Source organism: Bos indicus x Bos taurus, chromosome 18 (genome assembly GCF_003369695.1).
Source record: "Bos indicus x Bos taurus breed Angus x Brahman F1 hybrid chromosome 18, Bos_hybrid_MaternalHap_v2.0, whole genome shotgun sequence".
NCBI lineage: Eukaryota > Metazoa > Chordata > Mammalia > Artiodactyla > Bovidae > Bos > Bos indicus x Bos taurus.
In genome coordinates, this window is record NC_040093.1 from 7239989 (window position 1) to 7483781 (window position 243793).

General features: G+C 42.2%; 3 protein-coding genes, 1 long non-coding RNA gene and 4 pseudogenes across 19 annotated transcripts; 4 read left to right on the plus strand and 4 right to left on the minus strand.

The window, feature by feature from the left end:
* Positions 1-31299: 31299 nt before the first annotated feature.
* LOC113875582 lies at positions 31300-64298 on the minus strand (annotated as a pseudogene).
* Positions 41849-42856, plus strand: LOC113875611 (annotated as a pseudogene).
* A 32711-nt stretch (positions 64299-97009) lies between the features above and the next one.
* On the plus strand, positions 97010-98930 carry LOC113875609 (annotated as a pseudogene).
* Positions 98931-107169: 8239 nt separating this feature from the next.
* LOC113875618 lies at positions 107170-111321 on the minus strand. 2 transcript variants are annotated; one of them, XR_003506310.1, is made up of 3 exons: positions 110853-111321; positions 109544-110428; positions 107170-108732 (listed from the first exon to the last, which is right to left on the minus strand). It is a non-coding gene; the product is annotated as an uncharacterized LOC113875618 (long non-coding RNA). The 2 variants fall into 2 exon arrangements; XR_003506311.1 differs by having other exon boundaries at positions 109544-109976; positions 110326-111321.
* A 17686-nt stretch (positions 111322-129007) lies between these two features.
* LOC113875584 (zinc finger protein 347-like) lies at positions 129008-176154 on the minus strand. 8 transcript variants are annotated; one of them, XR_003506295.1, is made up of 7 exons: positions 169466-169571; positions 166953-167011; positions 153216-153305; positions 151852-151934; positions 146492-146618; positions 135690-139197; positions 129008-129222 (listed from the first exon to the last, which is right to left on the minus strand). XR_003506295.1 is itself a non-coding variant. In XM_027514109.1 (7 exons), the coding sequence occupies exons 5-7, from the start codon at positions 151864-151866 to the stop codon at positions 137537-137539; spliced, it is 1803 nt and encodes a 600-aa protein (XP_027369910.1). In that variant the 5' UTR covers positions 151867-151934; positions 153216-153305; positions 166953-167011; positions 175362-175448; positions 175967-176154; the 3' UTR covers positions 136911-137536. The 8 variants fall into 8 exon arrangements, 7 of the variants coding, with proteins under 7 accessions (XP_027369910.1, XP_027369912.1, XP_027369911.1 ...); XM_027514109.1 differs by lacking the exons at positions 129008-129222; positions 169466-169571 and adding exons at positions 175362-175448; positions 175967-176154 and having other exon boundaries at positions 136911-139197; XM_027514111.1 differs by lacking the exons at positions 129008-129222; positions 169466-169571 and adding an exon at positions 175362-175513 and having other exon boundaries at positions 136911-139197; positions 153216-153287.
* Positions 146628-148181, plus strand: LOC113875610 (annotated as a pseudogene).
* Positions 176155-176246: 92 nt separating the features above from the next.
* Positions 176247-181794, plus strand: LOC113875841. The gene is made up of 5 exons (XM_027514507.1): positions 176247-176463; positions 176526-176905; positions 177592-177762; positions 178610-178686; positions 181359-181794. The coding sequence occupies exons 1-5, from the start codon at positions 176247-176249 to the stop codon at positions 181399-181401; spliced, it is 888 nt and encodes a 295-aa protein (XP_027370308.1). The 3' UTR covers positions 181402-181794.
* A 6474-nt stretch (positions 181795-188268) lies between these two features.
* On the minus strand, positions 188269-243390 carry LOC113875583 (zinc finger protein 160-like). 8 transcript variants are annotated; one of them, XR_003506290.1, is made up of 7 exons: positions 243277-243390; positions 236001-236066; positions 233925-234051; positions 229824-231259; positions 227864-227946; positions 221780-221877; positions 218059-218131 (listed from the first exon to the last, which is right to left on the minus strand). XR_003506290.1 is itself a non-coding variant. In XM_027514106.1 (5 exons), the coding sequence occupies exons 3-5, from the start codon at positions 200775-200777 to the stop codon at positions 192043-192045; spliced, it is 1818 nt and encodes a 605-aa protein (XP_027369907.1). In that variant the 5' UTR covers positions 200778-200851; positions 214219-214358; positions 215828-215926; the 3' UTR covers positions 190041-192042. The 8 variants fall into 8 exon arrangements, 3 of the variants coding, with proteins under 3 accessions (XP_027369907.1, XP_027369909.1, XP_027369908.1); XR_003506291.1 differs by lacking the exon at positions 218059-218131 and adding an exon at positions 218663-219058; XR_003506292.1 differs by lacking the exons at positions 218059-218131; positions 221780-221877 and adding an exon at positions 227516-227534.
* Between the last annotated feature and the right edge of the window lie 403 nt (positions 243391-243793).

The following is a 243793-nucleotide window of genomic DNA, read 5'->3' on the forward strand; positions in this document are numbered from 1 at the left end:
ATGTATTTTGTGGTGTTGATTGTAATTTCTTTTTCATTTTATTGATTTTGGCCCTCTTTTTTCTGGACTTCATCGATCTTTTTATTATCTTTTAAAATTTCATTTAGGTCTGTTCTGCTCTCTTTGGGTTTTCTTCTTTTTCTAGGTACAAAAATTCTTTGAGATTTTCCTTATTTCTTGAGGTAGGTGGTAGGTATCAGTTTCCCACATGTGAATTGTGTTTTCCTTTCATTTTTGTCTAGGTAGCTTTAAAAATTTATATATCTTGTCTTTGCACTTTTCCCCCTTGTAGTTTGATTCTCCCTTTCATAGCAGTCAGAGAAGATTCTTGATATGGTTTCACTTCAATTTACCGAGACTATAATGTTCTACGTGCAGTAATGTGTAATGAGCATTTTTAAGAATACCATGTGATGACAGAAATTCTTCCCTGTTACTGACAAATCACAAAAGCCATGTATTGTTTGGCTTTTGAGAAATCGCCTTATGGCTGGTCAGCTGCCAGGATGGCATGACTCTTAGATTGGAGGGCCATGGGTTAAAGGATACCAGACACAGAACACGTACAGAGTTTGATAAGGACTACAAACCTCATACTGAGCATCTCAAATATAAACCTTATTCCTTGACAAATCAGATCATGTACTTATGGAAGCTAATTTACTTGTTGTGTAATTTTATCTAGGTGGGGTATGGTGTATAAATTATATATTTCACATTGGGGGTAAGAGAAAGATTTCTTACAGGTGCTCCCCTACCAGGAGTCTGTAATGACTTTCATTATACTAGTAGTTAAACTTTGCAGGGAAAGCAATGCCTGGAGAAAGATTAAAAGGTAATATGTCAAAGCCAGGCATTCATGTTTAGCAAACAGGTCACACATCCCTGAGGAATTCCAGCCATGGGAGGAGCCAGATGTCTTGAGTATTCCTCTTTCGGGATTAAATGAAGGACATAGAAAATGTGGAATGAGAATATGGTAGATAGATTATGTTACATATCAATTAGGTGTTCAGTTCAGTTCAGTCGCTCAGTCATGTCTGACTCTGTGCAACCCCATGAACCACCTCCCTGTCCATCACCAACTGCCAGAGTCCACCAAAATCCATGTCCGTTGAGTCAGTGATTCCATCCAACCATCTCATCCTCTGTCGTCCCCTTCTCCCCCTGCCCTCAATTTTTCCCAGCATCAGGGTCTTTTCCAAAGAGTCAGCTCTTTGCATCAGGTGGCCAAAGTATTAGACTTTCAGCTTCAACATCAGTCCTTCAAATGAACACTCAGGACTGATCTCCGTTAGGATGGACTGGTTGGACCTCCTTGCAGTCCAAGGGACTCTCAAGAGTCTTCTCCAACACCACAGTTCAAAAGCATCAATTCTTCAGGGTTTAGTTTTCTTCACAGACCAACTCTCACATCCATACATGACCACTGGAAAAACCATAGCCTTGACTAGATGGACCTTTGTTGACAAAGTAATGTCTCGGCTTCTTAATATTCTGTCCAGGTTGGTCATGACTTTCCTTTCAAGGAGTAAGCGTTTTTTAATTTCATGGCTTCAATCACTGTCTGCAGTGATTTGGAGCCCAGAAAAATAAAGTCAGCCACTGTTTCCACTGTTTCCCCATATCTTTGCCATGAAGTGATGGGACCGGATGCCATGATCTTCGTTTTCTGAATGTTGAGCTTTAAGCCAACTTTTTCACTCTTCTCTTTCACTTTCATCAAGAGGCTCTTTAGTTCCTCTTCACTTTCTGCCATAAGGGTGGTGTCATCTGCATATCTGAGGTTATTGATACTTCTCCCAGCAATCTTGAGTCCAGCTTGTGCTTCTTCCAACCCAGAGTTTCTCATGATGTACTCTGCATATAAGTTAAATAAGCAAGGTGACAATATACAGCCTTGAAATACTCCTTGTCCTATTTGGAACCAGTCTGTTGTTCCATGTCCAGTTCTAAGTGTTGCTTCCTGACCTGCATACAGTTTTCTCAGGAGACAGGTCAGGTGGTCTGGTATTCCCATTTCTTTCAGAATTTTCCAGTTTATTGTGATCCACACAGTCATAGGCTTTGGCATAGTCAATAAAGTAGAAATAGATGTGTTTCTGGAACTCTCTGGTTGACTTCACAAGCTAAACAGTTTTATCACTTACTGGATCTGAAAATGCACCACACCAGTGTACCACTAACTCAGAATGCAGCTTGTTTTTTGTGGCCTTTAACAAGGATGACCAAGAGGAGTTGCCCCTCGTCCAAGGTCAGGGGCAGTGGCGGAGAGGAGCTACCCCACGTCCAAGGTCAGGGGTGGTGGCCGAGAGGAGCTATCCCATGTCCAAGGTAAGGAGCAGTGGTTGCGCTTTGCTGGAGCAGCCATGAAGAGATACCCCATGTCTAAGGTAGAAGAAACCCAAATAAGACGGTAGACACTGAGAGAGGGTATCAGAGGGCAGACAGACTGAAACCACAATCACAGACAGCTAACGAGTCTGATCACACGGACACAGCCTTGTCTAACTCAGTGAAACTAAGCCATGCTGTGTGGGGCCACCCAAGACGGATGGGTCATGGTGGAGAGGTCAGACAGAATGTGGTCCACTGGAGAAGGGAATGGCAAACCACTTCAGTATTCTTGTCTTGAGAACCCCATGAACAGTGTGAAAAGGCTAAAAGATAGGACACTGAAAGATGAACTCCCCAGGTCGGTAGGTGCCCAATATGCTACTGGAGATCAGTGGAGAAATAACTCCAGAAAGAATGAAAGGATGGAGCCAAAGTGAAAACAACACCCAGTTGTGGATGGGACTGGTGATAGAAGCAAGGTTCAATGCTGTAAAGAGCAATATTGCTAAGGAACCTGGAATGTCAGGTCTATGAATCAAGGCAAATTGAATGTGGTCAAACAGGAGATGGCAAAAGTGAACATTGACATTTTATGAATCAGCGAACTAAGATGGACTGGAATGGGTGAATTTAACTTTGACCATTATATCTACTACTGTGGGCAGGAATCCCTTAGAAGAAATGGAGTAGCCGTTATAGTCAACAAGAGTCCAAAATGCAGTACTTGGATGCAATCTCAAAACGACAGAATGACCTCTGTTCATTTCCAAGGCAAACCATTGAATATCACGGTAATCCAACCAGGAACACTGAAGAAGCTGAAGTCGAACAGTTCTATGAAGACCTACAAGACCTTCTAGAAGTAACACCCCAAAAAAGATGTCCTTTTCATTATAGGGAACTGGAATGCAAAAGTAGGAAGTCAAGAAACACCTGGAGTAACAGGCAAATTTGGCCTTGGAGTACAGAATGAAGCAGGGCAAAGGCTAATAGAGCTCTGCCAAGAGTTTCTCTTTTAGTCCTCCATTAATTATGATATGATTTCTAACAGATAATAAATTATTGTTACTCTAAAGGGTTTTATCTCTTCCTCATGATTCTCTTCTAAACCTCAGCAACCACAATCTTGTTCAATTACTTCAGTAGTTGGCACCAATTTAGACTTGTTCTTGGCTAAAAGGAAATGTGTCTTCTCTATCAGAATGAACCTCTCTTGCCTAAACAAATACAACTTCACCTTGGATAATCTCTCCTCTAGGATTATACGGTAATCAGTGTACCTACATCTTATTTAAACATTCATTGGCAACACTGACTGATGAAACGTAACTAAAGACATGGTCTGGAGATATTGTGGGTTCGTTTCCGGACTACCACAACAAGGCACTTATCACTGGGTCATGGTGGCGTAGTGGTAAAGAAGAGTTTGATCCCTAGGTCAGCAACATACCCTGGAGGAGAGCATGGCAATCCACTCCAGTATTTTTACCTGGAGAATCCCATGGACAGAGGAGCCTGGGGGGCTACAGTCCATAGGGTCACAAAGAGTCAGGCATGACTAAAGCGCCTTAGCACACACACATGGTGCATATAAAAGTTACATTTTCACTATTCTACAGACTATACTATGCAACATAATTAGGTCTTAAAAAAACAGTCTAAATACGTTAATGAAATGTTTATGCCTTGTCTTTTTCTCATGGGAGGTGGCCCACTGGACACAGATATTTATTGGATTGGCCAAACAGTTTTGTTCAGGTTTTTCTGTTAAGTTCTTCCAACAGATCTTTGTAAATACACTGAGATCATCCTAACTGACCAGCAGCATTTGATTTTTGTGGGCACAGAGCTGCTGGATGGCCCTACTCTCTCAGAATTCCTATATGCAGAGCACACCTGCACTTGGTCTGCTGCCTGAGGTGCCACCTCAGGGAGCCTCCCCTTAGCAGTTTCCCCAGAAATACAACTGGGACAAGGTGACTTGTCCCACGCTTTGTGCCTGCCTGCACCTCAGCCCTGTCAACTGCAACAAGAATTACTGTAGCCATGCCAACAAACTAGGCCTCAGTGTAGCAACATGGTGAAGAGATCTGAGGTGAGATAACGTGGATTCAAGGTCCGATTTAGTCACTTCCTGGGATGGGGTGCTTTTGTTCCATTCAAGTTGCTTCATATAGGAAACGAGAAACAACATCAGTACTTATTTTGGAGTTCAAATTCAAAAAGATAGCATGCATAAAGCATTAAGAAAGGGATTCTCAAACTATGATATAAAAGTGAATTTGAGTCCAATTTAACATCAGTTATCAAGGAAAGTATTTTCGGTTGGGAACAAAGAACACATCTCACTTTCTCTGCAAGATCTTCGGGCTCTAAATATGAACACAACACTGAGAAACGGCAGGATGGTTTGCAGGCATTTGGCCCTGGAGACTAGTTTCCTGTCACAAAATACAGTTGGAATCCATAGTCATTCCCTTCATTGTGTGCTTGTGCATCTCTACTCATTTGACTTTCAAGCACCTGATCAAAGCCAACTCCCAAATTAAACATTTCATTTCACCATTTTGCCATTTCAGTTTTTTCATGGAAGTAAACCCACCCCTGAAGAACCTCACCTTCTTCGCTGCATCTACTTTGTTCATGTCATGGCAGTTATGAGCATATTCAGGTTACAAAAGCTTGAAAACAACCCACTGGTTCATATATACCTTGGTGTAAAGAGGACAAACAACTTCTGGGAGCACCTGTTATTTACCAGGTGGGATGCTGACCAACCCATGAATCAATGAATAAGGCCATAGAAATCTTTATTTACTTTTGAAGACCAGTGGGCCCTGACTACAGGGGACCCACAGAAATGGGGAAAACAGAGACTTAACTCTTAACAGGTGCAGACGAAGCCTCGTGCACACTGAGACGAAGCTGAGATAAAGGGCAAAACACAATCGTTTTCTAGGATCCTGGATGGTGGGACCTGCCTGCTGGCCTTGAAGGATCTCCGGGGGGTAGTGGGTGGGCTGTGGCTCTCTGTGGGGACACAGATCCTGAGGGCAGAACTATGAGAGAGCACTCCTCTGTGTGAGGTCTCCATCTTGGCCTGACACTGGCTCCACTCAGAACGTTAGGCTACAGCAATGGGGCCCCTAAGGCCAAAGGATGAAAGGCCCAGGATGCAGCCATAACCATCAGCAGACAGGCTGTCCAAAGGCTTCCTGTACACATGCCTTTTGATGTAACTCTACCCACAAAAGGGTCAAGACCCAGTTCTAACCACCACTGTGCAGGCACAAGCCTCCAGACCAGCCTCACACAGCAGGGCTGTTGGTCAGCCAGTTAGTCGTGTCCGACTCTTTGCAACCCCATGGCCTGCAGCATGCCAGGCTTCCCTGTCCTTCACCATCTCCCAGAGTTTGCTCAAACTCATATCCATTGAATCGGTGATGTCATTCAACCCTCTAGTCATCTGTCGCCCCTTTCTTCTCCTGTTTCAATCTTTCCCAGCATCAGGGTCTTTTCCAATGAGTTGGCTCTTCACATCAGGGGGCAGACACCAAAAGCAAGAAAAGTCGAGCCCCACAGCTTGCAAACCAAGTCCACAAATACACGTGGGACACCACCCTGGGATCAGATGTCCTCTGGCTCTTGGATTAGGAGAAGGATGCCTGGGATATCTTCTGTAGAGGGCCACTTCCCCAAGGTCAAGAAACGTAACTACGCTACCAGATAGATTAAAATACAAAGAGAAACTTACACAAAATGAGGTGACAGAGGAATGTGTTTCAGAGGGAGGAACAAGACAAAACCCTAGAAGAACTAAGTAACATGGAGATAGACAATCTACCTGAAGAGTTCAAAGTAATGATAATAAATATGATCAAAGAACTTGGGAGAAGAATGCATGACCTGAGAAATGAGAAGGATTTAATGAAGACTTAGAAAATATAACAACCAACCAAACAGAACTGAAGAATATAGTAAATGAAAAAGAAAAAAAAAAAAAAAAACAGAAAGTAAAATGAATCAGAACAGGCTAAATGAGGCAGAAAACACATCAGTGAGCAGAAGAAAGAGCACTGAAAATCACCACTACTGAACAGAAGAAAAAAGAATAAAAGGAGGACATTTTAAGAGACCTCTGGGACAACAAGCCACTAATATTTGCCCTGTAGGGTCCCAGAAGAAGACAGGAAAGATCTTAGGAGGAGAAAACAGCTGAAACCACTCTAATCTTCGAAAGGAAACAGTCACCCAAGTCTAAGAAACACCAAGAGCCCATATCTAAATAAAAACTTCATAGTAAGGACAAGCCAAAAATCTGTAAAGATACGCAATCAAAATGCACATGAAAGTACCCTCAACATCCTGATTCTGTCCACTGTGTCAGGCTCCTTGGTGCACCCATTTACCAGGTTGAATTCTGCCCAATGCATCAATCATTGAATAAAGCTAATCAGGGACTTTCCCAATGTTTTCCAGAAACTGATAAGGAACAGAGAGTCTTGAGAAATGGCACACAAAGGAAGAAAATGCAACATATTGGATCCCTTAAAGTTGAATGTCCCCTGACAATTCCCCCTTTTTTATTTTTTCATAATTGGGGGTGACTGTAGATACTTTTTGTGAAAAAGGCCCTGACCAATTGAGTTTGTTTAGTTCGAACAATTTTAGTTGAAAAGCATCAGTATACAACAAATATAATCACCAGGATAATTATCAGCATTATAGCTCCAGATCCACTAGTACGTGTAATTCTTTGAAACCATCCTTGAGGGTCTAGTCCACATAACTGATCAGCTAGCTGTTTGCTAAGGTTTCCAAATTGTTGGAAGAGGGTAGACTCTTAGAGAAGGTTTCAAAGATTTCCTTTTGTAATAATTGTACATTAAGGAAGCATTATCATGTATGTCTTGCAATGAAATTTGATTTGTTCCCAATAGTAGGCACTACAGTTGAACCAAACAGGGGTAATACAAAATTGAGTAGAATTCCAGTCACATTTTACTATCACTTGTTTTTGTAAATCTATTAATTGATCGCCGACTCATTGGATGGCTGTTTTTATTTCCTGTATTTCATCTTAAACTTCCTCGTTTATCTGAGCCTGAGTTCTGGAGTCCAGCCCCAGTTGGATCCAGGGATTCCCTCAGCGATTAAGGGATAGCAAAGGCTGAGAGATTTGTTAGATGCTCAATAATAACTGGTTTACACAGGAAATCAATAAAGTTCATGACACTAAACTTGCTCTGACCACGGAGGCCGCAGGCGCCCTCTTAAATAGCGGAAGATGCCCCACCTTAGGCACTTTTTCGATTGGGTCTTAGAAGCCCAGGCAAATAAGTGGTCGCAGAGGACCCCCGCACTCTAAATTATTTTGGCATGAAGGAAGAACAGAAGAGAAAAAGAGGAAAAGGAAACAAGAAAGAATGACAAGGGGAAAACAAGCTTCAGTGAGCAAGGCCTGTAGCTTTATATTCAACAGAGGCTTTTATACCGTAAGTTGTACATAGAGGATAACAGGGGGCGTGAAATCATGCAAAGTCAGCAGTCTTTGATCCTTATCAAAACCAGGGTTTCTTTCCTGCAAATTTATCTTATACAAATGGTTTAGGTGATTTACATCATCTTCTGGCCAGAAGGCCTATTAACATTTTATGACTCTTGACAAAGGTTTGTCAGCAGTAAGACTTATTTTCTCTAAGAGTAATTATTTTAAGGTTTGGCACCATCCTCCGAAGGTGTTAGATAAAGTTGCATTCCTATAGGGCAGAGGTGCAGTGGGTTTACAACAAAGGAAAGAATTTATTACCTTAAGGGTCTAAAGTTGCTAACACCAAGGCCACTACTTATTTTTCCTACCTACCAACTATATTAATTAATACACATTCAAGGATACAATACAGGGGATGTGGAAACTTGGCAGCAAGCATTGGCTCATCAATGAAATCTTTTACTAGTTTTATTCTGACAGTTTCTAACTCTCTGAGAGGCTCTAAGCTATTTGAGTATCTTCAGCTTCCTGTGCCTCTCAAGGCTGGGAGACTGTAAACAATCCTATGCAGAGCTGTAGGAGTCCCAGTAAACTTGTCAGGTGAGTTAAAGAGCTATCTAAGGGGTTTGGATTTAAACACTCCTAATGCCCAGGAACTTAACTGGAGCTGTATGTTAACTCTTTATCAGAGACAGCGAGATGGTGGTGGGGGACAGCCCCCGTAAAGTCAGAGGTGAGAGCACAAAGCAATAAAGTAGGCAGGCTCTGGTTTTTGGGGGTAGATGCTGGAGAATATCCAGGGGGACTCATGAGGCTCGATCCCACCTTTGCGTATGCCAAGCCTCCTTCCTCATGACCTTTGCCATGGGTGGAGCTTCTCATGCTGGCTGCTGGCACCTGAGTGGTCCACATAGTGTGAGCATCTTTGGTCCCATTTTGAATAAAGTTGTGTGTTTGAATTGAGGTTTGTAAAGCAATGCCTCCGACAGTGGCAGTAGTGCAAATGGCTATTAATCCCCAAATTCCAAGAATTAACCATCCAGTGAATCGTTTAGATCATCAAAGTAATTTAGTAAGTAACCAGGAGGCAAGTCCTGCCATGGGACCCTCTTCCCAGGGTCATTGGAGATCTACTGGCAACCATAGATTACGTCGAGATTGAAGAATCAAAAGGGATTCATTTTTCAAAGAAACATAGGAATTAAGACAAGTATACAATTTGCAATCTATACAAGTCACAGAACATAAAGTCTTATTAAACTGCAAGTTCCCTATAGCTATAACAAAAGGAAGGAGAACAGAAGTTTGTATGAAATATGAATGATTATAACGAAAGGAATAGTTACTATGACTACAGCTGGTTCCTATGAAATATCCAGTCCAAGTTCCAAGTTCTTCGGTACTTGTGGCAACTTTCCAGATGTCCCATTGTTCAGGCCTAATCCGTTTATTGAGCACGATTCGAGGTGAAGGGGTGCCATTTCACCATCAAGTCAGCCAAGAAGTCCTTTGTCATGGTTATGTTCCATCATAGTATTAGTAACCTTCTATGCTACTTAAATGGAGAGGGAAATGGCAACCCACTCCAGTGTTCTTGCCTGGAGAATCCCAGGGACAGCGGAGCCTGGTGGGCTGCCGTCTATGGGGTCGCACAGAGTCGGACACGACTGAAGCGACTTAGCAGCAGCAGCAGCAGCAGCATGCTACTTGAGTAGCATAGTCACATACAGTGCTAACATCTGAACAGTTAGACAACCACATACCATGGGTTCCCCAATCAACAATGGTGTAATTGGCCACAAACATTAATTTCCCTGATTTAGCTTGACATCTGTATATTCATATATATGAACAGGAGTATATTTAAAGTTCTTTTATGTAAACGCTTTGCATAATGATTTTTGACCTTTGCTTAGAGTTTCAGTAGTGTTGATATGGTTCTCATAGAAAGAAAGGGCAATAAACAGTCCAAGCAATGTCCAAAGTTCTTCTTTGGAGGCAGAACAAAAGCCCATGTTTGTCGGCTAATGTTAATGCATAATTCTGCTGGACCCATGCAGACACAAAGGACTTCATACGCTAGAAAAATATTAATTATTCTCCCTTCTTCCTCAGGATGAAAGGGCCCCTCCAAGCTCCAACGAGGAGGCATGTGTACTGAGTCATTGGTGGATATGATTGGTCCTTTATCTGTCAATTCTACAACCTGCAGTAAAGGGGGGTTGGGTATATAGGCCCAGTTGCTGCTGCTGCTGCTGCTACTAAGTCAGGTCAGTCGTGTCCGACTCTGTGTGACCCCATGGACTGCAGCCTACCAGGCTCCTCCATCCATGGGATTTTCCAGGCAAAAGTACTGGAGTGGGTCGCCAGTGCCTTCTCCAATAGGCCCAGTAGGTATGATTAATTAATTCAGCTTGAGCAGAGGAAGCAAAAGCAAGCAAAGCAACAAAAATATTTTCTGGATTCCAAGACATTCCCTATTGAGAAACCAGATTCTCAGCTTGATTAGTAAGGGTTTTTATTTGTCCACAAGTAGGGAGATCATGAGGTCGATGACATCGAGGGCAGTGCTTCTTGAAGATTTTTAGAGCCGCCATGACCTGTACTGGAATATTTTCCTCCCGCGGTTTTCTTTTTTGGTCTTTATTTTGAACACTGGACACTCCCCTGGGGCGGATCTTCCAAAGAGGAAGCCAACTGAGTTCGTTGGATACATCTGGAGAAATACAAGCATACTCCTTTACGTGTAAGATTAATTACCCAGATTTCCATTGCTTAGTTAGCCCGTCTTGATACCAAATGGGCAAAGGAAGAGAGGTATCCTTTAATTCCTTGAAATGTTTTTCTGCTCGTGTCAAGATAGCTCCTTGTGGTAAGTTTAAAAAATTTAAAACAAATAAAGCTGTATTAACAATAGTTATAGGATTAGAGAGTATATAGTGTTGAGATCTAGTAAAATCTGTTCTGGATAAGGAAGATAGAAATGTTCCTGTGTATTCCCCCCCTTTTTAATTTGCAGTTTCAGTGTTTGATGTGCTCGTTCAACTATGCCCTGTGCTTGTGGATTGTAAGGAATGCCTGTAATATGTTTAATAGAAAAAGGTTGTAAAAATTGTTCGAATTGCCTAGAAGTATAGGCAGGGCCATTGTCTGTCTGTTTTTATAGAGTTGGAAGTTCCCATTATTGCAAAACAATCTAATGGGTGGGTTATAACGTGCCACGTAGCCTCACCTCGAAGAGTGGTGGCCCGTATAAAAGAATTTGTGTCGATACAGACATGTAGGAAAGAAGATCGAGAAAGTTCAGGACAATGAGTGCATCCACTTGCCATAATTCATTGGGTTGTAATCCTCGAGGATTAACATCCTGTGCAATGGGTCGAAGATGTAGGGGTCTACAAGTAGAGCAATTATTAATGATTTCTTTAGCGTGGCAGTACGGAAGTTTCTAAATTTGGTTTAAGGAGCCAGCATTATTGTACAATAGAGAATGTTGCTCCTCGGGAGTAGCAAAAGAAACAAGTTTATCGGCTTGTTCATTACCATGAGTCATAGGGCCGGGAAGGCAGGAATGTGTTCGAATATGGGTAATATAAATGCGGGAAGTTCAGTCCCTAATAAGAGACTGTAGTTCGAGAAAAAGTTGTTGAATAATAGGTGGATTGGAATTTATAATAGAGGTTATCCTAATATAAAAACTGAATATAAGGAGTCAGAGACTATATTAATAGGGTAAGGATGTAGGTGAATAACTTAAATAAGAGTATATAATTCGTTTTGTTGAGCAGAATGAAATTTAGTATAAAAGACTTTATATTCTTTGACAGACCAGAATGAGGCTTTGGTGTTTTTAGTCCCATCTATATAGAAAACATCAGCTTGAGGTATAGGTTGTAATGTGACAATGCAAGAGATAATAAATTCAGTATTTTCGAAGAAATTCCAGAGTTTGTTAGAAGGATAATGAAATGAAATATCTTTAAAATATTCCAGAAAGGCTATTTGGAAATTGGTAGACATTTGTAGTGCATTCTCCAATTGAGATTTATTAATTACAATTTTATGAGGATCGGAGCCAACTAGAGTCTTAGTTCTATTTCTCCCATTGATAATTATTAGAGTGATCAAATCAAGATAGCCCGTAAGTGACCTTGTCCCTCTAAAATGGGTATAGATCCATTCTATCGGGTGTTCTTGTTGGGCAAGAAGTCCCGTGGGGGAATGGAGAGAAGGGAGTATAAACAACTCGAGAGGTAATTCAAGTCTAATGAGTCAGGAACTGTTTCTGCAATTTATTTTGTATTAAACGAGGGCTATTTAAATAGGGATCTCCTTTCAAAGTATTCAATACATTTGTCAGTTGATCATTTGCAATGCCTAAAGTGGGTCTAATCCAGTTTATATCGCCTAAAAGTTTTTGAAAATCATTCAAGGTTGATAATTTGTCAACATGAATCTGTGTTAGTTGGGGAGTAATATTTTGTCTATTAACAACAGATCCTAAGTAATGGTAAGGAGTAGAGGTTTGAATGTTTTCAGGAGCAATGATTAATCCAGTGTCTTTCAAGCATTGTTGAGCTATGCCAAACATTTGTTGAGTTTCTAATACAGATGGAGCTGAAAACAATATATCATCCATATAATGAATAACAAGAAAGTTAGGAAATTGTTTTCTCACAGGTTCAAGGGCTTTGGCTACAAATGACACGTGGTGGGAGAATTCATCATTCCTTGAGGCAATACAGTCCACTGATGTTGTTTATTAGGCCCGATATGATTAGGATAAGGAAGAGAGAAAGCAAATCTCTCTGGGTCTAGAGGGTGTAAAGGTATAGTAAAAAAGCAATCTTGTAAATCTGTAATAATAATATGCCAGTTTTGAGGGATAGTGGCAGATGATGGAATTCCTGGTTGCAATGCACCCATGTTTCATAGGTGTATTAATTTTTCTAAGGTCTGTTTAGAGATGCCATTTGCCAGATTTCTTTATTACAAAAATGAGAGAATGCCAAGGGGAATAAGATTCCTCAATGTGCTTTGATAACAATTGTGTATTGATAAGTTCTTTAGTAGCCTCCAATTTCTCTTTTGTGAGGGGCCATTGCTCTGTCCAGATAGACTCATCATTCTTCCAAGTAATTTTAATAATTGCATTGATTGTTAAGTGAGCAGTAGCCCCTAAGAAAAATGTGGAATATATATTTGAGTTTGCCATTGCAGAAGTAAATCTCTTCATATTAAATTGAGGAGTGTATCTATCACATAAGGTCATAATGTTGCAGGCTGGCCTTTTGGTCCCTCATATGGATATATTTGGACACTTTAATAAACCTCCTGTACTTTGGTTTGAGAAACTCCTACAATTGGGCAAGAAATTCTCCGTATAGGCCAAGATTTGGGCCATAAATGTTTAGAAATAATAGTAAAGTCGGATCCAGTATCAAGAAGACCAGAAAATCTTTTGCCATTAATTTTGATATTTATATTTGGTCGTGCATATTCAGATACTATTGACGTCCATAAGGATTGTTTTTGATCTGTACTGCCAAATCCACCTGTCCAGATGCCAATAGAGGAGTTAATAGACATGTAAGGTACAAGAAGTAGTTGGGCAACTTTGTCCCCCTTTTTGAACTGCCATAGTATCGGGGATGACATCATAATTTGAATTTCTCCCTTATCATCTGAATCAATTATACCAGTTCAGTACAGTTCAGTCGCTCAGTCATGTCCGACTCTTTGCAACCCCATGAATCGCAGCGCACCAGGCCTCCCTGTCCATCACCAACTCCCGCAGTTCACTCAGACTCAGGTCCATCGAGTCAGTGATGCCATCCAGCCATCTCATCCTCTGTCCTCCCCTTCTCCTCCTGCCCCCACTCCCTCCCAGCATCAGAGTCTTTTGCAATGAGTCAGCTCTTCGCATGAGGTGGCCAAAGTACTGGAGTTTCTGCTTCAGCATCGTTCCCTCCAAACAACTCCCAGGGCTGATCTCCTTCAGAATGGACTGGTTGGATCTCCTTGCAGTCCAAGGGACTCTCAAGAGTCTTCTCCAACACCACAGTTCAAAAGTATCAATTCTTCAGCACTCAGCTTTCTTCACAGGGTGAACAGTAATTCCTTTAGAAGTCAAACTAGATAGGTTAAGTAAAAGGCAGACGGTTTGTGGGGGTAGAAAGAGTATCCACCTCATTAGTTTAAGTGGGACCTTATATACTTCTCAACTAGTTGCTGAGAACAGATAAAAATAATACCTCAACGTTGTAAGAAGTCTATTAGGCCCTTTCTCAAGACATACATGCTGAGATAACTTTGGTACAAGATTAGCCAGGGAGAACAGGTTCCAGACAATGTCTCTATGCAAGATATACTGTTGCTGTGTAAGCAGGGGTACAAGTCTTGAGATATAGCTTCCCAGGCAGGATTTGTTGCAATTATAATCATTAAGATAGAGCCTAAGAAAAGCATTTCCATGACTAAGACATTCTGTTGTGTAATCATTAGTTCTGGACCTAAAGAAAGGTCAGTTCTCTGGCAAGATACATTGTTGCACAAGGTTTAAGGAAAGCATGAATGAGAATGTTTGTCTCCTCCTTACAGGGCCTTGGACTGCCTGCCTAAGCTTTAACTCTTTCATTTCCTCCTGCTTTTAGGAGATTATTGTTGCCAGGGAAAAGGGTGGAGATATCGTTCTGTAACTTCTTCCTGATGGAAAGGAGCATAGACCCTAAATTGTTGAGGCAACATATTCTCCTTATCCTCATATTGAGGATCTCTGATCCAGGGGCCCTGAGTAATAGCTAGAGAAGGCAGTGGAAACTGCAGGAGCATGAACAATCACTTGTAATTTAAATGCCTAAGCCACTTAGATACAAAGTTCATTATATAGTTACAGATATAAAAGCAAACAGCAAGAACCAGATGACTACAGTTATTACAGTCAAGATAGTTTTCCACCAAAATGAAGTGAAGTCGCTCAGTTGTGTCCAACTCTTTGCGACCCCATGGACTGTAGCCTACCAGGCTCCTCTGTCCATAGGATTTTCCAGGCAAGAGTACTGGAGTGGGTTTCCATTCCCTTCTCCAGCAAGGAGGGCTTTGTATTTGAGCTTCTATAGCATCACATTGCCCTATACTGGTTAACATTTCAAAAGTAATTTGGTTTTAGGGAGTACCTGCTTGAGCATTAGAATTGGCATGATATTGGGCCACACTCTGAAGCCCCATTGTCAACTGAAGATATTCTCCTGGTTTAGGAGGAGCCCTTATCAAAAGTCGCCAATCATAAGTTTAAAATTTTCCAATAGAAGATGCCATAGCATTTAAAAGTTCCTTAGTAAAAGGCGAATGAGGGCCATCATAATTACAGACTTTTTCATTTGTTGCATGTGAGAAAAATCAATGCCTTCCTATTGAGGTATTATTTGCCCTTGGGTGTTCAGTTCAGTTAAGTCGCTCAGTCGTGTCTGACTCTTTGCGACCCCATGAATTGCAGCACGCCAGGCTCCTTGTCCATCACCAACTCCTGGAGTTCACCCAGACTCACATCCATCGAGTCAGTGATGCCATCCAGCCATCTCATCCTCTGTCGTCCCCTTTTACTCCTGCCCCCAATCCCTCCCAGCATCAGACTCTTTTGCAATGAGTCAACTCTTCGCATGAGGTGGCCAAAGTACTGGAGTTTCAGCTTCAGCATCATTCCTTCCAAAGAAATCCCAGGGCTGATCTTCAGAATGGATGGGTTGGATCTCCTTGCAGTCCAAGGGACTCTCAAAAGTCTTCTCCAACACAGTTCAAAAGCATCAATTCTTCGGCGCTCAGCTTCTCAAAAACAGGAAAAGCAGAGAATCCATCAGCCTCAGAGATTCGAGACTGCAAAGCCAGTAACTCAGAAAGCCTTTGTCGTGAAGGAGAATGAGTGGACAGTATTTTTTCATAAATACCAGTGGGTGCCAAAGGCTTATCATTGTCATCAAGAAAAGTATTGTCAGCCTTAGTGTCAAAAAGAGTCTCAGAGAACTATTGTCAGGGTCATCTTGTTCTTGAATTGAGGGGACTTTTGGTTTTGCGCCCGTTGCAAGAGGAGGAAGAGGAGCACTTGGGGGCAGGGCTGGTGGGAAAATTTTGAAGTATTTTATGTTGTTCTAATTGAGCCTTTTGTAAAGTGTCATCATCTAATTGATATTCATGTAAGAAGTGTTCCACCTGTTGTCAAATATTGGGGAGGGGAGGGGCTAGAATTACCTTGAAATGGCAGAATCACAGCTTTAATAAGAGCCCATAAGGGCCAGAAATGTATTGGAATAGTTTTTCCCCATCTTGAGGCTCGTTTAAGATTCTCTTTAATTTGGTTCCAAATTGCTAAATTGAAACTGCCTTCATCGGCGAACCAGGGATTATGTTCAACCACTGTTTGGAGATAAGCCTCTATTCACTGACATGAAACTGAAAGTCCTTGAACTTACACAAAGGAAGAAAATGCAACGTATTGGATCCCTTAAAGTTGAACGTCCCCTGACACTTATCCAGAGCAGAGTTTACTAGATTCCTGTCAGGGAATGTTTAACAGGAGGATTCCTATGTGCTGTTTCTCATAAATCCTCTGTTCCTTATCAGTTTCTGTTGTCAGAAACCAGTGGAACAGCACGCTGCTCCCAGGACTGAGGTCATAGGATGAGACAGGCTTGAATCTCCTTCAGTAAACATGCTCCTTACAACAAAACTGCTTAGTCTCGATCCTCTTTCTTAAGATATGGATTGTCTCCTGACCTTGTGACCATTATTAATCCCTTGTTCCCTTGGCAACGGTTGCTGTACGTTTGGTATTCTGATCTTTATCATTATCGAAAGAAATTTCTTGCACAACAGCCTATATATACTCACAGAAATATTAAAGCACTTTTGCTCCATCAAAGCTTGGGTCCCCGTGTCTTTCTTTCTTTCTCTCTCTCTCTTTTTCTCTCTTTCACTTTCTTATCATCGACTCCAGACCGCCAGGTTCCAGGGCCATTAAAGGACTGCAACAAGTGGCGCCTGAACAGGGACTCTGGTATATGTGGCATTTCGGATGGAGGGACTCAGGGCCTATTGAGGTCGGGACCTATTGAGGACGGTAAGTACTAAGACATGGGTCAAACGGCTGGAAAGCCCTATCAGTTCTCTACTTTACTTTACCATTTGTTTAAAGCTCAGGGACTTTTGGTTTCATGCCAATGAATAGAGGCTTGCTTTCGAACAGTGGTTAAATGAAATCCTTGGTTCCCTGATAAAGGTAGTTTTGGTTTAGAAATTTGGCACCAGGTCAAAGAAAATGTTGAACGAGTCACCAGGCAGAGAAAAAACATTCCAGTTGATTTCTGACCCCTATGGGCTCTCATTAAAGCTGTAATTCTGCCATTTCAAGGTAAATTCTAGCCCTCCCAATACTCGACAACAGATAGAACATTTATTGCATGAATATCAAGTAGATGATAAAACTTTACAAAAGGCCCAATTAGAACAACATAAAATATTTCAAAATTTTCCTACTCGCCCTGCCCAGTGCTTCAAATGCTCCTCCTCTGCCAACAGGCACAAATCCAGAAGTCTCTCCTTTGTTAGAACCTAATGATTCTGATGATGACTCTCCTAAGACATTTTTAAAAGGTTCTTTAGACTGCCCTCCTGCAAGCTCCTGCTTTGAGCTTGCCCACAGGGTCAGAATTTAATTTGTTTGTCACTGAAAGAAAAGGTGTGGCCTTGGGAGTTTTGACACAACCCCAAGGGCCTCACCAGCAACCTATTGCTTATCTAAGTAGAGAATTGGATGTAAGTTCACATGGGTGGCCCCACTGCCTAAGAGTAATTGGGGCAGCAGCTTTATTAGCACCTGAAGCTTTGAAAATAATTAATTGCTGAAATCTTACTGTACTGACTTCTCATGATGTGAGTGGAATCTTAAATTCTAAGGTTAATATTTGGATGACAGACAATAGGCTTCTTAAATATCAGTCATTGTTGTTGGAAGGACCAGTAACTAAGCTTAAAGGCTGTGGAAATTTAAATCCTGCCACTTGCCTTCCTGAGAAGGAAAATGAAACACCTGATAACGATTGTTCCCAGTTTCTAACTTTAAACTATGCAGCTTGGGAGGATTTAATGGATACCCCATTAGACAATCCTGACATGGCAATATTTACAGATTGCAGCTCTTTTGTTTGGGATGGAAAGCATAAAGCAGGTTACACTGTGGTGGCTGCTGAACAGGTTTTAGAAGCAAAATCTCTCCCCCAGGGAACCAGTGCTCAGTTAGCGGAGCTTGTGGCTTTGACCCGAGTTGTACAGTTAAGCAAAGGGCAGCAAGTAAATATCTACATGGATTCTAAGTATACTTATTTGACTTTATATGCTCATGCTGCAACAAACAGCTAGAGAAATTACTTGCTTATCAGAATGCAAATCAGGAATGTCAAAGAGCTATCGTTCCAATTCGTGAGACTGGGACTATTATTATTTGAAGGCTTGTTGCATCTAGAATCAGAAACTTAAAAGATGCAAATACTAGCTAAGGCAATGGCTACTGCCTTCTAGAAAGGGGAATGAAGGATACTTTACATGTGGAGATGAATACCATTTAGAAAGGGACTGTCCCAAGAAGGCTAATAAAAAACCGCTGCCATAGAGGAATGCATTGGGCCAAAGACTGTAAATCTAAATTTGATATTGAAGGAAAACCTATTCTGGGAAACTCCAAACAGGCGACCCCCAGGTCCCCTACAACAAAAACCAGGGGCAAATTCTATCTTTTACCTCAAACCCTCAACATCTGGCAGTTTTGCCATCAATATACCAGCCCTAAATGATTTTTTCCTTTACCCTCAAGCAGTCCCTTCTAGAGTACCTACCGGACTTTTTGGACCCCTGCCCCCACAAACCTTTGGTCTTTTACTTGGCCAATCTAGTTTGACTTCTAAAGGAATTACTGTTCACCCTGCAGTAACTGATTCAGATTATAAAGGACAGATTCAAATTATGATGTCATCTCAGATTCTATGGCAACTCAAAAAGGGGGACAAAATTGCTCAATTACTTCTTTTGCCTTACATTTGTATTAACTCCTCTAATAATGTATGGACAAGCAGATTCGGCAGATCAAAAACAATCCTTATGGACATCAGTGGTATCCTAATATGCCCCCACCAAATGTAAATATCAAAATTAATGGTAAAGATTTTCTGGTCTCCTCAATACTGGATCTGATATTACTATTATTTCCAAAGACTTATGGCCCAAATTCTGGCCTATACAAAAAATCTCTTGCCAAATTGCAGGCATTTCTCAAACCAAAGTACAAGAAATTTATCAAAATATTCAAATCTACCCATATGAAGGACCAAAAGGCCAGCCTGCAACATTAAGACCTTATGTGATAGATGCATCCCTTAATCTAATAGAAGGGACAAACCTATGCAATGGCAAACTCAGATATACATTCCACATTTTTCCTAGGGGTAACTGCTCATTTAACAAACAAAGCAATTATTAAAATAACTTGGAAGAATGACGAGCCTATTTCCACAGAACAATGGCCCCTTACGAAAGAAAAATTACAGGCTACTAAAGAACTTATAGACACACAATTAGAATTAAAACATATTGAGGAATCTTACTCTCCTTGGAACTATCCTATTTTTGTTATAAAAAAGAAATCTAACAAATGACATCTCTTAACAGACTTTAGAAAAGTTAATGCATCTATGAAACCCATGGGTGCACTACAACCAGGGATCCCATCACCTACTACTATTCCTCAAAACTGGCACATTATTATTACTGATTTACAAGATTGCTTTTTAAATATACCTTTACACCCTTTAAACCGAGAGAGATTCACTTTCTCTCTCCCTTTTCCTAATCACATTGGGCCTCATAAAAGATTTCAATAGACTGTGTTACCTCAAGGTATACTTAACAGTCCTACTATTTGTCAAAATTTTGTAGCCAAGGCTTTATATCCAATGTGACAGCAATTCCCTCATGCATATATCATTAATAATATACTGTAACTACAAAAAGGAGAAGTGATATTTTTCACACTGAATGGCCATGGTATTCTTTAGACTCCAGAAAAAACTGATTAAAATAAAATCTTTTTTGAAATTGCAGAACCGGTTCTTCTTACACGTGCAGTTAGGAAAAGGTTAACTTGTTAAAATACTTTTTTGGAGCTCCAATTCTGCCTGGGAAACAAAAACAGGCCTAAGAAAAAACCTAAAGTTAACTCTTAGCATGTCCTTGGAATACACAGCCCACTCTATCTGGAACTCCAGCCATAATCAAATTGCTGGAACTCAGGAAAAAAAAAAAAAAAAAAAATGTATATATATATATATATATATCAAAAAGATATTTTAAATGTCAAGTGGAAAACTGTGTCTGTCTATCTAAAATTATCTATGTCTCAATGTATGTCTTTGTTTTTGGATAATATGAAATTAATGAGCTCTGTTTAAATTCAAGTTCATGTGAACTGAAAAATATTCAATATTAAATATAATGTTTACTTAAATATAAATATAATTTAATTGTTTGCAAATCTAATTAAGACATGTCTTAAATCATCATTATATAATACTTTTATTGTGCCTAGATTTAAGGTAAATTAAGTTTGTCAACAAAAAAGTAACTCTCTCTCTCTATATATATATAAATAGGTAAATGAGATGAAAACTTTTAGATAAACTCTAATAAAAATAATTATATTTTTTAAAATGTCTGTCTAAAATAATCTCTTAGGATTGGGGTAACTTAAATTCATAAAATTGTACTAAACAAAATAATAAAATTTTATTAAATAGCTAGGTCATTTCCAAATAAAGTAAGATTTTAAAACATTAACTACTGAACACTAACTTCCTCTTACAAAAAGTTTTTCTTACAGAAAAACTAAAGAGATTTTAGGCTATTAATAAATACATAGAAAAATATATATTTAATAAAAAATATATATTATACTATAAAATATATTCACCAATCTATAAAATGCTAATATACAAGACACTTCATAGTTGCTAAAGAAAAGTAAGATGTATGCTTTCAATAAAAAGATATAAGAAATGGCAAATTAAATGATGAATAAGTAAGCGAAGTCATTCAGTCGTGTCTGACTCTTTTCGACCCCATGGACTGTAGCCTACTAGGCTCCTCTGCCCATGGGATTTTTCAGGCAATAGTACTGGAATGGATTGCCATTTCCTTCTCCAGAGGATCTTCCCGAGCCAGGGATCGAATCCGGGTCTCCGGCATTGTAGACAGACGATTTACCACCTGAGCCACCAGGGAACTCCAAAATGATGAACACAAACATATAAAAAAGGTTTCTGACAAATGAAAGAGAATTTTATGGCAAATGGATGTAACTCATTGCTCTGAACTTTCTTCCTCTTTCTTCTTACATGTCTTGATCGATACAAATTCTTCCTTTATATGGGCCATACCTCTCCGAGATGAAACTACACGTTATAACTCACTTGTTAGCTTACTTTGCAATAATGAGAACACCTAATTCTATAAAAACAGACAATGGCCCTGCCTATATTTCAAAGCAGTTCAAACAATTCTTACATTCATTCTCTATTAAACAGATTACAGGCATTTCTTATAATCCACAAGCACAAGACATAGTTAACCAAACACATTACACACTGGAACTACAAATAAAAATTAAATAAGGGGGAATACACAGAAACACTTTTATCTTCCTCATCCAGAGCAGACTTTACTAGATTCCAATGCAATACATTCTTTAAGCCTATAACTATCGTTAATATAGCTTTATTTGTTTTAAAATTTTTTAACTTACTGCAAGGATATCTTGACACAAGCAGAGAAACATTTCGAGGAATTGAAGGACTCTTCTCTTTCTCTGTCCATTTGGTACCAAGACAGGTTGAATAAACAATGGAAATCTGGGAAATTAATCTTATAGGGAAAGGGGTAGGCCTGTATTTCCCCAGATGGATCCAACGAACTCACATGGCTTCCTCTCTGGAAGATCCGACCCAAGGGGGCCCCCCCGGCTTCAATATAGAGGTGAGACAACAAAAACCCCAGGAGGAAGAAATTCCAATACAGGCCATGGCGGCTCTAAAGATCTCCAGAAAGCACCACCCTCGGCGGCATCAACCTTATGATCTCCCCTCTTGGGGACAAATAAAAACCCTTACTAATCAAGCTGAAAACCAGGTTTCTCAATAGAGAATGCCTCGGAGTCCTAAAAATATTTTTCTTGCCCTGCTTGCTTTGCTTGCTTGCGCCTCTCCCCGACCCCTCCCCGCTCAAGCTGAACTAATAAATCACACTTACTGGGCTTACATTCCCAACCCCCCTTTACTTCAGGTTGTAGAATGGACGGAGAAAGGACCAATCGTATTAACCAATGATTCCATACATATGCCTTCTCCCTGGAGCCTTAAAGGGCCCTCACACCCTGAAGAAAGGAAAGTAATTAATATCTCTTTAGGTTATGAAGTCCTTCCTTTGTGTATGGGCCCAGCAAAATTATGCATAAACATTAGCAGACAAACTTGGGCTTTTGCCCTGCCTCCAAAAGAGGACTTTCGGACATTCCTTAGATTATTTACTGCCCTTTCTTTGTCCGTGAACCATGTTTTATACTACTGAAACGTTAGGGAAAGAACAAAGAACACTATGCAAAGGGTTTACTAATAAGAACTTTAAATATACTCTGGTTCGTTGGGACAAATGTCAGGCCAAATCAGGAAAATTAATGTTTGTGGCTAATCATACAATTGCCAATTGGGGACCCCATGGTATGTGGTTATCTAACTGCTCAGATGATATTAACAGCACTATGTGTGATTATGCTACTCAAGTACCATAGAAGGTTAGTAACACTACAATAGAACATTACCATGACAAAGGACTTCTAGGGTGGCTTGACAGTGGAATGGCACCCCGCTCATCCTCGAATTTCCTTGATAAACAGATTGGGCCTGAACAATGGGACACCTGGAAACTTGCTGCGAGCACCGAAGAACTTGAGACTTGGACTGGACATTTCACAGGGACCAATCGTAGTCATAGAAACTATTTCTTTCATGATAATCAATCATATTTCATACAAGCTTGTGTTCCCCTTCCTTTTGTTCTAGCTATAGGAAGTTTACAATTCAATAAGACTTTATGTTCTGTAACTTGTATAAACTGCAAATTATATACTTGTCTTAACTCTTCTGTTTCCTTAAGAAATGAATCCCTTTTGATTCTTCAATCTCGATGTAGTCTGTGGTTACCAATAAATCTCCAGCAGCCCTGGGAAGAAGGCCCCATGGCTGGACTTGCTTCCCGGTTACTTGCTAAAGTGCTCCAGTGATCTAAATGATTCATTGGATGGCTGGTTCTTGGCATTTTGGGATTAATAGCTATTTGCACCACTGCTGCCATCACTGGCATTGCTTTACAAACCTCAATTCAAACACATAATTTTATCCAAAATTGGACTAAAGATACTCATACTATGTGGGCCACTCAGGCTCAGATAGATGAGGATATTCAAGATGAAATACAGGAACTAAAAACAGTCATCAAATGGGTTGGAGATCAATTAATAGATGTACAAAAACAGGTGATGCTAAAATGGGATTGGAATTCTACTCAATTTTGTGTTACACCTGTTCCATTCAATAATAGTACCTACAACTGGGAACAAATCAAATTTCATTTACAAAACACACAATAATGCCTCTCTGAATGTACAATTATTACAAAAAGAAATCTTTGAAACCTTTTCTAAAAATCTGCCCTCTTCCACGAATTTGGAAACTTCAGCTGAACAAACTAGCTGATCAATTATCTGGGTTAGACCCATGCTGATGGTTTCAAAGCATTACTCAAAGCCCTGGGTCTGGAACTGTAATTTTGGTGATTGTCTTGACAATTATATTTGTCGTTCACCATTGCCTTCATGCAAAAAATTTTTAAAACTAAACAAACTCAAATGGTCAGAACCCTTTTTACAAATATAAATAAGGGGGAATTGTCAGGGAATGCTTAACAGGAGGATTCCAATGTGTTGTTCCTCATAAATCCTCTGTTCTTTACCAGTTTCTGTTGTCAGAAACCAATGGAATGGCACACCACTCCCAGGACTGAGGTCATAGGATGAGACAGGCTTGAAACGCCTTCAGTAAACATTCTCCTTACGACAAAACTGCTTAGTCTCGATCCTCTTTCTTGAGATACGGATTGTCTCCTGACCTTGTGACCATTATTAATCCTTTGTTCCCTTGGTAACAGTTGCTATACGTTTGGTTTTCTGATCTTTATCATTATCTAAAGAAATTTCTTGTACAACAGCCTATATATACTCACAGAAAGATCATTAAAGCACCTTTGCTCCATCAGAGCTTGGGTCCCCGTGTCTTTCTTTCTCTCTCTTTCACTTTCTTATCATCGACTCCGGACTGCCAGGTTCTGGTCCATTAAAGGACCCCAACAGATTCCAACGCAATATATTCTTTAATCCTATAACTATTGTTAATACAGCTTTATTTGTTTAAAAATTTTAAACAAATTGCTGCAAGGGGATATTTTGACAAAGCAGAAAAACATTTTGAGGCATTGAAGGATATCTCCCTTCCTCTGCCCATTTGGTATCAAGACGGGTTGACTGAACAATGGAAATCTGGAAAATTAATATTACAGGGAAAGGGATATGCTTATATTTCTCCAGATGGACCCAACGAAATCAGGTGGCTCCCTCTTCAGAAGATCCGGCCCAGGGGAGCCACCGGCATTCAGGATAGAGAAGAAATGGCAAAATCCCCAGGAGGAGGAGTTTCCAGTACAAGCCATGGCGACTTTAAAATTTTCCAAGAAACGCCGCACTTGAGGTCATCGACCTTATGACCTCCCCACTTGGGGACAGAAAAACACCCTTACTAATCAAGCTGAAAATCTGGTTTCTCAACAGAGAATGCTTTGGAATCCTGAAAATATTTTTGTTGCTATGCTTGCTTTTGCTTCCCCCGCTCAGGCTGACTTGATTAATCACACTTATTGGGCTTATATACCTAACCCCCCTTTATTGCAGGGTGTAGAATGGACAGATATAGGACCAGTTGTATCCACTAATGACTCAGTACATATGCCTCCTCCTTGGAGCTTGGAGGGGACTTCTCATCCTGAGGAAGAAGGAAGATTGATTAACATTCCTCTAGGCTATGAAATCCTTCCTTTATGCATAGGCCCAGCAGAATTATGTATAAATGTTAGTCGACAAACATGGGCTTTCATCCTGCCTCCAAGAAAGAACTTCCACACATTGTTTAGACTGTTTACTGCCCTGTCCTTTCATGAGAACCATGTCAATACTACCAAAACTCTAGGAAAAGGACAAAAATTGGAATGTAAGGGGTTTACTTATAAGGGTTTTAAATATACTCCTATTTATTGAGATAGATGTCCAGCTAGATCATGGAAATTAATGTTTGTGAACAATTACACCATTGTTGATTGGGGACCCTATGGCATGTGGTTATCTAACTACTCAGATGATATTAACAGTACTATGTGGGATTATGTTACTCAAGTAACATGGAAGATTACCAAGAGTTCAATGGAACACTTCCATGACAAAGGACTCCTTGGCTGGCTTGATGGTTGAATGGCACCTCCTTGCCCTCAAATTGTCCTCAATAAACAAATTGGGCCTGAACAGTAATACATCTGGAAACTTGCTCCAAATACTGAAAAACTTGGAACTTGGACTGGATATTTCACAGGGACCAGTCATAGTCATAGTAACTATTCCTTCCATTACACTCATTCATATTTTATACAAGCTTGCATTCCCCTTCCTTTGGTTATCACCATAGGAAACTTACAATTTAATAAGACTTTACGTTCTGTGACTTGTATAGATTGCAAATTGTATACTTGTCTTATTTCCTCTATTTCTCTAAAAAACGAATCCCTTTTGATTCTTCGATCTCGACGTAATCTGTGGTTGCCAGTAGATCTCCAATGACCCTGGAAAGAGGGTCCCATGGCAGGACTGACCTCCCAGTTACTCACTAAATTACTCTGACGATCTAAGTGATTAATTAGATGGTTCATTCTTGGCATTTTGGGGTTATTAGCCATTTGCACCACTGCTGCTGTCGCATATACTGCTTTACAAACTTCAATTCAAACACAAAACTATTCAAAATTGGACTGAAGATGCTCATACTCTATGGGTCACTCAGGTTCAGAAAGATGAAAAAGTTCAAGATAAAATTCAGGAATTAAAAACAGCCATCCAATGGGTTGGAGATCAATTAATAGATTTACAAAAACAAGTATTACTAAATTGTGATTGGAATTCTACTCAATTTTGTATCACTCCTCTTCGGTTCAACCATAGTGCTTACAATTGGGAAAAAAAAAATTCATTTGCAAGATATGCATAATAATGCTTCCTGAAATGTACAATTGTTGCAAAAGGAAACCCTTGAAATCTTTTAGAAGAGTCTACCCTCTTCCAACAATTTGGAAACCTTAGCTGAACAGCTAGCTGATCATTTATCTGGGCTAGACCCTCGAAGATGGTTTCAAGGCATTATACATAGTATTGGATCTGAAACTATAATGCTGATAATAATCTTGGTGATTATACTTGTAACATACCAATGCCTTTCAAGTAACATTGTTCAAACTAAACAAACTCACTTGTTCAGGGCCTTGTTCACAAAAGTATCTACAGTTCAGTTCAGTTCAGTTCAGCTCAGTTGTGTCCGACTCTTTGCGACCCCATGAATCCCATCATGCCAGGCCTCCCTGTCCATCACCAACTCCCAGAGTTCACTCAGACTGACGTCCATCGAGTCAGTGATGCCATCCAGCCATCTTATCCTCTGTCGTCCCCTTCTCCTCCTGCCCCCAATCCCTCCCAGCATCAGAGTCTTTTCCAATGAGTCAACTCTTCGCATGAGGTGGCCAAAGTACTGGCGTTTCAGCTTTCGCATCAGTCCTTCCAGAGAACACCCATGGCTGATCTCCTTCAGAATGTACTGGCTGGATCTCCTTGCAGTCCAAGGGACTCTCAAGAGTCTTCTCCAACACCATAGTTCAAAAGCATCAATTCTTCGGCGCTCAGCTTTCTTCATACTCCAACTTTCACATCCATCCATGACCACTGGAAAAACCATAGCCTTGACTAGACGGACCTTAGTTGGCAAAGTAATGTCTCTGCTTTTCAACATGCTATCTAGGTTGGTCATAACTTTTCATCAAAGGAGTAAGCGTCTTTTAATTTCATGGCTGCAGTCACGATCTGCAGTGGTTTTGGAGCCCAGAAAAATAAAGTCAGCCACTCTTACACTGTTTCCCCATCTCTTTGCCATGAAGTGATGGGACCACATGCCATGATCTTTGTTTTCTCAATGTTGAGCTTTAAGCCAACTTTTTCACTCTCCACTTTCACTTTCATCAAGAGGCTCTTTAGTTCCTCTTCACTTTCTGCCATAAGGGTGGTGTCTTCTGCATATCTGACGTTATTGATACTTCTCCTAGCAATCTTGATTCCAGCTTCTGCTTCTTCCAGCCCAGCATTTCTCATGATGTACTCTGCATAGAAGCTAAATAAGCAGGGTGACGATATACAGCTTTGACGTACTCCTTTTCCTATTTGGAACCAGTCTGTTGTTCCATGTCCAGTTCTCACTGCTGCTTCCTGATCTGCATACAGGTTTCTCAAGAGGCAGGTCAGGTGGTCTGGTATTCCCATTTCTTTTAGAATTTTCCACAGTTTATTGTGATCCACACAGCCAAAGGCTTTGGCATAGTCAATAAAGCAGAAATAGATGTTTTTCTGGAACTCTTGCTTTTTCCATGATCCAGCAGATGTTGGCAATATCATCTCTGGTTCCTCTGTGTTTTCTAAAACCAGCTTAAACACCTGGAAGTTCATGGTTCATGCATTGCTGAAGCCTGGCTTGGAGAATTTTGAGCATTACTTTACTAGCGTGTGAAATGAGTGCAATTGTGCAGTAGTTTGAACATTCTTTGGCATTGCCTTTCTTTGGGATTGGAATGAAAACTGACCTTTTCCAATCTTGTGGCCACTGCTGAGTTTTCCAAATTTGCTGGCACATTGAGTGCAGCACTTTCACAGCATAATCTTTCAGGATTGAAATAGCTCAACTGGAATTCCATCACTTCCACTAGCTTTGTTCATAGTATTGCTTTCTAAGGCCCACTTGACTTCACATTCCAGGATGTCTGGCTGTAGGTTAGTGATCACACCATTGTGATTATCTGGGCTGTGTAGATCGTTTTTGTACAGTTCTTCTGTGTATTCTTGCCACCTCTTCTTAATATCTTCTGCTTCTGTTAGGTCCATACCATTTCTGTCCTTTATCGAGCCCATCGTTGCATTAAATGTTCCCTTGGTATCTCTAATTTTCTTGAAGAGATCTCTAGTCTTTCCCATTCTGTTGTTTGCCTCTATTTCTTTGCATTGATCCCTGAGGAAGGCTTTCTTATTTCTTCTTGCTATTCTTTGGAACTCTGCATTCAGATGCTTGTATCTTTCCTTTTCTCCTCTGCTTTTCACTTCTATTTTCACAGCTATTTGTAAGGCCTCCCCATACAGCCATTTTGCTTTTTTGCTTTTCTTTTCTATAGGGATGGTCTTGATCCCTGTCTCCTGCACAATGTCACGAACCTCCATCCATAATTCATCAGGCACTCTATCTATCAGATCTACTCCCTTAAATCTATTTCCCACTTCCACTATATAATCAATCATAAGGGATTTGATTTAGGTCATAGCTGAATGGTCTAGTGGTTTTCCCTACTTTCTTCAATTTAAGTCTGAATTTGTCAATAAGGAGTTCATGATCTGGGCCACAGTCAGCTCCTGGTCTTGTTTTTGTTGACTGTAAAGAGCTTGTCCATCTTTGGCTGCAAAGAATATAATCAATCTGATTTCTGTGTTGACCATCTGGTGATGTCCATCTGTAGAGTCTTCTCTTGTGTTGTTGGACGAGGGTGCTTGCTATGACCAGTGCATTGTCTTGGTAAAACTCTATTAGTCTTTTCCCTACTTCATTCCGTATTCGAAGGCCAAATTTGCCTGTTTCCCCAGGTGTTTCTTGACTTCCTACTTTTGCATTCCAGTCCCCTATAATGAAAAGGATATCTTTTTCGGGTGTTAGTTCTAAAAGGCCTTGTAGGTCTTCATAGAAACATTCAACTTCAGCTTCTTCAGCATTACTGGTTTGGGCATAGACTTGGATTACTGTGATATTGAATGGTTTGCCTTGGAAACGAAGAGATCACTCTGTCGTTTTTGAGACTGCATCCAACTATTGCAGTTCGAACTCTTGTTGACCATGATGGCTACTCCATTTCTTCTAAGGGATTCCTGCCCGCAGTAGTAGATATAATGATCATCTGAGTCAAATCACCCATTCCAATCCATTTTAGTTTGCTGATTCCTAGAATGTCGACGTTCTCTCTTGCCATCTCCTGTTTGACCACTTCCAATTTGCCTTGATTCATGGACCTGACATTCCAGGTTCCTATGCTCTTTACAGCATCGGACCTTGCTTCTATCACCAGTCACATCCACAGCTGGGTAGTGTTTTTGCTTTGGCTCCATCCTTCATTCTTTCTGGAGTTATTTCTCCACTGATCTCCAGTAGCATATTGGCCACCTACTGACCTGTGGAGTTCCTTTTTCAGTATCCTATCATTTTGCCTTTTCATACTGTTCATGGGGTTCTCTAGGGAAGAATACTGAAGTGGTTTGCTATTCCCTTGTCCAGTAGACCACATTCTGTCAGACCTCTCCACCTGACCCGCCCGTCTTGGGTGGCCCCACATGGCATGGCTTAGTTTCACTGAGTTAGACAAGGCCGTGGTCCTAGCGTGATTAGATTGACTAGTTTTCTGTGATTATGATTTCAGTGTGTCTGCCCTCTGATGCCCTCTTGCAACAAGCACCATCTTACTTGGGTTTCTCTTACCTTGGGCGTAGGTTATCTCTTCACGGCTGCTCCAGCAAAGCACAGCCGCTGCTCCTTACCTTGGACGAGGGGTATCTCTTCACCGCCGCCCCTCCTGACCTCGAACGTGGAAAAGCTCCTTAGGCCCTCCAGCACCCGCGCACCCACCACTCCTTGGACGTGGGGTTGGTCCTCCGGGCAGCCACCCCTGACCTCGGATGCAGGGTAGCTCCTCTCGGCTTCCTACCCTGACCTTGAACGTGGGGTAGCTCCTTCCAGCCATTCCTGCGCCATCGCAGCCTGGCATTCTCAGACGCTGCCCCTGACCTCGGACGTGGGGTAAATCCTTTTGGCTGCTGCCCCTTGGGCATGGGGTCCTCCTGGCCTCTGCCCCTGACCTCAGGACTTGGGGTAGCTCCTCTTGGCCGCACTCTGTGTGCCGTCGCAGCCACTGGTGCTTTGTGCGCCGTCATACAGTAATCCTCAATTATGAAAAAATAAAAAGGGGGGAACTATCAGGGGACATTCAACTTTAAACGATCCAACATGATATTTTCTTCTTTTGTGAGCCATTTCTCAAGGACTCTATTCCTTATCAGTTCCTGGAAAACAGGAATGAGCAAAGCTGCACGCAGTTCTCAGGACTGAAGTCATGAGAAAGAGCATCTGCTTGGATTCCCTTCAGTGACCTTTTACTTAAAGGTAATCTATTCAGTTATGCCTCTCTTACTCAAGATATGGAATGCTTTCTGGCCCTTTCAAGATTATTAATTGCTTGGCTTTGTTTTCGCTCAATTTTTTACTGCCTAAAGCTGCCTTGTATAAAGATACATAAACATGCATTTCTGCAAATAAAGCATCCTTGTTTCACTCGAGACTTGGGTCCCCTGCTTCCTTCTTCTCATCAACTCCAGTCCCCAGGTCCCGGTCGGTCTACAAAGATCGTGACAGTTCTGTCTTCAAATTCCACAAATAAGAGTAACTCTTCTTTAATCATATATACAACAGTTATTTCTATCCAATGGAGAACATGACCCTTTTCCTATGCATTGTTCCTAGCACACCATCAGTCCCTGGTAACTGTCCCTCTCCTACAAAAAGCCCAGTCCTTTTAACATCTTGCCTAATCTGTTCAAGGTCAGTTGGTAGAACATTATGTTTTATAATAGGCTGGACTATGTACGGAAGGGCTTCCTGATCCTACTGACCATGAGGAGTCATGTCCTAGTTTTACATTATTTTCTGCTCTCCCTGTTGCTAATTCACACACACTATTGAATTTTGTAATTCAGGCTGTGTGTTTTTCCAGGAAACGTGGATGTGAATGAATTGTATCTAATGAAGTCAGCCCCTTCATCTCATTGATTCCTTCCCAGAGACCATCATGAAACGCATATGGCAAATGCATTTGATCAATGTATTACCAAAGCCAAGCTCATAGAGCTCAGCACACAACAGGCCAATAAACTGAGAGACTACTTGTTGGGCAAGGAATAGTGACTTTATTCAGAAAGCCAGGAGACCAAAAAATGGTGGACTACTGTCCCAAAGAATCATCTTTGCTGAGTTAGAATTCGGGTTTCTTTTACACAAAAAGATCTCTGTAGCTTCTCTTCAAATCTGGACTTACTGCAGTTGCTGAGTACCTGAACTAAAGTCATCAGAGAATACATAGAGTGAAAAAGGTAAAGGATTTGCCACAACCACTGAGTCTGGGAAGTATGGCTCCATTGCTGTGTGTTTTCTCCAGGATACATACTCTGATACTACTGGTGAGATGTGAGATGGGAGGATAGGGTTTTCTTTCTTTTTTTAACATTTATGAAATCAGTGAGTAATCTTTCTAGAATGAATTCATGTTCTAAAGACCTGACTAATCAATACATATATATCTGGCTTCTAAGCAGTATGAATTTTCTCATGAAGCCTAAGATGTCGTCACACTCACGATATTTGTATGGTTTCTCAGTAGTATGAATTCTCTGACCAACAGTAGGGTGTGCATTTTCAACTTTGAAGTTTGAAGACTTCTACTATATACCACATTCACATAAGTTTCTCTTATGTATGGATTTTCTGATGTTTAGTGAGTGCTGTGACCTGAGTAAAGGATTTTCCACACTCAAAACATTTGAAAGGTTTCTCTATATGTATTCTCCGATGTCTTTTAAGGTGTGAATTTTGACTGAAGAACTTGCCACATTCATTACATCTAAAAGGTCTCTCTCCAGTATGAATTCTGCAGTGACGTTGAAGCTGTGGTTTTTTACGGAAGACTCTTCCACACTCATCACATTTGTAAGGTTTCTCACCAGTATGAACTGCCTGATGACTTAAAACGGTTGACTTTACACGAAAGGCCTTGCCACACTCGTCACATTTGTAAGGTTTCTGTCCAGTATGAATTGTCTGATGCTTTAAAAGGACTGACTTTAAACGAAAGGCCTTGCCACACTCATCACATTTGTAAGGTTTCTCACCAGTATGAATTGTCTGATGCTGTGAAAGGGTTGACTTTATAGGAAAGGCCTTGCCGCATTCATCACATTTGTAAGGTTTCTCACCACTATGAACTGTCTGATGCCTTAAAAGGGTTGACTTTACAGGAAAGGCCTTGCCACACTCATCACATTTGTAAGGTTTCTCACCAGTATGAATTGCCTGATGCTTTGAAAGGGTTGACTTTACAGGAAAGGCCTTGCCACACTCATCACATTTGTAAGGTTTCTGACCAGTATGGAGTGTCTGATGACTTAAAAGTGATAACTTTACACGAAAGGCCTTGCCACACTCATCACATTTGTAAAGTTTCTCTCCAGTATGAACTGTCTGATGACTTAAAAGGATTGACTTTACATGAAAGGCCTTGCCACACTCATCACATTTGTAAGGTTTCTCGCCAGTATGAATTGTCTGATGACTTAAAAGTGATGACTTTACACGAAAGGCCTTGCCACAGTCATTACATTTGTAAGGTTTCTCACCAGTATGGACTGTCTGATGACTTAGAAGTGATGACTTTACACGAAAGGCCTTGCCACACTCATCACATTTGTAAAGTTTCTCTCCAGTATGGACTGTCTGATGACTTAAAAGGATTGACTTTACATGAAAGGCCTTGCCACACTCATCACATTTGTAAGGTTTCTCGCCAGTATGAATTGTCTTATGACTTAAAAGTGATGACTTTACACGAAAGGCCTTGCCACACTCATCACATTTGTAAGGTTTCTCGCCAGTATGAATTGTCTGATGACTTAAAAGTGATGACTTTATACGAAAGGCCTTGCCACAGTCATTACATTTGTAAGGTTTCTCACCAGTATGGACTGTCTGATGACTTAGAAGTGATGACTTTACACGAAAGGCCTTGCCACACTCATCACATTTGTAAGGTTTCTCGTCAGTATGAACTGTCTGATGAACAGCAAGGTTTGAATTTCTGCTGAAGACTTTGCCACATATATCACATTTAAATAATTTATTTCCTGTATGAATTTTCTTATGTCTCCTGAGGTGTGAGCTGTGACTAAAAGCCTTGCCACACTCATCACATTTGTAAGGATTTTCCTTGTGTGCTTTGAGTTCTTGTGTTATTACTGAAGGATTCATAAAATCATTCCCATATATATTAGAAACACTGGTTTGGACACAAGGAGGAATTCTTTGAAGTGGTTTAAATAAGAAACTGTTGTTGACAGACCTCTCAACTTCATTATATTCAGAAATTATCCTGCCAGTTTGAAATATCTGCAGTTTATCTTGAAAGTTAAATCCAAACCTGTTTCCAAAGGGCTTGATTCCTGCATCCTTTCTATCATGCAAATCTCTTCCATCAGGCACATTTCCATTAAGGCTTACAGATGTCCCTTTGTAATTGCTTCTGTCATCTCTCCCCTGACACTCAAAGTCACACATATTTTCCTCACTTTGCCAAAGATGAAAATGTTTGATTTCACAGCTTTCAGGTCTTCCCAGCATCAATGTTTGGAATGTTTCTACTTTATCACTGTTCGCTTCCAGTTGTAAATGCTTAATCACATGTGTAGGAGAGATATCTACAAGATAAAAAGAATCATAGGTATCCTGCTCACAATAATTCAAAAATAAATGTTTCATGTTGAATATATATTATACCAAAAGTAATACTTGTGCCAAGTTATGAAACACCACAATGATGACCTTAAGTTTTAGAAACACTAAAGGAATAGAATTCTTAACTTAAGAAAGCATAGTATAAATTCACCGTTAAGGTAGCCTAGTTTTAAAAACCATATGCCAAACACACTCACATTGGACAATCTTACGCCAACTCTCAAAAACAGAGTATTTTTCTACCAGGACCCTTAGGAAGGTATCAATCAATAGTTGTCTCAAATTGAAAAGAAAAATATTACACTATCACTGTATTCTCCATACTTACTATACATAAATAAATTCTAAACACAATATTATATATTATAACAGTAAATAATTCTAATTGAAGCTTACCCAATTAATAACTATTCATAATTGGTTGTTTACAATTAAAAACAAATGAGAAAATGAAGAATATGACTAAAACCATTTTTTGGAAACAACGTAGTTTTCTAAATCTGCTCTAGAACTACATACCCAAAAAGAAAAGGCATTTTACAATGTTAACAAGTAGTTATGTGTCAGCTGTATTGCAGAATACACGCTAAAAGACCATCATCTGTAAATGATACATAAATTAAGACGTAAAATATTCACCAGTTTTCTCACAGCCAATAAACAAAGCAATCCCTACCTATGTTGTTGTTGTTCAGTCGCTCAGTCGTGTTTGACTCTTTGCGACCCATGGACTATAGCTCACTGGACTCCTCTGTCCATGGGATTTCCCAGGCAAGAATAGTGGAGTGGGTTGCCATTTCCTTCTCCACGGGATCTTCCTGACTCAGGGATCAAACCTGCATCTTCTGCATTAGCAGGTGAATTCTTTACCACTGAGCCATCAAGGAAGACTGATGTCTAGCCATGCACTATTCTTAATTACCTAGTTTAATGGCACCAAAATATAATAAAGAGTGCTTTGTGTATTTATTGACTAGGATTAGACACAATATTGCTGAAAAATGTTGCAAGTGAAAAGCATACAAGATATAATGTAGTTGAGGTTTGACAGAAAACAAAATTCTGTAAAGCCATTATCCTTCGATTAAAAAATAAATAAAAATTTAAAAAGATAAAATATAGATAAAGTCGTATCATAAAGAACATGACAGAATATAGATATTACCGTTTTTAAACAAAAATACATTTTGAGTATTTACTATAAAACATGTACTACTGACAGCACTAATTTGCTTTAAAAGGCTTGAGGTAAAATAACATGTTTTTCTCTAATCAGAGCAGGAAACACACCCAATTGGCGCACTAAGTGGTAAGAGAACCAGGATATGAATCTGAACCTACAGACTGAGAAAACTTATTTGTAAACATGACGACCCACAAAATGAATAGACTAGAAAATATTTTAAAAAAGAAAGAAAAAAAAAAAAAACATACAAAGAACTAAGAAAGAAAATGTCAAGGAACATACAAGTCAGAAGTAGTCTGTTTAACTATTATTCAACCATCCCATCTCAAAATGGGTTGTGAGTTATCATGGATGCACAGAGTGATTTAGGTCATGTCCTGAGAAACTTGTTCAATAAATGACCAGATATTATCTTTACAGTGAGAGTATGTAGAACATAGAGGGATGTGATAGGTAAGAACAATGTTTCCATCCATATCAAGGTACTCTGTGACAAATGGTCAGGACAAAGAAAGGGCCTGCGTGGAGCATAGGGTACACAGGTTTATGTCAGATATCAGCTTGTGACTGCATGTCTTTGGGAAAATAACTGAGAGCACAAACTAATATACTGACCTTAAAAGAAAAGAACTGGTTCAGCAAGTTTATGGGCATTATACTATGGGTATGGGACAGAAACAGAGAAATTTTTAAAAATGACTGTGATATATGGAGAAAGCAGGATAATACCTGTTATACTATTTACAATGGAATGTATCCAACTGTGAATTTTGTAAGTTACAATGGAATGCTTATATTCAAGAAAAACATACACAATATTCCAGGATATTGTGTAAGAATCTTATCAGCAGAAATTAGAAGGAAAATCCAGGAAAAGGCTATCTAAATCTGGGTTCCTCTGTCAAGTATGATTAACCTCTCTATTGGACATTTATTTCATTTCTTCTTCCACACATGTTCATCTCAAGATTGAGGAGTATCAAAGAAAAGGAGGGACTGAAACTGACTCTGGAAGACCTTCCCAGTTACAAAAGCCTTTCTGAGGCACCCAACTCTTTTTCGTAGAAAAAGGCTTTATTCTCCTAGACCTTCCCTGAGTTCAAAAGAGCAGATTCAAACAGTTACTAATACACAAAAGGATCATACCATGATCAAGTGGGATTTATTGCAGGGATGCAAGATTTCTCAGTATCCACAAGTTAATCACTATGATACACCACATTAACAGTTGAAGACTAAAAACCATATGATCATCAATAGATGCAGAAAAGGTTCTGACAAAATTCAAGTGCCATTTATGATAAAAACCCTTCAGAAAGTCAGCACAGATGGACCCCACCTCAACATAATTAAGACTGTATATGTCAAACACACAGCTAACATCATACTCAACAGGGAAACACTGAAAGTATTCCCCTTAACAACATGAATAAGACAAGAATGTTCACTATTGCCACTTTTATTGAACATATTTTTGGAAGTCCTAGCCACAACAATCAGAAAAGAAAAAGAAACAAAAGGAATTCAAGTTAAAAAAATTTAAAAAGAAGTAAAACTGTCACTATGATGCCACCGACAGAAAATCCCGAAGATGCCACCGGATGACTACTAGACCTCATCAATGAGTCAACTTGCTGGATACAAAATATATAGAAAACTGCTGCATTTCTATACACTAATAATGATATATCAGAAAGTGAAATTAATCAAACAATCCCATTCACCATTTCATAGAAAAGAATAAAATTCTAAGGAATAAACCTACCTAAGAAGTCAAAAGAACTGTACTCATAAAACTATAAGATGCTGATGACTGATACCAAAGATGACACAAACAGATGGCACAAACATATACATAAGAAGTAGCACTGTCAAAATGACCATACTATCCAAGGCAATCAACATTTTCAGTGCAACCCTTATCAAATTAACAATGACATATTTCATAAAACAAAGAAAAACTTAATTTGTACCAAAATACAAAAGACTTTGATATCTAAAATGATCTTGACAAAGAACAGAGCTGGAGGAATCATGTTCCCTGAGTTCAGACTATGCTACAAACCGACAGTCAACAAAGTGAAAGTGAAGTCACTCAGTCGTGTCCAACTCTTTGTGATCCCATCGACTGTAGCCTACCAGGTTCCTCTGTCCATGGGGTTCTCCAGGTAAGAATACTGAAGTGGGTTGCCATCTCCTTCTCCAGCAGATCTTCCTGACCCAGGGACTGAACCTGGACCTGGGTCTCCTGCATTGTAGACAGATGGCTTTACCGTCTGAGCCACTAGGAAAGTGGTATGATGATGGCACAAAACAGAAACACAGATCGGTAGAACAGGATAGAAAACCCAGAAATAAACTAATTTACTTAGTGTCAATTATTCTGTAACAAAGGAGGAAAGAATATAGAATGAAGAAGTCTCTTCAATAAGTGATGCTGGCATAAATGGATAGTTACATGAAAAAGAATGAGATTACAACATTCTCTAACACCACATACAAAAATAAACTCAAAATGTGTTAAACATCTAAATGCAAGGCCGGATACTATAAAATTCATAGTGGAAAACAAATGCAAAACACTGACATAAATGTCAGCAAATTTTTTTGGATCTATCTCTTAGAGTCATGGTAATAAAAGCAAAATCAAACAAATGAGACCTAATTAAATTTAAAACCTTTTTGCAAAGCAAAGGAAACCAAAAAAAGAACAAAAATTCAACTTTTGGACTAGCAGACTATATATGCAAATAATGATACCTATAAGGGATTTATTTCCAAAATATACAAACAGTTCATACAGCTTGATATCAAAACAAACAAATAACCCAATCAAAAACTGGGCAGAAGATCAAAACAGATACTTCTCCAAAGGAGAGAAACAGATGGCCAACAGTCACCTGAAAAGATGTTTGACGTCTCTACTTATGAGAAAAATGCAAATCAAAACTACAAAAATGTATCACCTCACGCTGGTCAGAATGACCACCATCAAAAAGTCTACAAACAATAAATGCTTGAGAGGGTGTGGAGAAAAGAGAACCCTCCTACACTGTTGGAAGGAACATAAATTGGTACTGCCATTTTGGAGAATAGCATGGAGGTTCCATAAAGAACTAAAAATAGAGCTATCACATGAACCAGCAATTCCAATCCTGGGCATGTATCCAGAAAGGATGAAAACTAATTCAAAATGATACATGCACCCCAATGTTGTTAGCAGCACTATTTATACCAGCCAAAACATGGCGGCAACCTAAATGTTCACTGACAGACAAAGGGATAAAGAATATGTGGTACATATATACAAGGGAATATTGTGAAGTGAAAGTAGCTCAGCCGTGTCCAACTCTTTAAGACCCCATGGCCTGCAGCCTGCCAGACTCCCCTGTCCATGAAATTCTCCAGGCAAGAACACTGGAGTGGGTTGCCACCTCCACCGCATAAAACACAATGAAGTAATGCCTTTTGCAGCAATATAGACAGACTTAGAGATTATTCTAATGGATATCAGACAGAGAAAGACAAATATCATGGGATATTATATGTTGAACTGAAATAAATGATACAAATGAACTTATTCACAAAATAAACTCACCAGCATAAAAAACAAAGTTATGGTTACCAAAGGGGATAGTACAGGATGGTGATGGGGGCAGGAAAGGGAGAGATAAATTAGGAGTCTAAATATATACAAACTAATATATATACAAAACAGATAAACAACAAGAACCTACGATATAATGGCTCAGGGAAATATATTGAGTATCTTGTAAACTGCTGTATACCTGAAACACAACATTGTAAATTAACTATACTTAAAAACTGGAGAAGGAAATGGCAACCCACTCCAGTACGCTTGCCTGGAGAATCCCAGGGACAGAGGAGCCTGGTGGGCTGCCATCTATGGGGTCGCACAGAGTCGGACATGGCTGAAGTGACTTGGTGTACATGCATGCATGCATTGGAGAAGGAAATGGCAACCCATGCCAGTGTTTTTGCCTGGAGAATCCCAGGGACAGAGGAGCCTGGTGGGCTGCCGTCTGTGGGGTTGCACAGAGGCACCCATGACTGAAGCGACTTAGCAGCAGCAGCAGCATCATACCTAAAAAGAATGGTTAAAACAAAAACAAAAACACCTCTTGTGCAAATGTTCAAAAGATGTTTCGCAAGGGTGTAAAAACTACTAAATGGGGGAAGCAGTCTATGAAACAAGACATGTTGACAAACTGAATACCCACCAGCAAAAGAATTTACTTGGAACATTATCTTACACTATAGACAAAAATGAACTCAAAATGGTTCAAAGACCTAAACCTAAGTCCCAAATGTATAAAACTCCTGGAAGTAAACATACAGGAAATGTTTCTGGAAACTGGACCCACAAATGATTTACCAGATATAACACCAAAAGCACAGGCCACAAAATAAAACCAGATATCAATAAATTGAACTATATCAAAATTATAAACTACTGTGCATTAAAGTGCAGTGAGTTTGAAAAGACAATCAACAGTAAAAGAGAAAATATGTGGAAGTCATACATCTGATAGTAAATGAGTACAAAGAATATATAAAGAATTTTAAGAGGGACTGATCACCAGTTCCACCATAGGGACCATTTCCCAATCAACCATCCAACGCATTGCAAATACAAAACAGAAACATTAAGAGTAATACAGAAATTTGAACTTAATGATAAAATAAAAAATACCTACAATGCCCAGAACAACAGTGCAGCCAATAGCCTCATAGATATGAGAATGTGAACTTGGACAAAGCTGTCCTGAGATAAATTCCCATACCATTTACAGAGGCTAAAATATATGGTCCTTGATACACATGAACAACACTGTCACGGTGACCTTGACAGAGTCTCCAAAGCCATAAAATAACCTGGAAAGATGTATCGGGCTCTCGTGATACTTTCTCTCTCATAATCCTAGAACATACTGACCACTCTACTGGATAGCTTCAAGTGGTGACTTTGTACAGAGCAAGAAAATAACATTAGGGATAGTGTCTCCATCACAGTTTTCTGTTACCTAGTAAATCCACTCCACAGAGACTCACCAGAGGTTGCCAATTAAACATAGGTGGATTATCACAGCAAGGAAACTAGATAAAATTTCAGACCCTCAGGAATATATTTCAAAGAAATTTAAGAGGAAAAAGGATACAAAGTAAGGAGAATGTAACATCAGGAACAGTTCACATTCCTAGACTGGGTAGGGCAGTACAAGAGTAAAAATAATACAACATGAACGTCAGACATCACAGCATCTTGAGATGTGACCATGCTCTCAACCTACAGATGGCAAGCTAAGAGCCTGCGAGATTCACATATGCTCCCCTCGTAGGATCTAGGATCAAAAAGACGATCTCTCTATCCACTCTCCTTACATTTTCCTAAGTAACAACCACAGAGGATCCAATCACCAACTTGTCCCACTCCTAAACAGAAAAAAACAGCCCTTTTGAAATACTTGTTTTTCTTTATACATTGTATTTTTGGCTACTTTTACATCACTCCCCACTGTCCAGAGCTTTTTCTCCTGCTCCAATGTTGAAATACTATTCAGATCAGAAACAGAAATTCTGGGACTCCCCTGGTGATCCAGTGGTTTAGACTCTGCATTTCCAATGCAGGGGGTGCAGGTTTCATCCTTCGTCAGGGAACTAAGATCCCACATGCAGAATGGCACAGCAAAAAAAAAAAAGTAAACAAGCAAGCAAAAACAAACAAATAGATATTCAGCGTTATCAGAAGAGAGAAATCTAAAGTGCTGTGGATTTTTTAAAACACTGAGCCAAAAGTCAAAAGGTACAAAATAGGAAATCGGGTTTTTTGGTATTTAACACTTGCCAGTGAGCTTTGTACATGATTAAGCTCTGGGACAACCTCAGATATGACATGAAACAGACACAGCATCTGAAGAGGGTCAGTTTAACCTTGTGAAGCTGTGTCATGCCCCAGTCACCAGAACTCTCAGATGAAAGACATCAGGGCCTCCCAAGGGGGCACACAGGGAAAATGCAGATACCCAAGGGCAGCTCGGGAAGGAAGTCATCCTCACCCACAGATAGCAGGTTCCTATAGGTCTCCAGCATCACGTCCCTGTATAAGGCCCTCTGAGCAGGATCCAGAAATACCCACTCCTCGTGAGTGAATTCGATGGCCACATCCTCACAGGTCAGTCGTTCCTGAAATGAAACCACACGTCACCAAAAGGGCCATGAAAAGTTCTCATTTTCATGCAAAAGAGAAAGGGTAGTAAGGGCTAAGGATTGACTTCGTTCAAGTATGTGTTCTAACAGATCCATGCAGGGGTATCTGGAGAAATTATGGATCTCTAATTTTAATTTCTTATGCTTTGCCCTAAGACCTTATGAGATCCTCCAATTAATATGGATTTCTCATCATTGTTCAAAATCCATGAAATAAATAAAGCTCAAAACTGTTGTGGCTATACAGAAGTGTCAGATATTATGTTCTACCCAGTGAGTGCAATTCATTATCTAGATGAGGTACAACATGAGTGGCATCTTCAGAGATGATGAAATCCACGGCCCTTTCAATGGAAAGGTCAAAACTTTCAGTTATGATGTTGATAACAGCAGCAAGGACCAAAAGCGTCTGAAGGCTTCCTGTTGCTCTAAATTACTATAGTATTACTCTAAACATTAAATAAGTACTTTACAGGCAAGAATCTGTCATCAATGTAATAGCTCATTAAACAATGATCTGTTCCCACCTTACAGAAGAAAACCTGTGTCACAGACACTCTGAGAAACTCGACTCAGGTCAAGAAGGTAAGAAATGTTACATGAAGCACCTGAACTCAAAAGCTTGGGCTCAGCAACTGAAGCTTAAACATCTAACAGTTAAGTAATACAGAGAACATTAAAAGTCCTTTGACAGAGGGCTTCTAAAGAAAACTTGAAAGAAGTCCAAGGTGAGCCTCCTCCCTGCCCCTCTGTCTTCTCTGCAAGGGGAGCAGCTCTCGGGCCTTGGGCCTTCATCCCTTGAAAATGGACACCTGCGCCAAATTAGTCTCTACCCCCTCCCTGATCAGGAGAACCTCCTCCCTGTTGAGTGATCACTGTCCACAGTGGTGGTGAAGGACTGGAGATACTGACCGATGAGAGCCACAGCAGCTTGGCAGCCCCAGGTCCCCCGACCATCTCACTTATTCCTAGCCTCAGCTTCCTAACCAGTGCCATTTCAAAGGACTTTGACACAGCAGCCAAGTTCCCTGAAGCTGGAGCTGCCACAGCAAGGGTGGCTGGCTCCAGGCCTGGAAGTGGGACTGTGTTCGGGAGCTTCATCACTGTTATGCCAGGAACCCTTCTCTCAAACAATAGCTCTTCTATGCCATGGGCTTGGCCCTCAAAGGCCATGGGGCTCTTTTGCCTGATGGTGGTCTAGCTCATCTTCTTCACGATATGAAGGAGCTGTTTCCACCTCCCATAGTTCTTTCTCCTTTGTCTGCCCTGTATGTTCCCTTTCCTGTAACTCCTCAGGCAGCCTGGGGAAAGTGGTGGGCTCAGGGTTTGACAGAAGGAAAACAAATAAATATTGTATTAATATGAAAAAAAAAAAAAGTCCACGGTGAACAATTTGGACTGGCATGAAAGGTCATTATAGACGTGGATACAGAAACACAACTGTTAGTAATTTACTACTTAAAACACTAACAGGATTGTTTAGAAAATTCCAAGGCCACAGATTATACTGATAACATAATTTCAACTTAAAAAAAAAAGGTGATATGTAGTTTTTAAATCATGATGTCTTCTATCTAAACCACAGACTTGCACATGTATGCATGCTTATCTATAAAAAATTAACTGACACGAGAGGATTTGTCTTTTGACAGATTTTTTTGGACAATTTTATATCATCCTTTTATTTACATGTATTTCAACACCTTTGAGATGATAAAAATGTATCCTTTGTACTCAGTTGAGTTTGTCAACAGGATTCTATACTAGGCTACCAAGAGAAAACAGGTAAAAACAGTAAAAAAAAAAAAAGAATACTTGAACTCAATTCATAATAAAATTACCATATACAAAGATACAAATAAAATTTTACCCATTTAAATTTACATAGCAAGGCATTAACAGAAGCCAAAGACTTTCTTTACTTTTTTTTTCCATTAATAAAACAGTGATTTGAAATTAGAAGAGTCATTAGATTATGACAAAAAAAAGTATCACAATAGCAAAGTAAAAAAACTTCTTGGAGAATTAAAAATCATGGCAAAAAAGAATATGGAAAAAAATATAGTTATTAAGCAAGACTATCTCAAGAAACATCATGATAGGAAGGAAACATTCAATACATTCTTTCTGAAATTACAGTGGCATGAAAGGAGCAGTCCAGGGGGCCTGTCTTTCACCACCATACGATGCGCATGGGCAGGGGCCACCGGAAGTAACAGGAGGAAAATCCCAGGGCAAGAGACACAGAGTTTGTCAGAGAGGTGAAACAGGTAGTACTCATGTTTGTGAGGACATGGAAAGGTGAAAAGTGAAAGGATGGAAAAAGACAGTCCATCCTACAGAGAGCAGGGGAGACTGTTATATCAGACAAAATAAACTGGAAAAAAAAAAAAAACTGCAACGAGATAAATATTGTATAATGATAAAATGGTCAATTTACCAAAAAGCTGTAACAAGTAAAATATACATATACATCTAACATTAAATATCTCAGAAAAATGAAGCAAACATTGAACAGGCATGTACAGACCACATGGCCCAACAAAAGCATAAAACACATGTATCTCAAGGACACATAAAGCATTCTCTATCAGAGACCACATGTTAGGCCAAAATTAACCATCTTAAGAGACTGATAGCAGGAAAGTATCTTCCCTGACAACAATGAAATAAACACAAGAAAAAAAGAAAATTCCTCAAATGTGGACATTAAACAGCTCACTCTTACACCACAAATGGGTCTAAGAAAAAATCACATGGAAATTTTTAAATACATGGATGAAAATGAAAAGAAAACATTACAAAATTTATAACACACAGAGAGCACTGTACTAAAAGGAAAGTCTGAACTGTTAAATGCTTACAGTAAAAAACAGAAAAGATCTGATATCTGAAATCTATTTTTAGACCTTTAGGAAGCAAAAAACGGAAAACAAACTAAACTCGTTTAGCAGAAGGAAACATGTAAATAAGAAAGATTAAACCAGAGATACAACAGAAAGTAGAAAAATACAAAAATCAACAAACCAAGAGTTGATGTTTTGAAAAAACTATGTAGGAAAATCCCCACCTAGACTAAGGAAAAGAGAAAAAAAGATTCAAGTAACTAAAAACAGATATGAAACAGAAGTGAATACAACTGAGGTCAAAGAAAGTTTCTAAAGATAAGGAAGTACTATGACCAATAATGCCAATAAATGACAGAATATAGGAGATACTGGCAAATTCTCAGAAACATACAAACTATTTTACTTATTAAGAAATAAAAAAATTGATAAGTGTTGAAAGTGAAAGTGTTAGTCACTCAGTCATGTCTGACTCTTTGTGACCTCATGGATTGTAGCCCACAAGGCTCCTCTGTCCATGGAATTTCTCCAGATAAGAATACTGGACTAGACAGCCATTCCTTTCTCCAGGGAATCTTCCAACCCAGGGATGGAACCTGGGTCTCCCACACTGCAGGCAGTTTCTTTATGATTTGAGTCACTAAGGAAGCCCATTATAACTAGAGAGATTTAAAAAGTAGTCAGAAACCTCTAAGAAAAATACAGGACCAAATTCTACCAAACATTTACAAAAGAATTACCACTAATCCTGTAATTCTATGGAGCAAGCATGATTCTAATAGTTTGCTGATTTCCCAAAGACACAAGAAAGGAAAACTAGAAACCAATACCCCTGACAAATACTGATGCAAAATTAAAATACTTACAAACCAACTTCAACACATATTTAAAAGATCTGGAGAAATGGAAACAGAACAGATGGGGGGGGGGGGGGGGAGGAAGGAGAGGGTGAGTGAGATGTATGCAGAGAGTAACATGGAAACTTACATTACCATATATAAAAGTAGAGAGCCAATGCGAATTTGCTGACTGACTCAAGGAACTCAAACAGGGGCTCTTTAACAACCTACAAGGGTGGGATCGGGAGGAAGATGGGAGGGAGGGCACATATGTATACCTATGGCTGATTCATGTTGGTATTTGGCAGAAAACAACAACTTCTGTAAAGCAATTATCTTTCAATTAAAATAATTTAAATAAATAAATAAAAAGATCTGACACCATAACCAAACGGATTTTATTCATATAAGGCAAGGAGAAGTCAACATACAAAAATCAATTAATATGACACACTACATTAACAGATTAAAGGGGAAAAAAAAAACCAGGATCATCTCGATGAAGGAAAAAACCATTCGACAAAACTTTGACAACCTTTCAAGATGGAACACTCAATAAACTACAAACAATACATTATACCAACATCAACATAATAAATGCCATTATGAAAACAGCACAACAATGGGGAAAGAATGAAAGCTTTTCCTCTGAGGTCAAGAAGAAGGCAAGGATGCACACTCTGCACTACAGTTCAACAAAGCACTGAAACCCTTAGAGCAATTAGATGAGAAAAAGAAATCAAAGGTCCCCAAATTGAAAAAGAAGTAAATTTATCTTCTTTCCCACAAGACAAAGTTTCATCAGTAAAAATCATAAAGATTACAAAAGAAACATACTATATGAAAAAAGATTCTTTAATAACCAAAGGATCAATAAACCAATTAATTCATTATCAAAACTGCCAAGACAATCTTTATAGAAGCAGAATAAACCATGGTGAAATTCATAGAACTATTCAAAGAGCAAACAGCAAAACTCTTGAAGAAGGAAGATGGAGGTCTTTCTATTTCAACAACTATTACAAGGTAATCAAGGTGAGGTGGTACTGGTATAAAAACAGACAAATAAACCAACTGAACAGAACACAGTACTCAGACATAATTCTTTGTGGATATGTAAAGTATATTCACAAGGATGTCAAGATACACAAAAGGGAAAGGACAGGCTCAATTGATCTGATTCCCAGATTTGACCAGCTACTGTGCACACACCTGACTTCCACATGCAGTTTCCTTACCCTGGTTGACAGCAGACAGCGCATCCAGATAGGCCCTAAGCAATCCCTGCTGCCCAACAGCACTGAGACCCTGTCTCCAACCCATGGGTGAGAAGTTCGGCCCAGGATGGTGCCCAGGGGAGCCTCCTCACAAGGGCCAGGTCACCGGGTCATGGGGAGATGGGATCTAAGTGGAGACGACAGGGCCTGAGGGAAGGCCCCAGGTGAGTGTGCGTGTACAGGAGTCACACAGGACACTCCAGAGTCAGACATGATTAGCGAGTCCAGAGAAGGGCATTTCAGGAAGGACAGACTAAATATGACCTTACCTGAGAAAGAGCCATGCCTCACTCCTTTTCTTTCCTCTTCCTTAACTTCAGGGCTTCCTAGGCAACACGAGTCTTCAGAGGTCTATTATCAAAGTTGAAAACATGCTGTTTAATGCTTAGAGTCAACACATCCTCTTCCTGAGCCCCAGCCACACACACAGCGAAGCCCTCACCATGAGGAACAGACAGTCCCCTGTGGCCACTGTCTCAGGAGGGACTCAGGACAGTCAAAACCTGCAGAGAGACCACCATGGGACATTCCCACACTTTCCCTCAGATCACACTCCCCTCCTGGTGAGGCCTCATGTACACAGCAGCAGGAGGCACCTCTGCTGACCAGGCAATCTCCTTCAGGTCACACAGCAGGCCCTGATCCATCCCCACTCAGAACAGAGCATCCCCTCCTCAGCCCAGATCTGAGCCCTCAGGACTGGGAGGACTCAGAGTCCTGATGCTCAGTGAGGGATCCAGACTGGAATCAACTGGGGCATCTTAAACACTCTCGAGCTGTGGACCAACACAAACTACCTGAAGGGGAATCTCTGGTCAGAGGGTACAAAACGTGTGTCGGGAGCCGCGTTAGGCATTACTGACAAAATGGAGGCACGGCCCCAAACCCCTCTATTTGTCCCACAGGCATGGACCCGGGATGAAGGAGTTAGGTCTTGTGATTCTGACCTGTTTTTTCATTTCCTCGGTTGAGTTGACTGAAAAGAATGTTAAGGTGCTTATTGTCCTTGAGAGGAGGATGAGAAGGCACAAAGCCTTGTGCAGTTGTGCCCAGAGAAGAATCCATAAAGTTAACCATTGACATTTGTTCAAGGATCTTTACAAAGAGTGTTCCAGGATGAGCACGTAGGCCACAGCTTGAGGCCATGGGAAGGATTGTCATCTGAGATCTATTTGTGAGGGAAATGTTTATGGCAAAGGAAGTTTGCTGAATTTAGGGTTTAGGAATAATTAAGAATAGTTAGAAGCTAAAAATTTAAGGAATGTTGTAGTGCTAGCATATTTTACTATAGCTTATAGAGATTAAGAATTTCAGAGATATTAACAGCTAGAAGCCATTTCAGGAGATAGTGAGCTTAGAATGCTAGGGGCAAACAGGATTTAGAAAGATAAGAAATAAACTGAGGAATGTGGTATGCAGCCCAGACATAAGCATGAGTTACAATGTAATCACAAGTTAAACAGGATTCTGAGAGAATTGCTGAAGCAGAAACTCTGTTTGAAGGGCAACAATGTTTTATGGAGACAATAAATCTGGGTGAGGGGAACTGAAAATGCCAAACTTCTGACTTAATGCTTTTGTCAAAGTATAAAAGAGAACCTGAAGCTTGAAATAAACATGCAGTCCCGTACCTTGAGTCAGAGGCTGCATCATCCTCCGCCGACACTGCTCATCTCTTCAGGCTGATTCCCTGGCTGCTAGAGCTGGACTCCGGCACATGTGTATGCAAAATGTGTCATCAATGAAACGTGAAGCCCGGACTGAGCACCATTCAGAGGAGAAAAGCACCCCCCAACTCTCTTTTTCTTTCCCAGCCTTACTAAGGTGTAACTAACAAAAATGGTATAAATGTACTGTGTACAAAGTGATCATGTCATAGACTCGTACACTGAATAATTATTATACTCGAGTAAGTTACACATCCACCTATGAGTACACTGTATTATTTCTCTCTGGGCGAATTTCAAGGATATAGAAACACTACAGGCAGCATGCAGTACCTCAGATCCCCAGACCTTACTTATTTTACAATTGAAAATCTCTACTCTTTGACTACCAGTGCCCCATTTCCCCTTCCACCCGGCTCCTGGTAACAGCCTTATTACTCGATGGCTCTATGAGTTTGACAATTCTAGTATCCACATAGTGTCTGTCCTCCTTTGTGAGGCTTATTTAACTTGGCATAATGTTCTCTAGGTTCATTCATTCTGGCATAAATGCAGGATCCTTGATTTTTATATTTATATACAGAGAAAAAATAGTTCATGAATATACAGTATATAATAAATATTTCTATACCACACTTTTGTAACCTATTCTTTCGTCAAGAGACATCTGGGCTATGTCTATGCCTTGGCTACTGTAAATCCAGTCACACTCATGGGACTGGACATATCCCTGAAAAACTGATTGCTTTTCCTTTGGATATCTGTCAGAAATGGGTTTGATTGACTGTAGGCCTGTAGGCCTGTTCTAATGGAGAAGGCAGTGGCACCCCACTCCAGTACTCTTGCCTGGAAAATCCCATGAATGGAGGAGCCTGGTAGGCTGCAGTCCATGGGGTTGCTAAGAGTCGGGCAGGACTGAGCGACTTCACTTTCGCTCTTCACTTTCATGCATTGGAGAAGGAAATGGCAACCCACTCCAGTGTTCTTGCCTGGAGAATCCCAGGGTCGGGGGAGCCTAGTGGGTTTCTGCCTATGGGGTCGGACAGAGTCGGACACGACTGAAGCCACTTAGCAGCAGCAGCAGGCCTGTTCTATATTAATTTGTTAAGGAACTTCCATTTTATTTTCCCACATAGCAGTACCATTTACATTACCACCAACAGTGCAGTTAAGATTCCGTGTTTTCTGTACTGTGCCTGTATGTGTGCTTACTAGGGGAGGGACAGTAGTGGATAACAGAGAACACAGCCTGGCAGCAAGACAGTTGCAGCTGCATCTTCTAGAGGACAAGCCTCCAGGCTGCAGATCACTGTGGCATCGCTGCCCTCTGATTTTTTGGAGCCATCCTCCCCTACATCACAGGAGTTTATGACTCTTCTCAGGTTGGGCCCAGAGATCGCTATCGAGCAGGACCACCTTATAACAAGCATTCTGTGATCTTAACCTTAGTACTCCTATTTTCCCGGCGGGACTCAAACAAACTTACAAACTTTCATGGTGTCCAACAGAGTGTCCACAGAGCCCACAATGAGCCTCTGACCCTCTTGTACAAACACAAAGCATTCCAAGCCCTGATAACTCATGCATGAGGCAAAATACAAAGAGGACACCCAAGGATCCACAGACACAAGACACCATATTTTCATTTACAGTGAGTGATCCAGGTCAAACATCAAAATCTCCAAAGACTATGAAAACGACGGATCATTCCAATGATGCACATGGCCCACTGAGACCTCAGCATCTTCCAAGGAAACACTCCAGATTCTCTTGGCATCTTCCCAAATGCACATGAAGCTTTCTTCACCGGCAACCCCAAGTACACAATGATACCAAAGTTGATGCAAAAAATGACCTGAGATGTTCCCTGTTACTCTATGGTGCCTGCCTGCTAAAAGAGCCAACAAAAGCCAGGGAGTGAGTGGATGCTGGGGGCACCTGCTAGAACCAGCCCCTCAAGCCCAAGGCTCCCATCCTCCTGCACACACAGGTATCTGCGGGCTCAGCCCAGGCCACAGTTCTAACAGTGGAAAAGACTTCTCTTGGCTGAATTCCACGTCCTTCGTTGCTGCTCACGTGTGGTCACAAGTTGTCAAATCAAACCTGCGCAGGCAAGTGTCAGCCTCAGCACTGCTGTCCCAGGAACACGAGCTAAGGCATTGGAACCTCAAACCATTCCATGCGGGCTTTCCAACAAACCCACTTCCAGGTTCTGCAACCTGAACTGAGACACTATTTTCCAACAGATCCACACCTGCCTTGTCCCTGCAACTACACTTGGGATGGGCGCATGCTCCATTCACTGGGCTCACCTTGATGCCCCCAAATACTGCTCCAAGCCTCCTGCAGACCCCACCAGGCTCCCTCCACTTTCCCCATTTGTCTACCTCTCCTCCCTGCATGACTGAACTAAGCAAGACTAAAGCACACAGGGATTTCTTGGCAAAGGGGATCACAAGACATGTGCACACGAACTACCACCCAAAGGACACTGCACATTTAGTATGAAAATCAAGAAACTGGCCCTCCTGGGAAAGTCTGCCACCACCTGGGGACATTATGGAGTCCACGTACAAAGGCATTTGTGATGAGGAAGTCTCAAAGCAAGGGTGTCCAGGTCTCACTATCTCCTGTTTTCTCCATCCACACCTATTTGGAAAATATTCTGCCTCTTGGGGGGAGCGGGGGGCAGCGTCCCCTTCCTGCCCCATTAGGTTTTGGATTTCTGCTCATCCTCAGTGCACTGAAATCACAATCACTGACAAGAGCACATGAACTCCTAGATGGCAAAGCTGCTGTCCACGATGGTGACTGGTCCTGGATGGACAGAGCTTAGATCTGGGGGCTGCAGAGGACGAAACCCAGCAGACTAAACATGGGGACATCTTAGCACACTGCTTGAGGACACCAGCTCTGTAGGGCTTTTCAGGACTTCCTATATTTCTTGGCTCATCTTTTGAGTAATTAAGTAGTCACATGGGGTAAAGATCAATTATAGCTGAAATGTCCAGAACATGGGAAACATCTTCATCACCTGCCCTGTTCTCTTGGTCTTCCCTGAGGATTATTCAGCTCAACCCATAGTCCAGTCATCTAAAGACATTTCCAGTATCAGGTACTGCAGCCACACTGGGAAGAAGAAGAACACTATCAGCCCTAAAAAGAGGGGAACCAGGAAGGACTCAAAATAACCCATGAAGAAGGGCCTTAATTTCTGCTGATGGCAACTGATACAGAGGCAATAAACCTGGGTAACATGAGAGAGACTGTTAGGAGGGGATGGGGAGACCTCTCTGAGCCTAAACTTGAAGGGTGACAAAGGGCCTGAGCCAGGGTGACCTGAAGGTGAGAAAAGGAACTATGATGCCAGACAGAAATGGTTTTGGTATTTAGAAACAGAGAAAAGGTAAATGAGACCAGGACAGGCTAAACCATGAGCAAAGAAAGGGTCAGCTCCCGGGATGAGGCTGGAGACACTGACAGGGCCCTGAGCTTGACAGAGAGTTGTGGAGCCACAGCAAGGAGTAAGCTTTTGTCCCAAGAACAGATGAAAGCCAGTGGAGGTCTGAATGTCAGGACATAAAAAAAAAAAAAAAAAACTCCCTTCAGATTTAGCCTTATTCATAGAAGTCATCTAATTCTGAGCCTGTGATCCTGCCTCCATCCTACAGTTTTCCTTTTCGTTTTTCATTGAGGGAGGATTGGGATCTATTTAAAATTCGAATTACCACCAGAAACTCCCTCCAAACCAGAACTGCCACACACAGACACACAGCCAATTTGGCTAATCATTTCAGGGGTCAGTGTTGCTCACGCTCAGAGTTTCCGGTCTAGTTGCTCATCTCCATGTTACAAGTGGGCTCCCTCAGGCCCAGAGAGAAGCCGTTTATGAGAAGGTCTGAGCTGAGTGAAGACAACTGGGTATAACTGAATAGTGAAATGGGAGGCTGAAGGGCAAGGGGGCCAAGTTTGTCCTTATTGCCCGTCCCATTTAAGACCATGAACATCTGTCATGTATCTGAGCAAAAGAAACTTTTCTTTCAAGATTGGGTCAAAGTGATACCAAGCAGGTAATTCTTTATTATAAGACTGCAGTAAAATATTTTAAAAATACAGAATTGCAAATATATATCCACTGGTACAAAAAACAGTGTAACGGGTCAGCTTAGAAATAGGATCTGAGCAATCTTTTTCATTATGAATAGAGAGGCTCTGTTGGAAGGTCCCAAGTCAATCCAGTCCATCCTTCCTCATTTGCACAGAAAAGTCAAAAAGGGACCTGAGGGAAACATCTTCATATCACCACACAGCTCACTTTTTTTTTTTCACTGATCATAGAAAATGGAGAAAACAGACCACTAAACTAACCAGTTAAACTAGGTGTTTTGTTTTGTTTTTCTTTTTTTGAAAGGAAAGAATGAAGCATGTTGGGAGCCGCGTTAGGCATTACTGACAAAACGGAGGCACGGCCACAACCCCTTCTCTTTGTCCCGCAGGCACAGAACCGAGATGAAGAGGTTAGGCTTTGTGATTCTGACTTGCTTTTTCCTTTCCTTGGCTGAGTTGACTGAAAAGAATATTAAGGTGCTTACTGTTCTTGAGAGGAGCATTCTAATGCTAAGTCGCTTCAGTTGTGTCCGACTCTGTGTCACCCCATAGATGGCAGCCCACCAGGCTCTGCAGTCCCTGGGATTCTAGAGGCAAGAATACTGGAGTGGGTTGCCATTTCCTTCTCTAATGCATGAAAGAGAAAAGTGAAAGTGAAGTCGCTCAGTCGTGTCCGACTCTTAGCGACCCCATGGACTGCAACCTACCAGGCTCCTCTGTCCATGGATTTTCCAGGCAAGAGTACTGCATGAGAAGGCACAAAGCCTTCTGCAGCTGTGCTCAGCGAATAATTCATAAAGTTAATCACTGACATTTGTTCAAGGAGTTTTACAAAAGAGTGATTGCTATCTGAAGCCTATTTGTAAGGAAAGTGTTTTTGGCAAAGGAGTTTGCTGAATTTAGCGCTTAGGAATATTTAAAATAGTTAGAAGCTAAAGACTTAAGGCATGTTGTAATCTTAGCATATTCTATTATAGCTTATAGAGTTTAGGGACTTTAGAGATATTAACAGCTAGAAGCCCTTTCTAAGAAATAGTGAGCCAGGATACTAGGGGCAAACAGGACTTAGAAAGATAAGAAATAAACTGAGGGATGTGGTATGCAGCCCAGACATTAGCATGAGTTACAACGTATTCACAAGGACACAAGAGAAGAAGTAAATAAGAGAATCTCTGAGGCAAGAACTCCTTTTGAGGGGCAACAATGATTCATGGAGACAACAAATCTGGGTCAGGGGGAACTGAAAATGTCAAACCCCTGACCTAATGTTTTTGTAAAAGTATAAAAAAGAATCATAAGCTTGAAATAAATAGGCAGTCCAAGAAAACTGAGAGGCTGTCTCGTTTCGTGCTGACACCGCTCACCCCTTCAGGTTGAATCCCTGGCTGCTGAAGCTGGATGCCGGTAGAAGCATTTTATTTTGTTGGTTTTATCATGTTAAATGTTCTTTTTTCCCCCCATTTCTCAAAGAAATGCCTTTAATTTCACAAGATCTAATGTCATACCTCCGTTATTCTCTGGTAAAGAGCTAAGACCAGAAATATCCATTTGTGTGTGCACACATAACAACATACACACAATTCATGTCTTTGGTAAAACCACAGTTGAAAATATGTCTGTTTTATTACACGATGTTGAGAGGGTAACAGGCAGGAAGGCCAGGGGGTCTCCAAATGGAGGAAATAGGCTGCAAGTGTCAGACATTTTTATCTCTCTTAAGCGGCAGGAGGAAACAAACTAGCGATATTTTTTTCCTTCTCTATACAAACTTAAAAGGAGGTTTCTCTTAAAATACTGTGTTGTCATAATGATACCTGGGGTCACACTCTCAAGACAACCAGGACTGAAGGTGCCCAGGGGTCCCCACACAAGCTCCCATCCTAATTACACCTGAGGAACCCCAAGTATTAATAACTGTGGGGGGCCAATCTGTCGATTTTCTTTTAGATACTGGGACAACTTACCCCGTGCTTACTGAATCCCCTGGCCCACTTCCTTCCCAATCCACTTCCGTAATGGGACTGTCTGGACGAGCCAAAGGGTATTATTTCAGTTATTCTTTATGCTGTAACTGAGATTCTGTGCTATTTTCATTCGAGTTTCTGATTGTGCCAGAGTCTCCATCACCCCTTTGGGGAGGAATATACTGATCAGTTTGCATTCCGATCTCAAAGAAAGGCAATGCCAAAGAACGCTCAAACTACCACACAATTTCACTCATCTCACACGCTAGTAAAGTAATGCTCAAAATTCTCCAAGCCAGGGTTCAGCAATATGTGAACTGTGAACTTTTTGATGTTCAAGCTGGTTTTAGAAAAGGCAGAGGAACAGAGATCAAATTGCCAACATCCGCTGGATCATCAAAAAAGCAAGAGAGTTCCAGAAAACCATCTATTTCTGCTTAACTGACTATGCGAAAGCCTTTGACTGTGTGGGTCACAATCAACTGTGGAAAATTCTGAAAGAGATGGGCATACCAGATCACCTGACCTGACTCTTAAGAAATCTATATGCAGGTCAGGAAGCAACAGTTAGAACTGGACATGGAACAACAGACTGTTTCCAAATAGGAAAAGGAGTATGTCATGCAGAGTACATCATGAGAAATGCTGGGCTGGAAGAAGCAAAAGCTGGAATCAAGATTGCTGGGAGAAGTATCAATAACTTCAGATATGCAGATAACATCACCCTTATGGCAGAAAGTGAAGAAGAACTAAAAAGCCTCTTGATGAAAGTGTAAGTGGAGAGTGAAAAAGTTGGCTTAAAGCTCAACATTCAGAAAATGAAAATCATGGCATCCGATTCCATCACTTCATGGGAAATAGATGGGGAAACAGTGGAAACAGTGTCGGACTTTATTTTTTGGGCTCCAAAATCACTGCAGATGGTGACTGCAGCCATGAAATTAAAAGACGCTTACTCCTTGGAAGGAAAGTTATGACCAACCTAGACAGCATATTCAAAAGCAGAGATATTACTTTGCCAACAAAGGTCCATCTAGTCAAGGCTATGGTTTTTCCTGTGGTCATGTATGGGTGTGAGAGTTGGACTATGAAGAAGGGTGAGTGCCGAAGAATTGATGCTTTTGAACTGTGGTGTTAGAGAAGACTCTTGAGAGTCCCTTGGATTGCAAGGAGATCCAACCAGTCCATTCTGAAGGAGATCAGCCCCGGGATTTCTTTGGAAGGAATGATGCTAAAGCTGAAACTCCAGTACTTTGGCCACCTGATGCGAAGAGTTGACTCATCGGAAAAGACTCTGATGCTGGGAGGGATTGGGGGCAGAAGGAGAAGGGGACAACAGGATGAGATGACTGGATGTCATCACTGACTCGATGGACATGAGTCTGAGTGAACTCTGGGAGTTGGTGATGGACAGGGAGGCCTGGCGTACTGCGATTCATGGGGTCTCAAAGAGTAAGACACGACTGAGCAGCTGAACTGAACTGACACAGAACAAGGTCCATGCCTCTGTTTTCCTGATTATGGAGCCCTCCCTTTCTCTCCCTTTAGTTGAACAAAATATAAATCCTAGAGTATGGGCTGATGGAAAATCTGTGGGTCGAGCACAAAATGCTATTCCTGTAGTTGTCAAGCTCAAAGACCCACACTTACTTCCACATAAGAAGCAGTATCCACTGAAACCTGAGGTTAAGGAAGGGTTAAAACCCATCATCGAAAATTTAAAGGTGCGGGGACTATTAGTTCCCTGTAACACTCCATGCAACACTCCTATTTTGGGTATAAAGAAATCAAATGGAAAATGGAGACTAGTTTAAGATTTACGAATAATAAATGAGGCTGTAATTCCTTTACACCCCGTGGTGCCTGATCCTTATACTCTATTGTCTGAAATTCCTGAGTGAGCCAAATATTTCTCAGTACTTGATTTAAAAGATGCTTTCTATGCTGTGCCTTTGGCGGAAGAAAGTCAATTTCTATTTGCCTTTGAAGACCCTACACAGCCAGCTTCTCAGTTAACCTGGAGAGTTTTGCCCCAGGGATTTCATGACAGTCCTCACTTATTTGGACAAAGTTTGTCACGGGATCTACAAAACTTTAATAGCTCTGAAGTGGTGGTGTTACAATATGTAGATGATATTTTGCTCTGTGCTGAGACAGAATAAGCTTGTTCAAGAGCCTCAGAAGATTTCTTAAACTTTCTGGCAGGCTGCAGTTATAAGGCATCAAGAGAAAAGGCTCAGCTTTGTCAACCATCGGTTAGATATCTGGGCCTAATCATATCAGAAGGGATTAGGGCCATAGGCCCTGAAAATTAAACCCGTACTAAATCATCCCCTACCTATGACTTTAAGACAATTGCGAAGATTTCTGGGAATCACAGACTACTGTCGTATTTGGATTCCGGGTTATGGGGAACTTGCCTGACCTTTATATAAACTTAGAGCTGAAACTCAGCAGGCCCCAACAGACAAACTGGTTTGGTCTCCAGATACTCAAAAGGCTTTTAAGGTTCTTCAGACTGCCCTCCTGCAAGCTCCCACTTTGAGCTTGCCCACAGGGTCAGGATTTAATTTCTCACTGAAAGAAAAGGTATGGCCTTGGGAATTTTGACACAAGCCCGAGGCCCACACCAGCAACCTATTGCTTATCTACGCAGAAAATCAGATGTAATTTCATTTGGGTCGCCCCACTGCCTAAGAGTAATTGGGGCAGCGGCTTTATTAGCACCTGAAGCTTTAAAAATAATTAATGGACAAAATCTTACTGTACTGACTTCTCATGATGTGAATGGAATCTTAAATTCTAAGGTTAATATTTGGATGGCAGACAGTAGACTTTTAAATATCAGTCATTGTTGTTAGAAGGACCAGTAACTAAGCTGAAAGTTTGTGGAAATTTAAATCCTGCCACGTTCCTTCCTGAGAAGGAAAATGAAACACCTGATCACGACTGTTCCCAATTTCTAACTTTAAACTATGCAGCTTGGGAGGATCTAATGGATACCCCATTAGACAATCCTGACATGGAAATATTTACAGATGGCAGCTCTTTTGTTTGGGATGGAAAGCATAAAGCAGGTTACACCTTGGTGACTGCTGAATAGGTTTCAGAAACAAAATCTCTCCCCCAGGGAACCAGTGCTCAGTTAGCAGAGCTTGTGGCTCTGACCCGAGCTGTAGAGTTAAGCAAAGGGCAGCTAGTAAATATCTACATGGATTTTAAGTATGCTTATTTGACTTTATATGCTCATGCTGCAATATGGAACGAAAGTTTAAAACAGCAAGAGGAGAACCTATTAACTGCTATATATTGTCCTAAAGAAGAAGCTGTTATGCATTGCAAAGGGCACAGCAGGGATGGGAGTAAAGCAGCTGAAGGTAATCAGCAGGCTGACTGCCAAGCCAGAAAAGCAGCACTTTAGGAAACCCCTTCACTGCAGAGGCCTTTGATCTGGACAGGTCCTGTGGAACAGGAAAAACCACAATATACTGAGGAAGAATTAGAAAGATATGAGAAAAGAGGAAGTAAGATTACAGATAACGGATGGTTACAGTCTGAGGATGGACGATTAATAATTCCTGAAAATGCTCAATGGAAAATTCTTAAAGGGTTTACACCAGAGTTTTCATTTGGGTGCACAGAGTACTTACCAAATGGCTTCGCGTTTGTTTGAAAGTAAAAACGTAATGAAAACTTTAAAGAACGTATCAAAATGTGTGAGGTTTGTCAGAAAAATAACCCGAAGACTGAGAACCTAGCAATATCTGGATTACAACGAAGTGGAAAGTATCCTGGAGAGGCCTGGGAAATTGATTTTACTCATATGCCAAAAGCTATTTGATATTCTTGCTTACAAGTTTGGGTAGATACTTTTACTGGATGGACTGAGGCTTTTCCCTGTCGTAGTAAGCAGGCTAAGGAAGTTCTAAAGATTTTAATCCATGAAATTATCCCCAGGTTTGGGCTGCCAAGGAGCCTTCAGAGTGACAATGGCTCCGCATTTAAAGCTGCTGTAACTCAGGGGGTATCTAAAGCTCTAGGAATAAAATATCACTTACAGTGATAAATGAAGATTGGGAAACCCCAATCTTCAGGAAAGTTTGAAAAAGCTAATGACATTATCAAAAGACATCTCTGCAAATTAACTCAAGAGATGGAGGACAATTGGATTAAAGTCCTACCCATAGCTTTAGTGAGGGCTCGAACTGCCGCCAAAAAGGAGGGACTGTCCCCCTTTGAATCTATTTATGGAAGGCTTTTCTTGTGCACAGACATCGTTATAGACCCTGAAGCCTTGGAATTAACTAGTTATGTAACTCAGCTCTCAGCTTTTCAACAGGCATTAACAGAACTCTGGGAGACAACTCCTGACCCAGGCTCTGAGTCAAGCAAGCCTCTATTTGAGCCAGGAACCAAGGTCCTCATAAAAACATTGGGATCTGGGGTCCCATTCCTCGAGCCCCTCTGGGAAGGCCCTTAACAGGTTATTCTTTCTTCTCCCACAGCTGTCAAAGTGCCAGGAATTGATTCGTGGTTACATCACACTTGAGTTAAGAGATGGCACCCTGACCAGAACTAAGTGACTTCATTTTATGTCTTTACTTTCTATGCTCTGACTTTGTACTTTTCAGATAGGCCTGTAATCTATGTAAGCCTACTTCTGCTGACTCCAAAAATCCTGAGTGTGCCGTTTGATCCTCAAGACAATGCCTACCTGTCCTGGGCTCACCCCTAGGCTGCATTGCACATTGGTCTAACTGCTGGGTCTGCGGAGCGCTCCCCTCTTCATCAGTGAAAGGCTTCCTGTGGTGGACATCTCACTTCAAGAAAAAGACTTTCTCCAAGTCTGTGAATACTTTTGACAACAATCATATGTCATGCCTCGTCTTCATCTGATGACATCTACCAGCCCTAAAATGGACTGGTGCAACACTTTGTACTTTAACTATGGACATAACATGACGTTTAATTTTGATTATACATTGTCTCGGTTTAATGACTATTGTGCTACACATAACACAAATGGGTCTGGATCTAATGGTTTTTTACCTGATGTTTATCAAATATGGGATGAGGTTATATGGCTAACTCCTGAAAAAGGACGTCAAGTATCTACTGCCCCTATATGCTGGGAACAAACAGAGCCATCCCCAAAAGTTAGCCAACAACTTAATTACAATGATTGGAAACAATTGGGATTTTTGCCTCAGGGAATATGCACCATAATCATTCCCCTGTTTTCCAACCCCAATTCAGGTCCTCCCTTTGTCTGGCCAGGCACTAACTGGGACTGGATATCTCAGTCAGGTGGCTTGATCCAAAAGGGACCTATTGGATATGTGGCTCTTACCTATGGGCATGGCTTCCCCCTGGTTGGATAGGGAGATGCACCCTGGGTCTAGCCTTTACTCACAGCTTTATATTTTCAGAGCTTCCAGAAAAGCCTGCTAATTTACACCACCTTAAAACTCGGTGGGCAAGGTCTGTATTTCACTGGTATGATTATTTGGCTGAAGTCTTTGTTCCCTCTTTGGGAACTACAGATGTTATGCTACGAGTGGATGCTTTGACTAACTTTATTCAACAGGCATTACAAGATTCTCAAAAAGCTATTTCAGCTCTTAATGCTGAATAAGCACTAATTAGAAAGGTGGTTTTACAAAACAGATTGGCTTTAGATATTCTGACAGCTGCACAAGGAGGAACTTGTGCCATTATTCATACCCAATGCTGTACATATATACCTGATAGGAGCACTAATGTTACTCATTTTACTGAACACATGAACAAGATGACTGGGGCTATGGATATTCCTGAAGCCTCAATTGCCTCATTTTGGGAGATGGTAACTAGTGCCCCATGGTGGAAAACTATCTGACTTACAATAATTCTGATTGTTTTGTTTTTGCTGTTTGCTCCCTGCATCTGTAACTGTGTAACTGGATTTGTTTCTAGTTGCATGAAAGCTTTTAAGTGACAAATGGTTGTGTTAGGGGAAGCACACTGATTGAAACCGCCCACCCTGGCCAGGCACCATAGTAACCATTTGCATGAGTTGTTTTATGACAGGAGATCCTGATAAGGAATATGGAACTAATGAGCCACCACCAACCTGAAGAGTTCGGGAAAGGATGAAAGGAGACACGGAGTGTCTGTCCACTTCCCAGAATCCCTCTTGCTAGCATCCATCTTGGCTGAGCGATGCATGTGCCACCAGGAAAGACTCTGAATTAGAATGATTGGCTAAAGAGCACCCGGAAACTAATCTCATCACCATAAAACCCGAGACTTGGAGCCACGTGGCAGAGCAGTTCTCCTGGGTTCCGTTTCCCTACTGCTCTACACGCGGGTGCCCTCTCCCAATAAAATCTCTTGCTTTGTCAGCACACGTGTCTCCTCGGACAATTCATTTCCGAGTGTTAGACAAGAGCCCAGTTTCAGGCCCTGGCAGGGGTCCCCCTTCCTGCAATAGTTGCTCAAACTCCTGCTACTGCTGCAGCTTCTTCCAACTATTATTTGGGGCCCCTGGATCAGACATCTTCAGTACGAGGGTTAGGAGAATATGTTGCCCCACCAATTTAGGGACAATGCCCCTTGTCAGCTCGAAAGCAGTTATGGAACGAGAACGATGCCCCTTTCCCCTAGGCAACATAATTCTTCTAAAAGAAAAGGGGGCAATGAGACGGTAACAGGCAGGAAGGCCAGGGGTCTCCAAATGCAGGAAATAGGCTGCAAGTGTCAGACATTTTTATCTCTCTTAAGTGGCAGGAGGAAACAAACTAGCGGTATTTTTTCCTTCTCTATACAAATTTAAAAGGAGGTTTCTCTTAAAATACTGTGTTGCCATAATGACACCTGGTTTCACCTGAAGTTAACTATTCTCAAACCTTGAGTAAACCAATGCATGTTTTTTATGGAAATGTTTGTCTTAAGCTATGTTAATAGACTATGCATTTACCCCAGACTCTGTCTTCAAGTTGGTTCTGCCTAATGGCTCAGAACCTACTTCACAAACCAGTATGTTGTACTCAGATACTGTTCCCCTAATCTATGTAAACAAAACTATTTGTATGGTAATCTGCTCTTCTACAAGATTCAAGTTAATCATTTTATGGCCTGGGATGAATCATCTGGTGCCAAGATTATCCCAAAATGCATCTTATGGACCAGGGGCCTGGTGCCATTCTGAGTTTTAAAACATTCCTTTCCTTCATTTACAGACTGCTACTGACTATAATGGCACCCACTCCAGTACTCTTGCCTGGAAAATCCCATGGATGGTGGAGCCTGGTAGGCTGCTGTCCATGGGGTCGCTAAGAATCTAAGAGTCGGACACGACTGAGCGACTTCACTTTCCCTTTTCACGTTCATGCATTGGAAAACGAAATGGCAACGCACTCCAGTGTTCTTGCCTGGAGAATCCCAGGGTCAGAGGAGCCTGTTGGGCTGCCGTCTATGGGGTCCCACAGAGTTGGACACGACTGACACGACACAGCAGCAGCAGCAGCCCCCCCATTCTGAACCCTCTCCCACCTCTCTCCTTACCAGATCTCTCTGGGTTGTTCCAGAGCACTGGCTTTGGGTGCCCTGCTTCGTGCATTGAACTTGCACTGATCATTCTATCTTACATATGGTAATTTACATGTTTCAATGCTATTCTCTCAAATCATCCCACCCTCACCTTCTCCCACTGAGTCCAAAAGTCTGTTCTTTACATCTGTGTCTCCCTTTGTTGCCCTGCATGTAGGGTCACTGGTACCATCTTTCTAAATTCCATATATATGCATTAATATACAGTATTTCTCTTTCTCTTTCTGACTTATTTCACTCTGTATAATAGGCTCTAGGTTCATCTACCTCATTAGAACTGATAAACGAGGTGACATTTTTGCTAAGTATGCCACAAAATAGTCTAAGATGATTTACTACTTACCAAAGAAAATTTCAAATTTATGAGATGAAGGGAAGAAAGCACTCAGGCAAGGAATGAATCTGAAAAAAAGTTGAAAAAAAAAAAACTGTGAAATATTTTTAATCTAAAATTCTGGTGTCAAAGTTTTAAAAAATGTGGAGAATAATCATATTTAGAAAAGGATGATACAAGTCGAATACTGGAAACTAACAAAGGTTATTTCTAAAGCTAAAAATGATTACAGAAACTGAATGAATTAAGACCTATTCCAAGCTACAAAAAGCACCATACATAAAGAAAGGAGAAAATGTGAATCCGTTTAAAAAAAAAAGTGTCCCCTTAAAAACGCTACCCAATAATGATACAGTGAATAAGAATCTGCCTGACATTGCAGGGGACATGGGTTCTATCCCTGGTTCAGGAAGATCCCACAAGTACAAGCAACTAAGCCTGTGCACAACTACTGAGCCTGTGCTTTAGAACCTGGGAGCCTCAACTCCTGAGCCCAGGGCACAGAACCGAAGACACACAGCCAAGAAATTAATTTAAAAAAAAAAAAAAAAAAAAAGCTACCACAGGGTGACACTCTAGAGTCAGTCATTTCTTGCCCCAGGTCTCTTCTTCCCTGACCTCTATCTTATGATAGGACAAGGGAAGGGGGTCACTCACAACTCAGTGAATCAAGCCACTGCCCCAGGCTCAACAGGGTTTGCAAATGAAAGTTATCTTCTGCCACAAGTAATAAAAAAAAAAAAAGACACAAGCCTTATAGACAGGAGTTTTGAAATTCTCAGCCTCCTCTGTATAACTAAAAAAATCATCTGTATCCAAACAACTGGCCACACCTGGATCGAGCTTACCCCTCTGTTCACCTATCTACCTGTTTCATCTAGGTTTCTTTTTCTCCCCCTCTGCTCTCCTGCTGTTCCTGTCCTATTTCCTCCCTCACACGTGTCCTGTCCCAGGCTGCTGCAATTCGTTCCCCCTCGAAATGCTCTCTCTCTCCAACCTTCCTGAGTCTTTCAAAAATCCATACCTATGTCTGCCTCTTTCTTCTCCCATTTCGGCTCCCTCTCTGCGCTCCAGATTACTCCCCTTCTCTCGCTGTGACTCTCCCTTCCTCCCCACTCTCTGGCAGGCCATGTGGCTATGCTTCCTTCCAGCCCCTTTCTTCCTCTGCTTCTTACCTCTTTCTCTGCCAGCACCATAAAACCGGCCACCTCGGATTGAGACGTGAACCCTTGTGGCGGGACTCCATCCGGGTGAAAACACAACCCCGGACTGTAACCCAAGAGGCCTGGACTCAAACCCGGCCAAAACCCAGTTAGGGACTCTCCACCTCTGATGTCCTCATCGCCCTTCGCCTCCCCGCTCTCATCACTGATACAGGGCAGTTCTCCCTACGCTGTTTTCCAATCCCTGGAGATCTGGCTTTCTAATTTATTAATACTTCTCTATTTTACTCACTTGGCTATTTTCAAGGCTTAACCTCTTTGACTTGCCTATCCCTTTGCAAATCCCTCAGCCATTCTCAGTTTTCTTATTGGTTCTCCCTGATGCTTTTCTCCTCAGTTGCAGTTATTTCTCTCAGTCCTTCTGACTCTGCTTCTCCTGATCCTCCTGCCTCCTGAATTTACTGAGTGGGCCACAGAACGAGACGCCCCCGGACCGGAAGATCACCTTTTCCGACCGAGATGAATTGGGCATGGAACAGCACTGGCGGTCACAAGGCTGGACCAGGTCACCTACCCTACGCGGGGTGAGGGGACGGGCTGACAGGAAAGGGGGCTGCTGCGGGGCAGAAGGACCGGCCTCAGGAGACGCGAGGACAGACGGGCTGGGAGGGACGGGGCTCAGGAGCGAGACGGACTCTCCGGAATCCCGGGACCGGGGAGACGGCGCGGCCTCTCTGGGCTCTGCCTCTAGCGGTCGAGAAGACGACGCGGCGGGCGCGACTCCAACTCGCGAGAGAGGGCTTTACTTGGCGAGGCCAGAGGTAAAAAGGGGTTTTAAGCCGGAAAATGTCGCCAGAGGCGGTGCCTACGCGGACCGAGAGCCGAAACCGCCTCAGCAACACTTAAAAACCAAACGAAAAGATAACTGGGCCGCCAACGGCAGCGGCAGCGTTTTTTCGGTGCTGAGCACCGGGTGCCACGGTTTTCAGGTCGCTGGCAATTCCCACACCATGAGGACGAGTGAGCGGGGTCGGAGGTGTGGATTTGAGGGGTGGCGTGCTCTTCAAACTTACTCTAGAAGGAAGCTTAGGCGCAGCTCGGGGACCTCGGGTCCGCGCTCTCCAACTTCCGGCTCTGTGTGAAAGGGGTTTTGGTATTAGAGCTGAGCTGAGGCTTCCGATCGGGGGCGGGGACGAGCACCGGCTGCGCGCAGAGTTCGTGGGAGGAGCGGGCCGCGAAGGGGGCGGGGCCTGTTACCTTGACAGCACTAAGTTACCTTCTGTAACACAGCTCAAGTAAAACTTCAAGCTTCAGCTGAGGCTGAAACTCCAATACTTTGGCCACCACGTGCAAAGAGTTTGAGAGGGTAACAGGCAGGAAGGCCAGGGGTCTCCAAAGGGAGGAAATAGCCTGCAAGTGTCAGACATTTTTCTCTCTCTTAAGCAGCAGGAGGAAACAAACTAGTGATATTTTTTCCTTCTCTATACAAATTTAAAAGGAGGTTTCTCTTAAAATACTGTGTGGCCATAATGACACCTGGTTTCACCTGAAGTGAACTATTCTCAAACCTAGTGATAACCAATGCCTTTTTCTTATGGAAATGTTTGTCTTAAGCTATGCTAATGTGCTATGCATTTACCCCCAAACTCTGTCTTCTAGTCGGTTCTGCCTCTTGGCTCAGAACCTACTTGACAAACCAGTATGTTTTACTCAGGTATTGTTCCCCTAATCTATGTAAATAAAACTATTTGTATGGTGGTCTGCCCTTCTTCAAGATTCAAGTTAATTATTTTATGGCCCAGGATAAACCATTTGCTGCCAAGATTATCCCAAAATACATCTTACGTGGGAGGGGCCTGGTGCCATTCTGAATTTTAAGACATTCCTTTCTTTCATTAACAGACTGCTAGTGATATATAACATCCAGCTGAAGACTAGCAGGGGGTTACTCTTTCTGCCCACTTCTGATGCCTATATCAGAAGCTTTCTCTATCTCCTTTATACTTTAATAAAACTTTATTACACAAAAGCTCTGAGCGATCAAGCCTCATCTCTGGCCCCGGATTGAATTCTTCTCCTCTGGGGGCCAAGAATCTCGGTGTCTTTGCGTGATTCAACAATAACCTTTCATCTTGGGGGCTCGTCCGGGATCCTTCAGGACAAGGTAAGGACGCTTGGAGCTCTAGTTCTTTGTTCTCTTAGCGAACACGTTTTCTGGTGTGCTTTACTAACGCTATGGTGTGCTTGTGTGAATGAATGACATGCCCTGCGCGAAGCAAGTGAGGAGCCCTACTCTGCGGTTCCACGGTGATCTCATACGGCTTATGGCAGAAACCTGTCGGGGGTTTATACCGACCTGCCAATGCCAAGAGGCACCCAATGTTCAGAAACTGACCAGAAATGGACAACGCGTGTGGACCGAACTCTCCCTTCTCGGTCAAACTTTTCCGTCTCTTTGACCGTTTCATAACTCCTTGGGAATTAGAAGTACTAACCTAATCTATCAGATCATAGACTTTCAAGGGACTGGTGATCTATACTGTTACTGTGTACTGTGGCTTAGGTCCCAAACTTAGATTGGTAGTCAAGAAAGCGCCTAGCCTCGCTAGGAATCAAAAGTTCGGAAGCTAGATGGAGCTCTAGCTCCAAGAACATCTCTAAGGTTAAAGGTTACTCAGATTGGGACTGCAATGGTTTTTTTTCCCTTTGGTAACGCTGGCTCTTAGTGGACCAGATGGAGGCTCTTATATTGGTGTGGTGATGCTTGGTAAGAACATCTCAACTTCATGTTCGTATCAGTCTTATTGTGGTCAGGAATATGCTCAAGGTCGTGCACAGGCACTCAGGTCTTAGCTTGGGAGACATTCCGGAAGGTTACTCTGATTCACCCCTGGTGACATCAGAGGCAAGCAAGGTTAAAGGTGAAGAGCTGGACGTCAAGTAGGGATGCTATCAGGTCTACCCCTGGTACATCCCCACCCCATCTCGGTTGTAGAACCGGGAGGGACGCGGACAGCGCCTACGTCGGTAAGGGACAGACTAAATCCGACCAGGAAGGAAAAGCTTTTGGTGTAAAGTCTGTCTACACCCCCATCTAGCGCACGGAGGGACGCCTCCAGTAGAAAAAATGGCGCTGGTTGCTTTTTTTCTCTCTTACAGACGGGAGCTAACAATTCCAGCCTCACTCCTTTGAACTGTATCCTGAAAAACTGGGATAGATTTGATCCCCAGGGCTTAAAGAAGACACACCTGGTCTTCCTATGTGATACTGCATGGCCACGGTATCCATTGGAGGATGGCGAACGGTGGCCAGTTGGAAGGTCTCTTAAGTATAATACTGTTTTACAATTAGACTGGTTCTGTAAGGAACTAGGAAAAAGTGATCTTAAAAGATAGCTTTCTCACTCAGTTGGCTCCAGATATCCGCCGTAAGCTATTAAAATGGGCGTATAGACCAAATCAGTCTTTAGATACTCTGTTACAACTGGCTCAGACAGTCTATTATGGTAGGGAATATCAGGGAAAGAAAGAAAGGCAAAAAAAGACAAAGGAAAAGGCGGAAGCCTTCACCATGGCTATGAAAATCGTTCTTAAACAGCCTGAAAAAAATGCCCAGGTAAAAAGGGATGGGCTTGCTATTACTGTGGAAAGGAGGGGCACCTCAAGCGGGATTGCCCTCAGGCATGTAAGCCGCCTCAGGCATCTAAGCCACCCCGGCTCCATGTCCGGTCTACAAAGGACCACACTGGAAGAGAGACTGCCCTCAGAAGCCTAGGTCTCCGGGGCCGGACTCTCAAGACAATCCAGACTGAAGGTGCCTGGGGGTCCCCACACAAGCTCCCGTCCTAATTACACCTGAGGAACTCCGGGTATTAATAATTGTGGGGGGCCGATCCGTCGATTTCCTTTTAGATACTGCGGCAACTTACTCTGTGCTTACTGAAGCCCCTGGCCCACTTTTTTCCCTATCTGCTTACAAAATGGGACTGTCTGGACGAGCCAAAAGGTGTTATTTCAGTTATTCTTTATTTTGCAACTGGGATTCTATTTTCACACGAGTTTCTGATCGTGCCAGAATCTCCCTCACCCCTTTTGGGGAGGGATATACTAAACAAGGTCCATGCCTCTGTTTTCCTGATTATGGAGCCCTCCCTTTCTCTCCCTTTAGTTGAACAAAATATAAATCCTAGAGTATGGGCTGATGGAAAATCTGTGGGTCGAGCACAAAATGCTATTCCTGTAGTTGTCAAGCTCAAAGAACCGCACTTATTTCCACATAAGAAGCAGTATCCACTGAAAAACCTGAGGTTAAGGAAGGGTTAAAACCCATCATCAAAAATTTAAAGGAGCACGGACTATTAGTTCTCTGTAACAGTCCTTACAACACTCCTATTTTGGGTATAAAGAAATCAAATGGTAAATGGAGACTAGTTCAAGATTTACGAATAATAAATGAGGTTGTAGTTCCTTTACACCCCTTGGTGCCTAATCCTTATACTCTATTGTCTGAAATTCCTGAATGAGCCAAATATTTCTCAGTAGTTGATTTAAAAGATGCCTTCTATTCAGTGCCTTTGGCAGAAGAAAGTCAATTTCTATTTGCTTTTGAAGACCCTACACAGCCAGCTTCTCAGTTAACCTGGACAGTTTTGCCCCAGGGATTTCGTGACAGTCCCCACTTATTTGGACAAAGTTTGTCACGGGATCTACAAAACTTCAATAGCTCTGAAGCGGTGGTGTTACAATATGTAGATTATATTTCCCTCTGTGCTGAGACAGAGGAAGCTTGTTCGCGAGCCTCAGAAGATTTCTTAAACTTTCTGGCAGGCTGCGGTTACAAGGCATCAAGAGAAAAGGCTCAGCTTTGTCAACTATCTGTTAGATATCTGGGCCTAATCATATCAGAAGGGACTAGGGCCATAGGCCCTGAGAGAATTAAACCTATACTAAATCATCCCCTACCCATGACTTTAAGACAATTGAGAGGATTTTGGGGAATCACAGGTTACTGTCATATTTGGATTCTGGGTTATGGAGAACTTGCCCAGCCTTTACATAAACTTATAGCTAAAACTCAGCAGGCCCAAACTGACAAACTGGTTTGGTCTCCAGAAACTCAAAAGGCTTTTAAGGTTCTTCAGACTGCTCTCTTGCAAGCTCCAGCTCTGAGCTTGCCCACAGGGTCACAATTTAATTTGTTTGTCACTGAAAGAAAAAGTATGGCCTTGGGAGTTTTGACACAACCCTGAGGGCCTCACCAGCAACCTATTGCTTATCTAAGCAGAAAATTAGATGTAAGTTCACGTGGGTGGCCCCACTGCCTAAGAGTAATTGGGGCAGCGGCTTTATTAACACCTGAAGCTTTAAAAATAATTAATGGACAAAACCTTATTGTACTGACTTCCCATGATGTGAGTGGAATCTTAAATACTAAGGTTAATATTTGGATGACAGACAGTAGGCTTCTTAAATATCAGTCACTCTTGTTAGAAGGACCCATAACTAAGCTTAAAGTTTGTGATCCTGCCACTTTCCTTCCTGAGAAGGAAAATGCAACACCTGATCACGATTGTTTCCAATTCCCAACTTTAAACTATGCAGCTCGGGAAGATCTAATGGATGCCCCATTAGACAATCCTGACATGGAAATATTTACAGATGGCAGTTCTTTTGTCCGGGATGGAAAGCGTAAAGCAGGTTACGCCTTGGTGACTGCTGAATAGGTTTCAGAAACAAAATCTCTCCCCCAGGAAACCAGTGCTCAGTTAGTGGAGCTTGTGGCTCTGACCAGAGCTCTAGAGTTAAGCAAAGGGCAGTGGGTAAATATCTACACTGATTCTAAGTATGCTTATTTGACTTTACATGCTCATGCTGCAATATGGAAAGAAAGACAGTTTAAAACAGCAACAGGAGAACCTATTAAACATTTCAGAGAGGTCGAAAGACTTTTAACTGCTATATATTGTCCTAAAGAAGTAGCTGTTAAACATTGCAAAGGGGACAGCAGGGATGGAAGTAGCCGAAGGTAATCAGCTGACTGACTGCCAAGCCAGAAGAGCGACACTTTATGAAACCCCTTCACTGCAGACGCCTTTGATTTGGACAGGTCCTGTGGAACAGGAAAAACCACAATATACTGAGGAAAAATTAGTAAGATATGAGAAACGAGGAACAAAGATTACTGATAAAGGATGGTTACAGTCCGAAGATGGACAATTAATAATTCCTGAAAACGCTCAGTGGAAAAATTCTTAAGGGCTTACATCAGAGCTTTCATTTGGGTGCAGAGAGTACTTACCAAATGGCTTCTCGTTTGTGTGAAGGTTAAAATGTAATGAAAACTTTAAAAAATATTATCAAAAGGTGTGAGGTTTGTCAGAAAAATAACCCAAAGACTAAAAAGCTAGCAAAATCTGGATTACAACGAAGTGGAGAGGACCGCGAAATTGATTTTACTCATATGCCAAAAGCTAATAGATATTCTTGCTTACAAGTTTGGGTAGATACTTTTACTGGATGGATTGAGGCTTTTCCCTGTCGTAGTGAACAGGCTAAGGAGGTTATAAAGATTTTAATCCATAAAATTATCCCCAGGTCTGGGCTGCCACGGAGCCTTCAGAGTGACAATGGCTCTGCCTTTAAAGCTGCTGTAACTCAGGGGGTATCTAAAGCCCTAGGAATAAAATATCACTTACACTGTTCCTGGAGACCCCAATCCTCAGGAAAGGTTGAAAAAGCTAATGACATTATCAAAAGACATCTGCGCAAATTAACCCAAGAGACGCAGGACAATTGGATTAAAGTCCTACCCATAGCTTTAATGAGGGCTCGAACTGTCCCTAAAAAAGAGGGACTGTCCCCCTTTAAATATATTTATGAAAGGCCTTTCTTACGCACAGACATTGTTATAGACCCTAAAGCCTTGGAATTAACTAGTTATGTAATTCAGCTCTCAGCTTTTCAACAGGCATTAACAGAACTCTGGGAGACAACTCCTGACCCCACCTCTAAGTCAAACAAGCCTCTATTTGAGCCAAAAACTGAGGTCCTCATAAAAACATTGGGATCTGGAGGCCCATCCCTCGAGCCCCTCTGGGAAGGCCCTTACCAGGTTATTCTTTCTTCTCCCACATCTGTCAAAGTGCCAGAAATTGATTCGTGGGTACATCACACTCAAGTTAAGAGGTGATACCATGACCAAAACTAAGTGACATCTGTTTATATCTTTACTTTCTGTACTCTGACTTTGTACTTTTCAGATGGGCCTGATAACCTAGGTGAGCCTACTTCTGCTGACTCCAGAAATCTTGAGTGTACGGTTTGATCCTCAAGACAATGCCTTCTTCTGGGCTCACTCCTACCCTGCATTCCACAATCGGTCTAACTGCTGGGTCTGTAGAACACTCCCCTCTTCATCAGTGGGAGGTTTCCCATGGTGGACATCTCCACTTAAAAGAAAAGACTTTCTCCAAGTCTCTAAATACCTTCAACAATAATCACATGCGATACCTCTTCTTCATCTGATGACATCTACCAACCCTAAAATGAACTAGTGCAACACATTTCACTTTAACTATATACATAATGTGAATTTAAATTTTGGTTTTAACTTGTTTTAATGACTATGTTGCCTTACATCTGTAACTGTGTAACTAGATTTGTTTCTAGCCACATAAAAGCTTTTAAGTTACAAATGGTTGCTCAAACTCCTGCTACTGCTACAGCTTCCTCCAACTACTACTTGGGGCCCCTGGATCAGATATCCTCAATATGAGGATTAGGAGAATATGTTGCCTCACCAGTTTAGGGACAATGCCCCTTGTCAGCTCCGAAGCAGTTATGGAACAAAAAAGATGCCCCTTTTCCCTAGGCAACATAATTCTCCTAAAAGAAAAGGGGGGAATAAGAGGGTAACAGGCAGGAAGGCCAGGGGTCTCCAAATGGAGGAAATAGCCTGCAAGTGTCAGACATTTTTCTCTCTCTTAAGCGGCAGGAGGAAACAAACTGGTGATATTTTTTCCTTCTCTAAACAAATTTAAAAGGAGGTTTCTCTTAAAATACTGTGTTGCCATAATGACACCTGGTTTCACCTGAAGTTAACTATTCTCAAACCTAGAGATAACCAATGCCTTTTTCTTATGGAAATGTTTGTCTTAAGTTATGTTAATGGACTATGCTTTTACCCCAAACTCTGTCTTCAAGTCCCTTCAGCCTCTTGGCTCAGAACCTACTTGACATACCAATATGTTATACTCAGATATTGTTCCCCTAATCTATGTAAATAAAATTATTTGTATGGTGGTCTGCCCTTCTTCAAGATTCAAGTTAATCATTTGATGGCCCAGGATAAACCATTTGCTGCCAAGATTATCCCGAAATACATCTTATGAGTGAGGGGCCTGGTGCCATTCTGAATTTTAAGACATTCCTTTCTTTCATTAACAGACTGCTAGTGATATATAACATCCAGCTGAAGACTAAGAGGGGGGTACTCTTTCTGCCCCCTTCTGATGCCTATGTCAGAAGCTTTCTCTATCTCCTTTATACTTTAATAAAACTTTATTACACAAAAGCTCTGAGCGATCAAGCCTCATCTCTGGCCCTGGATTGAATTCTCCTCTGGGGGCTAAGAATCCCAGTGTCTTTGCCTGATTCAACAACAACCTTTCAAGTTGACTCACTGTAAAAGACTCTGATGATGGGAGGGATTGGGGGCAGGAGGAGAAGGGGACGACAGAGGATGAGATGGCTGGATGGCATCACCAACTCGATGGACATGAGTTTGAGTGAACTCCAGGAGTTGGTGATGGACAGGGAGGCCTGGTGTGCTGCAATTCATGGGGTCGCAAAGAGTCGGACTCGACTGAGCGACTGAACTGAACTGAAGATAATATAACAACAATGAATCCTGCTTGAGGACATGTTTCTCCTTCTTGAGAACCTTCTGATTAATCCTGTCATCTTGAAATGTAAATTCTGGGCATGGGTCTCTTAAGACCTTTACAACCTTGAGACATTCTTTTGACTTACTGTAATAACTAATTGAGAAAGTATATAGCTCCCTTGCTAAGACTAGCGAGGGGGGTGGGGGGCATTCTCCATCCCCCTTCTGATGTTTATATCAGAAGCTTTCTCTGTCCCATTTCATACTTTAATAAAACTCTGCTACACCAAAGCTCTTGAGTGATCAAGCCTGGTCTGTGGTCCCAAAGCTATATCTACTTCTTCGGAGATCATGAATCTGACATTGTTCACTGTAAGCTATCATCTCTATGTACATTACAAGAGGTTTCCAACCACTATTAATGTTGTGCTTTCCTCTCTGCCCTGAGATCTCATCTCTGTTTACACTTTTGATACATTCCCGTCCATTTGGGGGATATGTTTTGTTTCCAAAACAAGTATCTCAAACTAAAATATATGATGTATGAAAAGAGCACACCTAACATTGTTTTCAATGGTGAAAGACTGAAAACTTTCCCTCTGAGATCAGGAAGAAGGCAAGGACGCGCACTCTGCATCACTGTTCAACAAAGGACTAAAAACCCCTAACCAGAGCAATTAGACAAGAAAAAGAAATCAAAGCTTCCCAAAGTGAAAAATTAGAAAGTTATCTTCTTCCCTAGAGGACAAGGTCTTTTATGTATAAACTGTAGATCCCACACAGACACAAAAAACCCCTGCCACATCAAATAGCAGCTTTAGCAAACTTGCAGGATACAAAAGTCAACGTGCAAATCAGCTGCATTTCTATACACAATGAACAATGTTAAAAGAAAATCACATAACAATTTTATTTACTACTGTATTAAAAATGGATGAAATATTTAGGAATAATTCACCAAGGAGGTGAAACATATACACTGAAAACTACTTAACCATTTCTAAAAGAAACCCAAAATAAACAAATAAATCTAGTAGTCATGGGCTGGAAATCTCAGTACTCTATATTTCCAAGTTACTCAAAGTGCTCCACAGATTTAATGAATTCATTATGAAACTTACAATAGAAGTGTTTGCAGAAATAGAAAAAACTTGCCAGAAGTCATAAAGATTCTCAATGGGACCACAAACTGCAAAAATACTCTTCAATAAGTACAAAGATGCAAGATGAAGGCCACCCTTTTTAAAATTTCAAGCCATATCACAATATAATCCAGATGGTGTAGTATTGGCATAAACACAGATTTATACACCAAGGGAACAGAAGAGAATGCTCAGAAACAACCATTTGCATATATTTAAAATCTAATGACAAGGATGCTAAGAAAACCCAGTGGAAAAAAGACAGTTGCCATAATAAATGGTGAATCTATGAGTTAAACAATGAAGAGGAAACCTCACCTGCATCAAAAGTAAAAGCATCTCTGTGCCAAACCACAAAATGAACACCGTGAAAAGACAAAATCTGAAGAATGAAGGCAATGAAAGTGAATTTCCAGCTTTCAGAGATTTAGATTCATGTCACAGTTTCAAACAGATGATGGAATAGCACATCCTCTATCACTGATACCTGATTCTGAACTTTCCATCCCATTTCCAATCAAGATTTTGAAGTCAGTGACTCACTCACTTAGCTTCAATTACGTTAGAACAAATTTCTCTTTTTAGGTCTTCTTCCAGATTTTACCAGGTACTCTGCATGTTAGTACCTGACTTCCACCCACAGCTTCTTAATCCTGACTGACAGAGAGCAGACTGCACATCCAGAAGGACCCGAGGCAATCCCTGCTCCCCAACAGCACTGAGACCCCTTCTCAAGCCTGTAGGTGAGAAGCCCTGCCCAGGATGGTGCCCTCCACACAAGGTCCAGGCCACTGGGTCATGGGGAGATGGGATCCAAGTGGAGACGACAGGCCCTGAGGGAAGTTTCCTGGTGAGTGTGCATGTACAGGTGTCAGGAAGGATACTTCAGAGTCAGAGATGATTAGTAAGTCCAAAGAAGGGATTTCAGGAAGGACAGACTGAGAATCAACTGAGAATATGATTTTACCTGAGAAAGAGCCATTCCTGTTTTCTTTCCTTTTTTCCTCCTCTTCCCAGCTTCTTCCTCAGACAATGTAAGTTTTTAGAAGTTGATCTTGCAAGTGGAAAACAGGCTGCTTAAGGCTTAGAATCAACATCCCCCCTTCGTTTGCCACAACCACAAAAACAGGAAGACCTCACTATGTGGAACAGTCCTTTGGTGTTCACTGCCTTGGGTGGGATGCTGTTTCTGCCCTCCTATTTCTTCCCTCACACCTGTCCTGCTCCCCTCTGCAACTTGTTCTCCTCTTGCTGCTCTTCTCCCTACCCCCACCCTTCTAATTGTCCTAAATATCTACACATCTGTCTCTTTCTCCAACTCTGCTCCCTCTCTGCCTTCTTGTCACACCCCTTCTCTCCCTGTTACACTCCCACTCTGGGGCACTCCAGGTGTCTAGGCTTACTTCCTTCTCTTCTCTTCTAGTCAACACCTATCCCTGTTTCTCTCCTAGGATCACCCCTGTCAGCCCTCCTACCGCAGACGCAGGGCCCCTGTCTCCTTGTCTCCAACTCCTGGAGATCCCATGCCTTTGTCCGTTATTCTTTCACCCACCCGCTACTTTAAGGGCTAACTCTATTTCATTTTACCATCCCTTTGCAACTGCCTCAGCCACCCTGGGCGACCCCGTCGCTTCTCATTGTTTTCCACTTCTGACTTTGCCTTTCACTCTCAGTCACTGCTTCTTCAGATCCCCCTCGCCCACGTATCTACAGAAATGTTGAGTAAACGAAATGCCCACCTATCAAAGAGCACATTTTCCAACCAGATGGACTAGTGACGGAAAAACGCTGGGTGTCACACGTCCAGCCCAGGGGTGAGGAAAAGGGACTGACCAGGAAGGGAGGCCTGCGGGGCAGAACGATCGGCCTCAGGAGACGCGAGGGCAGAGAGGCTGGGAGCGAGGGGAGGTCTCGGGCAGGGCGGGCTCTCCAGAATCGCAGGACCGGGGAGAGGACGCGGCTTCTCCGGGAGCGGGGCTGTAGACGCGGCCTCCAGGGGCCGAAAGGGTGAGGCGGTGGAGGTGGGCGTGCCACGGGCATAGGTACTAACGGTTAAGTTTTAAGCAGGAAAATATCCCGAAAGGCGGTGTCTCTGGGGCCGAAAGCCGAAAAGCAAACGGCAAGGACAAGCCTCAGAGCAATTTCTAATACTCGATCTGCAACCGCGGCCTCTGGGTTTATTTGGGGCGGAGGAAGGGTATTGGGATATTACTTTCGCAGAACCAGCGGGACCCTGAAGATGGGCGTGGCGAGGGCTGGCTGGACGGCTAAGCGCGCAGCACACGTTTACACTCAGTTCAGTTCAGTTCAGTCGCTCAGTCGTGTCCGACTCTTTGCGACCCCATGAATCGCAGCACGCCAGGCCTCCCTGTCCATCACCAACTCCCAGAGTTCACTCAGACTCACATCCATCGGGTCAGTGATGCCATCCAGCCATCTCATCCTCTGTCTTCCCCTTCTCCTCCTGCCCCCAATCCCTCCCAGCATCAGAGTCTTTTCCAATGAGTCAACTCTTCGCACGAGGTGGCCAAAGTACTGGAGTTTCAGCTTTAGCATCATTCCTTCCAAAGAAATCCCAGGGCTGATCTCCTTCAGAATGGACTGGATGGATCTCCTTGCACTCCAAGGGAGTCTCAAGAGTCTTCTCCAACACCACTCTGCAAAAGCATCAATTCTTCCGCCCTCAGCTTTCTTCACAGTCCAACTCTCACATCCATACATGACTACTGGAAAAACCATAGCCTTGACTAGACGGACCTTAGTTGGCAAAGTAATGTCTCGGCTTTTCAATACGCTATCTAGGTTGGTCATAACTTTTCTTCCAAGGAGTAAGCGTCTTTTAATTTCATGGCTGCAGTCACCATCTGCAGTGATTTTGGAGCCCCAAAAAATAAAGTCTGACACTGGTTCCACCGGTTCCCCATCTACTTCCAATGAAGTGATGGGACCATGTGCCATGATCTTCGTTTTCTGAATGTTGAGTTTTAAGCCAACTTTTTCACTCTCCACCTTCACCAAGAGACTTTTTAGTTCCTCTTCACTTTCTGCCATAAGGGTGGTGTCATCTGCATATCTGAGGTTCTTGACACTTCTCCCAGCAATCTTGAGTCCAGCTTGTGATTCCTCCAGCCCAGAGTTTCTCATGATGTACTCTGCGTATAAGTTAAATACACAGGGTGACAATATACAGTCTTGACGTACTCCTTTTTCTATTTGGAACCAGTCTGTTGTTCCATGTCCAGATCTAACTGTTACTTCCTGACCTGCATACAAATTTCTCAAGAGGCAGGTCAGGTGGTCTGGTATTCCCATCTCTTTCAGAATTTTCCACAGTTTATTGTGATCCACACAGTCAAAGGCTTTGGCATGGTCAATAAAGCAGAAATAGATGTTTTTCTGGAACTCTTGCTTCTTCCATGATCCAGCAGATGTTGGCAATTTGATCTCTGGTTCCTCTGCCTTTTCTAAAACCAGCTTGAACATCTGGAAGTTCCCAGTTCACGTATTGCTGAAGCCTGGCTTGGAGAATTTTGAGCATTACTTTTACTAGCATGTGAGATGAGTGCAATTCTGCAGTAGTTTGAGCATTCTTTGGCATTGCCTTTCTTTGGGATTGGAATGAAAACTGACCTTTTCGAGTCCTGTGGCCACTGCTGAGTTTTCCGAATTTGCTGGCACATTGAGTGCAGCACTTTCACAGCATCATCTCTCAGGATTTGGAATAGCTCAACTGGAATTCCATCACCTCCACCAGCTTTGTTCATAGTTATGCTTTCTAAGGCCCACTTGACTTCACATTCCAGGATGTCTGGCTCTAAGTGAGTGATCACACCATCATGATTATCTGGGTCGTGTAGATCTTTTTTGTACAGTTCTTCTATGTATTCTTGCCACCTCTTCTTAATATCTTCTGCTTCTGTAAGGCCCATGCCATTTCTGTCCTTTATCGAGCCCATCTTTGCATGAAATGTTCCCTTGGTATCTCTAATTTTCTTGACGAGATCTCTAGTCTTTCCCATTCTGTTGTTTGCCTCTATTTCTTTGCATTGATCCCTGAGGAAGGCTTTCTTATCTCTTCTTGCTATTCTTTGGAACTCTGCATTCAGATGCTTATATCTTTCCTTTTCTCCTTTGCTTTTCGCTTCTCTTCTTTTCACAGCTATTTGTAAGACCTCCCCAGACAGCCATTTTGCTTTTTTGCATTTCTTTTCCATGGGGATGGTCTTGATCCCTGTGTCCTGTACAATATCACGAATCTCAGTCCATAGTTCATCAGGCACTCTATCAGATCTAGTCCCTTAAATCTATTTCTCACTTCCACTGTATCATCATAAGGGATTTGATTTAGGTCATACCTGAATGGTCTAGTGGTTTTCCCTACTTTCTTCAATTTAAGTCTGAATTTGGTAATAAGGAGTTCATGATCTGAGCCACAGTCAGCTCCCAGTCTTGTTTTTGTTGACGTTTACACTAGAAGTAAAAACTCAATGGGTGCCCGGTGACCTTCCCTTGTGGCCTTCCGCTTCCTCAGGAAACTGCACAGGTGCAGATTCCGAGGCGGAGCTTAGAGGTAGCCACGCAGGTCTGATCCCTGCAGGCGAGGGGAGGGGCGACGAGCATCCAGGTCTGCAGAGCGAGAGCAAGGCGGGGCAAGGGGCAGGGAGGTGTTTAACAGTCCTGTGATTCCCCGTAAATTACATCCTGTTTTTTTTTAAATGTGTTGCTTTAACATCTAAATACATAGCATATTCTTCTATAATTACAGTATGGAAATGTCTCTGAACAAAATAAACTTTTTGTCATATGTTCAGGAAAGAACGGTGGTAGTAGTGAAAGTCGCTCAGTCATGTCAGACTCTGCGACCCCATGGTCTATACAGTCCATGGAGTTCTCCAGGCCAGAATACTGGAGTGGGTAGTCTTTCCCTTCTGCGTGGGATCTTCTCAAGCCAGGGATCTAACCCAGGTCTCCCGCATTGCAGGCAGATCCTTTACCAGCTGAGCCACAAGGGAAGCCCCTCTTAGTAAGATTCATCCAGTGTTTTAGCAACAACATCTAAGCAGCCACGATATGGTCAGTGTTTGGGGACAGACTTAAAAATCTGCAATCCGTGCCTACCTTTGATTTCTTCTTTGAGTGCCTATTGGCTGCTAGGCAGTACTCTCCTCCTTAAATTCTTCCGATTTAATTTGAATTTTATACATTCCCCCACAGCCTCCTGGAAATTGTGAGGATTTGGGCCGCTTTGAGCTCCCCCTCGGGATGAGAGGAAAACATGCACTGGGCACAGTGGAGAGGAGGAAGCTGGTGGGTTCCGCGGACCAGAGGCGCTGCTGCGGTGGGGCTTTCCGCCACCATTCCGGCAGAGGCGGCCGGCCTTCCCAGGTCGCTGTGTCACCCCGTTACACTTTTAAGACAAAAGCTATAACTTTGTAGACCAGTATGTTGGAAACTAGGATATGTCCTCCTAACAAGTAAAAAAGTTTCAATAAAGATTTTATTTTCCTTTTTAAAATTGTTTGAAATTACAAAAGTATGACAACACATTTACATGAGGCTTTGAAAATAGGTACAGACAGTTCCACTATATATTACAATTTTTTTAAGAGTAGACAAATTAAGATTTTTAGTTGGAATTTCAATATTAAACTCTCAAAAATTAATAGAATGGACAGGAAAGTAGGATATACTAGACCTGAAAAGAATTGTGAACCAATTCAACATAATTAAGACTTATACAATTTTCACACAAGAGCAGGATACAAATTTTATTCAAGTTCCCATAGACTATTAACCAGGAGACACTGGCACATGACGTAAAACAAGGTGCAAAAGTTTCATGGCCTAAATAAAGAGTATTGAAATCATTCAGAGCCTATTCTCTTATTACTGTGAAACTATGTGAGAAATCAATACCAAAAGGTATTTGAAAATAACCCACATATTTTCAAGTGCAATAAATAATAAATAAATGTTTTTGTGAGCAGGTTCTTGCCTCTCCTGCTCCTGGCAATTCAGGGGTTGGGAACCTGGGTCTCCAAAGAGTTCCTGTAGGGCAATACTTGGATACAGAACATTTCCTGCCATTAGAATACTTGAACCATCTTAAGAAAACAAGAAATTTTTTTCTGGATATCTCTCTGTACTGCAAACTAAAATAAGAAATATAAAACTATCCCTGGGGAAAACGTGCCATTTTACAGTGACATCCCGTATAACAACTTTTCCTCTTTGTTCTTCATTCAGCTGGAAGGCCAAACTCCACATGGCTCAGTTCCAGAGACACAAGGTCAAAACCTACAGTCTGAGACTGGAGGACTAAGGTATGTGATGGGAACTTCCATCAGTACCTTTTTTTTTTTTTTTTTAAATTTTGAAATTGACAAAGTTTACCAACCATTACTTTAAAAAGAGCAGTTTTGTTTGATGCACGATACTGGATGCTTGGGGCTAGTGCACTGGGACGACCCAGAGGGATTGTATGGGGAGGGAGGAGGGAGGAGGGTTCAGGATGGGGAACACATGTATACCTGTGGCGGATTCATCTTGATATTTGGCAAAACTAATACAATTATGTAAAGTTTAAAAATAAAATTAAATTAAAAAAAATAAAAAGAGCAGTTTTCATTGATCAGTTGCTAAGTCGAATCTGACTCTGCAACTCCATGAACTGCAGCACACCCGGCTTCCCTGTCCTTCACTATCTCCCAGGGTTTTCTCAAACTTGTATTCATTGAGTGGGTAATGCCATCCAACCATCTCATCCTCTGTCACCCTCTTCTCCTGCCCACAATCTTCCCCAGCATCAAGGTCTTGTCCATTGAGTCTGCTCTTTGCATCATGTGGCCAAAAAGAGCAATACATCTTTAAAAATTGATGAAAGCCACATTGTTCCTTTAGTTCACATTCTAAGCTTCTACTGCTCTCCACACAACAGGCCAATAATTGAGAGACAAGTTGCTGGGGCAGGAATAACGACTTTATTCAGAAAGTCAGCAAACCGAAAATATGGTGGACTGTACCCCCAAAACCATCTTATCCGAGTTAGAACTCAGTCCCCTTTTATACTAAAAGAGAAGGGAGTAAAGTCAAGTCAAATTCCTTTGAACCTAAGGAATCAAACAGTTAAGTAACAGAGCATAAAAGTCCATCAATAAGAGTTCCCTGAGAAACCTCAAATAACATCAAGGAATTTGAAGAGCAATGGAAGGCCATAAAAGATCATTGTATAGGGTCACTCCTCAACCCCTCCCTCCACACAATATCAGTAATCTTATTACTATTTAAATCATTCCTGTGCTGGGGTAGAAAAAATTTAAGGCTACATAATATATTTAAGATATAATTTCAACTGTTAAAAAGTACAAAGCTTATTTATGAGATGATGTTTTGTAATAAAACCATGGAGTTGCATATCCATGCACACATGCATGCACATGTAAATACACAATTGACTGAAATGAAGAGTTGCCTCTTGACAGATTTTTAAATCATTTTCTCATTATCACTTTTAGTCATATGTATTTCAGCATCTCTGGGGCCATGAAAATGAGTCAACTGTACTTAAGTTTGTCAATATTACATTTTTTTTAAAGCTTGTTTATTTATTTAGGTTGTGCTGGTCTTTGTTACTTTGTGTGGCTTTTTCTAGTTGCACTGAGCAGGAGATACTCTGTAGTTGTGGTGAGTGGGCTTCTCACTGCAATGGCATCTTTTGTTACAGAGAACAGGTAGGTGAACTGCAGGCACAAGGCTTCTGTAGTTGCAACACATGGGGTCTGCAGTTTTGGCTCACAGCCTCTCGAGCATGAGCTCAGTAGCTGTGGTGGATGGGCTTAGTTCCTCCCAGGCATGCGGAATCTTCTCAGACCAGGGAGATTAAACCCATATCCCCTGCATTCGCAGACACATTCTTATCCACTGTACCAATAGGGACATCTCAACTCTAATACTATATTAGTTTAAAAAAAAAAAAGAAAAAGTAGTAGACATATAAAAAACATATATAAAATACTTTGAGTCCTATCTCTATAAAATACCTATATTCAAAAATAATATGAGGGCATGTCTCCTGGTGCAATGCTAAAGAATCCACCCGCAAATGCAGAAGACATGAGTTCTGCTCCAGGATAACGCCACATGCCTCGGGGCAACTAAGACCAAGTGACACAACTACTGAGCCTGTGCTGTAACGCCCAAGAGCCCAAACTACTAGGCCCACGTGCTGAAACTACTGAAGCCCAAGCATCATACAGCCCATGCTCTGCACCAAGACACAAGAATCCCATGCACCACGACTAGACAACAGCCCCCACTGCTGGCAACTAGAGAAAAGACCAAGCAGCAACAAAGACCCAGAACACCCAAATAAATATTTTTTCTTAAAAAAAAAAGATTTTATCTGCAGTTAACTTTAGTTCTGTAGTTATTAACAAAAACCAAAGTCTATTTGTTAATTCCATAATAAAACAATGAACCAAGGTTAGTAAAGTTGGGCACTTCCCTGGCAGTCCCATGATTAAGACCTCGCACTTCCATTTCAGGAGTTTCCGGTTCAATCCATACTCAGGGAACTAAGATTCTGCAAGCTGCACCATGTGACAAAGAAGACAAAAAATATCAGTAAACTTGGATTTCATACTGAAAAATAGATGATGGAATGAAAAGCCCCCTAGCCCTGAGGTCTCTTTCTGAACTTTCCATTCCATTCTCAAACACCAAGATTTTCAAGGAGGTCCTTAAATGTACTATAAATAGTCAGGGCTGATTTCCCCTTATTGGCCCTTTTCCAGATTTTGCCACGTACTGTGAGTGTTAATACCTGATGTCCACATGCAGCTTCTTTATTCTGGTTGACAGAGAGCAGACAGCACATCCAGATGGGCCCTAAGCAAACTTGCTGCCCAACAGCACTGAGACCACGTCTCCAACCCATGGGTGAGAAGCCCTGCCCAGGACGGTGCCCACGGGAGCCTCCTCACAAGGTCCAGGTCACTAGGTCATGGGGAGACGGGATCTAAGTGGAGATGACAGGCCCTCAGAGAGGGCCCCTGGTGAATATGCATGTACAGGAGACAGACAGGGTACTCCAGAGTCAGACACGATTAGTGAGTCCAGAGATGGGCATTTCAGGAAGGACAGACTGAGAATCAACTCAGAATATGACATCTGAGAAAGAGCCATTCCTGACACTTTTTCTCCCCTCTTCCATATTTTTTCTCAGGCATCCTGCAGAGATGGATACTGAAAGTTGAAAACATGCTGTTTAATACCTACAATCAACATTCCCCCTTCCTGAGCCCCAACTACTCACGAAGGGAAGCCCTCCATGGGGAACAGACAGTCCTCTGTGCCCACTATCTCAGGAGGGACTCAGGACAGTCAGTTCCAGCACAGAGACCAACAGAGGAGCTTTCCCACACTTTCCCTCGGATCACACTCCCCTCCTGGTGAGGCCTCACGTACCCAGCAGCAGGGGGCACCTCCGCTGACCCCACGATCCCCTTCAGGTCACACAGCAGGCCCTGGTCCATCCCCACTCAGAGCAGAGTGGCCTCCTCATCCCTGGGGCTGTTCTCAGTCTCAGAAGTGGAGCCTAAGAGCCTTGGTTCTCAATGTAGGATCCAGATCAGATTTGCTGCACTGTGAACATACCTGGGACTAGGACCCACACAGGTATCTGAGGACGTCTGATAGGGCAGGGGGCACCATACATGGTTTTGCAAAATGCTTCATGGATCTCATGGGAAACATGGGTTGAACACCATTAAAGGTGGCAAACCCAGCCCACCTCCTACTTTCTTCTTTTCCAGCCTTACTGAGATAGAACTAATGAAATGGATATGTGTATACTTATCAGGCATGATGTGCCATTTGTCAGATGTATACACTGTGAAATATTATCACAATTCAGTCATCAACACATCCATGAACTCCCAGTTTCCATGTTTGTATGGTGAGAACACTTCAGATTTACTCTGCTGGCAAATTTAAAGTATGTAGTAACACAGAAGAATTTACTGCAGTTAGAATGCTGCACATAGCTCCCCAGAACTTACTCATTTTACAACTCAAAGTTCATACATGAGCACCTCCCCATCTATAGAATGCTTTGGGTAGAATACTCATTTTCACTCTATTGATTCTTCCAATCCATGAACATGGTATATTGCTCCATCTATTTGTGTCACCTTTCTTTCACTAGTGTTTTATAGTTTTGTACACGTAAGTCTTTTTGTTTCTTTAGGTGAATTTATTCATAAGTACTTTATTCTTTTCATTGCAATGGTGAATGGGATTGTTGCCTTAGTTTCTCTTTTTTTCATTGTTAGCATATAGGAATGCAAGAGATTTCTGAGTATTAATTTTATATCCTGCAACTTTACTATATTCATTGATTAGCTCTAGTAATTTTCTGGTGGTATCTTTAGAGTTTTCTATGTAGAGGATCGTGTCATCTGCAAACAGTAAGAATTTTACTTCTTTTCCAATCTGGACTCCTTTTATTTCTTTTTCTTCTCTGACTGCTAGGACTTCCAAAACTGTGTTGAATAGTGGTGGTGAGAGTGGGCACCCTTGTCTTCTTCCTGAAGAAGTTAGATAGAGGAAATAGCATGCACAACTTTTGTGTGGTTTCTTTGAAAGACATATATTTTTAAGTCTAATACACTCTGATGTCTTGAGAAAGCCCTTGCCTACACAGTTCATAACTTCTATTCAATATGGACTCTTATGGCATAATACTTCAACTCAAGGTAGAACTTATTTCACTCCGATCGCATCTGTAAAGCATTGCTGTAGTATCATCCCCAAACTTTGCTCTTTCAGAAAATTCCTTCCTACAAACACATTTGTGTGGCTTGTCTCCAGAATATATATTCCTACATACCTAAAGAGTGAGTAGTAATTGTAAAAGCTGCCATAGTCATTGCATTTTTAAGTATAAGCATTTGATAAATCCTGAGTTTAAGGCAGCACCTAAAAGCCTTGACACATTACATACACTTATAAGGATTTCCCTAGTATGGATCATCTGATGATTGGTGAAATATGAGCCCCCAGTGAAGGTTTTACACATTCATTATCACTTGTAAGCTTGTCCTTCAGAATGACTTCTTTGGCTAAGTGGCTAAGTCACATCAGTCGTGTCCAACTCTGTGTGACCCCATAGACGGCAGCCCACTAGGATTCCCCCATCCTTGGATTCTCCAGGCAAGAACACTGGAGTGGGTTGCCATTTCCTTCTCCAATGCATAAAATTGAAAAGTGAAAGGGAAGTCGCTCAGTCGTGTCCGAATCATCGCAATCCCATAGACTGCAGCCTACCAGGCTCTTCCGTCCATGGGATTTGCCAGGCAAGAGTACTGGAGTGGGGTGCCATAGCCTTCTCGAATGACTACTTTCAGTTCAGTTCAGTCACTCAGTTGTGTCCGACTGTTTGCCACCCCATGAATCGCAGCACACCAGGCCTCCCTGTCCATCACCAACTCCCGGAGTTCACCCAGACTCACGTCCATCAAGTTGGTGATGCCATCCAGCCATCTCATCCTCTGTCATCCCCTTCCCCTCCTGCCCCCAATCCCTCCCAGCATCAGAGTCTTTTCCAGTGAGTCAACTCTTCGCATGAGGTGGCCAAAGTACTGGAGTTTCAGCTTTAGCATCATTCCTTCCAAAGAAATCCCAGGGCTGATCTCCATCAGAATGGACTGGTTGGCTCTCCTTGCAGTCCAAGGGACTCTCAAGAGTCTTCTCCAACACCACAGTTCAATTGAGACTGTCGTCTATAAGCTCTCTATAAGACTGTTGTCAAGACACACTCATTACATCAACATAGCTTCTAGTATCAGGGTATGAGTTTTCTCATGAAGGCTAAATGGAAACACCTGACAAAAGCCTCACCACAATGAGTACATTTGTAGGGTCTCTTGCGTATGGATCACCTGATGTCTTTTTAGGCCTGAATGCTACCTGATGCATTTGCCCCACTTATTACATTTCCTTTCTCTGGATTATGAATTCCCTGATGATGTGACTAATGAGACTTGTATTGAAGCACTGGTCACATATATTACATTTACATCCTTTCTCTCATGTACATTTGAATGCCTTCTAAAACATTTGCCACAATCACTACATGGGTAAGATCTCAGAATTCATTACATGACGGTTAGTTAGTTCTGAACTCAGAATCCAAAGCTTTGCCACACCCACTGTATTTGTGCAGTTTTCCTACAGTTTGACTTTCCTGAAGGTCAAAAGGATGATATACTTTACTGCATTTATTACATCTGTAAGGTTTCACTCCAGTATGGGTTCACTGATTATCTGCAAAACGATTCCTGTGACTGAAGGCTTTGACATATAAATTACATTTATATCATTTTCCCTAATGGTCAGTTACAGATGAATGTGCAATGAAAGCTCTGCCACACTAATTACATTTGTATTATTTCTCTCTAGTATGAGTTCCCTCATGAACTACAAGCTAGAAATCCGACTAAAGGCTTTGTCACACACATTACATTTGTAAGGTTTCTCTCCAGTATGAATTCTCTGAATACTTCCAAGGTTTCCATTTTGAGTAAAGCACTGGCCACAAATATCACATTTATATGGTTTCTCTCCAGTATTAATTCTCCAATGAACTACAACATTTGCACTTTGACTAAAGGTTTGCCACATATATCACATTTATATGGTTTCTCTCCAGTAGATAGGCAGAGTGCCTGATGAACTATGGATGGAGGTTTATGACATGTACAGGAGACAGGAATCAAGACTATTCCCAGGAAAAAGAAATGCAAAAAAGCAAAATGGCTGTCTGAGGAGGCCTTACAAATAGCCTTGAAAAGAAGGGAAGCAAAAAGCAAAGGAAAAAGGAAACATATATGCATTTGAATGCAGAGTTCCAAAGAAGAGCAAGGAGAGATAAGAAAGCCTTCGTTAGCGATCAATGCAAAGAAATAGAGGAAAAGAATAGAATGGGAAGGACTAGTGATCTCTTCAAGAAAATTAGAGATACCAAGGGAACATTTCATGCAAAGATGGGCTCAATAAAGGACAGAAATGGTAGGGACCGAACAGAAGCAGAAGATATTAAAGGAGAGGTGGCAAGAATACACAGAAGAAGTGTACAAAAAACATCTTCATGACCCAGATAATCACGATGGTGTGATCACACACCTAGAGCCAGACATTCTGGAATGTGAAGTCAAGTGGGCCTTAGGAAGCATCACTATGAACAAAGCTAGTGGAAGTGATGGAATTCCAGTTGAGCTATTTCAAATCCTGAAAGATGACACTGTGAAAGTGCTGCACTCAATATGCCAGCAAATTTGGAATACTCAGCAATGGCCACAGGACTCGAAAAGGTCAGTTTTCATTCCAATCCCAAAGAATGCTCAAACTACCACAGAATTGCACTCATCTCACACACTAGCAAAGTAATGCTTAAAATTCTGCAAGCCACCCTTCAGAAATATGTGAACCATGAACTTCCAGGTGTTCGAGATGGATTTAGAAAAAGGCAGAGAAATGAGAGATCAGATTGCCAACCTCCACTGGATCATCAAAAAAGCAAGAGAGTTCCAGAAAAAACATCTATTTCTGCTTTATTGACTATGCCAAAGCCTTTGACTGTGTGGATCACAATAAACTGTGGAAAATTCTGAAACAGATGGGAATACCAGACCACCTGACCTGCCTCTTGAGAAACCTGTATGCAGGTCAGGAAGCAACAGTTAGAACTAGACATGGAACAACAAACTGGTTCCAATTAGGAAAAGGAGTATATCAAGGCTGTATATTGTCACCCTGCTTATTTAACTTCTATGCAGAGTACATCATGAGAAACGCTGGGCTGGAAGAAGCACAAGCTGGAATCAAGATTGCTGGGAGAAATATCAATAACCTCAGATATGCAGATGACACCACCCTTATGGCAGAAAGTGAAGAAGAACTAAAGAGCCTCTTGATGAAAGTGAAAGAGGAGAGGGAAAAAGTTGGCTTAAAGCTCGACATTCAGAAAACTAAGATCATGGCATCTGGTTCCATTACTTCATGGCAAATAGATGGGGAACCAGTGGAAACAGTGGCTGACTTTATTTTTCTCGGCTCCAAAATCACTGCAGATGCTGATTACAGCCATGAAATTAAAAGACGCTTACTCTTTGGAAGGAAAGCCATGACCAACCTAGACAGAATATTAAAAAGCAGAGACATTACTTTGCCAACAAAGGTCCATCTAGTCAATGCTACGGTTTTTCCAGTGGTCATGTATGGATGTGAGAGCTCGACTATAAAGAAAGCTGAGCACTGAAGAATTGATGCTTTTGAACTGTGGTGTTGGAGAAGACTCTTGAGAGTCCCTTGGACTGCAAGGAGATCCAACCAGTACATCTTAAAGCTGATAAGTTCTGGGTGTTCATTGGAGGGACTGATGTTGAAGCTGAAATTCCAATACTTTGGCCACCTGATGTGAAGACCTAACTCATTTGAAAAGACCCTGATGTTGGGAAACATTCAGGGCAGGAGGAGAAGGGGACGACAGAGGATGAGATGGTTGGATGGCATCACCGACTCAATGGACATGGGTTTGGGTGGACTCTGGGAGTTGGTGATGAACAGGGAAGCCTGGCGTGCTGTGGTTCATGGGGTCACAAAGAGTCAGACACGACTGAGCAACTGAACTGAACTGAATTCCAGCATGAATTCTCTGATGAACCGTAAGGTGTGCATTTTGACTAAAGTGTTTGCCACATATATCACATTTATATGGTTTAACTCCAGGATGAACTCCCAGATGAATTCCAAGGTGTGCATTTTGAGTCAAGCACCGGCCACACACATCACATTTATATGGTTTCTCTCCAGTATGAATTCTCCAATGAACCGTAATATAAAACCTGTAACAGAAGGCTTTGCCACATAAATTACATTTATACGATTTCTTTCCTGTATGAACTGCTTGATGGTTGGTTAGAGCTGAACGTGCATTGAAATCTTGATCACACTCATTACATTTGTAAGTTTTCCCTCTAGTATGAATTCTCTGAAGAATTCCAAGGCTCGCATTTTGAGTAAAGCGCTGGCCACAAACATCACATTTATATGGTTCCTCTCCAGTATGAATTCTCCGATGAACTGTAAAATAAGATCTGTAACTAAAGGCTTTGCCACATACATTTAAAAAGTTTCTCTCCTATATGTCTTAACTGTTTGATGGCCAGTTAAGACTAAATGTGCACTATAGGTTTACCACCCTCATTACATTTCTATGGTTTCTCTCCATTATGTACATGTTGATGAATTATAAGGCCCCAACACCAACTAAAGACTTTTCCACATTCTTACATTTGTAACTTTTCTTTCCAGTATGAATTCTCTGATGAATTCCAAGGTGTGAATATTGATTAAAGCATTAAAGATGGAAAGAACAATACTTCACAAATTTGTTCACTCTCTACCTCCTTCTGAATGCATAAGGAATAGTACAATATGAAAATATCTATTACTTTTAAAGAACTACTAAACCAAGACCATAGGGGTAGAAAATAGGAAATTGGATATTGCAAAAGGTTGAAATCAACTTTATAAATAATTAAGCTCTGGAAAAACTCCTTGTGTATCATGTAGTGGACAGATCACCTGAAGAAAGGACAAGTTTAAATTCCTAATGCCAGTCATGAGGCTTTTCTTGTCTGAGTCAACAGGGCTTTGAGCTGAGTCACTAAAACGGGCTACCAAGAGGCATACAGAGAAAATGTAGAGACCCACCCCCAGGGCAGACCCCAAACTTCAGAGGCAAGTTATCCTTAACCACAGAGAGCATGTTTCTGAGGGTCTCTATCATCACATCCCTGTACAAGGCCCTCTGAACAGGGTTCAGGCATTCCCATGCCTCAGGAGTGAATTTGATGGCCACATCCTTGAAGGTCAACTGTCCCTGATATGAAAATACATTTCACCAATAGGCCCTGAGCAGAGTTTTTATTTTCACACAAAAGGAGAAGAAGAAAAAGAGGTAAGGATCATTTCAGTAGAAATAATATTCTGATAATTCAATGGAAAGCTATTTGGAGCCAATTCTTAGTCTCTAATTTCCTACATTAAATATTGTTTCCAAAATAAATAATGAATCAAAATGAGTAAAGTTGGGACTTCCCTGGTAGTCCAGTGCTTAAGACCCTGCATTTCTGCTGAAGGGATTTTAGGTTCAATTCCTCCTCAGGAACTAAGATCCTGCAAGACGCAACTTGCAACCAAGAAGAAAAGACAAAAAATATTAGTAAACTTGATTTCATGATTTAAATAGACAATGGAAAGATGGGAAAAAATGAAAAGAATTTAAAAAAGGGGAAAAAAGAAACTGAAAGAGAAGCAAAAAGATAAAACAGACAGTGATATGAAACACCATCTAGTCCTGAGATCTCTTTCTGAACATTCCATTCCATTCCCAAACACTTAAGTTTTCAAGGAGATGCTCATTTAGTTTTAAATGTACTATAAAAAGTCAGAACTGATTCCCACTCATTGGCCTCTTTTGCAGATTTTACCGTGTACTGTACATGTTAATACCTGAGGTCCACATACAGCTTCTTTACCCTGGTTGACTGAGAGCAGACAGTGCATGCAGATGGGCCCTAAACAATCCCTATTGCCCAACAGCACCGAGACCCCATCTGCTACCCGTGGGTGAGAAGCCGTGCCCAGGACGGTGCCCACGGGAGCCTTCTCACAAGGTCCAGGTCACCAGGTCATGGGGAGATGGGATCTAAGTGGAGATGACAAGCCCTGAGGGAAGGCCCCAGGTGAGTGTGCATGTACAGTAGTCAGACAGGACACTTCAGAGTCAGATACGATGAGCCAGTCTTGAGAAGGGCATTTCAGGAAGGCAGTGTGAGAATCCACTGAGAATATGACCCTACCTGAGAAAGAACCATGCCTGACTTCTGCTTTTTCCTCTTCTGGTCTTCTTCGTCCATGAGTCTTCACAGTTCTATCATGAAAGTGGAAAACATGCTGTTTAATGCTTAGGATCAACACACCCCCTTCCTGAGCCCCAACCACACACACAGGGAAGCCCTCATCATGAGGAACACACAGTCCCCTGTGGCCACTGTCTCAGGAGGGACTCAGGATGGTCAACTCCTGCACAGAGTCCAACATGGGACTTTCCCACACTGTCCCTCAGATCACACTCCCCTCCTGATGAGGCATCATGCACACAGCAGCAGGGGGCACCGCTGCTCATCCCATGATGCCCTTCAGGTCACACAGCAGGCCCTGGTCAGCTCTGCTCGGAGCAGAGCACCCTTCTCTCCCCCAGGGCCTGATCTCAGTCTCAGAAGTAGAGGCTAAAAGCCCTGGTGCTCAATGCAGGATCCAGATCAGAATCATCTGAGGCTCTGTGCACATTCCTGGGGCGAGGCCCCACTAGAGAACCTGAGGAGTCTGTCTGATGAGGGAGGGGTACAAAACATGCCCAGACCCCCAACACATACCTTTCAGTAACAGCACTGCAGGCGGATTCTTTACCAGCTGGGCTACATAGCTCAAAACAGGTTCCAAATCTGGAAGAGCATCACATAAGGCCTCAGTCTGTTTATTTGTAGCTAGACCCAGAACCTCAGTATTCGTACTGCAGCCTCTATTAAGTCTTTTATCTCAGTTATAGAGTTAATCTGTTTTTTAGTTTTGTTAGCATCATTTGGTCGTAAGGGTGGCTTCCTTGTCCCTCAAGAATCAGAGTGGAGCCTAATTTAACTAGTAAGTCCCTTGAGTTAAAAGAGAGGTGACAGGCACAAAAATCGATATAGAAACCACTGACCATTGTTGGAGCACGAAGGGGGTTCCTGGAAAGTGGGCCTGTGTTGGTACTGATGTTCTGATTATGTGTTTTTTATGGTTGTTAAAATTTCCAGCCCTTCGGGTTAAGATGGAAAGGACTGCACTGGTGTCCGAGGAATTCCATCTCGGCCCCTGCTTCAGTGACCCCCCAAGCTTCAGTGACCCCTCGAGCTTCAGCACTAGTCATATACACGGTGCTGTAGGCAGAGCCACTTGTGACTTCAGGGCCCCTCAGTGTTGGGAAACCATCCAAGGCCGAGGGGCCCCATGGATCTCAGGTGTCTGGGGCATTCCCTCCTCCAGTTCCCTAGCTGTCTATAAAAGGGCGAGTCTGCCACAGTCTCTCCTCCAGTGCCCTTCTGTCCACACAGGGCACCCTGGGTTGGTCTGGGTACCTGTGGGCTTTGTGGTCCATCATGGCCAGCTTGGTCTGCAAAGACTGACCTCCCCTCTGGTGGTCTCTAGGTGGACAAAGCTACAACCATCATTTCAGCCCATTGTGTATTTCTCTGGGAGTGTTCAGCCTTTTCAACCATGTCCCTATTATCAAAAACTGAATAAGCCACTTGGAGCAAATCGCTCAGAGGGGTCTGAGGGCTAGCAGTTGCTCTTTGAATCTCGCTCCTGATGTCTGTGGCAGGGTGGGCTATGAAATGCATAGCCAAAAGGGCCTGTCCTTCGAGGGAGAAGGGACCCACACTCCTATATATATATTTTGTCTATGCTCTGTCTTTGTTGCTGTGTGAGCTTTCTCAGCATGGGCTTCTCACTGCAGTGGCTTCTCTTGTTTCAGAGCGCAGGCTCTAGGGCCTGGGCTTCAGTAGTTTCAGCTTCTGGGCTTAATTGCTCCATCAAACATGGGATCTCCCTGGATCAGGGATAGAGCTCATGTGCCCTGCATTGGCACATGGATTCTTTCCCAGTGAGCCACCAGAAAAGCCCCTGCTATATTTTTTTAAAGCTTCTACCAACCTCTCTTGAAATGTTTTCCGATTTTCATCTCACCCCTGTTGTACTACCTGCACTTTTTCATAACGGACAGGTTTTACTGTAAGTGTTTTCATAACCTCTGTTAAACAATCATGTAGCCGCGGACCTGCCTCAGGGACAGTGGCAGTGCCCCCCACCCCGCGCGTGGCCCGTTGGGCTTGGGCTGCCACTGGGTCAGCACGGACCCTACCTGCCTGTGGGAGAGTCTGCAAATTTCCCTTTGGATGAGATCAAAAGATCTCATTAACTGGGTAAATTCCATCCTGAAAAGTTCAGGGTTCTCAGCAAAATGTATCAATTTATCTTCTGCTGACTATGGACAAAGAGATGGACAAGGAGAAAGGCAGAGAAAGATGGACATGGAGAAAGGCGCTTCTCACAGAGGCGGAGCCATGGGGCAATTGGTCCGTAACTTACACGCTGCAGGTGCTGTCTGGGCTGAGATTTGGCCCTTGGGCAACTCGGGGTACAGAGAAGGAGCTCCTGAATATAGTGGGCAGTCTCCTCACCCTTGGGTGCCCTTGACTCTGGGCTAGTGGCCTTGGCTGGAGCAGCGGCTGAGACAGTCCTTGACATTCCCATCCCTCGAGCAGTAGTTAGCTATCCAGAAGTTACGTTCCTGTGTCGCACTTCACTGTGCAGTTTAATCAGGACTTGTGCTTACAGCTTTAGATGTTATCCCTTCCGAGTAGCCTCTCAGCGAGGTGTGAATGGCTGAGAAACTGTCCCAAAGGAATAGTACAGAGTGTGTGTCCAGTGGCATTGACAGGGAGCTTTCAGGAAGTGGTCTGGCTGCAGATTAGAAGTAAAGGGTCAGGGGAGGAGGGTAAATCCTGGAAGCTGATTCCCTTCAGTATACTTGTGCAGGATGTTGAGAATACCTCATAAGAGGCATTTATCCAGGCTGGACATAATCCTTTAAATGATGTGATTTTTTTTTCCCCTAGAACATATAATCCCCTGGTTATAGAGTATGGGCATCTGATCTGCATCCAAAGATAGCTTACACTGCTGAACTTCAGACCCAAGCCTAGACTATCTTCCTAACAACTCAATTAAACTTTAGAATAATATGACAAAAGCGCTATTTAAAAAGTGAGTTTTAGACAGTAGATACTGATCTCAGCCAAACTAAAATTTAATATCTATTAAAACATAATTCCTTTCTTCTTAAATCACCCTCATTTGGCCCAAACGTAACCAAGTTAAGATTAATTTGCTTGTAAAATGAGTCTGGTAAATTGATAACATAGGCTTGTAAAATTTGTCCAGGATAGTGAGTGTCTTGATCACTAAAAATTGTACAAGGTATACCCCAAGTGAAAAACATATTTCAAAAATACTTATTTATTTAATTTTGGCTGTGCTGGGTCTGCGTTGCTGCTCGAACTTTCTCTATTTGCAGCAAGCAGGGGCTACTGTTTGCTGAGGTGCACTGGCTTCTCACTGTGCTGGCTTTTGCAGAGCATGGGCTCTAGGGCACGTGGGCTTCGGTAGTCGTGGCTTCCAGGCTTTAGAGCACAGGCTCGGTAGTTGGGTCGCATGGGCTTAGTTGCTCCACAGCATGTGGGGTCTTCCCAGATCAGGGATCGAACCCACGTCTCCTGCATTGGTAAGGGGATTCTTCACTGCTGAGCCTCCGGGAAAGCCATGAGCTAATTTTCTTGCTGACAAACTTTACAACAAATATACTTACTGACTTTGAGTAAACCTGGGTACCATAAAAACGTTGTGCTTAATAGTGATGTGTCTAAATGACATGTCTCTATTAAATAACAAGCAAACCACAAACTTTAATGCCAGATGTTAATTTAATACTAAATGTTTCTTGGGTCATCTGAATCCAAAATCCATTTAGCTTAGTTTCTATTATATTTAGAAATGTTTAATTTGTAAGCACTTTTTAAAAAGACAGTTAAATAGAGCCCACCTACAAATTAACCTGAGCAATACATATATCCCAATAGAGATCTCATAGTTTCATTTTAAAACTTAGTCACAAAACAGGCATTGCAATGTGAAACTTACCAGCTTAGAGATATTTGAGGACTTCCCTGGTGGTCCAGTAACTAAGACTCCATGCTTCCAATGCAGTGGGCCCAGGTTCCATTCCTGGACGGGAAACTAAATCCCACTTGCCACAACTAAGAGTCATTGCAGCCAAATAAATAATAAATAAGTATTTATTTTTTAAAAATACATAAATAGCAGGTAGAATACCTAAATTTACAGACTTGAGTTTTAACAGGGTTAGACTTAGAACATAGAAAAATCCCCAAATTAAGAAGAATGTCGATTTTCAGATCCTGTGAGCAGCACTCAGACAGTAAAATTTCTTCCGCCTCACATACCATCTACCCTGTCTCCTGTGCTAGCAACAAGATCTCTTCTGTGTCTCTAGACATCTATATCATATTTCTATGGCAGCTTGTGCTGATTGAAAATAAACAAAAAAAAAGATAGGAGATTTGTGAGGCTTACAAGCAGAGGGGGAGAGGGTGCTGCCCAGAGTAATTAGTGGGCTACAGTTTAATAATAAAAGGAGAAGTGGGGAGGGGGAGAGTGTCCTTCTCTCTCTCTTCTGCTTCCTCTTCTTAAGTTGTTGTTCAGTTGCTCAAGTTGTGTCCAACTCTTTGTGACCCCATGGACTGCAGCACACCAGGTTCCCCTGTCCTTCCCATCTCCCGGAGCTTGCTCAAACTCATGTCCATTGAGTCAGTGACGCCATCCAACCATCTCATCCTCTGCCCTCTTCTCCTCCTGCCTTCAATCTTTCCCAGCATCAGGGTCTTTTCTAATGAGTCACTTCTTTGCATCAGGTGGCCAAAATATTGAAGCTTTGGCTTCAGTCCTTCCAATGAATATTCCAGGTTGATCTGCTTTAGGATTGACTGGTTTGATCTCCTTGCCATCCTAGGGACTCTCAAGATTCATCTCCAACACCATCACTCAAAAGCATGAATTCTTCAACACTCAGCCTTCTTTATGGCCCAACTCTCACATCTATACATGACTACCAGAAAAAATGACTACTGGAAAAATTAAAGCTTTGTGGGCAAAGTAATGTCTCTGCTTTTAAATATGCTGTCTAGGTTGGTCATACTTTTTCTTCCAAGGAGCAAGTGTCTTTTAATTTCATGGCTGCAGTCACCTTCTGCAGTGATTTTGGAGCCTAAGAAAATAAAGTCTCTCACTGTTTCCATTGTTTCCCCATCTATTTGCCATGAAGTGATGGGACCAGATGCTGTGATCTTAGTTTTTTGAATGTTGAATTTTAAGCCAGCTTTTCCACTCTCCTCTTTCACTTCAGTCCCTCTTCACTTTCTGCCATAAGGGTGCTATCATCTGCATATCTGAGGTTATTGATATTTCTCCCAGCAATCTTGATTCCAGCTGGTGCTTCATCCAGCCTAGCATTTTGCATGATGTACTCTGAAGCTAAGTTAAATAAGCAGAGTGACAATATACAGCCTTGACGTACTTGTTTGTACTCCATTCCCAATTTGGAACCAGTCCATTGTTCCATGTTTGGATCTAACTGTTGCTTCTTGACCTGCATACAGGTTTCTCGGGAAGCAGGTAAGGTGGTCTGGTATTCCCATCTCTTTAAGAATTTTCCAAAATTTGTTGTGATCCACACAGTAAAAGGCTGTAGTGTAGTCAGTGACGCAGATGTTTTTCTGACATTCTATTGATTTTTGGATGTTAGAAATTTGATTTCTTGTTCCTCTGCCTTTTCTAAATCCAGTTTGAATGTCTGGAAATTCTTGGTTCGTGTACTGTTGAAGCCTAGCTTGGAGAATTTTGAGCCTTACTTTGCTAGCATCAACACTATGAAAAGGCAAAAAGATACGACACTGAAAGATGAACTCCCCAGCTTGGTAGATGCCCAGTGTGCTACTGGAGGAAAGCAGAGAAATAGCTCCAAAAGGTGTGAAGACGCTGAGCCAAAGCAAAAACTGCGCCCAATTTCAATGTCTCTAGTGGTGGAAGTAATGTCCGAAGCTGTAAAGAATGTATTGTGTAGGAACCTGGAATGTTAGGTCCATGAATCAAGGTAAATTGGAAGTGGTCAAACAGGAGATGGCAAGGGTGAACATCAACTTTCTAGGAATCAGTGACCTAAAATGGACCAGAATGGGTGAATTTAATTCAGATGACCATTATATTTACTACTGTGGGCAAGAATCCCTTAGAAGTAATGGAGTAGCTATCATAGTCAACAAAAGAGTCCAAAATGCAGTACTTGGATGCAATCTCAAAAACTACAGAGAATGATCTCTGTTCATTTCCAAAGCAAACCATTCAATATCACAGTAATCCAAGTCTATGCCCCAGCCACTAATTTCAAAGAAGCTGAAGTTGAACAGTTCTATGAAGACCTACAGATTTCATAGAACTAATACCAAAAAAAGATGTCCTTTTCATCATAGAGGACTGGAATGTAAAAGTAGGAAGTCAAGAGATACCTGGAGTAACAGGCAAGTTTGGCCTTCGAGTACAGAATGAAGCAGGGCAAAGCTAACTATTTTGTTAAGAGAACACACTGGTCATAGCAAACGCCTGTCAACTACAAAGTGGCATTGACCAAGAGCACTGCCAGTGACTGAACAACAAAGGCATTTGCCATCTGCCCTATGGAGAGTGAACCCCATGATCCTATAGCTGTTGCCCTTCAACAGCTGTGGAGTGAGGCACTCCACGTTCCAGGGCATCCGGTGAGATGGGTCTTTAGACAGTTGGATTTTTTTTTTTTAATGTTTTTAGGAACAGATTTTTTTTTTTTTTTTCTATATTGTGCATCTTTTTTTTTTTTTTAAATGTTCTTTTATTTATTTTTTTAATTTTATTTTATTTTTAAACAGGAACAGATTTTATGGTCTCAATCATTGCATTTCCTCCTATCTAGAGAAGGAGATGTCACTCTTTATGGTGACATCATATCCTCATGACCAACAAAAAACCTTTTGTAAAATAAGTGCTTCATGGTATTGAACTTCCCATTCACCAAAACCTTATATATTGACCTTCCACACTGCCGCTTTGAAGCAGTCTCTCAGAGCTATCTGAGATGCTGCCTCCCGGGCTACAGTCCTCATTTTGCCCTCATTTTGTTTGGTGTCATCCTAAAATGTTCTCTCTAAGAAAACAAAGGTTTTAGAAATTATCACTGGTATTTATGCTCACCAATCTACAAAATGCTAATATAAAAGTCAGTTCTTGGCAGTTAAGGTGTCCTCCCGGGAGAGGCAGCATGTCTCAAGCATTCATGAATAGCAGGGTCCAGTCTGGGAAGGTGGTCGTGTTCATCAAGCCCACCTGCCCCTACTGCAGAAGGACTCAGAAGCTCCTCAGTGAACTACCCTTCAAACAAGGGCTTCTGGAATTTGTTGATATCCAAATATTGTATCTCATTGGTGCCAACGGTGACACCGATGAGATACAAGATTACTTGCAACAGCTCACAGGAGCCAGAACGGTACCTCGGGTCTTCATCGGTAAAGACTGCATAGGTGGATGCACTGATCTAGTAAATATTCATGAGCGAGGGGAACTGTTGACACGGATAAAGCAAATTGGAGCTCTGCAATAATTACAGAGCAGATTCAGGCTGATATCCCCCTTGAAGACTGGATGGCATTGCTGATAATGACAGCAGTTCCTGGAGGATGGACCTGGGGAAACTTTACCCAGTTACTGCATCTGTTTACTTAAAATTCTGAAATATGTTAACCTCAATAAAAAGGGACGGGCACTTTGGGAGGCCAAAAATAGCTTCTTTTGGCTCATTGTTAAAAATGGACCAACTTATCGGAAAAAAAAAAAAAAGGCAATTCTTGGTTACTTAACGAAGGTACGAAGTGTGTTTTCAGTAAAGAAGCTATGAGGAATGGAACTGCATTTTGTGAAGGGAAAAGGAAGTAAGCCTGACTTACAGGTGGCTTTTTATGATGGAAGAACAAAGTAATGGGTACAGAAAGTGGTAAGGTTTGTGAAAAGTGAAACATGAGAAGTGAGTTTTGTACATGGTTTAAAATAAGTGTAAAATAAATTTAATTAAGTTTGCCTTTTAAATAAAGTAAAGCTTATTTAGCTTTGAATTTTGCTTTTCCGTCAGTTGCAAAACTTGAATTTAGCTTTTCTGTCTGTTAAGATGACACCTTTTTTTCACATGGTGAACTGCCTTTGATAACAGATTTAAATTTCTTTATCTCTTAAGATTTCAGATCTGTTCTGAAATCTTTTATTGTTACTTTAGCTATATGAAAAGCTATTGTTTCACAATGACCTATAATTCTATCTGGCTGAGTGTTCTAAACCTTTTTGATATTTGTTGACAAAACTTCCTAAGTCATTGTAATGAAGAACTTGATTTCTAGCTAACTTTGGTATGCTTCAGAGGGCCCTCAAACACCCCAAAGAGAGATATTACACTAATTAGGCTCATTTTCTATACAGAATGACATGGGAAGTATTATCAAGTGAGTAATAAGTCTCGGCTTATATTGTATGGTAAATGTTACTAATATAGATATCGTAGAAACAATACGGCACTCCTAAAATTCTGATATGTTTGGGAAAAATGTTATCAGGCATAACCCTAATTACTATCTCAAAATATTGTCATAGCACTAATCAAGTTTCGCAAAAATACTTGCTCTTCAAGAAGATGTACAGAAAGGACTTATGGATAAATACCACTTTCTGAACTGGGTAAGAATTCTAATGGAAAACCTGATGACTTCATAAAGCTTAACAGAAGGACTGATGAATATACTTATAACTTCTATGCTTTGTATCTGAAAAATTGCTGGTTAGAATATGTGTTTTCCAGGTGTATGGGAAAAAAAACCTTCCCCGAAACTAATTATGACAGCAATTTGGGAAAATTATATTTTACGCACAAATTGAAACATTTATCTTTTCTCTCTATCTGAACCATTCTGGAATGCAAAAGTAGGAAGTCAAGAAACACCTGCAGTAACAGGCAAATTTGGCCTTGGAATACAGAATGAAGCAGGGCAAAGGCTTCTGCCAAGAGAACACACTGGTCATAGCAAACACCCTATTCCAACAACCCAAGAGAAGAGTCTACACATGGACATCACAAGATGGCCAACACCAAAGTCAGATTGATTATATCCTTTGTAGCCAAAGATGGAGAAGTTCTATGCAGTCAGCAAAAACAAGACCAGGAGCGGACTATGGATCAGTTGATGAACTCCTTATTGCCAAATTCAGACTGAAATTGAAGAAAGTAGGGAAAACCACTAGACCATTCAGGTATGACCTAAATCAAATCCCTTATGACTATACAGTAGAAGTGAGAAATAGATTTAAGGGACTGGATCTGACAGACATAGTGCCTGATGAAGTATGGACGGGGGTTTGTGACATTGTAGAGGAGATAGGAATCAAGACCATCCCCAAGAAAAAGAAGTGCAAAAAAGCAAACTGGCTGTCTAAGAAGGCCTTAGAAATAGCTGTGAAAAGAAGAGAAGTGAAAAGCAGAGGAAAAAAGGAAAGATATACCAATTTGAATGCAGAGTTCCAAGGAATAGCAAGGAGAAATAAGAAAGACTTCTTTGGTGGTCAGTGCAAAGAAATAGAGGAAAACAATAGAATGGGAAAAACTAGAGCTCTCTTCTAGAAAATTAGAGGTACCAAGGGAACATTTCATGCAAAGATGGGCTCAATAAAGGACAGAAATGGTATGGACCGAACAGAAGGAGAAGATATTAAGAAGATGTGGCAAGAATACATAGAAGAACTGTACAAAAAAGATCTTCACGACCCAGATAATCACAAAGGTGTGATCACTCACACTCAACTAGAGCCAGACATTCTGGAATGTGAAGTCAGGTGGGCCTTAGGAAGCATTACTAGGAACAAACCTAATGGATGCGATGGAATTCCAGTTGAGCTATTTCAAATCCTAAAAGATGATGCTGTGAAAGTGCTGCACTCAATATGTCAGGAAATTTGGAAAACTCAGCAGTGGCCACAGGACTGGAAAAGGTCCATTTTCATTCCAATCCCAAAGAAAGGTAATGCCAAAGAAGCCTCAAACTATGGTACAATTGCACTCATCTCACACCCTAGTAAAGTAGTGCTCAAAATTCTCCAAGCCGGGTTTCAGCAATATGTGAACCGGGAACTTCCAGATGCTCAAGCTGGTTTTAGAGAAGGCAGAGGAATCAGATATCAAATAGCCAACATCCGCTGAATCATCGAAAAAGCAAGAGAGTTCCAGAAAAACATATATTTCTGCTTTATTAACTATGCAAAAGACTTTGACTGTGTGGATCACAGTAAACTGTGGAAAATTCTGAAAGAGATGGGAATACCAGACTACCTGACTTGCTGCTTGAGAAACCTGTATGCAGGTCCGGAAGCAACACCTAGAACTGGACATGGAACAGCAGAATGGTTCTAAATCGGAAAAGGAGTATGTCAAAGCTGTATATTGTCACCCTGCTTATTTAACTTCTATGCAGAGTATATCATGAGAAACGCTGGACTGAAAAGCACAAGCTGGAATCAAGATTTCTGGGAGAAATATCAATAACCTCAGATATGCAGATGACACCACCCTTATGGCACAAAGTGAAGAAGAACTAAAGAGCCTCTTGATGAAAGTGAAAGAGGAGAGGGAAAAAGTTGGCTTAAAGTTCAACGTTCAGAAAACTAAGATAATGGCATCCAGTCCCATCATTTCATGGCAAAGAGATGGAGAAACAGTGGAAACAGTGGCTGACTTTATTTTTCTGGGCTCCAGAAGCACTGCAGATGCTGATTGCAGCCATGAAATTAAAAGACACTTGCTCCTTGGAAGGAAAGCCATGACCAATCTAGACAGAATATTAAGAAGCAGAGACATTACTTTGTCAACAAAGGTCCATCTAGTCAAGCCTATGGTTTTTCCAATAGTCATGTATGGATGTGAGAGTTGGACTATTAAGAAAGCTGAGAGATGAAGAATTAATGCTTTTGAACTGTGGTGTTGGAGAAGACTCTTGAGAATCCCTTGGCCTGCAAGGAGATCTAACCAGTTCATTCTAAAGAAGATCAGTCCTGGGTATTCATTGGAGGGACTGATGTTGAAGCTGAAACTCCAATAATTTGGCCACCTGATGTGGAGAGCTGACTCATTTGAAAAGACCCTGACGGTGGGAAGGATTGAGGGCAGGAGGAGAAGGGGACGACAGAGGATAAGATTGTTGGAAGGCATCACCGACTCAATGGACATGGGTTTGGGTGGACTCCGGGAGTTGGTGATGGACAGGGAGGCTTGGCATGTTGTGGTTTTTGGGGTTGGAAAGAGTCGGACACGACTGAGCGACTGAACTGAACTGAACCCTTCAGAGATTGGACACCCTTAGTTTCCAAAACTTTATCAGATAAGTTAGGAAGGTTATCTCACTAACAGGTACAGAACTGTCAAGGAATTTTTGGAAACCTTGAGATGGGAGTAATTCATGTAAATCTGTGATAAGCCTGTGGCTTGACTTTCCTAGCCCTGAAAGATTTATTTTAAAAGTTCAGTTGAGACTCTAGACAAATCTCATCAATTCATGTTGAGGTTTGACAGAAAACAACAAAATTATGTAAAGCAATTATCCTTCAATTAAAAAATACATTTTTTTTTTAGAAAGTCTCAAAAGAGCAAAAAAGTCTATAATCAATTATGGTTATATAAATCATCAGGCCAAGTTTATTGAGTCCAGACCTATATTACCAAGGGAGTTGTCTTAATTTGGTTATATTTGGTAAAAATGATGGTGATTTTAGGGAGAAAAAGATGTTTCAATGAATGTTAAATCCCAATTTGTTAATGGAGGTCTGTATCTAGTAAGACTCATTTCCTGGACAGTTCTTTGCTGTTAGGGTACATTAATGTAAGTTTTAATTAAATTATTAAGGACACTCTAGGTTTGTCTCTGAAGCTTATCTCAGTAATCTCTTTTTGGATGAAGATCAGATGCCTCATGCACAACGTGCAACCAAGACTGGAAAAAGACTTAATTTGAGAAACTATCTCAAACCTGGACGGAAGGACCTTTTTATAGGTACTCTTAACTAGTTCATGTATGGTGAAATTGAAGGGAAATTGACTCTTAGATTAATTCTCATTTCCAAAGGCCCCTAAGCTGGACTAGTCTATAGAGAGGTCTGCTGACCTCAAACTCACCTTAAAGCAATGCTCAAACAGAGGAAACTGCACTACACTAGGATGAGAGGACGACGACATCAGAAGCAGACAGCTTGCCCAAGATGCTGGCCTGACTCGTATGATCATTATAATGCTTTCATGATTCCTTGGAGCTGTGCTTATCAGTCAAATGTTTTCTATCATAGGTACAATTCTATGCTAGTTTAAAACTCAATCCAGTTGTTGGGTTGTGGCCAATTATCTGTGTCTAGTACTTCTGGGTTACGTTGGTGGAGTTCTGTTCTCCAGGGCTCTGATTGGATACCACCTAGGAAATTTATTTTAGATGAGAGTTCAGTCCTCTTCTGTCTACTCATGATATTGCTAGATAGGATCCTCTCACTTGGCCAGTTAATAATACCTGCTCTGAGGTTGGCCATAGATTTAAGTTTTCTCTTAAGGTCATTCAAACTCAAATTTCTCTTAAGGTCGTTCAAAATCAGAGTGACGAGCTAAGTCTCAAAATTAACCTCTCATCTATTAAAAGGAAAAGTCTGACAATTATGTCACGTATCTGTATGGTTAACACAAGGCTATGGTTATTTAAGTTTGAAAGCTCCTGTATGTTAGGAACAATTAAATCATACTAAAAATGATCAACCTAGTAATATTATGAGACAAAGCCAGGTGTTTATGAACTATGCTTATTATCACCCTTAGAGAGAGTGATTGGTGTGGAACTCAGTGGATTTGTGGCACTAATTTATGGCCTTGACATCTACAGGGATGCATACAAAGGTGTAGCCTGGGATTCACATGAATTTAAGGTCATACACATTAACAAATTAGAGGTAACCCCAACCAAACCTACCATTGGTATGATCCCAATGGGTCAAAATATCTTTATTCTACTGGTATGACCATGTAGCACCTATTTTCTTTGTGTGTGTGTGTACCTTCAATGAGATTGGAGGATGTAATTTGCCATATCGAAGTCTTCACAACTTACATAAGCTTTAAATGATAGTAACTAGGCTATTAACCTATTGTATTCTGAGATCTCTATGAGGAGAAAGGCCATGCTGCACAACTCCAAGGCCCTCGACACCTTACAGCATCTCAGGGAGATACAAGTGCTGCAATTCAAAGTGAATGCTATAATTTCATACCTGATAAATCCTTTAGTGTAACACATTTGGTGAGCCATATGAAAAACCAGATTTCTGCTTTAAGTGACCATTCCCCAGTCTTGATGATCTTTTAAAAAACTGGTTTGGTGCGGGAGGCTCATGGTTAAATTATTTACTTTTAATTCCACTAATGTTATTAGCTATGCTTTTGAAATGCGATGTTGGAGAAGACTCTTGAGAGTCCCTTGGACTGCAAGGACAGCCAACCAGTCCATTCTGAAAAAGATCAGTCCTGGGATTTCTTTGGAAGGAATGATGCTAAAGCTGAAACTCCACCTCATGCGAAGAGTTGACTCATTGGAAAAGACTCTAATGCTGGGAGGGATTGGGGGCAGGAGGAGAAGGGGACAACAGAGGATGAGATGGCTGGATGGCCTCACTGATCAGTCATGTCCGACTCTGTGTGACCCCATAGACAGCAGCCCACCAGGCTCTGCCATCCCTGGGATTCTCCAGGCAAGAACACTGGAGTGGGTTGCCATTTCCTTCTCCAATGCAGCAAATTGAAAAGTGAAAGTGAAGTCGCTGAGTCGTGTCCAACTCTTTGCGACCCCATGGACTGCAGCCTACCAGGCTCCTCCGTCCATGGGATTTTCCAGGCAAGAGTACTGGAGTGGGTGGCCACTGCCTTCTCTGAACCAAGTGTATGAGCCTCTGAGAAAAATAATCACTGGACTTGAGGCAGATGATCAAGTGTATAGCTTGATATGTGATCAGTGATTGTAATAATGTTACTCTATATATGGAGTAACTTCCACTTCCAGATGTTCAAGCTGGATTTAGAAAAGGCAGAGGAACCAGACATCAAAATGCCAACATCTGCTGAATCATCAAAAATGCAAGCATCCCAGAAAAACATATACTTCTGCTTTATTGACTATGCCAAAACCTTTGATTGTGTGGATCACAACAAACTGTGAAAATTCTTAAAGAGATGGGAATACGAGACCACCTGACCTGCCTCCTGAGAAATCTGTATGCAGGTCAAGAAGCAACAGTTAAACTGGACATGGAACAACAGACTGGTTCCAAATCGGGAAAGGAGTACGTCAAGGCTGTGTACTGTCACCCTGCTTATTTAACTTCTATGCGGAGTACATCATGCACAATGAAGGGCTGGAGGAAACACAAGCTGGACTCAATATTGTTGGGAGAAATATCAATAACCTCTGATATACAAGTGACACCAGCCATATGGCAGAAAGTGAAGAAGAACTAAAGAGCCTCTTGATGAAAGTGAAAGAGGAGAGTGAAAAGGCTGGCATAAAACTCAACATTCAGAAAACGAAGATCATGGAATCTGGTCCCATCACTTCATGGCAAATAGTTGGGGAAACAATGGAAACAGTGAGAGACATTTTTTTGAGGGTAGGGGGCTCCAAAATCACTGCAGGTGGTGACTGCAGCCATGAAATCAAGACACTTGCTTCTTGGAAGAAAAGCTGTGACTAACCTATACAGCATATTAGAAAACAGAGACTTGACTTTACTAAAAAAAGGTCCATGTAGTCAAAGCTATGGTTTTGCCAGTAGTCATGTATGGATACGAGAGTTGGACTATAAAAAAAGCTGAGCACCAAAGAATTGATGCTTTTGAACCATCATGTTGGACAACATTCTTGAGAGTCCCTTGGGCTGCAAGGAGATCAAATCAATCAATCCTAAAATAAATCAGCCTTGAATATTTATTGGAAGGACTGATGCTGAAGCTGAAATTCCAATTCTTTGGCCACCTGATGTGAAGAACTGGCTCATTGGAAAAGACCCTGATGCTGGGAAAGATTGAAGGCGGGAGGAGAAGGGGACGACAGAGGATGAGACGGTTGGATCACGTCACCGACACGATAGACATGAGTTTGAGTAAGCTCTGGGAGTTGAGGATGGACAGGGAGGCCTAACGTCCTGCAGTCCATGGGGTTTCAAAGAGTTGGACATGACTGAGTGACTGAATTGAACTGAGATATGGGAAGATGCAAAAAGAAGGAATACTTTCCTGGACCATAACTAGAAGACAGGTGTGGAGAGATCTTTGACTATGGGGATGTAGTCCAGTAACAGCACATTGAGTGACCTGTCAGCAAAAGCCTTCTTCAGAACTGGGAAGGAGCCTTACCAGCAACGTGAGACAAAATGTTCATGAAATGCTCCCCAAAACATAATCGGATGTATGACCACAAGAGGTCCGTGTCAGCTACAAATTGGTACTTACCAAGGGCATTGCCAACGAGTGAACGGCTAAGGCATTTACCCTCTGCCTCCACGGAGATTGAACCCCATTCTGCTAAAGCTATTGACTTTCAACAGCCTCAGAGGGACTTCAGAGTGGAGTAAGGCACTCTGCTCCAGGGACTCTGGTAGGACAGGTCTGTAGAGAGTTGGATGTTTTTAGGAACAGACTTTATGATCTCAATCCTTGCATCTCCTCCTATCTAGAGAAGCACTAAATCCCTTCATGGTGACATCAGATCCTCATGACTAACAAAAAACCTGTTGTGAAATGAGTGCTTCATGGTATTAAACTTCCCCTTCACCAAAACCTTATATATTGAACTTCCCCCACTGCTGCTTTGGAGCAGTCTCTCAGACTGCTCAGACTGTTCTGCTGATATGAATGTTTTGCAAATATGACCCTATTTTGGGGGACATTTCATGACCATTTGGTCCCACATTGCTGGGAAGGGTCATTCCCAGTTCTGAAGAAGGTTTTTGCTGATACGCCGTTCAATGTGCTATTACTGGACTAGGTCTTAATAGTCAAAGATCTCTGGACACCTGTCAGAGCTATCTGACCTGCTGGCACCCTGGCTGCAGTCCTCCTTTTCTCCAAATAAAACTTAACTTGCAACTCTCAAGTTGTACATCTTTTTTAGTTGACACACCCTCTTCCGACAACACGAGACGACTCTATACAAGGACATCATCAGATGGTCAAAACCGATATCAGATTGATTATGTTCCCTTCAGCTGAAGATGGGAAAGCCCTATACAGTCAGCAAAAACAAGACCAGGAGCTGACTGTGACTCAGATCATGAACTCCTTACTGCCAAATTCAGACTGAAATTCAAGAAAGTAGGGAAAACCACTAGATACCATTCAGGTCGGACCTAAATCAAATCTCTTATGATTACACAGTGGAAGTGACAAATAGATTCAAGGGATTCAATCTGATAGACAGAATGCCTGAAGAACTATGGAGCGAGGTTCATGACATTGTACAGGAGGCAGTGATCAAGACCATCATGAGGAAAAAGAAATGCAAAAAGGCAAAATGGTTGTCTGAGGAGGCCTTAAAAATAGTTGAGAAAAGAAGAAAAGCGAAAGGCAAAAGAGAAAAGGAAAGGTAAACCTATTTGAATGAAATGTTCCAAAGAATAGCCAGGAGAAAGAAGAAAGCCTTCTCAAGTGGACAATGCAAAGAAATAGAGGAAAACAACAGAATGGGAAAGACTAGAGATCTCTTCAAGAAAATTAGAGGTACCAAGGGAGCATTTCATGCAAAGATGGGCACAATAGAGGATAGAAATGGCATGGACCTAACAGAAGCAGAGGGGATTAAGAAAAGGTGGCAAGAATACACAGAAGAACTATACAGAAAGGATCTTAATGAGCCAGGTAACCATGATGGTGTGATCACTCACCTAGAGCCAGACATCCTGGAATGTGAAGTCAAGTGGGCTTTAGGAAGCATTACTGTGAACAAAGCTAGTGGAGGTGATGGAATTCCAGATGAACTATTTCAAATCCTCAAAGATGATGCTGTGAAAGTGCTACACTCAATATGCCAGCAAATTTGGAAAACCCAGTAGTGGCCACCAGACTGGAAAAGGTGAGTTTTCATTCCAATCCCAAAGAAAGGCAATGCCAAAGAATGTTCAAACTACCGCACAATTGCACTCATGTCACCCACTAGCAAAGTTAACTTCAAACTTCTTGATTAGAAGTCAGCTTCCATCGTCAGTTCCTCCTCCTTGTTGGGTGGGAGAGTTTTCTTTTCCTTACATGGTCAAGCTTGGACTCTCACAGCTCAATGGAAATGCACAAAAATTTGGTAAATCATTTGAGGTTTCAGCATAATGTCACCTTTTCCTTATATTTTTGTGTTTAGTGCACACAAAGAAGCATGTCCGAGGGGGTCATTAACTTACTGAGCCCCCTGGGCAGGATGTGGGGCTCATACCACCATTGTTTTATTGTTTGGAGGCAGGTCCTCTGCCTTTGCCACATGGTTTTGTGGCTGAGCAAACCTGCTTTCTTGACTGATCCTTTAACTTACAGAGTCTCCCATACTTTTTTCTTTACTTACAATCCCCTAGTGGGATTAACTACTTAATCACCTACTCTGTCTCTTTTCTCTATCCTTATCAACTTGATTTACTTTAGTCTGCTTGCCAGTCCTGGGCGACCCAGGTTCCTGTGTTGGGTCCCCATCTGGGGAGGTCTGACAGCAGTCTTTATTTTTAGCACGAATCATGCAAGTCTGAGGGGCTCGCTGGATCGTCTTCTGCAGATTAGGCTCCATTATGAACTTGTGAATCTGTTGTGACTTCTCTCCTGGTGTGGGTGCTGTTACAGTGTGCTGTGGCACAGTGTGCAAGAGGACAGGACAGGAGTCAGGACAGTTCCACATGCACACATCTCTCCCAGGTGTGGTGTGGTCCAGAGTGAATCCCCAATCCTTTTCTGGATACGCCACCTGGTATTTTGACAAGTTGATCTGTAGTGACCCTCTCATGGCTTGAGAATCGCCTGCCTTTGCTGCCTGGCTTTGCAGCTTGGTCAGTTAACTGGTTGCTTTGGATTATATGAATTTCACCCTTCTGGTGGCCTGGACAGTGCACTCCGGCCACCAGTGAGGGCTTGTGGATGGCTTCTCATAGTGACAGGATCTCAAAGCATGTTTTCTGTCTTTATTGCCCAAAGCGAGGAGCCCCCTTCTCTGCTGGTGATGGTGCTGTGAGCAGGCACCACAGAGAACGCAGAGTGGAAGCCTCTGTACGTATCACTCACGTGCCTTCAGTGAGCAGTAGGGCTCTTGTCAGAGCAGTGACTTCTGCCTCCTGAGCTGAGCTCCCTAGGGGCAGGGCTTTTGCTTCTACCACCTTTTCAAGGGTTAGCAGCACAGGACTTCCCTGGCGGTCCAGTGGTTAAGACTCTGCACTTCCACTGCAGGGAGTGCAGAATTGAGCCCTGGTTGGGGAACGAAGATCTTGTAGGCTGTGTGGCAAAAAAAAACGCAAAGGGTTTTCACTACATACCGAATACGTCCCCTGCCTTGGCCCATGAAGCTGCTTCCATCCATGAACAGGTCCACATCTGGCTCAGCCAAGGGTTGTGTGTTGAGCCCGGTCTGCTTGAGCCCGGTCTGCTCGTGCTCAGGGGGTTGTGCAGCAACCATCGGAAGCAGTGATGCTGGATTTAGGGCCAAAGTGACATGAAGTTTTAGAGTGGAATTGCCTGAGAGAATGGCTTGGTACTTCCCCATTCTCCCAGAAGTCAGCCAATAGACCCCTTTTTGTTCCAGTGAAGAAAGCACATGAAATAAAGTGAAAGTCGCTCAGTCATGTCTGACTATTTGCAACCGCACAGACTATACAGTCCATGGGATTCTCCCGGCCAGAATACTGGAGTGGGTAGCCTTTCTCTTCTCCAGCGGATCTTCCCGACCCAGGAATCGAACTGGGGTCTTTTGCATTGCAGGCAAATTCTTTACCAACTGAGCTACCAGGGAAACCCCAAGAAAGGACAGGGTGAGAGACATACACAGTGGTAGGTTGCCCCAGGGTGAACTACTCGGCTTCCAGAAGTCTGGCACAAGGAGTTGCTACCACTCAAAGGCTAAGGGGCCACCCTGAACACTCTGTTTAAGTTGAGAAGTAAGTAGTGGGCCGAGGGATGTTCCCCAGAGCTTGAATTAATATCTGAGACTCATGCTTTGTCTCTCATGGACCTACAGTGTGAAAGGTTTCAGTCTGCTATTTCCAAAGCTGGAGCCGAGACTAACCTTGTTTTTATCATTTCCCAGCCTGTTTGGTGCTCTTTTGTTGAAGTAAAGAGCTCAAGATATGTTCTTTTAAAGCCTTTATTCAGGATCCTAATTTGACAGAATCCTGCCTTTCCCTGAAGCCCCTCAGCTCTGTGTGTCTTGGGTGTTCCCAAGCCGGCAGCTCCCTATTTTCTGTCAGGCAGAGGATGAAACCCAGGTACATGACTTGTTACTTACATACTTGTGCCTTCTTCTGGGAGCCGTTCCATCCACAATTGGCCGAGTTCAGGGTTCTTATGGTATTTTTTAGACACTTTGCTTGTTGTAAGCAAGTCATCCACACATATTGGAGTAAGAGCCCGAGCCAACATTTCCCCAAACAAGGTAGGGGAAATCTTCAGTCCTTGAGGCAACACTGTCCAGCAGTACGGTTGGACTCCCTGTGCTTCTGGGTCCTGCCGCTAGAAAGCAGACAGCTGCAGTGGTTCTTCTGCAGTAGGAATGCAGGGGAAAGTGTCCTTCGAGCCCAGAACTGAGAACCCACAGTATTGTCCCACAGTAGTTGTGCGCAGAACATATAGGATTACTTACTACAGGGTGCAAATCTTGGGCTGTCTCACAAATGGCCCTCACGTCTTCGACAATGATTTGTACACTGCTGAGTTCAGCTCTTTGGGAGGAAAAGAGTTTATATAGGAATCTACAAGGTTTAATTAGTCCCAGTTAAGCCAACTTTTCAAGAATTGTCTGAATTATCTTTGGGGTCTCTTGCCTCAGAAAGTACTGTTTGAAATTAGGTGTCCCAGTGTCCTTTATTTTTTTCTAGCTGTCCTGCATAGTTTGCAGGATCCTAAGTTCCCTCACGAGGAATTGAACCTGAACCACTGCAGCAAATGTGCCAACTTGTAACTACTGAACCACCAGGGAATCCCTCCAGTGTCCCTAATAACAGGATTTGTATTGGCCACATGTTTGTCGGCCTTCCCTGGGGTGCTGTCAGCCCACACTTCCTGCCTTACCTTTTTGTATACTTGGGGAGGGGGAATCAGTCGCCTTCTCCAGAGTGTCCATAAATGTCATCTGCCTTCTTACTGGGTGCCCCGACAGGATGCTGAGGTCAAGCTGTTTCGGTGAAAAAATCATTTGTGCATTTAATTTACAAAAGAGGGATTGGACATGTTGGCATATACAAGAAACTGTGTTTCAGGTTGAGGTCCCCTAATTGGCATTGCAGAGGTTGTAAGAAAGAACAGCTTTGCACTTCTCCAGAAACTCTTGTGACCGGGATGGACTGAGTCATTCTCTGTGCCACCTTGGTATCTACCAAGTATGCTGCACTGTAGCTATCAGAAGGTCAGCCAGCTTGTCCCCACTGTCACAGGTACCCGGGGCTCCTAGGGCATCATTAGAGTGTTCATCTCTTTCTACTGCAACGACAGGCTCCTGTCTGTTACTGTTTTCCTTCTCACTCCTTAGTCAAGGACAGTCTGTTTTCCAGTGCCCTCCTTACACTAAGCGTGTAGTTCCCTCCCCCGTGGTGGCTCACCTCTCCTCAGGTTACTCGTGCTCTGGGAGTCCACTGCTGCCACCAGGTAATGTGGCTTTCAGTCCTGCATCTTCTTGCTTCGTTTGCTGTTCCCTGTTGTTGAACACTTTTAAAGCAACATCTGCCAGTTGAGAAGGGGTCATTCCAAGTGGACCATCTGACTTTCCTGAGTTTCTTATGTCTAGGGAGCTTTGTCCAATAAAGGTTATGTTTACCATTCTCATTATTTTCAGAGGCCTCAGGGTTTGCATCAGAGTAGTGCCTATAAGTATGATAAACTCTTTCTAGAAACTCTGATGGATCCTCATTGGGTGTTTGGTGTATCTCTTGAATTTATCTAAGCTCTTTTGCCTGGGTACTCCTTTTCAATGTCCTGCTCAGATACACTTACTGTAATGCTCAGTTCAGTTCAGTCGCTCAGTCATGTCCAAATGTCTGAGACCCCATGAACTGCAGCATGCCAAGGCTTCCTGGTCTATCACCAACTCCAGGAGCTTACTCAAACTCATGTCTATTGAGTCAGTGATGCCATCCAACTATCTCATCCTCTGTCGTCCCCTTCTCCTCCCACCTTCAATCTTTCCCAGCATCAGGGTCTTTCCCAAGAAGTCAGTTCTTTGCATCAGGTGGCCAAAGTATTGGAGTTTCAGCTTCAGCAGCAGTCCTTCCAATGAACACCCAAGACTGATTTCCTTTAGGATGGATTGGTTGGATCTCCTTGCAGCCCAAGGGACTCTCAAGAGTCTTCTCCAACATCACAGTTCAAAAGCATCAATTCTTCAGCACTCAGCTTTCTTTATAGTCCAACTCTCACATCCATACATGACTACTGGAAAAACCATAGCCTTGACTAGATGGACCTTTGTCAGCAAAGTAATGTCTCTGGTTTTTAATATGTTGTCTAGGTTGGTCAAAGCTTTTCTTCCAAGGAGCAAGTGTCTTTTAATTTCATGGCTGCAGTCACCATCTTCAGTGATTTTGGAGCCAAAAAAATAGTGTCTCACTGTTTCCATTGTTTCCCCAACTATTTGCCATGAAGTGATGGGACAGAATGCCATGATCTTAGTTTTCTGAATGTTGATCTTTAAGCCAGCTTTTTCACTCTCCACTTTCACTTTCATCAAGAGGCTTTTGAGTTCCTCTTCACTTTCTGCCATAGGAGTGGTGTCATCTCCATATCTGAGGTTATTGATATTTCTCCTGGCAATCTTGATTCCAGCTTGTGTTTCATCCAGCCCAGCATTTTGAATGATGTACTCTGCATATAAGTTAGATAAGCGGGGTAACAATATACAGCCTTGACGTACTCCTTTTCCTATTTAGAACCAGTCTGTTGTTCCATGTCCAGTTCTAACTGTTGTTTCCTGACTTACATATAGATTTCTCAGGAGACATGTCAGGTGGTCTGGTATTCCTGTCTCTTGAAGACTTTTTCATAGTTTGTTGTGATCCACACAGTCAAAGAGTATTCAATGAAGCAGAATGGGAGGAATAGATGGGAGGAATATTCTTTTTAAGGAAGGGGCAGGGTTTCTGGGAATTGGGCCTCTGCCTACTTTTTGATCTTTTATGGTTATCCTGTGAACTATCATTGTGCCTGTGGGTGTGTCGTTTAGGTGATGTGTTAGAGTGAGAGTGTAATGAGGCTTAAGGTCAACTGGAAGTAGACTCTTCCGCCATCTTGGGCCTCGTTGGGGTTCTAACTGGTTTTTGTCAGGTCCTTTATTTCTCAATGACTGTGTCATCCCGTCCCCTCACTTCTTTGAATGGTTGTGCCCTGCCCTCTTCCTTCTGTATCATTGTGATCCTTTAGAATATTGAGAATATTGTCTTCTAAGGAGTGATGTGGCTTGGTGCCAGAGGAAGAAAAATTGATTTTTATGTTTGAGCAGGTTCTTCCATCGAGGTCTGGGTAACAGAGGGCTCACAGGAGAGGAGGGAGGGGGCCAAAATGAGCAGAGGGAAAGTTTGCATTTAATTTTCCTGTCTTGCCTTAAACTGTTGAGTTTTGATTTCATCAGTGCTCTCTCACGGAGCAGACATCTTACTGCATCCCACCTACTCTGAATGTGTGGGCAAGAGGGGTCAGGAGACAGGGTGACTGAGAGGAATAGAAACGTGAGGAGAACAGAAGAGTGCATGAGATCAGAGGACAGTGTGGAGGATGGGCGTTTTGCAAAGAGATGGTAAGAATGAAAGAATAAACAGTGAAAGTAGCAGTTGGTAAAAAACAAAGTGAAAGAAAGTTGGGATCTCTTGGGACATGAAGGAGTAAAGACAGAATAGGAGAGGAGCCCCTGATCAGTATGAAAAGGGAAGGTTAGTCACTTAGTCGTGTCTGACGTTTTGTGATTCCCATGGACTGTAGTCCACTAGGCTCCTCTGTCCATGGAATTCTCCAGGCGAGAATACTGGAGTGGGTTGCCATTTCCTGCTCCAGGGCTGATCAGTATTGTGAGGGTATAAAAGGGTGGAAGACATGACCTAGGGAGAGACTTGATGCTGGGAGAAAAGTGCTGGAGTGGGGACAAAGTGAGCAGAGGAAGAGAGGATGGAAAGGTAGTTCAGCCACCAGAGGCTGGGCAGAGTGGAGATGAAGGGCATATCACGGATTCAATGGTGGTAACCTGGAGGACTGAAAGAGAGGGACACAAGGAAACAGGTCAGAAAGGTTGAGGGGGAACAATGTGCAGAGAGTCAGGACAGCAGAGGGGAACAGAGAGACAAACCAAATGAAAGGGAAACACGTAGAAGTGAGGGGGTGGAGATCTGGACCCAGATGAGTGCTGAGCTGTTTGCTTATGCATGATTAAGTTGTGATGTATTTGATTCGTGGCTTTGGACTCCAAAAAATACCTTTTAAAATTATTCTGATAAGGATGAGAATTGAAAATTTCCTGTCTGTATGTGTGCATCTTCTAATTATTTGTATCACAGTAGAGCTTCCATTTGCCATCCTGTTCAGCCCAGGGGACAGTGACTTGACTCAGACAGCTGTGGGTCACCTCTTCTGTTTCCTGGTGTGGAGTAGAGAACCGGGAGACTGGTGGAGCCAGAAATGACATCTGTCACCATGCGGTGTCTGAAGGAATGTTAAAGGTGCTTTTATTCCTTCTGGTGATGGTTTTGCTTTTTGCTTTACATTGAATTGTTTTCTACAAAGAATTCTTCTGAAATGTACTTTGAAGGCTTCCTATAATCCACTCATATTCTTATGCTATATTCTAAAAGCTTTTTAAATATTTGGCTATGCTGGGTCTTAGTTGTAGCATGTGGGATCTTAACCACTGAACCACTAGGGTAGAAGGACCGTGACACCAGATTTTTTTTTTTAATTAAAAAAAACTTTATAGTTTTTTTTTTTTTTTCACTCATTTCAAGTTTAGATCAAGACTTGTATGCTTTCTCCTCTTTATGTTACATGTTGAAAAAGTTCGTTGGTAATAACTTAATAATTTTACACTTTTGATGAGTACTTGGTAAGAAGTATTACCAAGTATTAGCAAGTACTTGGACTGTAGTCTGCCAGGCTCCTCAATCCATGGGATTTCCCAGGCAAGAATACTGGAGTGGGGTACCATGCCCTCCTCCAGGAGATCTTCTGGACACAGGGATAGAACAGGGGCCTCAGAATTGCAGACAGACTCTTTACCATCTGAGCCACCAGGAAAGACCTGTAAAGAAAGTTGATGATCATTTAACAGTCTGTTTTCTTCCCTTTTTTATAATGTAAAACAGTGAGCTGTGAGGTACTAAATAGACATTCACCTAAGTCCATTCTCTGTAAATGAGAATCTGTCTCTTCACGATGAGATAAATAGACATGTCTGTTCAGCATATTTCTAACTTAACTCCATTTCAGTGTTTTCCTGAGGAGTAGCTATTTTTTTGCAACTCAGTACTTTTTTTACGTATTTTATTTAGATTTTTCTGGCAAAGAGGAATTACATGGTTGTTATCTGTGTGACTAGGGATTCCTTGCTTGCTCAGTGGTAAAGAGTCCACCTGTCATGCAGGAGGTGTGGAAAGACCCTCTAGAGAAGGAAATGGCAACTCACTCCAGTGTTCTTGCCTAGAGAATTCCATGCACAGAGGAGCCTGGCAGGCTATATAGTCCATGGGGTTGCAAAGTTGGACACTGAGCAATTAAACCACCACCAATGTGATCAGATCTTGAAAGAGAGCTTTCCTTTGTGCTCATGGACACAGAAGATGGTCCCATTGTTTTAAAGTGGGATGAACACTAAGGACAAACTGTCCACTGGCTAGCCCATCATCTGACCTCTCCAGAATTCAGTTATACCTGGTTCTTTCACTCAACTCAAGACAGTTTCAGAAATGTCTCCCTGGTGGGCTTGAGGGAGATTGAGAGACCCCTGAAGTGATTGGCTCAGTTGGGTGTGTGTCTGTGTGTTCACAGGAGTTAGGGTTAGTAGCCTACTTGTAATTCAAATTTTGAATGGATTCCAGCAAATTCTCTGGCAGTCCAGTGGTTAGGACTCAGTATTTTCACTGCCTCCGGCAGGGACTTGAGGAACTAAGATGTATAAATTGTGTGGAATGCCAGTCCTTTCAGAATGAAAAACAAAAAATGCCAGAGTGCAGGCTGGTGGAGTCATATGTCTTTCTCTGCATTAGGTTAAACGTGAAAAATTATGTGCTCCACGGGCTTCTAGTTGTCTGTCTTCTGGACATGTAGTCACAACCCCACCCTAGGCACAGACCTATTTCTCATGGTTCACTCTGCTCTGGTCACTTTCACCTTTTCTTTCTCAAAGTTGAGGTTCCTGTTCCTCTCCTTTGTCTCTCAGATCTTCAGGTCTAGGCTCAAAGATATCTTCCCATCCATCATGTACTTTTACCATGGTTTGATGGCCTCCCTATCAACAACCACATCAGAACTTCCCATCTCCTTTGATTGAGTTTTCCTTCTTTTCTCTTCATTGACAGGCACACAATGTTTATTTTCCTCCCTGAATGCCTGCAATATGTCACTCTGGGGATGCGTGTAGGGATGTGTGTAGGGGTTGAGATTGAGTAATCCTTTGGAAAGACCAAGGGATCAGGGCAGGTCTGGATGGTTCCATCTTTGTTCTGCAAAGTTCAAGTGAACAACCAGTGTCCTTGGATTTGCAGCTTGTGTGCATTCCTGTTGTGACACCAGTGCCTGGAGGGAGGAGAGTGTGGAGCTCTAGAGGAACCCAGTGAATGGTGTGCATCGAAGGTGATTATGGGATCAAGCAGTGTGTGGAACTGCTGGATGTCTCAGGTCTGATTGGAAGCCTGAGGCTGAGTTTGTGGGTAGTTTCAGGATCAAGGAATTGGTGTGAGATGCCACAGTGGGTGGTGAAACTCAGATTTGCATGCCTGGGGTTTTAACTGGGTAATTAATAATCATATCTGGCACGGAAATGAAGGAAGTGGAATTAAGCAGAGAGAATATTATTAGAAACCAGCCTTGAGCTGAGCTCACATGTAGTGTGCTCAGTGAAGAACAGAGACTTTGGCCCTGCGGTATTTATTCTTTTTGATATGGCAGACTGGGAGTTAAGGAAAACTCCCATTTGCCTGCCATGCCTTAATTTCTCTTTCTGACTCTTAACATATAGAAAATGCAACAGATTTCTGTATGTTTAATATCCTGCAACTTTTATAAATTTGGTGGGCTATAATTTTTGTTTTGGTGATATATACTTATAATGTCCCCAAACAGTGACAGTTTCACTTGAATGCAAGCGGTATTTGGCATCTTTGCCTTAGTTTTTGATCTTAGAATGTTTTCAGCTTTTCACTCTCAACTGTGAGGTAACATGTGAATTTTATGAAAAGGTCTTTTTTTGCATCTAACATTTACTTGACTGGAGTCTTTTCTTACGAATGCCACAGGTGTTACTTAGTTTCTGCAAAAATCCCACAATCAAAATGTTAATATGGTCTGGTATCACATGGATGAATTTACAATTATTGAATGTCTCCTTGTGCCCATGGGAGATCCACTTGATCATGGTGCTGATTCCATTTAACCATTTCTTTTACCAGGGTGTTTGGTGGAGGCCTTGTTGAATAAGTCTTGGAAGCATCCTTCTCTCTAATTTTTTGGAGTAGCTTCAGAAGAATCAGTGAAGTCTGATTTAGAAATCACCCTGTAAGCCAATCTGGTATTTTCTTTGTGGTTCACATTTGTCCATTTCATTGGCCTAGAGTTTTTTTTTTCTTATGTATTTTGTGGTGTTGATTGTAATTTCTTTTTCATTTTATTGATTTTGGCCCTCTTTTTTCTGGACTTCATCGATCTTTTTTATTATCTTTTAAAATTTCATTTATGTCTGTTCTGCTCTCTTTGGGTTTTCTTCTTTTTCTAGGTACAAAAATTCTTTGAGATTTTCCTTATTTCCTGAGGTAGGTGGTAGGTATCAGTTTCCCACATGTGAATTGTGTTTTCCTTTCATTTTTGTCTAGGTAGCTTTAAAATTTTATATATCTTGTCTTTGCACTTTTCCCCCTTGTAGTTTGATTCTCCCTTTCATAGCAGTCAGAGAAGATTCTTGATATGGTTTCACTTCAATTTACCGAGACTATAATGTTCTAAGTGCAGTAATGTGTAATGAGCATTTTTAAGAACACCATGTGATGACAGAAATTCTTCCCTGTTACTGACAAATCACAAAAGCCATGTATTGTTTGGCTTTTGAGAAATCGCCTGGCTAGTCAGCTGCCAGGATGGCATGACTCTTAGATTGAAGGGCCATGGGTTAAAGGATACCAGACACAGAACACGTACAGAGTTTGATAAGGACTACAAACCTCATACTGAGCATCTCAAATATAAACCTTATTCCTTGACAAATCAGATCATGTACTTGTGGAAGCTAATTTACTTGTGTAATTTTATCTAGGTGAGTGTGGTGTATAAATTATATATTTCACATTGGGGGTAAGAGAAAGATTTCTTACAGGTGCTCCCCTACCAGAAGTCTGCTATGACTTTCATTATACTAGTAGTTAAACTTTGCGGGGAAAGCAATGCCTGGAGAAAGATTAAAAGGTAATATGTCAAAGCCAGGCATTCATGTTTAGCAAACAGGTCACACATCCCTGAGGAATTCCAGCCATGGGAGGAGCCAGATTGCCGGGGTCCAGCCCCGGCTGATCCAGGGTATTCGAAGGAGAGACAGCATCGGCGACCTATTTATTTAAATATTTATCAAAGATATAAAGAGTAATAGAATGAGGATAGTTCAGTGAGGAAATTCAGTGGAGAAAAGAGGCTCAAATAAGGATAGCTCAGTAGGAAAATTCAGTAAAGAAAAGAGGCTGAATAAAATTCCAAAGCAGGGAATTTATGTCACCTACAAAGGCCGCAGGCATCCTCCCATTCTCCCGAAGGAGAGGAGACACTAAGGCCTCCCCAGTCAGATCTTAGAAGCCCAAGCAAAATTAGTAGGCTTGATGAGCTTCCCCGCCTCAGAGGAAAAATTCAGCCAGAAGGTGATAGAAAGAATGACATGGGGAGATGAAGTTTTGGTGAACAAGGCCCGCACTTTATTTTCGAAAGTAGTTTTTATACCTTAAGTTGTGCATAGAGGATAATGGGGGAAGGGGTGGAGTCATGCAAGGACAGCAGTTCCTGATCCTAATCGAAGCCAGGCTTTCAAACTTATCATATGCAAAAGTTTAGGTGATTTACACCCTCTTCTGGCCAGGAGCCCTGTTAACATTTTAAGAAACTTATTTTTCTCTAAAGGTGATTATTCTAAAGTCAGGCTCCAGCCTCCAAAAAGCACTGGATAAAGTTGCATTCCTATAGGCTGAAGGTGAGGTGGGCTCAATCAAGAAAAGAATTAACTCAAGGATCCAAGGTTACAAACATTGAGGCTACTACTTACATTTCTATACACCCATTATATCAATCAATACACTGCCAAGGACACAGTAGGTAAGGGATATGGAGACTTGGCAGCAAACATTGGCGCAATAAGTGAAAAACCCTTCACCAATACAATGTCTAATCAATCTTTTAACTGCTCAAAGGAATCTGTGTTTAGACAGTTTAGAACATCTTCTGCCTGTCACAGTTGGGAGGCTCTGACCAATCACATGTGGCCGGAAAAATCTATTCAGGCAGGCTAGAGGACTTCCAAAGGAGTTTGTAGGGTGAAACACTGTCACACCCGGGAATTATTAACTGGAGCTGTAAGCTAACTCTTTTTTCAGAGAGAGGTAGTGGGGGACAGCCCCCCATAAAGTCAGAGGTGTAGGTAAAAGCACAAAGCAGAAAGTAGGCAGACTCTGGTTTTGGGGGTAGATGCTCAAGAATTTCCAGGGGGACTCCTGAGGCTCGATCCCGCCTTTGTGTATGCCAAGCCTCCTTCCTCATGACCTTTGCCACAGGAGGAGTTCTTCACGCTGGTTCCTGGCAGTGATAGACTTCCAGTTGAGCTATTCCAGATCCTGAAAGATGATGCTGTGGAAAGTGCTGCACTCAATATGCAATATGCAATATGCACTCAATATGCAATATGCCGGCTCCCGGCACCAGATGTCTTGAGTATTCCTCTTTCGGGATTAAATGAAGGACATAGAAAATGTGGAATGAGAATATGGTAGATAGATTATGTTACATATCAATTAGGTGTTCAGTTCAGTTCAGTCGCTCAGTCATGTCTGACTCTGTGCAACCCCAAGAACTGTCTCCCTGTCCATCACCAACTCCCAGAGTCCACAAAAATCCATGTCCATTGAGTCAGTGATGCCATCCAACCATCTCATCCTCTGTCATCCCCTTCTCCCCCTGCCCTCAATTTTTCCAAGCATCAGTGTATTTTCCAGTGAGTCAGCTCTTTGCATCAGGTGGCCAAAGTATTAGACTTTCAGCTTCAACATCAGTCCTTCAAATGAACACTCAGGACTGATCTCCTTTAGGATGGACTGGTTGAACCTCCTTGCAGTCCAAGGGACTCTCAAGAGTCTTCTTCAACACCACAGTTCAAAAGCGTCAATTCTTCAGCCCTTAGCTTTCTTCACAGACCAACTCTCACATCGATACATGACCACTGGAAAAACCATAGCCTTGACTAGATGAACCTTTGTTGACAAAGTAATGTCTCGGCTTCTTAATATTCTGTCCAGGTTGGTCACAACTTTCCTTTCAAGGAGTAAGCGTTTTTTAATTTCATGGCTGGAATCACCGTCTGCAGTGATTTTCAAGCCCAGAAAAATAAAGTCAGCCACTGTTTCCACTGTTTCCCCATCTCTTTGCCATGAAGTGATGGGACCGGATGCCATGATCTTCGTTTTCTGAATGTTGAGCTTTAAGCCAACTTCTTCACTCTTCTCTTTCACTTTCATCAAGAGGCTCTTTAGTTCCTCTTCACTTTCTGCCATAAGGGTGGTGTCATCTGCATATCTGAGGTTACTGATATTTCTCCCAGCAATCTTGATTTCAGCTTGTGCTTCTCCCAGCCCAGCGTTTCTCATGATGTACTCTGCACAGAAGTTAAATAAGCAGGGTGACAATATACAGCCTTGAAATACTCCTTTTCCTATTTGGAACCAGTCTGTTGTTTCATGTCAGTTCTAAGTGTTGCTTCCTGACCTGCATACAGTTTTCTCAGGAGACAGGTCAGGTGGTCTGGTATTCCCATTTCTTTCAGAATTTTCCAGTTTATTGTGATCCACACAGTCATAGGCTTTGGCATAGTCAATAAAGTAGAAATAGATGTGTTTCTGGAACTCTCTGGTTGACTTCACAAGCTAAACAGTTTTATCACTTACTGGATCTGAAAATGCACCACACCAGTGTACCACTAACTCAGAATGCAGCTTGTTTTTTGTGGCCTTTAACAAGGATGACCAAGAGGAGGTGCCCCTCGTCCAAGGTCAGGGGCAGCAGCTGAGAGGACCTACCCCACGTCCAAGGTCAGGGGCAGCAGTGGAGAGGAGCTACCCCACGTCCAAGGTCAGGGGTGGTGGCCTAGAGGAGCTATCCCATGTCCAAGGTAAGGAGCAGTGGCTGTGCTTTGCTGGAGCAGCCATGAAGAGATGCCCCATGTCCAAGGTAAGAGAAACCCAAATAAGACGGTAGACATTGAGAGAGGGTATCAGAGGGCAGACAGACTGAAACCACAATCACAGACAGCTAAGGAGTCTGATCACACAGATACAGCCTTGTCTAACTCAGTGAAACTAAGCCATGCTGTGTGGGGCCACCCAAGACGGATGGGTCATGGTGGAGAGGTCAGACAGAATGTGGTCCACTGGAGAAGGGAATGGCAAACCACTTCAGTATTCTTGTCTTGAGAACCCCATGAACAGTATGAAAAGGCTAAAAGATAGGACACTGAAAGATGAACTCCCCAGGTCGGTAGGTGCCCAATATGCTACTGGAGATCAGTGGAGAAATAACTCTAGAAAGAATGAAAGGACGGAGCCAAAGTGAAAACAACACCCAGTTGTGGATGCGACTGGTGATAGAAGCAAGGTTCAATGCTGTAAAGAGCAATATTGCTAAGGAACCTCGAATGTCAGGTCCATGAATCAAGGCAAATTAAATGTGGTCAAACAGGAGACGGCAAAAGTGAACATTGACATTTTACGAAACAGCAAACTAAGATGGACTGGAATGGGTGAATTTAACTTTGACTATTATATCTACTACTGTGGGCAGGAATCCCTTAGAAGAAATGGAGTAGCCATCATAGTCAACAAGAGTCCAAAATGCAGTACTTGGATGCAATCTCAAAAACGACAGAATGATCTCTGTTCATTTCCAAGGCAAACCATTCAATATCACGGTAATCCAACCAGTAACACTGAAGAAGCTGAAGTTGAACAGTTTTATGAAGACCTACAAGACCTTCTAGAAGTAACAGCCAAAAAAGATGTCCTTTTCATTATAGGGAACTGGAATGCAAAAGTAGGAAGTCAAGAAACACCTGAAGTAACAGGCAAATTTGGGTTTGGAGTACAGAATGAAGCAGGGCAAAGGCTAATAGAGCTCTGTCAAGAGTTTCTTTTTTAGTCCTCCATTAATTATGATATGATTTCTAATAGATAATAAATTATTGTTACTCTAAAGGGTTTTATCTCTTCCTCATGATTCTCTTCTAAACCTCAGCAACCACAATCTTGTCCAATTACTTCAGTAGTTGGCACCAATTTAGGCTTGTTCTTGGCTAAAAGGAAATGTGTCTTCTTTATCAGAATGAACCTCTCTTGCCTAAACAAATACAACTTCACCTTGGATAATCCCTCTTCTAGGATTATACGGTAATCAGTGTACGTACATCTTATTTAAACATTCATTGGCAACACTGACTGATGAAACGTAACTAAAGACATGGTCTGGAGATATTGTGGGTTCGTTTCCGGACTACCACAACAAGGCACTTATCACTGGGTCATGGTGGCATAGTGGTAAAGAAGAGTTTGATCCCTAGGTCAGCAACATACCCTGGAGGAGAGCATGGCAATCCATCCACTCCAGTATTTTTGCCTGGAGAATCCCATGGACAGAGGAGTCTGGGGGGCTACAGTCCATAGGGTCACAAAGAGTCAGGCATGACTAAAGCACCTTAGCACACACACATGGTGCATATAAAAGTTACATTTTCACTATTCTACACACTAAACTATGCAACAGAATTAGGTCTTAAAAAAAACAGTCTAAATACATTAATAAAATGTTTATGCCTTGTCTTTTTCTTCTGGGAGCTGGCCCACTGGATACAGATATTTACTGGATTGGCCAAACAGTTTTGTGCAGGTTTTTCTGTTAAGTTCTTCCAACAGATCTTTGTAAATACACTGAGGTCATCCTAACTGACCAGCAGCATTTGATTTTTGTGGGCACAGAGCTGCTGGATGGCCCTACTCTCTTAGAATTCCTATATGCAGACCGCACCTGCACTTGGTCTGCTGCCTGAGGTGCCACCTCAGGGAGCCTCCCCTCAGCAGTTTCCCCAGAAATACAACTGGGACAAGGTGACTCGTCCCACGCTTTGTGTCTGCCTGCACCTCGGCCCTGTCAACTGCAACAAGAATTACTGTAGCCATGCCAACAACCAAGGCCTCAGTGTAGCAACATGATGAAGAGATCTTTGAGGTGAGACAACGTGGATTCAAGCTCCGATTTAGTCACTTCCTGGGATGGGGTGCTTTTGTTCCATTCAAGTTCCTTCATATAGGAAACGAGAAACAACATCAGTACTTATTTTAGAGTTCAAATTCAAAAAGATAGCATGTATAAAGCATTAAAACAGGGATTCTCAAACTGTGATATAAAAGTGAATTTGAGTCCAATTTAACATCAGTTATCAAGGAAAGTATTTTCGGTTGGGAACAAAGAACATATCTCACTTTCTCTGCAAGATCTTCGGGCTCTAAATATGAACACAACACTGAGAAACGGGAGGATGGCTTGCAGGCATTTGGCCCTGGAGACTAGTTTCCTGTCACAAAATACAGTTGGAATCCATAGTCATTCCCTTCACTGTGTGCTTGTGCAAGTCTACTCACTTGACTTTCAAGCACCTGATCACAGCCAACTCCCAAATAAAACATTTCATTTCACCAATTTGCCATTTCAGGTTTTTTCATGGAAGTTAACCCCACCCCTAAAGAAACTCAGCTTCTTCGCTGCACCTACTTTGTTCATGTCATGGCAGTTATGAGCATATTCAGGTTACAAAAGCTTGAAAACAACCCACAGGTTCATATATACCTTGGTGTTAAGAGGACAAACAGTTTCTGGGAGCACCTGTTATTTACCAGGTGGGATGCTGACCAACCCATGAATCAATGAATAAGGCCATAGAGATCTTTATTTACTTTTGAAGACCAGTGTGCCCTGACTATAGGGGACCCACAGGAATGGGGAAAACAGAGACTTCACTCTTAACAGGTGCAGACGAAGCTTCATGCACACTGAGGCAAAGCTGAGATGAAGGGCAAAACACAATCGTTTTCTACGATCCTGGATGGTGAGACCTGCCTGCTGGTCTTGAAGGGTCTCCGGGGGGTAAGGGGTGGGCTGTGCTGTGGGGACACAGATCCTGAGGGCAGAACTATGAGAGAGCACTCCTCTGAGTGAGGTCTCCATCTTGGCCCAACACTGGCTCCACTCAGAACCTGTAGGCTACAGTAATGGGGCCACTAAGGCCAAAGGATGAAAGGGCCAGTATGCAGCCATAACCATCAGCAGACAGGCTGTCCAAAGGCTTCCTGTACACATGACTTTTGATGTAACTCTACCCACAAAAGGGTCAAGACCCAGTTCTAACCACCACTGTGCAGGCACAAGCCTCCGGACCAGCCTCACACAGCAGGGCTGTTGGTCAGCCGGTCAGTCGTGTCCGACTCTTTGCGACCCCATGGCCTGCAGCATGCCAGGCTTCCCTGTCCTTCACCATCTCCTGGAGTTTGCTCAAACTCATATCCATTGAATCGGTGATGCCATTCAACCCTCTAGTCCTCTGTCGCCCCTTTCTCCTCCTGTTCTCAATCTTTCCCAGCATCAGGGTCTTTTCCAATGAGTTGGCTCTTCACATCAGGGGGCAGACACCAAAAGCAAGAAAAGTCGAGCCCCACAGCTTGCAAACCAAGTCCACAAATACACGTAGGACACCACCCTGGGATCAGATGTCCTCTGGCTCTTGGATTGGGAGAAGGATGCCTGGGATATCTTCTGTAGAGGGCCACTTCCCCAGGTCAAGAAACATAACTATGCTACCAGAGAGATTAAAATACAAAGAGAAATTTACACAAAACGAGGTGACAGAGGAATATGTCTCAGAGGGAGGAACAAGACAAAACCCTAGAAGAACTAAATAACGTGGAGATAGACAATCTACCTGAAAGAATTCAAAGTAATGATAGTAAACATGATCAAAAAACTTGGGAGAAGAATGCATGACCTGAGAAATGAGAAGGATTTAATGAAGACTTAGAAAATAAAACAACCAAGCAAACAGAACTGAAGAATATAGTAAATGAAATGAAAAACAAAACAAAACCAGAAAGTAAAATGAATCAGAACAGGCTAAATGAGGCAGAAAACACATCAGTGAGCAGAAGAAAGAGCACTGAAAATCACCACTACTGAACAGAATAAAAAAGAATAAAAGGAGGACATTTTAAGAGACGTCTGGGACAACAAGCCACTAATATTTGCCCTGTAGGGTCCCAGAAGAAGACAGGAAAGATCTTAGGAGGAGAAAACAGCTGAAACCACTCTAATCTTCAAAAGGAAACAGTCACCCAAGTCTAAGAAACACCAAGAGCCCATATCTAAATAAAAACTTCATAGTAACAACAAGCCAAAAATCTGTAATAGATAGACAATCAAAATGCACATGAAAATACCCTCAACATCCTGATTCTGTCCACTGTGTCAGGGTCCTTGGTGCACCCATTTATCAGGTTGAATTCTGCCCAATGCATCAATCATTGAATAAAGCTAATCAGGGACTTTCCCAATGTTTTCCAGAAACTGATAAGGAACAGAGAGTCTTGAGAAATGGCACACAAAGGAAGAAAATGCAACATATTGGATCCCTTAAAGTTGAATGTCCCCTGACAATTCCCCCCTTTTTTATTTTTTCATAATTGGGGGGGTGACTGTAGATACTTTTTGTGAAAAAGGCCCTGACCAATTGAGTTTGTTTAGTTTGAACAATTTTAGTTGAAAAGCATCAGTATACTACAAATATAATCACCAGGATAATTATCAGCATTATAGCTCCAGATCCAACAGTACGTGTAATTCTTTGAAACCATCCTTGAGGGTCTAGCCCAGAAAATTGATCAGCTAGCTGTTCCGCTAAGGTTTCCAAATTGTTGGAAGAGGGTAGACTCTTAGAGAAGGTTTCAAAGATTTCCTTTTGTAATAATTGTACATTTAAGGAAGCATTATCATGTATGTCTTGCAAATGAAATTTGATTTGTTCCCAATAGTAGGCACTATAGTTGAACCAAACAGGGGTAATAAAAAATTGAGTAGAATTCCAGTCACATTTTAGTATCACTTGTTTTTGTAAATCTATTAATTGATCGCCGACCCATTGGAAGGCTTTTTTTATTTCCTGTATTTCATCTTGAACTTCCTCGTTTATCTGAGCCTGAGTGCCAGAGTCCAGCCCCGGTTGGATTCCCTCAGGATTACGGTGTCAGCGATTAAGGGATAGCAAAGGCTGAGAGATTTATTAGATGCTCAATAATAACTGGTTTACACAGGAAATCAATAAAGTTCATGACACCAAACTTGCTCTGACCACGGAGGCCGCAGGCGACCTCTCGAATAGCGGAAGGTGCCCCACCTTAGGCACCTTCTCGAGTGGGTCTTAGAAGCCCAGGCAAATAAGTGGTCACAGAGGACCCCCGCACTCCAAATTATTTTGGCATGAAGGAAAAACAGAAGATAAAAGAAGGAAAAGGAAACAAGAAAGAATGACACGGGGAGACCAAGCTTCAGTGAGCAAGGCCCGTAGCTTTATATTCAACAGGGGCTTTTATACCATAAGTTGTATATAAAGGATAATAGGGGGCGTGAAATCATGCAAAGTCAGCAGTCTTTGATCCTTATCAAAACCAGGGTTTCTTTCCTGCAAATTTATCGTATACAAATGGTTTAGGTGATTTACATCATCTTCTGGCCAGAAGGCCTATTAACATTTTATGACTCTTGACAAAGGTTTGTCAACCTTAAGACTTATTTTCTCTAAGAGTAATTATTTTAAGGTTTGGCACCATCCTCCGAAGGTGTTAGATAAAGTTGCATTCCTATAAGGCAGAGGTGCAGTGGGTTTACAACAAAGGAAAGAATTTATTACCTTAATGGTCTAAAGTTGCTAACACCAAGGCCACTACTTATTTTTCTACCTACCAACTATATTAATTAATACACATTCAAGGATACAATACAGGGGATGTGGAAACTTGGCAGCAAGCATTGGCTCATCAATGAAATCTTTTACTAGTTTTATTCTGACAGTTTCTAACTCTCTGAGAGGCTCTAAGCTATTTGAATATCTTCAGCTTCCCGTGCCTCTCGAGGCTGGGAGACTGTAAACAATCGTATGCAGAGATGTAGGAGTCCCCGTAAACTTGTCAGGCGAGTTAGAGAACTATCTAAGGGGTTTGGATTTAAACACTCCTAATGCCCAGGAACTTTATTAACTGGAGCTGTAAGTCAACTCTTTATCAGAGAGAGCGAGATGGTGGTGGGGGACAGCCCCCGTAAAGTCAGAGGTGAGAGCACAAAGCAATAAAGTAGGCAGGCTCTGGTTTTGGGGGGTAGATGCTGGAGAATATACAGGGGGACTCCTGAGGCTCGATCCCACCTTTGCGTATGCCAAGCCTCCTTCCTCATGACCTTTGCCATGGGTGGAGCTTCTCATGCCGGCTGCTGGCACCTGAGTGGTCCACATAGTGTGAGCATCTTTGGTCCCATTTTGAATAAAGTTGTGTGTTTGAATTGAGGTTTGTAAAGCAATGCCTCAGACAGCGGCAGTAGTGCAAATGGCTATTAATCCCCAAATTCCAAGAATTAACCATCCAGTGAATCGTTTAGATCATCAAAGTAATTTAGTAAGTAACCAGGAGGCAAGTCCTGCCATGGGACCCTCTTCCCAGGGTCATTGGAGATCTACTGGCAACCATAGATTACGTCGAGATTGAAGAATCAAAAGGGATTCGTTTTTCAAAGAAACATAGGAATTAAGACAAGTATACAATTTGCAATCTATACAAGTCACAGAATATAAAGTCTTATTAAACTGCAAGTTCCCTATAGCTATAACAAAAGGAAGGGGAACAGAAGTTTGTATGAAATATGAATGATTATAACGAAAGGAATAGTTACTATGACTACAGCTGGTCCCCATGAAATATCCAGTCCAAGTTCCAAGTTCTTCGGTGCTTGCGGCAACTTTCCAGATGTCCCATTGTTCAGGCCCAATCTGTTTATTGAGCAGGATTCGAGGGTGAAGGGGTGCCATTTCACCATCAAGCCAGCCAAGAAGTCCTTTGTCATGGTAACGTTCCATCATAGTATTAGTAACCTTCTATGCTACTTGAGTGGAGAAGGAAATGGCAACCCACTCCAGTGTTCTTGCCTGGAGAATCCCAGGGATGGCGGAGCCTGGTGGGCTGCCGTCTATGGGGTCGCACAGAGTCGGACACGACTGAAGCGACTTAGCAGCAGCAGCAGCAGCATGCTACTTGAGTAGCATAGTCACATACAGTGCTATTAATATCATCTGAACAGTTAGACAACCACATACCATGGGTTCCCCAATCAACAATGGTGCAATTGGCCACAAACTTTAATTTCCCTGATTTAGCTTGACATATGTATATTCATATATATGAACAGGAGTATATTTAAAGTTCTTATATGTAAACGCTTTGCATAATGATTTTTGTCCTTTTCTTAGAGTTTCAGTAGTGTTGACATGGTTCTTATAGAAAGAAAGGGCAATAAACAGTCCAAGCAATGTCCAAAAGTTCTTCTTTGGAGGCAGAACAAAAGCCCATGTTTGTCGGCCAACGTTAATGCATAATTCTGTTGGACCCATGCAGACACAAAGGACTTCATACCCTAGAGAAATATTAATTATTCTCCCTTCTTCCTCGGGATGAAAGGGCCTCTCCAAGCTCCAACGAGGAGGCATATGTACTGAGTCATTGGTGGATACGATTGGTCCTTTATCTGTCAATTCTACAACGTGCAGTAAAAGGGGGTTGGGTATACAGGCCCAGTTGCTGCTGCTGCTGCTAAGTCAGGTCAGTCGTGTCCGACTCTGTGCGGCCCCATAGATGGCAGCCCACCAGGCTCCCCCGTCCCTGGAATTCTCCAGGCAAGAACACTGGAGTGGGTTGACATTTTCTTCTCCAATGAATGAAAGTGAAAAGTGAAAATGAAGTCGCTCAGTCATGTCCGACTCTGTGTGACCCCATGGACTGCAGCCTACCAGGCTCCTCCATCCATGGGATTTTCCAAGCAAGAGTACTGGAGTGGGTCGCCAGTGCCTTCTCCAATAGGCCCAGTAAGTATGATTAATTAATTCAGCTTGAGCAGGGGAAGCAAAAGCAAGCAAAGCAACAAAAATATTTTCTGGATTCCAAGGCATTCCCTGTTGAGAAACCAGATTCTCAGCTTGATTAGTAAGGGTTTTTATTTGTCCCCAAGTAGGGAGATCATGAGGTTGATGACATCGAGGGCAGTGCTTCTTGAAGATTTTTAGAGCCGCCATGACCTGTACTGGAATATTTTCCTCCCGCGGTTTTCTTTTTTGGTCTTCATTTTGAACATTGGACACTCCCCTGGGGCGGATCTTCCAAAGAGGAAGCCAACTGAGTTCGTTGGATACATCTGGAGAAATACAAGCATACCCCTTTACGTGTAAGATTAATTTTCCAGATTTCCATTGCTTAGTTAGCCCATCTTGATACCAAATGGGCAGAGGAGAGAGGTATCCTTTAATTCCTTGAAATGTTTTTCTGCTCGTGTCAAGATCTCTTTGTGGTAAGTTTAAAAAATTTAAAACAAATAAAGCTGTATTAACAATAGTTATAGGATTAGAGAGTATATAGTGTTGAGATCTAGTAAAATCTGCTCTGGATAAGGAAGATAGAAATGTCCCTGGGTATTCCCCCTTTTTAATTTCTTTATTTGTAGTTTCAGTGTTTGATGTGCTTGTTCAACTACGCCCTGTCCTTGTGGACTGTAAGGAATGCTTGTAATATGTTTAATAGAAAAAGGTTGTAAAAATTGTTCGAATTGCCTAGAAGTATAGGCAGGGCCATTGTCTGTCTGTTTTTATAGAGTTGGGAGTTCCCATTATTGCAAAACAATCTAATGGGTGGGTTATAACGTGCCGTGTAGCCTCACCTCGAAGAGGGGTGGCCCGTATAAAAGAATTTGTGTCGATACAGACATGTAGGAAAGAAGATGGAGAAAGTTCAGGACAATGAGTTCCATCCATTTGCCATAATTCATTGGGTTGTAATTCTCAAGGATTAACATCCTGTGCAATGGGTCGAAGATGTAGAAGTCTACAAGTAGAGCAATTATTAATGATTTCTTTAGCATGGCAGTACGGAAGTTTCTAAATTTGGTTTAAGGAGCCAGCATTATTGTACAATAGAGCATGTTGCTCCTCGGGAGTAGCAAAAGAAACAAGTTTATCGGCTTGTTCATTACCATGAGTCATAGGGCCGGGAAGGCAGGAATGTGTTCGAATATGGGTAATATAAATGCGGGAAGTTCAGTCCCTAATAACAGACTGTAGTTCGAGAAAAAGTTGAATAATAGGTGGATTGGAATTTATAATAGAGGTTATCCTAATATAAAAACTGAACATAAGGAGTCAGAGACTATATTAATAGGGTAAGGATGTAGGTGAATAACTTAAATGAGAGTATATAATTCGTTTTGTTGAGCAGAATGAAATTTAGTATAAAAGACTTTATATTCTTTGACAGACCAGAATGAGGCTTTGGTGTTTTTAGTCCCATCTATATAAAAAACATCAGCTTGAGGTATAGGTTGTAATGTGACAATGCAAGAGACAATAAATTCAGTATTTTCGAAGAAATTCCAGAGTTTGTTAGAAGGATAATGAAATGAAATATCTTTAAAATATTCCAGAAAGGCTATTTGGAAATTGGTAGACATTTGTAGTGCATTCTCCAATTGAGATTTATTAATTACAATTTTATGAGGATCGGAGCCAACTAGAGTCTTAGTTCTATTTCTCCCATTGATAATTATTAGAGCGATCAAATCAAGATAGGCCATAAGTGACCTTGTCCCTCTAAAATGGGTTTAGATCCATTCTACCGGGTGTTCTTGTTGGGCAAGAAGTCCGTGGGGGAATGGAGAGAAGGGAGTATAAACAACTCGAGAGGTAATTCAAGTCTAATACGAGTCAGAAACTGTTTCTGCAATTTATTTTGTATTAAACGAGGGCTATTTAAATAGGGATCTCCTTTCAAAGTATTCAATACATTAGTCAGTTGATCATTTGCAATGCCTAAAGTGGGCCTAATCCAGTTTATATCGCCTAAAAGTTTTTGAAAATCATTCAAGGTTGATAACTTGTCAACATGAATCTGTGTTAGTTGGGGAGTAATACGTTGTCTATTAACAACAGATCCTAAGTAATGGTAAGCAGTAGAGGTTTGAATGTTTTCAGGAGCAATGCTTAATCCAGTGTCTTTCAAGCATTGTTGAGCTATGCCAAACATTTGTTGAGTTTCTAATATAGATGGAGCTGAAAACAATATATCATCCATATAATGAATAACAAGAAAGTTAGGAAATTGTTTTCTCACAGGTTCAAGGGCTTTGGCTACAAATGACACATGGTGGGAGAATTCATCATTCCTTGAAGCAATACAGTCCACTGATGTCGTTTATTAGGCCCGATATGATTAGGATAAGGAAGAGAGAAAGCAAATCTCTCTGGGTCTAGAAGGTGTAAAGGTATAGTAAAAAAAGCAATCTTGTAAATCTGTAATAATAATATGCCAGTTTTGAGGGATAGTGGCAGGTGATGGAATTCCTGGTTGCAATGCACCCATGTTTCATAGATATATTAATTTTTCTAAGGTCTGTTTAGAGATGCCATTTGCCAGATTTCTTTATTACGAAAATTGGAGAATGCCAAGGGGAATAAGATTCCTCAATGTGCTTTGATAACAATTGTGTATTGATAAGCTCTTTAGTAGCCTCCAATTTCTCTTTTGTGAGGGGCCATTGCTCTGTCCAAATAGGCTCATCATTCTTCCAAGTAATTTTAATAATTGCATTGATTTTTTAAGTGAGCAGTGGCCCCTAGGGAAAATGTGGAATATATATTTGAGTTTGCCGTTGCATAAGTAAATCTCTTCATATTAAAATAAAATAATATCTATCACATAAGGTCGTAATGTTGCAGGCTGGCCTTTTGGTCCCTCATATGGATATATTTGGACACTTTAATAAACCTCCTGTACTTTGGTTTGAGAAAGTCCTACAATTGGGCAAGAAATTCTCCGTATAGGCCAAGATTTGGGCCATAAATGTTTAGAAATAATAGTAAAGTCGGATACAGTATCAAGAACACCAGAAAATCTTTTGCCATTAATTTTGATATTTATATTTGGTCGTGCATATTCAGATACTATTGACGTCCATAAGGATTGTTTTTGATCTGTACTACCAAATCCACCTGTCCAGATGCCAATAGAGGAGTTAATAGACGTGTAAGGAAAAAGAAGTAGTTGGGCAACTTTGTCCCCCTTTTTGAACTGCCATAGTATTGGAGATGACATCATAATTTGAATTTCTCCCTTATCTTCTGAATCAATTATACCAGTTCAGTTCAGTCGCTCAGTCATGTCCGACTCTTTGCAACCCCATGAATCATAGCGCGCCAGGCCTCCCTGTCCGTCACCAACTCTTGCAGTTCACTCAGACTCACTTCCATCGAGTCAGTGATGCCATCCAGCCATCTCATCCTCTGTCATCCCCTTCTCCTCCTGCCCCCAATCCCTCCCAGCATCAGAGTCTTTTACAATGAGTCAGCTCTTCGCATGAGGTGGCCAAAGTACTGGAGTTTCAGCTTTTGCCTCAGTCCTTCCAGATAACACCCAGGGCTGATCTCCTTCAGAATGGACTGGGTGGATCTCCTTGCAGTCCAAGGGATTCTCAAGAGTCTTCTCCAACACCACAGTTCAAAAGCATCAATTCTTCGGCACTCAGCTTGCTTCATACTCCAACTTCCACATCCATACATGACCACTGGAAAAACCATACCCTTAAAGACACGGACCTTTGTTGGCAAAGTAATGTTTCTGCTTTTCAACATGCTATCTAGGTTGGTCATAACTTTTCTTCCAAAGAGTAAGCATCTTTCAGTTTCATGGCTTCAGTCATGACCTGCAGTGGCTTTGGATCCCAGAAAAATAAAGTCTGACACTAGTTCCACTGTTTGCCCATCTCTTTGCCATGAAGTGATGGGACCACATGCCATGATCTTTGTTTTCTCAATGTTGAGCTTTAAGCCAACTTTTTCACTCTCCACTTTCACTTTCATCAAGAGGCTCTTTAGTTTCTCTTCACTTTCTGCCATAAGGGTGGTGTCATCTGCATATCTGACGTTATTGATACTTCCCCTAGCAATCTTGATTCCAGCTTCTGCTTCTTCCAGCCCAGCATTTCTCATGATGTACTCTGCATAGAAGCTAAATAAGCAGGGTGATGATATACAGCCTTGACGTACTCCTTTTCCTATTTGGAACCAGTCTGTTGTTCCGTGTCCAGTAATCACTGCTTCTTCCTGATCTGCATACAGGTTTCTCAAGAGGCAGGTCAGGTGGTCTGGTATTTTCATTTCTTTTAGAATTTTCCACAGTTTATTGTGATCCACATAGCCAAAGGCTTTGGCATAGTGAATAAAGCAGAAATAGATGTTTTTCTGGAACTTTTGCTTTTTCCATGATCCAGCAGATGTTGGCAATTTCATCTCTGGTTCCTCTGCCTGTTCTAAAACCAGCTTGAACACCTGGAAGTTCACGGTTCATGCACTGCTGAAGCCTGGCTTGGAGAATTTTGAGCATTACTTTACTAGCATGTGAGATGAGTGCAATTGTGCGGTAGTTTGAGCATTCTTTGGCATTGCCTTTCTTTGGGATTGGAATGAAAACTGACCGTTTCCAGTCTTGTGGCCACTGCTGAGTTTTCCAAATTTGCTGGCACATTGAGTGCAGCACTTTCACAGCATCATCTTTCAGGATTGAAATACCTCAACTGGAATTCCATCACCTCCACTAGCTTTGTTAGTAGTGATGCTTTCTAAGGCCCACTTGACTTCACATTCCAGGATGTCTGGCTGTAGGTCAGTGATCACACCATTGTGATTATCTGGATCGTGTAGATCTTTTTTGTACAGTTCTTCTGTGTATTCTTGCTACCTCTTCTTGATATCTTCTGCTTCTGTTAGGTCCATACCATTTCTGTCCTTTATCGAGCCCATCATTGCATGAAATGTTCCCTTGGTATCTCTAATTTTCTTGAAGAGATCTCTAGTCTTTCCCGTTCTGTTGTTTGCCTCTATTTCTTTGCATTGATCACTGAGGAAGGCTTTCTTATTTCTTCTTGCTATTCTTTGGAACTCTGCATTCAGATGCCTGTATTTTTCCTTTTCTCCTCTGCTTTTCACTTCTCTTTTCACAGCTATTTGTAAGGCCTCCTCAGACAGCCATTTTTCTTTTTTGCATTTCTTTTCCATGGGGATGGTCTTGATCCCTGTCTCCTGCACAATGTCACGAACCTCCATCCATAATTCATCAGGCATTCTATCTATCAGATCTACTCCCTTAAATGTATTTCCCACTTCCACTGTATAATCATAAGGGATTTGATTTAGGTCATAGCTGAATGGTCTAGTGGTTTTCCCTACTTTCTTCAATTTAAGTCTGAATTTGTCAATAAGGAGTTCATGATCTGGGCCACAGTCAGCTCCCGGTCTTGTTTTGTTGACTGTAAAGAGCTTGTCCATCTTTGGCTGGAAAGAATATAATCAATCTGATTTCTGTGTTGATCATCTGGTGATGTCCATGTGTAGAGTCTTCTCTTGTGTTGTTGAAAGAGGGTGTTTGCTATGACCAGTGCATTGTCTTGGTAAAACTCTATTAGTCTTTTCCCTACTTCATTCTGTATTCGAAGGCCAAATTTGCCTGTTTCCCCAGGTGTTTCTTGACTTCCTACTTTTGCATTCCAGTCCCCTATAATGAAAAGAATATCTTTTTTGGGTGTTAGTTCTAAAAGATCTTGTAGTTCTTCATAGAAACATTCAACTTCAGCTTCTTCAGCATTACTGGTTTGGGCATAGACTTGGATTACTGTGATATTGAATGTTTTGCCTTGGAAACGAAGAGAGATCATTCTGTCGTTTTTGAGATTGCATCCAAGTATTGCAGTTTGGACTCTTGTTCACCATGATGGCCACTCCATTTCTTCTAAGGGATTCCTGCCCGCAGTGGTAGATATAACGGTCATCTGAGTTAAATTCACCCATTCCAATCCATTTTAGTTTGCTGATTCCTAGAATGTCGACGTTCTCCTGTTTGACCACTTCCAATTTGCCTTGATTCATGGACCTGACATTCCAGGTTCCTATGCAATATTGCTCTTTACAGCATCAGACCTTGCTTCTATCACCAGTCACATCCACAGCTGGGTAGTGTTTTTGCTTTGGCTCTATCCCTTCATTCTTTCTGGAGTTATTTCTCCACTGATCTTCAGTAGCATATTGGCCACCTACTAACCTGGGGAGTTCCTCTTTCAGTGTCCTATCATTTGGCTTTTCATACTGTTCATGGGGTTCTCAAGACAAGAATACTGAAGTGGTTTGCTATTCCCTTCTCCAGCGGACCACATTCTGTCAGACCTCTCCACCTGACCCGCCTGTGATGGGTGGCCTCACACAGCATGGCTTAGTTTCACAGAGTTAGACAAGGCTGTGGTCCTAGCATGATTAGATTGACTAGTTTTCTGTGTTTATGGTTTCAGTGTGTCTGCCCTCTTGAAACAACTGCTGTCTTACTTGGGTTTCTCTTACCTTGGGCGTGGGGTATCTCTTCATGGCTGCTCCAGCAAAGCACAGCCGCTGCTCCTTACCTTGGACGAGGGGTATCTCCTTACCACCGCCCCTCCTGACCTTGACTGTGGAAAAGCTCCTTAGGCCCTTCTTCACCCACGCACCCACCACTCCTTGGACGTGGGGTTGGTCCTCCCAGCAGCCGCCCCTGACCTTGGATGCAGGGTAGCTCCTCTTGGCTGTCGACCCTAACCTTGGACGTGGGGTAGCTCCTCCCGGCCATTCCTGTGCCGTCGCAGCCTGGCATTCTCAGACGCTGCCCCTGACTTCAGACATGAGGTAACTCCTCTTGGCTGCCGACCCTTGGGCATGGGGTCCTCCCGGCCTCTGCGCCTGACCTCAGGACGTGGGGTAGCTCCTCTCGGCCACACTCTGTGTGCCGTTGCAGCTGCTGGTGCTTTGTGCGCCGTCATATTCATACTCAATTATGAAAAAATAAAAAAGGGGGAACTGTCAGGGGACATTCAACTTTAAAGGATCCAACATGATATTTTCTTCTTTTGTGTGCCATTTCTCAAGGACTCTATTCCTTATCAGTTCCTGGAGAACAGGAACGAGCAGAGCTGCACGCAGTGTTCAGGACTGAGGTCATGAGAAAAAGCATCTGCTTGGATTCCCTTCAGTGACCTTTTACTTAAAGGTAATCTATTCAATTATGTCCCTCTTACTCAGGATATGGAATGCTTTCTGGCTCCTTCAAGATTATTATTTGCTTGGCTTTGTTTTTGCTCAAGTTTTTTACTGCCTAAAGCTGCCTTGTATAAAGATACATAAACATGCGTTTCTGCAAATAAAGCACCCTTGTTTCACTCGAGACTTGGGTCCCCTGCTTCCTTCTTCTCGTCGACTCCAGTCACCAGGTCCCAGTCTACAAAGACCGTGACAGCTCTGTCTTCAATTTCCACAAATAGGAGTAACTCTTCTTTAATCATATATACAACAGTTATTTCTATCCAATGGAGAACATGACCCTTTTCCTATGCATTGTTCCTAGCACACCATCAGTCCCTGGTAACTGTCCCTCTCCTACAAAAAGCCCAGTCCTTTTAACATCTTGCTTACTCTGTTCAAGGTCAGTTGGTAGAACATTATGTTTTATAACAGACTGTACTATGTACGGAAGAGCTTCCTGATCCTACTGACCATGATGGGTCATGTCCTAGTTTTACATTATTTTCTGCCCTCCCTGTTGCTAATTCACACACACTATTGAATTTTGTAATTCAGGCTGTGTGTTTTTCCAGGAAACGTGGATGTGAATGAATTGTATCTAATGAAGTCGGCCCCTTCATCTCATTGATTCCTTCCCAGAGACCATCATGAAACGTATATAGCAAATGCATTAGATCAATGTATTACCAAAGCCAAGCTCATAGAGCTCAGCACACAACAGGCCAATAAACTGAGAGACTACTTGTTGGGCAAGGAATACTGACTTTATTCAGAAAGCCAGGAGCCCAAAAAATGGTGGACTACTGTCCCAAAGAATCATCTTTGCTGAGTTAGAATTCGGGTTTCTTTTACACAAAAGATCTGTGTAGCTTCTCTTCAAATCTGGACTTACTGCAGTTGCTGAGTACCTGAACTAAAGTCATCAGAGAATACATAGAGTGAAAAAGGTAAAGGATTTGCCACAACCACTGTGTCTGGGAAGTATGGCTCCACTATGTTCCTATCTTGTGACTTCTAGGTAAGAAGATCCTTGCCGCACATATTACATTGCTGTGTGTTTTCTCTGGGATAAATACTCTGATACTACTGGTGAGATGTGAGATGTGAGGATAGGGTTTTTTTTCTTTTTTTAACATTTGTGAAATTGGTGAGGAATCGTTCTAGAATGAATTCACGTTCTAAAGACCTGATTAATCAATACATATATATCTGGCTTCTATCCAGTATGAATTTTCTCATGAAGCCTAAGATGTTGCCACACTCACGATATTTGTATGGTTTCTCAGTAGTACGAATTCTCTGACCAACAGTAGGGTGTGAATTTTGAACTTTGAATTTTGAAGACTTCTACCATATACCACATTCATATCATGTATGGATTTTCTGATGTTTAGTGAGTGCTGTGACCTGAGTAAAGGATTTTCCACACTCGAAACATTTGAAAGGTTTCTCTATATGTATTCTCCGATGTCTTTTAAGGTGTGAATTTCGACTAAAGAACTTGCCACACTCATTACATCTGAAAGGTCTCTCTCCAGTATGAATTCTGCAGTGACGTTGAAGCTGTGGTTTTTTACGGAAGACTCTTCCACACTCATCACATTTGTAAGGTTTCTCACCAGTATGAACTGCCTGATGACTTAAAACGGTTGACTTTACACGAAAGGCCTTACCACACTCATCACATTTGTAAGGTTTCTCTCCAGTATGAATTGTCTGATGCTTTAAAAGGATTGACTTTAAACGAAAGGCCTTTCCACACTCATCACATTTGTAAGGTTTCTCTCCAGTATGAATTGTCTGATGCTTTGAAAGGGTTGACTTTATGGGAAAGGCCTTGCCACACTCATCACATTTGTACGGTTTCTCACCAGTATGAACTGTCTGATGCCTTAAAAGGGTGGACTTTACAGGAAAGGCCTTGCCACACTCATCACATTTGTAAGGTTTCTCTCCAGTATGAACTCTCTGATGACTTAAAATGGCTGACTTTGCACAAAAGGCCTTGCCACACTCATCACATTTGTAAGGTTTCTCACCAGTATGAACTGTCTGATGACTTAAAAGGTATGACTTTATACGAAAGGCCTTGCCACACTCACCACATTTGTAAAGTTTCTCTCCAGTATGAACTGTCTGATGACTTAAAAGTGATGACTTTATACGAAAGGCCTTGCCACACTCATCACATTTGTAAGGTTTCTCACCAGTATGAACTGTCTGATGACTTAAAAGGTATGACTTTATACGAAAGGCCTTGCCACACTCATCACATTTGTAAAGTTTCTCTCCAGTATGAACTGTCTGATGACTTAAAAGGATTGACTTTACACGAAAGGCCTTGCCACACTCATAACATTTGTAAGGTTTCTCTCCAGTATGAACTCTCTGATGAACAGCAAGGTTTGAATTTCCGCTGAAGACTTTGCCACATATATCACATTTAAATAATTTCTTTCCTGTATGAATTTTCTTATGTCTCCTGAGGTGTGAGCTGTGACTAAAAGCCTTGCCACAGTCATCACATTTGTAAGGATTTTCCTTGTGTGCTTTGAGTTCTTGTGTTGTTACTGAAGGATTCATAAAACCATTCCCATATATATTAGAAACACTGGTTTGGACACAAGGAGGAATTCTTTGAAGTGGTGAAAATGAGAAACTGTTGTTGACAGACCTCTCAACTTCATTATATTCAGAAATTATCCCACCAGTTTGAAATATCTGCAGTTTATCCTGAAAGTTAAGTCCAAACCTGTTTCCAAAGGGCTTGATTCGTGCATCCTTCCTATCATGCGAATCTCTTCCATCAGGCACATTTTCATTAAGGCTTACAGGTGTTCCTTTGTAATTTCTTTTGTCTTCTCTCCCCTGACACTCAAAGTCACACATATTTTCCTGACTTTCCCAAAGATGAAAATGTTTGATTTCACAGCTTTCAGGTCTTCCCAGCATCAATGTTTGGAATGTTTCTACTTTATCACTGTTCGCTTCCAGTTGTAAATGCTTGATCACATGTGTAGGAGAGATATCTACAAGATAAAAAGAATCATAGGTATCCTGCTCACAATAATTCAAAAATAAATGTTTCATGTTGAATATATATTATACCAAAAGTAATATTTATGCCAAGTTATGAAACACCACAATGATGACCTTAAGTTTTTAGAAACACTAAAGGTATAGAATTCTTAACTTAAGAAAGCATGGTATAAATTCACTGTTAAGGTAGCACAGTTTTAAAAACCATATGCCAAACACTCACATTGGACAATCTTATGCCAACTCTCAAAAACAGAGTATTTTTCTACCAGGACCCTAGGAAGGTATCAATCAACAGTTGTCTCAAATTGAAAAGAAAAATATTACACTATCACTGTGTTCTCCATACTTACTATACATAAATAAATTCTAAACAAAATATTATATATTGTAACAGTAAATAATCCAAAACCAAGCTTATCCAATTAATAACTATTCATAATTGGTTGTTTACAATTGAAAACAAATGAGAAAATGAAGAATATGACTAAAACAATTTTTTGGAAACAACGTAGTTTTCTAAATCTGCTATAGAACTACGTACCCAAAAAGAAAAGGCATTTTACAACATTAACAAGTAGTATGTGTCAGCTGTATTGCAGAATACACGCTAAAAGACCATCATCTGTAAATGATACATAAATTAAGATGTAAAATATTCACCGGTTTTCTTACAGCCAATAAACAAAGCAATCCCTACCTATGTTGTTGTTGTTCAGTTGCTCAGTCGTGTTTGACTGTTTGTGACCACGTGCACTGTAGCGCACTGGACTCCTCTGTCCATGGGATTTCCCAGGCAAGAATAGTGGAGTGGGTTGCCATTTCCTTCTCCACGGGATCTTCCTGACTCAGGGATCAAACCTGCATCTTCTGCATTATGCAGGTGAATTCTTTACCACCGAGCCATCAAGGAAGGCTGATCTCTAGCCATGCACTATTCTTAATTACCTAGTTTAATGGCACCATAATATAATAAATAAAGAGTGCTTTGTGTATTTATTGACTAGGGTCAGACACAATATTGCTGAAAAATGTTGCAAGTGAAAAGCATACAAGATATAATGTAGTTGGGATTTGACAGAAAACAAAATTCCGTAAAGCCATTATCCTTTGAGTAAAAAATAAATAAAAATTTAAAAAGATATAATGTAGATAAAGTCGTATCATAAAGAACATGACGGAATATAGACATTACCTTTTTTAAACAAAAATACATTTTGAGTATTTACTATAAAACATGTACTACTGATAGCACTAATTTGCTTTAACAGGCTTGAGGTAAATTAACATGTTTTTCTCTAATCAGAGCAGGAGACACACCCAATTGGTACACAAACTGGTAAGAGAACCAGGATATGAATCTGAACCTACAGACTGAGAAAACTTAATTGTAAACATGACCACCTGCCAAATGAATAGACTAGAAAATATTTAAAAAAGAAAAAAAAAACATATAGGGAACTTAGAAAGAAAATGTCAAGGAAGATACAAGTCAGAAGTAGTCTGTTTAACTATTATTCAACCATCCCATCTTGAAATGGGTTGTCAGTCATCATGGATGCACAGAGTGATTTAGGTCATGTCCTGAGAAACTTGTTCAATAAATGACCAGACGTTATCTTTACAGTGAGAGTATGTAGATCGTGGAGGGATGTGATAGGTATGAACAATGTTTCCATCCATATCAAGGTACTATGTGAGGAATGGTCAGGACTAAGAAAGGGCCTGCGTGGAGCATAGGGTACACAGGTTTATGTCAGATATCAGCTTGTGACTGCATGTCTTTGGGAAAATAACTGAGAGCACAAACTAATATACTGACTTTAAAAGAAAAGAACTGGTTCAGTAAGTTTATGGGCATTATACTATGGGTATGGGACAGAAACAAGAGAAATTTTAAAAGTGACTGTGATATATGGAGAAAGCAGGATAATACCTGTTATACTATTTACAATGTAATGTATCCAACTGTGAATTTTGTTAAGTTACAATGGAATGCTTATATTCAAGAAAAACATACACAATATTCCAGGATATTGTGTAAGAATCTTATCAGCAGAAATCAGAAGGAAAATCCAGGAAAAGGCTATCTAAACCTGGGTTCCTCTGTCAAGTATGATTAACCTCTCTATTGGACATTTATTTCATTTCTTCTTCCACACATGTTCATCTCAAGATTCAGGAGTATCAAAGAAAAGGAGGGACTGAAACTGACTCTGGAAGACCTTCCCAGTTACAAAAGCCTTTCTGAGGCACCCAACTCTTTTTCGTAGAAAAAGGCTTTATTCTCCTAGACCTTCCCTGAGTTCAAAAGAGCAGATTCAAACAGTTACTAATACATAAAAGGTCATAAAAGGATCACACCATGATCAAGTGGGATTTATTGCAGGGATGCAAGATTTCTCAATATCCACAAGTTAATCACTATGATACACCACATTAACAGTTGAAGACTAAAAACCATATGATCATCAATAGATGCAGAAAAGGTTCTGACAAAATTCAAGTGCCATTTATGATAAAAACCCTTTAGAAAGTCAGCACAGATGGACCCCACCTCAACATAATTAAGACTGTATATGTCAAACACACAGCTAACATCATACTCAACAGGGAAACACTGAAAGCATTCCACTTAACAACATGAATAAGACAAGAATGTTCACTATTGCCACTTTTATTGAACATATTTTTGGAAGTCCTAGCCACAACAATCAGAAAATAAAAAGAAACAAAAGGAATTCAAGTTAAAAAAAATTAAAAAGAAGTAAAGCTGTCACTATGATGCTACAGACAGAAAATCCCGAAGATGCCACCAGATGACCTCATCAATGAGTCAACTTGCTGGATACAAAATATATAGAAAACTGCTGCATTTCTATACACTAATAATGATATATCAGAAAGTGAAATTAATCAAACAATCCCATTCACCATCTCATAGAAAAGCATAAAATTTTAAGGAATAAACCTACCTAAGAAGTTAAAAGAACTGTACTAATAAAACTATAAGATGCTGATGACTGATACCAAAGATGACACAAACAGATGGCACAAACATATACCATGTTCTTGGATTGAAAGAAGTAACACTGTCAAAATGACCATACTATCCAAGGCAATCGACATATTCAATGCAACCCTTATCAAATTAACAATGACATATTTCATAAAACAAAGAAAAACTTAATTTGTACCAAAATACAAAAGACTCTGATATCTAAAATGATCTTGACAAAGAACAGAGCTGGAGGAATCATGTTCCCTGAGTTCAGACTACACTACAAACTGACAGTCAACAAAGTGAAAGTGAAGTGGCTCAGTCGTGTCCAACTCTTTGTGATCCCATCGACTATAGCCTACCAGGTTCCTCTGTCCATGGGATTCTCCAGGTAAGAATACTGAAGTTGGTTGCCATTTCCTTCTCCAGCAGATCTTCCTCACCCAGGGACTGAACTTGGACCTGGGTCTCCTGCATTGTAGGCAGATGGCTTTACCGTCTGAGCCACCAGGGAAGTGGTATGATGATGGCACAAAACAGAAATACAGATCGGTAGAACAGGATAGAAAACCCAGAAATAAACCAGTTTACTTAGAGTCAATTATTCTATAACAAAGGAGGAAAGAATATAGAATGAAGAAGTCTCTTCAATAAGTGATGCTGGGATAAATGCATAGTTATATGAAAAAGAATGAAATTACAACATTCTCTAACACCACATACAAAAATAAACTCAAAATGTGTTAAACATCTAAATGCAAGGCCAGATACTATATAATTCATAGTGGAAAACAAATGCAAAACACTGACATAAATGTCAGCAAATTTTTTTTGGATCTATCTCTTAGAGTCATGGTAACAAAAGCAAAATCAAACAAATGAGACCTAATTAAATTTAAAACCTTTTTGCAAAGCAAAGGAAACCAAAAAAAGAACAAAAATTCAACTTTTGGACTAGGAGACTATATATGCAAATGATGATACCTATAGGGGATTTATTTCTAAAATATACAAACAGTTCATACAGCTTAATATCAAAACAAACAAACTACCCAATCAAAAACTGGGCAGAAGATCAAAACAGATATTTCTCCAAAGGAGACAAACAGATGGCCACCAGTCACCTGAAAAGATGTTTGACATCTCTACTTATGAGAGAAATGCAAATCAAAACCACAAAACTATCACCTCACACTGGTCAGAATGACCACCATCAAAAAGTCTAGAAACAATAAATGCTTGAGAGGGTGTGGAGAAAAGAGAATGCTCCTACATTGTTGGAAGGAACATAAATTGGTACTGCCACTTTGGAGAATAGCATGGAGGCTCCATAAAGAACTAAAAATAGAGCTATCACATGAACCAGCAATTCCAATCCTGGGCATATATCCAGTAAGGATGAAATCTAATTCAAAATGACACATGCACCCCAATGTTTTAGCAGCACTATTTATACCCGCCAAAACATGGCGGCAACCTAAATGTTCACTGACAGACAAAGGGATAAAGAATACGTGGTACATATATACAAGGGAATATTGTGAAGTGCAAGTAGCTCAGCCGTATCCAACTCTTTAAGACCCCATGGCCTGCAGCCTGCCAGACTCCCCTGTCCATGAAATTCTCCAGGCAAGAACACTGAAGTGGGTTGCCACCTCCACAGCATAAAACACAATAAAGGTAATGCCTTTTGCAGCAATATAGACAGACTTAGAGATTATTCTATGGGAAATCAGACAGAGAAAGACAAATATCATAGGATATTATATGTTGAACTGAAATAAATGATACAAATGAACTTATTCACAAAATAAACTCACCAGCATAAAAAACAAAGTTATGGTTACCAAAGGGGATAGTACAGGATGGTGATGGGGGCAGGAAAGGGAGAGATAAATTAGAAGTCTAAATATATACAAACTAATATATATACAAAATAGATAAGCAACAAGAACCTACGATATAATGGCTCAGGGAACTATACTGAGTATCTTGTAAACTGCTATATACCTGAAACACAACATTGTAAATTAACTATACTTAAAAAGTGGAGAAGGAAATGGCAACCCACTCCAGTACGCTTGCCTGGAGAATCCCAGGGACAGAGGAGCCTGGTGGGCTGCCATCTATGGGGTCGCACAGAGTTGGACATGGCTGAAGTGACTTGGTGTACATGCACGCATGCATTGGAGAAGGAAATGGCAACCCACGCCAGTGTTTTTGCCTGGAGAATCCCAGGGACAGAGGCGCCTGGTGGGCTGCCGTCTGTCAGGTCGCACAGAGTCACACACGACTGACGCGACTTAGCAGCAGCAGCAGCATCATACCTAAAAAGAATGGTTAAAACAAAAACAAAAGCACCTCTTGTGCAAATGTTCAAAAGATGTTTCACAAGGGTGTAAAAACTACTAAATGGGGGAAGCAGTCTATGAAACAAGACATGTTGACAAAAATGAATACCCACCAGCAAAAGAATTTACTTGGAACATTATCTTACACTATAGACAAAAATGAACTCAAAATGGTTCAAAGACCTAAACCTAAGTCCCAAATGTATAAAACTCCTAGAAGTAAACATGCAGGAAATGTTTCTGGAAATTGGACCCACAAATGATTTACCAGATGTAACACCAAAAGCACAGGCCACAAAATAAAACCAGATATCAATAAATTGAACTATATCAAAATTATAAACTACTGTGCATTAAAGTGCAGTGAGTTTGAAAAGACAATCAACAGTAAAAGAGAAAATATGTGGAAATCATACATCTGATAAGTAAATGAGTACAAAGAATATATCAAGAATTTTAAGAGGGACTGATCACCAGTTCCACCATAGGGACCATTTCCCAATCAACCATCCAACGCATGCAAATACAAAACAGAAACATTAAGAGTAACACAGAAATTTGAACTCAATGATAAAAAATACCTACAATGCCCAGAACAACAGTGCAGCCAATAGCCTCATAGATATGAGAATGTGAACTTGGACAAAGTTGTCCTGGGATAAATTCCCATACCATTTACAGAAGGTAAAATATATGGTCCTTGATACACATGAACAACACTGTCACGGTGCCCTTGACAGAGTCTTCAAAGCCAGAAAATAACCTGGAAAGATGTATCGGGCTCTCGTGATACTTTCTCTCTCATAATCCTAGAACATACTGACCACTCTACTGGATAGCTTCAAGTGGTGACTTTGTACAGAGCAAGAAAATAACATTAGGGATAGTGTCTCCATCACAGTTTTCTGTTACCTAGTAAATCCACTCCACAGAGACTACCCAGAGGCTGCCAATTAAACATAGGTGGATTATCACAGCAAGGAAACCAGATAAAATTTCAGACCCTCAGGAATATATTTCAAAGAAATTTAAGAGGTAAAAGGATACAAAGTAAGGAGAATGTAACATCAGGAACAGTTCACATTCCTAGACTGGGTAGGGCAGTACAAGAGTAAAAATAATACAACATGAATGTCAGACATCACAGCATCTTGAGATGTGACCATGCTCTCAACCTACAGATGGCAAGCTAAGAGCCTGCGAGATTCACATATGCTCCCCTCGCAGGATCTAGGATCAAAAAGACAATCTCTCTACCTACTCTCCTTACATTTTCCTAAGTAACAACCACAGAGGATCCAATCCACCAACTTGTTCCACTCCTAAACAGAAAAAAACAGCCCTTTTGAGATACTCGTTTTTCTTTATACATTGTATTTTTGGCTACTTTTACATCACTCCCCACTGTCCAGAGCTTTTTCTCATGCTCCAATGTGGAGATACTATTCAGATCAGAAACAGAAATTCTGGGACTCCCCTGGTGATCCAGCAGTTAAGACTCTGCATTTCCAATGCAGGGGGTGCAGGTTTCATCCTTCGTCAGGGAACTAAGATCCCACATGCAGAATGGCGCAGCAAAAAAAAAGTAAACAAGCAAGCAAAAACAAACAGATATTCAGCGTTATCAGAAGAGAGAAATCTAAAGTGCTGTGGATTTTTTAAAACACTGAGCCAAAAGTCAAAAGGTAGAAAATAGGAAATCGGGTTTTTTGGTATTTTTTTTAGCATTTGCCAGTGAGCTTTGTACATGATTAAGCTCTGGGACAACCTCAGATATGACATGAAACAGACACAGCGTCTGAAGAGGGTCAGTTTAACCTTGTGAAGCTGTGTCATGCCCCAGTCACCAGAACTCTCAGATGAAAGACATCAGGGCCTCCCAAGGGAAAATGCAGATACCCAAGGGCAGCTCTGGAAGGAAGTCATCCTCACCCAGGGAGACCAGGTTCCTGTAGGTCTCCAGCATCACGTCCCTGTACAAGGCCCTCTGAGCAGGGTCCAGGAATACCCACTCCTCATGAGTGAATTCGATGGCCACATCCTCACAGGTCAGTCGTTCCTGAAATGAAACCACATGTCACCAAAAGGGCCATGAAAAGTTCTCATTTTCATGCAAAAGAGAAAGGGTAGTAAGGGGTAAGGATTGACTTGGTTCAAGTATGTGTTCTAACAGATCCATGCAGGGGTATCTGGAGAAATTATGGATCTCTAATTTTAATTTCTTATGCTTTGCCCTAAGACCTTATGAGATCCTCCAATTAATATGGATTTTTCATCATTGTTCAAAATCCATGAAATAAATAAAGCTCAAAACTGTTGTGGCTATACAGAAGTGTCAGATATTATGTTCTACCCAGTGAGTGCAATTCATTATCTAGATGAGGTACAACATGAGTGGCATCTTCAGAGATGACGAAATCCACGGCCCTTTCAATGGAAAGGTCAAAACTTTCAGTTATGATGTTGATAACAGCAGCAAGGACCAAAAGCGTCTGAAGGCTTCCTGTTGCTCTAAATTACTATAGTATTACTCTAAACATTAAATAAGTACTGTACAGGCAAGAACCTGTCATCAATGTAATAGCTCATTAAAGAACGATCTTTTCCCACCTTAGAGAAGACAACCTGTGTCACAGACACTCTGAGAAACTCGACTCAGATCAAGAAGGTAAGAAATGTTACATGAAGCACTTGAACTCAGAAGCTAGGGCTCAGCAACTGAAGGTTAAGCATCTAACAGTTAAGTAGTACAGAGAACATTAAAAGTCCTTTGACAGAGGGCTTCTAAAGAAAACTTGAAAGAAGTCCAAGGTGAGCCTCCTCCCTGCCCCTCTGTCTTCTCTGCAGGGGGACCAGCTCTCGAGCCTTGGGCCTTCATCCCTTGAAAATGGACACCTGTGCCAAATTAGTCTCTACCCCCTCCCTGATTGGGAGAACCTCCTCCCTGTTGAGTGATCACTGTCCACAGTGGTGGTGAAGGACTGGAGACACTGACCGATGAGAGCCAGAGCAGCTTGGCAGCCCCAGGTCCCTGGACCATCTCACTTATTCCTAGCCACAGCTTCCAAACCAGTGCCATTTCAAAGGACTTTGATACAGCAGCCAAGTTCCCTGGAGCTGGAGCTGCCACAGCAGGGGTGGCTGGCTCCAGGGCTGGAAGTGGGCTTGTGTTCGGGAGCTTCATCATTTTTATGCCAGGAACCCTTCTCTGAAACAGTAGCTCTTCTACACCATGGGCTTGGCCCTCTCAAAGGCCATGGGGCTCTTTTGCCTGATGGTGGTCTAGTTCATATTCTTCACAATATGAAGGAGCTCTTTCCACCTCCCATAATTCTTTCTCCTGTGTCTGCCCTGTATGTTCCCTTTCCTGTAACTCCCCAAGCAGCCTGGGGAAAGTGGTGGGCTCAGGGTTTGACAGAACGAAAATAAATAAATATTGTATTAATATGAAGAAAAAAAAAAAGTCCCAGGTGAACAATGTGGAATGGCATGAAAGGTCATTATAGACGTGGATACGGAAACACAACTGTTAGTAATTTACTACTTAAAACACTAACAGGATTGTTTGGAAAATTCCAAGGCCACAGATTATACTGATAACATAATTTCAACTGAAAAAAAAGTTGATATGTAGTTTTTAAATCATAATGTCTTCTATCTAAACCACAGACTTGCACATGCATGCTTGCTTATCTATAAAAAATTAACTGACACGAGAGGATTTGTCTTTTGACAGACTTTTTGGACAATTTTATATCATCCTTTTATTCACATGTATTTCAGCATCTTTCAGATGATAAAAATGTATCCTTTGTACTCAGCTGAGTTTGTCAACAGGATTCTATACTAGGCTACCAAAAGAAAACTGGTAAAAACATTAAAAAAAAAAAAGAATACTTGAACTCAATTCATAATAAAATTACCATATACAAAGATACAAATAAAATTTTGTCCATTTAAATTTACATAGCAAGGCATTAACAGAAACCAAAGACTTTCTTTGCTTTTTTCCATTAATAAAACAGTGATTTGAAATTAGAAGAGTCATTAGATTATGACCAAAAAAAAAAAAAATTATCACAATAGCAAAGTAAAAAAACTTCTTGGAGAATTAAAAATCATGGCAAAAAGAATATGGAAAAAAATATAGTTATTAAGCAAGACTATCTCAAGAAACATCATGATAGGAAGGTAACATTCAATGCATTCCTTCTGAAATTACAGTGGCATGAAAGGAGCAGTCCAGGGGGCCTGTCTTTCACCACAATACGATGCACATGAGCAGGGACCACCAGAAGTAACAGGAGGAAAATCCCAGGGCAAGAGACACAGAGTTTGTCAGAGAGGTGAAACAGGTAGTACTCACGTTTGTGAGGACATGGAAAGGTGAAAAGTGAAAGGATGGAAAAAGACAGAACATCCTAAAGAGAGCAGGGGAGACTGTTATATCAGACAAAATAAACTGAAGAAAAAAAAAAAACTGCAACTAGATAACTATTGTATAATGACAAAATGGTCAATTTATCAAAAAGCTGTAACAAATAAAAATATATATACACCTAACATTAGATATCTCAGAAAAATGAAGCAAACATTGAACAGGCATGTACAGACCACATGGCCCAACAAAAGCATAAAACACATGTATCTCAAGGACACATAAAGCATTCTCTATCAGAGACCACGTTAGGCCAAAATTAACCATCTTAAGAGACTGATAACAGGAACGTATCTTCCCTGACAACAACAAAATAAACACAAGAAAAAAAGAAAATTCCTCAAATGTGGACATTGAGCAGCTCACTCTTACACCACAAATGGGTCTGAGAAAAAGATCACATGGAAATTTTTAAATACATGGATGAAAACGAAAAGAAAACATTACAAAATTTATAACACACAGAGAACACTGTACTAAAAGGAAAGTCTGAACTGTTAAGTGCTTAAGTAAAAAAGAGAAAAGATCTTAAATCTGAAATCTATTTTTAGATCTCTAGGAAGCAGAAAATGGAAAATAAACTAAACTCGTTTAGCAGAAGGAAAAAGGTAAATAAGAAACCAGAGATACAATAGAAAGTAGAAAAATATAAAAATCAACAAACCAAGAGTTGATGTTTTGAAAAAACTGTATAGGAAAACCCTCACCTAGACCAAGGAAAGGAGAAAAAAAGATTCAAAGAACTAAAAACAGATATGAAACAGGAATGATTACAACTGAGGTCAAAGAAAGTATCTAAAGATAAGGAAGTACTATGACCAATAATGCCTATAATGACAGAACATAGGAGATACTGGCAAATTCTCAGAAACATACAAACTATTTTACTTATTGAGAAATTTAAAAAGTGAGAAGTGTTGAAAGTGAAAGTGTTAGCCACTCAGTCGTATCTGACTCTTTGTGACCTTATGGACTGTAGCCCACAAGGCTCCTCTGTCCATGGAATTTCTCCAGACAAGAATACTGGACTAGAGAGCCTCTCCTTTCTCCAGGCAATCTTCCGACCCAGGGATAGAACCTGGGTCTCCCGCACTGCAGGCAGATTCTTTATGATTTGAGTCACCAGGGAAGCCCATTATAACTAGAGAGATTTAAGAAGTATCCAGAAACCTCTAAGAAAAATACAGTACCAAATTCTCCCAAACATTTACAAAAGAATTACCACTAATCCTGCTAATTCTATGGAGCAAGCATGATTCTAATAGTTTGCTGATTTCCCAAAGACACAAGAAAGGAAAACTAGAAACCAATGCCCCTAACGAATACTGATACAAAATTAAAATACTTACAAACCAATTTCAACACATATTAAAAAGATCTGGAAAATGGAAACAGAACAGATGGGGGTGGGGAGGGGAGGAAGGAGAGGGTCAGATGTATGGAGAGAGTAATATGGAAACTTACATTACCATATATAAAGTAGAGAGCCAATGCGAATTTGCTGACTGACTCAGGGAACTCAAACAGGGGCTCTTTCACAACCTACAGGGGTGGGATAGGGAGGAAGATGGGAAGGGAGGGCACATATGTATACCTATGGCTGATTCATGTTGGTATTTGGCAGAAAACAACAACGTCTGTAAAGCAATTATCCTTCAATTAAAATAATATAAGTAAATAAATAAAAAGATCTGACACCATAACCAAACGGATTTTATTCATATAAGGCAAGGAGAAGTCAACATACAAAAATCAATTAATATGACACACTACATTATCAGATTAAAGGGGAAAAAAAACAGGATCATCTCGATGCAGGAAAAAACCATTCGACAAAAATTTGACAATCTTTCAAGATGGAACACTCAACAAACTACAAACAATAAATTATACCAACATCAACATAATAAATGCCATTATGAAAAGAGCACAGCAATGGGGAAAGAATGAAAGCTTTTCCTCTGAGGTCAAGAAGAAGGCAAGGATGCACACTCTACACTACAGTTCAACAAAGCACTGAAACCCTTAAAGCAATTAGATGAGAAAAAGAAATCAAAGGTCCTCAAATTGAAAAAGAAGTAAATTTATCTTCTTGCCCACATGACAAAGTTTCATCAGTAAAAATTATAAAGATTACAAAAGAAACGTACTATATGAAAAAAGATTCTTTAATAACCACACAAAGGATCAATCAATCAATTAACTCATTATCAAAACTGCCATGACAATCTTTGTAGAAGCAGAATAAAACATGGTGAATGTCATAGAACTATTCAAAGAGCAAACAGCAAAACTCTTGAAGAAGGAAGATGGAGGTCTTTCTATTTCAACAACTATTACAAGGTAATCAAGGTGATGTGGTACTGGTATAAAAACAGATAAATAAACCCACTGAACAGAACACAGTACACAGACATAATTCTTTGTGTATATGTAAGATATATTCACACGGATGTCAAGATACACAAAAGGGATAGGACAGGTTCAATTGATCTGATTCCCAGATTTGACCAGCTATTGTGCATACTAACACCTGACATCCACATGTAGTTTCCTTACCCTGGTTGACAGCAGACAGCGCATCCAGATAGGCCCTAAGCAATCCCTGCTGCCCAACAGCACTGAGACCCCGTCTCCAAACTGTGGGTGAGAAGCCCTTCCCAGGATGGTGCCCAGGGGAGCCTCCTCACAAGGGCCAGGTCACCGGGTCATGGGGAGACGGGATATGAGTACAGACGACAGGGTCTGGGTGACTGTGCATGTACAGGAGTCACACAGGACACTCCAGAGTCAGACACGATTAGCGAGTCCAGAGAAGGGCATTTCAGGAAGGACAGACTAAATATGACCTTACCTGAGAAACAAGCATGCCTCACTCCTTTTTGTTCCTCTTCCTTAACTTCAGGGCTTCCTCAGGCAACACAAATCTTCAGAGGTCTATCATCAAAGTTGAAAACATACTGTTTAATGCTTAGAGTCAACAAATCCCCTTCCTGAGCGCCAACCACACACACAGTGAAGCCCTCACCACGAGGAACAGACAGTCCCCTGTGGCCACTGTCTCAGGAGGGACTCAAGACAGTCAACTCCCGCTGAGAGACCACCATGGGACTTTCTCACACTTTCCCTCAGATCACACTCCCCTCCTGGTGAGGCCTCATGTACACAGCAGCAGGAGGCACCTCTGCTGACCAGGCAATCCTTCAGGTCACACAGCAGGCCCTGATCCATCCCCACTCAGAACAGAGCATCCCCTCCTCAGCCCAGATCTCAGCCCTCAGAACTGGGAGGACTCAGAGTCCTGATGCTCAGTGAGGGATCCAGACTGGAATCAACTGAGGCATCTTAAACACTCTCAAGCTGTGGACCAACACAAACTACCTGAAGGGGAATCTCTGGTCAGAGGGTACAAAACGTGTGTCGGGAGCCACGTTAGGCATCACTGACAAAATGGAGGCACGGCCCCAAACCTCTCTACTTGTCCCGCAGGCATGGACCCGGGATGAAGGAGTTAGGTCTTGTGATTCTGACCTGTTTTTTCATTTCCTTGGTTGAGTTGACTGAAAAGAATTTTAAGGTGTTTATCGTCCTTTAGAGGAGCATGAGAAGGCACAAAGCCTTCTGCAGTTGTGCTCAGAGAATAATCCATAAAGTTAACCATTGACATTGGTTCAAGGATCTTTACAAAGAGTGTTACAGGATGAGCACGTAGGCCGCAGCTTGAGGCCGGGGGAAGGATTGTCATCTGAGACCTATTTGTGAAGGAAATGTTTATGGCAAAGGAAGTTTGCTGAATTTAGGGTTTAGGAATAATTAAGAATAGTTAGAAGCTAAAAATTTAAGGAATGTTGTAGTGCTAGCATATTTTACTATAGCTTATAGAGATTAGGAATTTCAGAGATATTAATACCTAGAAGCCATTTCAGGAGATAGTGAGCTTAGGATGCTAGGGGCAAACAGGATTTAGAAAGATAAGAAATAAACTGAGGAATGTGGTATGCAGCCCAGACATAAGCATGAATTACAATGTAATCACAAGTTAAAGTAAACAGGATTCTGAGAGAATCGCTGAAGCAGAAACTCTGTTGAAGGGCAACAATGTTTTATGGAGACAATAAATCTGGGTGAGGGGAACTGAAAATGCCAAACTTCTGCCTAATGCTTTTGTCAAAGTATAAAAGAGAACCTGAAGCTTGAAATAAACATGCAGTCCCGTACCTTGAGTCAGGGGCTGCATCATTCTCTGCTGACACCGCTCATCTCTTCAGGCTGATTCCCTGGCTGCTAGAGCTGGACTCTGGCACATGTCTATGCAAAATGCATCATCAATGAAACATGAAGCCTGGACTGAGCACCATTCAGAGGAGAAAAGCACCCCCCAACTCTCTTTTTCTTTCCCAGCCTTACTAAGGTGTACCTAACAAAAATGGTATAAATGTACTGTGTACAAAGTGATCATGTCATAGACTCATACACTGAGTAATTATTATACTCGAGTAAGTTACACGTCCACCTATGAGTACACTGTATTATTTCTCTCTGGGCGAATTTCAAGGATATAGAAACACTACAGGCAGCATGCAGTACCTCAGATCCCCAGAACTTACTTATTTTATAACTGAAAATCTCTACTCTTTGACTACCAGTGCCCCATTTCTCCTTCCACCCAGCTCCTGGTAACAGCCTTATTACTCGATGGCTCTATGAGTTTGACAAGTCTAGTTTCTACATAGTGTCTGTCCTCCTTTGTGAGGCTTATTTAACTTGGTATAATGTTCCCTAGGTTCATTCATTCTGGCATAAATGCAGGATCCTTGATTTTTATATTTATATACAGAGAAAAAATAGTTCATGAATATACAGTATATTATAAATATTTCTATACCACACTTTTGTAACCTATTCTTTTGTCAAGAGACATGTGGGCTGTGTCTATGCCTTGGCTACTGCAAATCCAGTCACACTCATGGGACTGTGGACATATCCCTGAAAAACTGATTGCTTTTCCTTTGGATATCTGTCAGAAATGGGTTTGACAGACTGTAGGCCTGTTCTATATTAATTTGTTAAGGAACTTCCATTTTATTTTCGCACATAGCAGTACCATTTACATTACCACCAACAGTGCAGTTAAGATTCTGTGTTTTCTGTACTGTGCCTGTATGTGTGCTTATTTGGGGAGGGACAGGAGTGGATAACAGAGAACGCAGCCTGGCAGCAAGACAGTTGCAGCTGCATCTTCTAGAGGACAAACCTCCAGATTGCAGATCACTGTGGCATCGCTGACCTCTGATTTTTTGGAGCCATCCTCCCCTACATCACAGGACTTTATGACTCTACTCAGGTTGGGCCCAGAGATCCCTACCGAGCAGGACCACCTCATAACAAGCATTCTGTGATCTTAACCTTAGTACTTCTATTTTCCCAGCGGGACTCAAACAAACTTACAAACTTTCATGGTGTCCAACAGAGTGTCCACAGAGCCTACAATGAGCCTCGGACCCTCTTATACAAACACAAAGCATTCCAAGCCCTGATAACTCATGCATGAGGCAAAATACAAAAGAGGACACCCAAGGATCCACAGACACAAGACACCATATTTTCATTTACAGTGAGTGATCCAGGTCAAACACTGAAATCTCCACAAAGACTATGAAAAAGAGGGATCATTCCAGTGATGTACATGGACCACTGAGACCTCAGCATCTTCCAAGGAAACACTCCAGATTCTCTTGGTATCTTCCCAAATGCACATGAACCTTTCTTCACCAGCAACCCCAAGTACACAATGATACCAAAGTTGATGCAAAAAATGACCTGAGATGTTCCCTGTTACTCTATGGTGCCTGCCTGCTAAAAGAGCCAACAAAAGCCAGGGAGTGGAGTGTATGCTGGGGGCACCTGCTAGAACCAGCCCCTCAAGCCCAAGGCTCCCATCCTCCTGCACACACAGGTGCCTGCAGGCTCAGTCCCGGCCACAGTTCTAACAGTGGAAAAGGCTTCTCTTGGCTGAATTCCACGTCCTTCATTGCTGCTCACGTGTGGTCACAAGTTGTCAAATCCAACCTCTGCAGGCAAGTGTCAGCCTCAGCACTGCTGTCCCAGGAACACGAGCTAAGGCATTGGAACCTCAAACCATTCCATGCAGGCTCTCCAACAAACCCAATCCCAGGTTCTCCAACCTGAACTGAGACATTCTTTTCCAACAGATCCACACCTGCCTTGTCCCTGCAACTACACTTGGGATGGGCGCATGCTCCATTCACTGGGCTCACCTTGATTCCCCCAAGTACTGCCACAAGCCTCCTGCAGACCCCAGCAGGCTCTGTCCACTTTCCCCATTTGTCTACCTCTCCTCCCTGCGTGACGAACTAAGCAAGACTAAAGTGCACCAGGGTTTCTTGGCAAAGGGAATCACAAGAGGAGTGTCCACGAGCTACCACCCAAAGGACACTGCACGTGCAGTATGGAAACCAAGAGACTGGCCCTCCTGGGAAAGTCTGCCACCACCTGGGGACATTATGGACTCCATGTACAAAGGCATTTGTGATGAGGACGTCTCAAAGCAAGGGGCTCCAGGTCTCACTATCTCCTGTTTTCTCCACCCACACCTACTTGAAAAATATTCTACCTCTTGGGGGTGCGGGGGGGCAGCGTCTCCTTCTTGCCCCATTAGGTTTCGGATTTCTGCTCATCCTCAGTGCACTGAAATCACAATCGCTGACAAGAGTACATGAACTCCTAGATGGCAAAGCTGCTGTCCATGATGGTGACTGGTCCTGGATGGACCGAGCTTAGATCTGGGGGCTGCAGAGGACGAAACACAGCAGACTAAACATGGGGACATCTTAGCTCACTGCTTGAGGACACCACCTCTGTAGGGCTTTTCAGGACTTCCTATATTTCTTGACCCTTCTTTTGAGTAATTAAGTAATCACATGGGGTAAAGATCAATTACAGCTGAAATGTCCAGAACATGGGAAACATCTTCATCACCTGCCCTGTTCTCTTGGTCTTCCCTGAGGATTATTCAGCCCAACCCATAGTCCGGTCATCTAAAGATATTTCCAGTATCAGATACTACAGCCACGCTGGGAAGAAGAGGAACACTATCAGCCCTAAAAAGAGGGGAACGAGGAAGGACTCAAAATAACCCTTGAAGAAGGGCATTAATTTCTGCTGATGGCAACTGATACGGAGGCAATAAACCTGGGTAACATGAGAGAGACTGTTAGGAGGGGATGGGGAGACCTCTCTGAGCCTAGACTTGAAGGGTGACAAAGGGCCTGAGCCAGGGTGACCTGAAGGTGAGAAAAGGAAGTACGATGTCAGACAGAAATGGTTTTGGTATTTAGAAACAGAGAAAAGGTAAATGAGACGAGGACAGGCTGAACCATGAGCAAAGGGTCAGCTCCCAGGATGAGGCTGGAGACACTGACAGGGCCCTGAGCTTGACAGAGGGCTATGGAGCCACAGCGAGGAGTCAAGCTTTTGTCCCAAGAACACATGAAAGCCAGTGGAGGTCTGAACGTCAGGACATTAAAAAAAATCTCTCTTCAGATTTAGCCTTATTCATAGAAGTCATCAAATTCTGAGCCTGTGATCCTGCCTCCATCCTACAGTTTTCCTTTTTGTTTTTCATTCAGGGAGGACTGGGATCTATTTAAAATTCGAATTACCACCAGAAACTCCCTCCAAACCAGAACTGCCACACACAGACACACAGCCAATTTGGCTAATCATTTCAGGGGTCAGTGTTGCTCAGGCTCAGAGTTTCCGGTCTAGTCTTTCATCTGCATGTTACAAGTGGGCTCCCTCAGGACCAGAGAGAAGCCGTTTATGAGAAGGTCTGAGCTGAGTGAAGACAACTGGGTATAACTGAATAATGAAATGGGAGGCTGAAAGGCAAGGGGGCCAAGTTTGTCCTTACTGCCCATCCCATTTAAGACCATGAACATCTGTCATGTATCTGAGCAAAAGAAACTTTTCTTTCAAGATTGGGTCAAAGTGATGATACCAAGCAGGTAGTTCTTTATTATAAGATTGCAGTAAAATATTTTAAAAACACAGAATTGCAAATATATATCCACTGGTACAAAAAAAACAGTGTAACGGGTCAGCTTAGAAATAGGATCTGAGCAATCTTTTTCATTATGAATAGAGAGGCTCTGTTGGAAGGTTCCAGGTCAAGCCAGTCCATCCTTCCTCATTTGCACAGAAAAGTCAAAAGGGACCTGAGGGAAACATCTTCATATCACCACACAGCTCACTTATTTTTTCACTGATCATAGAAAATGGAGAAAACAAACCACTAGAGTAACCAGTTAAACTAGGTGTTTTTTTTTTTCTTTTTTTGAAAAGAAAGAATGAAGCATGTTGGGAGCCGCGTTAGGCATTACTGACAAAATGGAGGCACGGCCCCAACCCCTTCTCTTTGTCCCGCAGGCACGGAACTGGGATGAAGAGGTTAGGCTTTGTGATTCTGACTTGCTTTTTCCTTTCCTCGGCTGAGTTGACAGAAAAGAATATTAAGGTGCTTACTGTTCTTGAGAGGAGCATTCTAATGCTAAGTCGCTTCAGTCCTGTCAGACTCTGTGCGACCCCATAGATGGCAGCCCACCAGGCTCCGCAGTCCTTGGTATTTTCTAGGCAAGAATACTGGAGTGGGTTGCCATTTCCTTCTCCAATACATGAAAGAGAAAAGTGAAAGTGAAGTAACTCAGTCGTGTCCAACTCTTATCGATCCCATGGGCTGCAGCCTACCAGGCTCCTCTATCCATGGATTTTCCAGGCAAGAGTACTGCATGAGAAGGCACCAAGCCTTCTGCAGCTGTGCTCAGTGAATAATTCATAAAGTTAATCATTGACATTTGTTCAAGGACTTTTACAAAATAGTGTTCCAGGGTGAGCACACAGGCCGCAGCTTGAGACCATGGGAGGAATTGCTATCTGAAGCCTATTTGTAAGGAAAGTGTTTTTGGCAAAGGAGTTTGCTGAATTTAGCGCTTAGGAATATTTAAAATAGTTAGAAGCTAAGGATTTAAGGAATGTTGTAATCTTAGCATATTCTATTATAGCTTATAGAGATTAGGGACTTTAGACATATTAATAGTTAGAAGCCCTTTCTAAGAAATAGTAAGCCAGGATACTAGGGGCAAACAGGACTTAAAAAGATAAGAAATAAACTGAGGAATGTGGTATGGAGCCCAGACATTAGCATGAGTTACTACGTATTCACAAGGACACAAGAGAAGAAGTAAATAAGAGAATCTCTGAGGCAAGAACTCCTTTTGAGGGGCAACAATGATTTATGGAGACAACAAATCTGGGTCAGGGGGAACTGAAAATGTCAAATCCCTGACCTAATGTTTTTGTAAAAGTATAAAAGAGAATCATAAGCTTGAAATAAACAGGCAGTCCAAGAAAACTGAGAGGCTGTCTTGTTTCGCGCCAACACCGCTCACCCCTTCAGGTTGAATCCCTGGCTGCTGGAGCTGGACTCCGGTAGAAACATTTTATTTTGTTGGTTTTATCATGTTAAATGTTCTTTTATCTTCCCATTTCTCAAAGACATGCCTTTAATTTCATAAGATCTAATGTCATACCTCCATTATTCTCTGGTAAAGAGCTGAAACCAGAAATATCCATTTGTCTGTGCACACATAACAACATACACACAATTCATGTCTTTGGTAAAACCACAGTTGAAAATATGTCTGTTTTATTACACGATGTTGAGAGGGTAACAGGCAGGAAGGCCAGGGGGTCTCCAAATGGAGGAAATAGGCTGCAAGTGTCAGACATTTTTATCTCTCTCAAGCGGCAGGAGGAAACAAACTAGCAATATTTTTTTCCTTCTCTATACAAACTTAAAAGGAGGTTTCTCTTAAAATACTGTGTTGTCATAATTATACCTGGGGTCAGACTCTCAAGACATCAGGACTGAAGGTGCCCAGGGGTCCCCACACAAGCTCCCATCCTAATTACACCTGAGGAACCCCAAGTATTAATAACTGTGGGGGGGCCAATCTGTTGATTTCCTTTTAGATACTGGGGCAACTTACTCCGTGCTTACTGAATCCCCTGGCCCACTTCCTTCCCAATCTGCTTCCGTAATGGGACTGTCTGGATGAGCCAAAGGGTATTATTTCAGTTACTCTTTATGCTGTAACTGAGATTCTGTGCTATTTTCAAACGAGTTTCTGATTGTGCCAGAGTCTCCATCACCCCTTTTGGGGAGGAATATAGTGATCAGTTTTCATTCCGATTCATTCAAGCTGGTTTTAGAAAAGGCAGAGGAACCAGATATCAAATAGCCAACATCCACTGGATCATCAAAAAAGCAAGAGAGTTCCAGAAAAACATCTATTCCTGCTTTATTGACTCTGCCAAAGCCTTTGACTGTGTGCATCACAATAAATTGTGGAAAATTCTGAAAGAGATGGGAATACCAGACCACCTGATCTGCCTCTTGAGAAATCTGTATGCAGGTCAGGAAGCAACAGTTAGAACTGGACATGGAACAACAGACTGGTTCCAAATAGGAAAAGGAGTAGGTCAAGGCTGTATATTGTCACCTTGCTTATTTAACTTCTATGCAGAGTACATCATGAGAAACGCTGGGCTGGAAGAAGCACAAGCTGGGATAAAGATTGCTGGCAGAAGTATCAATAACCTCAGATATGCAGATGACATCACCCTTATGGCAGAAAGTAAAGAGGAACTCAAAAGCCTCTTGATGAAAGTGAAAGAGGAGAGTGAAAAACTTGGCTTAAAGCTCAACATTCAGAAAACGAAGATCATGGCATCTGGTCCCATCACTTCATGGGAAATAGATGGGGAAACAGTGGAAACAGTGTCGGACTTTAGTTTTTTGGGCTCCAAAATCACTGCAGATGGTAATTGCAGCCATGAAATTAAAAGACGCTTACTCCTTGGAAGGAAAGTTATGACCAACCTAGACAGCATATTCAAAAGCAGAGACATTACTTTGCCAACAAAGGTCCATCTAGTCAAGGCTATGGTTTTTCCTGTGGTCATGTATGGGTGTGAGAGTTGGACTATGAAGAAGGGTGAGCGCCGAAGAATTGATGCTTTTGAACTATGGTGTTGGAGAAGACTCTTGAGAGTCCCTTGGACTACAAGGAGGTCCAACCAGTCCATTCTGAAGGAGATCAGCCCTGGGATTTCTTTGGAAGGAATGATGCTAAAGCTGAAACTCCAGTACTTTGGCCACCTCATGCGAAGAGTTGACTCATTGGAAAAGACTGATGCTGGGAGGGATTGGGGGCAGAAGGAGAAGGGGACGACAGGATGAGATGACTGGATGTCATCACTGACTCGATAGACATGAGTCTGAGTGAGCTCTGGGAGTTGGTGATGGACAGGGAGGCCTGGCGTGCTGCGATTCATGGGGTCGCAAAGAGTCGGACATGACTAAGCAACTGAACTGAACTGATGCTGAACAAGGTCCATGCCTCTGTTTTCATAAATATGGAGCCCTCCCTTTCCCTCCCTTTAGTTGAACAAAATATAAATCCTAGAGTATGGGCTGAGGGAAAATCTGTGGGTCGAGCACAAAATGCTATTCCTGTAGTTGTCAAGCTCAAAGACCCACACTTACTTCCACATAAGAAGCAGTATCCATTGAAACCTGAGGTTAAGAAAGGGTTAAAACCCATCATCGAAAATTTAAAGGTCTGGGGACTATTAGTTTCCTGTAACACTCCATGCAACACTCCTATTTTGGGTATAAAGAAATCAAATGGAAAATGGAGACTAGTTCAAGATTTACGAATGATAAATGAGGCTGTAGTTCCTTTACACCCCATGGTGCCTGATCCTTATACTCTATTGTCTGAAATTCCTGAGTGAGCCAAATATTTCTCAGTATCTGATTTAAAAGATGCTTTCTATGCTGTGCCTTTGGCGGAAGAAAGTCAATTTCTATTTGCCTTTGAAGACCCTACGCAGCCAGCTTCTCAGTTAACCTGGACAGTTTTGCCCCAGGGATTTTGTGACAGTCCTCACTTATTTGGACAAAGTTTGTGACAGGATCTACAAAACTTTAATAGCTCCGAAGTGGTGGTGTTACAATATGTTGATGATATTTTGCTCTGTGCTGAGACAGAAGAAGCTTGTTTAGGAGCCTCAGAAGATTTCTTAAACTTTCTGGCAGGCTGCAGTTATAAGGCATCAAGAGAAAAGGCTCAGCTTTGTCAACAATCGCTTACATATCTGGGCCTAATCATATCAGAAGGGACTAGGGCCATAGGCCCTGAGAAAATTAAACCCATACTAAATCATCCCCTACCTATGACTTTAACACAATTGTGAAGATTTCTGGGAATCACAGACTACTCTCATATTTGGATTCCAGGTTATGGGGAACTTGCCCGACCTTTATATAAACTTAGAGCTGAAACTCAGCAGGCCCCAAAAGACAAACTGGTTTGGTCTCCAGATACTCAAAAGGCTTTTAAGGTTCTTCAGACTGCCCTCCTGCAAGTTTCCGCTTTGAGCTTACCCACAGGGTCAGGATTTAATTTGTCACTGAAAAAAAAGGTATGGCCTTGGGAATTTTGACACAAGCCCGAGGCCCACACCAGCAACCTATTGCTTATCTAAGCATAAAACCAGATGTAAGTTTATGTGGGTCGCCCCACTGCCTAAGAGTAATTGGAGCAGCGCCTTTATTAGCACCTGAAGCTTTAAAAATAATTAATGGACAAAATCTTACTGTCCTGACTTCTCATGATGTGAGTGCATCTTAAATTCTAAGGTTAATATTTGGATGACAGACAGTGGACTTCTTAAATATCAGTCATTGTTGTTAGAAGGACCAGTAACTAAGCTAAAAGTTTGTGGAAATTTAAATCCTGCCACTTTCCCTCCTGAGAAGGAAAATGAAACACCTGATCACGATTGTTCCCAATTTCTAACTTTAAACTATGCAGCTTGGGAGGATCTAATGGATACCTCATTAGACAATCCTGACATGGAAATATTTACAGATGGCAGCTCTTTTGTTTGGGATGGAAAGCATAAAGCAAGTTACACCTTGGTGACTGCTGAATAGGTTTCAGAAACAAAATCTCTCCCCCAGGGAACCAGTGCTCAGTTACCAGAGCTTGTGGTTCTGACCCGAGCTGCAGAGTTAAGCAAAGGGCAGCTAGTAAATATCTACATGGATTTTAAGTGTGCTTCTTTGACTTTACATGCTTATTCTGCAATATGGAAGGAAAGTTTAAAACAGCAACAGGAGAACCTATTATGCATTTCAGAGAGATCCAGAGACTTCTAACTGCTATATATTGCCCTAAAGAAAAAGCTGTTATGCATTGCAAAGGGCACGGCAGGGATGGGAGGAAAGCAGCTGAAGGTAATCAGCTGGCTGACTGTCAAGCCAGAAAAGCAGCACTTTAGGAAACCCCTTCACTGCAGAGGCCTTTGATCTGGACAGGTCCTGTGGAACAGGAGAAACCACAATATACTGAGGAAGAATTAGAAAGATATGAGAAAAGAGGAAGTAAGATTATAGATAACGGATGGTTACAGTCCGAGGATGGACGATTAATAATTCCTGAAAATGCTCAATGGAAAATTCTTAAGAGTTTACACCAGAGTTTTCATTTGGGTGCAAAGAGTACTTACCAAATGGCTTCACGTTTGTTTGAAAGTAAAAACATAATGAAAACTTTAAAGAACGTATCAAAATATGTTAGGTTTGTCAGAAAAATAACCCGAAGACTGAGAAGCTAGCAATATCTGGATTACAACGAAGTGGTAAGTATCCTGGAGAGGCCTGGGAAATTGATTTTACTCATATGCCAAAAGCTATTTGATATTCTTGCTTACACGTTTGGGTAGATACTTTTACTGGGTGGATTGAGGCTTTTCCCTGTCGTAGTAAGCAGGCTAAGGAAGTTCTAAAGATTTTAACCCATGAAATTATCCCCAGGTTTGGGCTGCCACGGAGCCTTCAGAGTGACAATGGCTCCACATGTAAAGCTGCTGTAACTCAGGGGGTATCTAAAGCTCTAGAAATAGAATATCACTTACACTGATGAATGAAGATTGGGAGACCCCAATCTTCAGGAAAGGTTGAAAAAGCTAATTACATTATTAAAAGACGTCTGTCCAAATTAACTCAAGAGATTCAGGACAATTGGATTAAAGTCCTACCCATAGCTTTAGTGAGGGCTCGAACTGCCCCCAAAAGGAGGGACTGTCCCCCTTTGAATCTATTTATGAAAGAAAGGCACAAAAAGGCCTTTCTTGTGCACAGACATCATTATAGACCCTGAAGCCTTGGAATTAACTAGTTATGTAACTCAGCTCTCAGCTTTTCAACAGGCATTAACAGAACTCTGGGAGACAACTCCTGACCCAGCCTCTGAGTCAAGCAAACCTCTATTTGAGCCAGGAACCGAGGTCCTCATAAAAACATTGGGATCTGGGGGCCCATTCCTCGAGCCCCTCTGGGAAGGCCCTTACCAGGTTATTCTTTCTTCTCCCACAGCTGTCAAAGTGCCAGGAATTGATTCGTGGTGCATCACACTTGAGTTAAGAGGTGGCACCCTGACCAGAACTAAGTGACTTCATTTTATGTCTTTACTTTCTATGCTCTGACTTTGTACTTTTCAGATAGGCCTGTAATCTATGTGAGCCTACTTCTACTGACTCCAAAAATCCTGAGTGTGCTGTTTGATCCTCAAGACAATGCCTTCCTGTCTTGGGCTCACCCCTACGCTGCATTCCACAACTGGTCTAACTGCTGGGTCTGCGGAGCGCTCCCCTCTTCATCAGTGAAAGGCTTCCTGTGGTGGACATCTCACTTCAAGAAAAAGACTTTCTCCAAGTCTGCGAATATCTTTGACAACAATCATATGTGATGCCTCTTCTTCATCTGATGACATCTACCAACCCTAAAATGGACTGGTGCAACACTTTGTACTTTAACTATGGACATAACGTGACTTTTAATTTTGATTATACATTGTCTCGGTTTAATGACTATTGCACTACACATAATGCAAATGGGTCTGGATCTCATGGTTTTTTATCTGAAGTTTATCAAATATGGGATGAGGTTATATGGCTAACTCCTGAAAAAGGACGTCAAGTATCTACTGCCCCTATATGCTGGGAACAAACAGAGCCATCCCCAAAAGTTAGCCAACAACTTAATTACAATGATTGGAAACAATTGGGATTTTTGCCTCAGGGAATATGCACCATAATCATTCCCCTGTTTTCCAACCCCAATTCAGGTCCTCCCTTTGTCTGGCCAGGCACTAATTGGGACTGGATATCTCAGTCAGGTGGCTTGCTCCAAAAGGGACCTATGGATATGTGGCTCTTACCTATGGGCATGGCTTCCCCTTGGTCGGATAGGGAGATGCACCCTGGGTCTAGCCTTTACTCATGGCTTTGTATTTTCAGAGCTTCCAGAAAAGCCTGCTAATTTACACCACCTTAAAACTCGGTGGGCAAGGTCTGTATTTCACTGGTATGATTATTTGGCTGAAGTCTTTGTTCCCTCTTTGGGAACTACAGATGTTATGCTACGAGTGGATGCTTTGACTAACTTTACTCAACAGGCATTACAAGATTCTCAAAAAGCTATTTCAGCTCTTAATGCTGAACAAGCACTAATTAGAAAGGTAGTTTTACAGAACAGATTGGCTTTAGATATTCTGACAGCTGCACAAGGAGGAACTTGTGCCATTATTCATACCCAATGCTGTACATATATACCTGATAGGAGCACTAATGTTACTCATTTTACTAAACACATGAACAAGATGACTGGGGCTATGGATATTCCTGAAGCCTCAATTGCCTCATTTTGGGAGATGTTAACTAGTGCCCCATGGTGGAAAACTATCTGAATTACAATAATTCTGATTGTTTTGTTTTTGCTGTTTGCTCCCTGCATCTGTAACTGTGTAACTGGATTTGTTTCTAGTTGCATGAAAGCTTTTAAGTGACAAATGGTTGTGTTAGGGGAAGCACACTGATTGAAACCGCCCACCCTGGCCAGGCACCATAGTAACCATTTGCATGAGTTGTTTTATGACAGGAGATCCTGATAAGGAATATGGAACTAATGAGCCACCACCAACCTGAAGAGTTCGGGAAAGGTTGAAAGGAGACACGGAGTGTCTGTCCACTTCCCAGAATCCCTCTTGCTAGCATCCATCTTGGCTGAGCGATGCATGTGCCACCAGGAAAGACTCTGAATTAGAATGATTGGCTAAAGAGCACCCGGAAACTAATCTCATCACCATAAAACCCGAGACTCGGAGCCACGTGGCAGAGCAGTTCTCCTGGGTTCCCTTTCCCTACTGCTCTACACGCGGGTGCCCTCTCCCAATAAAATCTCTTGCTTTGTCAGCACACGTGTCTTCTCGGACAATTCATTTCCGAGTGTTAGACAAGAGCCCAGTTTCGGGCCCTGGCAGGGGTCCCCCTTCCTGCAATAGTTGCTCAAACTCCTGCTACTGCTGCAGCTTCTTCCAACTATTATTTGGGGCCCCTGGATCAGACATCTTCGGTATGAGGGTTAGGAGAATATGTTGCCTCACCAATTTAGGGACAATGCCCCTTGTCAGCTCGAAAGCAGTTATGGAACGAGAACGATGCCCCTTTTCCCTAGGCAACATAATTCTTCTAAAAGAAAAGGGGGCAATGAGACGGTAACAGGCAGGAAGGCCAGGGGTCTCCAAATGGAGGAAATAGGCTGCAAGTGTCAGACATTTTTATCTCTCTTAAGTGGCAGGAGGAAACAAACTAGCGGTATTTTTTCCTTCTCTATACAAATTTAAAAGGAGGTTTCTCTTAAAATACTCTGTTGCCATAATGACACCTGGTTTCACCTGAAGTTAACTATTCTCAAACCTTGAGTTAACCAATGCATTTTTCTTATGGAAATGTTTGTCTTAAGCTATGTTAATAGACTATGCATTTACCCCAGACTCTGTCTTCAAGTTGGTTCTGCCTAATGGCTCAGAACCTACTTCACAAACCAGTATGTTGTACTAAGATACTGTTCCCCTAATCTATGTAAACAAAACTATTTGTATGGTAATCTGGCCTTCTACAAGATTCAAGTTAATCATTTTATGGCCTGGGATGAATCATCTGGTGCCAAGATTATTCCAAAATGCATCTTATGGATGAGGGGCCTGGTGCCATTCTGAGTTTTAAAACATTCCTTTCCTTCATTAACAGACTGCTACTGACTATAATGGCACCCCACTCCAGTACTCTTGCCTGGAAATCCCATGGATGGTGGAGCCTGGTAGGCTGCTGTCCATGGGGTCGCTAAGAGTCTAAGAGTCGGACATGACTGAGAGACTTCACTTTCCCTTTTCACGTTCATGCATTGGAGAAGGAAACGGCAACCCACTCCAGTATTCTTGCCTGGAGAATCCCAGGGTCAGAGGAGCCTATTGGGCTGCCGTCTATGGGGTCGCACAGAGTCGGACACGACTGACACGACTTAGCAGCAGTAGCAGCAGCCCCCCCATTCTGAACCCTTTGCCACCTCCCTCCTCACCAGATCTCTCTGGGTTGTTCCAGAGCACTGGTTTTTGGGTGCCCTGCTTCGTGCATCGAACTTGCACTGATTATTCTATTTTACATATGGTAATTTACATGTTTCAATGCTATTCTCTCAAATCATCCCACCCTCACCTTCTCCCACTGAGTCCAAAAGTCTGTTCTTTACATCTGTGTCTCCCTTTCTTGCCCTGCATGTAGGGTCACTGGTACCATCTTTCTAAATTCCATATATATGCATTAATATACAGTATTTCTCTTTCTCTTTCTGACTTATTTCACTCTGTATAATAGGCTCTAGGTTCATCTACCTCATTAGAACTGATAAACGAGGTGACATTTTTGCTAAGTATGCCACAAAATAGTCTAAGATGATTTACTACTTACCAAAGAAAATTTCAAATGTATGAGATAAAGGGAAGAAAGCACTCAGGCAAGGAATGAATCTGAAAAAAATTTGAAACAAAAAACTGAATTATTTTTAATCTAAAAATCTGGTCAAAGTTTAAAAAAATGTGGAGAATAATCATATTTAGAAAAGGATGATACGAGTAGAATACTGGAAACTAACAAAACTTATTTCTAAAGTTAAAAATGATTACAGAAACTAAATGAATGAAGACCTATTCCAAACTACAAAAAGCACCATACATAAAGAAAGGAGAAAATGTGAATCCGTTTAAAAAAAAAAAAAGTGTTACTTTAAAAACGCTACCCAACAATGATACAGTGGATAAGAATCTGCCTGACAATGCAGGGGACATGGGTTCTATCCCTGGTTCAGGAAGATCCCAAAAGTACAAGCAACTAAGCCTGTGCACAACTACTGAGCCTGTGCTTTAGAACCTGGGAGCCACAACTCCTGAGCCCAGGGCACAGAACCGAAGACACACAGCCAAGAAATTAATTTAAAAAAAAAAAAAAAAAAAAAGCTACCACAGGGTGACACTCTAGAGTCAGTCATTTCTTGCCCCAGGTCTCTTCTTCCTTGACCTCTATCTTATGATAGGACAAGGGAAGGGGGTCACTCACAACTCAGTGAATCAAGCCACTGCCCCAGGCTCAACAGGGTTTGCAAATGAAAGTCATCGTCTGCCACAAGTAATAAAAAAAGACACAAGCCTTATAGACAGGAGTTTTGAAATTCTCAGCCTCTTCTGTATAACTAAAAAAATCATCTGTAACCAAACAACTGGCCACACCTGGATCGAGCTTATCCCTCTGTTCACCAGTCTCCTTATTTAATCTGGGTCTCGGTGTCTCTTTTTCTCCCCCTCTGCTCTCCTGCTGTTCCTGTCCTATTTCCTGCCTCTCACGTGTCCTGTCCCAGGCTGCTGCAATTCGTTCGCCCTAGAAACGCTCTCTCTCTCTCCAACCATCCTGAGCTTTTCAAAAATCCATACCTATGTCTGCCTCTTTCTTCCCCCATTTCGGCTCCCTCTCTGCGCTCCAGATTACTTCCCTTCTCTCGCCGTGACTCTCCCTTCCTCCCCACTCTCTGGCAGGCCATGTGGCTATGCTTCCTTCCAGCCCCTTTCTTCCTCTGCTCCTTACCTCTTTCTCTGCCAGCACTATGAAACCGGCCACCTCGGATTGAGACTCGAACCCTTGTGGCAGGACTCCAACCGGGTGAAAACACAACTCGGGACTGTAACCCAAGAGGCCTGGACTCAAACCCGGCCAAAACCCAGTTAGGGACTCTCCACGTCTGATGTCCCTCATCGCCCTTCGCCTCCCTGCTCCCATCACTGATACAGGGCAGTTCTCCCTATGCTGTTTTCCAATCCCTGGAGATCTGGCTTTCTAATTTATTAATGCTTCTCTATTTTACTCACTTGGCTATTTTCAAGGCTTAACCTCTTTGACATGACTATCCCTTTGCAAATCCCTCAGCCATTCTCACGGAGAAGGCAATGGCAACCCACTTCAGTACTCTTGCCTGGAAAATCCCATGGACAGAGGAGCCTGGTAGGCTACAGTCCATGGCTAAGATTCGGACACGACTGAGCGACTTCACTTTCCCTTTTCACTTCCATGCATTGGAGAAGGAAATGGCAACCCATTCCAGTGTTCTTGCCTGGAGAATCCCAGGGATCGGGGAGCCTGGTGGGCTGCCGACTATGGGGTCGCACAGGGTCGGACAGTACTGAAGCGACTTAGCAGGATCAGCAGCAGCCATTCTCAGTTTTCCTATTGGTTCTCCCTGATGCTTTTCTCCTCAGTTTCAGTTATTTCTCTCAGTCCTTCTGACTCTGCTTCTCCTGATCCTCCTGCCTCCTGAATTTACTGAGTGGGCCACAGAACGAGACGCCCCCGGACCGGAAGATCACCTTTTCCGACCGAGCTCAATTGGGCATGGAACAGCACTGGCTGTCACATGGCTGGCCCAGGTCACCTACCCTATACGGGGTGAGGGGACGGGCTGACAGGAAAGGGGCCTGCTGCGGGGCAGAAGGACCGGCCTCAGGAGACGCGAGGACAGATGGCCTGGGAGGGAGGGGCCTCAGGAGCGGGGCGGGCTCTCCGGAATCCCGGGACCCGGGAGAGGGCGCGCGGCCTATCTGGGCTCTGCCTCCAGCAGTGGAGAAGGCGACGCGGCGGGCGCCGACTCCAATTCGCGAGAGAGGGCTTTACTTGGCGAGGCCAGAGGTTAAAAAAGGGATTTAAGCAGGAAAATGTCGCCTGAGGCGGTGTCTACGGGGACCGAGGGCCGAAACCGCCTCAGCAACACTTAAAACCCAAACGAAAAGATAACTGGGCCGCAATGGCAGCGGTAGCGTTTTTTCGGTGCCGAGCACCGGGTGCCAGGGTTTTCAGGTCGCTGGCAATTCCCACACCATGAGGACCAGTGAGGGGGGCGGAGGTGGGGATTGGCGGGGTGGCGGGCTCTGCAGACTTACTCTAGAAGGAAGCTTAGGCGCCGCTTCGGGACCTCGTCTCCGCGCTCTCCAACTTCCGGCTCTGGGTGAAAGGGCTTTTGGTATTAGAGCCGCGGCTTCCGACCAGGGGCGGGGCGAGCACCAGCTGTGCTCAGAATTAGTGGGAGGGGCGGGCCGCGGAGCGGGGTGGGGCCTGTTACCTGGACAGCATTAAGTTACCTTCTGTAACACTGCTCAGGTAAAAGCTTCAAGTTGTGTCGGAAGCCAAGATACTTCCTCTTAAGACTAAAAGGGCTTATTCTCAATAAAAAGCTGTTTTCCACAGCATGTTGTGCTCAGATCCTGCTAGTGAGGCTGAAGCAATTCAGGGATCTGGGAACTTGGGCAGTTTTAACAAACAAGAATGGGACTAGTCTCTATATTACAAATACAAAACTCTGCCTGGGTAGAAATGGGCTATTCCCTACTCACACCCTACAAAACAGCAAACAGCATAGTGCTGAGTTCAACAAACTCAGGATCAGTACCTGGGTGTCTGAGATGGAGGACTTACAGGATGTGATCATTTGGGTCACTAACCACAGCCTTTTAAGAGCAAGACACTTTAAATGATTATAAACTGTGTTATTGTTTCTTTTATCCAACGTGTTTTAATTATTTCCCTTTCTAAACCCAACTCTTTAAACAGTGACATACAGGGGGTTGTATAAGCAACGCTTACAATGACAAATATCATTGTGTAAGTTTAAGCTACAGAGAAAAATTAACTGATAGTATACTGTGAAACGATTATCACAATAAGTTTGCCTAGCATCCATAATTTCATATAGATAACCTAAAAATGATTCTTGACGGTGGATTCACCAATGATTTATCAGATACAACACCAAAAGCTCACGCCAACAAAATAAAAAGAGGTAAATTGCACACATTCTAATTATCAAATATTGTGCCGTAAACCATCCTCAGCAGTGAAAAAAACATGTACACTATAATACAAAAAAAATTGCCAATCATATATTCAATAATAGTTTAACATCAAAAATACATAAAAAAAAAAAAAACTCTAAAAAGTACTGATCACCAATTCCACCATAGGGGTGGGGGAGCTTTCTTAACCAACCATCCCACATGTTGCAAATAAAATACAAAGAGTAACATAAAATAGAAACTTAATGACAAAAATAAAAGACAATCTTTTATAATGCATAAAAATATTTAAAAAGGAAAGTAGCTATGCCTTGAAAAAAAAACAAACGATGGTTCATCACTGAAGTTATCACTCCACGACATAAGCTCTGTCATTCAGTTGCTACAAACTTAAGTGTGGAGGCAGAATGATCAGTAGCACCCAGGTGACAAGCATGCAGCATCAGCAACAGTTTAGTCAACAGTCTCACAAATGTGAGGGTGTGAACCTGGACAATACCCTTGTCAGGAGAAGTTCCTACACCTCTTGTTGAGGCTCAGAGGGCATGGTGATAGTACACGTGAACAACACTATCACAGTGCCCTTCACTCAGGCTTTTCTGACATCACTCAAAGCCAGAAAAAGATGTACAGGTCAAGGTCTTCAGATACTTTCTCATATCACAGAACACGCTGACCACTATACTAAGTAGCTTCAAGTGGTAATTCTGTATGCAGCACGAAAATATTACAACCAATAAGGGAAAGTATTTTTCCTTAAAAATTTTCTCTTACCCAGTAAACCCACACCACAGAGAGTCCATGAGGAGCTTCCCCTTAAACACAGGCGGATTACCACAGCAAAGAAACTGGACATGACTTCAGACCCTAGAGCCACATATTTCAAAATCAAACTTAAAAGAAAAAATTATAGAAACTAAGGAGAAAGCAAAGTCAGGAAGAGTCTACACTCCCAGACTAGACAGACCATTACAAAAGCGGAAAACTATGACATGTGGGGGTCTCATATCCTAAGACCTTGAGATGGGACTATTTGGTCCACCCAGAGACGCCAAGCCAAGAGCCTGAAAGATTCCCACATTTTCCCTTTGTTGGACTGCTCTCTTTACAGTTTTCCTAAGTAATAGGCACAGAAGATCCAATCCACCAACCTATTCCACACACCCTGACATGTATGGCAGCACAAGGAGAACAGCAGAAATGGCTGAGGGATCTCAAGAGGCAGACAGGGACTGAGACAGTTCCATACAGGTTCTGAGGTGCCAGATAAAATCAAAGAGCTGCCAGTACTTTCCCATTTTCCGATTATACCTTCCAAATATGACAACTGTGAAGAAAGCAACACTGGATCAGGGGTTAGATGCTTAGGCCATCAGCTCTGATCTATGTGGACTAAGAATTGAGTAGCCAATAGATCCAAGCCCACAACGAGAAGAGGGCACAAGGCAGCCCAGTAAGGCAGCCCACCTCATGCTCCTCACACTCAAGACCAACCAGCTCACAGCAGGGAGATGACGAGTATTGTGGATACAAACCTTGCCTTTGTGTCTGATGGAGCTGCAGCACCACTGGTGGGTGAAAGAATACATGATACATGTTGAAGGACAGGCTGAGAACTCGGGGAAAGGTTAAGCTTCCTCTGGGAATTTAATAAACAAACTTCTCTTCGGCCAAAGATCTGAGAGAGTCAATTCCTAGGCAGGTTGATAAGACTAGGGTACCTGAGGAGGAGAAAGGGGTCTGGGGCTCTCGAGGAGGATAGAGAGCGATCTGGAATTCTCAAGGAGGAGAAAAGGACAACCTTTGTTCTTTAAGCCCAGAGCTGATGATTACACAACAAAATAACTCAGCTTAAACTCTGTATTAAGCGGAGACATTTACTTTGCCAACAAAGGTCCGTCTAGTCAAGGCTATGGTTTTTCCAGTAGTCATGTATGGATGTGAGAGTTGGACTGTGAAGAAAGCTGAGTGCTGAAGAATTGATGCTTTTGAACTGTGGTGTTGCAGAAGACTCTTGAGAGTCCTTTGGACTGCAAGGAGATCCAATCAGTCCATTCTAAAGGAGATCAGTCCTGGGTGTTCTTTGGAAGGAATGATGCTAAAGCTGAAACTCCAGTACTTTGGCCATGCGAAAAGTTGACTCATTGGAAAAGACTCTGACACTGGAAGGGGTTGGGGCAGGAGGAGAAGGGGACGACAGAGGATGAGATGGCTGGATGGCATCACTGACTCGATGGACGTGAGTCTGAGTGAACTCCGGGAATAGACAGGGAGGGCGGGCGTGCCGCAATTCATGGGGTCGAAAAGAGTCAGACTTGACTGAGTGACTGAACTGAACTGAAAGTAATGTAACAACAATGTATCCTGCTTGAGGACATGTTTCTCCTTCTTGAGAACCTTCTGATTAATCCTGTCATCTTGAAATGTAAATTCTAGGCATGGGTCTGGTAAGACCTTTACAACGTTGAGACATTCTTTTGACTTACTGTAATAACTAATTGAGAAAGTATATAGCTCCCTTGCTAAGACTAGCGGGGGGGGGCATTCTCCATCCCCCTTCTGATGTCTATGTCAGAAGCTTTCTCTGTCCCATTTCATACTTTAATAAAACTCTGCTACACAAAAGCTCTTGAGTGATCAAGCCTGGTCCCTGGTCCCAAAGCTATATCTACTTCTTCGGAGATCATGAATTTGATGTTGTTCACGGTAAGCTATCACCTCTATGTACATTACAAGAGGTTTCCAACCACTATTAATGTTGTGCTTTCCTCTCTGCCCTGAGATCTCATCTCTGTTCACACTTTTGATACATTCCCGTCCATTTCGGGGTTTTGTTTCGTTTTCAAAACAAGTATCTCAAACTAAAATATATGATGTATGAAAAGAGCACACCTAACATTGTTCTCAGTGGTGAAAGACTGAAAACTTTTCCTCTGAGATCGGGAAGAAGGCAAGGATGAGCACTCTGCATCACTGTTCAACAAAGGACTAAAACTCCTAACCAGAGCAATTAGACAAGAAAAAGAAATCAAAGCTTCCCAAAGGGAAAATTAGAAAGTTATCTTCTTCCCTAGAGGACAAGATCTTTTATGTATAAACTGTAGATTCCACACAGACACACACACAAAAAAACCCTGCCATATCAAAGAGCAATTTTAGCAAACTTGCAGGATAAAAAAATCAACGTGCAAATCAGCTGCATTTCTGTACACAATGAACAATGTTAAAAGAAAATCACATAACAATTTTATTTACTATTGTATTAAAAATGGGTGAAATATTTAGGAATAATTCACCAAGGAGGTGAAACACATACACTGAAAACTACTTGCTGCTGCTGCTGCTGCTAAGTCGCTTCAGTCGTGTCCGACTCTGTGCGACCCCATAGATATCAGCCCGCCAGGCTCCCCCGTCCCTGGGATTCTCCAGGCAAGAACACCGGAGTGGGTTGCCATTTCCTTCTCCGATGCATGAAAGTGAAAGGTGAAAGTGAAGTCGCTCAGTCGTGTCTGACTCTTATCGACCCCATGGATTGCAGCCTATCAGGCTCCTCCGTCCATTGGATTTTCCAAGCAAGAGTACTGGAGTGTGGTGCCATTTAACCATTTCTAAAAGAAACCCAAAATAAACAAATAAATCTAGTAGTCATGGGCTGGAAATCTCAGTACTCTATATTTCCAAGTTACTCAAAGTGCTCCACAGATTTAATGAACTCATTATGAAACTTACAATAGAAGTGTTTGCAGAAATAGAAAAAACTTGTCAGAAGTCATAAAGAATTTCAAGGGGACCACAAACTGCAAAAATACTCTTCAATAAGTACAAAGATGCAAGATCAAGGCCACCCTTTTTAAAATTTCAAGCCATATCACAATATAATCCAGATGGTGTAGTACTGGCATAAACACGGATTTATACACCAAGGGAACAGAAGAGAATGCTCAGAAACAACGATTTGCATATATTTAAAATCTAATGACAAGGATGCTAAGAAAACCCAGTGGAAAAAAGACAGTTGCCATAACAAATGGTGAATCTATGAGTTAAACAATGAAGAGGAAACCTCACCTCCATCAAAAGTAAAAGCATCTCTGTGCCAAACCACAAAATGAACACCGTGAAAAGACAAAATCTGAAGAATGAAGGCAATGAAAGTGAATTTCAAGCTTTCAGAGATTTAGATTCATGTCACAGTTTCAAACAGATGATGGAATAGCACACCATCTATCACTGACACCTGATTCTGAACTTTCCATCCCATTTCCAGTCAAGATTTTGAAGTCAGTGACTCACTCACTTAGCTTCAATTACGTTAGAACAAATTTCCCTTTTTAGGTCTACTTCCAGATTTTACCAGGTACTGTGCAGTGATGGCACCCCACTCCAGTACTCTTGCTTGGAAAACCCCATGGATGGAGGAGTCTGGTAGGCTGCAGTCCATGGGGTCGCTAAGAGTCAGACATGACTGAGCAACTTCACTTTCCCTTTTCACTTTCATGCATTGGAGAAGGAAATCGCAACCCACTTCAGTGTTCTTGCCTGGAGAATCCCAGAGACGGGGGAGCCTGGCGGGCTGACATCTATGGGGTCGCACAGAGTCCGACACGACTAAAGCGACTTAGCAGCAGCAGCAGTGCATGTTAATACCTGACTTCCACCCACAGCTTCTTAATCCTGATTGACAGAGAGCAGACTGCACATCCAGAAAGATCCGAGACAATCCCTGCCGCCCAACAGCACTGATACCCCTTCTCAAGCCTGTAGGTGAGAAGCCCTGTCCAGGATGGTGCCCTCCACACAAGGTCCAGGCCACTGGGTCATGGGGAGATGGGATCCAAGTGGAGACGACAGGCCCTGAGGGAAGTTCCCTGGTGAGTGTGCATGTACAGGTGTCAGGAAGGATACTTCAGAGTCAGACATGACTAGTAAGTCCAAAGAAAGGATTCAGGGAGGACAGACTGAGAATCAACTGAGAATATGATTTTACCTGAGAAAGAGCCATTTCTGTTTTCTTTCCTTTTTTCCTCCTCTTCCCAGCTTCTTCCTCAGACAATGTAAGTTTTTAGAAGTTGATCTTGCAAGTGGAAAACAGGCTGCTTAAGGCTTAGAATCAACATCCCCCCTTCGTTTGCCACAACCACAAAAACAGGAAGACCTCACTGTGTGGAACAGTCCTTTGGTGTCCACTGCCTCAGGTGGGATGCTGTTTCTGCCCTCCTATTTCTTCCCTCACACCTGTCCTGCTCCCCTCTGCAACTTGTTCTCCTCTTGCTGCTCTTCTCCCCACCCCCACCCTTCTAATTGTCCTAAATACCTACACATTTGTCTCTTTCTCCAACTCTGCTCCCTTTCTGCCTTCTTGTCACACGCCTTCTCTCCCTGTTACACTCCCACTCTGGGGCACTCCAGGTGTCTAGGCTTACTTCCTTCTCTTCTCTTCTAGTCAACACCTATCCCTGTTTCTCTCCTGGGATCACTCCTGTCAGCCCTCCTACCACAGACGCAGGGCCCCTGTCTCCTTGTCTCCAACTCCTGGAGATCCCAAGCCTTTGTCCATTATTCTTTCACCCACCCGCTACTTTAAGGGCTTACTCTTATTTCATTTTACCATCCCTTTGCAACTGCCTCAGCCATCCTGGGCGACCCCGTCGGTTCTCTCATTGTTTTCCACTTCTGAGTTTGGCCTTTCACTCTCAGTCACTGCTTCTTCTGATCCCCCTCGCCCACGTATCTACAAAAATGATGAGTAAATGAAACGCCCGCCTATCAAAAGAGCACATTTTCCAACGAGACGGACTCGTGACGGATAAACACTGGGTGTCACACGTCCAGCCCAGGGGTGAGGAAAAGGGACTGACCAGGAAGGGGCAGAATGATGGGCCTCAGGAGAGGCGAGGACAGAGAGGCTGGGAGCGAAGGGGGTCTCGGGCTGGGCGGGCTCTCCAGAATCGCAGGACAGGGGAGAGGACGCGGCTTCTCCGGGAGCGGGGCTGTCGACGCGACCTCCAGGGGCCGACAGGGTGAGGCGGTGGAGGTGGGCGTGCCCGAATCCCCCTCGCGCCCGGGGACTTTACAAGGCACAGGCGTAGGTACTAACGGTTAAGTTTTAAGCAGGAAAATATCCCGAAAGGCGGTGTCTCTGGAGCCGAAGGCCGAAAAGCAAAAGGCAAGGACAAGCCTCAGAGCGATTTCGAATACTCGACCTGTAACCGCGGCCTCTGGGTTTATTTGGGGCGGACAGCGGGGTATTTGGATATAACTTTCGCAGAACCAGCGGGACGCAGAAGATGGGCGTGGCGAGGGCGGGTTGGACGGCTAAGCGCGCAGCACACGTTTACACTAGGAGAAAAAAACTCAAGTGCCCCCGGGCGACCTTCTCTCGCGGCCTTCCGCTTCCGCAGGAAAGTGCGCACGCGTGGATTCCGAGGCGGAATTTCCGGGTCGTGGGTTGGGCGGATTGCTGCAGGCGAGGGGCGGGGCGAGGAGCGTCCCAGTCTACAGCGAGAGCAAGGCGGGGCAAGGTGCAGGGAGGTATTTAGGACGATGAGATGGCTGGATGGCATCACTGACTCGATGGACTTGAGTCTGGGTGAACTCCGGGAGTTGGTGATGGACAGGGAGGCCTGGCGTGCTGCGATTCATGGGGTCGCAAAGAATCGGACACGACTGAGCGACTGAACTGAACTGAATTGATGCCCCATAAATTACAGCCTGTTTTTTAGTTGCCTTTAACATCTAAATAGATAGCATATTCTTCTATAATTACAATATGGAAATGACTGTGAAGAAAATAAACTTTTTGTCATATGTTGAGGAAAGAAAGGTGGTAGTAGTGAAAGTCGCTCAGTCGTGTCCGACACTGCGACCCCATCGTCTGTACAGTCCATGGAATTCTCCAGGCCAGAATCCTGGAGTGGGTAGTCTTTCCCTTCTGCGTGGGATCTTCCCAAGACAGGGATCTAACCCAGGTCTCCCGCATTGCAGGCGGATTCTTTACCAGCTGAGCCACAAGGGAAGCCCTCGTTAGTAAGATATATCCAGTGTTTTAGCAACAACATCTAAGCAGCCAGGGTATGGTCAGTGTTTGGCGACAGACTTAAAAATCTGCAATCCGTGCCTATCTTTGATTTCTTCCTTTAGTGCCTGTTGGCTGCTAGACAGTTCTCTTCTCCTTAAATTCTTCCCATTTAATTTGAACTTTATACATTCCCCTACAGCCTCCTGGAAATTGTGAGGATTTGGGTCACTTTGCACTCCCCCTCCGGATGCCAGGAAAACATGCACTGCGCACAGTGGAGAAGAGGAAGCTGACTGGTTCCTTGGACCAGAGGCGCTGCTGTGGCGGGGCTCCACACCGCCATGCCTGCAGAGGCGGCCGGCCTTCCCAGGTCGCTGTGTCACCCCGTTACACTTTTAAGACAAAATCTTATAACTTTGTAGACCAGTATGTTGGAAACTAGGATCTGTCCTCCTAACAAGTAGAAAAGTTTCAATAAAGATTTTATTTTCCTTTTTAAAATTTTTTGAAATTATGAAAGTATGACAACACATTTACATGAGGCTTTGAAAATAGTTACAGACAGTTCCACTATATATTACAATTTTTAAGTAGACAAATTAAGATTTTTAGTTGGAGTTTCAGTATTAAACTCTCAAAAATTAATAGAATGGACAGGAAAGTAGGATATACTAGACCTGAAAAGAATTGTGAACCAATTCAACATAATTAAGGCTTATACAATTTTCACACAAGAGCAGGATACAAATTTATTCAAGTTCCCATAGACTATTAACCAGGAGACACTGGAACATGACGTAAAACAAGGTGCAAAAGTTTCATGGCCTAAATAAAGAGTGTTGAAATCATACAGAGCCTATTCTCTTATTACTGTGAAACTATGTGAGAAGTTAAAACCAAAAGGTATCTGAAAATAACCCACATATTTTCAAGTGCAATAAATAAATAAATGTTTTTGTCAGCGGGTTCTTGTCTGCTCCTGGCAATTCAGGGGTTGGGAACCTGAGTCTCCAAAGAGTTCCTGTAGGGCAGTAATGGGATGCAGAACATTTCCTGCCATTAGAATAATTTAACCATCTTAAGAAAATAAGAAAATTTTCTGGATTTCTCTCTGTACTGCAAACTAAAATAAGAAATACAAAACTATCCCTGGGGAAAATGTGCCATTTTACAGTGACATCCTGTATAACAACTTTTCCTCTTTGTTCTTCATTCAGCTGGAAGGCCAAACTCCACATGGCTCAGTTCCAGAGACACAAGGTCAAAACCTACAGTCTGAGACTGGAGGACTAAGGTATGTGATGGGAACTTCCGTCAGTACTATTTTTTGTTTTTATTTTGAAATTGAAAAAGTTTACTAACCATTACTTTAAAAAGAGCAATTTTCATTGATCAGTTGCTAAGTCGAATCTGACTCTGCAACTCCATGAACTGCAGCACACCAGGCTTCCCTGTCCTTCACTATTTCCCAGGGTTTTCTCAAACTTGTGTTCATTGAGTGGGTAATGCCATCCAACCATCTCATCCTCTGTCGCCCTCTTCTCCTGCCCACAGTCTTTCCCAGCATCAGGGTCTTTTTCATTGAGTCCGCTCTTTGCATCATGTGGCCAAAAAGAGCAATACATCTTTAAAAATTGATGAAAGCCACATTGTTCCTTTAGTTCACATTCTAAGCTTCTACTGCTCTCCACACAACAGGCCAATAATTGAGAGACAAGTTGCTGGGGCAGGAATAACGACTTTATTCAGAAAGTCAGCAAACCGAAAATATGGTGGACTGTACCCCCAAAACCATCTTATCCGAGTTAGAACTCAGTCCCCTTTTATACTAAAAGAGGAGGGAGTAAAGTCAAGTCAAATTCCTTTGAACCTAAGGAATCAAACAGTTAACTAACAGAGCATAAAAGTCCATCAATAAGAGTTCCCTGAGAAACCTCAAATAACATCAAGGAATTTGAAGAGCAATGGAAGGCCATAAAAGATCATTGTATAGGGTCACTCCTCAACCCCTCCCTCCACACAATATCAGTAATCTTATTACTATTTAAATCATTCCTGTGCTGGGTAGAAAAAATTTAAGGCTACATAATATATTTAAGATATAATTTCAACTGTTAAAAAGTACAAAGCTTATTTATGAGATGATGTTTTGTAATAAAACCATGGAGTTGCATATCCATGCACACATGCATGCATATGTAAATACACAATTGACTGAAATGAAGAGTTGCCTCTTGACAGATTTTTAAATCAGTCAGTTTCTCATTATCACTTTTAGTCACATGTATTTCAGCATCTCTGGGGCCATGAAAATGAGTCAACTGTACTTAAGTTTGTCAATATTACATTTTTTTTAAAGCTTGTTTATTTATTTAGGTTGTGCTGGTCTTTGTTACTTTGTGTGGCTTTTTCTAGTTGCACTGAGCAGGAGATACTCTGTAGTTGTGGTGAGTGGGCTTCTCATTGCAATGGCATCTTTTGTTACAGAGAACAGGTTGTAGGTGAACTGCAGGCACAAGGCTTCTGTAGTTGCAACACATGGGGTCTGCAGTTTTGGCTCACAGCCTCTCGAGCATGAGCTCAGTAGCTGTGGTGGATGGGCTTAGTTCCTCCCAGGCATGCGGAATCTTCTCAGACCAGGGAGATCAAACCCATATCCCCTGCATTGGCAGGCACATTCTTATCCACTGTACCAACAGGGACGTCTCAACTCTAATACCATATTAGTTTAAAAAAAAGTGGTAGACATATAAAAAACACATATAGAATACTTTGAGTCCTATCTCTATAAAATACCTGTATTCAAAAATAATATGAGGGCATCTCTCCTGGCGCAATGGTAAAGAATCCACCAGCAAATGTGGAAGACATGGGTTCTGCCCCAGGATAATGCCACATGCCTCGGGGCAACTAAGACCAAGTGACACAACTACTGAGCCTGTGCTGTAATGCCCAAGAGCCCAAACTACTAGGCCCACGTGCTGAAACTACTGAATCCCAAGATTCATATAGCCCATGCTCTGCACCAAGACACAAGAATCCCATGCACCACGACTAGACAACAGCCCCCACTGCTGGCAACTAGAGAAAAGACCAAGCAGCAACAAAAACCCAGCACACTAATTAAATATTTTTTCTAAAAAAATGATTTTATCCGCAGTAAATTTTAGGTATGTAGTTATTAACAAAAATCAAAGTTTATTGGTTACTTCCACAATAAACAATGAACCAAGGTTAGTAAAGTTGGGGACTTCCCTGGCAGTCCCATGGTTAAGACCTCGCACTTCCATTTCGGGAGTTTCAGGTTCAATCCATACTCAGGGCACTAAGATTCTGCAAGCTGCACCATGTGACAAAGAATATAAAAAAAAAAAATCAGTAAACTTGGATTTCATAGTGAAAAATAGATGATGGAATGAAAAGCCCCCTAGCCCTGAGGTCTCTTTCTGAACTTTCCATTCCATTCTCAAACACCAAGATTTTCAAGGGGGTCCTTAAATGTACTATAAATACTCAGGACTGATTTCCCCTTATTGGCCTCTTTTCCAGATTTTACCACGTATTGTGAGTGTTAATACCTGATGTCCACGTGTAGCTTCTTTATTCTGGTTGACAGAGAGCAGACAGTGCATTCAGATGGGCCCTAAGCAAACTTCCTGCCCAACAGCACTGAGACCCCCATCTCCAACCCGTGGGTGAGAAGCCCTGCCCAGGATGGTGCCCAGGGGAGCCTCCTCACAAGGTCCAGGTCACCAGGTCATGGGGAGACGGGATCTAAGTGGAGATGACAGGCCCTCAGAGAAGGCCCCGGTGAGTGTGCATGTGCAGGAGACAGACAGGATACTCCAGTCAGATTCAATTAGCAAGTCCAGAGAAGGGCATTTCAGGAAGGACAGATGGAGAATCAACTCAGAATATGACACCTGAGAAAGAGCCATTCCTGACTCTTTTTCTCCCTTCTTCCAGGTTTTTTCTCAGGCATCCTGCAGAGGTTGATACTGAAAGTTGAAAACTTGCTGTTTGATACCTACAATCAACATTCCCCCTTCCTGAGCCCCAACTACACGTGCAGGGAAGCTCTCCATGGAGAACAGACAGTCCTCTGTGCCCACTGTCTCAGGAGGGACTCAGGACAGTCAATTCCAGCACAGAGACCAACAGAGGAGCTTTCCCACACTTTCCCTCGGATCACACTCCCCTCCTGGTGAGGCCTCACGTACCCAGCAGCAGGGGGCACCTCCGCTGACCCCACGATCCCCTTCAGGTCACACAGCAGGCCCTGGTCCATCCCCACTCAGAGCAGAGTGGCCTCCTCATCCCTGGGGCTGTTCTGTCTCAGAAGTGGAGCCTAAGAGCCTTGGTTCTCAGTGTAGGATCCAGATCAGATTTGTTGCACTGTGAACATACCTGGGACTAGGACCCACACAAGTATCTGAGGATGTCTGATAGGGCAGGGGGTACCATACATGGTTTTGCAAAATGCTTCATGGATCTCATGGGAAACATGGGTTGAACACCATTAAAGGTGGCAAACCCAGCCCACCTCCTACTTTCTTCTTTTCCAGCCTTACTGAGATAGAACTAATGAAATGGATATGTGTATACTTATCATGAATGATGTGACCATTTGACAGATGTATACACTGTGAAATATTTATCACAATCCAGTCAACACATCCATCAACTCCCAGTTTCCATGTTTTGTATGGTGAGAACTCTTAAGATTTACTCTACTGGCAAATTTAAAGTATGTAGTAACAGAAGAATTTACTACAGTTAGAATGCTGCACATAGCTCCCCAGAACTTACTCATTTTACAACTCAAAGTTCATACATGAACATATTTCCATCTATAGATTGCTTTGGGTAGAATACTCATTTTCACTATATTGATTCTTCCAATCCACAAACATGGTATATTGCTCCATCTATTTGTGTCATCTTTCTTTCACTAGTGTTTATAGTTTTGTACACATAAGTCTTTTTCTTTAGGTGAATTTATTCATAAGTACTTTATTCTTTTCATTGCAATGGTGAATGGGATTGTTTCCTTGGTTTCTCTTTTTTCATTTTTAGTATATAGGAATGCAAGAGATTTCTGAGTATTAATTTTATATCCTGCAACTTTACTATATTCATTGATTAGCTCTAGTAATTTTCTGGTGGTATCTTTAGGGTTTTCTATGTAGAGGATCGTGTCATCTGCAAACAGTAAGAATTTTACTTCTTTTCCAATCTGGATTCCTTTTATTTCTTTTTCTTCTCTGACTGCTAGGACTTCCAAAACTTTGTTGAATAGTTGTGGTGAGAGTGGGCACCCTTGTCTTCTTCCTGAAGAAGTTAGATAGAGGAAATAGCATGCACAACTTTTGTGTGGTTTCTTTGAAAGACATATATTTTTAAGTCTAATACACTCTGATGTCTTGAGAAAGCCCTTGCCTACACAGTTCATGACTTCTCTTCAATATGGACTCTTATTGCTTAATACTTCAACTCAAGGTGAAACTTTTTCCACTCCGATTGCATCTGTAAGGCATTGGTCTAGTATCGTCCCCAAACTTTGCTGTTTAAGAAAATTCCTTCCTACAAACACATTTGTGTGGCTTGTCTCCAGGATATATATTCCTACATACCTAGAGAGTGAGTAGTAATTGTAAAAACTGCCATAGTCATTGCATTTCTAAGTATAAAGTATTTGATAAATCCTGAGTTTAAGGCAGCACCTAAAAGCCTTGCCACATTACATACACTTGTAAGGATCTCCCTAGTATGGATCATCTGATGATTAGTGAGATATGAGCCCTGAGTGAAGGTTTTACACATTCATTATCAGTCGTAAGCTTTTCCTTCAGAATGACTTCTTTAGGGAATCTTAAATTGAGACTGTTGTCTATAAGCTTTCTATAAGACTGTTGTCAAGACACACTCATTACATCAACATAGCTTCTATGTATTAGAGTATGAATTTTCTCATGAAGCCTAAATGGAAACACCTGACAAAAGCCTTACGACAATGAATACATTTGTAAGGTCTCTTGCGTATGGATCCCCTGATGTCTTTTTAGGCCTGAGTGCTACCTGATGCATTTGCCCCACTTATTACATTTCCTTTCTCTGGATTATGAATTCCCCGATCATGTGACTAATGAGACAATACAATACAAGTTGTATTGAAGCAGTGGTCACATATATTACATTTACATCCTTTCTTTCATGTACAGGTTACCTTATGGTCCCCTTAAGATTTACTGCACTCTAAATGTATGGCTTCTTTCCAGTATGATTTTTTTTTTTTTCACGATTTGCAAGGTTTGAATGCCTTCTAAAACATTTGCCACAATAACTACATGGGTAAGATCTCAGAATTCATTACATGATGGTTAGTTAGTTCTGAACTCAGAATCCAAAGCTTTGCCACACCCACTGTATTCGTGCAGTTTTCCTACAGTTTGACTTTTCTGAAGGTCAAAAGGATGATATACTTTACTGCATTTATTACATCTGTAAGGTTTCACTCCAGTATGGATTCACTGATTATCTGCAAAATGATTCCTGTGACTGAAGGCTTTGACATATAAATTACATTTATATCGTTTTCCCTAATGGTCAGTTACAGAAAAATGTGCAACGAAAGCTCTGCCACACTAATTATATTTGCATGATTTCTCTCTAGTATGAGTTCTCTGATGAACTACAAGCCAGAAATCCGACTAAAGGCTTTGTCACACATGTTACATTTGTAAGGTTTCTCTCCAGTATCAATTCTTTGATGACTTCCAAAGTTTGCATTTTGAGTAAAGGACCGGCCACAAACATCACATTTATATAGTTTCTCTCCAGTATTAATGCTCCGATGAACTACAACATTTGCACTTTCACTAAAGGTTTGCCACATATATCACATTTATATGATTTCTCTCCAGTAGATAGACAGAGAGCCTGATGAACTATGGATAGAGGTTCATAACACTGTACAGCAGACAGGAATCAAGACTATCTCCAGGAAAAAGAAATGGAAAAAGGCAAAATGGCTGTCTGAGGAGGCCTTACAAATAGCTGTGGAAAGAAGGGAAGCAAAAAGCAAAGGAGAAAAGGAAAGATATACCCATTGGAATGCAGAGTTCCAAAGAATAGCAAGGAGAGATAAAAAAAAAAAAAAAAAAAAAGCCTTCCTCAGTGATCAATGCAAAGAAATAGAGGAAAAGAATAGAATGGGAAGGACTAGAGATATCTTCAAGAAACTTAGAGATACCAAGGGAAGATTTCATGCAAAGATGGGCTCAATAAAGGACAGAAATGGTAGGGACCTAACAGAAGCAGAAGAGGTGGCAAGAATACACAGAAGAACTGTACAAAAAAGATTTTCACGACCCAGATAATCACGATGGTGTGATCACTGACCTAGAGCCAGACATACTGGAATGGGAAGTCAAGTGGGCCTTAGGAAGCATCACTATGAACAAAGCTAGTGGAGGTGATGGATTTCCAGTTGAGCCATTTCAAATCCTGAAAGATGATGCTGTGAAAGTGCTGCACTCAATATGCCAGCAAATTTGGAAAACAGCAATGGCCACAGGACTGGAAAAGGTCAGTTTTCATTCCAATCTCAAAGAAAGGCACTGCCAAAGAATGTTTAAGCTATGCACAATTGTCCTCATCTCACACACTAGCAAAGTAATGCTCAAAATTCTCCAAGCCAGGCTTCAAGAGGACATGAACCATGAACTTCCAGATGTTCAAGCTCTGTTTTAAAAAGGCAGAAGAACCAGAGATCAGCTTGCCAACATCCGATGGATCATTGAAAAAGCAAGAGATTTCCATAAAAGCATCTACTTCTGCTTTATTGACTATGCTAAAGCCTTTGACTGTATGGATCACAGCAAATTGTGGGAAAATTCTGAAAGAGATGGGAATACCAGACCGCCTGACCTGCCTCTTGAGAAATCTGTATGCAGGTCAGGAAGCAACAGTTAGAACTGGACATGGGACAACAGACTGGTTCCAAATAGGAAAAGGAGTACATCAAGGCTGTATATTGTCATCCTACTTTTTTAACTTATATGCTGAGTACATCACGTGAAACATCAGGCTGGATGAAGCACAAGCTGGAATCAAGATTGCCGGGAGAAATATCAATAACCTCAGATACACAGATAACACCATATATATGGCAGAAAGTGAAGAAAAACTAAAGAGCCTCTTGATGAAAGTGAGAGTGAAAAAAACTGGCCTAAAACTCAATATTCAGAAAACTAAGATCATGGCATCCAGTCCCATCACTTCATGGCAAATAGATGGGGAAACAATGAAAACAGTGCCTGACTTTATTTTGGGGGGCTCCAAAATCACTGCAGAATGTGACTGCAGCCATGAAATTAAAAGATGCTTGCTCCTTGGAAGAAATGCTATGACCAACCTAGACAGCATATTAAAAAGCAGGGACATTACATCGCCAATAGTGGTCTGTCTAGTCAAAGAGAGACATGACTACGGTTTTTTCCAGTAGTCATGTATGGATGTTAGAGTTGGACTATAAAGAAAGCTGAGCGCTGAAGAATTGATGCTTTTGAACTGTGGTTTGGAGAAGACTGTTGAGAGTCTTTTGGACTGCAAGGAGATCCAACCAGTCCACCTTAAAGGAAATCAGTCCTCAATATTCATTGGAAGGACTGATGCTGAAACTGAAATTCCAATATTTTGGCCACCTGATGCAAAGGACTGACTCATTGGTAAAGACCGTGATGCTGGGAAAAATTGAAGGCAAGAGGAGAAGGGGACGACAGAGGATGAGATGGTTGGATGGCATCACCGACTTGATGGACATGAGTTTGAGTAAGCTCTGGGAGTTGGTGATGGACAGGGAAGCCTGGCATGCTGCAGTCCATGGGGTCACAAAGAGTTGGACACGACTGAGCGATTGAACTGAACTGATACGTGGAATCTGAAAAAATGATACCAATGAACTCATTTACAAAACAGAAACATCTCACTGTATAGCACAGGGAACTCTACTCAATGTCATGTTTGGGGGAAGAATGAATACATATATATGTATGGGAGTCCCTCGATTGTCATTTATCCCGACCCCTTAAAAGACTGAATCTTCTTGGAACCCAGCAGAACCCTACACTCATCCCCACCCCACCCCCAAGTACAAAGGCCCCTCCATGTCTTCTCTTTTCTAAACATTTTTACTGGAGTATAGTTGATTCACAATATTGTGTTAGTTTCAGGCGTACAACAAATTCAATGTTTCACACATCCCACACTTTGTTAGATTCCTCCCCCCATAGCTCATTAGAGAGTACTGAGTAGAATTTACTGTCCTATACAGTAGGTCACTGTTATCTACTTTATATATACTAGTATGTATGTGTCAATCCCAATCTCCCAGTTTATCCCTCCACACCTCACTCCCTGATAACCATGTTTGTTTTGTATGTCTATACCTCTATTCTGGTTTTGTAGTAAGTTCATTTGTACCCTTTGTTTAGATTCCACAGATAAATGAAACCCTAGATTTGTCTTTCTCTTCTGTCTCTTGTTGATAAAAAAGCTGAAGTCTCCCAGACTTCCCTGAGGCACAAAAGAAAGACTCAAGCATCTAATAAATAGGACAAAGGAACCACAGACAGTATCTGATGCACATTTCTGAGTTCTTTTAAAAAATATTTATTTGACTGCATTGGGTCTCAGTTGTGGCACATGGTATCTTTGGTGTGGCATGTGGGATCTTTTGTTTTGGCGTGCCAGTTTAGTTGTCGTGTGGCATGTGGGATCTCAGTTTCATGATCAGGGCTGGAACCTATGTCCCCTGCATTGGAAGGGAAATTAAATTCCTAACCACTGGACCACAAGGGAAGTCCTACATTTCTGAGTTTTACAGATACGTAACTGCCACCAGAGGGAAAAGGCCAACTGCATGATGACCCGACTGCACCCATGCCATAAAGTGCTTCATCTTGAGCCAGTACCGAGTCTGTGCCTAGGGCAGTTCCCAGAACTGGCCTTAAGAGAAGTGGATTAACACTACTGTTCATAATAATCTGTATCTTTGGGGGAAGCAAAATAATCGTATCTTGTTCTGCCTGTGAACGTAAAGAGGCATGCACACCTGGTGGTAAAGAGATGCTACACAATAGCTGGGACATGAAAGCAACCCAGATGTCCATCAACAGATGAATGGATAAAGAAAATGTGGTACATGAATACAGTGGAATTGGAGCTGGAGTCAGTTGAAGTGAGGTGGATGAACCTCTCCTCCATTCCTGTCTCTGCGACCTAATAGCAGTGGCCGTCTGCACGGGTCAGTCTGTGAGACCTGGTCTCCTCCTTTGGGTGGCCTGAGGAGACTGAGGGCCAGTTGGGTTGGATGCTGGCTACCTAAGGGATGACAGCTGGGAAGGATGAGGGAACATGGCCCTGAAGGAACTGCCAACTGAGATGTGCCTCCACTTGGTCAGGACTGGGACCTTGAAGAGTGAAAGTTGTGCATTGGGACTTTGTCCTTTCTGTTCAGGACAGGGAATAACATTCATCTGGTAGAGAGGTACAGGAACATCGTTACCTGACCATGACCGGACCTCAAGAACAAAGGCTCTGACACTGAGAAGTCTCCAACAACTAACCATGCCCATCCCTCACCTTTTGCTTTAAAGGGACCTGCTGAAAGCTTTCAGTAACTCTGGGTTCTTAGGGCATGAGCCACCCATCTCCTTGTACGAATTTGTAATAAACCTTTCTCTGGTCCAACTCTTTATGTTTAGTATTGATGAGCTTCACTGTACGTTGGGCACACGGACTTGTGATTTTTGTAACAAGACCATTGTGAAAGGCCTGTATTGAATGAATAAGATCAAAGATTTCAAACTTCAAGTTTAAAGTCAAAGTAGTCTTTTCAAGAAAATTTAATTATTTAAATACACACTGGAGATAATGAAACATTTCCACACAAGTCCTTGTTCCCAGGATAATTGTGTCATGAGTTTTAACATATTTTGACTTTGAATTATTCTGCAGTATATAGTATCTCAGACGAATCTCAATAAAACTGAAGACTTAGTTATTCCCAGTATAGTTTCCTCTGAAATGTGGTCCATTGGGAAAACTGGTTAAGAAATTTACCACATACTTTTTAAAATATTCTCCCCAATATGAATTATTTGGTGCGTCCTGAGGACACACTGTTTCTTAAAGGTATTTTCACATCAAGTATATCTGTGTATTTTCTGTCCTGCATTAATTCTCTCATTATGCCAAAGGCACGGACATTTGAAGCTTTACAACATTCATTACAGTTGTAAGGGTGCTCTCAAATATAAATCCTCTGATGCTCCAGTTTTCATCTTTGGGTAAAACCACTAGTGTTGCACCCTTTTTTTGCCATAGAGTCCAGTTATTTTTAAACATGGCTGTTCATTAGAAATACATCTGGAGAATGGCATTGAAACATGTATAATATCATGTATGAAACGAGTCACCAGTCCAGGTTCGATGCACGATACTGGATGCTTGGGGCTGGTGCACTGGGACGACCCAGAGGGAGGGTATGGGGAGGGAGGAGGGAGGAGAGTTCAGGATGGGGAACACAGGTATACTTGTGGCAGATTCATTTCGATATTTGGCAAAACTAATACAACATTGTAAAGTTTAAAAATAAGACAAAAAAAAAAAAGTGCTTTCGAAAAAAAAAATACATCTGGAGCTTTGGAGAAAAAAAGCAATACCTGGGCATTTGTATTTTTCCAAAAAATTCCAAGATAATTCTGTTATGCATCTGGATTTTAAAAAGTGATTACAGGTTTTTCCATTAAATGGCAATTTTGGTGATATAGAATTCTATTATTTTCTGTTGACCAATCATGATACAATGGTATTAAGTGAATAACAGTTACATAATCACAATAGTAAAAGATGTTTATCAGTTTTCACAATAGCATCCAAGATTCAAAAATAATTATAATCGCAAGCCATAATAGGAACATGATTAACCTAACAATATAAAATAATTACCTACAATTTGGGGGATTAAGGAGAGTGATGTGGTAAGCCGAAGTGCATACATGCACATGTTTTTATTGGTCCAGCCAGTCTGTCTTTTGGTTGGTGCATTTAATCAATTTACATTTAAGGTAATTATTGATATGTATGGTACTATTACCATTTTCTTAATTGTTTTGGGTTTATTTTGTGTAGGTCTTTTCTTTCTCCTGTGTTTCCTTCCTAGAGAAGTTCCTTTAACATTTATTGTAAAAGTGGTTTGATGATGCTGAATTCTCTTAACCTTTGCTTGTCTGGAAAGCTTTTGCTTTCTCCATCATATCTGAATGAGTCTTGTTGGTTAGAGTCTTCTTGGTTTGTAGGTTCTTCCTTTTCATCACTTTAAATATATAGTGCCATTCCCTTCTGGCTTATATAATTTCTGTTGAGAAATCAAGTTTTTAACCTTATGGGAGTTCCCATTTATGTTGTCATTTTCCCCTTGTTGCTTTTAATATTTTGTCTTAATTTTTGCAGTTTGATTACTATGTGTCTCAGTGTGTTCCTCCTTAGATTTATCTTGCCTGGGACTCTGAACTTCCTGGTAAGCTGACTATATTCTTTACCATGTTAGGGAAGTTTTCAGTTATTATCTCTTCAAATATTTTCTCTGGTCCTTTCTCTCTCTCTCTTCTTCTGGGAACCCATATCATGCAAATGTTAATGCATTTAATGTTGTCCCAGAGGTCTTAGGCTTTTTTTTTTTTTTTTTTCAATTCCTTTCCCCCCTATATTCTGTTCTGCAGAAGTGATTTCCACCATTCTGTCTTCCAGGTCATTTATCCGTTCTTCTGCCTCAGTTATTCTGCTATTGATTCTTTCTACTGTATTGTTCATCTCTGTTGGTTTATTCTTTAGTTCTTCTAGGTCTTTGGCAAACAGTTTTTTGCATCTTCTCCAGTCTATTTCTGAGATCCTGGATCATCTTCATGATTATTCTGAATCATGAATAATCTGGAAGGTTGCCTATCTCCACTTCATTTAGTTGTTTTTTGGGGGTTTTATCTTGTCCCTTCATCTGTGATATAACTCTTCTTTTTCACCCTAATTAACTTAGAGTAATGTGGCTTTTGTTCTAGCTGCTGTGGAATTGTGGTTCTTCTTGTTTCTTCTATATGCCCTCTGGTAGATGAGGCTAAAGGCTTGTGTAAGATTCTTGATGGGAGCGACTGGGTGGGAAAAACTGGGTCCCACTCTGGTGGGCAGGGCCTCACCAAGTAAAACTTTAATCCAATTATCTGCTGATGGATGGGTGGGGTTGTGCTCCCTCCCTGTTGGTTGTTTGGCCTGAGGCAACCCAGCTCTGGGGTTTATGGTCAGGTTAATGGTGGCCTCCAAGAGGACTAACACCAAGGGGGACCTTCCCAGGCTGCTACTGTCAGTGCCCCTGCCCCCATGGCGAGCCATTTCTGACCCATGCCTCCAGAGAAGACCCTCCAACACTAGCAGGTAGGTCTGGTTCAGTCTCCCTTGGGGGTCACTGCTCCTTTCCCTTGGGTCTTGGTGCATGCCAAGATTTTGTTTGTGCCCTCCAAGAGTGGAATCTGTTTCCCCCAGTCCTGCGGAAGTTCTATAATCAAATCTCGCTGGCCTTCAAAGTCAGATTCCCTGGGTATTCCCAGTTCCTTTGTTAGAGCCCCAGGCTGGGAAGCCTGAGGTGGGGCTCAGAACTTTCCCTACAGTGGGAGAACTTCTTTGGTATTATTGTTCTCCAGTTTGTACGTCACCCACCCAGCCAGTATGGGATTTAATTTTATAGTGTTTGCGCCCCTCCTACCATCTTATTGTGGCTTCTTGGTCTTTGGACCAATGTCCTCCTGCTGGTGGCTGTTCAACAGCTAGTTGCGATTTTGGTGCTCTTTCAGGAGAAGATGAACACTTGTCTTTCTACTCCACCATCGTGAACTGTAACTAGCATGCACGTTATTTTTTTGTGGCTTCTCTCAAGGATGTATATTCTAAAGTTTAGTGATTTCTCTCCAATATAGACTCTATTGTTGCATAATATTTGAATTCAAGGGAAAGTCTTTACCATGTTTATTGTATTTTGAAGGTGTCAACCCTATATCGTCCCCCAATGTTTGCTATATGGGTAAAATCCTTATCACACACTACACTTGTATGCTTTCACTCCAGAATACAGATCCCTTTATTTAGTGAAAAGTGAGCAATGATTTGAAACTTTGCCACATTCATTACATTTGTTTTGTATGGACTACTTGGTGAACCTGGAGTTTAAGGCAATAGCTAAAAGCCTTGCAAAACTCAGTACATCTGCAAGCCTGTATGGATTATGGATTATTGATGATTAGGGAGGTGTAAACCCTGAGCAAAAGTTTTCCCACACTCATGGAATTGGTAAAGTTTCTCTCCAGAGTGAATTCTTTGGTGAATCCTGAGGTAGGACTATTGTCTAAAGGCTGTGCCATACTCAATACATTGGTATGATTTCTATCCAGTATGAATCCTCTCATGAAGCCTAAAGTGTGAACACCTGCTAAAAAGCCTTGCCACATTCATTGTTTGTAAAGTCTCTTTCCAGTATGGGTCACCTGGTATTTACTGAGGCTTCAAAGGCTAAAGGATTTGCTACATTACACTTACTACGTTTCTATGATTTATCTCCAGCATGAATTCTTTGGTGAATAGTGATGTCAGACCATTGCTGAAAGGCCTTGCCACATTCAGTACACTTGTATGGTTTCTCTCCAGTATGAATCCTCTCATGATACCTAAGACGCGAAAGCTTGATAAAAGCCTTGCCACATTCAGTACACTTGTATGGCCTCTCTCCAGTATGAATCCTCTCATGATGCCTAAGATATGAAGGCTTAATAAAAGCTTTGCCACATTCATTACATTTGTAAGACTTCTCTCCAGTATGAATTACCTGATGGTAAGTTAGGCTTGAACGATCACTAAAGGCTTTCCCACACTCATTACATTTGTAAGGTTTTTCCCTGGTATGAATCCTCCAATGACCTGCAAGATGTGAATTGCGACTGAAGAACTTGTCACAGACCTCACATTTATATGGTTTCTCTCCAGTATGGATGATTTGATGTCTAGTGAGGTGTGAACTCCGAGTAAAGGATTTGCCACACTTGCTACATTTGAAAGGTTTCTCTCCAGCATGAATTCTTAGGTGAATTCTGATATCAGACCATTGCCTGAAGCCCTTGCCACATTCAGTACACTTGTATGGCTTCTCTCCAGTATGAATTCTCTCATGAAGCCTAAGGTGTGAACGTTTGATGAACATCTTGCCACATTCATTACATGGGTAAGACTTCCCTCTAGTATGGACTACCTGATGGTTGATTAGGCTTGAACGCAAAATAAAGGCTTTGTCACATGCATCACATTTGTAGGGCTGCCCTCGAGTATGAATTCTTTGGAGTTTTAGAAGCTTGGAATTACGGGAAAAAGCCTTGTTGCATTTACTACAATGGTAATCCTTCTCTCCAGTATGGATTACTTGATGGCTCCTGAGGCTTGAACACACCCTAAAGGCTTTGCCACACACATTACATTTGTATGGTTTCTCTCCAGTATGAATTCTCTGATGAGTTTCAAGGTTTGATTTTCTATTAAAATCCTTGCCACACTCATTACATTTGTAAGGTTTCTCTCCAGTATGAATTCTCCGATGAGTTGCAAGGTTCGAACTCTGACTGAAGTCCTTGCCACATGTATCACATTTGTATGGCCTCTCTCCTGTATGGACTACCTGATGTTTAGTGAGGTGTGAGACATGAGTAAAGGTTTTGTCACAGTCATTACACCTGTAAGGTTTTTCCCTATGCGCTTTATGGTCTTTTGTCAGTATTGAAGAATGGATAAAATTATTCCCATACATGTTAGAAGTGTTGGTTTGAACACTCGGAGGAATTCTTTGGAGAGCTGAAATTGAGGAACTATTGTTGATAACATTCTCAACTTGATTACATTCAAAAATTTTCCTTTCCATTCGAAATATCTGCAATTCATCCTGAAAGCTTAACGCAAGTTTATTTTCAATTGCATTGTTTCCTGCATTGCTTCTACCACGTTGATCTTTTCTATCAGTGAGCTTTTCATTATGGATTACAAGCACTCCTTTGTAATTTCTTTCGTCATCTTTCCACTGACACTCAAACTCAAGCGTATTGCCTCGTATTTCCCTTAAGTAAAAATCTTGGACTCCATGGCTTTCATGTCTTCCCAAAATCACTGTTTGGAGTGTATCTGTTGAGTTAGTGTTCTCCTTTGATTGTAATTTCTTGATAATATGTATGGGAGAGATATCTACAAAATACAAAAAAATCATAGGTATGTTATTAATTATAATTCATAAATATTTTATGTTGAAAACATATTATACCAAAAATAACACTTACACTGAATGTAGTTATGAAACTTCCCAACCATGATCTTCAAATTTTGAGAAACAGTAAAGAAATAGGATTCTTTAATAAATAAAGTATGTTCACATGAAATTCAAACTGATTTTAGCATAGCCTCATTTCAGACACTGTAGGACAAAAACACTCAGGTTGTGTAAACTTATGTTAGCTCTTAAAAAGTGGCTAATCTCATGACCATGAACCCAAAGCATATACATACTGACTGTAACTGACGAGAAACATATTAGACATATTTTCCACATACTTATTATACATAATCTACATACAGTATCTACATCATTACTGTATATAAATTAATACTTAAAATAAGTAATATAATGGTAAATAATCCAAAACAAGCTTATCTAACAAGTAACCTAAATAAATGGCAGTTTAGAATTGCAAAACAAATACAGCACTGAGAAAATAAAGAATTTACTAGGGATATTTAAAAAATGAAGTATTTTCCTGAATTACCTGTTATAAAAGCATCAATATCCATGAAAAACAGGCATTTTATAACATTAACAAGTAAATGTCAGTTATATTGCATAATATGTTCTGAAAGACCATCAACTGTAAATCACAATAAAAATTAATAAACACATTATTCTAGTAACCCTTTCTATTCTAGTAAAGCAACCCTTTACTATTGTAGTAAAACAACCAGTAATAAGTAAACATGTTGTACAACATTATATTCTATGGAATTCTAAACATTCTTCCTTAAGAATAAAGAAGAGAATTTCACCCTGGAAAGGGCACACAATATGAAAACTGTAAAAGGTATTGACATAACTGACTTCTAAAATATTAGGTCAGGAAAATATATAACATTATGAGAATGATGGAAGGCAAAAGGAGAAGGGGGTGGCAGAGGATGAGATGGTTAGATAGCATCACCGACTCAGTGGACATGAATTTGAGCAAACTCTGGAAGATATGAAAGACAGAGGAAGCTGGCATGCTACAGTTCATGGGAGTCGCAAAGGGTTGGACATGACTTTGTGAATGAACAACAAAAGAACAGAACCTGAAGAAAGAAGACAAAAGTCACATGATTTCATGATTGCCATTATATAATAACCAAGCAGAGCAATTTCTTATCTATGCAGTGCCCTTTAATTCTCCAGCTTATTGTCCCCAGATATGTAGTATGAAGTGTGTGCCTAAAATGTATATTAACTAAGGTCACAGACTACATTGTTGAGGACAAACTGCAAAATAAAAGCATATAAACTATAATGCACACAAAGGGATATAGCATAACAAAACATGACAAAGTAGATATATATCATTAAACAACAGTAACTTAGAGCTTTTCTATAAAATATGCAATATTATTATATATAAGCTATCTAACAGTACATATTTGTTTTAAAAGCCTGAGGTAAACTACCATTATTTTTCAAATGAGGGCACAAGACTTAGAAGGCTATGTACATAACCCAGAATTACAAAGAAAGTGAAAGAAGCAAGAGCCTGATGCTGGGAGTCCCTGGTGGTCTAGTGTTTAGGATTTGGCACTGTCACTGCTATGGCCTGGGTTTGATCCCTGGTCAGGGAAGTGAGTTCCCACAAGTTCTGAGATGTGGCAAAAATAAAAAAATTTTTAAATGAAAAATAAGTAAAAAGACTCTTTTCAATATACATGTACCCCTATGTTCACAGCAGCACTATTTATTATTATAAATAGCCAGACATACAAACAATCTAAATGACCATCAACACATGAATGGATAAAGATGTTGTGTGTCTACACATATAAATACACACACACACACACACACACACACACACAAACACTGGAATATTACTCATCCATAAAAAAGAATGAAATAGTACCATTTGCAGCACCATGGATGGACCTAGAGATTATCATACTAAGCAAAATAAGTCAGAAGGAGAAAGACAAATATCATATGATATCACTTGTATGTCCAATCTGAAATGCAGCACAAATGAACTTATCTATGAAACAGAAACAGACTCACAGGCATACAGAAGAGACATCTGGTGGCCAAGTGTGCATGCCTAGGGACAGGTTGGGGGTTTGCAAATAGCAGATGCAAGCTATTATATATAGGACAGATAAAGAACAAGGTCTTACTGTACAGCACAGGGAACTATATTCAATATCCTGTGATAAACACAATAAAAAAAAGAATGTATACGTATGTATAACTAAATTACCTTGCTTTACATCAGAAGACAATACAACACTGTATATCAACTATACTTCAATTAAAAAAAAAGTCTCGGGGTGTGTGGGGGGGAAGTTTCTGTCACCAAATAACCCTACTCCATAAGGAGAGTCCCTAGAAGTTGTCTATCCCTTAAAAGTGTTATTATCACAGCAAAAAAATATAGGATAAAATCTCAGATCCTAGGAATGTGTATTTCAAAGGCAATCATCAGAGGCAACTTAAGACAATAGGCAATCAGGAAAAGTCTACATTCCCAGACCAGGTAGAGCAGTGGAAGAGTGATGAAAATACAAGACAGGAGGGGGGGATCCTGCAGGATCTTGAGATGTGCGCTCTCCTCACAGACACTGAGTTAAGAATCTCAAAGGCCGACGTATGCTCCCCATGTAGGACCTAGGATCAAAGAGAAGATCTGTCTACTGGCTTTACAGTTCTCCTACATAACAATCCCAGAAGGAAGGGCTGAGGGATCTGAACAGGCAGATGGGGCTTGAGACAGCTCCGTGAAGGTTCTAGGGTGAGAGATAGAATCAGAGAGCACCAGTGGTTTCCTACCTCCTTGACTACATCTTCCTAGAAGAGTGAGTAGGGATGGAACTAGGACAGGTGCTGAGCGTGGTGCTACAGAGCAGTTCAGCTCTTACTTGCAGGGACCAAGAACTGAGCAGCCAATGAAAGCACACACAGAAGTGGAGACGCAGGGGCAAGAGACCCCTCTGAAAGAGCCCATCCCACGTTCCTCAAAGTCAAGAGATAAAGCTGACAGGAGTCAAATGACAGGCTGTTGTAGATCATATAAAGACCTTGCCTTTGTCTCTGTAGGAGCTGTGGCACCACAGGAGGACGAGATACATTTTACATACTAAAGAATGGAGTGAAACAATGGGGAGAACAACAATTTCCTCTGAGAGTTTACCAAAAAATAAACTGTTTTCCCACAGAACTCTTCCCCTTGGGGAGAGATTCCCTGAAACTATTAATGGTGCAGTTTCTTCTCCGTTCATCTGAGATCTGACCTGTGTCTACACATGGTACTTTCCACCCCTTTAGTGGTTTTTCCCTTTTTTCTTTTCTTTTTTGCTATTTTCACTTCCCTCTCCAGGGTCCAGTGCTCTCTTTTCTTTACTCCAAAATGGACATAAGAATAGTCAGGTCAGAAAAAGAAATTATTGCTAATTGCAAGAAAGAAACATCACATGCTATATTGTTTCCAGAACCCCAGCTCTTTGTTCAGCTGAGGAGTGAGGACAATATGGGGCGGTTGTGAAAACACTTCAATCCTCGGCTTGCCTCCTTCTGAATGCACAGGGGAATCGCTTCTTAGCCTTTTGGCTAAGATCAAGTGAATACACAGGGAAGAGTGTAATATGCAGACATCTTGCTTGTAGTAAAAAGGTAAGTGGGACTTCCCTGGTGGCTCAGTGGTTAAGAATCTGCCTGCCAGTGCAGGGGACACAGGTTCAATTCTTCATTCAGGAAGATCCCACATGCCGCAGAGCAACTAACCCCGTGCACCACAACTGCGGAGACCCTGCGCCCTAGAGCCCGCCTACCACAGCAAGAGAAGTCACCACAATGAGAAGCCCGAGCACCGCAACTGGTGAGTAGCCCCTGATCACTGCAACTAAGAAAGACCCAGCACAGCCAAAAAATAATAAATAAAATTTTCAAAACAGGGAAGTGTAGGTTTTAAGTTTGCTACAGGCTTTATGCATTTTCAAGCTCTGGACCCACCCTCAAGGTATCATAACACGGGCAGATCAAAGGAGGAAAGGGCAATTTCAAAGTCCTCATGCCACATTATGAAGCTTTTGGCCTCTGATTCAATAGAGCTTCGAGCTCAGCCAAGCAAGGTAGGGGCTCCAAAAAGGCATGTGAGGGAAAATGTAAAGATACCCAAGGACAGATCCCAACTTGAGAGGGAAGTGATCCTCACCCACAGAGAGCAGGTTCCTGTAGGTCTCCAGCATCACGTCCCAGTACAAAGTCCTCTGCGCAGGGGACAGGCATTCCCACTCCTCAGGAGTGAATTTGATGGCCACGTCCTCGACGGTCATCTGCTGCTGAAATGAAAACACATATCATCAATGGGGTCATAAGGAGAGCTCTTATCTTCATACAAAATGAGAAGAAATTGATTCAGTTGAAATGTGTATTCTGACAGATTCATGTAAAGGTATTTAGAGCAAAAGAAGACATAAGAAAGCCTTCTTTAGCGATCAATGCAAAGAAATAGAGGAAAAGAACAGAATGGGAAAGACTAGGGATCTCTTCAAGAAAATCAGAGATACCAAAGGAACATTTCATGCAAAGATGGGCTCGATAAAGAACAGAAATGGTATGGACCTAACAGAAGCAGAAGATATTAAGAAGAGATGGCAAGAATACACAGAAGAACCGTACAAAAAAGATCTTCACGACCCAGATAATCACGATGGTGTGATCACTCACCTAGAGCCAGACATCCTGGAATGTGAAGTCAAGTGGACCTTAGAAAGCATCACTACGAACAAAAGCTAGTGGAGGTGATGGAATTCCAGTTGAGCTATTCCAAATCCTGAAAGATGATGCTATGAAAGTGCTGCACTCAATATGCCAGCAAATTTGGAAAACTCAGCAGTGGCCACAGGACTGGAAAAGGTCAGTTTTCATTCCGATCCCAAAGAAAGGCAATGCCAAAGAATGCTCAAACTACCGCACAATTGCACTCATCTCACACGCTAGTAAAGTAATGCTCAAAATTCTCCAAGCCAGGCTTCAGCAATATGTGAACCATGAACTTCCTGATGTTCAAGCTGGTTTTAGAAAAGGCAGAGGAACCAGAGATCAAATTGCCAACATCCGCTGGATCATGGAAAAAGCAAGAGAGTTCCAGAAAAGCATCTATTTCTGCTTTATTGACTATGCCAAAGCCTTTGACTGTGTGGATCACAATAAACTGTGGGAAATTCTGAAAGAGATGGGAACACCAGACCATCTGATCTGCCTCTTGAGAAATCTGCATGCAGGTCAGGAAGCAACAGTTAGAACTGGACATGGAACAACAGACTGGTTCCAAATAGGAAACAGAGTACATCAAGGCTGTATATTGTCACCCTGCTTATTTAACTTATATGCAGAGTACATAATGAGAAACGCTGGACTGGAAGAAACACAAGCTGGAATCAAGATTGCTGGGAGAAATATCAATAACCTCAGATATGCAGATGACACCACCCTTATGGCAGAAAGTGAAGAGGAACTCAAAAGCCTCTTGATGAAAGTGAAAGTGGAGAGTGAAAAAGTTGGCTTAAAGCTCAACATTCAGAAAACGAAGATCATGGCATCCGGTCCCATCACTTCATGGGAAATAGATGGGGAAACAGTGGAAACAGTGTCAGACTTTATTTTTCTGTGCTCCAAAATCACTACAGATGGTGACTGCAGCCATGAAATTAAAAGACGCTTACTTCTTGGAAGGAAAGTTATGACCAACCTAGATAGCATATTCAAAAGCAGAGACATTACTTTGCCAACGAAGGTTCATCTAGTCAAGGCTATGGTTTTTCCTGTGGTCATGTATGGATGTGAGAGTTGGACTGTGAAGAAGGCTGAGTGCCGAAGAATTGATGCTTTTGCAGAGTGGTGTTGGAGAAGACTCTTGAGAGTCCCTTGGACTGCAAGGAGATCCAACCAGTCCATTCTGAAGGAGATTAGCCCTGGGATTTCTTTGGAAGGAATGATGCTAAAGCTGAAACTCCAGTACTTTGGCCACCTGATGCGAAGAGTTGACTCATTGGAAAAGACTCTGATGCTGGGAGGGATTGGGGGCAGGAGGAGAAGGGGATGACAGAGGATGAGATGGCTGGATGGCATCACTGACTCGATGGACGTGAGTCTCAGTGAACTCCGGGAGTTGGTGATGGACACAAAGGCCTGGCGTGCTGCGATTCATGGGGTCGCAAAGAGTCGGACATGACTGAGCGACTGATCTGATCTGATGCCTCTCTAATTGCTTTCCCACAGGAGATTACAATGGCCTCCAAATCAATGTGGATTTCTCATTTTTCTGTATGACACGTGAAATACACAAACAGAAATTCAACACTGGGTCATCTATACAAAGGTGTTAAGGAAAGCTCAGAATCTAAAAACTGTGATGATGATTAACAGCAATGACTACAAGTTTTGAACACTTCCTGTATGTTATGAATTACTCTAGTAATACTAGTGGGAGTAGTAGCAGTCGTTTCTGACTCTTTTGTGATCCCTTGGACTGTAGCCCGCCAGGCTCCTCTGTCCATGGGATTCTCCAGGCAAGAATACTGGAGTGGGTTGCCATTTCCTTCTCCAGGGGATCTTCCCAACCCAAGGATCAAACACAGGTCTGCAGTATTGCAGGCAGATTCTTTACCATCTGAGCTACCACGGAAGCATTACTCTAGATGCTTTTCATGAATTAACTTGTTGTCAATGTAATAACTCATCAGAGAAAGATCTGTTTCCATTTTACAGAGTAGAAAACTGAGTCACAGATGGAATCTAAGGGTACGTGTCAGTGACTAAGAGAAGGCCCTAGGTGAGTGTGAATGAACAGGAATCAAGCAGGCTACTTCTTGAGTCAGAGATTAGCAAGTGCAAAGGAAGGAGAACAGCAGAGACTAACATAACATTGCAAAGTAGCTGTATTCAAAAAAAAAAATTAATTAAAAAAGAAAAGAAAGGAGAAACAGAATAATCAACCAAGAATATGAATTCACCTGAGAAAGAGCCATTCCAGACTCTTCCTCCTTTCACCTTCCTCCTCTTCTGGGCTTCCTCAGGCAACATGAGTCTTCAGAGGTCTATCCTGAAAATTGAAAACATTCTGTTTAATGTTTAGAGTCAACACACCCCCTTCCTGAGCCCCAACCCCGCACACAGGGAAGCCCTCACCATGAGGAACAGACAGTCCTCTGTGGCCACTGTCACAGGAGGGACGCAGAACAGTCAACTCCTGCACAGAGTCCAACACGGGACTTTCCCAAACTTTCCCTCAGATCACACTCCCCTCCTGGTGAGGCCTCATGCACACAGCAGCAGGAGGCACCTCTGCTCACCCCATGATTCCCTTCAGGTCACACAGCAGGCCCTGGTCCAGACCCACTCAGGGCAAAGCAGCCTTACCCTCAGCCCAGATCTCATCCCTCAGGATGGAAGGACTTAAGAGTCCTGATGTTCAATGCTAGATGCACCAAGCACCCTTAAATACCATTGAGGCTGAGCCCCACATGGACTTTTCGAAGGGGAATCTCTGGTCAGGGCACAAATGTATTTGCAAAATGCCTCATGGATGCAATGTGTAGCCTGGATGAGCACCACTCAGTGGAGGCAAGCACAGCATACCTTGCACCTTTTTCTTTTGAAGTTTTACTGAGGTATAATTGACAAATAAATATCATGCATATTTAAGACACACAATGTGACATTCGACATATATATATATACGCATATATTGTGAAATAACTACCAAAATCAACTTCTGCATTTTCCTCCAAATAGCTGGAAAAATCCTCCCACACATTAGTGCATGAATTACCCAGCTCATAAAAACTAAGTATGCCCACAGCCCAGGGTCACTCTCCCCTTCAGAGACAACCATATTCTGCCTATGGAAAGTGTATTTCTCTCAATAAACCTGTTTATCATTCTTGGGGTTCTTGAGGCGAAAATACTGAAGGAGTCTGCCATTCCCTTCTGCAGTGGACCACGTTTCATGAGCACTTTCCACCATGACCCAGGCATCTTGGGCGGCCCGGCACGGCATGGCTCATTCTACTATGTCTCCCTCTTGAATTCTTTCCTGTAGGAAACCAGGGACCCTTACTTGGAGACCTATCCCAAGATTTCCCCTGGGACATGACCATTCTTTCTGCACCCCATTCTTCTGCAACAGTACAACATGGTATTTAATAGGAGAGGAAAATGTAGCTAATTGAGAACACTGTATTTTAAAGAGGAAAGAACTGAGCATATAAAAAGGTGTGGGGTGTATGTGAGTGCCCATCTTTGTGTTTCAGAGAGACAATATCACCATGTTTGAATGTTGATCAAAGTAACTTCCAAGAAGTAAAAATACATGATGCCATATGGCCCTGACCTAGACAGTGGAGCTGGCAACCGGGGCACAATTTCAGGGCCAGCAACAGCCAGAGGCAGTTTCAGACTATTAGCAGTCAATTATTAAGGACAGAGCACAGGCCCTAAGGCCAATGGTTGAGGCAGTTAGAAGAGATCTCTTCCCTTTGCTCCAGGAGCTCAATGGAGAAGAAACAGGGTCTTTGAGAAAAAAAGATGGGACAGGCGGAGGTGGACTTTTGAGGAGCTCCATAGGAAAGGTATGGAGCAGACACACAGGGAATGTGAGGGAACAGAGGAATCTGAAGCAAGACCAGTCAGTTCGGGGGTGTGTTTTTCTCCAGCTGTGATGAGCCATACGGGGACAAGGTAGAACTGGTGTGATGGGGGTGTCGGGAGAGCAATGGGTGTGGGGGAGAATCCACGTCCACACACCAGGCCTTCACTTTGGGGCATTTGACTTGCATGACTGTAAGTGACAAGGTGGGTTTGTCTCCATTTCTGGGGGGTGGGGGTGGGGCGTTGCACCAGGCAGCATGCAGGATGTTAGTTCCCTGACCAGGGATCAAACCTGTGCCCCTAAAGTGGAAGCACTGAGTCCTAACCACAAGGAAGTCCCAGGAAGTACAAAGTCTTAAACACTCTTAAACACTTAAACACTCTGCAGAGCCAGGGAAGTCCCTGTTTCCATCATTTAGGGAAAATTACTCAGTCACTTAAAAAAAAAAAAAAAATGCTATTTGCAGCAGCACAAATGGACCTAGAGATTCCAAATGGACCTAGAGATTCTCACACTGAGTGAAGTAAGTCAGATAGAGAAAGACAAATATTGTATGATATCAACCATATGTGGAATCTAAAAAAAAAGGCTACAGATAACTTATCTACACAACTGAAATAGTTACAGATGTAGAAAATAAGCTTATAATTATCAAAGGGTAAGAGGGGAGGGATAAACTAGGAGATTGGGACTGAGGCATACACACAACTATATATAAAATAGATAACTAATTAAGCCTTAACTGTGTAGCACAGGGAATTAAACTCAGTCTTCTGTGATGACCTACATGGGAAAAGAATCTAAAACAGTGGATGTATGTGTTTGACAATTTACTTTGCTAAACACCTGAAACTAACGCAACACTGAAAATCAATCATACCCCAATAAATATTAAAAAACCAGCCTCTGTTGTGGCTCAGATGATAAAGAAAACATATGCAATGCAGGAGACCAGGGTTTGATCCCTGGGTTGGGAAGATCCCCTGGAGGAGAGCATGGTAACCCACTCCAGTATTCTTGCCTGAAGAATCCCACAGACAGAGGAGCCTGGCGGGCTACCGTCCACAGGGTCGCAAAGAGTTGGACACGACTGAGCAACTAAGCACACACACACAGAAATTAAAAATATGGTATACGCTCTTTATGTAGTGAATAAGTAAATGAGATGGACACAAAGTTACACTAGTTTCCACTCTGCCATCGTCTTCACGTTGGGGGACTGACATGGGCAGGGGACCTTTGCCCTGGAGGAGTGAGGACAAGCCGAACAGGAACAGCGGAGGATGGTGGAGCCAAGTGTCCTCCATTTAAACAATGCTCCCTGCCCTCCAAAGGTGCAAAGATCATGTGCAAGTCCAACTAGGATGGCAATGAGCTCATCCCAGTGGTAGCTGCTTGAGGCTGAGCAGACCCATTCTGGCAATAGACAGCTGAAAACTGGGACTTCCCTGGCAGTCCAGTGGTTAGGACTCACCAGCTTTCATTGCTGTGGGCCTGGGTTCAATCCCTGGGGGGAACTAAGGAGCCCACAAGCTGTGCAGTCAAACATAATATAAAACAATCCACAGAAAAAGGAGGAGGCTCTTGGCTGCCTTGACACTTAATCAGGAAAAAGGTTCCTGGAATCTAAGGTTTCTCACTCTGCATTGATACTGTCTGTGTGCTTAGTCGTGTCCGACTCTTACAATCCCATAGACTGTAGCCTACCAGGCTCCTCTGTCCATGGGATCATCCAGGCTAGAATCCTGGAGTGGGTTGCCATTTCCTTCTCCAGGGGATCTTCCCGACCCAGGAATTGAACCCAGGTCTCCTGTACTGCAGGCAGACTCTTTTACCAACTGAGCTAGCTGAAGAAAAATCACAGCCTGAAATGCTGATGTGACTGGCTTCATTGGGATTGTGCAAACCAACAGTGAGAAGAACAGCAGGGAAGTGGGTGTCTGACAGAATGGTGGAGGAGAAGCTGAGGCTGCCGGGGCACAAAGACAGAAAACACTTTACTTCCTCGGGTCATCTACTGGGGACACCACCATGAGTGCCATTCTAGAGAAGACAATGAAGACATTTGCACAGAGTGTGAGTGGGTGCTGAGTAGAAAGACAAGATCCTTTCTCTAAATGGGGCCCTGATACCTCACCCCCTTCTATTGGGCTAGCTGCTGAGCACTGGTGAGTAGGAACAGAGGTTTTCCTTCACCTCTTTCCTGAGCTTTCCTGCTATCGCCAGGGCTCTGAGTTCCCAAACACTGTCCCCCTTCCTGTTTCCTCCCCAGAACACAGCAGCCCTCCTTCTCAAAGAAATACGCTTGTTCCACATTTAGTTTAAAACAGCTTGCCCCTCCGCACCACAGCTTCGTTATGACTGTACTGCATGTGTGTGAGTTCCCAGACGGGCAGACAGAGGCAGCAGAGTGACCACCACTGGTCTGGCAGTAAGACAACAGCAGCTGGATCTTCCCGAGGCTGATGTCTCTCCGCTGTGATTGCCCCTGATCAGCTGAACAATCTTTCCCCCAGCAGAGTGACCACCACTGGTCTGGCAGTAAGACAACAGCAGCTGGGTCTTCCCGAGGCTGATGTCTCTCCGCTGTGACTGCCCCTGATCAGCTGAACAATCTTTCCCCCAGCAGAGTGACCACCACTGGTCTGGCAGTAAGACAACAGCAGCTGGGTCTTCCCGAGGCTGATGTCTCTCCGCTGTGACTGCCCCTGATCAGCTGAACAATCTTTCCCCGAGTCATGAGTCCTCATAGCCCTTCTCCAGTTGGTCCCATCCCCAGCAGGCCCTCGCTGATAACTGTCTGCCATGTGAGTCTTAATACCTATCATTTCCCTTTTGGACTCAAACAAACCTACAGTCTTCCCTGGGGTCTGACACACTCCCCAGAAACAGCAGAGCCATCCCCTTACCTGCTACACAACCCCATCAAACACTCCAAGCCCCCATGACTCATGCATTCACGATGGAATGATACTCATGAAGACCACTAGACGTGATACCATCTTTTCATTCATGGTGACCCCAGTCTGAGCACTGTCACCTCCAAAATCTACTAACAAAACAGAGCTTTGGCCTGTGATGCCAAGGAGACCCCAACGTCTTCCCAGGAAACATTCCAAATTCTCCTTTGTGTCTTCTAAAATGCACCTGAAACTTTGCTGCAACTTTGCCCAAATATCCCAAAATACCAAAGATAACCCACAAAATGACCTCTGAGGTGTCCTCTGTAACTACACTATGGGTTGCACAATGATTTCTCCCCCAACAAAGACCCCACACTTCACTGGTGGCTCAGTGGTAAAGAAGTCACCTGCCAATGCAAGAGATGTGGGTTCGACCCCTGGGTCGGGAAGATCCCCTGAAGAAGGATATAGCAACCCACACCAGTATTTTTGTCTGGGAAATCCCATGGACAAAGGAGCCTGGTGGGTTACAATCTATGGGGTCACAAGAGTCAGATATGAGTTAGGGACTAAACCAGCACCAAAAGACCTCACAAAATCCACGGTGTGGAGTGAGTGCTGTGGGGCACCTGTTGAATTCACCCCCTGTGCCCCCCAGGGCCAAGGCAGCCATCCTCCTGCTCCCAGAGCTTCCTGTGGGCTCCTCTCAGGCTTTGGTTAACAATACAGGATAACATTCCTTTTCCTAATTCTACTTCCTCATTCCTCTTCAGGTGTTATCATGGCTTTCCCTATGAAACCCATGCCTGAAAATCTCAACCTCAAAAAACAAAACCAACAACTCAGTCTCAGCCTCTACGTCCCAGGGAACCTGAGAAAAGACACTATGGCACCAAGCCCGATCCACACAGCCCCACAGCTCCCAGTGAATCCATGTCTAGATGCTCCAGCCAGTACTGAGATGCCCCTTTCCAAAAGTTTCACACACCCCTTGAACCCCAAGCCATGCATGGGACGGGCACTCATACAGCTCACTGGGCTCCTCTGGAGGTCCACACTTGGTGCCATATCCCTCCTGCAGACCCCTAAAGTCTTTCCTCCACTTTTCCGCAGGTCTTGACATTTCTTCCAGGCTTCCCAGGTGGCACTAGTGGTAACAAATCTGCCTGCCAATGCCAGAGATGCAAGAGATGCGGGTTTGATCCCTGGGTGGGGAAGATCCCTTGGAGAACAAAAAGGCAACCCACTCCAGTATTCTTGCCTGGAAAATTCCATGGACAGAGGAGCCTGGTGGGCTACAGTCCATGGGGCTGCAAAAGACTTGGACACGACTGAGTGACAGTACACTCACATCTCAGGCATGTATGAACAAATCAGGCTAAAACGAACTCATATGCAGAGGCATTGCAACAGGCATGAACAGTGCTGCAAACAGCAGGACACTGAGCATTCAGTATGGAGATCAAGAAGCGGGCCCTCCCTGGAAACCTCACCAGCAACTGGGGTCATGATGGAGTCTAGTTTTAAAGGTGCTTGAGGATTGGCTGGATTGTGTTTGGTGAGGAAGTCACCGAGAGAGAGAGAGAGAGAGAGAGAGAGAGAGAGAGAGACAGCCCCGCTCTCACTGTCTCCTGTCCTCCCCACTCAGAGAAAATTGCAAGGTACCCCAGCTCCAAGGCAGGGCCCTCCTTCATGCCCATTCCCACACTCCTAAGCTTCTCTGCATCCTTAGTAAAGTGTAGTCAGTATCCCTGACTCTGAGCAGATGAACTGCTGTAAGGCAAGGATCCCGTTCAAGATGGCAGCTCACCCCAGAAGCACACAATTTGGAAGACCTGGGGGCTATAGTGGAGCAGAGACACAGTGGAATGAACACGGGACACCTCAGGACACTGCATGGGGCATACTGGTTCTGTAGGGCTAAGCCTCAGTGCATATAATTTTGCTCTTATTTTGAGTAAATAAGTAGTCATAGCAGGTTTAGTTCAAGTTGAAATTTCCAGAACAAATATGGGAACTAACCTCATCACCTGCCCAAGCTCCTCATTCTTCCCTGAGGAGTATTCCATCCAATTCTAGTACCCAGCATCTAAATCTTCCCAAAGGGTAGTGTCACAGGTGTCCTGGAAAGAAGACAGAGACCAGGTACCCTCCAATGGAGGGGAAACAGGAAAGACCCAAAATAATCAATGAAGAGCATTTCTGATAGAGGAGACCGATGTGGGAGCAATAAAACCTGGGTCATGAGACACAGAATGGCAGGTGAAGGGAACTTCAGAAGATGAGCAGGAGAAGGTGGGGAGACAGCTCTGGCCAAGACCCAAAGGAGGAGAAAGGGCCAGAGCAGCGATGCTTTAGAGACAAAGGGTCAAGCAGGAGGTGAGATCTGAGACAGAAAAGCTGTTGATGTTTGGGAGCAGAGAAAAGGTGAATGTGACCAGGGCAGAGGGAACTGTGAGAAAAGGGTCAGCTCCCAGGATGCAACTGGAGACATCTGGTTAGGAGCTCATGGCTCATGTTGTAATAGATTACATGAAACCAAAGAAAAGGGAGTATGAGACTAACTAGGTGAAATCAGCTTCCAACTCTTTGGGAGACAGTCTAAAATTCTTTACTAGTTACCAAATAATATTTCCAATATATAAGATAAAAGAAGAAAGTCACAGGCTTTCTCTAAACCAGAAACAAATTTAAAAGGGAAACAATTTGTAATTGGGGGAAAAAAAAAAAAAACCCCAAACCGTACAAAGAGATGTCCATTGTGGTCCAGTGGCTAAGACTTGGAGCTCCCAATTCAGGGAGCCTGGATTCAATCCCTGGTGGGGGAAATTAGATCTTATGTGCTAATAGTTCACAACTAAGAGTTCACATACTGCAAAGAAGACCAGGCACAACCAAATATATGTGTGTGTGTGTATATATATATATATATATATATATATAACACATACACATCCTACACACACATATATATCCTACACAATTTTGTGTGTATATATATATATATATATACACACATATATACATACACACACACACACATATATATATATATATACACGTGTGTGTGTGTGTATATATATATACACACACACACTACACTCTATTGGGCCTCTGGGTCCTAGTGTGCACAAGGTTTTGTTTGAGCCCTCCAAGCGTCTCTGGCCGGTATGGCATTTGATTCTAAATGTGATTTTGCTCCTCCTATCGTCTTGCTGGGGCTTCTCCTTTGCCTTTGGATGTGCAGTATTTCTTTTTGGTGGGATCCAACATTCTCCTATCGATGGTTGTTCAGCAGTGAGTAATAATTTTGGAGGTCTCAAAGAAGATGAGTGCACATCCTTCTACTCTGCCGTCTTTAAGTGGTTTTGCATAGGAACTTGGAATGTTAGGTCCATAAATCAAGGTAAATTGCAAGTGGTCAAACAGGATACGGCAAGACATTTTAGGAATCAGTGAACTCAAATGGACTGGAATGGGCAAATTTAATTCAGATGACCATTATGTCTACTACTGTGGGCAAGAATCCCTTAGAAGAAATGGAGTAGCTCTCATGGTCAACAAAAGAATCCAAAATGCAGTACTTGGGTACAATATCAAAAATGACAGAATGACCTTGGTTCATTTCCAAGGCAAACCATTCAGTATCACAGTAATTCAAGTCTATGCCCCAATCAGTAATGCTGAAGAAGCTAAAGTGGAACAGTTCTATGAAGATCTACAAGACCTTCTAGAACTAACACCCCAAAATGATATTCTTTTCATCATAGGGGACTGAAATGCAAAAGTAGGAGGTCAAGAGATACCTGGAGTAACAGGCAAATTTGGCCTTGGAGTACAGAATGAAGCAGGGCAAAGGCTAAGAGAGTTTTGCCAAGAGAACGCACTGGTCATAGCAAACACCCTCAGAAACACAAGAGAAGACTCTACACATGGACATCACCAGATGGTCAACACCAAAATCAGATTGATTATATTCTCTGCAGCCAAAGATGGAGAAGCTCTATACAGTTAGCAAAAACAAGACCAGGAGCTGACTGTGGCTCAGATCATGAACTCCTTATTGCAAATTCAGACTTACATTGAAGAAAATAGGGAAAACCACTAGACCATTCAGGTATGACCTAAATCAAATCCCTTATGGTTATACAGTAGAAGTGACAAATAGATTCAAGGGACTAGATCTGATAGACAGAGTGCATGAAGAACTATGGATGGAGGTTCCTGACATTGTACAGGAGGCAGTGTTCAAGACCACCTCCAAGAAAAAGAAATGCACAAAGGCAAAATGGTTGTTTGAGGAGGCCTTACAAATAGCTGAGAAAAGAAGAGAAGCTAAATGAAAAGGAGAAAAAGAAAGATATATCCATTTGAATGCAGAGTTCCAAAGAATAGCAAGGATAGATAAGAAAGCTTTCCTCAGTGATCAGTGCAAAGAAACAGAGGAAAACAATAGAATGGGAAAGACTAGAGATCTCTTCAAGAAAATTAGAGATACTGTTGGGAAGCTCAGTACAAAATAGCCAGTTGGAGGAAGTCCTTGGGAAAATGGCAAAGGGCCAGAAATACCCTGGCTTGCTGTACTTGGGCAAAAAAACATCTCCTACCTTTGGATATGCCCGGCGCCAAGATTTAATAATAAATATTAAAGATGTTGCTTGAAAAAACGGGTTATGGGATAAGCACATGGGTCACATAGAGCGCGCTGTCCTTAAAATACTTTTACTGATTAGGTGTTAACCCCGTATGCGCTCTGCTGGCTGTATACTCTAAGCTCTTTGTTCCTACTTCTATAAAAAGGCTTGACTACAAAAATAAACTTGTCAGTCTATTACAAGAGACTGGCCAAGTGTCCTTCTTTCAAGTTCGTCGCTTCCAAGTCCCGGGAAAAAAATCCCCAACAGATACCAAGAGAACATTTCATGCAAAGATGGGCTCCATAAAGGACAGAAATGGTATGGACCTAACAGAAGCAGAAGATATTAAGAAGAGGTGGCAAGAACACACAGAAAAACTATACAAAAAAGATCTTCATGACCCAGATAATCATGATGGTGTGATCACTCACTTAGAGCCAGACATCCTGGAATATGAAGTCAAGTGGACTTTAGGAAGCATCACTATGAACAAAGCTAGTGGTGGTAATGGAATTCCAATTGAACTATTTCAAATCCTAAAAGATGATGTTGTGAAAGTGCTGCACTCAATATGCCAGCAAATTTGGAAAACTCGGCAATGGCCACAGGACTGGGAAAAGTCAGTTTTCATTCCAATCCCAAAGAAAGGCTGCCGGGGTCCAGCCCCAGCAGGATCCAAGGGAATTCTCCGGATGAATGGCGTCGGCGAGAGAGACACAGGTCTTATAATGGACTAGAGAGAGATGACACGGGCCTTATAATGGACGGGGACCTGGTGGTCCAGGGTCAAAAATAAAAATAAAGAGAAAGAATAAGGGAGAGAGAAAGAGGCTGATATTCCTTGGTTTACACAGAAAGCCAATAAAGCCCCTGACACGGGACTTGCTCTGTTCACGGAGGCCTCAGGCGCCCTCTTGATGGGGTGAAGACACAGAGCGCCTTCTCAATTGGGTGGAGATGCAGAGCACCTCCTTGATCGGGTCTTAGAAGCCCGGGCAAAAAAGTGAACTCAGAGGGCCTCTGTGCTCTAGGGAGTCAGCCTGAAAAAGAAGAGAGAGAGAAAGAAAGAAAGACACAGAGACCAGAGCTCTGGTGAAGTGGGATCCGCAACTTTATTTTCAAAAGGAACTTTTATACTCTGAGTTACACATTTCTCAAAGTAAAAGATACAGAGTCAGCTCAACATTCCATCAATTTTATCTTTATCAAAACCAGGACATTTTCTGTACACCTTTTCATAAACAAAGGTCTTATGTTATGTCTGGCCCTGTGGCCTGTTAACATTTCATGACTCTTTTCTGATAAAGGTTGACCAGCCAGAAAACTTGTTTTCCCTTAAAGTGTTTTTTTCTTTATTTCTCCCAGCCTCAGAAAGTACTAAATAAAGTTACATTCTCAGGGAGTGAAGGTGTAGTGGGTCACAACAAAGAAAGAAGTTATTAGCTCAAAGGTCTGATGTGGTTAATACCAAGGCTACTACTTGTTTTTCTTACATTCCAACTACATTAACTAATGCACTCCCAGATGCACAATGGATAATGGATATGGGAACTTGGCAGCAAGCATTGGCCCAGTAATGAAGCCCTTTACCAGTACTATTCTAATAATTTTTCATCCTTCCAAGGGCTCTATGCTCATTAGGACTTTTAGAATGCTTAGGCTTCCCGTGCCTTTCATGGCTGGGGAGTTGTGAGCAATCATGTACGTTAGTTGCAAGGGTATGGATAAACCTGCCAAGCAAGCTAAAATGCTAACAGAGAGGTTAGAATTGAAATACTCCTTTCAAACCTAGGAGACTTATAACTAGAGCCCTAAGTTGATTTTTTTTTTTTTTTTTTTCAGAGAAAGGTGGTTGGGGATAGCCCCCTGTTAATGTCAGAAGAGTTGGTAAAAGACATAATATAGTAAACAGTAGACAGACAGACTTTGGTTTTGGGGTAGATGCTCGGGCAGGTCCAGGGAGTCCCTTGAGTCCTGATCTGCCTTGCCTGTCAGGTCTCTTCCGCATGACCTTGTCATGGGTGGGATCTCCTGTGCTGGCTCCCGGCAAAAGCCAATGCCAAAGAAAGTTCAAAACTGCACAACTGCACTCATCTCACATGCTAGCAAAGTAATGCTCAAAAATCTCCAACCCCAGGCTTCAAAAGTATGTGAACTGTGAACTTTCAGATGTTCAAGCTGGATTTAGAAAAGGCAGAGGAACCAGAGGTCAAATTACCAATATCCTTTGGATCATCGAAAAAGCAAGAGAATACCAGAAAAACATCTACTTCTGCTTTATTGATTATGCCAAAGCCTCTGACAGTGTAGATAACAACAAACTGCGGAAAATTCTTAAAGAGATGGGAACACCAGATCACCTCACTTGCTTCCTGAGAAACCTGTATGCAGGTCAAGTTAGAACCGGACATGGAACAACAGACTGGTTCCAAATTGCAAAAGGAGTACGTCAAGGCTGTATACTGTCACCCTACTTATTTAACTTATATACAGAGTACAGCATGAGAAATGCTAGCCTATATGAAGCACAAACTGGAATCAAGATTGCCAGGAGCAATATCAATAACCTCAGATATGCAGATGACACTACCCTTATGGCAGAAAGCGAAGAACTCAAGAGCCTCTCGATGAAAGTGCAAGAGGAGAGTGAAAAAGTTGGCTTAAAGCTCAACATTAAAAAACAAAGATCATGGCATTTGGTCCCATCACTTCATGGCAAATAGATGGGGAAACAATGGAAACAGTGACAGACTTTATTTTGGGGGGCTCCAAAATCACTGTAGATGGTGACTGCAGCCATGAAATTAAAAGATGCTTGCTCCCTGGAAGAAAAGCTATGACCAACCTAGACAGCATATTAAAATGCAGAGACATTACTTCGCTGACACAGGTCTGTCTAGTCAAAGCTATGGTTTTTCCAGTAGTCATGTGTGGATGTGACAGTTAGATTATAAAGAAAGCTGAGCATAGAAGAATTGATGCTTTTGAACTGTGGTGTTGGAGAAAACTCTTTAGAGTGTCTTGGACTGCAAGGAAATCCAACCAGTCAATTCTAAAGGAAATCAGTCCTGAATATTCATTGGAAGGACTGATGTTGAAGTTGAAACTCCATTACTTTGGCCACCTGATGCAAAGAACTGACTCATTAAAAAGACTCTGATGCTGGGAAAGATTGAAGACAGGAGGAGAAGGGGACAACAGAGGATGAGATGGTTGGATGGAATCACCAATTTGATGGACATTAGTTTGAGCAAGCTCCAGGAGTTGGTGACAGATAAGGAAGCCTGGCGTGCTGCCGTCCATGGGGTCTCAAAGAGTCGGACTGACTGAGTGACTGAACTGAACTGATAGCCTACACAATTATATATACATACATATATATATAGTGTGTCAGACTTTATTTTTCTGGGCTCCAAAATCACTACAGATGGTGACTGCAGCCATGAAATTAAAAGACGCTTACTCCTTGGAAGGAAAGTTATGACCAACCTAGATAGCATACTGAAAAGCAGAGACATTACTTTGCCAACGAAGGTTCGTCTAGTCAAGGCTATGGTTTTTCCTGTGGTCATGTATGGATGTGAGAGTTGAACTGTAAAGAAGGCTGAGTGCCGAAGAATTGATGCTTTTGAACTGTGGTGTTGGAGAAGACTCTTGAGAGTCCCTTGGACTGCAAGGAGATCCAACCAGTCCATTCTGAAGGAGATTAGCCCTGGGATTTCTTTGGAAGGAATGATGTGAAAGCTGAAACGCCAGTACTTTGGCTACCTCATGCGAAGAGTTGACTCATTGGAAAAGATTCTGATGCTGGGAGGGATTGGGGGCAAGAGGAGAAGGGGATGACAGAGGATGAGATGGCTGGATGGCATCACTGACTCGATGGACGTGAGTCTCAGTGAACTCCGGGAGTTGGTGATGGACAAGGAGGCCTGGCGTGCTGTGATTCATGGGGTCGCAAAGAGTCGGACACGACTGAGGGACTGATCTGATCTGATATATACAACCTACACCATTTTATATATACATATATATATATTAGCCTACACCATTATATACACACACATATATAGCCTACACAATTATATATATATATATCCTACACAATTCTGGTGTCAAAGTCAGAAAATATTATGAATACAAATTTAGAAAATCACATGAGCCGATTACAGGATGCCCAGCAATTTCAGCAAAGCAATTCAGAAGTTATTATTTATAGGAAAGTAGAAATTGAATGATAAGATTTAGTTCAAGCTAAAAAAAGAACAATGAAAAAAATTACCAGAAAAGGAGTTGTAATTTTCCTTTAAATAGGCACCATGAAGTGACAATTTTCTCTTGCTCCAAACATACACACACACCCTATTCCATGTCTCTGGTTGAAGGATTGCAAATAGAAGTTATCTTCTGATAAAAATAAATCTAAAACAACACAAGCATTAGATAGTAGAATTTTGCAATTCTCATCATATATACAAACTTTTAAATTTATTAGACTATAAAGTCATGATATCAGAACAATAGTTTATATCCATTTATATCCAAATTCATATCCAACCGACTCACATGGGTCCAGGTCACTCCTCTTTCTTCACTAATACGCATTCCCCTCTGTCATTCTGTTTATCTATTTCTTTTTTTCCTCTCTCTCTCTCTGTCCTTTTGTTCCCCTCTGCTCTGGGCTGTTACTGCCCTTCTATTTCTCCTCTCACACCAGCCCTGCCCAGTCTGCCACTCAGTACTTCTCTGTTGCTCTTTTTTCCCCAACCTGACTGTCCTAAATCTCCAAGTATTAATATTTCTGCCTCTTTCTTCTCCCATCTGAGCTTCCTCTCCTCTCCTTCCCTCTTATCCCTGTGACATTCCCCTCGCTCCCTCCTCACCGCCCGCCCCCCCTCCAGCCGTCCCGCCCTGCATCCTTGGGGGCAGATTTCCGTTCAGGTCTCCTTCTGTCCCAGCACCATCATGGCTCCAAGTCTCACCCTCTGGCCTGCCCCATCAGAATGACGCGCTTCACCACTGTTTCCCCGCTGCTACTGCTGAGCAGGGGCCCCTCTCCTATTCTGCTCACCTTCATTTCTCCGGAGATCTTGCTTTTCTCTAAACTTCTTTCCCCACCCGCTACCTTCAAGGCTTATTCTCTTTCATGAAGGTGTCTCTTCCAAGTTCCCCACCAATCCTCTTCATTGCCATCGCTTCTCCCTCATGCTTTTCTCAACTTTCTATTTCTCTCGGAGTCGCTGTCTCTGCTTCTCCTGACCCCCCTCGCCCACTATTTACAGGGATGGCGACTGAAGAAGAAGTCCCCTCTCCCGCAGGAGCCTATTTTCCAGAGGGTGGAATTTGGAACCGAAGACCATGGGTGTCTCATGGCTGACCCAGGTCACCTCTGCCAACACGGGTTTAGAGGAAAGGTCACTATGAAGGGAACGCCTGCGAGGCAGAAGGACCGGCCTGAGGAGACTCGAGGACAGCGGGGCTGGGGGGAGGGGGTGTCTCAGGACGGGGACAGGACGCGGCCTCTCCGAGAGTAGGGTGGCCGGGGCTGACCTCAGGGGCCGAGAGGGCGAGGCTAGGGGCGGTGGTGCGAATAAATCCACCTCATGGGAGGGAATTTTATGCGGTGCAGGAGGGGCAGAGGGGTCAGTGAGGTCAGCGAAAGGTTTTAAGCTGGAAAGGGGTGCGAAAGGCAGCGTCTAAGCAGACCGAAGGCAGGAACCGGCTCCAGAGCGACTTTAAACCGAAAGGTAAGTACCTGGGGAGACGCCTTAATTTGCTGGGGGGTTGTGGGGCGGGCAAGGGGATTCATGGTCTGTAGCGACCCTGAGACCCTGGGTACAGAAGAAAGGAAACTGCGAGGCTCAGATTTGACTAAAAAGACAGAAACTCACGCTGCGCAGCGAGACCTCTCTCAGCTTCCGGGTGTGTGAGAAACTGCGCGCACCAGGAGTGAAAAGGCCCAGCGGCCTGGGGGGCGGGGCCTAGGCGGGGCGAGGCTGTAAGGGGGCGGGTCGTGGACAGAATCCGGCCTGCGTGGGGACCCCGGGCGCGGTGGGCGGGGCTTGCGTGGGTGGGTAGGCGGGGCCTCGAGGCGCGGTGGGCGGGGCCAGCGGAGTGGTAATCATTGACAGGCCAAAGAATGGAATTTTGGACAGTGTGTGTCTGGCTTTTCCCCAGGTAAACAAGGGACCAAGCGGGAGTCTTAAATCAGTGATAATGGGGAAGGGTGGGTCTTGACAGTAAGCCATTTCCTGGAACTTGAAATCTTTAACCTTTGCTATTTTCCACAATTAGAGGGTCTGAAGTAAGCTTCAACTCTGTCACCATAAACTGTAACAACAGGCAAGAGTCAAAAATGATAAATACACATGCTATAGCTGAAAATGGAACATCAGGAATATTAAAGTAATAATAATAAGACAATAAAAAAGGCCCAAGAACCTTGGCATATATACCTCTGAATGATGCTGAAGGGTCCTGCGTGTCTATATGTGGCTGTGTTGTGTATGGTCTTGTCACATCCTAGAGACCAGTACGTGTTGAAGGAATTTTGCTCTAAATCATTAAGTCAAGTCAGAGGTCTGGGTTGCTCTTAAATTGAATAAGAACCCAGAGGTTATATTGATGCCAAAATCTTGGCTCTCGGTGCCCTAAGGCCAAACTGAAACGTGGAGACAAGAGTTATGGAGAAGAAACAGTAGCTTTATAACTTTTCCAGACAAAGTGGGGATACAGTAGCCTAGCACCTCAAGAACTGTGCCTGGTGAGCAAGGAGCAGGGAGAGTTTATATAGTCAGGGGAGGATATGTAATAAGGATCAGCAGAAATAGTCTTGCTGTCTTCTTTCTTCTTCAGAGTTTCAAAACAGTGGGGTTGTTGACAAGATTAGGGTGTTATTAGTGAAAGTCGCTCAGTTGTGTCCAACTGTTTGCACCCCATGGACAATGCAGTCCATGGAATTCTCCAGGCCAGAACACTGGAGTGGGTATCCATTCCCTTCTCCAGGGGATCTTCCCAACCCAGGGATCGAACCCAGGTCTCCCATGTTGCAGGCACATTCTTTACCAGCTGAGCCATAAGGGAAGCCCAAGGGTGTGAATATATATATGTAAAACTGAATCACTGTGCTATACACCTGAACCTAACAGAACACTGTAAATCAACTATATTTCAATAATTAAAAACATGAAAAAGGAATAAAAATAAAAATGAAAACCAACCTCTGGACCAAGAAATTCTCTCCACAAAGGTAGCAGAGAAAAAAATGCAGAGCTGCATTTAGTTTTTTAAATTGAAGTATAGTTGATTTACAATGTTAATCTTTGCTATACAGTAGTGATTCAGTTATACATACATATACATTTTTTTTTATTTTTTCCATTATGTTTTAAGACAAGATATTGAATATAGCTCCCTGTGCTATACAGCAGGACCTTGTTCATCTACTTTATTTATAGTCAGACTATACTGTTTAAAAGCAAGAAATTAATGCAGGCAACACTGAAGAGAGTTGAGAATTATAGTCCACCTCTTTGAGGATATAGTACATAAATGATTTATAATTATGCTGTTATTCTCTACGTGCTCCTCACACAGCTTCAGAAAACCTCAAGTTAATTTAGTGCCTACCATGCTGTTAAGGAAATTAAAATGAAGGAAGTCTTGTTCAGGGTTCAGTAGCAAGAGAGCAGGCTTCTGACCTGCTCCTGACCTGCTCAGACACTGCCCAGATTCCATGCCTGCCCCCAATCACAGCAAGTCAGGCAGCGCTTTAGATAAGGTAGTAGGTCTTGGAATTCTTGAGCCTCTGGGGGCCTGGCCAGCTTCCTACCCAGCCTCCCCAGAGCTGCATTTTTGCACACAGACTGATGATCCCATTTTGTGGTCTGGGATTATAAGTAGGAGCCCTCAAACTGCAATTTGAAGTCTCACCTGTGGGGTGGACACACTGCCTGGGACCCCTTCCCCAACTGGGACTCTAGATTGCTGTCATTCATAACTTACCAGCACTGTTCAAGTCTGAATGTAGGTTCAGCCGAACTTGGTGATATATATGCTGTTACTTCTCTTGTTTCTAACTTTTCTTCTAATGACTGTATATTGAAATTAATTAAGTTGAATAATCTATTAACAATTGAAACTTTATTTGCGTGTAATGAGTGGTTTTGTTGTTGCTGTTAACAAATCCTTTGAACCTAAAACAAATTGAGAGAGTAATATTGAAATATATACATTACCATATGTAAAATTAGATAGCCAGTGGAAATTTGCTGTATGACGCAGGGAGCTCAAATCTGGTGCTCTGTGACAAGCTAGAGGGGTGGGATGTGGTGGGAGGTTCAAGAGAAGCAGACATATGTATACTTATGGCTAATTCATGTTGATATATGGCAGAAACCAACACAATACTGTAAGGCAATTATCCTCCAAATAAAAATAAATTTGAAATAAAAAAAAAAAGAAAGTAAAACTTTTGGCAAAACAGCTGTATGGGTTATCTGTCTTGTCTGAAGCGTTTATTTTAAACACAATATACTATCTAATTTTTCTGGGATAGATGAGCTGATGTACCATATGTTTCAGGTGTACAATAGAGTGATTCACAATTTTTAAAGGTTATATTCTACTTAGAGTTATTATAACATACTGAATGTATTCCCCATGTTGTACAATAGACCTTGTAGCTTATTTTACACTCCCCTACTCCTATCTTGCCCCTCCCCTTCCCTCTCCCCACTGGTAACCCCTAGCTTGTTCTCTATATCTCTAAGTCTGCTTCCTTTTTGTTATATTCACTGTTATACTTTTTACATTCTACATATAAACAGTATCATATAGTATTTGTCTTTCTTATTCCACTCAGCATAATGCCCTCTAAGTCCATTCATATCCATGTTGCTGCAAATGTCAAATGTCATTCTTTTTTATGCCTGAGTAGTATTCCTGTGTCTTCTTTACCCAGTCATCTGTTGCTGGCCGGCTATCTAATGTTTTTATATTTCAATTCTTGACATCATTTCTCCTTTCACTTTTACCCCATTCGCTAGTCCTTCTCAGTCTCTTTTGTGTCATCCAATTTCTCTTCCCATAACTTAGAAGGGGTCTGGAAGCTTGAGAGGGGTCTGAGCGAGAGGAAAGAACAAGAGTCTTTAATAGAACTTCTCAGGACAGCAGAGGATGCTGTGAGAGACCTGCTTTGCTGGAAGTCCCTCATGGCTCGGCCCTCAGGGCAATGCTCCAGAGACACAGACATGAAAAAGACTCTTCTTACACACCCCAATGGCCTTTTGGGAGATACTCACTAGACATGTTGTTTTTAATACTCAAGAACTGGGATGAATGGCTTAAAAACATTCTCAGCTCCCCTAGTGGGTACTGCCATTGCTGCTACAGGTGAAATAATAATTGTAGTTCTGTGGGGAGGTGAGGTCACAGCATCACAAGGTTTTATTTCAGTGCCTGGCTGTCTCCCCCTCACATGTACTGACTGTGGGGACTCTGGCACCAAGCCCACTCATCCTAGCAGCCAGAAGACTCTGGTGAGTATCTTCTTTTTTATTCTGAATATTTTCTCTTTTATTCTGAGCCCTCTCCCACCCATAAGGGCAGGAGTGTATCAAGAATCTGGAGAAGTGCTCATTTCAGAAACAGGATTTTCCCAGGTAGAAAGCGGTCTAGTGTACAGAGTCCTTGGGATGCAGGAATAATTCCTGGAGTATGTGCTGAACTCATGGAGAGAGATGGATAGTTCCTGACTCTATATATCAATTCCTGATGCCTTTTAATCCACCCTGAGGAGGATGAGTGCTGTTTTACTCTAGTATATTTTAAAATATATATTTTATATATTTATTTAGGCTGAGCTAGGTCTTAAGTTGTGGCATGTGGGATCTAGCTCCCTGACTAGGGATTGAACCTGGGCCCCCTGCATTAAGAGTACAGAGTCTTAACCACTGTACCACCAGGAAAGTCCCCATGTAACTTTTTAAAACAAGGTTCCCCAACCTCTGGGATCTAATGCCTGATGATCTGATGTGGAGCTGATGTAATAATAATAGAAAGAAAGTGCACAATAAATGTAATGCACTTGAATTATCCTAAAACCATCTCTACCCTCTACCTTCTCCGCCAGGTCTGTGGAAACCACTGTCTTCCACGAAACCCGTCCCTGGTGCCAAAAAGGTTGAAAACCACTGCCTCTGAACATAAGGTTCCTTTCTCACTCCTGTGAGGGACCACGGTGACTGGCCATTCACCTCGTGCATGCAGGCATCTTTGGTGAAAACTTATGTACAATAATGTCATATCATTTCCCTTAAAGATAACAATTGGTACAGAACAGACTGGTCAGACAACTAGGGAGATAATGGGACACACTTAAGGGAAGTTTAGTTTAAACATGCATCACCTTCCTTATAAATGTTACTAGCTACACTACCTGTGTCCTGCCTATTTCACAAGATGATAGTTTCCTGCATACCAGATGTATGTCTCACTTAGCCTCTGAGCAAATTGATTAGATAACTTGAAATCATTGTCCAAATACCTAGTCTTTTAAGATCAATGACTGTAGTTGTGTAACTCCAGATATGGAAAGAAATAACCAAGGGCCATCATTTCCTGGCTTGTAACAGACTAGCGAGACAGAAGGTCCAGAAACCTTTGGCTACTGTTACAGGGTCTAGACTACTGATGGCACATTGAGTAGCCCACCAACAAAATCCTTGGCGGACCTAGGAATGAGCATTCCCAGCTCCTAGCACTGGGGGACAAATTGGTCACAAATGCCTCCCAAACCTTGAAATTAAGACCGAAAGAGAAGGGACTGTAAAAATAAAGAATGTTGCCCACCAGCCAATTCTACAAGAACCACGTCAGTCACCGCGGTCACTGACCTACAGCTGCCCTGAGAGGATGAAGCGCACTCTATTCTGGGAAAACTGGTAGAACTGGCCTTCAGAGATGGAGATATTTCCAGGAGAAATGTTTTCATGAACCTGGGTCCTTGCATCTTCCTATACTTAGAAAAGCACTGAAACCATTCCCTGGGATGTCTGCTCCCGGTTACCAGCAGCAACCTTCCACTAAGAGGCATGCTTGACCAGGGATTTCACAGGGGATTTCACAGCCCCTTCCCGCAAATCACATGTAAACTGACCTCCGCCCAGAACAGTTTTCAAAACTCTCAGTTTGGCTGGTAAAGTTGTCTTATTGGTTAATTCTTCTTTAATGCTACAACAAAAAGATCTTTTTTCCCTCTTAAGCTGAGCACATCATCTGTTTCAAATGGATGCACTAATTTTATCTCCATGTGGATTTAAAAAAACATCCAAACAGAAACTCCCTGTGCTCTGATTATGGTGAAACCCTCTTTAATTAGGCCAAGACTGACAATCTAGGGCTGCCTGGGAGATGCTGGGCTTAGGGTGCCCTGCAGCCAACAGCCACTGGTAGGCGTGGTTTTTTTCTGCTTTGTTCTTTTTCTGCTTTGTTCTTCCAGAGGCTGGACACCCACACGCCCCATCCCTCCTCCTGCCCTTCTCTGCCCTCTTCTCCGCTAGTCCTCTCTTCCCAGGGCACATGTTCCCTGGTTCCCACTGACCCTCTCCCCTCCTATCCTCGCCCCTCCCCTCTCCCTCGCAGACCCTTTTGTTTTCTGGGCTGAGATTCGCAGGGGATTTCAAAGCACCTTACTGCCATGGTAGGGCATGTAGTCTCTTGGTTAATGGGCCCCATTTTCCAGGAGCACTAAGGACGAGGGAGCTTACTTCAGTCACATTTCCAGAGGAAGGGAGAGTCTCAGTTCAGTTCCTTGGTATCCTAGGTCGGTTTGAGACACATACCTCAGTCCTCGTGCCTTCAGGCTCCCTTCCTGGTTCCAAGGAGGCCGCCCCAGAGTTTTCCCCTCTGGGTTTTCTCAAGACCCACCTACGCGTCTTGCCTGCATCAGAAAGATAAACTCAGTCTCGTGTAGAATTTTTTCCCTTTGCTCTTAGAGCAAGTGGAAGGCATCAGCAAAGACTCATTATTTTCCAACTTAGCAGTCTTTCTTGTGGATTTTTGTGTAGAAAATTGGAAAACCAATGAGAGATCACACTTAACCCACCCCTCCACCCCCCAAAAAAGAAATTAGTCAAAGACTATTTCAGAAAAAACATTGTGGGTTTCAGAGCAAAATGATCTCGACAGTTTGAAGCTTCAGATGTGTTCTCCTGATACTTCTCTGTTAAATGTTTTTAGGAATTTCCCTGGTTGTCCAGTGGTTAGGACTCTGTGCTTTCAAAGAAGGGGGCACAGGTTCTAGCTCTGGTCAGGGAACTAAGATCGAACATGCCACAGGGTCTGGGGGAAAAACAGAATAACTTTTAATGTCAATCCTAAATTCATACCAAATCTACAATTTAAATTTATTCACTACACTTGTTTCCCTGCCTCCTGCATGTCATTTGAAATGCTTGTATATGAGTCTATTTCAATAATTATTACATTGTTCCTCACAGAGTTTCATTTAATCCTTTCATTATTAATCAATTATACCCTATGTAATCAATAATAATTTAGTCTCTCTTTTACAGTGTTTTGTCTCATATCTGTTTCAAAGCCTAGAGTTTAGCCCATCATATTACAGTACAAAGATTTTGGTGGTTACTTTCACTTTATGCTTGTTCTTGGAATAAGGACAAATGCATCTCTGTTACATCATATTAAGCCATTCTTGCCCCTATAAACCCAACACTTCGTCTGGGATAATCATTCTTACAGGGTTTTATGGTAGTCGGTGCTTTATCATCTGATTTTCATTTTAAATATTTATTCATAGGCAACACTGGCCTATAAAAAAATAAACTTATAGACATAATTATAAAATTGCTACCATAACAATTATTAATGAAGATAAAAAGTTAAGAATGGCAAAGGACATCAGAAAAAAAAAAAAAAAAGTACAGGTTTTGAGGACACAAAGAGTAAAACTGACACCCTTTCTTCATGTAGGATTGTGGTGAAGAGGCTTGTCTGCGGCTAGAAAACACAGGTTCCATTTCTCACATGGTCACCTAGGGGGCTGCGAGTTTGCATGGTTCTTACAATCTGTACTTAGGTGCTCCTCCTCTGAAAAACAATAACATCTCAGAGTTGAAGAGTCGATGTTGTTACATACAAAACAATACCACTTATGCAACCAGTTGGAAACTATGAATGAGTATTGCTGAATGAAGAACTGTTGTTTAATCGCTAAGTCCTGTAGGCCGCGAGACTCCTTTTCCATGGGATTTCCCAGGCAAGAATACTGGGGTGGGTTGCCATTTCCTATTCCAGGGGATCTTCCTGACTCAGGGATCGAAGCTGGGTCTCCTGCTTGGCAGGCGAATTTTTTACTACTGAGCCACCTGGGAAGCCCGAGTGAAGAACAGCGGATTTCAATTGCCACGTCACCAAGTAACACAAAGCTCACATACTCCTGCAATGTCAGCTTACTCTGAACATGAACCCTGGGGTCTGGGAGGTGGCAGAGTGGCCTCCAGGGATCTTACAGTAGGGGTCATCTCCTTATCACAGACTGTAGTTGGAATCTTAGGGAATTTCTTGTTTCTTTATCAGAATGTCACCATTCACCTCAGGGGACACAAGTTAAAACCCCTTGATTTCACTCTCAGGCACCTGATCTTCGCCAACATCTTGGCCCTCCTTTCTAAAGGACTTCCCCAGATGGTAGCAGCCTTTGGGTTGAGACATTTCCTCGGTGACTCTGGATGCAAACTCATTTTCTACGTTCACAGGGTGGCTGCGGGGGTGTCTTTCAGCACCACATGTCTCTTAAGTGTCTTACAGGCCATCATGATCAGCCCCAGGAACTCCACATGGACAAGTCTTAAAGGAAAAGCTCCCAAGTACACCGGCTTCACTCTTTACCTGTGCTGGATTTTGCACTTGCTTGTAAATACATTTGTGTTCACATATGTGTCTGGGAAATGGAGCAGCATGAACACCACAAAGCAAAAAGATGTGGGATACTGCTCTATTACTCATCTTGATACAATAACATCCACACTACTGGCAGCTTTCTTAAGCCCTCCTAGCACTCTGTCTTTTGGACTCATGACCCTGGCCAGCGGATACATGGTTTTCACCCTGTACAGACATCACCAGCAAGTCCGCCACATTCCTAGGAACAACCGTTCAGCCAGATCCCTGCCTGAGATCAGAGCTGCCCAAAGAATCCTTGCCCTGGTGAGCACCTTTCTATCTTTCTACATGCTCTGCACCATTTTTGTGACTTTTATGTTGGTTTTCAATCATCCCAGTTGGTGGCTGATTAACATCTCCTCACTAACACGTTCATGTTTCCCCACTATCAGTCCCTTTCTTCTCATGAGTCCAGACACCTGTGTATCCAGGCTCTGCTCTGCCTGCTGCAGAAGGAATAACCCAGTCCCTAAGCGGGTCAGAAAGCTCTAAATTTTCCACTTGTATTCACAGTGTAAAATCCTTTATTCATTCAGTTTTCGCTGTGTCCAGCCCCACAATGAGCTGTCATATCACAGAGTGGTGAGCAGCAGACTGTCTTCAGAAGTTAAAATCTATTGGTTAGTACAACCACTATGGAAACTGGTATGGAGGTTCCTTAAAAAAACTAAAAATAGAACTGCCATATGATCTAGCAAGTCCACTCCTGGGCATGTATCTGGAGAAAACCATAACCTGAAAAGATACATGTGTCCCCATGTTCACAGCAGCACTATTTATAACAGCCAGGACACAGGGCAACCTAAATGTCCAACAGAGGAATGGATAAAGAAGATGTGGTACAATGGAATACTACTCAGTCATGAAAAAGAACAAAATAATGCCATTACAGCAATATGGAGGGACCTAGAGATTATCATACAAAGTAAACTCAGAGAAAGACAAATATCATATATCAATTATATGTGGATTCTTTAAAAAATGATACAAATGAACTTATTTACAGAAGAGAAACAGACTCACAGATGTCAAAAAAAAAACTTATGGTTACCAAAGGGGAAATGTGGCAGAGAGGATAGATTAAGTTTGGGATTAACATATACACACTACTATATATGAAATAGATAATCAACAAGGATCTACTGTATAGCACAGGGAACTCAGTGTTCTGTAATAAACTCTATGGGAAAAGAATCTGAAAAAGAATGGACATATGCATAACTGAGTTACTTTGCTGTACACCTGAAACTAACACATTGTAAATCAACTATACTCCAATATAAAAAATTAAGCAAAAAAAAAAGTATAAGTAACATACACAAAAAATAAAATATATTGAAGACACTGAACCAGTTATTTACTAAGTAAAATGTCATGAGTTTCATTTTCATGAGCTGTTTCAATGTAAGACTTCAGAGACAAGGATCTGTTGTAAAAAGTGTGGCCTGTGATTATTTGAAGATAATATAAAGTTTCTCTGAGTATGTGTATTTCAATCTAATAAAAATTTCCCTACAATTCAGGAGGCAGTGAAAAGTAAGAAGAGTTTATGGAAAGAAAGAGCCTTTGGTTTTGATTTACATACCTAGGATGGATCTGGATGGGGGAATAACGTGTCAGACGCTGCACTGAAGGGCAGGTTTTTCCCTGGGTCAGTAAGATCTCCTGGAGAAGGAAATGGTAACCCACTCCAGTATTTTTGCCTGGGAAATCCAATGGACAGAGGAGCCTGGAGGGCCACAATTCACTGGGTTGCAAAGAGTTGGACATGACTGAGCACACATACACGGTATTTTACTGTTGACCACATTGGGTTTCTTTTGTGTGCCAATGGACACTTGGTTGTGTCCACATCTTGGCTACAGTAAATAATGTTGCTGTGAACATGCTTGTACAAATTTCTTTCTGAGTCTTCTTTTAGTTCTTTGGGGTATATACCCAGTAGCAGAATTTTTGGATCATATGTTAATTCTGTGTTGAATTTTTTGAGGAACTGCCATGAGATTTCCGTATTAGTTGTACCATTTCACATTCCAACCAGCATTGATTAAGGTTTAGTTTTACTACATCCTTGCTAACACTTGTTATTAATATTTTATGGTTTTTGTTTTTTAGATAATAGTCATCTGAATGGATATGAGGTGGCATCTCATTGTAGAATATTTTTAAGATGGAAATTAACAAGCAAAAATACTAACTGGAGAGACTTCCCTGGTGGTCCAGTGGTAAGACTCTGTGCTCCCAATGCAGGGGCCCAGGCTCAACCTCTGCTCAGGGAACTAGATCCCACATGCCACAACTAAAAATCCCACAACAAAGACTGAAGACACTGTGTGCCACAATTAAGATGTGGTGCGGCCAAATAAATATTAAAAAGAATAAAAATATCAATTGGATGTTGGGATATTTAGAGGCTGAAATATTTTGTTAAATGCTGTCTCAGTAAGTTTGAGGGAAGACAGGAGTCAGTTTGAACTTCCACGTCCTCTATCAGGCTTCCCTGGTAGCTCAGTGGTAAAGAATGCACCCACCAATGCAGGAGTTGAGGGTTCAATCCCTGGGTCAGGAAGATCCCCCGGAGAAGGAAATGGCAACCCACTCCAGTATTCTTGCCTGGGAAATCCCATGGACAGAGGAGCCTGGTGGGCTATAATCCACTGGGTTACAAAAGAGCCAGACACTGCTTAGTTACTAAACAGTGATCACTGAGCTCCTACTTTGTGCCAGGCAGTATTCCAAATGCTTAATAGCTACCATTTCACATGAATCTCGAAACAACCCGGCATCGTTCCTCCTGTCCTCCACTGAGGAAATATATCTATGGTGGAATCTTTACTATTTCTAGAAAAGCAGAGGAGCAGGGTGGGGGCTCAGATGGTGAAGAGATCTGTCTGCAAAGCATGAGACTGGGGTTCATCCCTGGATTGGGAATATCCCCTGAAGAAGGGAATCCCAACCCTTTCCAGTATTCTTGCTTGTAGAAACCCACGGACAGAGGAACCTGGCGAGCTACAGTCCATGAGGCCGCAAAGAGTCAGACATGAGCAACTAACATACACAAACGGGGTGGGGTGTATGGCCTTTTCGTTTATATGGATTTTTCTTTAGGCAAAGATCCAAGGGAACAAAGTAGAAGAATAAAAAAGTGGGAGAAATGGACAATTTCTCAATCATACACAAAGATTAGAATATACCCTTATTTGTGATCACTAGATTTGAGGAGACAAAAAATTTAAAGGAGTTTCAACAATAAACAATATATTCAAGTTTGTGTAACATATATATGTATATATAATGTGTATGTGTGTGTACATGAATTCATATATATGAATTCCCTGGAGGTTCAGTGGTTGAGACTCCTTACCTCCTCTGCAGACAGCACAGGTTCAATCCATGGTTGGGAAACTAAGATCCCAGATGCTACACAGTGAGGCCAAAAGCAATTAAAAAAAAAAAAAAAAAGATGGTATCTGGCTTATTTTGAAGTGGCAAAGCATGTAAGCAGTCCCCAGAACTTGGAAACAGCAAGGAAACAAATTTCTCCCAGTTCTGTTAAGATACTCACTTTATTATTTTTTTTTTTTCTATTTTATTTTTAAACTTTACATACTCACTTTAGACTTCTGACCTGAACTGGAAGACAATTTGTTTTAATCCACTTAGTTTGTGGTAATTTCTTACAGCCTGATGAAATACAATGTGTATTTTAAGACAAGAAAAAATTTAAACATTAAATATTGTTTGGGCCTCGTCCCTCCCTCCCTCCCTAATGTACAGTGTGCACCTGTGTTACACATGATCCACAGTTTCTCAGGGATGGCCATGTCTGCCCAACCAACAGAAAAGGCCTAATATTCTCCCTTTCTTTTGGAACTAGCAATTTAACTTCTTAAAAGAATGGTGTCTTTTCCAAATTCTATACGAGGTCCTGGTGACCTGCTATTCACTTTGAATGTACTTACCTGGACCATGTATCCTTGGTGAACTTCATGTAAAATATCAGTAGGTCTGGGCTTCCCTGGTGGTCCAGAGGTTAAGAATCCACCTGCCAATGCAAAGGACACGAGTTCAATTCCTGGTCCGGGAAGGTCCCACATACCACAGGGTAAACTAAGCCACAACTACTGGAGCCCGCGTGCCCTAGAGCCTGTGTTCCACAGCAAGAGAAGCCACCACAATGAGAAGCCTGCAACTAGAGAAAAGCCTTTGTGCAGCAATGAAAATCCAGAGCAGTCAAAAATAAAATGTTAAAACAATTTTTTAAAATATGCCATTTTGACGTACAATCCTTTGTCTCAAAAATGTTTGTGACTGTACCTTGAACAGTTGGAACAGTTGTCAGAGCTTTTTGAGAATCTACTTCCTGGATTATAATCTGCAGTTTGGCTCGAATAAATTCCCTTTTCTTCTTGATAACTGAATTTTTGTTGGCAAGATGAACTAGGAAACTACTGAAATGATTACAGATACGCAAGTCCAAAGAATCTACAAAAATCTCTAGAATAAGTGAGATTAGTAAATTCTGAGGATACAAGATCAACATTCAAAAATCTACTGTATTTCTGCTGCTGCTAAGTCGCTTCAGTCGTGTCTGACTCTGTGCGACCCCATGGACTGCAGCCTACCAGGTTCCTCCGTTCATGGGACTTTCCAGGCAAAGAGTACTGGAGTGGGTTGCCATTGCCTTCTCCTGTAACTGCACAGTGTATTTCTATATTTATATACATTCTGTATTTCTATATAGTAGCAATTAACACATGGAGACAAATTAAAAATAACATGTCCAATTATTCAAAAAGTATAGAAATGTGCTAAACAAAGTGTTGACAGGATTTTGATGCTGATATTTATAAAATACTGGTGAAAGAAACCAAAGAACAGACAAATAAAGACATACAACAGCCATTTATTGGAAGGCATAACACAGAAACGCTGTCAAATGATTGCAAACTGATAAGACATTTTCTATCAAGGTATTTTGTAGAAACAAAAAGGATTTTTCTAAAACTTACATGGAAAGAACTAGAATAGCAAAAACATCTGAAGAAGAATAAATTGTTTGGAGTCACTCTCATTCGAGACTTCTAACATGGTAAAAAGTAATCAAGACTGTGATGTCTGTGGAGTAAGACATACAGGTCAAAGAAACAAAACAGAAAACCCAGAAACAGCCCCCAAACAAGTACTTCCAACTGAGTCTGACAAGGTACCAAGGAAACCAGATGGACAAAGAATTTGAAAAATTATACCCTAGCAACTGATTTCCCATACTAGGGAAAAAAATATGAAAGAAGCTCCACCAAAACTTCACACTTGTACAAATATTAGTTTAAAATTGGTCATAGCTTTAAACATGAAATGTAAAACCGTCATAATTTACATTGTAAGAAGAAAAAACATAGGATAATATCCTCAGGACCTATCTAAGTTTGAACATATTTTTTTCTGCAGTCTGAAATACTTCAGATTAAATTTGAGACTTAGTCATTCCTCACGTGAATGCTCTGAGGCAGACTGTTATGAAAAGTCATGAAGAAATTTAAAATATTCATTATGTTTTTAAGGTTTCTTTCCATTAATGAATTATTTGGTGAATTCTGATGGGATACTGTTGCTGAAAGGCCTTTCCATACTCAGTAAGTCTGGCTGGTTTCTCCCTAGTTTAAATACTCTCAGGACATCAAAGGCATGAACGCTTAATAAGAAACCTTCCCATATTCATTCCATTTGTAAGGCTGCTCTCCAATAGGAATGTCATGATGTTCTTTAGTTTTGATTTTTATACACACATTACATTTTTGTGGCTTCATCAAAGGTGTATGATTCTGGATGTCTAGTGAGCTATGAACTGTCCTATATGTTATATTGATATAATTTCTCTTTAGTATGGACTCTCTGGTGTCAATTTATGCTAGAACTTACAATAAGCACTTTGTGACACTCATCACATTGGTCAGGTTACTCCCTAGCATGAATTCTCCGATGACTCACGAGGCTTGAGTTTTGAGTGAAGACCTTGCCACACTCGTCACATTTGTAAGGTTTTTCTCCAGTGTGGATTTTCTTATGTCTATTGAAGTTTGAACAGTGAATAAAGGATTTGCCACACTGATCACATTTGTAGGGTTTCTCTCCGGTATGAATTCTGCGATGACTAGGAAGGCTTGAACTCTGACTGAAGACCTTGCCACATTCATTACATTTGTAAGGTTTCTCTCTAGTGTGGGTTACCTGATGATAAGTCAGACTCGAATACACACCAAATGCTTTGCCACACTCATTACACTGGTAGGGTTTCTCCCCAGTGTGAATTCTCCGGTGACTTACGAGGCTGGAGTTCTGAGTGAAGACCTTGCCACACTCATCACACTTGTAAGGCTTCTCTCCGGTGTGCATGACCTGATGTCTGGTGAGATGCGAGCTCTGGTTAAAGGCTTTGCCACACTGATCACATTTGTATGGTTTCTCTCCAGTATGGATTCTGCGATGATTGGTAAGGCTTGAACTCTGACTGAAGACTTTGTCGCATTCATTACATTTGTAAGGTTTCTCTCTAGTGTGGACGACCTGGTGATAAATAAGACTTGAAAGTACACTGAAGGCTTTGTCACACTCGTTGCACTGGTAAGGTCTCTCTCCAGTATGGATTCTGCGGTGGCGTACAAGGTGTGAACTGTAACTGAAGCCCTTACCACACTCTTCACACTTGTGATGCTTCCCTCTCGTGTGGATTCTTTGATGTCGAGTGAGATGTGAGTTCTGATGAAAGGCTTTGCCACACAGGTTACACATGTGAGGCCTCACCCCTCCATGGGTCACCTGATGGCTGGGGCGCTGGGAGCTGTCATGAACTGCTTTGTTATCGTGGCTGCGTCTGTAAGGGTCTTCCCGAACGTGTGCTTTCTGATCTTGTATGAGTAGTGGAGAATGCCAGAAACTGATGCCGTATCCATCAGAAACGTTGATTTGGACAGGAGGAACAATTCTTGGAAGTACTGAAAAGGAGGCTCCTGTGTTGTCAGCCTTCTCAACCTGATGACACACGTAAAACTGCCCTTCGGCTGGGAAGACAGGCAGTCCAGTCAGATATGACGGAAAGCTTAGCGCCAGCCTGCTTTCAATTGGCTCGTTTCCTTTGTCTCTTGGACAAGTGAGATTTTTTGGATGGGTGGCAGGCACTCCCTTCTGATTACTTTTGTCACTTTCCCGTGGGTACACGTTTTTCTGGATTTTCTGACAGCCTTGGTCCTTGGTGTCATGGCTTTTGTGTCTTCCCGACAACATTGTCTGCAGGATCCCTCCTGTGTGACTGCTCTGTTTTGGTGCTGATCCCTTCAACACACGTTTAGGAGAGGTATCTGCAAGACAAAGAGAATCGCATGTCTCCTGTTAATTATAGCTGGGAAAGAAATATTTCACATGGAAGAACATGGTATTATACCGAAAGGACTACATGCTTTGGACAGATAAGAAATGGTGCAACCCTGATCTTTCCTTTTTGGGAACACACCAATAAGAAATGGTGCAACCATGATCTTTCCTTTTTGGGAACACACCAGGAATATTGGCAGGAGGTGCACACAAATATTGTTTGATTCTACTTTTGAGTCAAATAGTCAAAGTTACAGAGTCAGAAACTCTTTCTAGTTACAAAGTCCCTGGTAAGATGCCAGGGATGAGGTGTGTCAGGGGCAGGAGGTGTGGGGAGGGGGAATGGGGACTTAATATCTAATGTGGACAGAGTTACACTTTAGGAAAGTGAAAAATTTGGGAGATGGATGATGGTGAGAGTTACACAATGATGTGAATGTACTTAGTGCCACTGAACTGCATAGTTGTGTGCATGCATGCTAAGTCACTTCAGTCGTGTCTGACTCTGTGACCCTGTGGACTATAACCCACCAGGCTCCTCTGTCTATGGGATTTTTCAGGCAAGAATAGTCTGTGTGTTGCCATGCCCTCCTCCAGGGGATCTTCCCAACCCAGGGATCAAAGCTCTGTTACTTCTTCTGCATTGGCAGCCCGGTTCTTGACCACTAGTGCCACCTGGGAAGCTTGAACTGCACAGTTAAACATGGTTAAGATAGTATGGTTCATGTTCTGTGACTTCTACCATAATTGAAAAAAGTGAAAGAAAAAAAAAGGGTGATTACATGTAATTCAAATTAATTTTAGGGAAGCCTACTTTAAATAATCAATGGCTGAAAACCTCAGCATGCAAACTTACGTTAGTCCTGACAGGGGTATTTTGGCATCATGACCTAAACCCACATATTACTTCACAGAAAACATGGCTGCTTCATGTTTGAAGAAAGAACAATATTACACAGTAACAATCTTACTGCTCTCCAGGCAAGAATACTGGAGTGGGTAACCATTCCCTTCTCCAGGGGATCTTCCCCACTCAGGGATTGAACTCAGGTCTCCTGCATTGCAAGAAGATTCCTTACTATCTGAACCACCAGGGAAGCCCATATTATATATGTTTACTATATACTTAATGTATAGTAATAATGCTAAAGCATAGTACTCTAATGGTAAATAAGCCACAACAAATTTAATTAGTGAGTAATATAAGTAAATGGCACTTTAGAATTGGAAAACCGTATCTGCCCTGTGGAAATGAGGAAGAATTTAATAAAATGTTATAAAAATAAAATAATTCTCTGAATGCCACTTCTAAAACCATACTCACTTAGAATGGCCATTCTGCCACATGAACAAATGGTGTGAGTCGGTTATACTGTGAAATACATCCTGAAAAATCATTATCTATAGGTTATAGTGAAGATCAGTAAACAGTGAAAAACCATAACGGAAAAGAACATGAAAAAGAATGTATATAGCTGTATAACTGAATCACTCTGCTGAGCCACAGAAATTAACACAACATTATAAATCAAATACATGTAAATTAATAGAGAGAATTAAAAAAAAACAAAACAAAACACTGGAGGGTAGGGAGCAAAGGGCATGTGGGCAGTGTTTGTACGTGCCAATTTGTGGGAAGATAAACGTACTTGGGCACATAAAACATTGACCCAGGAAGAAAAGAGAAACTGACCTAGCAAGTAGTATGATACTGTCCTTTCTTAACTGTATGACATGGGGCCAAAAGGAAGAGACTTAAAAGATAGGGAGTGTGATGAAAAGGGAAGAAACCAGGCCAAGAAACACAGACTAGAATAACTGCTGTCAGGGACTGGGGGTGACAGAAATGAGGAGGGGTTGATAAAAGGGCTCACAATTTCCATCATAAGATGAACAAGCTCTGAGGATTTCACATACAACATGACAATGACAGTGAATAACATTAATACTATAAAACTGAAATGTGCTGAGAGAGTAGAACTTAAGTGTTCTCACCAAAACAAAAAATAAAAGTAACATGTGAGGTAATTTGTGTGTTAAGTAACTTCATGGAAACCTATTCACAATGTGCATGTATATCAAGTCACTGTGTTGTACAGTTTAAATATACTATAACTTTATTTGACTATATCTCAATAAAGCTAAAAAACCATTACATGGGACTTCCCTGGTGGTTCAGTGGTTGATTTTCAACTCCCAATCCCGGGGGCCTGGGTTCGATTCCTGGTTGGAGAACTAAGTTCCTGCATGCCACACAACACAGCTTCCCCCCGCCACAATCCAAAAATTCATCCACTGGCTGCCTGATTTTTAATGCATAGGGCACAGTATATAATATGCAGATACCTAGCTGTCTTCCAAGAATTTCTGAATCAAAAGCTCAGGGGTAGAAAAGAGGGAACTGGATATTTTTTATTTGTTACAAGGTTTGGTGCATATTTGAGCTCTGGAATCACCCTCGACCATGAAATGGGAAGGTCATATGAAGAAAGGACAAGTTCAAAGTCCTGCTGCATTAGGAAGCTTTTCATGTCTGAGTCAACAGGGCTCTGAGCTCAGTCAGGCAATGCAGGCGCCCCCAAGAGTTACAGGAGGGAAAATGCAGAGCTACCCATGGGCAGATTCCAACTTCTGGAGGGAAGTGATCCTCACCCACAGAGAGCAGGTTTCTGAGGGTCTCCACCATCACTTCTCTGTACAAGGCCCTCTGAGCAAGGTCCAGGCATTCCCACTCCTCGGGAGTGAATTCAATGGCCACATCTTTGAATGTCAACCGTCCCTGAAATGAAAACACATTTCACCAAGGGGCCCACCAGGAAAGTCTTATTTTCACACAAAATGAGAAAAGGAGAGAGGTGTAAGGATTGATTTTGACTAAAGTGAGTGTGGTTACAGATTCACTGAAGGTACTTTTGAGCAAGTTATGTGTCTCTGATTTTGGTTTATTATACTTTTCCACGAGAGGTTATAACAGCCTCTAAATCAGTATATATTTCCCATTTTTATGGACAATACAAGAAACACACACAATCGACACAGGATTATCTGTATAGAAATGTGAGACAGTATGTTCCACACACCAAGTAATATTCAATGTTAAGAGGAACTAGAGCAGCAATGAAATCTTTAGAGATGACAGTGTCTATAGTGACTTTAAAGAAACTGTGATGACAGCAACAGGGATCTCATCAAGTGTTTTAACACTTCTCAGGTGCCATGCATTCCTCTAAATGCTTTGCATGTACTAATCGTATAACAACATAATAGCAAATTTTAAAACATCTGAAAAGAATCTAAAAACAATGGATATTTGTGTATGTATAACTGACTCAATTTTCTGCACACCCAAAACTAACACAATATTGTATATCAACTATCCTCCAATAAAATTAAAATATCAAAATAAATAGATAAGCAAGTAAATAAATAAATGAAAAACAAAACAGAAACAGACTCATAGACATAGAAAACAAGCTTACGGTTACCAAAGGGAAAATGTGGCATGAGCAGGGGGCGGAACTGGGTGTGTATACACACTGCTGCTGCTGCTGCTAAGTCGCTTCAGTCGTGTCCAACTCTGTGCGACCCCATAGATGGCAGCCCACCAGGCTCCCCCATCCCCGGGATTCTCCAGGCAAGAATAATGGAGTGGGTTGCCATTTCCTTCTCCAATGCATGAAAGTGAAAAGTGAAAGTGAAGTCACTCAGTCATGGTAGCAGCCTGGTAGGCTGCAGCCTACCAGGCTCCTCCGTCCATGGGATTTTCCAGGCAAGAGTACTGGAGTGGGGTGCCATTGCCTTCTCCGATACACACTACTATGTATACGATAGATAAACAACAAGGACCTACTGCATAGCACAAGCAACTCTGCTGAATACTCTGAAATAAGCTAAATGGGAAAAGAATAGACACATGTGTATGTGTAACTGAATCACTTTGCTGTATACCTGAAGCTAACACAACACTGCTATTAAACTATACTCTAATATAAAATAATTAAAAACAAATTTTTTAAAATAAAAAAATCAAGTCCCATACATCTGAAGGCAGCAACAGTTGTGTCACAGACATTCTAAGAAATCTGCCTCAGGTCAAACAGCTAAAGATGGTAGAGCAAGCATATAAACCCAGGTGTTTAGGTTCTAGAATTAAATGTAAAAAACTTAAGTCATATGAAATCACCAAAGGTACATTGACAGAGGGTTTCTTGAGCAAACTTGAAACAAGTTCAAGGCTAACAACCTAGAATCGCATAAAATGTCATCACGCACACATGCAGAAATACATTAATTACTCTTATTTAACTCATGAATGCCACTGTGTGGAAAAATTTTAAGACAATGAAAAATATATAAAATATAATTTCACAACTCAATACCATATAACTTATATAGACATGATGATATGTATTTTATAAAAACCACAGGCTTGCACACCTGTGCATTCATGCACACATGTATATGCACTTAAATTTACTGAAATAAAAGGAATTGTCTCTCTATGACCACAATGGAGCCTTTTCAAGTTTCATCACTGAGTCACGAGGATCTAAGTGGAGACAACAGGCCCTGAGGGAAGGCCCTGCGTGAGTGTGCGTGTACAGGAGTCAGACAGGATACTCCAGAGTCAAACAAGATTCGCGAGTCTGGAGAAGGGCATTTCAGGAAGGACAGGTGGTAAATCAACTGAGAATATGACTTTACCTTTACCTGAGAAAGAGCCATTACCTGTTCTTTCCTCTTCCTCCTCGTCTGGGTTTTTTCCTCAGGCATCGTGAGACTTTGGAAGTCAGTCTTGAAAGTGGAAAACATGTTATTTAATGCTTAGAGCCAACATACCCCCTTCCTGAGCCCCAACCACACACACAGGGAAGCCCTCACCATGTGAAACAGACAGTCCGCTGTGCTCACTGTCTCAGGAGGGACGCAGGACGGTCAACTCCCGCACAGAGACCAACACAGGACTTTCCCACATTTTCCCTCGGATCACACTGCCCTCCTGGTGAGGCCTCACGTACACAGCAGCAGGGAGCACCTCCACTGACCCCACGATGCCGTTCAGGTCACACAGTCCCACTCAGAGCAGAGCACCCTCCCCTCCCCCAGGGCCTGAGCTCAGTCTCAGAAGTGGAGGCTAAGAGCCCCGGTCCTCAATGCAGGATCCAGATTGGAATCATCTGCGGCTCTGTGCACATTCCTGGCTTCCCAGGTGGCACGAGTGGTAAAGAACCCGCCTGCCAATGCGGGAGACTTAAGAGATGTGGGTTTGACCCTGGGTCAGGAAGATCTCCTGGAGAAGGAAATGGCAACCCACTCCAGTATTCTTGCCTGGAAAATCCCATGGACAGAGGAGCCTGGTGGGTTACACTCCATGGGGTCTCAAAGAATCAGACATGACTGAGGTGACTTGGCATGCACACATGCAAACATTCCTGTGGCTAGGCCCCACACAACTGTCTGAGGAGAGTCTCTGATGGGAAAAGGAGCACAAACCTGTCTATGCAAAATGCTTCATGGACCTAACATGAAGGCTGGGTTGCACACCACTCCGAGGCACACCCAGCACGGCCCCACGTTCTGTCTCTCTCTGACCCGTGGTGAACTGCTGTCACCAGGAGCCAGCCACAGAAGGGGAAGGAGCAGAAGAAAACACACCAAGCAGGCCTTAAAGAACAGAGGTGGGGGTGAGGGCGGGGCTGGCATGGGTGCAGGGAGCTCAGAGATGGCTGCACTCAGAAGGTGACGTCAGAACAAAGACCTGGGGGAGGAAGCCATCTACATCTGCTGGGCCAGAGAGTTCTAGGCAGAGGGACATTCCCTTAAGGGCCCTGAGCCGGTAGCAAACTTGGGGCTGGAAGGGGAAAGAGAGCTGTGCCTCCGGAGCAGGGGAAGGGGACGGGGAGACAGGAGTGGCGGCCAGAGAGGCACAGGGTGGGGAACCCAAAGAGGAAGGACCAAACATTCTTCTCCCATCACTTAAGAAAATTTTGAAAACTATGTGTTCTTTCTTTCACTTTTAGTAAACATCTAATCTTTGCTTTACCTTAGACAGTAAAACATTTACAAATTATGGAGTATGTATGTCAAAGCATGCTGAGATATTCACCTAAGCCCTGGAAAGTACAGGGTTGCCCTTAAGCAACCTTAAGGAGGGCGGCAGGGGGAACAGGACCAGAGGTGGTCAGGACCAGTTCTGGACAAGTTAAGGCAGAGATGCCTGTGGGTCGTCCCAGCAGAGATACTGAGGAGACAGTCGGATGCAGAACTGACAGTTTAGGGCAGAAGTCTGAATGGAAAGGATAAACTGGGACACAAGTAGGTGGGGTTGAAAGCCATTTGATGAAATGATGAGGAAAGGCAGCGGGTGTAGACAGAGAAGAGATTCACGGACTAAGCCTTGGGATGCTCCCATATTCAAAGACCAGGGAGTTCAGGAATTCATCAGACGAAACTAAGAAGTGAACAGGGAGGGGAGAAGAAAATAAAACAAATAGGCAGATAGGCTTGTAGAGGTTAGTCAGACATCCTCAAAACCAAGGTCTCAAGGAAAAGGGAGTGATGACTGGTGGCACCTGTGGCTGACGGGAAAAGCAAATGTGCCCAGGAAGTTAAATACTGGCCTTAGAAACGAGGTGCTGCTGGGAAGGTAAACTGGTGAAGCCACTATGGAAAACAGTAGGGAGGTTCCTCAAAACACAAAAAACAGAGCTACCAAATGACCCAGAAATCCCACCCTTGAGCATATATTCAGATAAATCTACAAGACATGGAAGCAGCCTAAATGTTCATTAACAGAGAAATGAATAAAGAAGATGGAATACTTAGGAATATTACTCAGGCATAAAAAAGAATGAAACAATACCATTTGCCATAACATGGATAGACCTAGAGATGATCATACTAAGTGAAATAAGCCACAAAGAGAAAGCCCAGGCAACTATATTCAACATCCTATGTTAAACCATAATGGAAAAGAATATGAAAAGAATGTATATACGTGAAAGTGAAAGTGTTCACTGCTCAGTTGCGTCCAACTCTTTGCGACCCCATGGACTGTAGCCTGCCAGGCTCCTCTGTCCAAGGAATTCTCGAGGCAAGAATATGGAGTGGATAGCCATTCCCTTCTCCAGCAGATCTTCCTAACCCAGGGATCAAACTTCTGGGAAGCCTGTGCCTCAGATGGTTAACAATCTGCCTGTGATGCAGAAGATGCCACAGGTTCGATCCTTGGGTGGGGAAGATCCCCTGGAGGATGGCATGCAATCCACTCCAGTATCCTGAGTGGGTTGGATCACTTTGCTGTACAGCAGAAATTAACACAACATTGTAACTATACTTCAATAAAATAATTTTTTAAGCAAAGAGGCCTGTGACTCTAAAAAAAGAAAGTGTCGGTGCGGGTAGGGACCATGTGACCAGTAGACAGTAATCCCCACTCCCCTGGCAGCAAGGAAGGTAGGCTGTGTCTTTCCAACGAGAGTCCCACCTAGTGATGATCACACTAAGGGAAGTAAGCCAGACACAGAAAGACAAACAGTGCATGATACGACTTATATGTGGTATCTTAAAGAAAGAAAGACACAGATGAGCTTATTTACAAAACAGAAATAGACCCACACAGAAAACAAACTTATGGCTACCAAAGGGGAAAGGAGGGGGTAGGAATAAATTAGGAGTTTGGGATTAAAATATTCATTACTATAAATAAAATATAACCAACAAGGACCCACTGTATAACACAGGAAACTCCACTCAATATTTTGTAATAACTTATAAGGGAAAAGAATCTAAAAAAGAATATATATATATATATATATATATATATATCTGAGTAACTGTGCGGTACACTTGAAATTGGGGTATCCCTGGTGGCTCAGAGGTCAAGAACCTGCCTGCCAATGAAGGAGACCTGCAGAAGACATGGGTTTGGCCCCTGGGTGGGGAACATCGCTTGCAGGAAGACACGGCAACCCATTCCAGTATTTTTGCCTGAAAAATCCCATGGACAGAGGAGCCTGGCAGGCAGTCCATGAGGTTGCAAGGAGTCGGACACAACTGAGAGACCAGATGACAACAACAACACTTGAAGTTAACACAACAACGTAAATCAGTTATAGTTTAAAAAAAAAAAAAAAAATTCCCCGGGAGGAGCCTTTCTGCTGCAGGTGTTTTGCTGTGGCGTCACTGCCCTCTGATTCTTCAGAGATCTTTCCCTACCTCATGGCTCTCTTCTGGTATTTTGCCTCCAGGCCCATACCCATCAAGTTCTCCCTAGTGAAAACCATCTGCCAGTTGAGCTGTTTGAAGGGCCCCACTGATCCACTTCTAGAATCTGATGCTCTTACAAACTCCCATTGGGTCGCCACACATTCCCCAGATACTCCGTGATGAACCTCCTGCCTATGACAAAATCGCACAAACCCCAGCAATTCATGAATTCACAATGAGCCCAGCACAGGCTTTGGTTCCAACATCGTAGGATGTCTTTTCACTCGGCCTAATTCCACTTCATTCCTCAAGTGTGACCACGAATTTCCCAATTAAACCCACACCTGCACATCTCAGTCTCTGCATCTATGTCCCAGGGAACTTGAGCTAAGATAATAGCACTCCAAGACGCAGCCCCATAACCACCCATTAACCCATCTGCAGGTGTTCTAGACAGACCTTACACTGCCTTTCCAATGGTTCTACACTTGCTCCAGGACCCTTGATGTAATTCCTTGGCAGTTCAGTGTGAGGACTCAGCGCTTTCACTGCAGGGTGTATGGGTTCAATCCCTGGTGGGGAACTAAGATCCTGCAAAAAGGACAGTGCGGCCACAAACAAACAGCACCATGTAGGGACAGTCATTGCGTGCCCTCCTTCTGATCTCCCTGACCTTCTACCCCACACTAGGAAAAGGGAAAAGGGTGACCGATAACCAGCTGAGTCAAATCACTGCCTCCTGGCTGAATAGGGACTGCAAATGGAAGTTATCCTCTGATACAAGTAATTACAAAAATGTACAAGCCTTTCAGAAAGGAGTTTTGCAAATGTCATCTTCACGTGCCTAATTTAACCAGATCTTGAATGCATTCTATGAGAAGTGAAGTGAAAGTAGCTCAGTCGTGCCCAACTCTTTGCGACCCCAAGGACTAGAGTCCATGGAATTCTCCAGGTCAGATTACTGGAGTGGGTAGCCTTTCCCTTCTCCAGAGGAGCTTCCCAAGCCAGAGATTGAACCCAGGTCTCCCGCATTGCGGGTGGATTCTTTACCAGCTGAGCCACGAGAAAGCCACACCCAAATATCTCACCCCCTCATCATCCATCTCCAGTCAACTCAGCACTCATCTGGCTCCTTCTCTTTCCACAGCTCCCAGTTCCCCTCTCATCATTTCTACTGGCTTTTCCATGTTTTCCTCCCAGGTTTCTGCTGATTTTGATCTCCTCCCTGTCTGCTGTTCTCCCCTTGGCCAAACGATTCCTCCTCTCAGCCTTGTTCTGCTCCACTCTGGGGACTTGTTTCCAGCCCTGTTGTTCTTTCTCCCCAATCACCCTGATTGCATCACATCTTCGTGGATTTCTGCCTCTTTCTCCCCCCACCTTTGCTCTCTGCTGTGTTCACTCTTTTCCTGTTATACCTGCCTCATCCCTACCCTCTGTCCCCCAGGCTCACTCTGCTTTTTCCCTGCTTTTTTCTCCTTCTGCCCCTCTGGTCTCCCATGTCCCTTCTTTCTGTACCAGCTCAAAGTTGCTCTGTCCGCCCACTCTCTTACCCCTCTCCCCCACTCTAGGTACAGTGCTCTTCTTGCGGATCAGGGGCCTCCTCTCCCTGTTTTGCTTTCCTTCATCTCCCTGGAGAAACCCCCCACCCCAACCTTACTCTAAATAATCTGGATCTTCCTTTCTCCCCCGGCTACTTTCTCAGTTTATTCTTTCACTCTGTGAAACAGAACAAATAAAATTTCTAAAATGTGGAGTCTGGAGGTTTTCAGGGAAAGGTCTCAGGCACTACCACTGGGATTCAATTACAGGGACTTTCCCTGGTGGTCCAGTGGTTAAGAATCCCCCTTGCAATGCAAAGGATGACAAGGGTTCGATACCTGGTGTGGGAACTAACATTCCACATGCCCCAGAGCAAGGAAGCCCACAAGTCACAGCAAAGATTCCCGGTGCTTCAACTAACACCCAATGCAGCCAAATAAACAAATATTTCAAAACAGAAAAAGATATTGAGCACTTGATGGGGGCGGGGGGCAGTAAAAAAAACAATTACAAATGCCAAGAAGACAATTACAAACCCCAACAGGAATTATTCTCCCCGCCCAGGAGCCCAGCCAATGGGAAACACCTTGGCTGTGTTTCCAAACTTTCCACTTCTCTCCAAAGGACTTTTGTTCAAAACAACTACTCCCGACTTTCCCCTTTTTCTCTATAAAGCAATTCCTCATCATGGCTTGTTGGTCTTGCCTATGGTTTTCTGCTACTGTCTGCCTGTCCTGTATTGCAATTCCTAAACCCATTCTGCTGGTAAAATAACTGGCTGTTTTATTTTTTAGGACAATAACCGTTTCTTATGACTTCCCTGGTGGCTCAGATGGTAAAGCATCTGCCTACAATGTGGGAGATCTGGGTTCAATCCCTGGGTCAGGAAAATCCTCTGGAGAAGGAAATGGCAACCCACTCCAGTACTCCTGCCTAGAAAATCCCATGGCCAGAAGAGCCTGGTAGGCTACAGTCTACGGGGTAGCAAAGAGTCGGACACGACTAAGTGACTAAACTTCATCTATCCTTCACTGTGGCATCTGTGGATGGTTCCCCTTCAGTTTTCTTTCCTCATTTTCCTAATTCTCTCAGTGGGTCAGTCTCTCAGTGGGTCAGTCCCTCAGTGGGTCAGTCCCAGGTATGGGATGTGTGGATGAAGAATGTCGCCAGCCTTATCTAAACAAAGGATGTTGCAAGAGCCACTGCAGCCACCCCAACTGTGCACTCTGAGGGAATTCAGGGTGGAGAAAAGCCATAGATAGTATGATAAAGTGCATACCAAAGGAATGACTTCCATGTACCCAAAAGCTAACATTTTCCTATGCATAGAAAAGTACTAAACTCATTAGCTTGAGATGTCTGGTTTCCTTAAATTAACTAATCTTTTGATGTTCCAACTACCTGTTTTTTGTTTTTGTTGCTGCAAAACTCTTATATACCCTGGTTCCTCCCTTACTTCTTGAGAGATCTGGGAGGCTGTCTTACAGGCTTAAGTCCTCAGTTTTATCTGCCAAATGAAACAGCATTCTCCACTTCTACGTGGTGCATTCCCGTCCCCCGCCCCTCAAGTGGATACATGGGATTAGATTGTTTTTAGCCCTGTCTGACTCTTTTGTGACCCCCATGGACTGTAGCCCGCCAGGCTCCTCTGTCCATGGGATTTCGCAGGCAAGAATACTGGAGTGGGTTGCCATTTCCTTCTCCAAGGGATCTTCTCGACCCAGGGATCCACCCACGTCTCCTGTTTGGCAGGCGGCTTTTTTTTTTTTTTTCACTGAGCCATTAGGGAAGCCCTGGAATTAGATACCTATTAATTTCACATTAATAGGACACATTATTCAGTGGGGTAGAATTTCGGACACAAAAATCATGGGTGTCTCAAGACAGGCTCTTTTTAGCCTCCTTCCCCAACGCAAGGTGAGGAGAGGCGGTGACTAACACGGGGAGGCCTGGGGATGGGTACGACTCTGCTGAGGAGTGTGAGAAGTGAAGGGACGTGAGTGTGTCTCGGGAAAGTAGCGGACTCTCCAGAGCCCCAGCGTCACAAAGAGGACGCGCCCTCTCCTGCACCCGGGCGGCTGGCGCTGTTCTCCAGTGGCCGAGAGGGCGAGGTTGAGGGGCACGCAGCGCACGAGTGGCAGCTCGCGGATTTCAAAAAGACGGAGAAGCGGCACCCCACCCCTACCCCCTCTCAAGGCGACGTCCGTATTTACTTCGGGTAGAGGATGAGTGCCGGAACGTTAAAATTCGTACTGACCCTCAGACCCAGGTATGGAGGACAGCGTACCGCAAAGCGCAGGTTTAAACAAGAAAGATGAAACTCACGCTCCCGTAGGGCGACCTTCGCTCCGCGATAACCGCTTCCGGGTCGGCAGGAAACTGCGCAGGGGAACGAAGAGAAGAGGCGGGGCAACCCGGGCGGGGCAATTCGGGGTCGGGGCCTGGGCTGGGCGGGAACGTGGAGGCGTGGAAAGAGGCATAATTGGACGGGGCCAAGCAGGGGCGGGGCCAGGGCTTCCGCTCTCAATGCCTCTGCGTTGTCAGGGCTTGGAAGGGCTTGACTGTTTCTTCTGTGCATGTCTCTTGGTTTCGTTGTTTTTTTTTTTTTTAAACGATACATGACTTTATTTACACAACTGAAATTATTAGTCACCTTGATTACAAAAGCAAATTAACATGGTATGCTTTAATAACCTTTAAAAAATAGATTTAACAAATTTTAAACGTACAGATTGCTACTCAATATTCAGTAATACTTAACAGTAACTGCTGTA

Excerpts from the sequence above, each read along its gene's own strand:
- LOC113875841 (XM_027514507.1), top strand. The coding sequence starts at position 176,247 with ATGATGGGCCTCAGGAGAGGCGAGGACAGAGAGGCTGGGAGCGAAGGG. Across the intron at positions 176,906-177,591 it reads GCGGGGCAAGGTGCAGGGAG|CCTCCTGGAAATTGTGAGGA; the intron begins GTATTTAGGACG and ends ATTCCCCTACAG. Across the intron at positions 177,763-178,609 it reads GAGGCGGCCGGCCTTCCCAG|CTGGAAGGCCAAACTCCACA; the intron begins GTCGCTGTGTCA and ends TTCTTCATTCAG.
- LOC113875584 (XM_027514109.1), bottom strand. Across the intron at positions 139,198-146,491 it reads CAGGAACCTGGTCTCCCTGG|ATATCTCTCCTACACATGTG; the intron begins GTGAGGATGACT and ends TTTATCTTGTAG.
- LOC113875583 (XM_027514106.1), bottom strand. Across the intron at positions 193,719-197,959 it reads CAGGAACCTGCTCTCTGTGG|ATATCTCTCCCATACATATT; the intron begins GTGAGGATCACT and ends TGTATTTTGTAG.